Source organism: Vulpes lagopus, chromosome 9 (assembly GCF_018345385.1).
Source record: "Vulpes lagopus strain Blue_001 chromosome 9, ASM1834538v1, whole genome shotgun sequence".
Taxonomy (NCBI): Eukaryota; Metazoa; Chordata; class Mammalia; order Carnivora; family Canidae; genus Vulpes; species Vulpes lagopus.
The window spans coordinates 69018201-69296617 of NC_054832.1; the positions used below are offsets into that span (position 1 = coordinate 69018201).

General features: G+C 42.6%; 1 protein-coding gene across 4 annotated transcripts; it reads right to left on the reverse strand.

The window, feature by feature from the left end:
* Window positions 1-32609: 32609 nt before the first annotated feature.
* On the reverse strand, window positions 32610-224245 carry CHD7 (chromodomain helicase DNA binding protein 7). Of its 4 annotated transcripts, none has more exons than XM_041768871.1 (38): window positions 223928-224245; window positions 159167-161002; window positions 118287-118717; window positions 103798-103939; window positions 97959-98096; window positions 96854-96919; window positions 90285-90340; window positions 84112-84226; window positions 80518-80601; window positions 78827-78964; window positions 78609-78730; window positions 77794-78037; window positions 76470-76646; window positions 70973-71116; window positions 69311-69566; window positions 63220-63430; window positions 62499-62694; window positions 61796-61963; window positions 61385-61564; window positions 58304-58414; window positions 58007-58212; window positions 55070-55269; window positions 54825-54984; window positions 50632-50721; window positions 50070-50173; window positions 48614-48743; window positions 48099-48171; window positions 47884-47941; window positions 46945-47173; window positions 46488-46696; window positions 45681-46352; window positions 44476-44636; window positions 42093-42320; window positions 41427-41870; window positions 38077-38298; window positions 36162-36302; window positions 35829-35933; window positions 32610-34571 (listed from the first exon to the last, which is right to left on the reverse strand). In XM_041768871.1, the coding sequence occupies exons 2-38, from the start codon at window positions 160826-160828 to the stop codon at window positions 33669-33671; spliced, it is 8976 nt and encodes a 2991-aa protein (XP_041624805.1). In that variant the 5' UTR covers window positions 160829-161002; window positions 223928-224245; the 3' UTR covers window positions 32610-33668. The 4 variants fall into 4 exon arrangements, with proteins under 4 accessions (XP_041624805.1, XP_041624804.1, XP_041624802.1 ...); XM_041768870.1 differs by having other exon boundaries at window positions 44476-44633; window positions 78827-78970; XM_041768868.1 differs by having other exon boundaries at window positions 78827-78970.
* Window positions 224246-278417: the final 54172 nt, after the last annotated feature.

Below are 278417 nucleotides of genomic sequence, written 5' to 3' on the forward strand. Positions count from 1 at the left end.
GGCTGGGGTGGAAGGAAGGAGCACGGAAGGAGGAGCACATGTCACTGAAAACAGATACTGCTGTCAACTTTCAGGGGCCCCACCTGCCACCTGGGAGAGCGAGGGGTGGGACAGTGAGTGAGGCCAGAAAACATTCTTGACAGGTCAGAAATAATCCGCCAGAAGGCATAGGCCCTATTAACTATGGGTTCTGGATCTTTCAGAATGCCTCCTTCCTCCAGATGACAGCTGAATAATATAATGGCTAGGCGTTCAGGATCTGGGGACCCCTGGGTGGCTCAGTGGGTGAGCATCTTCCTTTGGCTCAGGTCGTGATTCCACGGTCCTGGGATCGAGCCCCACATCAGGCTCCATGCAGGGAGCTCCTCCCTGTGCCAACGTCTCTGTCTCCCTCTCTGTGTCTCTCATGAATGAATAAATAAAATCTTAAAAAAAAAAAAAAGTTTAGGATCTGAGTCAGATAAATCTGGATTCAAATGTGGACTGCCACCTGGTTGTTTAATGTCCTAGAGCAAGCTAGGCGGCTTCTCTCTGCCTCGGTCTCCTCATCAGTGAAGCTGACAATAATACTCTCTACCTCAGGGGATTATCTGACACGGTGGATGAAAATCGTCTGGCACATAGAAAATGTTCAGTAAATATTAGTTGCTGCTAAGATGCCTTCTATCCCACCCTTAATTATTTATGCAGTGCCTGTGCTAACTGGTGTCTGTATAGATTATTGACAAAGCACCATCCTCCTCTGGGCAGCCTGAGACTGTATAGGATGCTTAGGATGTCACTTTGATCTTGGATGTGTTTACAGTCAGCAGAAATTAATTCACACACTAGATTTGTCAGTCACCATAGGCTCCAGGGCCCCGCTGAGGAAAGACCTTGGGCCAAAGAAGAAAGAAACACTCAATGTCAATAAGTGAATTTGAATCTTCACCAAAGTGGGCTCTTATTCAAATGAGCTAGCTCAAGATGTGAAACTTCTAGGAATGGTCTCCCTTGACAATCAGGTGGGAGCTCTGGTTTCTGCATTCCGGGAAAGCAGTTGGGAGAAACAGGCCTTTTCAAGGACCCCCAGACTCACACCAGAAAGAAAACATCTGGAATAGCGCACTGTCACAGGCTCTGTCACACACGAACTTGTGAGAAGTGGTCACTTGTCTTTGGAATTTCATTATTTCCAACCAAAGGTGGGTGTTCCCACTGTCTGCACCCCTAAGGGACCTAACCCGGCTGGTTGTTTTAGAAGAACCCCAGGGCGTCCTTTGGTGATGTGAATATCACCTATATTTTCTGCTGAATTACCCAGTAAGATTTAAATTCATGAAATGATCTCCTCATCTTTGGAAAGTGAACTGGTTAAGAAAGCAAGACAGCAGCTCGGGTAATATTCATTACAAACAACGCTCCCCCCCCCCCCCAGTTTCATCACCTCCATAATTAATTTCGTGGCTCAGGTACAGGAAGAGATTTAAAGCCATGTTTATAAAATGAATTAGCCTCTCCCTCATCTTATTTAGAGTTCTCCGTTGTGAATATACTCAAATTGTAATGGAGAGGCAATTTATGAGAAGGCTCTCTGGTGTCCTTGATTCTGTATCCTCTAGAGGATTTATTATTTAGTTCTTCTCCTCCCTTGGGGCCAGAAGAGAGACCATATGGCTGGAAAGACGGAGGCTTTGCCACTTTTTGTTCAAAAGGACTTGTTCTTCAAATGTCACATTTGGGATATTTGGGTGAGGCTCAACAGCGAGGGCCAGGGAGCAATGAGGAGGTAGGGAGGGCGGAGCGGGGTGCGTCTCTAACTCCTAAGTACGCGTGCAGATTGTGGCTGAATGTGGCTGCAAGGGCAACCTCTAGTTCTAGGTTTGTGAGGCCACATGCAGGTGTGCGCAGCCCAGACATTCGTTCTAGTGCTGCCTCCGCTCTTATCTTGCCCTGGATCCTGGAAAAATCAATGTATTCCCCATTTTCTCGGCAGTAAGACAAGGAGGTTGGAACAAACAAGCTTTCAGTCTCTTCCAGCCATGAAATTCCATGATTTACCAATTTACCGATTTACCAGTTGTAAAACTCTTCCTGATTTCAACATGTCTTTCAGGTCTGGGTAGTTGATAACACACATACATACACATCTTTAAAATTGTAACTCTTTGCCTGATTTGAGCCGTATCTCGATCAACAGGAAAAAAAAAAAAGGCCGAAGCTGGTTATTGGAGCTGCCAGTCAGTACTGTCCAGTACGGCAGACGTTAGCACATGTGGCTATTTACATTTAGCCTTGTTTTTCCATTAGACGAGCCACGTTTCCAGGGCAGCATGGCCACACGTGCTACTGGCAACAGTATAGGACAGCACAGACGTACAACACTTCCGACATCACAGAGCTCTCTATTGGACAGTGCTGTCATTAGTAGGAAAATAATTTTTTTAAAAGATTTTATTTATTTATTCATGAGACACACACACAGAGAGAGGCAGAGACACAGGCAGAGGGAGAAGCAGGCTCCATGCAGGGAGCCCAACATGGGACTTGATCCTGGGACTCCAGGATCACGCCCTAGGCCGAAGGTAGGCGCTAAACTACTGGGACTCGATCCCGGCCTGAAGGCGGTGCTAAACCGCTGAGTCACCCGGGCTGCCCTGGAAAATCATTTCTCCTATTCTAAAAAAACTTTTATGTAATCTCTACGCCCAACGTGGGGCTCGAACTCATGACCCTCTGAGATCAAGAGTCACCTGCCCCACTGACTGAGCCTGCCAGGCACCCCAGAAAGCAAATCATTTCTTTTTTTTTTTAAGCAAATCATTTCTAAGTAAGAGCCTAGTTCAGGTGCCAAAGACTGGCTACTACCCCATGGGGAGTTCTCCCTCCTTATTCCAGATTGGTAAATCGTGACCTCCAAAGCCAGTCCCATAAGCAAATAGTCATTTTTTAAGGCAGAATTTTTTTTTTTTTTTTTTTTTTTTTTTTTTTTTTTTTTTTTTTTTTTAAAGGTTTTCTTATATGTTTTTTTTTTTTTTTTTTTTTTTTAATTTTTTTTATTTATTTATGATAGTCACAGAGAGAGAGAGAGAGGCAGAGACACAGGCGGAGGGAGAAGCAGGCTCCATGCACCGGGAGCCTGATGTGGGATTCGATCCCGGGTCTCCAGGATCGCGCCCTGGGCCAAAGGCAGGCGCCAAACCGCTGCGCCACCCAGGGATCCCCTAAGGCAGAATTTAAGGCATCCCAATGACCTCCTTAAGAACACCTCCCCCACGAGCTTGTCATGGGGTTTCCCCACCCACTCTACTTCTCTCCCTCCCTCCCACCCCTGCGAACTTCCTCCTCTCTCTGCAGACCTCTGCTATCTAGGGTCCCTGATAGAACAAGCCAGGGAAGCAGCCTTTGGAGAGACAAAAATACAGCATTTCCCTCTATTCAAATATGCCATTGGTTACAGGGCATAGTGTTGTTTGGTTTTGGTTCTAACTTTTTATTTTGAGATCATTTTAGATGTTCAGATGTGTTGCCAAAAGAGTTCTTGCATCTTCCTCATACAACTTCCCATAGGTTTACATCTTATGTAACCATCATGCAATTATCAAAACGAAGAAACTCACGTTAGAATAATTCTATTAGCTAAATGGCAAACTTTATTTGGATCTTGTCAGTTTTTTCACTAATTCCTTTTTCTATTCCAGACCCAATCCAGCATGCCACATTGTACTTGGCTGTCACATTTCCTTGTCTCCCCCTCAGTAACAGTTCCTCAGTTCTCCTTGTCCCTCATAAGCTTGACTTTTAAAAAAAAATATTTTATCTTTTTATTTATTTGAGAGAGAGAGAAAAAAAAACACAGGTGGGGGGAGGGGCAAGCAGACTGCCCACTGAGTGGGGAGCCAGATGCCATAGAGATCATGACTTGAGCTGAAATCAAAGAGTTGGATGCTTAATGCACTGAGCCACCTAGGCACCCCACAAGCTTGACACTTTCAAAGAGTATTTGTCAGTAATGTTGTGGAATGCTCCTCAGTTTGGCTTTGCCTGATGTTTTATGATTTGACTGAAATCGTGCATTATTGGGAAGGTTAAATCAGGGGTAAGGTATCTAAGGTATCCTTCACAGTGTGTCCTATCCAGAGCGACAGGGCTGACAGCAGCAAGTCAAGCTCCTCAGAGAACAAAGTCGAGAGTCCTGGTTCTCATGCCCCAGGACTCAGCCAATGGCATTGGGGTGGGAGCCCAATGGGGAGAGAACAACCTTAGGGTCTTCACTGGAGAGAATCTGTGATGGAATCTGGGGGTTTTACTCCTTTTTCTCTCACCCTCCTAGAAATTCTCTGGGATTCCCAATATCTTTTTTTTTTTTTAGATTTTATTTATTTATTCATGACACACACACACACACAGAGAGAGAGAGAGAGAGAGAGAGGCAGAGACACAGACAGAGGGAGAAGCAGGCTCCATGCAGGGAGCCTGATACAAGACTTGATCCCGGGACTCCAGGATCATGCCCTGGGCCGAAGGCAGACACTTAACTGCTGAGCCACCCAGGGATCCCCCCAATATCTTTTTAAATGAGTTTCTTTTCTGCTTAAATCAAACCCACCCTGCTTACAACTCAGAATGCTCACAGATGGAGAAATTGGAACCAGAGTGGTTATGGGAAACAGATTTTGAGGTAAATCTCGGGAAATCTGGGGTTGGTTACCAGGCCTAGTTGGAGAAGATAACAGGGGAATAAAACACGCAGGCAAGGTGTGATTCTTTCGGGTCCTACAGCGTGGTGGCAAAATGGTTCATATATCGTGACCTGTGGTCCTCTGAATAAAGCACTCATTCATACATAGCAGGCTTCAGGGGACCGTGTGACTGCTGCCAAACAATGGGATGGAAACCGGAAGGAATTCAAGATCTAAGATCTAACAGTGGGGTTGGTATCTCTACAGGGGATAGGCAATTTAAAAGAGCTCAAATATGTAAATTCTTGGCCCAAAGCATCGCCCCAAAACACTAGACTTTAACACTATGACTGTTAAAATAAACTCTCATTTCTTGCAGCCATATTTCCCGATGAAGCCAAACTCAAAATTGGACCCTGCAGGCCAATGAACTCCATTGCCAGTTGAATCCACAGCCTCACTACATCTTTTGTACAACATTGAGAGCATTGATTAGGAAAGAGTAAAAGCCTAGGAGTTGGAATGCTGATCTGGGGAGGCTCCAACAGGCTCTGGGGATAAAGGTCCCCTGGCTTCCCATGAACCTGCCACAAAGGCCATGACGCTCCATCTCCCCTTCTCTGACCATTGTCACCTCGTGGAAGAGCCCCAGTCACTTCATCAGGCCAAAAGTTGTCCTCATGCCCTTCAGTTACGACATTCTTACACTTCTAGTTAGCATTTTAACTAAGGTCCCAGAATGTTCTGGAAGGTCAAGTCTACTACCCAGTCTGAGCAGAAAAGACTTACATAGCAAAATACGTAATTTCTTTTAGCGCAAATTTGGCAACTAGATACGGGGATGTACTCTGATGAGCCATACTAAGGACAGAAGTACATATTTGTAGCCTGAACTGGATTTGATTATAGGTCTATTTGCCAGAGAGTCTGGGTTCACTGAGTTAGCTCAGGCAGCTGGGAACAGTTTCAGTTGTTTATTTGTTTAGTTGTCTGAAGTCTGTAATCATTGATAGTCCCTGCTGAATGAGACCGAGATGCCAAAAATTAGTTGATGAAATGTAGTTGAAGGAATCCAAAGCCTTGGAGTTTGGGGAGAGAGGAATGTTGAGAGAAGATTCATCGTAAGTGACTAAGTGAAACACATTCCCTCCGACCTTACCTTGCCTCCAAAGAGGACCCCAAGAAAACACTCCCCTCTTCCACACATGGACAAATGCATGGGTGAAGTAAGGGCCAATGTTTTTGTAGGACACCCGGGTTGCCGTTCTCTATAGGCTGGGTTGCTGGTGGTCTTAGAAAACGCCTATTCCTCAAGAACACCCAGAATACCACTGAAGCCTTCTAGTCAGAAAGGCAGCCTCTGGGGAGTAAGGTAAGAAATTGAGTTTTGAGGGGCACCTGGGTGGCTCAGTGATCCCGCATCGGGATCCCTGCAGGGAGTCCGCTTCTCCCTCTGCCCGTGTCTCTGCCTCTCTCTCTCTCTCTCTGTGTCTCTCATGAATAAATAAATAAAATCTTAAAAAAAAAAAATCAAGTTTTGACCAAAATCCTATCCCAGGAGATTCAGTGAAATCTTTAACCCTTCCCCCATTACTAAGTGTGTCACCCGAAGAAGTAGTGGAATCCTCACTTTGGGGCTCCCTTAGAAGTGAAAGGAAGGCTACTAAGGCCAGAGAATCTGATGGAAGTCCCTGAAGCATGCTGACTGTCCCTAATAGGGACAGTCCCTAATTCCTAATAGGGACAGTACCTATTTCCCTAATAGTAAATCAAAACCTATACTTTATCTCTGGGACAAATGCAGAGATAAGTTTTTTCATCAAAGATGTAAGGGGTTGTATAGTATATAAATCAGCCAGGGTCCATATTTGTTGCTTCTGACTAAAGATGCTCATGGATGAAGGAATTAAAACCAGAACTGAGGGATCCCTGGGTGGCTCCAGCAGTCTGGTGCCTGCCTTTGGCCCAGGGCGTGATCCTGGAGTCCCCGGATCAAGTCCCGCATCGGGCTCCCTGCATGGACCCTGCTTCTCCCTCTGCCTGTGTCTCTGCCTCTGTGTGTGTGTGTGTGTGTTTATCATAAATAAATAAATCTTTAAAAAAAATGAAACCAGAACTGGTTAGAGGCAACAGACTATATGCAGAGGATAGATGGGTTTTAGAGAATGAATGACAGTGGATTATCATGCGGTTAATAAGATGGTTGTTTTAATTGCCACTGCTCTTCCAGATGAGGTCTCTCTACTGAAATAAATCAATACAGTCCCTGGTACTTTCGATGCTGGCACTGCCTTTAAAAAGTGCATACTTTTGGGACACCTGGGTGACTCAGTGGTTAAGCGTCTGCCTTTGGCCCAGGTCATGATCCTGGGGTCCTGGGATCAAGTCCCACATCTGGCTCCCCACAGGGAGCCTGCTTCTCCCTCTGCGTGTGTCTCTGCCTCTCTCTGTGTTTCTCATAAATAAATAAAAAAATATTTTAAAAAAATAAATAAAAATAAAAAACGTGTACTTTTTTCCTCCGCCGCAACAAGTAGAGAACATTCAGAAGTTTGCTTGTGCCTGATTGGGCAGCAGTACCTCGTACTTCTTCATCACCTTGCTTCAGGGCTGTGCCAACGGATCCCTGGTCATCTCTCTTTCCCAAAAGACATCACCCTGATCTACTGCATCGATCACATCACAATAACAAAACTTGGAGAGCAGAAAACAGCAGGTGCCAAGGATGTCTTGGTAAGATACATGTAAGCCAAAGTAGCCAATATACCCCAAGAAAATAAAGGCCACATCAGTAAAGTCTCTGGGAGGTCCATGAGGGCATGAAGGGATGGATACCTTCTCAAAACTGAAGAACTAATCATTGCAGCCCCTGAGAAAGAAGCACAGTGCTTGGTGAGCTTCTTTGGCGTTTGGAGGCAACATATGTGACTTTTGGTCGTGTTGCTTCCCTGCAGACAGGTAACTTGAAAGGCTACTCATTGTAAGTAGGGGCCAGCTTGTCTCCATCTAGCTGGTCTGCCACAGTGACAGCCCTTCCACTTGAGCCTCATGACAGCAGATCCAGTGGTTCCAAAGTGTCCACCACAGATGATGATGCTGTATGAAACCTCTGCTGGACTCCTTGTAAAATCACAGCAGGAGACTCCAGGTTTTAGAAGCAAAACCACAACTTCTTGGCAAGCATTAGTTCTCTTTTGAGAAACAGGCCTTGCTACTGGACTGTGATGGATGTTGAAACTCTAAGCGTAGAACACCAGCTAAACCAGAACTGCACATCATAAAGTGGGTTTTATCTTATCCTCCTGGCCATAATTCAGCCATTCCCAGAAGCACCCATCATTCAGGCTGAACAGATCCTGAAGGCACAAGAAAATTGTACGAGCAGATGGCTCACACGCCCAGGCTGCATCGTCCTATTATGTTATGACCCTTCCCTAACCCACACCTGGGCCTCGTGGAGAGTTCTGATCAGTTGACTGGAAGTGGAAAAAATCGATGTGTGCATGTATGGTTTTGCACTATATGCTGGTGCGAGCCGGAAATAGGCTGCTGAAGAGTTACCTCTGACACAGGGGTGGCCTTGAAAGCCAGTTAAGAAAAGAAATCTTCCCAATCAATATAACCTTGGCTGTTTTTCATTCTCTGCCTTACCTCAAAGGAGAGAGGCGCTGAGGTCTGTCTATATAGGTAGTGGTTAATTGTTTGGCTATATGGTAAGGAAATAGTAAAGCGTAAGATTTATGGGTTGATGACCAGATTAGGGAAAGACTGTGGATCGGTCTCCAAGAATAAGCATGGAGTGTACCAAGCAAATATGCACCAAAGCCCCTCATGGTGGAGGAGGCTTTTGTTAATACGGGTGACATGATTTATTTTCTGAATATCAGCCAACCATTATCCCCAGCAACCTAGTGTTCACTCAATAGGTTCATGAAGTGAGTGGCCACAGAGGGTGGAAGGGAAGCTGGACATGAGCTCACAAACATGGGCATGTCCTCAGCTGGCCGAGTATCCAAGTTTCCTGCAGGAGTGATGTACCCTAAGTGTCAATATGGTGCCATACCCAGGAGGAATGGGTGGCCTCCTTGTAGCTGGTTCATCACACTGGATTCATTCCGTAATTGAAGAGGTGGTAATCCATCCTCCCTGGAATTAACACTTATTCTGGATTCAGATTACATTTGCTTTCTTTCCTACTGTGCTTCTTCCTTCATGACCCACACAGTCTTATTATTAATCATCAAGGAGTCTCCCATTCACATTAAGTTACCTTTCCGCAAAGCACACACTTGTAATGGAAAGAAGACAAGCAATGGGCTGATGTCCACAAGATTCACCAATCTAACCATGCAGCCCATTTCTGAGAAGCAGATGCCCTTACAGGACAGCAGAATAGCCTGCCGAAGGCCCCATTCTAGCAACGGTAAAGGTAGAAAGAATAAACCTTGCTCTTAAATGGAAAAAAATGACTGCAAATATGCAACAATTTTTGTCCTGTGGAAATGATGAGTTCATGCCATTCAACCTCATGGTTTGGGGTACACAGAATGTGCTGAACTAGCAATAGTATGTGGTGTTCTTTCACGTGTGAATAGGGCAGACATGAGAATCGTATGACCTCATGATCACTTGCAACCATTTTGTTTTCTGCTCCCTGGCCTTTGTCTGGACGTCTTAATAAGCAAGGAAAGAATGCTTCCTCCAGGTGAGGTAGTAATGGTCCCATTGTATTTGAAGCTGAGACTCACACCTGCACTTTTCATGACTCTCCTGCCATTGGGTAAATAGTCAAAAAACCCAAGTGTGTGTGCGTGTGTATGTTGATGGGGGTGTGATGGATTCTGAAGTAACTGATCAGTTTATAAAGAACCAATGGAGTTGCTGCTCTACAATGGGATGGAGAGGAGCCTGTGGGGACCAAGAAGTCCCCTGTGGTGCATCATAGGACTGCAATGTTCTCGGAACCTGGAGTCCTGAGTCTCAATATGTTTTCTTTTATGAGCCAAAATCAATTGCTCTAAACTGCAACTAAGAACTCTGCCACATTGGGCTGCACTTCAGGTCCATAGCTATAGAATGGAAGTAAAAAAATTGGCCCTCTGTAGGGTAATGATTAAGGATACAGACCTACATATGAGAGAGTTATTTTTTTTAAGATTTTATTTACTTATTAGAAAAAGCATGAGCAGGGGAGGAGATAGGCAGGGGAAGAGGGAGAAGCAGACTCCCCACCAAACAGGGAGCCCAACACAGGGCTCAATCCCAAGACCCTGGGATCATGCCCAGAGCCAAAGGCACATGCTTAACTGACTGAACCACTATTGCATTCCAAGAGAGAGTTCTTTTATAAAAACTTTTATTTATTTATTCATGAGAGACACAGAGAGAGAGGCAGAGACATAGGCAGAGGGAGCCTGATGCAGGACTCCATCCCAGGACCTGGGGATCATGACCTGAGCCGAAGGCAGATACTTAACCACTAAACCACCCAGGTGCCCCCAAGATAGAGTTCTTTTTTTTTTTTTTAAGATTTTATTTATTTATTCATGATAGTCACACACACACACACACACACAGAGAGAGAGAGAGAGAGAGAGAGAGGCAGAGACACAGGCAGAGGGAGAAGCAGGCTCCATGCAGGGAGCCCGACGTGGGATTCGATACCCGGTCTCCAGGATCGCGCCCTGGGCCAAAGGCAGGCGCTAAACCGCTGCACCATCCAGGGATCCCCTCAAGGTAGAGTTCTTTTTTTTTTTTTTTGGTAGAGTTCTTAATTCAAGTCCTGGCTCTGCCACTGTTTACATGTGGCATCTTTGGGAGGTTACTTGACATTTCTGATCTCTTTCCTCATCTATAAAATAGAAATGACAATAATAACACCCATATCAGGGCTTTTATGGTAATTAAATGAGATAGTCCACATAACATGCATATAGCGAGGATCAGTGATGTCAGCTAGCATTACCTACGCTTTTCTGAATTGATGTGAGTCTTAAGGAAGATATCTAGAATTATACAGTGTTAGTTATCATTTAGGATTTGTCTTCCCCTTCCTTTATTTGATGATTACTTCCACTGGATTTCACCCGTGTAAAAGTGGGAAGAGACCTTTGTGTGCTGGTGGAAGGAGTATGGGTAAGAGTTAGTGCCCCGGGGTGTCAGTACCTGCTTCTCGCTGTGTGGCCCAGGGATGGTCAGTTTCCTCATCTGTGATTTCAGTGGGTTAGACTTGGCTTCCCCCACTTTTTTCCAGGTCCAACATGTTCAGGGTGCAGAAAGATGAACTGCAGGCTGCACTCCTCCTAGACCCTCATATCTCTGGGGTTCATCCTGTAATGGAGTAGCTGATAGGCATTGGATAAGATAGAAATTTATTCAGATCTCTATTTTTCCCAGTGTGAGACTTAATGACGGTTCCCCTCAAATATTTCAGTGAAAAGAATCAGAACTTTCAAATGAGCTAAGACATAGCCAATGCTTAGAACAACTTTGGGACAATAGGCAAGTATAAACCATGACACCATACTCTTCCTAGGTATGTGGAGCCTACAGGATGTTCCAAGGTATTTGTTCTCTTTAAAAAATAGGATGTGAAACTGACTTGGAAAAAAGTGAGCCAGTCTTTATAGAATAGGCTAGATTTGAATAGCTTACTGACTATATTACACAAATAACTTGAGGAGAAAAGAAAAGATTGAGTAATCCCCAGAATGTTGAAAGAGGAATAATTGCTGGGGACATGATATCATTACTGTAAATGTTTTGTCCTTAGTTCTGAAAGTTCTCTGAATTTTTTTCCATCTCATTATGTTTCTTAACTAAATTTCAAAGTGTTGACTAAACAAAAGATTCTAAAGAGAAAAGCCTAGTAAGGAGTGTATTTTTAATAATTTTAAGTAATTGCATCTCTGCAGATTAAAACTATTCTTGTCTTTCTCTCAGGCATTCTGACATGACAGTAAGAGAGTATCATTAAGTGCATTGCAAATGTTAAAAAAAAAAAAAAAAAGCAGAGATGTCTTGAATGAGGGACTCCCTAATTTAGACAATGAAACTTTCATAGGATTCTGGGGGAAAATGTTTTCTAGAGCAATAAACTGGCATGGTTTATAGGTGATATGATCACCTATGGGGCAGGGGTATAGAACAAGAAAGCATTAGGATTAATTGAGAGTTTAGTAAGGCCATTTGTGTGATCAACCTACTAAAGTAGCAGTTTTTTGCAAATAACCAACTAGAAATTTTAATGAAAAATTGAATAAAATCTTTTGTTCATAATAGCAACAAAACCTAGGAATTGTTTACAGATTAACTAAAAATCCTGAAGTCTTTTGTGAAGAAATCTGAAATTGATGAAGAGCATAGTCGATGATCTAAAAAGTGGGAAGGCAGGGATGCCTGAGTGACTCAGTGGTTGAGTGCCTGCCTTTGGTTCAGGGCCTGATCCTGGGGTCCTGGGATCGAGTCCCACATCGGGCTCCCTGCACGGAGCTTGCTTCTCCTCCCTCTGCCTAGGTCTCTGCCTCTTTTTCTGTGTCTCTCATAAATAAATGAAATATTTTAAAAAATAAAAATAAAAAATAAATAAAAAGTGAGAAGACAGTCCCTGCTCTTAGATGGACAACTTAAGAGGTGAAATGTGTCAATGTTTTTAAATTAACCCATGAATGGATGCAGTCATAATCATGATTAGACATTGAATTTTTGAGGGACTTAGACTTACATCAGCATGCATATGGAAGAATAAAACATCTAAATCCATCTCGAAAATACTAGAGAAAGGATTTTCCACACAAGACAATAAAATATACCATAAAGCCACAGGGGGAAAAAAAGTGTGATATTGGTATAAGAAGAAGCTAATGGAGCTTAGTATTGGTTGGCAATGGTACTACAAACCAGTGGGAAAAGGAGAGATATTTAGCAGCTAGTACTGGGGACACTGGTTCACCCTGAAGAAAAATAACATTGCATTTTTGCACAATAGCACTTACAAAGGTGACATCCAGATGGATAAATACCAAATGTGAAAGCTAAAAACTACGAAGTCAAGAAAACCTAGGATAACACCTTTCTGATACAGGCTTGAAGGCAGACTTTCTAAATAAAATAAAATTAACCAGAAAAATAGAAAAAGAAGAAAAGGAGCTGAACCGGTTTCATTTACAAAATGAAACCAAAAAGGCTAATAAAAACATGAAGACAAGCTCAAACTCATTGGTAATTAGAGAAATGCAAATAAAATCAAGGGCAGAAATTTACACCTGGTGACAATTAGAAAGACAATGGCAAATGTTGGTGATGACTGGAGACAGAGGGACATTCATTCATGGTTGGTGGAGGCTGGACTGGTACAGGCTTTCTCAGGAGCAACCAGTCGCTGCTCAGCCATAGTAAGTGTATACATGCACCAGTGCCCCTGAAGTCTCATTCCTGGGACAAATCTTAAGGAAATGTGTATACGACGAGTCCATAAGAAGACATAAATAAGGATGTTCTTTGCAACAGTCCTTATAGTGGGGGGAGAGGGGAACCCATCTGGTGTCCATCACTGGGAAAGTGTGTTCCTAAAATGTGGTGGATGCCAGTGCCATGTGGACAATGCAAATATGTCCCTGTCCTAATCCCTGGAACCTGTGACTGTTACTTTATATGTCATACAGGACTTTGCAAATGTGATAAAGTTAAGGATCTTGAAATGGGGAGATTATCCTGAATTATCTGGGTGGGCTCGGTGTGATCACAACAGTCTTTATAAAGGGAAGCAAGGGAGTCAGAGTGAGAGGGACATGGGATGACAAAACCAAAGCTGGAGTGATAGGCTTTGAAAATGAGGAAGGGCCACAGCCAAAGAATACAAGCAGCCACCAGAAACTGAAAAAGGAAGAAAATAGATTCTCCCCTCAGAGCTTCCAGAAGGAACCAGTCTGGCTGACACTCTGACTTTAGCCCAGTGGTCAAATTCTGACCTCCGGGGTGGTAAGAGAGCACATTTGTGTTGTTGTAAGCGTGTAGAATTGTTCCAGCGCTAATAGGAAACCAATACACACTGACATTATGCCAGAGTTAGAAGCAATGCCGTAAATACACAGCAACATAAATTCATCCTAAACTTAACATTAAAACTAGAATAGCTAAAACAAGTTGGAAAAGGAAGGATAAATTTGGAGAACTATATTACTTGGCTTCAAGATTTATTTTAGAGCCCCAGGAATCAAGACAGTCTGGTTCTGGCATCAAGACAGACTTATAGATCAATGGAAGAGAACGTAAAGTCCACAAGCAATGCCAAAAGTATGGCCCGTAAGAAGCAAATTGATAAATCGAACTTCATCAAAACTAAAAACTTCTGCTATTCAAAAGACTCTAGTAAGAGAGAGGAAAAAGGGCCATAGACTAGGAAAGAATATTTATGAATTATATATCTGACAAAGCACTTGTATCCAGATTATAAAAGTAACTCAAACTCAGTGCAAGAGAACAAACACCCTCCTCCACAAGTGGGCAAAAGATTTGAACAGGCACCTCACCAAAGAAGATATACAGATGGTGAATAAGCATATAAAAAGGAGGCTCAACTTCATTAGTTATTGGGGAAATGCACATTAAAGCCATAATGAGATACCACTGTTAGAATGTCTACAATGGAAAGGACCGTCTACACCAAGTGGTGGTGAGTGTGTGAAGGAACTGCAGACACTTCTGGTAAGTAAAAATAATGCAACAATTTTGGAAGTACATTTGGCAGCTTCGTAAAAAGTGAAACATATACATTCCATATAATGTAGACGTTCCATTCCTATGCATTTACCCAAAAGAAATAAAAACATGGGGCGCCTGGGTGGCTCAGTGGTTGAGCATCTGCCTTCGGCTCAGGTCCTGATCCCGGGGTCCTGGGGTCGAGTCCTGCATCGGGCTTCCCTGAGGGAGCCTGCTTCTCCCTCTGCCTGTGTCTCTGCCTCTCTCTCTCTTTGTGTCTCTCATGAATAAATAAATAAAATTTTTAAGAAAAAGAAAAAGAAACAAAAACATATGTCTATTTAAAAAGTAGTACCTGGCTATTTGTAGCAGTTTTATTTCTACACTTGATCTTAGCCAAAAGGCCGAGAAGTGATGTTTTATTTCTAAGAGCCAGAAACTGAAAAGAACCCAAATATCCACCAGCAGGTGACTAGGCAAATAGTTTGGTATATCAAAAAAAACAAAAGACCCCCCAAAAAAACAAAAAAACAAACAAAAACTATCGACACACACAATGTGAATGAATCTGAAAAAGTTTACTGTGTGAAAAAAGTCAGACCAAAAAAAGAATACACGCTCTTTAATTCCACTTATATAAAATTCTGGAAAATGCAAACTAATCTATAGCAATAGAAAGCAGATCACCTGTCGTCTGGAGGTGAGGCGATGGCAAAGGGTGAGAGGAGAGGTTACAAAGAACCCAGAGGAGGGCAGCCCTGGTGGCTCAGTGGTTTAGCACCGCCTTCAGCCCAGGCCCTGATCCTGGAGATGGGGTATCGGGTCCCACATTGGGCTCCCTGCATGGAGCCTGCTGCTCCATCTGCCTGTGTCTCTGCCTCTCTCTCTCTCTCTAATAAATAAATAAAATCTTAAAAAAGAAGAAGCCAGAGGAAACCTTCAGGGGGTGGATGGATATGTTCACTGAGTGCGGTAGAGTACGGTTCACAGGTGTCCACACTGACTCAACATATTCAGTATAATGCAGGGCAATGAGACTTCAGTAAAACTCTTAAAAATAAGATAAACTGGGGGAGGGGCAAGATGGCGGAGGAGCAGGGTCTCCAAGTCACCTGTCCTCAGCAAATTACCTAGAAAACCATCCAATCATCCTGAAAACCTACGAATTCGGCCTGAGATTTAAAGAGAGAACAGCTGGAACGCTACAGTGAGAAGAGTTCGCGCTTCTATCAAGGTAGGAAGACGGGGAAAAAGAAATAAAGACACAAAAGGCCTCCGAGGGGGAGGGGCCCCGCGAGGAGCCGGGCTGAGGCCGGGGCGAGTGTCCCCAGGACAGGAGAGCCCCGTCCCGGAGGGGCAGGAGCTGCACCAACCTTCCCCGCGGAAAGGGGCTCCCCGGGAATTGGAGCAGGATCCCCAGAAAGGCGGGGACGCCCTCGGGCTCCCTGGGACAGTAACAGAGGAACTGCGCCCCGGAGAGTGCGCCGAGCTCCCTAAGGGCTGCAGCGCTCGGCGGGACCCGGAGCAGCTCGGAGGGGCTCGGGCGGCGGCTCCGCGGAGGGGGCTGCGCGGCTCCGGGAACAGCTCAGCAGCGGCGGCTCGGGCGGAGGAAGAAGCTCCGCGCGGAGGGGGCTGCGGGGCTCCGGGAACAGCTCGGAGGGGCTCGGGCGGCGGCTCCGCGGAGGGGGCTGCGGGGCTCCGGGAACAGCTCAGCGGCGGCGGCTCGGGCGGAGGAAGAAGCTCCGCGCGGAGGGGGCTGCGGGGCTCCGGGAGCAGCTCGGAGGGGCTCGGGCGGCGGCTCCGCGGAGGGGGCTGCGCGGCTCCGGGAACAGCTCAGCGGCGGCGGCTCCCACAGAGGAAGAAGCTCCGCGCGGAGGGGGCTGCGCGGCTCCGGGAACAGCTCGGAGAGGCTCGGGCGGCGGCTCCGCGGAGGGGGCTGCACCGCCGGGAGCGCGAATCCAACAGCGCAGGCCCCGGAGCACAGGGCGCCGGGACACAGCCCAGGATCCGGCCTCGCCCGGGACAGGCAGAGGCCGGGAGGGCCCAGGACAGCAAGGACGCTCCTGCCTGGAACTGAGCAGATCAGCGGCCCCGCCCCGGAGCCCCCAGGCCCTGCAGAAGGAGAGCCCCGGAGCTACTGCGGGGGCTGGATCCAGGGTCCCAGAGCTGCCCCCGCCACTGTGGCTTCCTCCCGGGGCCTCACGGGGTCAACAACCCCCACCGAGCCCTGCACCAGGCAGGGGCAGAGCAGCTCCCCCAAGTGCCAACACCTGAGAATCAGCACAGCAGGCCCCTCCCCCAGAAGACCAGCGAGACGGACCAGTTCCAAGGGAAGTCAAGGGACTTAAACTACACAGAATCGGAAGATACTCCCCCGTGGTTTTTTTTTGTTTTTTGTTTTTCTGTTTTTGTTTTTGGTTGTTTTTTTTTGTGCTTTTTTTTTCTCTCTTTCTTCTTGATTTCTGATTGCTTCCCCCACCCCCCCTTTTTTCTTTTTTCTCCTTTCTTTCTTTTTCTTTCTTTTTCTTCTCTTTTTCCCCTATTTTTTTCTTCTTTCTCTTTTTTCTTTTTCTCTTTTCTTTCCTTCTCTCTCTTTTTCTCCTTTTCCCAATACAACTTGTTTTTGGCCACTCTGCACTGAGCAAAATGACTAGAAGGAAAACCCCTCAAAAAAAAGAATCAGAAACAGCCCACTCTCCCACAGAGTTACAAAATATGGATTACAATTCAATGTCAGAAAGCCAATTCAGAAGCACTATTTTACAGCTACTGGTGGCTCTAGAAAAAACCATAAAGGACTCAAGAGACTTCATGACTGCAGAATTTAGATCTAATCAGGCAGAAATTAAAAATCAATTAAATGAGATGCAATCCAAGCTAGAAGTCCTAACGACGAGGCTTGACGAGGTGGAAGAACGAGTGAGTGACATAGAAGACAAGTTGATGGCAAAGAGGGAAACTGAGGAAAAAAGAGACAGGCAATTAAAAGACCATGAGGATAGATTAAGGGAAATAAATGATAGCCTGAGGAAGAAAAACCTACGTTTAATTGGGGTTCCCGAGGGCGCGGAAAGGGACAGAGGGCCAGAATATGTATTTGAACAAATCCTAGCTGAAAACTTTCCGAATCTGGGAAGGGAAACAGGCATTCAGATCCAGGAAATAGAGAGATCCCCCCCTAAAATCAACAAAAACCGTTCAACACCTCGACATTTAATAGTGAAGCTTGCAAATTCCAAAGATAAGGAGAAGATCCTTAAAGCAGCAAGAGAAAAAAAGTCCCTGACTTTTATGGGGAGGAATATTAGGGTAACAGCAGACCTCTCCACAGAGACCTGGCAGGCCAGAAAGGGCTGGCAGGATATATTCAGGGTCCTAAATGAAAAGAACATGCAACCAAGAATACTTTACCCCGCAAGGCTTTCATTCAAAATGGAAGGAGAGATAAAGAGCTTCCAAGACAGGCAGGAACTGAAAGAATATGTAACCTCCAAACCAGCTCTGCAAGAAATTTTAAGGGGGACTCTTAAAATTCCCCTTTAAGAAGAAGTTCAGTGGAACAATCCACAAAAACAAGGACTGAATAGATATGATGACACTAAACTCATATCTATCAATAGTAACTCTGAATGTGAACGGGCTTAATGACCCCATCAAAAGGCGCAGGGTTTCAGACTGGATAAAAAAGCAGGACCCATCTATTTGCTGTCTACAAGAGACTCATTTTAGACAGAAGGACACCTACAACCTGAAAATAAAAGGTTGGAGAACCATTTACCATTCAAATGGTCCTCAAAAGAAAGCAGGGGTTGCCATCCTTATATCAGATAAATTAAAATTTACCCCGAAGACTATAGTGAGAGATGAAGAGGGACACTATCTCATACTCAAAGGATCTATCCAACAAGAGGACTTAACACTCCTCAATATATATGCCCCGAATGTGGGAGCTGCCAAATATTTAAACCAATTAATAACCAAACTCAAGAAATACCTTGATAATAATACACTTATACTTGGTGACTTCAATCTAGCTCTTTCTACCCTGGATAGGTCTTCTAAGCACAACATCTCCAAAGAAACGAGAGCTTTAAATGATACACTGGACCAGATGGATTTCACAGATATCTACAGAACTTTACATCCAAACTCAACTGAATACACATTCTTCTCAAGTGCACATGGAACTTTCTCCAGAATAGACCACATACTGGGTCACAAATCGGGTCTGAACCGATACCAAAAGATCGGGATAGTCCCCTGTATATTCTCAGACCATAATGCCTTGAAATTAGAACTTAATCACAACAAGAAATATGGAAGGACCACAAACACGTGGAGGTTAAGGACCATCCTGCTAAAAGATGAAAAGGTCAACCAGGAAATTAAGGAAGAATTAAAAAGATTCATGGAAACTAATGAAAATGAAGATACAACCGTTCAAAATCTTTGGGATGCAGCAAAAGCAGTCCTGAGGGGGAAATACATCGCAATACAAGCATACATTCAAAAACTGGAAAGATCTCAAATTCAAAAGCTCACCTTACACATAAAGGAACTAGAGAAAAAGCAACAAATAGACCCCACCCCCAGCAGAAGAAGACAGTTAATTAAAATTCGAGCAGAACTCAATGATATCGAGACCAAAAGAACTGTGGAACAGATCAACAGAACCAGGAGTTGGTTCTTTGAAAGAATTAATAAGATAGATAAACCATTAGCCAACCTTATTAAAAAGAAGAGAGAGAAGACTCAAATTAATAAAAATAAGATAAACTCACAAAAGGAAAAAAAAAAGCAGAACGGGATACATAACAAAATGCCACGTACCTCATGAAAGATGCACACAACACTCACTTCGAAAGAATGGTGAGCAAAAATAAATACATCTATTTATACAATACCCACGTTAGACAGCTGACCTCTAGGTGGGAGGGAGCCCAGGGATCAGAAGGGGGTAAAAGAGAAAGAAGAAAGAAGAGAGAGACTTATACAGACCAACGAAGACAAGCGAGGTACACAATGAACTCAATCCTCTGCATAAAGGATAGTTATTTTCTCTTCGTTGAATATTTTTTAAAAAGTTCCTTGGGACAAGGGACATTTTTATCTCAGTTCAGAAAAGGAGTATTTCTGAGACCTAGGACATGGATACAGTAATTTGTAGCCTTTTAAATAAAAAAAAGATTTTACTTATTTATTTGAGAGAGAGAGAGCACGAACAGGGTAGGGGTAGGGAGAGGGAGAAGCAGGCCCCCCGCTGAGCAGGGAGCCTAACTCGGGGCTCAATCCCAGGACCCTGGGATCCTGACCTGAGCTGCTTAACCCACTGAGTCACCCAGGGTCCTCTCCTTTGTATCCTTTGCCTTCAAAGGGTTACATCTTAGCATTTTGGGAGGTAGAACTGAGGCTTGTATATGCCACAGCTCCGAGAAGCCTGCTAGAAATCCTGCCAGCAGGGAAATGCTGCCATTCTCGAGAAGGGCGTAATTACCTCGATGTTTATAAAACTCCATCATACCCTACATGCAGGCCCATTGCACAGATGTTTAAGTACCTTCAAGCTGTGTTTTCATATGTACAGCTAATAACTCCTAGCTGTGGTTCCCTTTAAATAAAGCCAACAGTAACCAGGAGATATGCTTGGCAGAGGAGTTCCCCTGCGTAAAACATCATTTATTTTTAGTTTATTGCAGAGAAATGGGGGGGGGGCACTTGGAAAATAATTAAAAGTGTGTGCCTCCTTATAACAGCTATCTCTACTAACTGAACTTCTAACCTGACATAAATACATTGCATACTGTAACCTGTTTCTCCTGATTATTAACCTTGAGTGTGGCAACCTATAAATCATCCCCGAAACAGCTGGCGCTCAGCATTGCCCCAAAGGTATATGATTACGATCGTTTTATATATATCTTGGTATGCAGACATGAAAAATTCATTGAAGAGGTTGGTATTGTAAGACTCATTGTAATGAATTTTCTCAAAAACATAGATCATGCTTAAAATAGGTGTCTGCTTATTATAATGCAGCCATTTATATCTTCTTGAATTACCTTGCCCATAGCTCAGCCATTTTCTTAAAGTCAAACATGATGATACCTAAACAGATTTACGGCAGTCACTTTGCACTGCTTAAAAGTAGAAGTTTGCTTTCTGCCCCTTTCTGGTGTTAATGCCTACAGAATCCAAGGGTACAGTATGTGTGTGTGTGCGTGTGTGTGTGCGTGTGCGCGTGTGTATGTAAGAGAATCATTTGGAAGGTCGTTCCTTAAGGGCATCCCCATTTACTTGGGTCTGTCAACCATGGACACATAGAGCACAGGAACCCCAGACAGCATTATGCTTCTCACAACTTATCAAGATGTTCCGCTACTCTCTACAGAATGGTTCATATCAACATTTATTAGAATAATAAAATCTTAGAGCTGAAAAAGTCCTCAAATGTCACTGAGGTCTTCACTGTGCAAACGGAGCAAACCCAGGGAGGTAGTGACTTCCTCAAGGTCACACACCTGGAAAGGAGGAGGTTCCAGATTTGAGCTCACGTCTCGGGTTCATAATAACAACACAATAATCACTTGCGTGGTGTTTTCCAGGTGCAGGGACAGTGCTAAGTGCTTGACACATGTTATCCCATTGAATTCTCACTGCAGGCTTCTGAAGTGGGCCCTGTCACCACCACCACCACCACCACCAGCATGATCCCTCCTTTACATCTAGGAAAACAGGTCCAGAGAGGTGGCACAGCTTGTCCTGGGGCACACAGCTTATAATCAGCTCGGTAGGATTTAGTCAGTTTGACTCTGGCCTGAATCCCTATTTCTAACTATGACATTTTACTCTGTTTTACTTCTGTGAGATCGTTGCTTACTTCTTCCTTTGCGATGTGGTTGGTCAGACTTGTAAACTGTTACTTTCTGAATTCATAAAAAACAAAAATAAAGCAAAACCCCCAAACACAGGGTGTTAGTTGGCTAACACGGCTGTAACCAAGTACCACAGATGGAGTGGCTTAAACTAATGTATTCTCTCACCGTTCCAAAGGCTAGAGGTCCAAGACCAAGGTGGCATCAGGGTGGGCTCCTTCTGAGGCCTCCCCGTGGCTTGTAGAAGGTCATCTTCTCCTTGTGTCTTCACATGGTCTTCCCTCTGTACCTGCCTGTGCCCTAATCTCCCCTTCCTTTTTAAAAAAGATTGTATTTATTTATGAGAGACAGAGAGAGGCTGAGACACAGGCAGAGGGAGAAACAGGCTCTGCGTGGGGATCCTTGGACTCCAGGATCACGACCTGAGCCAAAGGCAGATGCTCAACCACTGAGCCACCCAGGTGACCTCTAATCTCCCCTTCTTTTTAAAAAAGATTTTATTTATTTATTCATGACACACACACACACACACACAGAGAGAGAGAGAGAGAGAGAGGCAGAGACACAGGCAGAGGGAGAAACAGACTCCATGCGGGGAGCCTGATGTGGGACTCGATCTTTGGACTCCAGGATCACGCCCTGGGCTGAAGGCAGACGCTCAACTGCTGAGCCACCCACGTGTCCCTAATCTCCCCTTCTTATAAGGACAGCAGTCATACCAGATTAGGATCGCCCACATGACCTTGCCCTAACCCACCTTTCTAAAGACCCTATTTTAAATATAGCCATATTCTGAGCTGCTGAAGGTTAGGGCTTCAGTATATGAAGGGGATCAGGACACAGTTCAGCCTCTACCACACAGTGTTATAAAAAAACACCCAATTAAAAACGAACGGGTTCAGCACTTACAGGTGTATAAATCTTCATTCTTTACCAGGTATGAGCTGTTAAAATCAGCAAAACCTTTGTCTCTGTGTCCTTTTAAACTAATCTTTGTGGGGCTCCTGGATGGCTCAGCCGGTTAAGCGTCTGCCCTCAGGTCATGATCCTGGGGTCCTGGGATCGAGCACTGCATGGGGCTCCCTGCTCAGTGGGGAGCCTGCTTCTCCCTTCTCCTCTGCCTCTACCTCACTTGTTCTGTCTCTATCATGCTTTCTCTCTTTCTCAAATAAATAAAATCTAAATAAACTAATCTTCGGAAAACAAGAGCTGGTTTTGGCAGAGGATCTGTCCGCTTGCTCTTTTCTCCTTCCTCAGAGTCCAGGACCTGGTGCCATAGTTGAATGGAATCCAGCACAGCCTAAATCTGCTACATCCACTCACGGTGCCACTGTCGGAGGGTCCTCGCATGTGAGACTGAGCAGCGTGGTGGATGTTAATAAGGCGGCCAAAATTTGGACTCCCCAAAAGGCAAGCAACTTAATGCAAAGAGGCCTTTTTCCTTTGACCTTAGCTTCTTCCTCATAAGGATGGAAAACTGAGGGCAACCCTCCTGGGCCTTTAGGTTTTTTTTTTTTTTTTTTTTTTTAATTTTATTTTATTTATTCATGACAGACACAGAGAGAGAGAGGCAGAGACACAGGCAGAGGGAGAAGCAGGCTCCACAGGGACCCTGACGTGGGACTCGATCCTAGGTCTCCAGGATCATACCCCAGGCTGAAGGTGGCACCAAACCGCTAAGCCATCAGGGCTGCCCTGTTGGGTTCGATTTTTATCCCCAAGGGCAGATGGGACAGGGGTGGGTGTCCTGAGCTTACCCGGGCCAAGGCGGCCCAGGAAGCTGGCGTAGCTTGGCAAGGAGGGCCTAGGACCGGCCTCCAGAAGCCAGACAGCAATACAAGGACTCATTTCTGTCTTCTGGCTTTGTGCGAGGATGGAGGGGAGAGGCCTAAAGGTATCTTAGATTGCCCTGAATTTCTTCTTCTTCTTCTTCTTTTTAAAGTAAGCTCTCTGCCCAGAGTGCGGCTTACACTCATGACCCCAAGATCAGGAGTCGTATGCTCTACTGACTGAGCCAGCCTGGCGCCCCCGATCGTCCTGAATGTCTACCGGCCCCCATGCTTATGGAAGAGGGAAAGAATTCATTCCACTCAAACAAACACACAACTCACACAAGAACCGGGCTGACACAATGGACAACTCCTCTTACCACGCAGGGACAGCACAATAGTTGACATTGTGAAGTGTTTACTTAGTGCCAGGCCTGCTCAGCGCTCCGCGCATGATCTCATCCGGTCTCCTAAGCAGGCCTACACCGGGCTGTTACCATCCCCCGGCCACGGGAGGCGGCCACAGCTGTGGGCCTTACTCGACGGAGACAGGAGGGCCCGTCCAGGCCGTGTGTGGAGGGACACTCTGCTTAAAAGCAAGCCCCAATCGACTCGAATGGAATTTTCAGCCTCTTTCTCTCAAAGAGGGAGTCACAGGGGCACTTGGGTGGCTCAGTTGGTTAAGCATCTGACTCGATTTTGGCTCGGGTCGTGGTCTCAGAGTCAGGAGCTCGAGCCCCAGGTTGGGCTCTGCGCTCACCTAGGAGTCTGCTGGAGATTCTCTCTCTCCCTCTCCCTCTGTCTCTCCTTGCTCCTGCTTTCTCTCTCTCTCTCTCTAAAAAAAAAAAAAAAAAAAAAAAGGGAGTCACAGGTGCTTTGAGGACCACGTGAGACTGAGGGACACTCTTTCCAGAAAAAAATACACATACAATTGTGCATCAACGTCAGGAGATTTGAGGTCACTTTGGCCTCCCTGCCACGAAGCTCATCCAGGTGTCCAGATTCAGAATTCTTGTTTATTTTTTAAATTTTTATTACTTTTTCTTATTCATGAGAGACACGGAGAGAGAGGCAGAGACATAGGCAGAGGGAGAGGCAGGCTCCCTACAGGGAGCCTGATGCAGGACTCGATCCAGGGAGCCTGGGATCACACCCTGAGCCCAAGGCAGAGACGCTCAACCCCTGAGCCACCCGGTGCCCCATGAATTCTTGTTTAAAGCAGAATTTTTCAAGAAGCAGGCCCTCACCTTTTAATTGAATCATAAAATCAATTTAGACAGGCACAAGCATTTATTTTTGACTGAAATCAAATACAACAAATGATTTGAGTATATGAGAGGGAGTAAGCCTATGCTGTGACTTGTGGCCTTTGGGGAAAAAATTGGTATCCAAATGTGAATATGCACAAGGCCCCAGTGTGCATCCTATTTGTCTTCAGAGTTTGAGAGCCAGAGTCATACCCAGCCTGACCCCCTCTCCAGCCCCTGCACTGCTCTTGGGGAAGCCACCATCATCTCATCTTTGCAGACGTTTCTTACTGACCAGATCACCCCGGCCACTTTGTCAGTGCTTTTATTTTTTATTATTTTTTTAAAGATTTATTTATTTTATGATAGACATAGAGAGAGAGAGAGAGGCAGAGACACAGGAGGAGGGAGAAACAGGCTCCACGCCGGGAGCCTGACACGGTCTCGATCCTGGGACTCCAGGATCGCGCCCTGGGCCAAAGGCAGGCGCCAAACCTCTGAGCCACCCAGGGATCCCCTTCGTCGGTGCTTTTGGATGCCACTCTCCGAAGCCACTTTCTTTTGGAACTCATTAGATGAGGATGGTTTTAGGGTCAACCTTTATGTCAGTGCCACACACTGAGGACGTTGCATACACACTATTTGTCATCCTCACAGCAGCCTACGAGGAAGGCATGATCATGGTTGATGTTACTAGTATTATTCCAAATGTACAAATGAAGGCGGAGGCCCAGAGAGGGGTCCAAGCTCTGGCTGTGCGGGACTGCCAGTCTGCATTGGGCACGGGTGGCCTGTCTGGTGTGTAGTGTGGCAGAGAGACCTGAGTTTAGGTCCAAAGACCTGCGCATAAGATCCATCTAAGCCACCTGCTGACCTTGGATTGCTGAGATTTAGTATCTTTGGTCTCTGAAGTCACAACTCACGAGCGATTTCAAAGTTGTATCAGTTGAGATCATGCGTGCATGTTTTGCAATCTGTAAGTTGCAGCCAGGCCTGTGTTATTTATATAAACTACGTCAGTCAGAGACCTGCGAAGGCCCTCGAGAGCGAGGACCCTGACTACATTCTTTGTCTCCTACACCCCCCCTTCCAGCTGCACATTAAATATTTGCCAATTGATTGCTGCATAAGGACAAGAATGATGCCTATTATTCCCTTTCTCTAGCAGGCTTTAAAAAAAGAAAGTGTCCCTAATACACAAAAAGACTCCCTGACATTTGTCCTTGAGAGGGAGGAGGCTTCGAACAAGAAGCACAAGACGGCTGCCTTGAATCCACCAGGCAAGATGTCCAGGCCTCACCTCAGAGGAAGTCAGCTTGTGGACGCTGGCGGCAAGGATGCTCTCGACCACTGCTGAAGCCATTTTTGGATCGCCGTCGGGGGCACGTGCAGGAGACGCGGCGTCAGCACCAGCCATGTTCATGCACGAGAGGCTGGTGTGCAAGTCGGTTAACCCAAGTTTCTAAATTCTGTGGCCTCTTGTCCTGGCAGCAATTCAGAAGCCTCGATGGCTCGCCTTCAAGTAAAATAAGATTGGTTTAAGCTGTCCGTGCTCTGGGTGAGGTTGCCAGGTGCAGGCAGCTAACCTCACTGGAGCTGAGGACAGCCCCTCGTGTCACCTGCTTCCCCCAGGCTGCATGGGCGCGGGGTGTCCGGAACTATTCACCGCATTTGGCCACAACCGACGGTCAACTGGCTGGGATCATTGGTAGCTGTAGCAGCCATTACAACTGGAATCTAGGGACGCCCGGTGGCTCAGTGGTTGAGCTTCTGCCTTCGGCCCAGGGCGTGATCCCAGGGTCCTGGGATCGAGTCCCGCATCGGTTGCTTCTCTATGAATAAATAAATAAATAAAATCTTAAAAAAAAAAAAAGAAAAAGAAAACTTGAGTCTGCCTAAGCCCTTGAGTTAAGGTGGTCATGCCAGTGTCCCCTTGAGGGCAGGGACAGGCACCACGTTCCTAGCACCCACGGGGATAAGTGTGCCACATCCATCGCGTGTGGGTCCTTTGGGCACGTGGCGCTTCGGGGGCCGCTTTGGCGAGGCTCTTGCATACCCAGGAGCGGAGGGCTGTTTGGGACACGACAGGTGTCCGAAACTCAACTGGAGATGAGCTTTGGTCACTTGGGCTCCGCAGACGCAGAGAAACAACAAGTGAGGGCGGGGCTGCTTTTCTACGGCCTCGGCCCGTATGTCACGCGCTGGTCCCCGGGATCCTTCCTACCCTCCACAGGCCAGCGGTGTTTCGTCCCTTTGGCCCGCTCCCAAACCACATTAAAAACTCACAGAAACACAAAAGGCTTTTATTTCCCTGCCATCAGAAACGGTATTGGGGTTTATTGCCGGGACTGTCCCCAAGCAGAGGGGATTGGTGGTAACAACTGATACTTGTCCCTCCCGCTCACTGGACCGCTCTCCGGTTGCAACGTAAAGGGCCATTCTGGGCTTGAATTGTGTGCTGATGGCCAGGGCAGTGCTTTTCTCAAGAGGGGCCTGCGGGGGGGGGGGGGGGGGGGGCGGGGCTAGGCCCACTCTTGGGTCCTGACTCTTGGGTCCTGGGATCGCTCTTGGGCCGTGAGGTGGAGCCTCCAGTCGGCTCGCGCTCAATGCAGAGGCTGCTTGAGTTTCTCTCTCTCTCCCCCTGCCCCCAGCATGTGTTTTTTTCTATCAAATAAATAGATCTAGGGGATCCCTGGGTGGCTCAGTGGTTTAGTGCCTGCCTTTGGCCTGGGGTGTGATCCTGGAGACCCAGGATCGAGTCCCATGCTGGGCTCCCTGCATGGAGCCTGCTTCTCCCTCTGCCTGTGTCTCTGCTTCTCTCTGTCTCTCATGAATAAATAAATAAAATCTTAAGGAAAAAAAACCAAAACAAATAAATAGATCTAAAAAAACTTACCTGTCTCTAAATATTAAAAACAAAACGGGGGGGGGGGTGCCTGGGGTGGAGGGCCCTGGCGGAGCAGGTCGTCGTCCAGTTGCTGTTTTCCTGTTTTCCCTCTCAGAACACACGGTTCTGTACAAAAATGGGGCTCTTGGGTGTGTGTGTGTGTGTGTGTGTGTGTGTGGTCTGTAACTTCATTTTGGAGGGTGAAGGCAGAAGGGAGATTTTTAGATGGTTTTCACCTAACCCTGCAGGCTACGCCGAGGCCGCCCAGCTGCTCCCCAGAAGCTGGCCGGGGCTGCAGAGGCGGCCGGCGAGGAGCTGAGAAACAGGCCAGCTTGGTCTCCGAGGAACAAAGCCTCCCCAGCCAGACACAAGGGCGGCCTCTCATTTTCCAGGGACTCTCACAATGAGATGGAAAGGATCCTGGCCGTCGCCTCGCAGGGCCCCAGCTCCGGAGAGAACATTAGCTCGGCAGCTACAGATATGCAAATCTGCGGAGCGCTCCAGCGGAGGCCGGGGCCTGCGAGGCGGGGAAGCAGCACTCCCTTCTGCCCGGCCACCTCCCAGCCTTGCGGGGGGCCGGAGGGCCGGTCTGCCTCCTAGGGCCAGGTCCCAGGGCCCCTACCCAAAGACCTAGAAGACAAGCTTCGGAAATGCGGCAAAAGTATGTGGACTATCAAATCGGTTCCATAGGTTCTATCCTAAAATCAACATGGATGTAAAGTCTGCTCTTGATTAAACATTTTGACGATTTTATTTATTTATTCATGAGACACACACACACACACACACACACACAGAGACACAGACACACAGGCAGAGGGAGAAGCAGGCTCCATGCAGGAAGCCCGATGTGGGACTCGATCCTGGGACTGCCCTGAGCCGGAGCTCCACCACTGAGCCACCCAGGTGTCCCAAACAGATTTTTTTTAACTTAAATATCTTTCAGTCATCCTTTACTAGGGCTTTGGTCTTGTAGCATGAGACACCGGAACTTCTAGTCATAAGATTAGTTGTTATTGAGGGAGTGTATAGCTTAATTAATTAATTATATTTTATTTAAATTCCTTTTGCTGGTAGCTTATTTTATTTTAGGTATGGGTTTTTTTTTTTTTTTTTTTTTAATATTGTAGACCTAAGTTTACACAAATGGCAGGTTTTTACTTACGACAGTCCACCACTACATACAGCTTATACTGGAGAAGCCTTCATTCTAGTTCCCTCCACTGCAGTTGTCTATCCACTTGGCCTTGGGCAGCGACCCCACCTAACCAGCTAAATAGGGGAGGCAGCAAGAACATTGACCTACCTCTCCTGGGCGTGCGGTGGGTTAGCTCACAAGTGCCCTTTGGTAACCACAAACGCTGAATTCTAAAACGCTAAGAGCTTCTTGGCTCCTAAGGAAACATGGTGGAGCACGTCAGACAGGACAAATTTTCTCTCCTCAAATGGCGTACTCTCCCGACTATGAAATTCACAGCCTGCTTACGGTTTCAGTCATCCAGCCAACGTCCAGGTTGAAGTCTCTTGAACTGGGGCCGACAAGGATGAGGTGGTTTGGGGCTGCAAAGGGTGTGAAGCCAGGGCAGTACCTGGATCTTGTCACAAGAGCATCAGGTTTCTCTCTTTTGTAATTTTGAAATCGAGCTTTAAGATCAAAACACAAGCATGGGCAATGGACAATGGAAGGAGCCACCTAAAGCAGGGTACTAAGTGATTGCTAAACAATATTTTGACCTGGTGTTTCTCTTTATCATACATTAAGAAATCTATTATGCTGTCCTTTAGCTATCACTCAAAAAATTCCCAATGACACTCAACTTGGAGCCCAGAAAGACCTCGTGAACAAGAAAGGTTCATGGGAAAGAACCTGGTGGGGAGACATCGATACACTTAAATGACCATCTGTCAGCATCTGCAGGTGGGTTCTGCTGTGTTTGTTCAGTTGATGAAAATTTCAGTCAGCTTAGGAGCTAAACAAATTATACAAGTAAATGCTTCTGAAGATAAAGATGTCCGATGAAAGAAGACTATATTTGAAGTTTTAGTTGTCATTACCCTCGTCTTTGACTTCATTTAAGTTACGTGGCAAACATTCATTCACTAAGGAAATGGAAATTAAAATTCAATTCTACATTCGTAGATCCAAAGTAAGATCTACAGATCAACAGACCATCGATTAGAGCTACATTGCCAACACGTATACACAAGGAGTTGTTCTAGTTTGGGTTTAGAGACTCAAGAATAAGAATGGGAGCAAGAGAAAGTTAAGGAGAAACCTTAAAACATACACGACTTAAATAGTCCAAAAATATTCTGTAAATCATCATAACCCCCACCAGAAAAATTGCCAAGTTGGGTGACTCTCCCCACAAAAAATTCAATGATGAAATGCTTTTCACTGAAGGAGTCTTACACTAAATATTTCAGAAGGTAATTTACTCATCTATTTTGCCAAATGTAGTTTACTTTCCTATAAATTGTCTATAAAACTGTGGTAGATCTTATCTGTGCTAAAAAATACATAAAATTGCTCATTAGAGAGCCCAGTTGAATATGATATATTCTAACTTTTAAGTGCTTGTTAGAAGTCATTTACATTGTTTTGCTTCCTAATTTAAATTTATTGATGGCTCCAGAGGCACAGCAATGCTTGCTGCACACACGTCACTTCAACAATGCACATACATTCTTACTGCCCCTACCTGTTAGAAATAGTCTTAGAACTCTTCCCAAAGATAATTAACAGTTTTCAATGAACTGAAGAATTTTGTAACAGAACATGGAAGGAAACTTTTCTGTTCCCAGTATCTTTTCCTGTAACATTTATCATTCAATTCCTTAAAAAAAGAAAGAAAGAAAGAAAAAAAAAGCATAGCAAACATTTGGATGTATTTCAGGAGTAATCCTGAAGTTAATTCAAATTATTCACATAATTCCAAGGCTGCCATAGCAGTCTCCCGACTAGAATTCCCAGCTCCTCTTTACGAGCCTTTTTTTTTTTTCCCCCACATTGTGGCCACCGCGATTATTTATTTTAAAAATACAAATTTGGTCATACTGCCTTCCTGCATAAAACCTCCCAAGCATTTTCTACAGCACCTAAAAGGAAATCCAAAGCCTCCAACAGGGCATCCCTGCCTCCCTCTTCTTCTGGGTGGATGGGCTGCCCAAGAAGCCCTTTCTTCCAAGCTCACTCTCAAACTCAGGGTCTTTGCTCTGCACTCTTCCCTTTGCCCAGAACATCCTCCAACCAGATCTTCATCTGGCTCCTGCTTCTCATCACTCAGGCAAGTAAGCAGAGCTGCCCCTTCGCAGTGCTCCTCCCTGTCTGCCCCATTACATTATTTAATGGTCTTCCTTGATCTATAAAAGTTTTATGTATGATCTGCTTATCACCTGTCTCCTTGCTCCTCAAATGTAAAATCTGACAGCAGGCGACTAGTCTGTTTTCGTTGTAAGGCTCCTGCCTCTGAAACCCCCTCTAGCACATGGAACCCCACAAATGTTTGCTGATGAACATTAATTACACTGGCTCATCAGTTAAGTGCCTGGGCTTTGGAGTTGATCAATCTGGGTTCAAATACCAGGTTTGCGATTTATTAACTCGGAAGCCTGAGTAAGCTTATCTTTTCCAAAGACTTGATTTCTTTATAAAATTGAAGTATTCACGGGGCAAGATAAACCCAAATTTAAAGGAGGTAACTGGGACTCAAGTTTCCATAGTTAAGAGCTCACACTGTTCCACTTGACACAGGCTTTCTCTTAATCCAAGTCTGAAACTTAAGATCCTTATGGGTGGGTCGGTGGAGAGGTAAAAACACTCCAAATCATCATTTTATAATAATTTTCTTTCAGAGACCTAAGAGAGCCATATTTTGGGATAATGTAAGTAGGCTCTGATGTCAGACTGCCTGGGTTCCAATCCAGCTCCTATATTTACCACGGGCCAACTCCTAAGTCTCTGAAAGGCTCAGTTTCCTGGTGGAAGGAAAGTACTTCCCTCTCAGAGAAGGGAGATGAGCAGCAATGCCATGGAAAGCAGGTAGCAAGCACCTCAGGACTTAATTGACATTGAAGCACACAAGGAACCCTAGTTATTAAGGATCAGATTGAATTTAAAGTATTTCTTACTTAGGTAAATTCAAGGACTAACATCAAGAATTAATTCCATTAGAAGAAAAAAAAAACCCATATTTTCCAACATGGAAATCTAAATGACTTTAACAAAATAAATCGCAGCTAACGCAGAGCCAGCTGGTGACCCATCTCTCAACTCAGGGTTCCTTCTGGCCACAGCCACCAATGCCTTTGCTCTTGGCATTTCCTTCCCTAACAGTCCCACTGCATGTTCTATTTACACAAGGTCGTAGGAAAACATCCAGTACTATAAAGTATTTTAGAAAAAGACCCTTTTAGGACTCACTTTATTAAACACACTCTTCTTACCTAATGTCTTACTTTGAGGCTTAAAAAAATCTTTGTTTTAAATATTTAAACTCCCTGTACTTTGTGCAGATCTAGTCTTTTTTTTTTTTTTTTTCCCATGTTCAAAGAATTCCATTTCGGAAGATATTCTCAGATTAAAGGCACTTTTTACTCCAGTGCACACTACCCGCTTGTTAACTTCCAAGACACAATAGTAACGATGGTGGATAAAAAGCAACCAGAGGGTCTCTAGCATGGGGGCTTCAAGTTGTCCTTTTTCCAGAATCACACGGGCAGATTTTCACCTTGGGATAAAAACGAACCGAGTCTTAGTGTCTACAAGGACTTTAGACAATCTGTCTTGTGACACATCCAGTGGGGGATGGACTACTTGAGTGTAGACAGGGTGTGGAAGGAGGTGACGAACACAGAACTCCAACCACATCCCTTCTTCTCCGTTTCTAGCTGCATGGAAATACAGCTTTGTGTTCGGTCAGGTGACATGAAAGGTGAAAAGAGTAGCTCTCAAATTATATTTAACCTCGAATATCAAAGGTCATGAAGGGGTGCACAGATGGGCAGCTCCGGAGCCCGCGCATGCGCACGCGGTTGCTCAAGTGGGCCCCTTTTAATTCCACATGGGTTTTCCACACAGTTTCTGGCATCAAGCACCGGTCCGCAGGACACCAGAGCGCCTTTGTGTCCCTTGCTGACACTCTGGCATTGTGTTTTTCTACCCATTAACCAAGGATAAATGACCTAGATATTCTGCCTATTAAAGCCTCATTTTTCTTTTGCCCTTTTGTTCTTTAGTGTACCACATTATCAGACGCTGCACACATTTTAAAGTATTCTCAGTCTCAGATGCCCTTTTGAGGGAGTAATAGGAGGTTTTTGTGTGTGGTTCTGTGGAGATATCTGGAGTGGAATTATGTGAAGGTAATTTAAGGTTTTTCTTCCTGTCTAGTCTGAAGACAATCAGTTTAGTGAATTACTAACAGCTAATCTAGCATAAGAGGATATATCAAGAAACCGTACAAAGGCCAGAATGCTGTATTTGCATCTATTGCGAATACAAAAAATAGAGTGAACACCAGTTCCCCTACATACTACATTCTATAATTACATCTCTGCATATCATGGGTCACTTTTATTAAAAGCATCATTACTACAGTTGGCAGCAATTTACATTTTATCTTACATGATAGCAGTTTTCAAAGAAAAAAATAAAAGGACATCACAACAAAGAAAAACAATACATTTACAAAGTCATGTCTGTAAACTTCAAGGCTAGTTTAGAGCTGAGGTAATGCTGTTTTAGCTTTGTGGCTAAAGTAACAAAGTCCTTTAATTTAAAAAAGGTACCTGATTCTCTCTTCTCTCACTCTTTATTTATTCATCTATTTATTTTGTTTATACCAGTGCATTACAAGACCACGAGACAATGGAACTGTAGTTCTGTCTGGCAAGAACCCTCCCAGTAGGTTAATTTCCAAAGGGACCCTTCACATTCAACAGCTGCCTTATTATTGCTGCGCCTCGGGACAGAGACGTTCACACTAACGTGGAGATTGTCAGAGTGTATGGATGTGTGTGGATGCGCAAGTGTGGGAACCCCCATACAGTCAAAAGGGAAACAAATGAGCAAGTATGATATGTATGGTAAATTTCATCTTGACCTTCACAGCAAAAAAATTAAAATTAAAAAATTAAATATATAACTTCATACTTCCTTTGAGCAGCACTTCCTTCCATTAGTGCCACTCAGTTACAAATTGCTCTTTATTATAATACCAATGGTACCAAAAGAAAAAAAAGAAAAAAAAAGCAGAGCATTATGTAAGTTTCCTTAAAAAAGACATGATCACCTCTCAAATTTCATCTCTCCTAGGGATAATAAATAATGCACTGCACAATACTTAATGACCAAGATACCTTTTGACACACCTGTATAACATGACTTGGACTTTTTTTTTTCCTTTTTTTTTTTTGCTACACTATGTTACAGAACAGCTTATAAAACTAGGTATGAACATTAACTGTGAGTGTAAACAGTAGGACTACCACTTGTCAAAAGTTTTAAACACTTTAACTGGAACTGGTACTGGTTATTCGTCATTTTCATTGTTTTCTAGTTCGTCCCCCCCGTCAAGGGAGTCCAGCTCTTCACCCTGTGCCATCTCATCCTCGAACACGGAGGACTCCGCAGTCTTGTCCAGGTTCTCCTCGGCGTCGCTGCCTTCCAGGTTCTCCTCTTCCGGGAAGGCGCCCCCCTCGGCCTTGTCGGGGGCCTTTTCCTCGCCGGGGCCCACGGCGCTCTGGAGTCCTGCTAAGGCGGGGAAGCCGGGCAGCGTCAATCCCCCCAGTCCTGGAGGTAGAAACATGGATGGGTAGAAGAGGCCCGGCGCCATGGTGGACAGGAGGAAGGGGTTGAAGGCGAGCGGGCTGGAGGGCAGCCCGGCCGGGGCAGTAGCAGCACCAACAGATCCATTGGCGGAGTCAGTAGCCGACGCAGCATCTGTGCTTTTCTCGGAGTCTTTGCTCTCTTCCTCGTTCTCGTTGCCCTTCTCCTCCCCCTTGGACGCGCCGTCGTCCGGGTCCCCGGGGCCCGAAGCGGCCGCGGCGTTGCCGGCAGCGGACAGCGGGCTGTTCAGCAGCCCGCCCAGGCCGAACACGCTGGGCAGCCCGGCCATGCCCGGCAGCACGAGGGGCAGCACGGCCGCGGGGTTCTTCGTGTCGCCGGCCGCGGCCGTCGCCAGTCCCGGGGGGAAGCCCATGAGCCCCGCCAGCTGGAGCGACTGCAGGTTCTGGAGGTTCTGAAGGCTCGTCAGGTCCATCCCCGCGAACAGACTGTTCACCAGCAGAGGGTTGATCCCCGACGTGGAGGCCGCGGCCGCCGCAGCCGCCCGGGCGATCTCGCTCTTAGGCCTTCGACCTCGTCGGCTCGCTCCCTCCCCCCGCACCACGGGGCCGGTGAGCAGGCGGTCAAACATCGACTCGGGAACGAAACCCTGAGGCAAAGGGACAGGCAGACGGCAGCTGTAAGCAGCTGTGAGCGAGCGCGGCTGGGAAAGCTTAAGTTCACTGGGGGCCCTTGGGCGCTGCTGGAAATGCTCATTCTGAATGGAGACACGAAGCCATGACTGCATCCGAGCAGCCCCGAAAGCAGACCCTCTACCTTTGGGCACTTACGTGAAACTCACTGAATTGTGTGTGCAGCTGCAGAAAAATTGCTAAAGGCCGCTCTACTGGGGAGGTCAACAGCCAGTTATCAGCATATCCATAACTACCTCGAGAAATAACGTATTGCGAGGAAGTTGAAAAGTGTGCACACTGACCAAAATCACATTTTAGTATCTACCCTGGAGAACCAAAAACTATGTTCACCCCAAAACACATATTTATAGCAGCTGTCCTCATATTTGCCCAAGTCTAGAAACCACCCACACGTCCTTCTACGGGTGATGGGTAAGCGCACACACGGGCATATGCGTGCGTCGGAGGGACGCTTAGCGATGAGAAGGATGCTCAGCGATGAGTTGCACAAACTTCTGACATGAGCAACCATGTGGATAAATCTCAATTATGATGTCATCTTAAAAAGGTTAGACAATTTATGCTTCGCTAATAGGACATCCCAAAAAGACAAAACTTGGGACAGGGAACAGATCAGCAGATGTGTGAGCTAGGAAGGGTAGGGAGGGGTAAGTAATACAAGGGAACTTGGGGTCGCACCGTCTATATTTTGGTTGCAGTCGTGGTTCAAGAAATTACACGTTATGACTGACAGAACCATACACCAAAAGAAAAATGAGAAATTTTACTGTATAAACAACCAGAGAAATCAAGACAGCAACAAATTCATCTTGAAGAGTAAAGTGGAAAAAAATTTTAGACAAAACTGTTGTATTCTTTATTTGAAAATTAAAAAAAAAAAAAATCAGTGAATCTTAATGATCTCAACCACCACGAATTCTATTCCACAGGTAGACTGTTAACCAGGTTTACCTGGGACATTCCACCCTGTAGTAAGTCTACCTCCAAGACTGTGAACATGTATTTCTACACAATCCTTTAAAATCAGAGCTGTCAAATGAATCCGCTTTGAGCTAATGATGTATGGATATAAGAAATGAGGATGTATTATGTCAATTCTTTTCAGAATCAGTTATCACTGAATCATTCATGGTCAACAGAAAAGAAAGAAAAGCTCAGGAGACCACACTTTTGTATCAATACCTCTCCAGACAGAAGCACAGTGTACTTACAGACTGCTTCACTATCTCAGTCCAGTCTGGAGCAACTGCAAACTCAGGGTTCTCTTCCAGCCACCTGGGCAGGTCCTTCATTGGAGGCGCCATAGCTCCACCCATCTGGGGAGAGGCATTTGGAAAATGATCTAAAAGCACCTGCATTCCCCCCTTCCTCTGTCTCTCTCTCTCACACACACACTCTCACACACACACACACACACACACACACACACACACACACGTATCATATACAGATATTCTGGAAGAAACATGATTTTTCTTCCTTAAAAAGATGTCAGGATAAAAAGCTTCCTTCTGTGAGCTCAATTTCCTTTCCCAAATGTTCACCTTCTTTCCATTTCGTTTATTGACCACAGGCACCCTTTCTTCTCCTGTCAAAGTGTTTATATCCAATTTATTAGGGTTTCGACATCTATGTCGTTTCTGTTTCGGTTTCTGAAATGAGGAAAACAGCACATCCGCATTCTTCTGCAAAAAAATCCCAAATACATATTTAGCAAGATTGTATTTAGTAATTACCCTTTCCTATAAAAATGACAGAATATAATCCAGCCATTTGTTTTCTGCTCCAAGTAATCTCTAAACCCAATGTGGGGCTCAAACCTACAACCTGGAGATCAAGAGTACACACTCTACCAATTCAGCCAGCCAGGCACCCTCAGTCAAGCCATTTTTAATTATTAGGGAAGTTACAGGAATCATTTTAAGTTATTAGAAACCATAACTTTTCTTTAAAAGGAAAAAAACTCCTATTTTTTTCTCTGTACATTAAGGAACTAAATAATCACGTAAGCTGAGAATTTGCTTTTCCTTTTATCAATAACTGCGCTTCAAGTCTTTTCTTCAAATGTTTAACCAAATCACAGTATTTTTTTAAATGTTTTTTTAACTAAGTCATGGTATTTAAAAAATATATATTTTATCTATTTGAGAGAGGGGGGCGGAGGGGAAGAGGGAGAGGGAGAAGCAGACTGCCAGTTGAGCAGGGAGCCTAATGCAGGGCTTGATCCTAGAACCCCAGGACCATGACCTGAGCCAAAGGCAGATGATCAACAGACTGAGCCACCCAGGCACCTCCAAGTCATGGTATCTTTAAAGGAAACTTCTTCAAGTACTTTTGCTAATTTCTATTTAGTGATTTGGATGAATACAGAGATGACATCAGGTCTACAACACAGACTATATATGAGAAGCAACCCAAGGGATGAAAGGACCCATGCAGGAGGGGGCATTCTGAGTGGCAAGGACTCAACTTAAGATGAACTCAACAAGATAAAATGTGAAATTCTCTACTTAAGTTTTTTTTTTTTTTTAATTTTTTAATTTTTATTTTTATTTATGATAGTCACAGACAGAGAGAGAGAGAGGCAGAGACACAGGCAGAGGGAGAAGCAGGCTCCATGCACCGGGAGCCCGATGTGGGATTCGATCCCGGGTCTCCAGGATCGCGCCCTGGGCCAAAGGCAGGCGCCAAACCGCTGCGCCACCCAGGGATCCCTACTTAAGTTTTTTATTTTTAAAGGTTTTTAAAAATTTTATTTGACAGACAGAGTGCCTGCAAGAGGGGGATGGCCAGAGGGAGATGGAAAAGCAGACTCCCCCCTGAGCAGGGAGCCTGACCCGGGGCTCTATCACAGGACTCTGGGATGGTGACCTGAGCCCAAGGCAGCCACTTAACCAAATGAGCCACCCAGGCACTCCCTACACTTAAGTTTTAAAAAATCCAGTTACTAAGTACATAGGGAGTAAAAGATGTGCATTGCCAGCTAGCAAGCAGTTTATGAGATAAATCATCTGGAGATATTGTTTAATGTTTAATGTAACACATAGTGTTAGTTGTTAAAAAAAAAAATCTTGGGCTGTATTAGCTAGTCGAATTTCTGCAAGTTACAGCTTCATACTATTCTGTGCTGGTCAGACTTGGTCTGGAGACCAATTAAGGTACATTCATGAATGTCATCCCCATAATGAGACCACCTGAAAACCAGGTCATGTGAAGTGAAGAAATCATGTCTATTTGGTGAGAGGCGAAAGTAAGGAAGTGCGTAACAGGTGTCTTCAAATACCTACGAGGTTGTCCTTCAGACCCAAAGCTACCTTTTAATGACAGAAACTGGGAAATGTCTGAGATGAGGAGACATTCAAGCAAAAGGCAGAGGGATGGAGGATCTCTACACTGTACAGGAGAATTGCGAGGGCTATCCTCACAGGCCTCCTCCGGACTAAACTCTGTAGTACTTACTGGTACATAACTTGGCATATCAACAGTGTAAGTAGGATGCAGCTTCAGCCATTCAACTAAATCCTTGTTTTTAGGAGCATCCTCCCCCACCAGCCTAGTCCCATCTTCAAGATTTATCACGGGGATCCGTGTGTCTGGGTCCAGCTGTCCAGGAGAAGGAATGTTTCTTGTAGGTGGGGTCTCTATATCTTCTTCAAAAGCTTTGGTCACCTCAGCATCCTCCTGCAGAAAGTTGACAGGGGTTGAATGCTCGTAGGAAGAGAGATTCCAAAAATGTCTTATCTCAAGAAAACGCTATCCTAGCATAATGGATCTCTGACCAAAAACGGAAAAAAGTTACTTGAAACAATGTCAGTTTGGGAACAGCCATTAAATTAGAAGATAAAACTTAAATCTCATTCTTCACACGTAGAATTAGTAATTAGGAAATTCACAGTCCATCAATGTTCCATGTTTGAGATCTTAAGCAAGCAGCTAGGGCATGGGCAGTGTAGTCTGAGCTTGACTTGCAGGAAAGGTAGCCTCTCAATCTCTCTTGGGGATCTCAGGATAACATCATTAAAGAAATTATAATTAAAAGAATGTTCCAACAGTCAACCTGTACACGGCACTCTCTGAGCCACACAATTTTATTGGCAGTACAACAGCCTGGAGTAGGTATGTGTGGCAACACTGAAAATACCATGTCTATCTCAAGTCTAGCCTCTACCATGGTCCAGCCGGTGGTCCTCAAACTTACACCAAACTCCAGATACCTTTTATGGCAGCCCATTTGTCTATTCCTACTGCTGTTCCTACTTTGGTTCAGGTCTTCATCGCTGCCCCCCACCCCACATTACTACAATATTCCTAAATGATCTCCCTGAGTCTAGTTCCACCCTTCATTATTCTGACATCCCTACTGCTATATCAGAGTCCGTTTTTTAAAGTGCACTCTTCCTAAGTCAAAACAACCTGAACTATTTAAACTATTTTGATAATTGAATCCCCATCACCTTTAGGATAAAATCCAAGTTCTTTAGATGGCAATCGAGGCCCTCCCTGATCTGTATCCTACCTTGTATCCGAGCCCACATCTGCTGAACCTTGCCCTCCTCATCACATTCCCCTGCTACCAATGACTTTCAGTTCATCCAACACGGAAGGTTCTCTGGCCTCAGCCCCTTTTGCACACTGTTCTTCCTGCAACCTCTTTTCAAATGGTCAACTCCTATACAGTCTTCAGAACTTAACCAAAGTATGACCATGTCTAAGGAGACTTCATCTGTTTCTCCCCATATTCTCTTCCTGCCATTCCCCTTCTTCCTTTGTGGAATATTCACAAAGTATCCCAGGCATGCCTCACAGCTATGATACATTATTATTCATCTGTCACTCATTTTCAGTACTGAGTTTCAGTACAAGCACTTGTTAGGCCCTTATTCTTCACCTCCCAATACTTGGGGTTGGGGGAGCCAGCACACAAAGGGATGATTTCCACCATGTTGCTGAATGTATGATGACTGCATCCTTACTTTTCAGGGCAACACAAAACAGTCTCCGGGTTGAGTATCGACATAACAAAAGATTTCAAGATTTCAGCAGGTAACTTTGCTGACCTTTATACCTCTTCACTATTCCATTTATTTATAGACCACCATTCTCCTTGTATTTTATCTGTATGCACATAATACCACAATACCAAATAAGTAATCCCTAGATTAAAACATCTGACAATAAAACAAACAAAAATCTAAAAAATACATCCTTTAACATCTATTAGGAGTTTGGGGCTGGGTCGCTTATGTGACTTTAGAAAAACACCACTAAGTTCTTCAGGATGACTTCAAATGTGTGAAATGAAGAAAGTCAGCCTGAAGTTTAATATAGGATATATAATTACAATAGGAAAATAGTACCTGGCTCACATCGTTAATTCCTGATGCCTGAACTACAGACAAATATGTGCTGTGACTCAAATATTAAACACAAGAATAAACAAATAAAGGAGTGAGATGCAGAAACTCACTAACTTGTTGATGCTTATGGAGAAAGGGATTTCAGGGAACAAAAATCCATCAAAGTGTTAGGATGGTTTCAAGTGTGAAGGCTAATCACTAGTGATACAACCTTGAGGACCACACACCTAGAAATGACATTTTAACTTAGAGAATAACCAGTCACAGCTGATCCATTATGAGGTATATTTTTATAAGAATCTAAGAGTAATCACATGCTCAACAAAAATGACCATTATTATGATTCGTGCATGGTAATGAATTTTGAAAATTAACTTTTAATCACCCAGATGCTTCTGTTTCAATCAGACCCCACCAGAGGGCAAATTCCAGTGAATGCTATTTTGTCATTTCTAAACTTTTCACTCAACCACGACTTTTACTACCCTTTTACAGTTACTGAGCTTTCTGGAGGTTTCAAGAAATAGAAAATAAGCAATAAGAATAGGGATGAAAAAAGTAAAAGATATTGAAACAAGCGTCTCCCTCCTTTCAGTTTCAAATTTCAGCATTTCCCAAACTGTGATCCACAGGGAAAGGGCACATCACGGTTCCTGGAGCACCAGCTCCTCATGCACAAACCAGTTCCAGCACCATTATGTTGATTCAGGTTCCAAATCGATAAGGATTAAGATACCTAGTACTAATTTGTCCTTTAAAAAGGCATCACATGTAATCAAGTTCTTTGGGGGTAAAACCCTCATCATTTCATAGCAGCACATTTTTGGGTGGCATGGTTGAAGATTAGGGAAGAGAGCTGTTTTGATTACACTGCACTCAAGTCCTCTGAATTGAAAAAGAAAATGTCAAAATACATTGGCACATACATTTCATACAAACCTAAACTAGCACAGACCTTTATTCAGTTGAGACTTTAAAAGCAGCTACAATTATAGAGGTAGAAGAATTAGCAATCACTAGCTTTGTATATGAACACAAATCTTAAGTCTGGAATAAAACATTTATACTAATCTAATAAACGCCAGGGCCCAAACAACATTATTTTTAAGAGCAGAAGCTTTTTCCGCCTCAGGAATTCAGAGATAACAATTATAGGCTCAGAAGAACATGTTTTTGTTTTGGGCTAGTCTTCCGAGAGTAATCAATATATCAGGATCTTGGGAGGAATAAATCCTCAAGCTACATTTGGTTCAGGCCGAGTGATCTGTATCAATGCTCAACACAATTTTTCAGCTCAGAACCATGACTGTTCATTGTGATCCTATTTCTTTAGTGGAAGAAGCCAGCTTTAATACCACATCACTGAGAGGAGCACAGGCCAGCGTCGTCAGAATGGCAGGACTCTGGCTGCCACTGTGGGCACACACAATGGAAGTGAGCTCCTGAACTTACTGCACTCAATGACGTCCGTTTGTGGCTCATGAAAAGCAGATCAAGACCCTCCACGTTTTTCCTCCTTCCCCGCCTCCTCTTCATGGGAGGCTCTCCATCCACTAGGGAGCCATTAAGCAGATGCCTCGTGGGTGTGCGTGACAGGCCTGCCTGGAGCAGCTCCATCTGAGTCTTAAAGGCATCGGACACCGGTGTCGAGACATTAGGCAAGATAAACTTTGAAGTAAGAGATGAAAAATTTGAGGTAGAGCTTGCTGCCTCTCTTGAGGCCTTCGATAAATCTACAACTTTTTCTTGTCCATTTTCTGAGACCACCTGAGACTCCCGCAGCTGGGCAACCATTTCCATGAGGTTCCGCCGCTTGGCAGCTCTTTCGGCCTCGATTTCAATTTTTCTCCTCCTCCTCCTCCGCTGGCGAGGGACAGAGAGGTTTAGGGCGTCTTCCTATTGAAAAATTCCAACAGAATAATGAGCCTAAACTGTATCTGCTACACGGGCTGGATTTCAGAAAGAAAGAACATGAAGCTTCAGGAATTACACATTCATAACCGCTGAAAATGGCTGAGGAAATGCCATCTTTAACTCTTGGGAGGACCAGGGAGCTGCGAGCTCCCAAACCGAGTGATGATTTAGGGCACTTGCCTGTAAACAGCAAAACAAACTTACCTTCGACAACTGAGGAGAAGTTGTGAGGTCCTCGCTCCCACTGATGCTAGCCTGGCCGACCATGGAGAGCTCGGCAAAGCTCCTCTTCTGCAGGGGGCTGTCCATGGTGGGTGGTGTGTAACCAGGGATGAGGCCCTGGAAATCAAACATCTGGCGCCTGTTTACCGGCCATTTGCCTTTCAGCACTGCTTCACAGATGTTGTCTAATCGGTTTATCATTACTCGGTCCTGGAGGGAGAAGAAAAGTCACACGAAATTGTAATAAAGACATGGTGAAAATTACCAGATAAATATTTCCATCAAGATGCTAAAGAGCCTAAGAGGTTTAAAAGTCAATTCATGGGCAAAAAGTAAAACAAAGAACAAGCAAATAAATAAACAAAACCTGCCAAAACTGCTCTGCTCTGCTGGAAGGTGCTAAAGGTTGCTCCAACAGAGAGAACTTAATATTTTTTAATTTGCACACTGGATCACATAAATTAGAAAACATTACATAGCCACTTCTATTTCAAAAGTAACTTTTCTTCAAGTTAAAGAACTGTTGGTGAACACCAGCAGATAATAATGGAACCCTGCATTTAGCTTCTGGACGCTCTGGTGCTTCAGATCCACTGGCCGGATCGCAGTCTGTCCCAGGAAGTGGGACATCATTAGCGTCACTATTAATAAAGTTCAGCATTACGAAATGGGCACCAACCTAGGAACACCTAATGAATGTCAATTTGCATTCCCCACCTATTATCACTTCAAATTTCATTGAAGCGTGTACATTAAAAATTTCTAATTACAGCTCTTAGGCCCAGTTTCCATAGATTAAAAGTGTCTGCTACGATAGACCTCTAACTGATCTGGGAAACTCCCTTCTCGCCTCAATAAGGGGGATCAGCATAACAGAGTATAGGGAGGAAAAAATGTCTTTGAGAGGACACTCCTTCAGCTAAAAATTTCACACTGTCTCTTGTACAACTAATACTATGGAAGTTCAGCCTGGGGATGAGTCAACTGAAGCTGTTTTTGTGTTGTTTTAAACCAGATAGCCCTGTAATGGTGATTAGGGTGATTATGTCCCCACCCTGAAAAGCAGATCCAAATTACATACGGATTTATTATAAAATTATGCTAGTTAGCCAAAAAAGTAATTTCCATTTTGCTTTTGGTTATAGATAACTACATTTGGAATTATCTCATGATGTATTGGAGCAAATGGGTCAACAGCCCACCCTCTCTGGAGTTAAGATGACTATGGGTTTCCAAACCTACAAAGATGTCTTAAATCTGGAAGTTCTGTTTTAGATTTAAAAAAATGAAAACACACATTTAAAAAAGTCCACAAATTTTCTCTTGTGCACTGTTGGTAGGACTGTAAATGTGTGTAAATGTGTGTAACTGCTACAGAAAACAGTCTGGAGGGTCCTCAAAAAATTAAAAATAGAATGACATGTGACACATCCATCCCACTTCTGGGTGTATATCCAAAAGAACTGAAAGCAGGATCTCAAAGAGATACTAGTACCCTCATGTCCACAGTAGCACCATTATAAACCAGGGCATGGAAGAAACACAAATGTCCCAAGGACAGATGAATAGATAAAGAAAATGTGATATATACACACAATGGAATATTATTCAGCCTTAAAAAAGGAAGGAGATCCTGTCACATGTTACCATATGGATAAATGTTGAGGAAAAGGTGAAAATAAGTGAAATAAATGTGCCCCCAAAGGGCAAGTATTGCAAAATTCCACTTATATGATGAAGCATCTACAGTAGTCAAATTCACAGAAAAAGGAAAGTAGAGGAGTGGCTGCCAGAGGCTGAGGGGAGAGGAGAGGGGGTTGTTCAATGTGTATAAAGTTTCAGTCCCACAAGACAAAGAGAGTTCTGGAGATCTGTTTTATAGCAATATGAATGTACTTAGAACTACTGAACCATACGCTTAAAACTGGTTAAGATCATAAATTTCATGTTACATGGTTTTTACCACCATACAAAAAAATTTAAAAAGAAAAAAAGAAAAAGAGAAAAAAGAGCAACACTTCATGTTGCTAAGGGCAAGTCTGTGGAGACAACAACCCATAGACTTTACTGCACAATGTGACTACTAACCTAAAACACCTCAAGGAACCAAAAATCCAGGCAAGATTCTTATCTTTCCTTCATGTCACCTTTCCTGTCCTATTACAAAAGGACTGCAGACTTTAAAACATGAGAAAAATCTACAGTCTTCATACACTGTCAGAGTCTACTTTAAAATTCTCTGAAAAATCAAACCAGAATGATTTCCTATATTCCACTCTTTTTTGGCCCACAAAACAAAATAATAATACTAATAGTAATAGTAATAATAATAATAATAATAATAATAATAAAAGAACCCACCCACCTTAGGCCAAAATGAGAAAGCAAAAGTTCTTTCGTGAAGGAGCTGAGCTACTGAGGGATCGCCATCCTCCATGTAGAACCCATCTCGGGTTTCATCCCTAGCAGTGCTCATGGAGGCATTGCTCTCTTCATCAAAATTCTTCCCTCTAGAGACAGCTCCTGCTGAGAAATGAATTCATGTGCATTACTCACAACCAAAGTGTCAGTGGAAAAGAAGTTTAGAGAGGACATGGTAAAAAAAAATTTGAATACCAATCAGCTCCATTTTATTGAGAACCTACTATATGGCTAGGATGGCATTAGGTATCTTACAGTCTTGTTGTTTCAAGCTGGTGATGGCCCCTTCATGCAGATGGTGCTACTCTCATTTTACAGATGAAGACCCGGGCATGGTTAGGTAGGTGACATCACTAGTTATCTGATGCTCAGAGGAGGCGAAATGACAACCAAGTCTGACTCAGAGCCTCTCCACACAATGTCCCTCCACGCAGGAGAGAGGACTAACAACCAGCGGGAGTACCAAGCCCCAGCTCCCCAGAACAGTACAATAGAAGGCTTAATTTTTACTCTGTGTTGGGAATAGCAACCTGGCTGCAACTTACAAAGAAAACTGGTTATTTTCAGATTCTGCATCTACCCTTTACTTCTGACTTAAATCTAAAATTAAGCATCATTTGTTTCAAAATAATTACCAGTATTTATTCAGTGAATTCTCCTTCACATTTAATTGTCCAAATTAAAATCATGTGGAATTCTTAATACACTGCTACTACAAAGTTAACTCTTTTTTTTTTTTTTTTTTTTTAGATTTTATTTGTTTATTCATGAGAGATAGAGAGGCAGAGACATAGACAGAGGGAGAAGCAGGCTCCCTGTGGGGAGCCCGATGCGGAACTCAATCCTAGGACCCCGGGATCATAATCTGAGCCAAAGGCAGATGCTCAACCACTGAGCCACCCAGGTGACCCATTAACCCCAATTCTTAATCCGGAAATTGTTACAGGTCTTCTGAGCGATTAAGTAGTTCAAAATTCATACACATAAGCATACATGTAAGCATAACTCGAAAGTACCTATTCACAGAAGTAACTGTACACTAATTACCCTTGAAATAAATAAGAGCCCTTGCCATGTGCTGGGGAAGGATGGTCCTGGCATAGCTGCCATAGTGGGATGGGGAGAGAGGCCCAAGCAGCCCAGCATTACCTTCAAGCTGGGAAGACTCCTCTGATTTATCGTCATCCTCCAGCTTTTCTTCTTCATCCTCTTCAGAGCCTTTTTCTGAAATGGACTTGGGTCCTGTGTCTGCAGTGACCTCCATTCCTTTCAGCTCGCTTCTCACCGAGCCGGCCTCAGCCTCACACCCCTGCTTACTGTCCTTCTCCCCGCCATCCACCTCTTCATCGTCCTCCTTCCCCTCAGTTTTTTCTTGGGTGGCCACACTGCCTGACTCCTCCCCTTTGCCTTCACTTTGTCCTGTAGCCTTCTCCTCCTGGACATGAGCAGATGAGAGGACAGCAGGAGTCTGGCCAAACCCGACGGCCAGTGGGCCCAGGGAGGACATGTTACCGGCCCCTCTGTTCTGAGCAAAGTTTTTGTGTGCGTCCAAGAACGACAACTCGGGGTCATTGAGGATGTGATAATCCGTCCGACTGACCCCATGTTTAGCAGCACCGACCAGCAAGTCTCGGTCATGCCTCCCACATTCCCACCACTCTGGCAAATCCAAACTCGGCTGGCAGAGCTTCAGCCTCTCCCCCAGCTGAGGGTGATGGAGCACCTGCTCGCGGATTTTCCGTAGCAGCTCAATGCGGTAGAGTGTTCTGGAGGCACGCTCTTCTGTGATTGGTTCAATCATGGAGGAGAGGTCAGGTGGTTCTGTTAACAATCGACAATATGAAAACAATTGTATTCACTTGAAAGAACCCTAAGTATTGCTTTAAACTGCTCACCCTCTATTTCTCACTTTATTTGGCCTTTTACTATAGAATTTCTGTTACGAAAAGCACTTACCATCATCTGGCTTAGTGGGCATTCGACACACTCGCCTACACATGGCTACAAAACAACTGAAGTACTTCTCCAAACTCTCATCGGACTTCTTGTCGAGTCTGGCAAAGGCTCGAAATTGGTTCCAGTCAAACTGCTGTTTCATGGGGTCGAAAATAACTCCAAAAGTAGAAACCACACGGTAAAAGTCAGCCTCTTCTCTTCTTGTCCACCTAGGAGCAAGGAGACATTAGCTTCAACTGCACTTGAGCAAACAGGCTTAACGCTTATTCATTCTTCTTCTCTTTTCCCCTAAACTTAACACATGGGATGTATTCTGGGGGCGAGAGGCAGGCTGCTTTGATGTCCTGAGACTTCCTCTGATCAGCGTCTGGGATGTGATTCCTGTCTCTGGCTGGTCGAGAAGGGCAGAGAAGAGAGGCCCATCCCAGGAGCTGAGTAAAACCCCGAGGACACTCACTTTTGCCGTTTCTCAGATATTATAGCTTCCCTTTCTGCTTCTAGTGCTCTCACTTCCTCCCGGGGCCGTCGCCTCCGCCGGTCAGTCTTCATTAGGGCCTCTTGCCTCATTTGTTGCCTTTTATAGCTGCGCTGATAGGCAGTAATGAGCCGGCGCAGACGGGTAGTCAGGGTCGAGGTGTTGGGCCAGTAGAGTTGGCCTAACTCAGCAGTACTCTCACTGGGCTTGCCTGGGGAAGTGGAAAAAAAGATTTCTGAAATGTGTAGCTGCAATCTTGCAATACACAGGATTTTCCATCAAAACAAGATGACTCATTAACATTCAGATGACAGTGTGGGAAAGGTTATCTCAGTGTTCATTTTAAAAATATAAATAAATAAAGGATAATATTAGTATGAAACTTACAAACTTTTTTTTTTTTTTAAACTCCTTAGGGGGTTCTCGAGAAGCAAGTTTACGTCGCCGTTTTATGTAAGGAAACATACTTTATGCCACGAAATATACTATAACGATGCTCTCCCGTAACATACTTAGGATAATAATCTTGAACATAAAACATAATCACATAATTGATAGCTATTCATCTGACATTAGGGAAGAGGTCAGCATTCCAAAAACTTGCAGTGTTTTAGATACCTAGCAAATGTCCTACTCCCAAGAGATAGATTTCTAAAGATGCTTAAACTTTTCCACAAACTGGTATATAAATATATACAAAGTATCTCAGTCCAAAAAAGTAGTTATTTCATCAAAGAAATTCAGTGTAATGCATAACCCACAATAAACAAGAATTAAAACTGTTCACAAAAGGGACGAGTCAGTATAGAAGAAATAACATTTTAAGATACCATCGTCATAAAGAAGCAGAAGAGCAGGTATGTGAATTATGCCTGCACGGCACACATTTGCTCCGCTCTGTGGGCTTTTACAGAGCCTTACCTGTCGTGCGTATGTCCATGGCTTCCTCTTTATCTTCTGGAGGAGAATTTGCAAATTCCTTGAAGGGAAAGCAAGAAACAGAATTTTTATAATTTGGGGTTTGATTTTGCTTTATCTTATTAAGAAATGGCCATTATCTATAAAGTTTAACAAGTCTAATACGGGCAGATGATATTTTAATGGTGCTGTAAAAGTCAATATACTCTAGTTCTTACATCTATTTCATCCTTGAATGGTGTCCTGGTTGGTTTATATTCTGGGTCTTCATCTTCTCTATCAAATTCTCCCCTATATTGAAATTGTTAAAAAAAAAAAAAAGTGTAAATTGTACAGATAAACAAGAGATTGGGTGGGGGGAGGGCAGCTTGGGAAAGACTAATCCTCCACCTGATGCTACTTTTAATTCTGAGTTAGACATCAAAGGCAACCTGATCAGTATTTAAATCATACAGCCATGGACGGGGGAAGGGTCTGGGTTAGGGGCGGGGTAATGGGGGTGGGGGTGGGGGGAGAGAATGTGTCATTACTTGGAAAAAACAATTTTCAGACTATCTAGATAATATATCGTGTTTAAATAATCATTATCGTATAGAAGCCAACTGGACTGGTAAACATCACTGAAGTTCCAATCGGATACAATGCAGTGTGTGGTGCAGTGTAAGAACTGAACCCTGCTGATAGAGATGACACTGACATAAAGTTTATTACAATTTTTACATGTCCTTCTTACCCGTCACCACCATCTGCTAACATGTCTGTTCCTCTTTGCTCGGCAGCTATGGCCTTGGCATCGGGCATGCCGACTCGTTCCAGGAAGCACAGTGCAGGGTCAGCTCGCATGGAATTGTACTTCTCGTAGCCTGTGCCATCCCGACCAGCCCACACAGGACATGTACAGAAACAGCAAAAGGGCCGTCACTGACAAAATCATAGCACTGCCATGATACACCAAGTTTGGCTCTCAAATGAGATGATCATTTATGAACCTTGTTTTAGTCCAGTATTCCACAGAATGCTCACTACAGGGCACGTTTTTTGGGGGGAACCACGTGACATTTCAGAGAGGTTTTATCCAAATGACCGCAAACATTAATGGAAACACAGGTTCAAAATAACTGCAAGATGCCTAGGAAGATTTTTGACCCTATTTTCCCCAAGATCTAATTCTGCTTGACATTTAAAAGGCTTCCTCACGCTCCTTTACGACCTCTGTAGGGTACTCTGTGCCTACCCCATCCTCCTGTGGATGGCTTCCGTCCTGAGGAACTCACACCACTGGCTGAAAATCCCTGTCTACGTAAGGCCAGCGAACCTGTCTTATTAGGTTTAGGATGATGCATGTCAGCAAGATGACACTGTTCTCTCTATGGTTTTCAAACTGCAATTTGCTTTTTGACTGCCCAAGCTGACTAGATGTAAAATGGCAGATCCCAACAGTGCACTGCGGGAAAATGATTTTTAGGCTGAGCTCACAAAACGCGGCTGCAGTACGTAGGCAGAACAGCACAATTCAATTAGGATGTGTACTACAACACACCGCTCCTAACTGCTGTAGCGCCGCAAGCCAAACTGTAATCATGAAAGGTTTTATAAGCCATCATTCTCCCCTTTAGTCAGGCTGGGCTGCTGAGAATACCTCCGCGACCTCCAGAGAATTGGGATTATAATCAGGAATCGCTCACTGTATATATCATGCCAGTTCTGCATCCCCAGCCTTTCAAAGTTAACAAGGCTGCATCCCACTCAGGGGAGCCGTGAGTTCTCAGCACTGACATTTGTGAAATATTGCTTGGAACAAAGCCCAGGAGGCACTTGTACAGATTAATAGCAGAGGTTAAGCCCACCGTCCACTTTGACACGGGTTGGCAGAGCTAGCAAGGGGAGCCGTGCTGGAAGCAAAGTTTAGGGAGAGCTATAGGACAACTTGGCTATTATTAAAACAAATATGGTTTTGGTTTTATTTACAGCCAAGAAAGAAATGTTTTCTTCTCAAATACTCAACAAACATTCAAAAACAGCATCTGATATTTACAGTTCATATTAGATTTTTAGTACAGGAAAATGGTAGAAGCCAAGAGTCCTTTGGAACTATCCTCATTAATATTATGACTTTGGAAAAGGGTATGCAAAGAGCTCTAACAACGAAGCCACATAGTCAAGATATGGTCACATGAAACATCACTTACCGTGTTTGAACACTCCAATTAGGAGGGACTTATCTGCTTCCTTATCCCACCAATCTGTGGGGACTTCAGCATGGAAGGGTTCAGGTATCCACACATCAGCTTCACTATAAAGACACCGTTCATGTCATATTTAAAATACACATGATATTAGAAAAGAATTCTAAGTAGCAACAAACATGATACACCAGCCCACGTGTCCCCTTCCTGCAACATGCATCTGACTATCATGAAGAGCAATGAGCAAAGGCTACAAGAAAAGGTGTAAGCCAGTTGCTTCCTACCATGGCCTGAGATGGACTTCATAGCAGTGTCCCCTTTTAAAGGTCACCTCAGAACACCAGTAATGTGGTTTACACCTTTTTATCTGTACCACGTACATGGGAACGAGCTTTTCCAGATTCCCACTGCATCCCCACGCTCACAGGGTAGAAATTGCATTCCAGGTGCAAAAAAGGAGATGTGCTACTCATGGTTTATGGTCGTTCTGAAACACAATCGGCCGTGTTTTCTGACCACTCGGATTATTACCCGGAGGTATGGGATGGTATGCGCTTGCACTAACCTTGAGTCAGCACCCTCTAAAATCTTATCTGCCTGGTCTCCTATAACTTCTTGTCTTAGGTAGTACAGCATGCGGACACGCAGCAGGACCCTGGAGAGGAAGACAGAGGGGGGAAAAAGTTCTTAACTTCAGGACTGTTTGCCAACAGTGGCTTTTGGCAGCTGCTGCTGTTCATCCATCATCCTGCCAAGGCTGATTAGCCATGCTGTATGGTAGGCTTGAAGCGTGACAGATGGTGGCACATAATCACCTCTGTGTGGTGCTTTCTGCTGGCTTCCAACAGGCCTGCCTGGCAACCGCTCACGCTGCACAGAGAGGGACCGAGCTCAGCCCAGCCTGGGCGCACTTCATTTAGTTTTACCTAGTGCAGCTTGTGAAGTTTAGACACGTACCCTACCATTGCCTCTGAAGTATTGAAGCAAGTTTGTAAACAACTGAGCAGATGGCTTTCAGTAACTGTTCTGCTTCATTATCTCATAAAATTTCCTCAGCTGCTGCCTTAATACCATTTTTGGAAGCACATCAGAAGTTGTAGGAATAAACGAGATATAAAATCTGGTTTTACTACCTTACAATAAACCCTCAATATGGAATGTCAGGTTTTTTAGATTATACAACTTTGCTTCCGAGAAAGGAAGATGGTGATGGGGGTGGGGTAGGGGAGGTGGATCCTCAGTCTTCTCTCTTAAGGAATATTAAATATTATTTATTCCTTCTAGTTCATATTACCTGGAAGCCTAGGTTGTAGCTTACAAAATAATAAAAGGATACAAAAGAGGTTAAAATGTGTCCAATTCATTGATGTTCTTAGTCATTTTCAAGGAATCAGCTTCTAAAAACCCATGGAATTCTAGGAACCAGATTTCCATTCTCACTTGGATTCCCTCAATGGCTTAAACTTAATTCTTTCAGTAAAGCCCACCTGGTAAATCCCAAAGGCCCCTGTCTACTCTGAGTCTAGCTAGCATCTCCTGCTGGACAGCTCCTGGTGTGCATTCGGGACTGATATTTGAAGACTTACCTCCTTGACTGTGAGTAAATGGTAATACAGAATGCTATTTTTCCCTATCTGGGTATGATCCTATCATACACTTACAGGATGTTTTATAGCTGACGCATCACATTTGTGTATACTAGCTCATCTGATCTTCACAATAATCCTACAATGAAGTGGGGCATGCTACTACTTTACAAACATGAAAATTGAGGATAACAGAAAAGCAGTGACGTATCCAAGGTCACAGAGTCACCTTCAAGCATGGACCACTTGGGATTAGGCCTTCTGACTACCACCTCACAGTGTCTCAGGACGTGGCAAGTGCCCTTTAAAATGTCAAAATGATAACTAGGGGCAGCTTCATCAAAATAGACTACTTTTGCATACATAAATAGGTACTCCATGATATGCCTTCCTCTCTGACCGGTATCTGCTTTTGAGCAACACTTGTTCAAGATGGACAAAGTGTGAGGCTACAAACATCTGAATAAGCTCCAATGTATATAGTCATTTTGGGTATTTCATTTTAATTTAAAAAAAATTTCTTTTGATAAGATTAAAAATTGGCTGTGCCACACTGAACTGGCAAAAGAAAACAGTATGGGGCCTCCACGGCTGGTACTTTTTTTCTTCTCTGGCTAGTGAAGAATTTATAGGCCAGATCTCCTGACAGAGGATGCTCAGAAAGGGTAGTTCCAAAGGAAGTACCCTCCACCTTTGGCTGGATTTTCTCTATTTTTTTTTTTAAACTAAAACTCAGCACAGTGGCAATGATCTGAATGGTTTCTTTCCCTTTTGATAGAAGACAAAGTTTTCTTCTCTGGGAGGAATTTTAGTTACACGGAGACCTTTAGGAGTTAACTGTGAATATTACCTTACTTCTAGAGGAAAAAATTCAAACCAGTGCAACTGGCAACTCAATAGTACCAGCAGGATAACAAAGCAGACAGGAGGTGGGCTCTGACCCTAAGGAGTTCACACTTGGTAAGCCCGACAGACCAGACTACTAACGAGTCCCCAAACCTCATTCACATTTGATGGGCAATCCCACTAGTGACTATTTCTGGACCTGCATCTGGTTCAAGACCACACATAGTAGTTTCTCTGTCTCTTGAAACTTTTGAAGAGAATTAGCCAGTTATTTTCTAGGAGGTCCCTCGATTTGGGTTTCATTTTCTCTTACCAGTCATCTACATTTCCCCACTTTAGATCCTAGGAAGTCGTAGGGCATGACCTTCTAGGAAAACTGGACCACTTGCTTGTCCCAGAGAGGAAACAGCCAGCCTTGCTAGGCTTTCCCTAAGACTGGGCAAAGAGCACACTAGCTACATCTCACACACTAATGAGGGAGGGTACTCTATGAAAGTGTGCTACTGATGTTAGAATGGGAAATTTATTTATTTATTTCTTTAAAAAAATTATTTATTTATTTATTTATGATAGTCACACACACACACACACACACAGAGAGAGAGAGAGGCAAAGACATAGGCAGAAGGAGAAGCAGGCTCCATGCACCGGGAGCCCAATGTGGGATTCGATCCTGGGTGTCCAGGATCGCGCCCTGGGCCAAAGGCAGGTGCCAAACCGCTGCGCCACCCAGGGATCACTAGAATGGGAAATTTAAAACTACCACCTCCATCACTCTGGGATCCAGGCACAGGAGCCATTTTTCCCACACCAAACCACTTCACTTCCGGTTTGTATGAATCCAGAACTCAGAAGGTTATTGACCCAAAGTTCACATAAACCACAGGAAACAGAAGTTTTCTAAGAGCTGTAAATGGGGCAGGATTTTAGGGAGAACTATTATTCCACAGCAGTAACAGTTTCCAAGGTACCAAAATGGTTTGAGATAATGGTTTTAAAGACTCAAAAAGGAAAAAATTTGTCAGTCAAAATCTAGCAATAGCGATCAAAAGTAGGCCCTGAAAGCACTCTCATATTTAAAAAAGGATTAGGACCATTAATCACTGCAAGCCAGGAGTTATATTCCATGAAAGGCTTGGGATGACCCCATGGAGAAGGCAGGCTTCTGAGGTGGGCGGCACTGCCCTTATCTATTCTGGAAGTCCAATCTGGCTCTGCCCCTTAACTAGCTGAGACTAGTTACCAGAGTCTCCAATTGCTTGTCAGGTAAATGGGGAGAAAGAACACTACTTACCTTAGACAAGTCACACAGATAATGCATGTGAAGTATTTGGCACACTGCCAGTTATTATGTGCTCTGACTTTTGTTGCTACTTTTTAGAGAAATACACATTTATTTATACTCTGGCTGTATCTAGTTGAGATCTTGTTGTAGAGCTCTGTGTGGTTAACAAGGAAAGTGAGTCTTAAAGAGGCTACGGAATTTGCCGAAGGCCTCACAAAGCTACAAGTGGTGGAGCTGTTCAGTGCTGGCTAGTGTACTGATTCTCAAAAATACATGTTCACAGCAAGGGAAGAAGAACTGCCACATGCAGATGTTAGTTTAATACAAAGATAGTTAACAAAGCTCCAAGCCACGAAATAAATACAGATCTAGTATAACACCTCTTGGTTACAATTAGTTATCTGCAACATTTACAGCAGCATTGCTCACAATAGCCAAAAGGCGTCCATCAACTCCAGTGCTCATCGACGGACGAATGGATAAACAAAATGTGGTCTACATGTACAATGGAGTATTATTCGGCCACAAAAAAGGAAAAAAGTGCTGGTACGGCTACAACATGGATGAATCTCAGAAACATTATGCTAGGTGAAGTCAACCAGACCTATAAAGACATATATATATATATATTCTGTGATTCCACTTACAAGGTGCCTAGAATAGGCAAATTTGTAGAGGCAGAAAGAATGGTATTTGCCAGGGTCTTGGGCAGGGAGGGCGGCGAAGGAGGTGGGGGCAAGCTGCTGTCTAATAGGTGCAAAATTTACACTGGGGTCACTGAAATGGTTTGGGGTAACAAGAGTGCTGATGGGTACACTGCATTTTGAATATAATTAATACCAATGAGTCACATACTTACAAATGGTTAAAATGGGCAGACTGCGCTATGTATCTACTAGTATTTAAAAAAAAAAAAGAATCCGTCATCTAAAGGTATGCCATCACGTGAGCTGGCATCATGTTTCAAGGAAAACACTAAAGCTGTACAAAACCAGGAACTACAGTTTAATGGTCAACTGTATACATCCTTTCAAGACGTACTTATTACAGTGGTGCTTTAGGTGTTTCTTGTAGCTGTCCTCCTGGAACAAGGCGTCCGGGTTGCAGCCAGCCAGCCAGTCGGCATCCTGCACCACTGGATGTGTGCTCTGGGCTTTTACCTTCTTTCCTTTCCTTCCCCGTGGCACTGGGGCTGATAAACCTAGAATCAGAGTTATAATAACAATAACAATAATAATAGAAGTTTTTTTATAAGCCCAATTACAGACAGCAGGAAGCAGACCTACCAGAGTGATTGACCAAGGCTCGCGTCTGGCCATCAGCCGTGGGTGTGATCAAATCCCAGATGAAGCTTTTTATATTCTCATCCCCCTTGTAGTGATTGAGACAGTACACAAGGATGGTCCTGCAGATGGTTTCCACGTCTTGCTCAGTGAGCTGACGCTTGTAGCGCCCATGGGAAAGGATATCTGTCCACCGTCCCCAACTGCAAAGCAAATATTCAGCATGTAAGAGGATGCCTTTCAGTTCAGATTTGGGGCTTCATTCTGAGTCAGGTAGCAGAGTTAGGGAATCTTGGGTCAAACTGGCAGCACTTAAAACAAAACTGGCCATAATTGACAGCTGGTGATGGGAAAGTACTTCAGGAAACCCGAGTCAAACACACTGGTGGCGGAGCAGGGCCCTAGCTGGTTGCCTGGAGCAGAGCATCACCGAAGTCCTGCCCATGGGGCTACCACAGGCTCTCCTGGGAGATTTGGGTGGCAGCCACAACCCTGGGTGAGGAGAACTCTGTCCACTTGGCCTCATGCTGCCACTTGGCTGGTGTGCTCCAATGAGGACCAGCTATTTGCCATGTGTGGCGACCCAAGTCTAGGACATGATGCTGAGGGGGAATGGTTAGTTTCACTCTACCTCACAGGGATACCGTGATAACCAGTGAAAGACTGAACTGGCTTGAGTTTCCTTTCTGAAACAGGGCGCGCTGGTTCCCAAGTACAAGAGCATTCATGGACAGCACGTTTAGCCAACTCTCAGGCCCTTGTGTTAAATGGACAGGAGGAAGGACTGCACACAGAATGAAATAGCACACCACTGAACCCTAATAGTCTACTTGGGGTTATAATACCGGGCAGAAACAGTGTTGTGCTCTTTGATCCAGGTGCCGTGGCGTGAGAGCACACAACAGATGGATAGATGCTGTCTGCACTGTGTCTCCTCCAGGCCACATCTCAGGATGGAAGCCAGCCTCTCTCCTATCTTCCTCAGGGGCCCAGGGCTGTGCACGGCGAGGGCCACCTTGGCTGTGGTCCCAGCCCTGGCCGGGTCCTCTCTGGCCTCTATGAATTCTCAGTTCCTCACCCTCCAGGGCCAGTCCTCAACTTCAGGCCTTTCGACACAATGTTCTCTCTGCCTGGAACTCTCTCCTCCCTGCCCAGCACCCAACTCTCTCTCCTACATGGACTAACCCACAATGTCCACCTATCAAGTCACATCGCTGTCTGTGGAATTCCTTCTTGTATATTCCCCGAAGGTCAAAAGTGGGGGAATGATACCAGAGCTGTGTCTTAAAGGAGCGACATGCTTTTCCCCTCCATCTGCACAGTCTTCCTGGCCATGGCACCATCACGGTTTCCCGCCACTTTTGTTTGTTCACCTGCCTTGAGGCAGGGGCCGTGATGTCCTACTCCCAGGTTTCTTGAGTATCCTAGCACAGTGCCCCGCCTCCAATAGGGGTTTCCTACAGAGTAATGCCCAGGGGAGGGAAAGACACTGTGCTTTATGTATACTTCTTAGCTTTAGGAATTATTGATGTGTTCCATTCCTAAAGGAACCAGAAAAATTCTCAACTGTGATCGTTGGCTTGAAACATCCAAGCTGGTGCAAATTAGCAAAAGGCTCAGGTGTCTGTCCACCACATAAGAACAGACAGGAAAGAATTGTCTAGATTCTTATAGATAATCAGCTGAGATATAGAATGGGCTTCAGTTGAACTTCATTTATTCCATAAAAAAATCACTGATCTGGCACTCAATGTATCTGCTGGCATTGCACTCTTCCCTGAGGACATAGAGAAAAGAGTCCTGGGCTTCCTGGAGCTCTAACTGGGGCTCCAGCAGGAGCGCCTGCTACTCTTAGTCATAAAACAATGTGATGAGAAAAAAAAAAAAAACAAAAAACAACGTGATGAGTGTGATGGAACGTGCAAGCCAGACTCTCTGGTAGAGTGCCGAGGAGATGCCTGTGCTGGATGTCAACGACAGGAGCTGTTGGGCAGATCAAGTCTGTGCGATGGGGGGGTAGGGGGGTGGGAGTGGGGTGCCGCTCTAGGCAGTGGAAGAACTTGTAGAATGACAGAGATAAGACCTGAGGCAGAGCATGGCACACTGAAGGAAATGAAGTGGGCTGTCCCAACAGAGGCCTGGGCCACCCACAGAAAGGACCAACAGGACAGATGAGAGCCAGATCAGAGCTCTGTGTGCCATGTTAACAGGACATATATATTTACTCTGAAACTACTGATAATCAATCCACTGCAAGAAATAATCAAAAGCAGGATATCATCAGATCTACAGAAATGGCATTTTGGTGGTAGTTTTTTTATTTGAATAGAGCTTGCCTGCAGTCCCATAAAATGCCAGAGAATTCTTATTTGCAGATTCAGATATTTTAGTGAGCACATTGCCATCATTCAAAGCATCATTCAAAGCAAAGACTCAGAGATGAATTAGATATGGATCCTGCCTTTCAGAGACATGTTGTCCAGCAGAAGTACAACTCAGAGTTGAAATAACCATCCATTAATGTTTCAGATGAGTTAGAAGAGCCTTATAACTGAGATGATTGCCTTTAACAACTCTTTATAGCAGAGAAATACTAAAAGACCACCACAGTTGAAAATTTTATGCGAAGAAGCTAAAGTAGGAAAAGGTTTTGTAATTTTGAGACTTTGTTCTGAGTTATTAGTCACCAACAAGTAAATTTGGATCTGACATAATTCTTTAAGGGACAAACTCGTGCTCCCTCAAATCCACGAGGATATGAATGACTTGTGACCACTTTGACCGATCAGCCCTGGGCCCTATCAAAGTTGCTGCAAAGTCATTTGCTTGACTGCACTATAGGGAATCACAGAAATCCAAACACAAACACGATTTTTTCTACGCTGATTAGAGTTCTAGTATTTAAAATAAAATTCTGTTTTTCATGTGAGCCTGACTTACCCATAGACGAGCAGATTCTTCTCAACTCTAAAGCACTCACTCCTCGCGTAGCCCTGGGACCTGTCCTGGGGCCGCCTCGGCTTTGTGCAAGGCTTCTCTTCAGAATCACTTTCCAAGTCTGAAAATTCCATCAGCTCGTCTTCCTTCACTGCACTGTATAGCCTGGTTTGCTTCCTCACTCTTGGAGTGTCAATAACCAGGTTGTTCTAAAAAAGATAGCAGATAAATCTGAAACTTCTAAAAAAGCATCCCTTGGGTTAGATTAGATAGGGCTTTGAATGGGAACCTCTCACTCACCCTCCCATTTAAGGCATCAATATCCAATTCAGCCTTCTTAGCCCACTTTTGCCAGAAATTTGGATCATCCAAGGAAATATCTGTTCTATTTCCAGATGCAACAAAACTGGCCTAAAGGAGAAAAAATATGCATTACTTTGAGATGCTTTTCTCGGAGGCAAAATGCAAAGTAGCTTTCATTTACTCATTCAGCCAAACACGTATGCCTTCCTGCACTGTGTGCCAGATGCTGCAGTCGGTGGGCTAGGATGAAAGAGCTACCATCCCTCAGGTAGCTCTCTGTCCAGGGGTTTAAATAGATCAGGAAGTGAAAGATGACAGTACAGCATATTCGGTGACGGGTGACAATGGTACATATAGGTACGACAGTTATCCACAGGAGGGACCAGGTTCATGAAGGGATGTAGCAACGGCATTGCTGGGAAGAAAGAAGAGGGTCCCCAGAATATAATTCCTGGGCCAGGCTAGAACAGGAAAGTATGTGGAAATGTTTGTGACAGAGCATGTGCAAAGGCTCAGAAGAAAAGAAATGCAATTGTGTCATGTGGCTGGTGATAAGAGTAGTCAGGGGAGAGCAGCTAAAGGTCAAGCTGGCGAGGCAGACGGAAACCAGGTCATGCAGGGCCTTGCATGTCCTGTTAATGAGGCCGGAACTCTATCCTGAGATAGCAGTGGACTCTTTCAAAATGGAAATCATCTCAAGATGGACACAATCACATCCAAAGCCACCTGTTTAAGAGCTCATACTGATGTCCTGGGACATGGGAGGCTACTGCAGTGGTTTACAGAGGAAGCAGCTCTATAGACTGAAAATGGCTCCACAGAAGTGGAGAAAAGGAGACAGTCCAGAAATGTTTACTCTTTAAAAAGTAAAATGAAAGCAGTTAGAATCTGGGTGGATGTGAAGCATATAAAATAGGTGGAGGAAGTGGGGGGATTGGGGTGGTGGTGGGAGGCGGCAGTGGCCAAGAAAAACCTCTGTAGCCAACTTGGCATATGAACAGCATTAGTCAGGCGAAGTAACCGGGGGTGTGAGTTGAAAATGCACACACACAGAGGGTGGAGAGACAGGCGTGAGGAATCTGCTTTTGCACTAACTGAATCTGAAGTACCTGTGAGGACAGACAACAGAACCGGGAAAGAGGCTGAAAGACATGAGAGAGAAGGTCCAGCACAGAGCCCAGAAGAGGGAACCTTCCAAGACTGGAGTAGCTGGGACAACTGGATGTCCATAAGCAAAGGGAAGGAGACAGGCCCCTATCTCACACCACAGGCAAAAGTTCACTCAAAAGAGATCACAGGGTGAATGTAAATGTAAGGGCGAAATGTAAGGGCAAAAACTATAAAACTCGCAGAAGGAAAGAGCAAATCATTGTGAAGTTAGGTTAGACGACATATCAAAAGCGTGAACAATAAAAGAAAAAATGGGTAAACTGGACTTCATTGAAACTAAAAACCATTAAGAAAAGACTGGGAGAAAATACCTGGGAGAAAATACTTGCAAATCGTATTGCCTAATGAGAAACTTCTATCCAGAATTTTTAAAGAATTCTTAATATTCAATAATAAAAGCCAAGTAACTCAAAAGGTGAATAAAAGATCTGTACAGACATTTTACCAAAAATGATATACAAATTGGTCAACAAGCACATGAAAAGATGCTCAATAGCATCAGAGAAGGCAGATCAAACTAGAGTGAGTGATCACTTCACACTAATATGGCTATAATCAGAAAATAAAAAGTGTTGGTGAGGATATGGAGAAACCGGAACCCTAAATCACTGTTGGTGTAAAGAGAAAATGGTACAATCACCAAAAAACAGTCTGTCAGTTCCTCAAAGTGTTAAACCTGGAGTTAACATATGACCCAGCAATTCTATTTATAGTAGATACATGAGAGAAATGAAAAGATACTTCCACATAAAAACCTGTTCATAAATTTTTGAAACAATGTTATTCACAGTAACTCCAAAATAGAGACAACCCAAATTTCATTACCAGCTAGTGAATGGATAAACAACCCCAATGCCCATTATCAACTGCTAACAGAGGTACATCTATATAACAGAACGACGTTCAGCAGAACAAGGGAACTGACACATGCTACAACACAGATGAATCTCAAAAACACTATGCTGAGTGAAGGAAGCCAGACACAAAAGACCACATGTTATATGATTCTGTTTTGTAAAATGTCCAGAGTAGGCAAATCTAGAGAAAGGAGATTAGTGGTTGCCAAGGACTTGGCAGGGGAGGGGCAAGGGGAGGGGAGGAGGGAGAGGCTGGTTGCTAATGGGCAAGAGGTTCTGGGGCGATTGAAACACTCTAGATTTAGATGTGGTAATGGCTGCACAAGTCTGCAAATTTGGTAAAGGCACTGAATCATACATTTAAAATCGGTGAATTTTATGCCAAGTGAATTACATTTCAATAAAGCTGTTAAAAATAAAGGTGTAAAGGGGGCCTGGGTGTGGATAGGTGGAACTATGCACAGGGGAAGCCTCAGAAGGTGCTCTCAGTCAAGTAGCGGGAAGGAAGGCTGGGTGGTGACCTTCACCAGAGCTGGTCTAATGACAGGGTGGGGGAGGGATGCAAGCTGGAAGTTGAAAAATTAGCAGAAAGGCAGGTGGTGGGGACAGCTAGTACAAATAACATTCATGTGGATTTTAGCTATGAAAGAAGGGTTATAGAGCTGTAGCTGGAGGGCAACATGAGATGAGAGGCTTTTTTGATAGGAGTGACTCAACTGTTCTTATAGGCTATGTCAGGATCTCAGGAAACAAAATTATGTCAGAGCAGGAGCTCCAGAAGTGGAGAGGGTGGGATCAAGGACAGAGGAAGCAGATATGAGGTCAAGGTGAGGGTGACTACCAGGGCCATATACAGAGAAGGGAACCCAAAATGCACACAAAGAATCTTCTATGCATCAGCAGCTCCACAGAGATGTCAAAATTACCCTCTTAATTCTTAATTAAAGAACAAATGTTACATATGCACCTTAGGGGCACTTTATAAGATCCTGCTTTAGGTGAACTCTATTATGATTCTACAGAAAGCCTGTCTCTTCAGATCAATTCGCACCTTAGCAAATGTGGAGCCTTTCCCTTCAGACTCAATGGTGATAGTGTGGGTTCGCCGCAGGAGAATCTGATCAATATCTTCTTCACAGAATTTAGACCCTTCATCCTCCTCATCCATGAGTGCACCATAGGCCCCTTTCCGTAGCAGATCTTCTATTTCTTTCTTAGAAAGTTGTTGTACCTGTTTTAGAGAGATATTTTAAATAATTCAGAACTGAAATGTTTGTAGATGACACAAATGCTTCATTGGACTCAAGGAGGATAAACCTGACTCATAAAAAAAAAAAATGTGACAAAATAGGCTGAAAATATTGAGGTTGAAAAGTAATTCAATGCTGGACAATTTCTTACTATTAGCTAAATAAAGTTAAGGCGCCAGAATAAACAAACGGTCTAGGCAAGTGTGGATTACCCCATTGGTAGCGTTTTCTCTCCCACTCATGGACTGCAGCACAGCTTTATCCAGGCCGAGCTTCAAACTAGCCTTGTCGAACATTTCCCTTTCATAAGAATTTCTTGTAATCAGCCTGTAGATTTTCACAGATTTGCTCTGTCCTATTCTATGACATCTAGCCTGAGCCTGGAAGAAAAAGGAAATTAACGGTTACCAAAGAAAGAAAAGACTCAAGTGTCAGTTATAAGAGTACCCGTTCCAATAAGCAGAGGTGCAGTACAGAAGGTTAATACACTAAGAAATTACTTTTATGTTACTAGTAAATTGATTACCACTTGGTTCATTTGCCCAATCATGGGATGCTACCCGAGTGACTACACAACTTTATTTTTTTTTTTAATTTTTTTAAAATTTTTATTTATTTATGATAGTCACAGAGAGAGAGAGAGAGAGGCAGAGACACAGGCAGAGGGAGAAGCAGGCTCCATGCACCGGGAGCCTGATGTGGGATTCGATCCCGGGTCTCCAGGATCGCGCCCTGGGCCAAAGGCAGGCGCCAAACCGCTGCGCCACCCAGGGATCCCAGACTACACAACTTTAATTTATTGGTTTGACTGGGGATTCTTCATCATAGTGGAATAACTTTTTTTTTTTTTTTTTATAGTGGAATAACTTAAAAAAAAAAAAAAAAGGCATCAGGACGATTTTTGTGTATCTTTACCTGGAGATCATTTTGGGGATTCCAGTCGGAATCAAAGATGATGCAGGTATCAGCAGCAGTAAGATTAATGCCTAAACCTCCTGCCCTTGTACACAGGAGGAAAACAAACCGATCAGAATCAGGTTTGGAGAATCTGTCGATAGCTGCCTGGCGGAGATTTCCTCTCACTCTGCCGTCGATCCTTTCGTATGGGTACCTAGAAAATGTCAGGATTAACAAGAAGGCCTGCCGCATGGCTACAGCACGCTTGTTTCTTTTTGTAAAGAATACTACAACATGGGATATACACCATCTGAATATTATTTATCAGAAATAATTTCAGAGCAAACAGGTTTCATTGTAGTTTGGGATATAACTGGTTGAATGCTCAAAAATCAAATTTTATTTTATGTCCTCCCTAGTTAAATAACTTAAGTCTAAAAATTGCTGACCCCTCTTACAGTCAAATAACAAACAATTTTAATTTTAGGTAAGAACCATTTTCCCCTAGTCAAATCAAAGAAATGGGAAACAAAATTGCCATTAAAAGTATGCAAAGTCCTACTGTAGTCACCACATAGAATAACAGCTATGTACATCGACAGTTTTGAAAAAGAGATGTGACACATTTTTCCCCACCCCATCCCCTCTATTATGAATGTCACTCTGAGGTGAGCCACTTGGAGCCCCATGAAAGGTCATTTTTTATTTCCTTTTTATTCTTATGGTGCGGTGGCCTCACCGTCTTTGAATGAGGTAGTCTTCCAGTATGTCCAAGCAGCGCACCATCTGGGAAAAGATAAGCACCCTGTGGCCACCAGCCTTCAGTTTTGGCAGCAGCTTGTCAATCAGCACTAGCTTGCCAGCAGCCTGGATCATCGCCTGGAGCTGAAAATCTGGAGAGTCTGCATTGTGTGTTTCTTTAAACTCTTCCAAAATTTTCTCTTCAGCACCTGCAGAGATTGGACAGCATAACGTGAATACTGTAAAAGGTTTTTATTACTAAAAACAATGAACTTGCTTTCAAAACCCACTGCTAACTATAGGAACCAGGATGCCATACTCATGTTTATGAATATGAATCCATCCGCTTACTAAAAGTCAGGTCTAACACAAAACCATGAAAGTATAAAAGGGATCAAAGTTTTAAGCACAACACATTTAAACATTTGGGGGGGAAAAAAACCACATTTTCCAACAAACAAATGTTTGCTGTCTGTAGAAACTGAATTTCAACAACAGACTGTCAAGCCAGAAGTGGCAGAAACAAGCCAAGGGCCAGATACCTACAGAAAATTTGGAACCTAAATTGCTAAAGAAATGAAGAACTGTTTACTAGCTGAATATAAATACAAACAACAAAATCTGTTCTGAAGCTAAGAAACAAGGGAATAGAGTTCTAATAATTACAGTGTCAGGGCAGTAGTTTTTGTATATAACTGTATGTAAATATAGCCAAAAGGAGGGCAACAAAAAGCAATTCCTTTTTGAGGTTAATTTTTAGGGATTTTTTTAGGGGTTCTGAACATACTTCTTCTTTTGCAATCTCTAAACCTCCTTCCATGTCCATTCTCATCTGAGAGTTTCATGAGGTACCAAAATTTTATCCTAAAGTGGCGAAAGCTTTTCAAGTGTTTAAAAAACAACAGCAGCAAATGACCTTGTTTCACGTAAGGCTTCTATGCCTATGTACATCACCCTCTTTTTCTCAGCCTCATGCAGATGATTTCTGCTTGTTCAAAGACTTGGGTGCATCAGAGAAGCCTCAAGAGAATGACATTGTCAGAAGAGCAGTGCTTACATAACTGCCCCCAACCCCAAACACACACAGGCTAAGCTTCCTTCAACTACTTAGGTGGCTTAGCTAGAATTAGACGGCACCAGTCTGGCCACCTCCCATCCCTGGAGTTAATCGGCCAGGGCTGCTGTGCTCAGCGCCTCTCCCTAAGGATGGGGGGTAGGGTCACCTATTCTTTGGAAAATGCAAACAAATCCACCTAATGGGATTGGTTCCCAGCCTTCGACTCTCCCAGAAAGTGTAAACTACTCTTCTTAGCACTTAGGGTTTAAACGTGTGAACTAACAATACATGTGATGAGTATGCATAAATCTCAAAGGGAACTTAAAAGTTAGGTGAGTTAGACCCTCATGGCCTCTAGGACAGAACTTCCACAAGCAGCAGTGTAAGTAAGAAAAGTGCCATCCTATTTCCACTCTAACGGCACTTGCACAAATTAAGTTATGGCATGGTCATGTGCAGAAATACAGCTTGTTAATTATTATAACAGAGAATCTTACTGAGATCAGATTAAAGTTGCTTTATGCCCTTACCCAGGCACTAAGGCCTCAGCAAAGCACACTGTTACTTGTGAAGAAGGGGGCTTGGCTGAAAATGCCACCTGGGTCAGAATGGTTAGTCCCTCACTACCTTTTCCACATGAATCAGAAGCTCTTCTCTAAGTGGGGGAAAAAGGAGGGAAGGTTTTGTAAAAACCTTTTTACATTTTGTAAAAACAAAATGTTGAAGAGCATTAGCAGGAATGTCCCTGATGATGGAATGTTCTTGAATAAAGTTGAATAATATTTTTCAAAACATAAAATTTAGAAATCCAGGTCCTGGATTCAGGACAAGACAGCCCTCAGGAAACAAGAGAAACAGATTTAAGTCTGTGTCTTACATTAGGTCTTTTTAAAAAGTTTGTTCTGTGCAATATAGTATAAGCTCTTTACAATTCAGAAATAGATTTTGCTCCTGGTATTCGGCTATTTTTTTTGTCTGTATGAAAATTATAACTCAGAATCAAAATATAGCATATTGGTTTAAAACAAGCTAAGAAAAAAATAAATAAAACAAGCTAAGGACCAATGATTATTTTTCACAAATGAAATAATCATTTTGACAAGATAAGTAAAAGACATTTGAATAATTTTATTAAAAAACTGAAAATACAAATAATTTCTCAAATTAGCAGATAATTTTTTTTCACTTTAACTTTATTCAGAGATGAGAAAATAACTTTCTTGCTTTTTGATTGCTACTAATGATTTCTCATCTTATAAAGAATAGTCAAAATCAAAATACATTTGTTCCTACCTGACAAAAGCTACAGCTGAATTTATCAATCCAGCTCTTTGTTATGAATTCAAGGTGTTTTGTTTTTTTTTTAAAGATTTTATTTATTTATTCATGAGAGACACAGAGAGAGAGAGAGGCAGAGACACAGGCAGAGGGAGAAGCAGGCTCCATGCAGGGAGCCCGATGTGGGACTCGATCCCGAGTCTCCAGGATCACGCCCTGGGCCGAAGGCAGGCGCTAAACCACTGAGAAACCCAGGCTGCCCTGAATTCAAGGTTCTTAAAGTGCAGGCAGTTTTAAAAATATTAGCAAACATATTTCCTATATGATTCCTGTAGCACTATATTTATTATAGCCAGAATGTAGGAAAGAAGGGTGGTGAAGGTATAGAAGAGAAAGCAATTTCTGCCTTCCAACATCACAGCCAAACTGCCCAATTTACCATTTATCTTGATGTTAGATTTGCAAATATCAATCTGAAAATTAGCTGGAAATAGGTTATGATAAGCCAAAATACTTTGTTGACACTGCCCTAAATTAAAGTACTATTCATGCTACATTTCAAAATATGTGTGTGTCTCAAAGACAAATTGAAACGAGTGTGCACTCACTTGAAGCGAGTGTGGAAATCTGACTTAAACAGATGGTCACTGTGAAAACAGGACCTGTGATGGTAGCTAGCTATAACAAGAAATTATTATCTGGCCAATGTCATCCAGCCACAAACAAGAAATAATTTTCTTTCAAAGATTACAAAAAAAAAAAGTTAGGATTATTTATCTGAAATTCATCCCATCATGCAAGCTTCAGCTTATTTTCTTTCTGCCTATTCTTTTTTTTTTTTTTTAAGATTTTATTTATGTATTCATGAGAGACACACAGAGAGAGGCAGAGACACAGGCAGAGGGAGAAGCAGGCTCCATTCAGGGAGCCTCATGTGGGACTCGATCCTGGGACTCCAGGATCACGCCCTGGGCCAAAGGCAAGCGTTCAACTGCTGCCACCCAGGGATCCCTTTCTGCCTATTCTTCTCTGTGCTGCTCAGATCCCCAACAACGACAACAAATGACCCTGATGTCACTCCTAACCATTAGGGAACCTTGACCAAGTTTTCAACATTATTTGTACTCTCACAAAGGGAACCTAAAACTGGACGTTCCACTCTCTTGAGGCTGGGGCCAGTAACTGTAACTGCATTTATGTTCCCCAGTTACCTGCTACTCTGATCTAATAAAGCAACAAGTAGCAACAATTAGCCAGTACTCACAGTGCACCCCCAAACACTGCGCTAAGCACTTAAGATATCAACCCACATTTAAAATATTACTCAGTTTGTGTTCTACCATCCTTTCTAATTTTCTTCCTTCTGCTTTACTTATATTACACCATATGTCACCAACTTATGCATATAGTTGCTTCTACTTTCCACAATTACCAAAATGTTATGCTTTCCTGAATTGAACTTTAGCTTGATGGGGGCTGCTTGACTCTGCCACCACCAATAGGAATTTCGATTTAAACTTCAACACTGAAAACATCCTTGAATCAGCTCAGTTACATGTGTAGAGGTGGCAGCCCATCAGTATACCTTCTACTCCAGATTGTGGATGAAAATGGGAGGTACTGGCCGTAGAGCAACCTCAGTGAAACCCAACATCCACATGAGTTACCCAGGCAGTTGTAACGCCTACTGCGTGTGTATATACTTTCAGCTTCTCAGCATAGAGATATATGAAGACGCACTGCTTAACAGATTCTTCATAACCTGTAGGCACAGAACACTGACCCCAAGGTGTGACCAACTAGGACAACTGCCACAGACCCAAATTTTAGAAATCCTAAAAAACTCATGGTCAACAATGAATTATATAAGATGACCCCGAAGAGCAATCAGCCAAGGAAGAGACGACTCCTCCCCTGAATGTTCAATGCATGTAATGAGCACGTAAGCAGACCAGGTAAACTTGAGAGAGCTGCAAGCGGGTATCTGACAACTATCACTGAGGTCAACCCTTTCACACACATCCTGCTGGCAGCATTTAAGCTCTTTTGTGAGTGTCGTCCTGTGCCCCTTGGAGGCTACTATTCCTCATTTTCTTTTCACCAGATATTAAATGCAAAAGTGTGCATCTGTCACACATGTACTGTGCTTTACTCACACCATCAGTCACCCTAAGCCCCAACTCCACCTCCCCACCTCAGGAATAGACAGGTCAACACTCACAATAATGGCCTTATAGGCTCTTAAATACACAGTGATTAGTAGGCTGGCAGCATTAAACATATAATTATCACGCACGATACTCTCTTTAGAAGACAAAGCTAAAAGCACAAAGTCTGAAAAGGAAATTCATCGATGTCACACCACAACAATGAGCTCAGGTGCTACGCTGAGACAGTCTTGCAGGTGTGGACCATTCTGTCATTTAATAACAGGAACATGGGAGCCTGAGATGCCTGACAGGTGTGTATGTCATGAATGGGGGCGGGGAGTGGAGGTCAGGAATTCTTTAAATTAGCTGCCTCTGAACTTCATGGATTGTGATAAAGACAAAACTAAGCTTTGTTCCTACTCACCGAGAAAGGAACCTAATGGCGTTGCCGGCCATTTGCAATCACACACAAACACCCCAACTCAGCCGGCCATCACCTTTCTTTAACCCATATTAACTCCGGCCAGCAGGGCAGGCAGCAAGAGCCTTCTAGTAGGTCTTTCCCCGCTCCCTCCCATCTGTTTTATATGATGTTGCCAGATCAATCATCCTGAATCATTTCTCAGCTCAAACACTAGCCATGGTTCTCCACTGTCAGCAGACAAAAGCCAAATTCCATGACCTAGCCTCGAAGCCTTTCCATAGCTGGGGCCACTATGTGCCTCAGGTTCCCTGTCCCACTGCTTCTTACATGGACTTTATACTTTGGGCAAGTTCCCCCTTTGTTTTCCTGCTTCTTTGTCTTTGCTCATGTTATTACATCAGCCTAAATGCCCTTCTCTTTTCTGCCCTTGACTGGCAAACCCCTTCCCACCCCCACAGACTTGTCTCAATTGCTTTCTCTGTGGCTTCTCTAATCCCCATCCCTCACAAACCTGAAGGCTCTCATATCCTCCGATGTCCCACATATCACATGTATGCCATATTTATCCCTTTAATGATTTTCGGAAGTACATAATACAGGTTTTTACTCAAATCAGTTACAGGACACTATCAATTTAGTTAAGAAAACAGGAAGACTGTAAAGTATTCATCAGTAACAGAAACAAACTGTTAGCAAAGTTTTTGAATGATCTCTCATTCTTAGGGAATAGGTCCTAGAGGTCTCTAGACTGAAATTTCCTGCAGACAGCTGCCAGCTGCCTTCTCGCAACAGTTCCTCTTTAACTTCTCTGATTTACACACACATACACACACACACACAGCACGAAAGTCTCTGCTGAGGCTAATCTCTCTTTAACTATGAGCACTGTTGGTGATTTTTAGGTATGAGCACCCACACCTCCTTCCAAGGGTAAGACACAGAGTCAGGGAAGTAGAACAGCGAGCTGAGGTCCTGCTGCTGCAGGGATCAGCAGGTGCAATGGTCCCTTGCCTGTAACGACCACAGAAGCAGGCGTCACGAAGAACAGGAAGCTGGTGAAACCCACGTTGAGATGACAGGATCCAGTAATGACCACAAACCATCAAGTCCCCTGTCTGGAGGACAAACAGGACTTCTGGAGCTCTGTCATTTAAACACATTCGCTGGTGCATAGGCTTACCGTTAATAAGGTATGGATGATTGCAGCACTTCCGTAACTCCATCATAGTGTTTAAAAGGTTAGGTACATTAGCTTGACCACCACCTTTGGAGAGAAATGTGAAATTCTTCTCAAGGATGGCTCGGTAATATTTCTTCTGAATGTTTGTTAGCTCAACTTCAATAATAGTTTCTTCTTTGGGGGCCAAGTTCTTTTCTACATCCTCCTTGAGACGTCGCAACATCATTGGCTTTAGAATAGCCTGGAGTTTTTGCACCTAAAAAAGGACCTTAAGTAAATACTGGAATCATGATTCGCTTGCATGCTGAAATGTATTCTAATGTAAAAAGTCAGGATTATGCTATTCATTTACCATTGGTTTTCACTTGTCAAAGCCCAGTAAGGGTATGAAGGCACTAATCTCTCAGCTTTCATGACAGAAGAGTATGAAGGTTGAATGAGTCCAGGTTAAATGGCCTATTTCAGCTACCTGAGAGCCCGAAAAGCCAAAGGCCTGACAAGCACACAGCAGAAAAGAACCCAATTTATTCACTGAGCTTCCCTTCTGTTTGTCTTAAGCCACAGGGATGATGAGGAAGAAGGAAGAGGTGATGTCATGGAGTGTTATGCCTCAGTTCCCTTCCCTTCTAGAAAAAGCTAAGAGAACGAGTAGGCCAGGTGTTACCTACTCCCTCCACCAATAGGAAGGCAGAGAGGTCTCTCTGGTTCTCGTTTCTGTTGATTGGCATTTGGATATACAGCACACAAGGCAGTTTTTATTTCAGGAAAAGCAAAACCAAAACAAAACAGACTTCACTCAACTAAACTAAGAGGCTTTAGACAATAAATTATGGAGGGGTAAAGGGGAGGACATAAAGACTAAGATTGCAAGTGTATCTCCATCTCTGTTTCAAATACAGTATAATAATAAATACCACAGAACTCTTAGGATGTATAAAATAATTAACTGCTTTTCATATACAATACCTCACTTCTCACAGGAATCCTGTGGGGGTAGTTTATTTATTTTTTATTTTTTTTTTAAAGATTTATTTATTTATTCTATGATAGACATAGAGAGAGAGAGAGAGGGGCAGAGACACAGGAGGAGGGAGAAGCAGGCTCCATGCCAGGAGCCTGACATGGGACTCGATCCCGGGACTCCAGGATTGCGCCCTGGGCCAAAGGCAGGTGCTGAACTGCAGAGCCACCCAGGGATCCCTGTGGGGGTAGTTTAAATGAAAATATGTAGACTCAGAAAAGTAAGCAATATGACCAAGTATACATAGCCAAGAAATAAGACTAGAATTTCAAAACTCCACGAGGCAAATAACTATAATTTCCATGGCTTCTAACACTGTGGTCAAAAGTATACACAGCAAAAATCATTTACCCGAATAGCATGGCAGTCTATGAGAATTACATGAACAGGTAAGTAACCTCTCCCAACAGATCTCAACAGCCCCTCATGAGGGTAAACAGACAACAAAACAAGAAAACCTTCCAAAACAAAGACCCAGAATGTCCAAGGAGAAGAGATATAAAGCTCACTTAACTAAGTAGGTGAGAAAAAGCTCATATAATTTATATTTTTAAAAAGCTAAATAGCAATGCTTTGTCATTTATTTCATGGGTTAATCTTCAAATTATATGACTAAAGTACAAAGTAGATGTGATAAGTACCTGTTCTTCTGTTTTCAGATCACCAAATTCTTGCATAAAGGTGGTTTCTGAAGGGAAGCGACTTGGTTCCAAGAAATGAAGCAAGCTGAAGAGCTCTTCCACAGTGTTCTGTAGTGGGGTCCCTGTCAGCAGCACTTTGTGTTCCTATAGGAACACAAGGAAAGCAACTGATCAAATCCTAACAAAAACAGTTTATTAAAATGAAAGCCTCGCTCTCCTGGGGCGTCTGGGTGGCTCAGTGGGTTGAGTGTCCAACTCTTGGTTTTGGCTCAGGTCATAATCTCAGGGTTGTGGGATCGGGCCCCCAGATGGGCTCTGTGCTTAGCTCAGAGTCTGACTGAGATTCTTACCCTCTGTCCCACATGCCCTCCCTCCCCATCTGCCTTGCATGTGCTCTCTCAAGTAAATAAAATCTTAAAAAACAAAAAACAAAAAAGCCTCTCTCTAGATATCCATTTTCCTACTTCTCGTTCATGCCAACTCAGCATCCACCGTACGTAAAGTGCGGGTAGCAGAAACCAAGGCAGAACAAAACAAAAACATGGACCCTGCTTCAGACAGATCTATGGTGTGGGTCCTCTAGAATGCTGCAGACCTTACAAACATGTCTTGCCATTTCATTTCTTTCCAGGGTTATTAGGTCAACATTTTAGTGCCATGGCTTTGCAAGTCTCCCAAGTCCCAATGCTTTTTTTCTCCACAAAAGTTTTTTTCCCAAAATCCCTAGACTCAGAGAAAGCTCACATGCTTCTTTCTGTTCTCTACATCATCAGCGCTCTTCTCCCCATCTGCTTCCTGCATGACTCACTTCAGACACAAAAGAAGTTCTTCTACATGCAACAGCATATGAAAAACTATTTTGTTCTGCAAAAATTTCAAACTAGCAAAGAGGTCAGCTTGGTTTTAAATACCACAATCACTTTTTTTTTTCTTAAAGCAGATGCTATTTCTAACTTTGTTTCTTTGAACCAATTAGGTATTTCTTTAAAATAATTCTTCCTGTTTATGAGCTGTTTGTCCAGTTTTCCTTATGCATCTGTACCCTTGTCTTTGTATTTTATATATCCAACATAGTGGGGCTATTTCTCAGTGACCAATTTTAATGATATGAGTTTTTTAATCTTAAGGGTCTTATTATTTAATATTTTGTTTGGTACATAGTCCAGCAAATAAAACTATTTCAGAAAGTGATCCTACCTTCTAGTAGGTTCAAAAGCAATTATTCTGACCTAACGTGAAATCTGACACAAACTTGGCTGCCAAGCAGAGTATATGCTCAGTAAATACTAGATAAATGATGTAACTAGGGACGTGCTAATTTTCATCATATCTACCATGTCTTATATGTCAATGAAGTTCTTTTTTTTTAAAAAAATATTTATTTATTATAGACATAGAGAGAGAGAGAGAGAGAGAGAGAGAGAGGGGCAGAGACACAGGAGGAGGGAGAAGCAGGCTCCACGCCAGGAGCCTGACGCGGGACTCGATCCCGGGACTCCAGGATCGCGCCCTGGGCCAAAGGCAGGCGCTAAACCGCTGAGCCACCCAGGGATCCCCTCAATGAAGTTCTTTGCAAGTGAAGTAAATAAGTTCAGTTTGTTTTTATTTCTCCTTTTCTCTCTTTTGAATAAAGATGTCTCTCAGGAAGATACACAGACCACCATCATCTTGGGATTTATTTATTAAATTCATAATGTGAAAGGAGTTGGGAAATCAGTTCAAGATTTTCCAATATAGGGGCAGCACCTGGTTGGCTCAGTTAAGGGTCCGACTCTTGATTTCAGCTCAGGTCATGATCTCAGGGTTGTGAGATTGAGGCCCATGTTGGGCTCCACACTGGGGCATGGTGTCTGTTTGATATTCCTCTCTCTCTCCTGATCCTTCAACCCTTCTCCTCTCCCTTCTTCCTCTCTTAAAAAAAAAAAACAAAAAAAAGGTTTGCTAATATCTAACCATATGGGTGGGTAACATGGGCTACAGTCCCTGACATGCTTAAGTTCTGAATTACTTTATCCAAGAGTTTTTTAAGCTGTCACAGACTCATGAAAGAGTTATACTGATACTAAAGATTGTCTCCTAGTTTTCTCATATCCCTAATGATTGAGATAAATCCTAACCTCTAAACAAATACCGTAGAAAAGCCTTTTAACTTATTCATTTCAAAGTAAATGTATCCTTTTTTTTTTTTTTTTAAGTTCAACATGGGGCTTGAACTCACAATTCTGAGATCAAGAGTCAAACACTTAGCCAACTGAGCTTTCAGGAGCCCTGGAAGGGACTCCTTTTTTATTCTACATTCCCTCAAGGACTGTTTAAAGCCAGTTATGCCAAATGGTTACACACGTGACACTTTTATAAGGTTACATACGAGTAGTCTAGTCGGATAAAACCAGGTTTCCACTTGAAAGTAACTGTGAAAGACCATCTGATTAATACACACAGTATCACAAAACGTCATGTAAGAGACTTGGGCCAGTAAGTTTATCATCTCCAAGCTCAGCTATGTCAGCAAATATGCTTTTGGCTTGAAAACATTACCATTCTTTTTAGCTCTGATGGAGTGATGAGCATTTAATTTCATTTCAGCAGACTCTTTAATTTGTGTGAGGCCTGACAATGAAAGACAAGATGACAGAATCAATGAAGAACTTCTACCCCCTCCAGAGAATCCCCTCCTTGTCAATGAGGGGCAAGGAGATGGCTTGGTTTTCCAGAGCTCTGTGGAGGATGGTGAAGACCATAAATGTCCCTCTACAAATCATTCTCGTGAGCATTTCCTTTTGTGATGGGAGAGCTAAAGACACTCAGTGGTCTTCTCTTTCTGAGAATGCACTTGGAACACAATCCTCATCAAGTGTACCTTTGTACTGAGTCTAGTGCAGGAAACAGCAGTTCCTTCTGACCTGCTACATAGCTGGATAAACTCACTGCTCGTTATTTTCACTGTGTTTTATTCTAAGAAACAAGAATAAAAAGTGGCCACTGTGTAAGTCATCATCATAAGGTTTACTGTAAATAAGAATTTAAAGGCCAACCTTTAGTTCTTCAGAACTAGACAAATACAAATGCATTCTAATTCTGAACAATGGTGCTGTATTCCATCTAGAAAACCTCTTTCAAGAAAGATTCTTGATCATCAGAAAAACAATTATTGTGTTTCATTTGCTTATCAGAGATTCCTAGTGAGTGAACCAAGAATGAGTAACAGGTATGTGAGTCCTTGAGATGACCAGGAGGGCTGAGAGGATCCCAGGGTTGGTCCATTATAGCAGTGGGCAGCATTCTCAGCTTTGTCCCACTATGACATGGTGTAATGGTATATCTAGAATATTATGACTTTCTATATGGGCTGTTACGTGAAAAATAATTAGGGAACATTGCAATATGTAACAGAAAAATTATCTGGCTAAGAGATTCTAATCCATTAATGAAGTGTTACTATAAACAACAGAAAATCCTTTCAAGTCTCCCGATTACAATTACATTGTAGGATGTTGACAGCACTTAACTAATCTGTATGCACCAGTGGAGGACAGTTTTGCAGTTAGAATCAACTGCTTGGTAGCACATAAACTAATAATAGGAAACAACTCAGATAAACTCAGGTGACTAAGCCTTCAGAAAGTGGTACTCTAGCTGTCTTTTACGTGGACCACTGTGAAGATGGGTCCCTACTTGGAAGATGTAGGTAGGTACTTCATGAACACTTGCATTTGCCTGCAAATACCAGTTTACTTCAATGTAATGCTAAAGTATTGCATGGAGAGAGCAAATACAGTCTCAGAGTTTCTCTTTTCCATGTGCTTACCTAGGTCTTCAAGACTATTCACTATTTCTAAGTATTTTAATTTCTTTTTTGGATTGGTCGCCAAATAATATAAACTGGTTATGAGAAACGTCTTAGGATGGAAATTCCATACTTAATAAAAAGATTGTACTTATTTATTTGAGAGAGAGTGCACAAGTGAACACCAAGTAAGGGGGAGGGGCAGAGAGGGAGAAGCAGGCTCCCCACTGAGCAGGGAGCCTGACTTGGGGCTCGATCTCGGGACCCTGGGATCATGACCTGAGCTGAAGGCAATCGCTTAACCAACTGAGCCACCCAGGTTCCCCGGAAATCCCATACTTAACAGAATAATTCAGTCAGACTTATTCCTTTAAACAAAACTGGATTTTGTTTGCTTTTAATTAAAAGAACTGCTGGCTAATGAATAAAAGAAATTGCTTCAAAGAAGCAGCTGCAACAGAAAGCTTTTAAGTGTTCTTTTTGGTAGTACCACTCTTCAGTAAATAAATTTATAGTCATGAACGTATAGAATGTTCTTTCCAACTCAAACTCTCAATTAACAAGAGATCATATTAATCTACAAAAGGCAACATCAAAGAGATTTTTTAAATCTTTTGCACTTTTTAAAAACTCAGCAAAACATCCAAGACATACTGAATGACAATAACATAGGTTTTAAAATGTACATTAAAAATGAAAATAAGTGATCAAAACCCACTTTGCAAACTACAGAGAACAAAGAAGTCTGAAGATGACTGAAGTCATGTAATAATTTCTGCTAGGAAATCATATACACAGAAGCATGGAACAGAAAATCAATAAAATCCTACCACCTCTATAATACATTATCCCATAACACCCCCACTGAAAAAAATGTAGAAAAATCTATTCAGAAAAACCTGACCAAAAAAAAAAAAAAAAAAGAAAGAAAGAAAAACCTGACCACCTCTTAGGAAGCAGAGAGAGTATGAGAGTATGGAGGAGGTATGTTCTACAACTCCAGATCAAATCCAAGGTCTTGTAAATGCCCCCAAACTTCTTTTTTTTTTTTTTTAAACTGTTTTTTTTTTTTTTTTTAAATTATTTATTTATTTATGATAGTCACAGAGAGAGAGAGGCAGAGACACAGGCAGAGGGAGAAGCAGGCTCCATGCACCGGGAGCCTGATGTGGGATTCGATCCCGGGTCTCCAGGATCGCGCCCTGGGCCAAAGGCAGGCGCTAAACCGCTGCGCCACCCAGGGATCCCTGCCCCCAAACTTCTAAGTGTCTGTGTGAACTTGACCAATTCCAGGTATTAATCCATACGAAGAACTTGACTCTACAAGTCCTACTGGATTCAATGTGCCAAAACTGTTGAGCCCTGGAATATAACTTCATTATCATCACTGGGCCAAAGCCTGGCCCACAGTTTATGAAATGGCAGTATTTATAAACAAAAGGGAAAATCAAATACTCATAATCCATCTCAGCGAAAATATCCTGACTATACCTTACTGTAATACAATTGTGCAAAGACACCAGCCAACAATGTCAGAATCAAGAACAGCCATAACTTCGGAGAAACTGAAAGCTCAGGAGGACATATCATAGAATTTGACAGACTTTGGAAACACCCTACACAGGTATCAGTCAAATTCAGAGCAGTGAGAATACTGAGTCGGTAACGATTCTGTTCGGGTTCAATGGAATCATCAATACGATCACTGACCAAGTCCATCATCTTGAGCCCCTCCAGCAGCTTGCAGTTCCTATTCTTCAGCCTATGGGCTTCATCAATGACGACACAGCGCCATGGAATATTCCGCAGCTCAGGACAATCCGTCAAAATCATCTCAAATGTAGTGATGATGGCATGAAACTTATAGGACCCCTTTATCACTCGACCCTACAAGAACAATTCTAAATTATTATTTAGCATTAGAGATTACATGAACTTTGATTAATAAGTAGCATAAAATGGATATATTTATCTTTTGGGGACATCTTTATTTTAGTAACAAGTTGCATTTCTGTTTTCAAGGTTATTTTGCAGGGGAGCTTTAAAAACCTTTCTTTTTTCAAGGAAGTTTGAAAATCATTAGTAAAGTTTCTGATCCAATTTCTCCACAGATCATATGTAGTAAAGTGCCACTAAGTGTGGCCATTCTAATTATATCCTAGAGACCCCAAAAAGGTGAAAAGCTGAAAGATTATATACTATAGTATATAAAAACTTGTTTACTGTTTAAAATCTTTTACTTTTTTTTAACTTTTGTAACATTTCTTTTGAAGTGCTAAAATGAAAAAACATTCACCTAGTATAATAGAACTTTTAACAATCTCTCAAATCCAGAGTTAAACACCAAAATAGATTTCGATATTTTTCTCCTTGAAGTATTTAATCATAGGTCAGATTTTATACTCAAAGCAAACATATAACAAAACTCTGTCCTATTTCCAGTTATAGGATTTTTACTTACCACCTGTAGCTTACAATTATTTTAGCACATACTCTTCTTCCTTCTCATTTATGATGTTTCACTGTCAGTATCATAGAATAACTGTATACAGCTAACAAGAGTAAGTCAAAAATCATCCCAAGTGCTACAAAGAGTCAAAGGAGAAGTTCTTCCCTTTGGGTGTGTTTCACACAAACACTGCATGCCCAATAAATTTTTACTTCTAGTAATAGTTTAATAAAATAATTTTTCCACTTACATTTAAGAACACCATTTTTTATTTAGCTTTTCCTTAGGCTTGCAAAATAAAACCAATTAGTGTATCAGCACATTAAATGATTTTCCATAGTCACCCAAGGTAAAAATATTTCATTCATTCTTATCAAATAATCAGAATGACCAAAGGTTGTAAAAAAAAAAAAATAGCTGTATTTATAAGATAGGAAAATATAACACAATTGGGTAAGAAATCTGAAGCAATTTCTCAATTTTGTAAAATCTAGACCTTCTCCCCAAACATGTGAGTCCATTTTAATACCTAATACCTTGAAATGTACATGATAGGCACAGAGCATACCACTCAAGATGCTTTACCTGGGGATCTTTGAAGTACATTTCATACGACTGAATGGTCCGACGACTAGCTTGACTCCCATGATACACAACCACGTTCAACTCTGTCCAGGTACGGAATTCCCTTTCCCAGTTGGGGATTGTGGACAATGGGGCAATTACTAAGAAAGGGCCATGGATTCCTTTCAAATATATCTCATAGAGAAATGTAATGGACTGGATAGTCTTTCCCAAACCCATTTCATCTGCTAAAATGCAGTTTCGCCTTTGGGAAGGAAGTGAAACAAAAGTTTAGTAAGTACAGATGTTAGATATTTTGCTTTCTTTTCACAAAATATATACTATGATAGTCACAAATGCATATCTCAAATGTTCTTTTTCTTTTTTAAGATTTTATTTATTTATTCATGAGAGACACAGAGAGAGAGGGGCAGAGACACAGGCAGAGGGAGAAGCAGACTCCATGCGGGGAACCTGACATGGGACTCGATCCTGGGTCACCAGGATCACACCCTGGGCTGAAGGCGGTGCTAAACCGCTGAGCCACCCAGGCTGCCCTCAAATGTTCTTTTAGAGTCAACAAAATACATTTCTTTTTCAACAAAATACATTTTCAAACAAAGTGCTCTAAGACATAAAAATTATTTCTGCATACTTCCATTAATATCTATGCATTAATGTTTGTGGGATGAAAATTAATCATACTTCCATTCCTGGCTGTTTCTCATAATTCTGGTTAGAGATTAAAGTGTGACATTATTTGATTAGTATTTTCAATGACTACACAGGAAGCTATAGGTCTTCTTAAAAGTGAAAAAAAAACATGCTTTACGTACATGTTGTACCAATTGAAAAGTAGCCAGTTTACTCCCTCCAACTGGTATTCCCTGAGTTTGTTATTGTTTTTGTACTCCCTGGAACTCTCCGATTTCTTCCAATCATCAGCAGGAGGTCGCTCCTGTTTCAAATATAGTAAATCCCATTAGTGGTTTCTCCAAGACCACACCACTATGCTATTTTCAAATTAAATCCTTCACCATTAGCCAAGTCTTACCACACGCTCTGTTTCTGGCTCCCTGGACATTAGTTTCTCAAATTCTTCAATCTTCGCTTGATCTATGTCCTGCCTTAGCTCCCACGTGCTGTCTTCATAAGGCAGGGAGCACCACTTCACCAGGTAGTGAGTCACAGGCTGGGCCAGTTTAAATAAATTAGAATTGGATTCATTTGATCGAAATGTATTTATATACACCTACACATTACTTATTGATAGACACTACACCTCAGCAACAGTAAGAACTGAGTTGGTAGAAGTTTATTTAAAACTACAATTGTTACACAGTCATCCCAGTTAATAGTATCAAGTGTAAACTAGAAATAATATTACTGGGTATCATCAGAACAAGCTAACTTTTACCTAAATTCATTGCTATGTTCAAAAGCCAAAAATATAAAGAAATCGTTAGTAACACAGCTGAATTTAAGCCTTATTCCTATCTGTGCAAATCATTTATTAGATGCCTGATTCAGACTTATATGGTAAATCATTATAATACATTTATATAATTAGTTTCTTAAAGAATAAGAAACAAGTCTGTATCAGTATCTCTGCCTTTTTCTTAAAGAGAGGTATTGTTTGTATCTAATCGCTTTAAAATAAAGTGTTTGAGGGGCACCTGGCTGGCTCAGTCGGAAGAGCATGTGACTCTTGATCTCAAGGTTGTAAGTCTGAGCCCCACGCCGGGTGTACAGATTACATACATACATACATACATACATAAAGTGTTTGAGCTCTAGTATATCAGAGAAAAAATATTTTGGGTAATGCAGATCAACAGGATTTCCCTTATCTTTCCTCTAAAAAATACTTGAGTCTGTCAATCTTCACTTCAAGACTAAAGCACACTGACCTCGCTGTGATATTAAAAACATTCACTGGACTGTGTAAGTATGCAATAAAACAATCTTCTTTTAAGTACAGCTAAGTAAAACTAGAAAAGTAAATATCACATTATAGATACAGAAGCATCATAGACTTCATGATAACAGTCTGGAAAAAATGGGAATTCACTGCAGATCTCACTAGATAAGTAAGTTCTAAACATTTTTACATAAAACTTAATTTACACAAGGAAGCCAGGAATGACAGAACTCATAGTGGGTGCATATATATCATTAGCAAGACAATATGGTCAGGAAGGCACTAGACTGGTCTTGACTCTTCCTGCCCCAATCAACCATCCTTTACAACCTCACAGGGCTTTGCAAAGCAACATGAAAATGCCAAGAACTCATAAAGAGAATTATTTTACATTATCCTCTGTGCACCACACTCAATGAGGTTCATCAACTTCACTATGGATGTACAATGTTAAATAACATTTAATTCCATTCTTCTACAAGAGCACTCTTAATTATGTATGGGAAATTTGTGCTTCATAATACGTTTATATCAAACTGTACTGAATTCTTAATTGATCATATTCTGAAATTGTGTAAAGTGCCAATGTATTTGTTTCGTATTGAAAATTGATTTCTTTTAAAAAAACTCTCAAACTAAGCAAAGAACACATTTAGCACTATTAGGTCATAAAACTAATAGTAAGTTTCAGTTAAATTTAGACCAAGTGTGTCACAATCCAATGCTCTGAACCAGGACCAGATCTAGGATTCCATAATCATTCTCTGTAAACACACATAAGCTGTCTGAGTCACTGCCCCCTAATACAAATGATCTTCTGTTACCTCTCCCCGTTCATCTGTGCTACGTGCAAAGTCCATTATCCGGTCAACCTCCACATAATCTGGATTAAAAAGCTCATCTTCAATCTGCACCAAAGGAAAAAAAAGTTAAACTGTGCATTTAATTCCTAAGAGTAAACGTTATTCCACTTTTCACCAGGCAATAATATTTTGGGGGCCACAGAAAAATAAAAATTTATATTTGGCAAATTCTATTATATTAATTGAAATGCTACAATTTAGCAAAATCATTCCCCATGAGGAAATCAGACTTCTCAGACTTTGTTAACCGGGTCTTTTAATTACTGTGTGAAACCTTTTTACTGTGAGAGAATGTTTAAGAATATTTTAAATGAAGTGTGAAATTACAATTCACTAATGAGCAATCCAAAAGGCTTATGGCATGCAATGCATTTAGCATTCTCGAAACTACAGCTTGCAATAAAGTCTCAGAGCCATGCAAAGTTAAGTGCTACTGGAGTCTCATAACTACTGGAGTTGTCTGAGGCCTTATAGCATCATTTACAGAATGCTATTCAAAAGCTAAAAAATACTGAAACCAGTGAGCTTCCTATTTTTAGTGTGAACAGTTTAGGGTGTCTGGTTGTCTTTGCCAATCAATCTGTACCCTCATCTGAATATAGTCTTATCGTTAATCTAAGTGTTCTAATGATTTATTTGTACTGAATATAGAGCATCTGGCTAAAAGTATAAAGAATAAAGAAATGAGGCTTAAATAATTGGGTTATTTAGCCAATGTATTAACAATCTTTACAGAAGTAAAGTAATACTAACTTGCTTGCAAGGTCATCTCTTTATAAAAGAACAGAATATGGCTCAAAGGGAAATTACAGACTATGCCATACTTTAAAGAAGTCAGAGTCAGGCAAATTAGAAAACAGAAGATACATTATTATGTGTGCCTAGAGGTGAATTTATCAGTAACATAACTGCATTAAAAAGCTTCTGCAAGGGCAGCCCGGGTGCCATCAGCTCCGGGTGTGATCCTGGAGACCCGGGATCGAGTCCCACATCAGGCTCCCTGCATGGAGCCCGCTTCTCCCTCTTCTCATGAATAAATAAATAAAATCTTAAAAAAAAAAAAAAAAAAAAAGCTTCTGCAAGACATAGTAGAAGTCACTTCAACACTGTTCATATCTTCTAAAATGCAGGTTAAAAAGATAAGCTGTTTGGTCACAAGGATAGCAAACATTCCTGGGCTACTGTGTCCATTTAAAACATCTGGTTTGGGGGCATCTGAGTGCCTCAGTGGTTGACTGTCTGCCTTTGGCTCAGGTTGTGATCCTGGGGTCCTGGGATCAAGTTCTACATCAGGCTCCCAACTAGGGAGCCTGCTTCTCCCTCTGCCTATGTCTGCCTTTCTCTGTGTCTTTCATGAATAAATAAAATCTTAAAAAAAACAAAAACAAAACAAAAAAAAGTGTGGTTTAGGTCCTTTGAACACAAAATTATGAAGAAGAAATGAGAAATGCCTTTGAACAGTGCAAAAAATCCATCAAAATGTTCATTCAAAATGTTAGTGTATTAATGCACTGGCTTCGTCAAAAGCATCTAGGTTTAGGTACACAATATGTATGCATTGTTCATATATAGTATGAACACTAAAACTTTCCACTAAAACTTTGATGATAAAAGTTCCTTTTACGACACCTTGTTTCTTAAATGGCAGCTTTCACTGATGAATTAAAATCCTTAACCTTACTCCTGAACATGTCCATTCTCCCAGAGAGTAATCTGGGCCATCATGCATGGGATGCAATTTCCACTTTGAACAGAGATTTAGGTACAGCAGACTTAAAAGGATGCCTAAGGTGAAACAAAGAATGCAAAAGCAGTCATAATTAAAAATCCCAAAGCAGCAGCACCATGGAACACCTGAAACCAGGGCATGTGTGTCCGTGTGTGTGTCTGAGTGTGCATGTGTCTGTGTGTAAAAGAGAAAGAGAGGAAGGGAGTTGCTATCTTTTTTGTGCTTGCCCTCAGATCATCTTTTCAGACTGAAGTTTAGCTACTTCCACTCAGGACAAAACTTAAGATTTCTAGTTGTCAAGTTACCACTCAAGATAATATATTTCAACCGTAGCAATAGGTTATTCACATAGATAGACCCAAATAGATAAGGCTACATAGGTAGGACCAGGCACAAATCCCTGAACTGCAGCTGACACCAGCAAACAAAGTCCAAAAAAATTTCATAAACAGAACCAGGACTTAAGGATGGCGGGGGTAGGGGAAGCTACCACTGCCCTCTTTCCTTCTCCCTACATTGATCCATAAAGAAAAGGTCAGAAGAACATATGGTGTCTTTTTAAAAGAAAGCTAATGATTTCAACTTGCCTAATTGTCACCAACACTTAACTTCAGTTTCATTAAGAAGGTCACAAAAAAAAAATAGAATCTTAAGTATTTTCTTAAAATCTGCCCTTTAAAAAAAAATCATTTAAATATTCTCTAAGAGGTGAAAGAGTCACATGTGAGTGACTCCAATCCACCTCAGTGTTAATTACTGCACTGCACGGAAGCTGAATACTCGGATCAGAAAAGGTGGTGATGCAGACATATGTCCAATAAAACCACTGCCACCCAATCACCCATCTAATACAAACTTTACAATCTGCCTGTTGGGAGCATGGAAATCAGACTTCAGGAGAACACAGACTTGTCATCTGAGATTATAAGGATTTTATGACAGAAAAGTACTGAACACTCTTCCATCCCCACCCCTCATGTCCAAAAAGGGGTGGGGGTGCGAAGTAGGTTGTTAAACAGGCATTATTTTGCATCAAATTTCACACTTCTTTGCAGTTTACATTCTGTTAACTCTTTTATGGAGAGGGAAACTAATAAATCAGCAAGTTTAATCTTTCAATGTGAAGGTTTCTCTTTTATCTTTTTGAGGCTGTAAGTGAAACCAAATTGGTGAGCAAAAGTCCAGAGACCCCAGTAAGCAGTCTGCCAAAGCATTTTTAATGCAATCAAGTTATGTTGGAGGGGAAATCTGGCACTTCTTTTAAAAAATGCAGATTTCCTTCCCTGCCCTGGGTATGGTTACCTTTTTCATCATCGATAATTTAGGATAAAGGGAGACAGGGAAAGGCATTATACCAACTTCTAATACCACATGGCACACATCATTAGTAAAGATGAGTTTAGTGATCGGGTATTAACTTGAGCAAAAGAAATCTGCCACATACTTTCCTTAGTAGAAGTAACTGACATTCTAGAAACTGTATTTAATACTTACTATAGAGTCTTTAACTCACTAAATCTTAATAGAACTTTTATCCACTGACTTTTTTCACCATCTGCTAACTATACTTTCATTACAAGATTTTAATGATACCATCATATTTCCACATAATATAAGGACCAGTATCTTCTAGACTAAGCAACAGGAAGAATGAGAAATTTCCTGTTTACAAATTTTTTTTTAGCAATAACCAGTTACCAGTATGTAAGTAACAGCACCAAATGAGGCAAAGTATTTTTTTTCTTAGCCATTTGCTAAACTAAAATTCAAAAGTCAAACACTTTAAGAAAGTTACTACTTAAGAAAATTAACTGGGTATTTCATACCTCTGAAAGGAATTTGTTCTGGCCCTGCTTTGCCTTAAATCGTTTGATCTTTTGCTGAATTCTCTTATCTTTTTCCAGATCTTCTACAGATGCCCATTGACAATGAAGATAAGAGCTAAAAGAATAAAATAATATACTTGAAACATGTAGAAAATAATTTTATTATTCCCCCCCAAAATCAACTAATTAACAAAATAAGCTGTTTACCTACTTATTGAGACTGCTGATCAACATTCAATACAATTATTCATGTTTGAGAATAAGAAAAAAAAATCAGTAATAGTGCCTGAATTTGTCTTCCATCCTAAGCCTCCAGTTCTCTTATTTATCTCCCATTAAAAAGAGAAAAGGACCTACTAACAAGCTGTTTCCATAAGTGAATGGATTACACTTCAATACAAAACAATTAGCACTACAGGGTGGCCCTAATTATGAATTTACATTTTGAGCCTTTTATCATTAATTGAGAAATAAAAGGTTTCCATCAAGTTAAGAGAATTCAAATTTAAAACAGCACTGGTAAACCTAACCTAGTCCTTCTAGAGCAATCAGAGAGAAAAGAACCATCACTTGCTCTCTGAACACCCACACCCCAACCAGCCCCTGATCAATTTCTGCCCTCCCAGCTTCATTCTTCCAGGAGTTTTGAAATGATGTTTCTTGGACCCCTGTGAATTTTTCCCTCTCTACTGTCTACCTAGTCCCCACACTGGGCAAGTCCTCTCCTCTTCACACTCACCACGGCCTGCTCCAAGCACAGGTGTTCTCTCTAACCTCAACTTGAACACTCTCACCCTCCCTTTGACATAGGTATATAGTTAACATTTTATGATACCTTTGACATTCTTTGGTTTGCTATTTCAATATTCTTTTGTAGCATCATTCTCTCCCTGCCCCAGATAGCCTGTCTCCTATTCCTCTTTCTGGTGATGACACTAAAAAGAAATAAGGTGCTGAATATGTGCCTATTTCAAAATCAAGGTACTACTACTCTTAGAAATTATGCAGCCATTCTAAAATCTGTCAAAAATGATCAATGACAGGGAAAAGGCTTATGATATTAAGCATTATATCGTTTATATTTATGTAAAGTATAATATGCAAAAGGAAGGACTAATTTAGTCCTTATACAATTGACTGAGGGAGATAAGGACTTTAAATACATATACTTTGTAGAATATGAATTGATATAAACCCTGTACACACATGCACACAGAGAAAAGAGCCTAGATGAAAATGCATCAAAATGTTAATAATGATCATTTCTGGGTGGTAAGATTCCAAGTAGTTTATTTTCTACTTTCAAGTACTTTCTCAATTTCCAATAAATAATGTGCAACCTGCTACTGCATATTATCAGAAACAAATACTATAAAAATAACCTAGTCTAGTCTAATTATTGGATAGAAAAAGACATTTGTGTAAGTCAACACCCTTGTCTTTCCTGAGGTGCAGCACATGCCTTTAAAAGCACCACTGGTGTGGCTGTGAGGTGGACATAGGCATTTAGTCACTCTCTCATTTGTAAACTGGGCTGTAATTTTTTGGATAGTGATTCTGCTTTACTAAATGGAGAAAAACCACAGCTCTCACTAAGAACAGAAAGAAGGCAAGGATACTCACCACCCCCACTATTATTTAATATTGTACTTGAGGCACTAGCTAATGCTATTAGACAAGAGAAAACAAGGGGGGCAATAATTGGAAAGAAGTAAAACTCCCCCTATTTACAGACTGTATGACTGCATAGCTGGGAAACCCTAGATAATCCATTAGAATACTAATTCAAATAATAAAATGAAATAATTTAGCAATGTAGCAGGATATAAAATTAACATACAGAAGTCAATAGCTTCCATTTACACAAACAATAATCAGAAGATACAACGGTAGAGAAAACCACTTATGTTATCAACAAACATTAAATGCTTAGCAATGTATTTAATTTACAAATGTATGAAATGTTCAAAACCCTTCTAAAAGACACAAAAATAGAGTTGAATGGACTAGAAAGACAACCTTATTTTTAGAGAGCATGACTCACCATCATAAATCATAAATTCGTAAATGTAATACAATATAAATATAAATAAAATATAAAGAAGCATTTTTATGGTGTTAGGTGAGTTAATACTGACATATATACAAATAAACATGCAAGAACATCCAGAAAAAGACTAAAAAGGGCAAGTTTTTAGGGGAAATTAGATACACTAGACATTAAAATATACCATAAGCCTTTATAAGTAAAACAGCATGCTACTGGCTCATGAATAGAAAGGCAGACCAAGGGATTAAAATATGGTACAGGGGCACCTGGGTTGAGTGCCCGACTCTTAATTTCGGCTCAGGTCAAGAGCTTAAGGTCATGAGATCGAGCCCAGTGCAGAGCCTGCTGGAGATTCTCTCTCTCCCCCTCTGCCCTTCCCTTGCTCTCTCTCTTTAAAAAAAAAAAAAAAATGGTACGTATATAGTTCCAAATAAATATATAAATTTAGGACATGATAAGGAACATATCTCAAATTGCCAGGATGAAGATGGACTTTTTAATAACGGTGCTAAAACAACAATATTTGGAAAAGTATAAAATTGGAACAACCAAATATTACTATACTTTATGCCATACCCCAAAATAAACACCAAGTAGATCAAGCACCTACACACAGAAAATGAAACCATGCAGGTACTAGAGGAAAACATGGCAAGTTCCTCTTTAATCTGGGGGTAGGGAAAATCTTTCTAGCTATGGCTCAAATGCCATATTCAATAAGAGAAAATATTAATAAATCTAAATACATAAAAAATTTCTTTAATTTACAATGCAATAAAAATATAAAGTCAAAGGATAATAGAAACTAAGAAAACATAGTTGCAACAGATCACACAGAAAAATGGGCAGAGGACATGATGACACAACTCACAAAAGAAGATTAAACTAATGAAAAGATGTTCTTGTTCACAAATTAAGAAAAAAAAACTAAAGCAAAATACAATTTCTCACAAAAAATGAAACTACCATACTACACTGGAAAGGTTGTAGGGAAATAGATGGTCTCTTATATTGTTGGTAGGAAGGCAAAGGGCTACACCCTCATGGAAGGGAATGTGGCAATACCTAATAGAACTACATATATGTTTGCCTTTGAATACAGCAATCCCATTCCTAGGATTTCACCCTCAAACTGTGCCTAAAACAATCTCAAAATATGTAGGCATGAGAATATATACTGTAACATCTATAACTATAAAATATCAAAAGCAATTTACATGCCCACATGCACAGGATGTGTTTGGATGAGTGATGACACAGCCATGAAATGGAGTACTACACAGCAGTAACAAAGAGTGAAGAAGACCTTATGGCTTGATATTGAATAATTGCCAAAATACAGTATTATTAAAAAGCAAAGTGAAAATGTGTACTGATAGTTGCTATTTTTTGTAAGAAAACAGGGGAAAATAATACTTTTATTATATGTAAAATATTTTCTGTATATATATTTACACACACACACACACACACATATATATGTTATCTGTGTGTTCATACCAAAAATTACAGAAAGGATAAATCTGGGATTGATGAGAAGGTAAGTAGGAATGAGGTGGAAGGAAAGGGAAAAGGGCTCAGTTGGTTAAGGGTCTGACTCTGGCTTGGGTCATGATCCCAGGGTCCTGGAATGGAGCCCATGTTGGGCTCCTTGCTCAGCAAGGAGTCTGCTTCTCCCTCTCCCTCTGGCCCTCCCCCTGCTCATGCTCTCTCTCTCTCTCAAATAAACATACAAATACTGAATGAACTTTATAGTTGGTAGGCTTCTTTTTCACAAAAATATGGTCTAGTAATTTGGAAAACACTTCCTGTATATTCTAAGACTGACAAATAAGCAAATATATTAGAGATAATGAGAACCAGGTTTCTCATGGTTGAAGAAGGGAGTCATTACTATTAGAAGGGGAAAGGACAGAATGAGCCCTGCAGTGCTGTTGAAATAAAGCCAGAACAATTGTTATAAAGACCCTCCCCCTTTATAGGCATTGTTTTTCATCATTGTTAGGTAAGTAGATAGGTAGGTACACAGAGATGTGTATATATAATAAACACATGTGTGTACATGCATGTACACGAGCAGGTGGCCCACCTAGCTCTATCTACTGACAGGCCCCTGAAGCGCTGACTTCCCTGCAGCAATGTGCACACCTAGTACTCAAATGGTGGTTTCTAAATGCCATTCTTCAATAGAAACAACCAAGTCTCTTTGGATAAATAACCTATTCCAGGACTTAAACAGGACAATTACAAGATGAGATTAGAATATCCTCTGCTGCCAGAAAGTAAGGAAGTGCTCAAAGAAGGATGGGGACAAGGCAAAAGGAAACAGAATCCAGCCTGAAGGGGCTCCCAGTGGCCAAATCTGGGATGTGAGCAAAGTAAATAATGATATGATAATAAAGAATTATGGCCCACTGAATAAAAATAAGACATTGCAAGTCTACACAGCTACAAAGAAGCAGATTTAGGCCAAATTCTCCCTTACAGTGAAAACCCAACTAATACATTTAGAATGGGTGACAGAATTAGTAAATCACCACTTGGTAACCATTATCACATTTAAGAATCTCAAAAATCTTTCCAGAAGATACTTTTACAATTACAAAAAGGAAAACAAGAATTCTTTATACCAGTTCTGTAATTTTTCTGTAAATTTGAAATTATGTCAAATAAAAGGTTGACAGGAACTGTTAATTTTAGGGAAATTTTAATTTCTCTTAGAACTCAATAATATCAGACAGAAAAGCTCTTCTTTATAACTACATTTGCCTCATCTCACATGACCGATGAAGGATGACTAGTCTCTCCTGGACTGGCAGTGGGACCTAGTCACAAATGAATCAAGTACCTCAAGCCCTCACTTCCACATCCTGATTTGAATGGATGCTGATCTAGTGGTGCCACTTTGTGGGAATCAATACTTAAATTTCTTGCTTTGTGTGTGATTTGATAAATCTACCAGAGAACTCTCCCTGGCTTACTTATATCTCCTCCTTACCTATGCTGATGCTTCCCTTATATGACTATATATGAAATCATGTCATATGTATAATTTCCACATGTATACAGTCATAATGCTCTAAGTACAAAATGATGACAACATCCATCTAATACAAACTGAGCATTTCTTTATCGCTGTATTTTGTATATCACTGAACTCCCACAATAACACTGACAAGAGACTTCTTCATCTTTTCACTCAATAAAGGTCTTATGAGCAAAACTTTAAACTACATTAGTTTATTAACACAGTGGCAGTTGCAACAAGGGAGAATGATAGAGACCATGGGCCCAGTGCTTTCATTTTCTAAGAGTATGGTATATTTTCTTAGGCTGTTCTGACAGCAACTCCCAAAAGCCTCTCTTTAAACTCTAGAACTTATTAATATAGGGTTTGAGTTCCTTGCTTTGACATTTTTAAACTTAATTTTTATGTTATCCATGAAGATTTTTGTCCTTGTTCTGTGACTACTGCTTAAACTAGAAAAAGGCCGCAGATGGGATGACTTTAGCGGGATGACTACTGATCCTCACAACTACTTGGATCATCAAGTATGTGTCTGGTCCTATATCTACAATAAAGAATAACAACTCACTGAGTTCTTCAGTTTTTAAAACTTTTGCAATTCAAATCTACTAACCAGAAACAAACAAAATCACAGCTCACTGCATTTCAAAATGTGAATGATGTCATAATTTTCTAGAGCCTTCGCCTGATAGGAGACATCTCATCTCAAGTGCTTGGCATCCTATGCACAGCCAGAGGAGGGAGAGTGGCCTCACAGAGTAAAATTCATTCTCAAAGGACAGGCAAATATGACTTTACTCACTTTTCTATTATTGTATGAGGCTGTATTCCTTCTAAAAAGAATTTCTTGGTTATACATGAAAGCTAGTCAACTTTTCTACCAATTACACATTTTTCCAGAAAAATGAAATTTATGAAATTCCAAGGATACAAAAGTTAGTAGGCAATGGCCTCCAAAGCATGAAACAAACCATACCCAAATCTCCCAATTCCCAATTATTTTTTCATTTTTCCAATTATTTCTTACATCCTTAATTAGGACTTTGACAATATATCCCCCGATTAAAAGAGAAAAAAAAATCACAGTTTACTTACAAGTTTTTGTATTTCACATAGAATTCCTCAACTTCTACCTCTTCTCCAGAGTCCTTCTGCAGCAAAAGAAAATTTCAGACACATACTTAACACCAACTACTAGAATATTCCAAAAGTAGTGATTTACTCCCACAGGAATACGAAACAGGAACGAGAAAGGCAGTGCTTGATGTTCTTGTAAGGATGAGCACATTGCGAGCAGTAGGAGGCCAGTGAGATGAAGACTAACACGCTTAGGCCCATGCAAGCTACTCAATGTGCTATAGCTTCTAAGACATGAATCATTTTAACTCCTCCCTAACCACATGCAGCTTCATTCACAACAACCTGACCCCAAATTTGGCTCTCTGCCAAACCCACAGTGTTAAGTAGACGCCAAGTGTACCATTTTCTCAGGCAGCAGCCAATTAGCAACTGCTCTCCTGAATGCCATATGTATTATTTTTGGCTGCCTCATGGCAACTTTACATTGTGGGTTTTGTAATGTTTTAAAATATTTAAAAGACATTTATTCCTCCATATAGTTAATAACTCTAAACAAGAAACCATATAAAACTAAACCTTGTTCTTACACTGTAATATCAGTGCATCACAATTCACAGTTTTAGTTTTACTCAGTGGTACAATTAAAATCTCTCAGACAAGATGTCTCACACACATAGCAGCCAAATAAAATTAACACTCCAACTACTACATTTAGGTTAAGGTTAAAATCGTGATATGCATCAGCCAAATCAAGAGTTCGGTGGTGAGATTATCTACACCATCTCCCCTGATCCCACCTACTGCAGTGTGTGCAGCAGAAGATACCACTCATATGATATTTTAGGTATCTCTTTCGATATTTTTTTTCCCTTCTGGTTTTAGGCTATTAAACAAGTCATAGTATGTAATTTTCTCCTGGAACATTTGATCAGATAAATCAGGGACGTAGAACATAAACACCACTTACAGATGTTTAGGGATTGCTTTTACACTCTTACAAGAGCACCCAAGCCTGCCTCGAGGGTCACACTTGGCTAAGCCGCCTCAGAGATGCTGCGGAGAAAATTAAGGCAAGTAGGAACATGGTAAAGGACGAACAAAAGAGCAAAGACTTCTATACTGGATGACAGACTAGCACAGGCTCTGCTCTGAGAGGCTACAATTTCCTCAATCCCTAATCTTCAAACTACTATCAAAGACTGTGTGAACTTAAACTTTTCTCTGAAACTCTCACATGTATCTCCTCAATCAAATTTTAAACTGCTTTTCCACCTGCGTAGCCCTCAGCAATTAGAAGGCAGGATATTTATGAGCGTAGTCAAAGCCCATTAATATCTGGTTCTGATCTAATGATATATAAGTGGTCATAACCATAAATAGCTTTTTAAACAATATATACAGGACACCATCACTATCCCAAACGTTTAAGTTGTCAAAAATGGAAAAAAAGAATTTTTGCTGGGTACCATCAAGAGCCAGCAACATAAGCCTGGAATTAACTGATTTAATTTAGAGAGAAATTCTTGTCAATTCAAGAGACAACCTAACTAGCCCCCACCTTACTTCTTTCGAACCCAATGTTACCTCTTCCACTCACACATTTCAGTAGTCATTTTGAAATACATTAGCTCTGCACAGAACTGGAGATTCTGGTAGAAAGGCCATGACAAGACAGAAGACAACCAGGGTAAAGGGAGAGCCAGGATGAGCCTAGACCTTTTGACATTTGTCATAGCATTACCGTGAAATCCAATCCTAGGATGGAATTCAAGTGTCTCGTCTACCGTTTTTACTCTTTTAATGCTAGTTATATTTCTTTCAATTCAGAAAGTTTCAAAATTATGTATCTTTGAGGTAGTAAAAAAACAAAAAACAAAAAACCAAGCTTTATCATTTCTATTCTCTCTTATTTCCTGATTTTCTTCTTCCCAATCTTTCCCCCTATACTGGCTTTTCCATCATATTCTAAATAAATAGTCTTACCAGCCCCTAATTTCTAAGCAGACACCAAAGCACATAGGATCTACTCTGGAACACCACGGATAGTTTTCATCCTATCTCAGTCCTGTGGTCAGAAAGTTCTGACTCACAGCCATCAACTGTCTGTCTCTTGACTGTCATCAATACCCACTTTCTTGTCATGATCAGCTATTCCTCTAGGAACCCGCCATGGAAATGACTACCAAGAGGGTCGAGAGCTGTCTGAGAGGAAGCAACTGGGTTCCAAGGCTTCATGTAGTACCACCTGGAGCTGGTATAGAATTCTACCAAGGCCTGTTTCTTCTGGATGTCCCAAATTATAAGCCTGTTCTTTGATGAAGTGACCACACATACTGGATCACCTTCTTGCCCCTAGAACTGTGAGTAGAGTTGCTTTATACCTTTTGTTTCATATACATATGATCTTACTGACCTCTGCCTTACTAATAGCAAAACAATTAACAAAAGTATGTGAATTCATTAGCCCTCAGGAACACCATTTTAATTATTCATTAAATGGCAGTTTGGGGACACCCTGGGTGGCTCAGCGGTTGAGTGTCTGCCTTCGGCTCAGGGCATGATCATGGCATCTGGGATCGAGTTCCACATCGGGCTCCTTGCATGGAGCCTGCTTCTCCCTCTGCCTGTGTCTCTGTCTCTCTCTCATTGTCTCTCATGAATAAATAAATAAAATCTAAATGAATGAATGAATGAATGAATGAATGAATAAATAAATAAATAAATAAATAAATGGCAGTTTGACCAGCCTCTGGTGATATCTGGAAACAGCCCCAACAATTATCCATCCTCATGTCCCAACTTTCAAACACTATTCTATAATGATAACAATATCATAACCAATGAATAACTGACTCCAAGCACTAGAGTTCTGGACATGAATGCAAGTGTGCTTGCACATACACAAAAAACCAGCAAATTTATTTTCTGGACAACTACTATTAAATTTGAGAGCCCTCTACAGTAATTTTATGTGTTCAATAGAATATTTTTGAGAAACGTGTATATCTTTTCATTAGACTCCAAGGCTAGTCTATGAAAATCCTTATTATTCATATGAAATTTAAAGTTCCAAATATATTAAGCCATACTTGTTTCCATCGTTCACAGGAACCAGACAATAAATCGACTCCTTTGGCCACCTGGATTCTTTCTGTAAATGGCAATCCTGAAGCCAAAAATAATGGATGACCTTCCCTAAGCATTCTATCACTAAATTAAGCAGCCACACTGGAGAAACAAAGCTAAACTATAGTTTCCCCAAAAGGGAAAGTGTTAGAAAATTTACAACAGAAAGAGAAAGCGCCTTGATAAAGACATCAATAAAGCAAAGGTATGAATCACTTCCTACTTCTGACCCAACCCTACTCTATTCTCTACCAGAGATACCAAATCACAGTTCACTTATGGAGAAAGTAGGACATAATAAATGTGATGAAGACTTCTGCCCACTTTACATACTATTTGTTGTTGTTATTAGTGGGTTCAGCTAAAGAAGATTAAAACAAATACCCTGGAATTTAAATAAGCTCTTAAGAAAATATATCATGGGATAACCTAAAAAAAAAAAAAAAAAAAAAGAATTCCAGGGAATATAGCCAGAATTTACTTTTTTTAAAAATTTTTTATTTATTTATTTATGATAGTCACACACAGAGAGAGAGGCAGAGACACAGGTAGAGGGAGAAGCAGGCTCCATGCACTGGGAGCCCGACGTGGGATTCGATCCCGGGTCTCCAGGATCGCGCCCTGGGCCAAAGGCAGGCGCCAAACCACTGCGCCACCCAGGGATCCCCCAGAATTTACTTTTAAAACTACTTTTGACCTTCCAATACAAAAAGGATTTGAATTATTATTCTCCAAGGACAGATGGCTCCAAGCAGAAAGGGCTACATGATGGACTAAATGCAGAAAACAAAAGAATGAACAATTGTACAATCCAAAAGTCCATTCTTAAATTTACCTAAAAATTCAAATACGAGTATCATCTACATCCCTTTCCCTGGGACTCACACACTTGAACGTGAGTTTAGAACAACATACAGGCCTGAGCCAGCCCTATTTAACAGGAGGTGCTGCATTACGGAGGCTCTGCCAGATGAGCTCTGTGTCCGCATGACTCCATGACAATGAGAAACGCTTCTCAGGCTACAGTGATGAGGTCAACTGACTCTGGAAACGATTATCTGAGTCCCCACTATGTGTCAGCACCGTGTAGGGTAGGCTCTGAGAGCCCACAGCAGTTACTGTAGTGCTGCCAGGGGGAGATAAAGGCACCTTCTCACAGCTACTTCTTCAATTATTCATGGTAATAGGACACAGACCAGCAGGCATAGCTAGAATCCACAGGAAAATCTCAAATTTCCTTTTGTTTCTATTTGCCACACTCTCCTCCAATGTTAATAGAGCTGATAACTAAAGTAACTATTTCAAGAACATTACCAATTGGAAAAGTGAGTACCTGCTAATGTTTACAATGTTCTGATGACTTTTTATTGCGCTTTATGAACACCAGTAATGTAAAAGCACTTCAATGAGCTATACATCTCATCCTTACTTTAAATCACACCTCAAGGCATACCTCCCTGCTCAGACCAATTCTTCCGTTCATCTTCTCCATCCTAAAATTCACCAACTCCACAAACACTCCACCGTCATATAAAATTAAAGTGATTTTTAATCTCCTATGATAAAATAACCTCAGTTGCCTGTAAATGATAACAATACCTATTCCTAACCGTGGGTACCTATCTTTTAAAGCTAATGAGAAAAGAAAAAAGAGCTGTAAAGTGGGCAAAGCAGAAAGGAAAAGCAACGTCCCACGTAATGCATAGTCTAAGTAGCTCTGAATAATAGAGCTAATTATAATTTGCAACCCCAAACCTGCTGAGTATGCCTGCTGAAGCACTATCAACTGAATGAAAATTAATACATCCTATCCAAACCACATGCTATTTACTCCAACAAGTCACTTCAATTCTGTGAAGGGGATTATTCTTTAAAGCATGTCAAGTATTTAAATTTTACCATATATTGACATTTCACAAATTAACAGTTCTAAAGTCATTAGCAGGACAAAAACGCAACCTTTCTAATGAGTTAAATAGTGCTCATTTCTGCTTAAACAGGTGGGAAATTTGGTGGAAATTTTATCATTGAATTCATCAGAAAGGAAATTGTCATGTTCAAAGGGTCAACAGATAGCCACTCCATATAACTCCCATCCCCTACGCTCAATTTCAAAATATCTTGACATGCCATTCTTGATTATTTTCCTGTGAACTAGAGTTGTAGAGTCTGATAAAAAAAATCCACACTCTGAATAACACAATAGAAAAGCAAACAGTACTGCAACAAAGGTAAAGAGAAATGCCCTGCTGGTGTAATACCATTTTCAAGGGTCTCTCGACAATTGCATCTGAAGAGCAAAGGTTCCCTATTTGATAAATCTGGGGTCTCACTGATTCCTCCATGCCTCATATCTTTCAATGGTAAGTCACATTTTGCATACATCTCACTTTAAAACAAACAAACAAAAGCAGCAGCTTATTTTACATATCAGAGCAATGAGGTTGTACTTCCACCTACCTGGAAAGCAAATAAGAACTGCATTTGACAAAGATTCAAGCTGAAAGACAGGCATCCTATATCCATAGGACACCACTTCTAGGGACACTGGAAACTGTATGCTAGAATATAGAGGTGCAGCTCAAGGTCTATGTAATTCTTCGAACAAAATAAAACATTTTCTCCAACTGGCAAAAGAGAGATGGTTGGGATGAAACAGGGACTCTCCATCAGTACTAGACTGCTTTATATGTGTTCTTCAGTGACAAAGCTATCAGACTAGTAGTAACAGGTACTTAGAGTTCACCTCAGATGAACATAAATTTTGACTAATTTTGAAGAATAAGTCATATTATCTTCAAAAAATACACTGAAGGAGCACCTGGCTGGCTCAGTCAGTGAAGCATGTGACTCTTGATCTCAGGGTTGTGAGTTCAAGCCCCATGTTGGGTATAGAGATTACTTTAAAAAAACTGAATCTTAAAAAAAGAAAAGAAATTACACTGAAAATAGTTCTGTAGTTCACCTTTGCATTGACAAAAAAAGATATTAATAAATATTTTAATTGGATATGAAGAAATGTTATGGAAAGTATGAGAAAACACCTACTCACTAAAATGATAAACCTCCATCCTGGGGTGGGGGCAGGGACAGGGGCAGGCAGGGAACTTTCCTAAGGGAGAGGAGAGGTAAATTCACATTTATGATTTTTTTATGAATAGTATTTATGAAAGAGGCAGCGTATAACTCTAAAAGGCTTATATATTTCTTTGGCGATTTTTGAGTTCCTTGTCTACTCTAAATGGTGTCATAAAGCACTGATTGTTTGATATATTTCAATTTCATTTGGGGCTAAATAGCTCATAGTTTTATATTTGGCTAATAAATCAGACAGGATGAGAAATATCACCAGGAGTTTTGTTTTACAATAGTGAATTTTTAATGGAAATCATAAGGCAAAAAATAACTTAAGAGTCATACATATACCATAGGTTTTGATCACTCCAAGTGGTGCTTACCTGTTTTTTTACTAAACGACTGCTCATGATTTTTTCTACCACTGGACCTTCTGCATCAACAGATTCCTAAAAAAACCAAAACCAAAGTAGAATCAATCAACCCAAATAGAAACCATCCCATTCCATGCTATAAAAATAAGAAATCATTCCCTTTACATCTACCTTCCTCCCCTTTAAATTCATACCCTTTAAATCACTGGGTACAAAGTCACCAGTGGGAAATTATGACTGAAAAGAACAAGACTCTCACTCTCTAGAAAGGCAAAGGAAGATCTGTGTTTATTACTTCATGATTATGTGGTTTAATTATGTGGACTAGCATGGGTCCCTAAAGCCAGAGAACATTCAGAAACTCCAGCTGCCAAGAGAAAATAATCTCTGCATGATAGCAGTCAAAAATATAACTTTTGCTCATCTATACCCATGGGGTAAATATACTCATCATTCTGTTATTGTAGGCAGCTTTTATCTATGTTGGTCACATAAAATGTTATATAACAACTTAACATAGCACAAATTACCAAATAAAGTAAAAACTGGCATTTAATATACTTTTCAATGGGTTACCAGTTTGTTAACTAAAGTACAGTAATGGTAACAAAAGAGCATTAAAAAAAAAGATCTTTACAATAATCAATCCAACATTACTAGCCATATTTTATACAAACTATTTTATCCATCATTTACATTGCACAGAGAATAAAGTATGCCCTGCTGGGTACTACAAGGCAGTAATTTCATAAAGGGGTTCTGACGGTGCCTAACAGCAGGAGACAAGCTTGAGTGGTTTATTAAAGTCCCAGAAGCTACAGCCCTGAATTCTTCAGAGGTAAATTCAGCCTCCTTGCATCCTAGCTCTGACTATTCCTCAACATAGGCCATTAATTCTCCAAAACTGCATCAAATTATGTATCAGAGGCTCATATAAAAATAAATTTCAGCAAACAGGGCTTTCTAAAAGCTACTGCTAAACATTTAACATCCCACAGTACATTAGCCAATAGTAGATGAATGTTCTCCGACTCAGAGTCCAAGGCTTCCAGCTATTCGAGCTCTAGTCCACCTTGTGCAAGACACGTGAGAACCACACAGAAGGGCTGCTGACCTGCTGTTCTGACTGAGAGGTGTTGGAGGGGGAGTCTCTCCCAGCAGTGTCTGCATCATCTGCCTCCTCATCAGAAATCTTGAACTCCAAGTCTTCTGTGTATCGCTTTCTCTTCACCTGCCTGCTGGAACGTCTCTTCTAAAACAAAAACAAACAAATCCAACAAAGCAAGTTTAAGAAGCCATCACTGATGCTCTTTATAACTTTTCAGGATGGCAATATGTGTGTGTGTATATATATATATATATTTTTTTTTTAGATTAACCTCAGCTAAAAGCTGATAATTTTAACCCTGTAAATCACATAAGAAACCACAGTGGCAGTGAACATAACGGAAATGGGGTGGAATCTGGAGTCAGGTGTCTGGAACTTCCAAGGCTCCGTCACTCCCAGTTACCAGATCTTCAGCTGGGGAATGGAAGTAATGACACAACTGATTCTTTAGTCAGGCGGTGCACCGCTCAGAAGTGAAAGCTATATAGAAGCTGGATGACAGGTAAACAGCAGTGTATACTATTCTACTTTTGTATGTTTTAAGTTTTTCCTATAATAATAAAATATCCAAGAAAGTGAAGGCATTAGAAGATAATCTGTAAATTACAAAGTTCTATATAAATACTGATATAGTACTTCAGAGGGCCATTTAAATAAAAGGTTTGCATTTTAATCTTGGCAATAGTCTTAAAATTTTTGAGGAGATGAAAGACTGAATGGCAGAATTTATAGTGAATGACTGTGAAAACTAATTTTACTTTTTTTAGTTAAATTTTTTACCACACTGATTAAAATGTAAAGTTCTGGTAATAGCTGGTATTAGTAAGATTATTAGCAAAATGGTCTCCTCCCACCCCAACGTCAAAAGACTGGGTTATCCACCTTGCAGGACAGTATGGTCATTGTCTATCAAAAGTTTAAAAATGCCCACCCTTTGACCTAGCGATTGCACTTCTAGTAAGGTACATATCTTGAGAATATCTGCAAGATATCTCAATTTTTTTTTAGACCCAAGCTTTTATATCTTCAGAATGATCTGCAAGATAAATTGTAAAATAAAAAGCAAGTCACATAATAATAAGCAGCTTATAATTCTATTTAGGATAACAGAAATGCTTGTGCATCTCTTTGTATGTATGACTCATCAACACATAAACTCAAAACAAGGACACTGAATGTCTCGTTTACTTCTCTAAGACTACAGGAATATTTGCTAAGAAATGGTATATGTATACACTTTCAATAACAACAACAACAACAACAAAAACCTGAAAAGACACACAACAAATTGTTAATAACTATTAATTCTAGGGAGTGAAGTGAATGGAGCAGGAGGAGATTTACACACTTTTTGCTCAAAACAGTTCTGTATTGTTAGACCTTTTTGATGAAGATTAGTTCTGTCAATTAAAAACAAGAGGAAATCACCTTTCGTTAATATGTGTATTTGATAAAATCTAACACAACTCTAAAATGACATGGGTAAATTTTAAATCACTGATAAATTAAGATTACAACTTATAGAGGAGTTCACGAAGCACTCAAAATGAATCAAAATACTGAGAAAGTAACACTTATGAACTTTTTTCAAAGAATTATGAAATAAAACATTTTAAAGAGACTCTGAATTTTAAAGTTCGTTAGTAAAACAAAGAGGCAAGTCACCCCACCATGCAGACCAGAGGGGGAGCAAGCAAGGATATTCGCAGCTTAAACCAGGACCACGGAAGCCCAGCACCTTGCCTCGGAGGATAAGATGGATTGAGTTTTGTTTTACCGCACTTCTGCTCTCTCTGCTCTCAGGAGGGGCTGGGAGGCAGCTTATAACACAAACTTGCTACAGTATGACCATCAAATGAGTTGTTTTAGACTGTGAGCTCTGATCTTACACAGTCTAGACTGCAGAGGTGCAAAGCACCTTTCTGGCTCAAGGTATGTGGGGTAACCTCTTATTAATAAACTTGTAGTGGCTTAGACCCACAGGGTAGCACATGGACCAGAGTAGAGGCTCCTCCTCTGATCCTCCTAGTCAGCCCTGACCCAGAACCAATCCTAGGTCAGCAGGGGTTCTGCTATCTGTGACCTCCCCCCACACCACTGGAGGCAATTTGACCTTGGGGGCCCTGGAGGTGAGTGCGGAGTCTCTGAATTGGCCCAGGTTCTCACTATGTGACTTTGGACATATTGTTTTGTGGACCTCAGTCTCCCGATCTGCAGGATGGGGTTCATGATAGTTAACTACTTCATAAGTATATTGTGAAGATCCCATTAGGGAATTAGATCACATAACACAATTCATTTAAAGCATTTAGAACAGTGCATGGCCCATACTAATGCCAAGTGAAATTAGTAGGTTTAAAGTCATCATTAATTAGCGCTACCTTTCCAAAATAATAATAATAATAATAATAATAATAATAATAATAATCACAAAGTACTGATGCTACAAGGCCAGGATACCCTGCACAGCTTCCCTTCTCTCTTCCCAAAGCTGATCTAGAATAACTCCTGCTCCTGTGCCCATTTAACCATTCCTCACTTCTCAATTGTCAATTTCCTTAAGATATAAATGGTTGTTATCAGTAACGGTATTTTAATTGGTAAGATTTAGCAAATCTGTATTTCATTTAATCTATCAATTTAACTAAATTGAAATGGGCTAATCTATATTTTCATCTTGTTGTCATTACTATAAGGAGGAAGTGCTATCAGTGATGCATCTGGATGTTTTATCAGGTTTCCCTGGTTGGGGCCATGTCACAGTATGCTTCCAGCCTAAGTAACTAGACACCCTCAGATACAGTCTAACACAAATCCACTATACACTAAATCTCCCTACTGAAGAAATGTTCCAGTACAATAAAACAGTAAGCTTTTCTTTTTTAAACAGAAATTTTATGATTGGTGGATAGACCTTTTTTAATTCTGGAAGTTTGTTCTCACATCAACTTTGGGTTATCAATCTATGCAACAGTGATGGGGTTTGTTAGTAGTGGATACACGGTCACTTCATAAGAGCAAAAACACCAAAAATACAATTAGAACTAAATTTTTCCTGAAAATTTTACATATTGTTATGGCTTTCTGCCTTTTAAACAATAGTGATCTTAAGTTCATTTATTTTAGGTAATGAGATTCCTTTTACCATTTCCCAACATAAAATCAATTCATTACATAATACACTTCTATTATGGTCTGCCAAACTATTATTATTTGAAAGATTTCTTAAAATCAAAACAAAGTGTAAGCATTCCATTTAAACCATAACTCAGGAGGTGCCTGGCTGGCTCAGTAGGTTGGGCATCTGCCTTTGGCATATATAAATACTTTTGTGTAAACCTAAAACTACTTTTAAAAAAAAAAAGCTTATTGGGGCGCCTGGGTGGCTCAGTCGGTTAAGCATCTGCCTTTGGCTCAGGTCATGACCCCAGGGTCCTGGGATGGAGCCCAGCATCAGGTTCCCCGCTCAGTGGGGAGCCTGTTTCTCAGTCTCCTGCTGCCCCTCCCCTTGCTCATTTTCTCTCTCTCAAATAAATAAATAAAAACTTTTTTTTTAGGACAGCCCAGGTGGCTCAGTGGTTTAGCACCACCTTCAGCCAAGGGCACGATCCTGGAGGCCCTGGAGGCCCTGGAGGCCCTGGAGGCCCAGGATCAAGTCCCACATCAGGCTCCCTACATGGAACCTGCTTCTCCCTCTGCCTGTGTCTCTGCCTCTCTCTCTGCATCTCTCTGTGTCTCTCATGAATAAATAAATAAAATCTTTAAAAAAAATAAATTAAATTAAATTAAAAAATAAAAACTTTTTTAAAAAAGAAAATAAACCATAAATCAAAACTTCTGAACTGAGACTAAAATAATAGGCCAATTTGATAAACTTACATTATTTTAGAAAAGTTACACATAGTTAACACAGTTATACCAAAGGGAAGATTTAAATGTGTTTCCGTGGTCTCTCTGTTGTAGTACTTTGAGATACAATTTTGAGTTTACATTATACGGAATTTAATAGTTTAAACAAATCAATCACAGAACATAAGAACTGTAAGCCCTTCATGCATATGCTACAGGAAGAAACAACAAACAGCAGTCAGCATCACTTCCTGTGTCAGGAACACAGAAAGACTTGCCTTCAAAGTCAGATCTTCTTGTGTGGTTGCTTATATTAGCTACTGAACCCATAACAGTTATGCACTAGCTAATTAGAAAGGATGCACTGATGTTTATTTGAATAGACTAGCCTTTTTCTATAAGTGAAATGCAGAAGGGGGAAAAATCAGTATTTCCTAAAGTCCAACTGAGTCTCCATTAATACAAATACTTTCAAGAAACAGCAGCATTATTTGTGAGGGAAAAATGGAATTTTCTTGACCTGTGTGGTCAAGAAATCTATTTAATGTCCAAATACTATTGTCATAAAGGCCCTGGTTTAAGCAAACACGATTCAGAAGAAAACACCCCTGTGCATAAAAATAAACTTTAAGATCATTCAAATATTTTAGTTTAAAATTCCCAAAGCCATTAAAAAAAAAAAAAAAAAAAAAAAAGAGGTTTACTTACCTTACCTTTCCTATCTTTACAGTGATGTGTAAAAGGAAATTACAAAATTCACCCAAACGGCCAGCGGCATCACAAGTTAGTTACAGAACCTAACCAAACCACATTCATTCACGCATACTCTCTTTTTCCTCTCCCTTTCGGGCCCTCTTAGCTTAAGCCATTCCGTGACATTATAGACATCAAGGAGTTCTACTAAAAAACAAACAAACAGGGGCACCTGGCTGGCTCAGCTGGAAGAGCCAGTGACTCTTGATCTCAGGATTGTGGGGTTGGGCCCCACGCTGGGTGTAGAGATTACTTAAAACTAAAACCTTTAAAACAAACAAAACAAAAAAACCCAAACCTATCTGAAATTCTTTAAAATAGAGCTGCAACTGTACTTTTTTTTTCTGACTTTTAAGCGACTTGGTAGAGGTATGGGTAGCAAAGTACTTAGTGTGGACTGAACACTCCGAAAAAGACAAGCAGGTTGTTAGGGGCTGACTTGCGATTCTAACAGGACTCCTCGGTAACTGCTCCTTGATAACTTAGATGTCATTCACTGAAGTGACATTCCTAGCCATCCCAGTGGAACATACTGGCACACTTCCAGAGACTGTAACAAGGAAATAATTTTTAACGGTCACGTGTAAGGGCCTCTTACCTTATAGTCTAATCAGTGAAGGCAGGATGCTTTACACACAAGAATCTACATTCCTAATGTTTATTTCAGTTTTTCAACTTCTTCCTACAAAATTCTCCAAAAGTCAGGAGAATCTAACACTGAAAAGTTCTGCACTGTTACCATCTAGAAAGTCACTAACTTGTTCACAGAAACTTTATTTATCATCCCAACTCTGGCCATCAGATGTCAGAAACCTTAAGATTAGCTACAGATTACATGTTGGTTTTTTTATTCTGTAAAATAAAAGAACTGACAAGCAACCAAACTTCAGAGAAAATCAGAAATATGAAAGCAGCTTTAAATGAACCAATACATCAACAACATGTTAACACAAATATATACATATATATATATATCAACATCGAAGGATACATTTACAGAAATAAATGAAGACTCTCAGTTTTATTTATTGTGAGGTCAAAGATGACAAAACCAAGAAGTCAGGAGTTTAACTTCGTGTCAGCCCCCAGCTCTCACCATTGTGGATATAATGTTCCAGACAACAATAAAGCCACCTTTAAAGCAGCTCTATAACAAAGACAGGGGAGGTCTAGTGTACTTGATATGCGGCTAAAGTTACCCATGCTAAATAACCAAGGCTCGGGATCAGAATAATGGTATTACCTGAACACCTGGGTCCTCATCTTCTTCAGGAGGAGGAGATGGTGGGGGCGTTTTGTCTAAGTCTGAATTTTCAGAACCTTCTGTTTTTCCCTTGTTGACCTTTTTCTTCAAAGCACTTGCTTCTGAATCAGGTTTCTTATTACTAGAATTCAAAGTGGATCACTTAGTGTTCACTTTTTAATGAGGTTTTCCACATGCCCCATGCCTTATATTTCCCACATTAATATCCCGAAAGTATCAATGACAACTGATAAATCGATGCATGTTGGCCGTTTATAGTTAAATGGCACTCTCAATTAAGTTTTTATAGCCAAACCCCATACTGATGACCTTTGGCAAATATCTGACCTAATTAAAAAGAAATTTCATGCAAAAACTCCTAACACCACACGGAGTACATTTCCTCATCTAGACAATGCAAAATCCCTGCCAACATACCAAGCCATAATGAAAAATCAGATTAAGAAGCAGTTTTGTTTTCAAGTTTTTAAGGTGCAGAATGTTATGGGTTCTTTTTTTTTTTTTAATTTTAATGTCAAGGGAAACTAGACTATAATGATCATTTCTTTGTGTCTCTTGCAGCTTTAAATACTCCTATTTAAGTCCTTTTTATAACTAACACTACTAGGTGTCCTCTATTATATCATCCAGCTACATTATTATCCAATGAAGCCTTTTAAAATATAACAAAATATATGGCAATTTCCTGTCCTATATAATTTTACTTAATGCTGTCTTCTTAATTTAACATAAGCTTTATTTTGGTGCTAGGCATTTTTTTTTTTTTTGACATAGTCACAATAGCCTCTCTTTCAAAAGCTTGGTCTCTGAAATACAAAAATATAGCAAAGCAACCCCAATAATTAAAGTGCATGTTCCATAGAATGTTTCTGTCAAACGTTAATAGGATTTGAATGTTACATAAGTCAAAAGACATGAATGAACTCTATGAAAAAAAATTTTTTAATTTAAGTTTACCATCACCTTTAGGACATTTATTTGATATTCTTTTAAAATGTACATTTAGTGCTAACTTCCATTCCAATTTCCAAACCAGCCCCAACATTTCCTAATATTATCATGTTATCCAACAACTAATCTAACCTCGTTAATGATTTACATTTACTATTTCTAGAAAGCCTAAAATTCCAATATACTTGAAAACAAGATGTATTTCAAAAACCTTTAAAAAGTTTATTTATTGAAGTTTATAAATTCCAGAAAAGTATGCTGACAGAAAACAGCATTTTCTTCAGCCTCAGCTACTACAAAAGACGCCAAGACATCTCTATGCTTTTATTTAAATAAAGCACATCATGTAAGACATCTCAAAATTATGTTAGTATAATAAAGTATCCACACACGCCTAAAATGTATTTTTGTCATGAGTAAATAAAATATTCGGTAATCCTAAACTAGTTATTTCTAAATACTCAGAGCCTGTTTTTATTTTGTGAACACTTTAGCATAGTAAATAGCCACATAAGGAAGTAACTTACAAAGAATTCAAGATTATAGTCAACGGCAGTTAGGTTTAAAGAGTTCTTTTTATTTAAAATTTTTTTAAAAAGGTGCTGTCCTAAAAACTTTAAGTCCCCAAAAGATCCACAGAAAGAATAATATTTTTTAAATTAAAAAAAAAAAATCCATACAACAGTTCCTCATCCAACTGTCCTAGTGTTTACGCTACACATGGACAGAAGTCTCCCCTACTATGAGGCTCCATTTCCAGCATTTATTTCCGCTCTAACTGCCACAAATTATACAATACTACAGCTGAACGCTGGGCCCCTTTCCTTTCATCTGCACGCCAAGAGCAATCAGATTACCCTGGTAACCAGCGGTCACATGACCAGCACCTGCTCTTTTGGCTGGATGCCACTGACTAAAGCCATCTGCTTCCCTCAATCAGCTTTCAAACATTCTCAACACCTGCGCTGCAGTGTTTTGTGGTTTCTTTTATCAAATCAGTGCAAAACTGCTTCCAAAACTTTACATATTTCTCAAATTTGTTTAAATCAGAGGTAGGCCTGTCACAGAGTTGAACCACTGCCAGGTAAAGTAAGTCGGCAGCCACTGCTTTTCACGGTGACCTCTCTGCACCAGAGCGAAGTACACAATTTAATTTAGTGGGGTTACTGCACCCTGTGTGAACTATCCTATAGGAGTAAAAAGGCTTACTGTCTTAAAGCCACCAGAGCCCAGGTTTGATGAAATATCAATTTGCTGAAGGAGAGAAGTGCTAATGATTTTCCATCTGCCCTTCCCATGAATGAACTATGTGGAACCTCCAAGGCTGCTAAAAGTCAGACAAGACCTCTCCAAATGCTTAGGGAGGGGGGAAAAAAAGCCTGTAGCCAAGGGAAGCACTCATCCCAGATCTGATTACTGAAAGATTTCTAAACTCATTAGACCTTGCACTATTAACGTTGCTCAGAGACAGCTAAGCATTTCCATGCTGACATCTTCTCAGGACATCAATATACAAATCAAAAACATGCCAAGAAGTCAGAAAAGCTACAAAATCCTCAGCGTCCACCCAAAGACATAACAATCAAGGACAAGATAAAGTTACTTTAATCACTAAATTGCCTTCATTACTGTTTTGCAATAATCTCATTTGGATTTTCAACTATGTGTTATATTAAAACCACTCAGTCCCAAAAAAGCCAAAGTCAGGATTTTTCTTTTAACAAATGAGGTATAATATAGGATGGTGGGTTAGAGCACTGATATGGGTCAGATGCACCTTAGTTCAAGTTCTGACGCTGTCACTCAGAACCTTATCTGTGTGGGACCCTGGACAAGCCACACCATTTCCCTGAGCCTCCACTCCTCATCTGTAAAATGAGGTAATTCTATCTTCCTCCAAGATTCATTAGGAGGTTTAAATTAGATAGTGGATGAAGACTTTGGCAACGTCGGACACAAATGGCCAGGATGCACACACATCTAGAAGGCATTCTGGAACGTCTGGGAACCAAACCTCTGGCTTTGTTCAGACCCACTCAGGCCAAATCAACTGCAGACTCGGAGACAGAATCCCCAAGCAACACAAGGAGAAGGAAAGCCCTTTATCCACAGTCCTCAACACAAGTTGGAAGAACAAAGCAGCAGACGGTCTCCAATGCTGCTCCTCTCCATGCCCATGACCAGTGTTCTAGTTCAGGCAGGTATCATCTAACACCTTGCCTGTCACAACTGCCTCCCCACCGCCTCGTCACCCGCAGGACCCACGGGTAGGGGGACCTACCACCAGACTGCGGGGAAAAGGCACACAGTCTACCTCCACAGTTATGATTGAAACCTCTAAGGTCCAAAGCTCACCTTTTATAATGTCAGAGCCAAAACACAGCCATACATTCCTCTCCCAAACTGTAATTTGGAAAGCTGGAAGGCACAAACAGTGCAGCTCCTCCCACTGGGGGTAAGAAAACATTACGAATAAGAAACGTCCCTTAAGCTGACACTACAATGTTGAGAATGAGGCCACTGAGTGGCTTAGCAGAGAGACAGACCCTCAAACAGCTAACAGGACAGCCACTCACGGGTGTAGCCGACACTGGCCTACCAGTGGGGATCACAAGAAAGACCAGGGGTGGGCAGGGAATGCTTTCACCTTCTGGCCCTAAATGGTCTCCATCCTGGAGAAATCATATCTGCTCCCACTCTTCTCCCAAACCTGCTCTGCCTCCCACACTTCTTAGTTCAGGGACATGGCACTGCCACCAAAACAAAAACAAAACCAAACCCACCCTCTGCACATCACCACAGTGACCAGCAAAAATGTAAACCTTATTGCATCATTCTGCTTCAAGTCCAATTCCATATATAATAACATCGGAGTCTGCATTGGCAATATAAGGCTTTCTGCGATTTTTGCAACTGGCAACCATATTATTTTCCTATTTACCTCACACCCCAAACCCCCCACCCACCCTTTATGCTGCAGACACACAGAACTACTCCCTAAGGGGTACACCTATCTCTTCCACGTCCACTCCCCTCCCAACTCCATTTACTGCTGTGAAAGACTCGACCAGGCCATCACTCATTCAGGGAAGCCTTTTCTGGCCAAAACAGACTAGATGACTCCACCTACATGTCATAAGGTGTACCCCATACAAGGGATATTTAAAATACACAGAATATGGTGGTAGTAATGGTGGTTCACTGCAATGAACCAAGACCAAAGCCGTGTGTGTGTGTACACATGAGTGCATGTGTGACTGTCTTTCTCCAAATCTCCCTTACGCTCAGAAAGAGGAAGAGTGTGTCCTATTTATCTTTGCTTTCCTAGTGCCTGGTCAGGTATGTTCCTTATCAACTTTAGCAGATCGATTTAACTAAAGAGCGCAAGTAGCAACAACAACAACAACACACACACACACACACACACACACAGCCCTTATGATATGCTAGGCGCTATTCTAAAGTGCTTTTCTCATTAACTCATTTCAGAAAACCCCACAGAGATTCTATCTTTATGATGAAAGAGCTATGAAGCTCAGTAAAATGGGACTAACATGCTACCAAAATAGAGTGAGACTTCACAAGTTTTCAAAACCAGTACATCTATATACTTCCCCTCCCTCTTTACCAAGTTCTTTCATTTCCTCAGACTTATCTCCCATCACTGCTGGTAAGACCGAGATACAGAGCCACCCACTCCTGAAGCCCTTCCAACCCTGGAAGCAGCACATTATTCTGGGGAGGGTGCTAGCAGTTTGAAGGGCACTGTCCCTCCACCAGCTCTATTTTCATTTCACATTTTATCATGAGAGCATGGTCACACTGGTGGACAGCTGGATGAGCTCAGTGTCCATAGCTTAGTGACATTTAAGTCACCACTGCTAGACCAGGCTCTAATGTGCTTTAATTGTCCCCTGTGTGATCAAAACACAGGCCATCTTCATGAGAACCCAGGAACACAAACTCTGTATTTGGAGAATACATGTTATATGGAGGAAAGTGCTAAGGACATTCCGTACCCTGAAGGGTTCATATTCAGCTTCTGACCGTAAGAGTCTGCAATGAAGGCCTAAGTGGAAGTACCTAAAATGGGGTGGCATGAACTCATTCCACTGAAGACATGGCACAGAGATAACAATTTTTTTTTTTTTTTTTTTTTGTGAGGATGAGTACAAGCTTTTAAACAGGCCAAGGGCCAGAACTTACTAGATATCTAGCTAGCTGCCCTGATTTATTGCAAAACAGAATGCAGTTAAACATTGATCAGCATCAGCCTACGGATCTAAGTCCTCAAAAGAAACGCAGTTTAAAAAGAAACCACATGTGATGAGAAAATGGTTAGTAAAGGTCTGGACACTGGGAGGGAGTTCTCGGACAGACACTTCAGATGGGGTAAGTTAGTGAAGATTCTCATCACACTGGGAAAAATCAACCTTGAGGTGTGGGTCATGAAGATTAATCAGATTTGCCTTCAGGGACTCAAGCCAAAATGTCATCCTATAATCTTTTAGAAGAAGAGTAAAAGGTATTGAAAGATATCCTTATATTTTATATGCTCAAAAGGTTTTTTAATGAAGAATCAAAACTAATGGATGGGAAGTGAGAGAGATGTTTCTGGCATGGAATGTTTGTGCTGCGCTGTAATTCTAAAAAATCCAGGCTGCCAGAATAAAAACTGTAATAAGCTGTTAGAGTCAAGGGCCCAATGGTGGTAGAAAGAAATGCATCAAGTCTTTCAACTTGAGTAGAGAATTTTTTTTTTTTTTTACAGATTTTATTTATTTATTCATGAGAGACACAGAAAGAGAGAGGCAGAGACACAGACAGGGAGAAGCAGGCTCCATGCAGGGAGCTCGACGCGGGACTCGATCCTGGGTCTCCAGGATCACATCCTGGGCTGAAGGCGGCGCTAAACCGCTGAGCCACCCAGGCTGCGCCATGAGTAGAGGATTTTCCTCTAAGTTTTTAAACCTCAAAAAAGAAACGCAAAGGAAAAAAGAGACAAAGTACTAAAAGCTTAAAAGTGTCAAACTAAAAATAAAATATGAAATCATCATGTAAACTTAACCCAACAAAACAAAAATAAATTGTTTAAAGAAAGTCCTTAGACTAAAATTTATTTAATGGCTGAATTCGAATATAATAAAATGCAGGTGACAGAATAAACTAATGATGAAATAGACAAACTGCGCAACACACAATAAACACACAGGCCAACTCCTTCCCACGAAGGCAATCAGAGCTCGCCAGGTGAAGGCCTGGGCGTGCTCGGGAGACTGCCCACCCCCTGGGATGCTCCACAGGGCAGATAGCGGCCGGGTGGGAATGGCGGGGTGTGACCAAGACCCTTGACCTGCACACTTATGCCCTCTGGCCCCCAGCAACTCAGCCAGCCTGGTGCCACATGGTTCCCTCCAAGTGGGTACCTTGCCCCCTCAGCTCCTAAACTCTACCCATAAATTCCTCACCCCACTTCTGAAGATGGTTGAGAAAGAGAAAGAGGAAGAGCAGAGAAGAGAAAAAGAGAGAGAAGGGGAGGGAATTCTATTTTATTTCTGAACAACAAACATAAGATTTCACTGACAAATTAATAGGCTTTTTTTTTTTTTTTAAGTTCTCTGAATGTCACTGGCTGGAACACCTCTAAGACATTTAATGTAATCTAAATTGTTACCTTAAAATAGCTCTTCGAGCACCAAGTACTCCTTAAGAACATTCACTATGCTAAATTTTTAGAAAAGATACAGAAACCTAACTTGCCTTCATTTAAAATTAAAGTATATTTCAACTCAACATGCCTTACCTTTACATTTTACAATCGAACTTTCCAAGGATGAAGAAACTGATGGTCAGACAGGCTACATGCTCAGCCCAAGAAGTGGCATTGCTAGGACTAGAGCTAAACCTGTCTGGTTTCAGGGCCCACGTCAGAGTCCTGGAACTGGTCTGAAGGCATCTAACCTCCTCATAGAGATCTCCATAGAGTCCAGTGTGTGCCTGGCCTTTTAGGGTATCCCTCAGGCCTTTGGAACCTTTGCTGGTGAATGTCTTCTGTTACTTGGGACCATCTCTGGGTAGCCTTCCAGTACCACCAGAACCCTATCTTGATGATAGCTACAGAGTTGCCCCTTATTTAAAAATGAATGAGAAGGAAGGAAGGAAGGAAGGAAGGAAGGAAGGAAGGAAGGAAGGAAGGAAAAAAGAAAAAAGAAAGAAAAGAAAAGAAAAGAAAAAAAAGAAAAGAAAAGAAAAGAAAAGAAAAGAAAAGAAAAGAAAAGAAAGAAAAAAGAAAGAAAAGAAAAGAAAAGAAAAGAAAGAGGAAGGAATGAAGGAAGGAAGGGAAGGAGAGGAAAGAAAGAAAAGAAAAGAAAAGAAGAAAAGAGAAAAGAAAAAAGAAAGAAAAGAAAAGAAAGAAAAGAAAAGAAAAGAGTGATAGAAAGCCTCCTGAAGGAGCCAAATCCATTTTTAATACAATGAATATGCTCTAGATGGGGGGAAAAAAGACTCATCATGCAGTCACGAATTTTCATTGAAAAACTAAAGGTTGCTGAATTATGGATTGAATTAAGATCTTCCAGTAGCATGGAAAAGAACACTAGTTAGTTAATACATTATCTCATCACAGAAGCTCAACATAAACATTAGCCACTGTGGCTATGTGACACTGCCTGGCACTGTTCTGCAACATAAGAACTGAATAAATCAGACATTACAAAACTGATGCAAAAAGCACTCTTTTACTATAGCATATTCTTCCAAGTGCCAAACAGTAGGGCACAGATGTGGTTCCTTGTGCATGTACTAAAAATGCCACTCTTATTTAGCCACAGCGTTCCCATGATCCTGGAAAGGGGATACTGGTCTAAGTCTGGCAGTTAGAACCCCATTCCCTAGATTCATAATGAGCTTCTCTGATCTGCCAGCATGGCCAATACAACAAATGAGACATGCTGCTCATCCACATTTCAATCAGGTACTACATATAACTTTCCTTAGTTAACATTTTTATTTTTTTAAATGTTTTTAAAATGTGAGACAGAGAAAGCATGGGGTGGGGGGCAGAGGGAAAGGGAGAAGCATGCTCCCCACTGAGCAGGAAGCCCAACTCAGGACTAAATCCCAGGACCCTGAGATTGTGACCTGAGCCAAAGGCAGATGCTTAACCAACTGAGCCACCCAGGCATTGAGCCACCCAGACAGAGTGGGAACCCACCCAGAGTTCCCCTCTCCTAGATAACGTTTTAAAGCTAGGCCACGCAGACTTCTCTGAGAAGCTAAAGGGAAGGCTGGTGTTTTAGATGGCTAATGATGCTCTCAGGGTGGCTTTACACAGCACCCAGACTCAAAGGGGCCCTTACCTGGGCAGAAGACACCTAGCAGAAAGATCTTTGTATATCAAATGACAAATTTTGCCTTTGTATAGGTCTTCATACTTTTCAAAAGCATTTTTGTATATAGTTTTTAATAATTATTTAAAAATTAAGCCCATGATTTCTTCTGCTCTTTATCTTCCAATTCTAACATCACAACCACATGTTCAATGACAACATATGTTCCACCCTAAAATTCCACTTAAGAAAGTCTTCAAGGGGGATCCCTGGGTGGCTCAGCAGTTAAGCGCCTGCCTTCGGCCCAGGGCGTGATCCTGGAGTCGCAGGATCGAGTCCCACGTCGGGCTCTCTGCACGGAGCCTGCTTCTCTCTCTGCCTGTATCTCTGCCTCTCTCTGTGTGTCTCATGAATAAATAAATAAAATCATTAAATAATAATAATTAAAAAAAAAAAAGAAAGTCTTCAAGGGAATGTATCTCCAGAAAAATCCCCCTTTAACATTCCACTACCACCCTGAGCTCCTTGCCTCTCAACTTTCATCTGATGGGTGCAATGAGAGCTGGAGGTGGAGTCTATGCCACCCTTTCCCACATCCAACCACAGTGGCAGCCAGCCACCACTTTCAAGTCCACTCCAGCTCCCTGGACAGGCAGAAACAAACTTTTGCAGACCAGTGTGGTCCAGTCCTGCATCTAACACAGGGCAGGAGTTAGCAAGACCTGCTTTTTAAGGGTCCATGTTGTTGGGCATTCTCTTCCCACAAGGACTATGAACCAAACCACACGTGGCTAATGGTAGTACGGTCTGTGCTAAAGAGTGGCTGACAACTACTCCCTCCCTGCTCATTCAGCTGATTTAAAACAAATCAGATAGAGGAAGGATGATAATGTGGTCTATCACTGGCAAGAGAAAGACTGAGACGGTCATCCTAAAGGAAAAAAGGATTTCTAATTAAAAAGACCCAATGGCGAGGTGCCTGAGTCACTCAGTCGGTTAAGGCATCCGACTCTTGACTTCGGCTCAGGTCATGATCTCATGAGTTGTGGGACTGAGCCCCGAGACCAGCTCCGTGGTCAACAGGAGTCTGCTTCAGATTCTCTGGCCCCTGCCCCTCCCTCTGCTCACATGCTTTCTTGCTCTCTCAAATAAATGAATCTTAAAAAAAAAAAAAAAGTCCAATGGGCCTCTTTCAAAGAGAAGATAACCTTTGAGACCAGCAGAGAAGAGGGCACCTACCTGGTCCCATCCCTGACCTGCAGCTTGGATTTAATGAACCACAGACCTGGCAGGCCAGGCCAGAGAGCAGAGATGCACAATGCCCACAGGTACCTTCTCTCCCTTGCTCCTCTCCAATACTGAAAGGGCTCAACACTCCACTTTGTGGTCATACATTAAAAAAATCTGTACCCTCTTCTGCAGGCAGAGTGTCCAAAATACTTAATTCAGTATTTCCAATTATCCAATGCTGTGGGTCAAAATTGAATCATGGATCATAAAAGAAAAAAAAAAAAAAACAGAAGGAAAGCTGTGGGTTTAATTTATTTTATTACCAAATACCTGAGAGAGAGGTATCTGACTCTCCAGGTTTTGTGTACTTATTAAATAAAACTAGTTTAATGGTTTGCTTTTGTGTCTAATCTCTACAGAGAAATTTTACATGTAGAAGAGCACACTGTAAAATATATATTAGGTTACCAAACTACACCGCTGTTGGGCTTGTTGGCAGAATAAAAATATTCTTTGGGTTAAAATGCTACTTTCTTAGATCAGAATTGAGAAAACAACATCTGAAAAGCAAAATTCCTCAGAATAAAGTTACCACATAAATATTAATGATAATGATACTGTGGTTTGCAAAACAAACAAACAAAAAAACAAACAAAAAAACCCACTTTACATGGTTTTGGTACATCGTGTTTTTGAAAAAAAAGAGCAGTATGTTGACTGTCCATTTTAAAATAAAGTAATTCATCACTCTTAATTTAGAAGGTGCATTTTAGTTTCCTGCTAACTTTAAATGTTGGGGGGGTGGAAAATAGCAAGGAAGCTGCACCAGAAGCAAATCTCCACGGCTTCATTTAACTGGCGCTTCACTAGTCAAGTCACAATCTTTGGCCAAGTTCCCTTCTTTATGTCCATTCAAAGAATCTTTATATAGCTAAATGGACCACTAAATCCTTCAAGAGTCATTCAAAGGAAGCGCTTCCTCCAAATTCTCTCTCATTTCACAAGGCCCGTGCATACACAACAGAAAACACATTGAAGAGAAGAATGCAAATCCTCCTATTTCAGCTACTTGAATCCTTCCATATGCAAAATGGCATCCCCTCCAGCCCACAAATGTCTTAGCTTTTATTTTCAATATTTACTGCCAATATTTGAAAGCTATAAGGACACCTGGGGAGAGCACTAGGAAAAAAAATGGGTAGAAAAATATATATTTAACATACAAGGTAAAGAGGAAAGAAAGATACATCTCTAATAGAAAAGCGGAATGAGGCCCATTTTTCTCATTTTTAAGATTTTAAATGTCTTTTCCTGAAATGCTAATTTTTTTTCTGTTTCCCTACCATTCTATGTAACAGCTTGTGGATGGATTCTTTTAGTGATCTTGGATAGACAAGACAAATATAATCATATTTTGGTTGCCAAAAAGGGTCAGTTTGCTGGGCATGGCCACAAATTCAATCCACTTTACAGAATGAAGCAGAATGGCAGGTAGTGAGAAGGACATCCTAAAGGCACACAAAATCAGCCCACTGATAACAGCCACCCTTTCTAAATGTCCTTTATTACCAAGAGTGTGTGAATGATGCAAAACAAGCTCTCTCCCTGCCACAGATATAATGCAGAGCAAGCCAGACCACGAGTGGGTCACTTCCATCACCACTGGCACAGAGGGCAGCACATTTCTTTGCAGAACGTCACCAATTAATGATACAGCATACAGGGCTGAACAGGAAAGATGTGTGAGTAGTTCTACACTAAATTTTTCATTTTACTTCTGTTTATTCCCTTCTATTTCAACCCTCTGTAGGAAAATTATTTTCTGTATAAACAAATTCATCAAGTTAACTTATTCAAGGATGGAAATAACTGGTATCACATAACATTTTGCAAAACAAAATTGCCACTGCTGTATTCCAGTGCTTAAAAGCAAACTGCTATGGCAATTCAACCCCAGTGCTAACATAACCCAAACCCCCTATTACCTTCATCACTGCATATTCAATTTACATAATTATTCTGCTATGCTATTCAGAATTTACATGTAGTTGTATGCATTCCACTTATCTGTGCTTCAGGGATGCTATTTCCTTCCTAGACTTAGCAGAACACAAGACCACAACTTGACGTACTCCATTCATCTGGCCAATAGAAACTGGCTCAACAAAACAGTGGGTTGGTTGGTTTGTTAATCTACTGAAAATCTCTGTTCAATTACCATATTCTTGGACAGCCGGCCCCATCTGACCATCGATGACAGGAAAGCCACCCAGGAATGTTCTCACACACTCTGTTATAAACCAGCAATGGCCTGACGAGTGGTCAAGGCACCAGGGCCAAATATCCCCAGGCCCCCTCCAGGCATGGCCTGAGTTTTGGCCATGTTATACCAGCCCCCATTCTGCATGCACATCTCCACACTCAACAGAAATGTTCTACTCAATTATTTTTATACCACTTGGGGAAAAACAGCTATCACTTATAGGAGGCATTCGCTGAGACTGTTCGTCTAAAGCAACACAGAGGGGGAGAGATGTACCAAACACTCTTCTTGGGAGAAAATAATCACATGCCCTTTCTCCTACCAAAAACATGTGACTAATGCAGAGCCATTACTCAGATTCAGCAATGCCAAAAATTTACTCTGCAGAGACAATTCAAACCTCAGGATGAGCAGCTGGGAGCATGCAGATGAGACCTACACTGGAGCTTTCTCTGGTGGGTAAAGATAGGGCCTCTCTCTGTACCAAGGCAGCACAGGTGCCCAGAACAAGTTCCTAACACTTGCTTACAGTTGTTGGGAAAATTTTAACAAGTTTCACTGTTAAATACAGCATTCATTTTAAATATCTGCCCTAACATATCCCACAAGAGACAAGGATAGGCTAAAGTATGTTTTTTAAAGACAAGACTAGGTCAATGTAGACTCAGGACTTGAACATAATATACTTGGAAATTTATGACAAGACCCAAGACACAGTGCAGGTTTTTTCTTTTTTTTTTTTAATCAACGTTTATCATTAGGTGCCAGATTAAAAAAATTAAAGATAACAAACCTAAAGGCAGATAGACTTTGAGGCTAAAGCTAGTCTTGGTGATATATTTTCTGAGTTCTAGGAAGGTTCTTTACAACACAGACTCTTAGGGATGCCTGGGTGGCTCCGCAGTTGAGTGCCAGCCTTCAGCAGAAGGCGTGATCCTTGAGTCCCGGGATTGAGTCCCACATCAGGCTCCCTGCGTGCAGCCTGCTTTACTTCACTCTCTGCCTATGTCTTTGCTTCTCCCATTAATAAATAAATAAAATCTTTTAAAAAAAAAAAAACCCACACAGACTCTTACATTTCAAGTTTTAAAATAATAATAATAATAATAATAATAAAACATTCTTTTACAATTTTGCTGCAATTTCTCCTTGAAAAAAATAAGCACATTTCTACCTAATCAAAACCACAATACTTAGCTTTTAGGGAATTATAGTTCTAAAAAACCCTTGATAAGTCAGACTGAAATTCTAACCACATCTTTCTTGCTCACAACCTAACACTTAACACTGTACCTACAAAGAATAAGTACTTAATGAAATATTTAAGTAAATGAAAACAAAATTCATAATGGGTTGTGGGTTTAGAAGGGTGTTCATAGGGGGAAAAATAAAGGTTTTCAATTAAGAAACCACATACTGAGGCATCAAAGAATGTTCCTAAGTAAATGCAAGTATTAAGTTATCTATAAGATTGAGTCATTGAATAGAATTCAGTTATTTCGGCACCATAAAAAGTACCGATGACAAAAATTTTTAAATGACTATCATATAAACTTTCAAAACTCTATAAAATAGCCTATTTGGGGTTATATAGATATTTTTAGCAGAAGTTGAAAATCCGACTTCACTCTTCCTTTGCAGGGACATCTCTGTATTCACAGAAATCATCTCTTCTCTGTATCTGCACATACACACACAGGAAAGACTACAAGGCAAAGGTTTACAGGCCAGCGAGCTCAAAAAGTTCAGGTCAAGCATGTCTGTCACAGAACTGAGGATGCATGTGTACACACACGTGTGTGTGTGTGTGTATATGTATGCACATGGGGGTAGGAGGTGGAGTGTGTTTTCTAATGAAGTTGGCAAACAGGTTCAGATTAACCAAGTCTGACCATACTTCCATCTGGAAACTATATTTTCTAACATGAGCCATATTCTGAAAAATAGATTCAGATGTTTGGAATTGGTTCAGAACAGTTGTAAGAAATGTTCAGTACAAATGAAAAAAATTAGTCTTCAATGTCTTCTCCTCTCAGCTTTTCTTACTGAGTAAATATGCCTTCTGGGGGGTCAGAGTTGGTGGGGGAAGTACAGAGGGAAGTATGGAGTGGAGGAGGGTATTTCCTAGAAGCTAAAGCGCATGCTATTCTTGCATGCATATCTAATGGATAACTGCTATTTGATTTCTCCCACGTTGCCCACTAGCATTTCAACCCTGCCCCTGGAAGGCTTACTCCGCCAAGTGGAGAGAATTAATTCTCCTCTTTCAACTTCTGGGAAACAGGGCTGAAATGCTTAGTGAAATATAGTGACCTATCTTGCTTCTGTAATCCTTCTTTCCCTGTTTTGCATTGTCCTTGAAAATGAGGTTGCTGGTCTAGGCTTACAAATAATTAAGCTGGTAATTTGGTTCTGTTTGCTCAGTGACAAATTTTCACAAAAATACACGCAAATGATTTTAAACAAAGACTTTTTACCCAATGAAGTCTAAAATGTACCATCCAAACAAACAGTTTATAGTAATTGATTCCTAAACTTCAGAATGTACAAACAAAACTCGTAACTTTTTAGTTTGGGTATCAGAGAAAGGAATCCGATGGCAAAAATCAAAGTGCAGCCCCTCTGCCCCACCCCCACCCCCTTTCAAGGGCATTTCTAGACTGTTTGGAGGGGGGTGATTTCTGCCCACAGCCTACCTTGACTTTTTGCTGGATTTGGGTTTTGGCGTGGCAGTTTTTGCTTTCTTTTCCTTTGGCTCTTTGGGAATCTTAGGGGCTTTCGGGGTCTTGGGTTCCTTGGGCTCTTTTTTCTCCTTGGGTTCTTTCGGTTCCTTCGGATCTTTTTTTACCTTCGGCCTTTTCTTTTTCTTTTTCTCTTCTTGGGACCCATCTAGTGAGTTCCTATTTAGTTCTTGGTTATCAACCCCACCAGGGAAGTCATCTTTACCAAAACTTTTACTGGGATCCTCTGCAACAATGTGGTTGTTTTTCTTTTTCTTCTTCTTCTGCTGTGGCTGCTGTTCTACGGACGGCAGGTAATCATCACTCTTCACTAGCTGAGCGTTCGGTCCACTAACCTGAGTCATATCCGGCACTGGTTTCTCCAGAAAGGGCTCCGATGGAGAATGCTAAGAGACACAAATAGGAATTGAAATTAGTTTATCATTCTTCAGATCAATGAAAGGAACTGAAAGTTAGTAGTTGATGCTTCTGAAACTTTATACTCAAAGTAGCAAATATTTTACCAACTATATACTTTAAAATCTACCTTTTTCTCTCATCTAAAAAACAAGAAAGCTTTTACATAAATAGTTAAACAACAACAACAACAACAAAAAAGGAGGGTAACTTAGCAATACAGTAAAAATTTTAGTTCAGGAAGAAAAATAATTCTCATTTAGCTCTCCATTTCTTAGCAGCCCCCTCCGTGTGTGGGTCTTGGTGAATGACAAACAGTGGAAGAAGCTTAACCCAAAGAACGAATTTAAATGGAATTCTTTTATTAAAGATATATAATTAAGCCGCTTTTAAACAAGAACAGGTATACAGAGCACTGTACGATTCAAGTACTGTGAAAGTTTGAAATCCAAGTATCACACACAAATCTTCCATGGTACAGGCCATTTCTGATTTAAATGACATGAAAATGCCAAATTAAAAATACATATCCAAATTTAGCGACTTCAGATTCATTAAATTTCTTGTACTAATATGAAATGCAGAGGGTGTTTTTCTTAAGTTACTAAAGCTTTACATTTTCACATTTCACTGAGGAACAGAAAATCCAAGTAGTTGAGCTGGTAAGCCTTGCAGGATATTTTTGATATTCACAAGGAATGTATCCAGGGACGGGCTTAAATACAGTAGAGAATACCAACAATCAGGATGGGGTGCTGAGTGGTCAGCTGAGATCAGAGACAGCTCAAACCAGCACAGGGGTACAGTATCAACTCTACTGTAAATTCGGATATCTAATGAACCTTTGTATTTCAACGAAATACTTTAAAATGTTGTATCTGCAAATGTTACTCAGGTTTTTTTTTCCTTTTTCATCTGTTTCTCCAGATACTTAAGAGTAAGTATAACAGAAACAACAACAATAATGGCATCTAGTGTTTGCTGAACAATCTCACTATGTGCCAGGCATGTGCTAAGCACTTTACACTCCTGACACCAGCCGCAATTAGGAACTGAGTATGGACGCTGATGCTCTAGTGCTGAGCCCAAGAAGTTACAGGCCCACCCTTCTGACCACATCACCTCCAAAAAGGAGGAGGCAAGAGAGCCCAGGTCCAGGTCTGCAGAAGACTCGAGAGTAACCCAGAAGCTACAGCTTACCATAAACAGGGTACTTTAAATTAGATTCCAGTGTAGTACTGAGCATCTATTTCATGCCATGTACTGAGCTGAGGGCTTTCAGGAGTCAGTTCACCTGACTCTCACAACAAAAATGTGGCAATCTGCCCCCATCTTACAGAAAGGAAGTAAAGTTTGAGGAGGCAATGTGATCACTCAAGGTCACACAACAGGAGACAGAGCTGTGATTTGAATTTAGGTTTTCTAAGAACCAGTGTTCTTTGGACTCTCTGCTTCTCCTGAAATCTTACATATGGGCATCCTTCTGGGAAAGGCTCCATGGGTTTCATTTGATTTCCAAAGTATTCAGTGACAGACCCCCAAACTTTAAGATCACTTCCTGAAAAAGCTTACCAGGGTCACTAAAGAAACCAACATAGATGCTTGGGTGGCTCAGTCAGTTAAACTGTCTGCTTTCAGCTCAGGTCATGGTCCCAGGGTCCTGGGATCAAGTCCAGCATCAGGCTCCCTGCTCATCAGGGAGTCTGCCTCTCCCTCTGCCCCTCCCCCAGCTCACGTTCAAACCTGCTTTGTCTCAAAAATAAATACATAAAATCTTAATAAAAACATAATAAAGAACCCCACATTCTCCATCTGCACTAGTATATGAGTCAGAGCCCAAAATTATGAGATAAGAGACACAAATTCTAGTCTGGGCTCTGCCATTAGCTTTATTACCAGTGGAAAATCATTTCACTCATCCAGCATTCATTTTCTTCATCTGCAAAGTGAAAGGTTTGGGTTAGATGATTTCCAAAGTCTCTTTCCAAATCCAATGGTATTGGAAAATCTTAAAATACATATTGCTCTTTCCTAGTCACAGCTGAAAGAAGATGAACCTGAAAAAGAGTAAAGCTATACAGAAAGAGAAAGAAGCAAGGGCAGAAGTCTGAGGAAGAGCACAGGGGTGGGAGTCCACATGAGCAGGTTTCCACACAGGAAGAGCACAGCTAGCCAAACACTGAAAAAGTTACCGTGTTCCCCACACTTCTCCCTTACACAAACTCTCAATAAACACCAACCAAGGTGCTGTCCATGTTACCATCACCTGAGAATTCAGAGTGTCTGGTTTAATTGTGTGATTAAACTTCAGTTGCTTAAGTCAAGTTGTTACATATTATTTCCAAATGTTAAATAAAAAGGAAAAAGCTATATTTTTAAAAAAAGAGATTTAGAGATCAAACTTTTTTGGGGCAAACTATTTTTCAGGAAAGGGAAGAAAAAGTATTTCCTGGAAATACTTTCCTGGAATACTTCCCTGGAAAGGGAAGGAAAGAGAAAAATCTACCAGTAAACAAAGCTTAAAGCTTAGAATGGTGAATTAATCTCAGGTATATGTACCTTGCTTTAATCTGCATGGTATTAACCCCAGTAACAGAGTGCTAGCTTCTAATGAGAAATACCTGGAACACGTTTATGGACTAGAAAAAGCACAGAACATCTAATACAAAAAGAGTGAAAATTTATCTACACATTTTAGCATACAAATGATTTTAGATGCTCCTTTCAGTAATAAATGAAGTCATAAATTAGTATCCCTTAAAATTTTTAATCTTCCATAAGGAAAAAAAAAGATTAAATACAAAAAAAGGGATTAATCCTGTTTGATATGCAGCAGAATTATGTTTTGGTACTATATGAGATAGGGTGAAAAAGGTGCTCAGAAATATTATAGTGTTTACCAGACCCACATCTCCTTAAATCTTTTAGAGAAAAGCTGTTTTTGTAAACATTTAACAAAGAACAGATGGCTTGCCTTAATCATGTGGGGGAAAAAACCTGGAGCTCACAGTAATACCCTGACAAAGTCTCCCAGGCCCAGCCATGCACCCCCCGCCCATGCATGGTACAGTCTTCCCTAATGCTATTTAATTTTACAGCGGACATTTTCCCATCAATTCCCACTGCCTGACAGGTAATCAATGCCATTAACATCTGATATTACCATATAGGGCATTGCTAAAACCTCTCATTTATTAGAGCAAACGTGGAGAATGTTAGATACCAAAGGTATTTTTAAATACACACTATGGGACAGACTTTCCACATGTTTTCTATCATAATTGGAATAGTAAGGACTATGCCGTGGACTTTTGGAACTAAAATAGAATGACTGATACTTAAAGTGTAAATAAAAATGATTCAAAGCGTGTTTGTGTCTTGTCCAAAAAATTACCATAAATTAAAGATAATCACTTTTATCCTTAACTCCATTGTTCAAAATGTATAAACTACACAAACACACAAACAAGTCACCATATGTAAAACAGCAGAACAGATAGGACGCAAAGTTAACCAAAGGAGAGCTGAGATGAAGGAAGGGAGGGCAATCCTTCTCTTACCTTTAAAGCAAATGAAACCTAAAATTCTCAGGAGCTTTCCCAAGGAAAGGAAAAAGTACATAAGAAGAAACTTTTCATTTACCTCAGGTATGCTTTTCATCTAACATTCACCAGCTTTATCTGGCTTAAAAGCTACCTCATTTACTCATGTTTTGCCTTAATTATATTCCTAAAGCCTCAACCTGTTAGCACTGTCAAGTAACAGGAGTGAGCTGCGTGATACTAACACTGTGCAGCATTTCCAACACAAATCATATCTGCAAACTAACAACATTCTGTAATGTAGGGCACCTACAGACGGATCAAGGTTTTATTCACTGAGTGATACAAACAAGCCTAAAATCAAAATGCTACTTTAGAATAAAGAAAAGATACTTCCAACTGGGCAAGAGCAAGAGGACACTCTTGGGAGATACATCCTTTACCCGCAAGTTAAAGCTAAAGGGAGGTTCTTGTGCTTTTAGAGAAATGGAGATTCTGGTGGAGAAGCTGCAGGCCACGTAAGGCTGAAGGAACAACAAATTCAAGCCTAAAACACACTAAACTATGATTCCAATGATTTGTAAAAATACAAATAGTAAGTCCTTAAGATTGCAAAGTACTGGGCAGCCCTGGTGGCCCAGCGGTTTAGCGCTGCTTTTGGCCCAGGGTGTGATCCTGGAAACCCAGGATCAAGTCTCACATCGGGCTCCCTGCAAGGAACCTGCTTCTTCCTCTGCCTGTGTCTCTGCCTCTCTCTCTCTCTTTGTGTCTCTCATGAATAAATAAAAAATCTCAAAAAAAAAAAATTACAAAGTACTATTTTTTTCCTTTTTTTTTTTTTTAATGGCTTTGGAAACACCTCTTATATCGATGCTCTTCACTTTCATTTTTCCAGTATTCCCTGGGTTCTTGATCCCTTGGCATTCTTTTAAAAAGTAATTCCAATATGAAAACTGAAGCTCAATCTTCAGCCAAAACAGCGTTACAGGGTTCAAAAGTATGTTTAGCAAAGGCTCCATAAGTCCTGTCCAGTTGAGACTCTAATATCCTTTTCTTGCCAGTGACACTAGTAAAAAGAAGAGGCACTCAATATATGGTGCCCAATTAATCTATTCATTCAACAAATATTTGGAGATGTAACAGTAAACAAGCCAGCCACAGTACTGGCAGGGGGAAAGCAGAGCACTTGACCTAGGCTGACACTAGGGAGGCTTCCTGAAGAAAGTCACCCAGGTGCTGGGCAGAGGTTACTTCCTCCATAGACCCAGCCTGAACAATGAGTCATACCTGAGATCAGGTAACTGAAAACATAAAAATGTATGACAAGCAAGCTTGTGAAGCCCTGTTAATGGAGGAGCAGACCCAAGAGGAGCGGATACTAGTTCTAATGGTCAAGCAATATACTTTTCAACTATGACTATTTGATATAAAATAAAGAATGGAGCACCTGGGTGGCTCAGTTGGTTAAGCATCTGCCTTTGGCTCAGGTCATGATCTTGGGGTCCTAGGATCGAGATCCGCATCAGGCTCTCTGCTCGGCAGGGAGTCTGCTTCTCCCTCTATGTGCCCTCTCTCTCCTGCTCTCTCTCTCTCTCTCAATAAATAAAATCTTTTAAAAAATAGAAAATAAGTATAAAAATATTCTTAAGAAGACAAAGGTTGGACTCTTTTTTTGTTTGACTAAATTTGTTATTACAATCAGGGCTCCAAATTCAAGCCATAATTTTATATGCCAGTTAGTTTTACTCAGCTCATTCTTAATTTCCAGGAATGATGACTTATTGAATGAGTACATTTATGAACAAAATCACCCAAATGAATAATTATCAAGCTTGTTAGTCACAGGAATTGAGAAGGCAAAATGTATAAAACAATAGTTCTTAAGTTTGGGGTATTAAAAAGTGTTACATGTAAAGATGACGCAGGTCACATGAGTTTAGAGAATTCTGGGCTAACCAAATAAACTGTTTTCTTTAACTACAAAACTCCAAGGCCTTACTACATTCTGAGTAGGGGATAATGTACAGTGTGTCCTAAAAGTATTTAATCCCCGCATCCCTTTTTTCTGGGAATATCTTGGATGAAAACGTTCTTTAAGATATGCTTTGGATTATACTGATCTAGCTGAAGCAGGGCAAATTCATCTGCTCCTCTGGGTGGGGAAAGTATGTGTGTGCATGTGGCTGTCTGTGTTTCAGAGAGCAGTTATCAAATGTTTCATAATACAGCATGTGACTCTCTGAACAAACCTAATTTTATATAAAATGTGCTCAAATGGCTCACTGAATTGGCAGTTTCTTTTATGTTCAATTTAAGTCACTGGAAGGAATAAAATAGGAATATTGGTATAATCATATAAGGATGACTTGTATAATTTTTGTTATATACAGTCAAGATAATTACCAAGTTAAATATAATGAATGTTGAAATATTATAATGCAATAAGTTATCTTTATGAGTGCCTCAGAACCATTAAATTTTAGAACTAAAAATTTTAATTACTGCTAAAATATCTCATTTAAAATCATCTGAAGCCATTTCCAAAACTTTGGTCTTCTGCTTGTGTTTTTAATCTGTCCTTAGAATAAATGTGCCATACAAACAAAATCTTAAATAGCTACAAATTAACATGAACCACTTTAATGGCATCTAAATTATAAACACATTTTGAATTTAAGTAGAGCCCAAAATAATGAAAATAATGAGCCAAGCAATCATGTTGCATTTAATATTAAATAGTTTACATTAGATATTGAATACTGCCCATCTTCTATGTATTTAGGAGTAAACAATACCACAGGAACTGTCAAACCGCAATTTTAATGTGTAAAGCACTATGTTGTGGTATTTCCACAGTCACTTTAATGAGGGTAACACAGCAGTGAAATTCCACCGATGCTAAACCCTTTCCAAGTATCTGAGAGACCCTCAGGGCAGCAGACTCCCTCCCAGCGGAGAATAGGGCATCTGTCCACCATACCTCACTCTTTGCCACCCCATCACTGCCCTTCCTGCCATCTCCCCTCCCTTGTCTCTGTTCTGAGCAGGCTGTCACACTGGGCTGGGAACTACTGCAGATGCATGAGGTGGCTGCAGGAAGGTTACAGGTGTGCAGGCCGGAACAGTGCTGGATACCTGCAAGGCTGCCTCCACCTGCCCAACTCAAGGTGGTGGGGAAGAGCATCAGGGAAGAGCCCCGCAGTTCAGGGAGAGACAGCAAAACTGACAGGAAGTCCTGAAGCCGTCCCAGGACACCATACTGAATGATGATTTTAAACCATGTATTATACAGTTACATGTACATTTTACAACCCTCTTCTCCTTCACTGCCTATAATAGCCACAGGAAGTTGCCAAGGTGGGTGATATTCTTCCTCTTTTATAACTGAGGAAACTGAGGCTTTCAGATGAACTTACCCAAAGTGACAGAGCTAGAAAGGGCCAACCCTGAATCATCACCCCGATGTGACAGCTACAAGACAAGAGAGAGAATGTGATCGGGCTCTCCCGCAGGGTGATGAGGGCTTCTCCAAGCCCAGGAAGCTGCTTGCTGTCTTCCTCCAAAACCATAAAGGCCTTAGTCTTAAGATCCTAACCCTAATCAACAGGTTAAAATGGACTTAATTTAATATAAATTTGGGATTTTTGCCTTCAAGGGATCAGAGGAAAACTCTAGTTTAATTCTAAACTAAAACTACGAAAACCACTAGCTCTTCTCCCAAAGATAAAAATGTGGATAAGAACTGGCATTTACATTCCTGCTTACGAACATGATCCTGTTTGAATATCAGAATGACCCCGTTTGATAGAAGTTGAATTCAATTCAACCAATCTGCTTTGTCCCACGGAGTCAACAGTCTTCCAGAACCAGAAGAAAATAAGCCCACTTTCTGCCCTGCCCTGAAAACTCTCCCAAAACCAATTATTTTTTTTTAATTTTATTTATTTATGATAGGCACACAGTGAGAGAGAGAGAGAGAGAGACGCAGAGACATAGGCAGAGGGAGAAGCAGGCTCCATGCACCGGGAGCCCGACGTGGGATTCGATCCCGGGTCTCCAGGATCGCGCCCTGGGCCAAAGGCAGGCGCTAAACCGCTGCGCCACCCAGGGATCCCCAAAACCAATTAAAAAGAAGAGCTTCTATGCATTTTTTTAATTCCATCTACTATATTTCAAGAAACCTAACAGTTCTTTTCCCCAGTTTGGTAACACATCATTCTACTTCTTAGGAAAAGCACCAGATGAAGTAGTAGGCTTGCATGTAAAGACCATATATTTGAAATAACGTGTTTATACACAGGCGCATACATGCACGCACACACACACCCCTAGGGCATAGAGTTAAACTGATGTAAACTGAACATACTTTTGATGTACCTCCATTGCTTCATAAATGCTTGGAAAAATTAGTCTTAATTGTTTATACAAGACTTGAATTATGTTTTTACATGTGTTAGCCTTCCAAAAAGTATATACAGGTAATCAGACTGCATTCCTGATCATGAGAATCTCCTCTCAAGTATTTCTGATAGAAGAGAAGTGGAGAGGGGCCAACAGAACCTATCGCTCCTGTGGAGAGGGGAGAAACAGAAACCACCACAAATTTAACACAATTCAACCCCTAGCACAGTACTGGTGAATAACTCTGTAGGTCTCTTGGGCCACAGGCACAAGAGCAGCCCCCTCTGGGAAGCAGGCCTGTCCACCCTTGAAGACTACATCCGTTCTCCTCCCGTAGAAAACCCCCGAGAAAAAAACAGGGTCTGCAATGTGGGCATCATGGTACACCTGAGTTGCAACAAGCAAACTGAAATATGAACCCATTAGCAGAGTCTGAGATACAGTCATAGTTCCAGCCTCTTGTTCTGAATTTCTTAGTTCCTTCCAGCGGTAAATCCTTGAGTGTTATCTTCTACCAGACATTGCTTTCTAGAAGTAAAAGTAGAAAAGATAACGAATGTGCTCAGGGGCCTTAACAAAGTCCATTTTGTTGTTTCTCCTTTTCCTCTTTTTTTCTCTTACTTTTTCACATTGTTTTTCCTTAGTAGGCTCAACTCAATAAATATCAATGAATGAGAATACATGGAACAAATTCCCAGTTCATGGGCATTTGCCTTCTGTATTTCAAGTTAGCTCTTAGGTCCAAACTGTTCTCAAAGAGGTATCTGGAGGCTTGAATTTGGCAGCAGACCTCTAGACCTGAAGTGACCCAATTTACCAGGGATCAAAAAGCAAAACACCAAACAGTGCTTCCAGGGTGGTCAACTATTCTGCAGAAATAAATCCTTTCAAAGACACTTAAGGATGAAGATCAAACTTACATCCTAAGAATAGTCCATTTCAAAATTTTTTTACCGTACACTTACACTGTATTTTGCTATCACTGGTATTCCCAACAGCAAGTTTGATCCTTAAACTGGAAAAGGTGAAACGTATGCAGTTTGTCTCTGGAAAAGCAACTGACACCAAGTTTGCATTTAGGTTTCAACTACTCTATAAATATTAATATTAAATATAACTTACTATGCTATTCTTATGAATTTAAAAAGTCAAACTTCAGTAGACTGATAGGAAAGTGTCTTTACCTAACACTGGCCAATCCCAAGGGTTTGTGTAGAAATGCAAATAGAACAAAATTTATAAGGAGCTCAGTGATAAAGCTAATTTACACAGTCTAGGCAGGCAAGTTCTCCATAACTCAGAGACTATGATATGAGTCTAGCAAATTTAGTTGGCAATAAATGCTTAATGATAAACTACTTTGGTCCTATAAAAATTCCTTTGCTTCTTATAGGAGACAGAACCCTAAGACGGCCATAGCATCTCCACCTCCTGACTGTAGAGGGGACCTGTGTCTTCCAGGCAAGAGGAGGAGGCAAAAGTCATAGGACTTGGTAGGTTTGATTAAGGTCCCAAATCAGTTGGTTTTAAGTTACTCAAAGGGCATATTTTCCTGGATAAGCCTGACTTAATTAAGGAGGCTTGTAAGGAGGATGCGGACTTTCCCTGAGGGTCAGGTACACTCTGTCAGTGGCACCAAGGAAGCAAGTGACCAGAGTGAGGGAACCACAGTGGGGAACCCACCATGGTAAGAAACTGCAAGCAGCCTCTAGGAGTGGAGGGCAGCCCCAGACAATGGCCAGCAAGAACTGAAGCCCCTCATCATACAGCCACAGGAAATGAAATCTGTCAACAACCAGAACGGACTTGGAAATAGATTCTTCCCCAGTCAAGATTCCAGATGAGAATGCAGTCCTTGCATCTGACTGTAGCCTTGTTGTAACCCTGAGCAGGAGAACCAGTGAGGCCATGCTCAAACCCTGACTCACAGAAACTAGGAGACAAGAAAGGGGTATTGTCTTACCCATGAAATTTGTGGTAATTCATTACACAGCAGTAAACAACAAATGATTCCTCTTCTCATGCTAGACATTGACCCTTCCACACAAAGACAGAGAGCACCCCAGTATTTCTTTTTACCGTTGTGATGCTGATGCTAAGACTGAGAACATCTGTGCCAAACACTTTTCTGTGCTCACAACCTCCTTAGGAAATTACTCCCATTTTATACATAGGAAAAACCAAGGCACACAGAGAGATAAATAAATTTGCCAAAGGTCACAAAAAGCTGGTTCAAAGAGGAATCAGGGTCGAACCCAGGCAACCTTTCAGCAGAGCCTACATCTCAGCCATCACAGCTGCTGCCTAATCCCTGCGGCTCCCACACTTCTGCTGAAGTCTTTCCAAGAAGCAGTTAGATGTAACAGCAGGGAGAGCTGGGAATAAGGTGACAAGGAATTTGGGGGGGGGACCCCATTCAGAAGGGATGAGCCCAGAGGACACAGACAATGTGGCTGCTATAAGCCGACTGGAGCCCAACACTCTTCCACAGTCAACTGCCACAGAGAGCATCACAGGGAAAGGATTTTTATAAGAAAATCACTCCATTTTCAAGTAAAAAAAATGTAAGAAACTGCACTATACACAATATTAAAGGTTCCTGATATCTTAAAAGAAACTTTATTGTACATTAGAAACAGTCTGTTTAACACTTACAGGGGATGGTGTCCCTATGACTCCTTCCAGCTGGAATTACACATGAAACAGAAGATACCAAAGCAATTAAGTATTTTTATAAACACTGCTGAGGGGTCAAAAAGAGGGAGGTTCATTCACTGACTAATAACGCAGTAATAAACAAACAGCAATGTTATGCAACTGAGAAAATTATTATAATTGAATCTACACAGCTGGGCAAGAATAGAAGCCTGCTTATGTATATTAGCTCACAAATCCTTTGTGTGGGTAGGTTTTAGTTTTAGAACTGTTTCAGACTTGAGTCCCTTTTATGAAGTCAGATTTTTTTTTCCTTATCTGAATACAATTCCTCAACTACGACTGCAGAACAGAAAATAACTTAATGAACTGCCCCACCAATTTTTGCTATTCTATTTATACTACAAGAGAAATAAGTGTGTACACAGTGATTGGGAACTTAAACCTTTTTGAGATGTACTCCCTTTAGAGGAGTACATTTTACCTTGTTTGTGCACAGCAATATGAATAATGAATGACTGTGACTCCCTAGCATATGTGAGGGAAAAGCCCAGAACAAAGTAGCTTTTCACATTTTAACATTTAGCTCCTGCTGTGTTCTTGGAGTTTCCTTTACACCTTGCTATCTTCCCCTTTGCAGAAGATGGGCAGAGAAATACTGCCAATTACCGTAGTTAAGTTTACACAGATGTGTCACAGAAAGTGACTCCTATATTTCCCTTGAATTGCTGAAGTCACAAGCATTTGAATGAGAGAAACACTATTATTCTCTTGGGTTCAGGACTAAGCTTGCTAAAAGTCCACCATCCTTCCATCAATTAAGCGTAGTTAAAATGCAAACCAAAACAAAGTTTCTTTTGGGAAAATATTCTAGCTAGATATTATCCTTATTACTACATGGAATTTTTTCTTAATTAAATGACTAAATCTGAACAAATCAGTGATCTATGTCAAGTTCCCGTCTGCATAAAAACCTAACTAACTTCAAACACAAATGGATGATTAGCTAACCATCAGGGCAGAGGTACAAATGTATCTTCAACAGGCACACATTTTACATCAATGATATCTATTTTTATGAGATAAAAGTACTAAAGCTTTAATGGTGGCAATTAAAACAGCCAAGAGTTTGAGTAGCTCGATGGCTGAGTCACAGACCTTTTACCTATAATGGGATCCATTATATCCCTGAACTCAGTTTGAGGGAGTAAAAGAGGAACAAATTTTTAAATATGGTTATAAAACAGCAGTACCCTCTGAACTAAGCTGTTTTAGTTTAAACCACTGTGTGATTTACTCTGTGTCTTAATGTCAACAACCATTCAGCAGCCTTCTTTACAGTTTTTAGATACTTGTATCTATTTGAAAGTATTTGAGCAATTTGAAAATGCTACAATGAGGCTATTATATAATAATTTATACTTCGGTAATTTGCTTCCATTTTAACTTATTTATATGAAAAAGTCCATCTGCTTTGAAAATGCATAACTTGAGATGACTTCTGACAAAATCCTCATCTGTGCCTAAGATATAAGTTTTTATATTTTGATATTCTCTTTTAAAGTACAATTTTGGGGGAACAGATAATTATTCCCAATAAAGATGGTATATGTTTCAGTGATAAAGAACATCAGCAAACAAAGGGGTGGGGATTTTTCATGAGCTTTTAACATTACTATTCAAAAGTATTAGGATAATAAGCTCCATAGTTGCAAAACAGAATAATCATCTAACATCTTAGTCAGTCCAACACTAACCACTTCTCCAATTCAAGAACGTAAAGATGTTCTCATTCGCTTCTATTATAGCAAATTCAGAAATGTAAACAGAAATTATCTTGGGAACAATCTCACAAGTTTTTGTATCTGTTACCATCATCATCTCCAGGGACAGCTGGCAAACAGGAAACGGATGTAGAATGATTTGCCTCGACCAGTAAAGACCAAACTAACAGGAATGGCGGGGCAGGCAGAGGCCAAGGTCCTCAGGGTTACACGGGTCTGCAGCCCCCACTGAGTACACCAGCATTACATAAAGAGTGCCAGACGCGGCCTTGGGTATATTCCTTTCTGTTCTGGCAGCTCTTTTTAGACAAATTGTCAGAAGGAAGAACAGCAGGATGGACCTGAGGACTCACTATTAGGGTTGGGTTTTGGCAATTTACTCTGTGGGGCTTTAACAGTCAAGTGGGAAGACTATCATGATTCTCAAGATCTGTAAGAAGAAGCAGCTGGATGAGCTGATCTATAAAATCCCTTCTAACTCCACAACTCAGGTCTCTGCTGTTAAAATCTGACTTTGTCCTGCTCAAATGATAACCACCCCCATCGTCTAAAAAGAAAGGAGTATTTGTAAATATGGAGTGGGAAAATGAAGGTAATTTCAGAAGGAAACACTAAGGAAGTTTCTCAGATTAACACAAAAGAAATAAAGCTGATCTGAAAACCTACACTAGAAAGCACAAACTTAAATAAGACATACCAGAATTACTATAACAAAATGTTAAAGTATACAATTTACTTTTCCCATAAAAAAGGGAAACTTTCAGAATGGTATTCCAGGACTACATAATCTCATTTCATAGAGATGTAACATCTACTAGGCTTTCCCACAGTTAAGGTTAACCTCTGCTCAATATAACGTGTCACAAAATAATGTTTATTAAACATCTCAGTATGTGCAGAATAGTAATGCTTAGGAAGGCTACACCTCTGGAGCTGTAGATCCACACCAAATAAACCATGGAGAGGTGACAGTGAAGGGAAGAACAAGGGAAGGCAGAAAGGATAAAAGCTAGAAGTCATTCAGCATGAGCCCCAAGCCCATGAGAAAGCAGGTAGGAAAGCAACGCTCTCTCACCTGGAAATGGTGTACTGACACTTTTAGTGGGGACCATGCTGAATTCGGGGAAGCAAGGAAGGGACCCGAGCTCCTACTGGCACAGCTGAGGGCACAACCAGAGCACTATGAGCTTTGGAGGCCAGGACTCCCCAGGTAAAGCAAACTCCAGGCTGGCATCAAGCTGCCCCACACCCTTGTGGCAATACTCTTCAGCAATTTCAAAGTCTGTCACACAGAACAATTTAGCCATATCCTTCAAATTTATCTCCCAACCTACTTTTGGATTTGCCTCTTTTCTTTCTTTCTTTTTATTTTATTTTATTTTATTTATTTATGATAGTCACACAGAGAGAGAGAGAGAGAGAGAGAGAGAGGCAGAGACACAGGCAGAGACACAGGCAGAGGGAGAAGCAGGCTCCATGCACCGGGAGCCCCACGTGGGATACAATCCCGGGTCTCCAGGATCGCGCCCTGGGCAAAAGGCAGGTGCCAAACTGCTGCGCCACCCAGAGATCCCTGCCTCTTTTCTTTACACAGTTCTCTCTACCTTGTAGCATCCTTTGACTCCTCGCTCAGTTTTTCAAATATTTATTGAGTCTTGCTTCACCCCACATCTTCCTCCCACTCTTGTCATCTCTTCTGCTCCCCCTTAGAGCAGAATTCTCAATCCTCATGAGAGTGACAATATTTGCTGTCCTCTTCCTCCTTCCATCCACTCTTGACTTTGTTCTGTCTAACCACATCTCATCAAAGTGACCTCCAGTGGCCTCCTCTCTTTCTCACTGTCCATGAACTGACACAGCTTCCCACCCAGACCTCGACCTCCAGGACAGTCCTCTCCCTTCTACCTCCCAAGCTCTTTCTTTGCTGGTTTCTCATCAACTTCTCAACATATGATTTCTGAGATGCTCCAAGACTCTGTGTTTGGATCTCAGTTCTATCCAGGCTTCCTCCTTCTAAGGTACCATTGCTCTACCTACTACCTACCTACAGACTGACAAAATCCACAGCTCTTTCTTGAGCCCAGACCACTCCTTTGAACTCTGTATTTCTCTATCCAACAAACTACTTGATATACTCACTTCAATGTCCCAAGAGGCATCTCAAACTTAACACATTCTAAAACAAATTCTTAACTCTCTTCACCAAACTCCAATGCCATGAGCCAAAAACATGGAGTCATCCCTGATTCTTCACTTAGTCTCCTTTCCAATTAGTTAAGTCCTTTTGGCGGCATCTTCCACAGAGATGGGAAATAACCTTCAATGACCTCACCCACTACTCTCTTCATCTAGGGACTTCAAGACCTTGCCTGGATTACTGTGACAGCCTCTATAACTAATTCCTGATTTCTAGCTTTGCCCTTTACCCCAATCTATTTCCTGCATAGTCTGAGTGATCCTTTAAAAATGTAAATCAGACTATATCACATCTCTCTACTCAAAACCTCCAAGATTTGCTCATTTCAGAGTAAAATCTAGAGTCCTTGCCATGGCCTACACAACCTTAAATGATGTGGACTCCTGCCACTTCCCTAATCTCATCTCCTAAAATCCTCCTTTGTGCTTTTCCACTCCAACCACATAGATTCATTATTTACAAACAACAAAGGACGAAGGCCATTCTACCCCAGGGCCTTTGCACAGGCTGCCTCTGTCCTCAGGTCTCTTTACTCAAATGCCTTCATGGCTAACTTCCTTGGCTTCCTTCAGATGGCTTAGGCAGTAAGAGAGTAAAGCAAATGTGACACAATGCCAGTACTTGAGGATTTTAGGGGAAGGACAAATAGGTGCTCACTGTATTATTCCTTCAACTTTCCTATAGATTTAAGATATTTCAAAAATCAAAGTTGAGGGGGGGAACCTCTGTGCTACAATAAAATTATTCTCTCTCATACCCTGTCTCTGACCATTCCTCCCTAATTCACAGCATAATCAGATACATGTTTCCACCTGAGACTAGCTATTTCCTTCAGCACCTTAAAATAGCAGGTCAAAAATCAAAATCACTTTCCTCCACCAATTTGCTTTCCTAGCTTAGTCACTCACTGGCACTGAGGTTCCCAGTCACCCAACCTTGTTTCTTCCTCACCCTCACTGGCCCCCATCCACACTTCTGTAGTCCAGGCCTGCTCCAAAAGTCTTCCTTCCAAGTCTTCCTCCCGCTGGGCTCACCTTCTTCCGTGTTCTCTGTGTAATGTAGTGGAGAGATCATTCCTTTATTTTTTTTAAAGATTCTTATTTATTTAAGAAAAAGAGAGAATGTGAGAGAGAGCACAAGCAGGGAGGAGGGGGGAGAGAGAGAAGCAGGCTCCCCGCTGAGCAGGGAGCCTGATGCGGTACTCGAACCCAGGACCCTGGGATCATGACCTGAGCTGAAGTCAGACACTTAACCGACTGAGCCATCTAAGTACCCCAGAGATATTGTTCTATAACACAAACCACTTGGGCTGCTTTCCTTTGTACAATTTGTCAGCGATCCCTATCAACTACATTTAAAACTGAGACCCCCAGCATGGCTAGTGGGGGTCTTCCCGGGCCCATCTTTCCCGTGCCTGCCCCTCTCCATTACACATGCCGGCCACAGCAGGCTAGCAGCTGCAGTCACATAACGCACTTTGCTCCTTCCCAACTTAGTGCCTGTGGACATGTCACTCCTCCTGCCTGGAATGCTGTTCCTACTGTTTCCCCGACTACCCCCCTCACCCCATTTAATCCTACTCAATCTTTGAAATATAACTAAACATACCCTCTTCCTGAGGCCTTTCCTGATCCCTCCAGGTGGAGTCAAATACTAGATCAAGTACCATTTACCACGTTGCTTGGCTGGTTATGATCAGATCCTTCTAGCCTTCTGCAGTACAGCCCCTGAAGGAAAGGAGTATGTTATACTGCTGTTTTTATGTATACATTGTGTGTATGCACCTGTGCAAGCAGGCGTGTACAGGTGCCGGTATCCCTAACACCTAAAGTGGGCACTGAAACATACCAAAGGCTGAGTATTTACAGAGTGAATGTCAAAGTCTCCCTGAGTCTCACTCGGATGTTGCACAGATGTCCTACCCCACTCTGTCCTGACCACACATGTGCCTCCCCCTTGACACCTCAGAGCAGCTGTATCTCCCCAGGCGCCGGGAAGAACGCCTTCAGCCACTGTGAACCTAACAAATGCAGGCATAAATGAATGCACACTGGATGGACTGGCCCAACGCAACGCTGAACCATCTGTTGTCCAGGACCCAGGTGGTGTCAGCACAAACCTCCATCACTCTTTCCCCTGACTCAACCATTACTTTTCTTCCTGGCCCTGAAATAATTAATTACCTGCTCCCATACAACTCTGCATTTCTCTCTCTTCATTGCAGTTACATTACTATAAAACCGGTTTTTTTTTTAAAGGGGAGAACAGAGTATTATACCCTCACAACCGCACATGGTGACTGGCACATGGTGAATGCACAAGAATGTTCACTGATGAGTGAATGAATGGATGAGTGAGGTTATCACCTCATCTTTCAGTATCCTAAATAAGACTCAACAAACAACAAATGCTTCCTCTTTACTGAGAACTAACAGCGATCATTCCATCTCAGTCCCAGAGACAGTGCCCAACAAAAGCACCCTCTGGAAAGAGACCCAGAAAAAGTTCTCAGAATTTGAGGTCTAAAAGTGAAAAAGGTACCTTTTCTAGTAATTGCTGTACTATATTTTTATCAGAAATGGCTTATGACTTTAGTGTATGTGGATTTCAAAATAAACTTTAAAATTCTGATGGCTTACCAACTGTGAAATACTTCAGTCATTTTAGATGGAAGGTTAAAACACACTTGCAAAATGTGACACTTGTATGCTTCTCCTTTTTGCTCTGACCACAACCATCTACTGGTGGGGGTGGGGAGGATGATTACCTACCTTCCCCCAAAGCCAAAGAAGAGAGTCCTGGAGCCAGAAAGAGGAGAGCCAGAGAGGATGCCTGAATGGGTGGTTGGCAGAGGGGAAAAATCGACAGCCCCGGGGGTCAGTGCTGGGTTTGCAGAGCTTCAGCCTCCACCTGGCAGGCCCCAAGTTTACACAGCCCCAGGTGAAGCTCCCTCTCCAAGACACCCAAGGTCCTACCCTAAACCGCCAACTCCAAAACTTAACTCACCATCTTAACCTCTCTTCCTGAAAAATGGTAAAGTTTATGTGGTTTTTCCTGATTTTTCCTACCAGCCTGTGTGGCCACCACTCACCCAGGACCCAAGTGGGAAAAGTGGTGGCCCTATTCTACCTCCTTCACCTCTCCATACATGCTGCTGCTGCCTCAATTCCAGACCCTCACTTCCCGACTCTCTCGGCCCAAGGCTCGTGCTGTCCAACGCACCAGCTACCCCGCACATGGCCACCAAGGACCGGGAATGTGGCACATATGAACTGAGAAGTGCTGGAAGCATAAAATACACCAGATCTCAAAGACTTCAAAAACCAGTGGCAGCAAAAGGAAATTACCTCTATCTCACTAATATTTCTATATTATATAGTATTTGTTGAAAGGATATGCAAATATTCCATGCTGAAAAAGTATTTTGGAAACATTACAGTAAATCAAATATATTAAAATCAATTTCACTGTTTGTTGTTTGCTTTTGTAACGTGACCAGACGTCTTTATACAACACGTGTGGCTCATATCCTGCCCCCTGAACAGCACTGCCCAGAGGCATCTCTCAGTTTCTCTGCTGGCCCCTCTGGGCAGTCTCATCTTCTCTGCCCACCCTCCCCGGAGTCCTCCAAGTTGCTGTCCCCTTCAGTCCCAGCTGGCGTCCACCCATCAGGTGCATCTCAGCCCAGAAGGTGTCTCCTCCACGGGAGGACCCTGAATGTCACTCTCCTCACATCCCCCAAACACCTCTTCTCTCCACCCCTGCCATAGTGTACTGCACACCAGACAAGCACCTACAGAATCTATGTGCTGTGCCCTGAGGGTACAAAAGAAAATGGCAGACAGGAACCCTGACCTCACCAGCCTAGAATACGGAGGAGGTGAAAGAGTATTTTAGTAAAAATATAGTCACAGTAGTAGTAATAATATAATAATGTGGCATGGAGAGCTGTCGTAGTTTACCAGATACAAGTGCAAGCACTATATTACCTCACTTAATCTTCCTAACAACATTATTAAATTGGGATTAGTACGAGTCTCACTTTATTTTACTGTTTTAAAGAAGGTTTTATTTCAGAGAGAGAGAAAGCACAAGGGGGGTGGGGGCAGGGGGAGAGGGAGAGACAGGTTCCCTGCTGAGCAGGAAGTCCCGAGGTGGGGCTCCATTCCAGGACCCTGAGATCATGACCTGAGCCGAAGGCAAACACTTAACTGAGCCACCCAGGTGCCCCTGCGTCTTGTTTGAGAGGTGAAAAATTGAGGCCCAGAGAAGTTATGCAGTTCACCCAAGATCACACAGCTCAAAAGTGACAGAACCAGGATTCCAAGGCCACACTGTTCAACACTGTGCTATGCTGCCTTCCAAGAGAAGGATCACCGCATGGGGAGGACATGATCCATTGTGGGAGCACAGAGGAGCAGTCCAGAGCCCACACTGTTGAGGTCAGAAAAGGCTTTGCACAAGAAGCCATCTCTAAACCGCAAGTGAATGTTCTGGGCCAAGCCCAGGAGAGAGAAGGTCTGGAAGACCCGAAATCGGTTCACTGTGCATGGTGAGAAGGAAAAAGGCTGTATCTAGAGGAAGACAGGGCTCTGTTTATTCAAGCTTTAAGAAAGAACTTTTTGAGAGAACCTGTACAGAGAGTCCATGAGGATACAAGATGGGTGAAGACCCAGAGTTCTGGGGAAGAACTAACTAAAAAGGGGGAACAGGTCCCTCCCACAGCATCTAGAAGGTAAGAGAGGGGAATACAGCAGTCCTCATTCCTTATCCTGATAAGCCTGGGCCAGAACCTCACATCTCTTACTAAAGGGAAACTGGGGCATCCCCAGTTCTCAAGAAGGAATTCCCAGCAGATGCCCTCCACCACCACTGGCCAAGGTCTTCTGAAGATTTTACTAACTCCACACAAATGCATCTAAATTAAAAAAAATATATATCTGATTACAAGGCTGTGAAGTAAAAATGTTATGAAACCACGGGCATAAGCACTTCCCCACAATAACATGGCAAGTCTAACAACAGGGATTCAAAGCAACCAAAAAAGCACACATTTCCTTGGGGTGGGGGGTGTTAAATAATTAAACAGCTAAGCACAAATGGTATGCTTAAGTGGACTGCAAAATTTGCATCCATTTTAAAGATGAAAGAAATGCTTTTAAAAGAATTTAAAAGATTTAAAAGAAATGCTTATCTTGCCAATTCAAGCAGTGCCACAGGCCCCGTCCCTCCCAATCCCTGTTTGTTCTCCTTCACTTTTAGTGGTAGCAGACAACAGGAAAGAGGGACAAGCAATGCACAAAAACGGATATGATCCCTTATCCAAGACCATCATGAGAATGTGATTTCTCATCTTGCCTGAAGGCTTTCTACTAACATGTAGTACCTTGGAAGGGCAGTAATTTTGTTTTTCAAGTAGACATCCTCTCAGAAGGATCTTCATAATCTTTAATATGGCTATTTTTCACCTGATTAAAGATGGGGTCCACTGGGGCGCCAGGGTGGCTCAGTCAGTTAAGGGTCCGAGTCTTGGTTTCAGCTCAGGTCATGATTTCAGGGTCCTGGGATCAAGCCCTGTGTCAGGCTCTATGCTCACTGGGGAGTCTGTTTGAGATTCTCTCTCTCCTTCTCCCTCTCAAAGAAATAAATAAATCTTAAAAAAAAAAAAAAAAAAAAGATGCCATCCACTGGAAGGATGATAGAAACTGAAAATCAATCTAATACTAGTACTGCCATCAACAAACTGCAACCATTTTATCATTAGCTTCTATACTCTATTCATTTAATATTCCCATTTATCGTGCCACGAACACTGCACTAAAAAAAATGTACATACATTCTCTCTTCAGATTACAAGTCTGGGAAGTTTAGAAGGATTTTTTCTTATTTGTCTTTGTGTCTCAGGAGCTGATACCTAGTACATGGTAGATGCTAAGTGCTCCTATAGTGACCTCTTGGTGAACTGCTACTCAAATGCAGATTCTATTGAAACTCAACAACAAAAGAGTTAATTTATTATGTTGTAGGGAAGCCTATGAGAATATGAAAAAGGCTGGCCTTTAGGAATGAGACAGCTAAGGGGCATCTGGCTGGCTCAGTTGGTAGAGTACGTGGCTCTTGATCTCGGGGGTGTAGATTCGAGCCCCACATTGGGTGTAGAGGTCATTTAAAAATAAAACCTTTAAAAAAAGACTGAGAAAGGTAAGATTCCTTCCTTATCTTACTCAACCTTACAGTAGCACTTGACAACTGATTACTCCCTTCTTGCAACCCTTTCTCCACTTGGTTCCAGGACACACCCTGGTGGTTTTCTACCTTCCTGACTACTCTTCTCCTAATACTTTCCTTGATCTCCTGGTCTAGAGTATTAGACAAAGGGACTGCACACGGGCCCAATCATTGCATTTCTCTTCTACCCATTCACTCTAAACAACATTGTCCAGGCTTATGGCAGAAAAAGCCACCTATGCAATGATAACCTCTAACTCCTCTACTAAATTATAAATTCCCATATGCAACTGCCTACTTGAAACCTCCGCTTGAACCTAGTTAGGAAGCACCTCCCAAATTAATATGTCTGAATCAAATGTGAGTTTTCTGCCCTAACCTGCTTCTCCCAGTGTTCCTGATCTTCCAACTTCTCAAGCTAAAACTCACCTGTCTGTCATTCTCTCAAACCCAATTTCCAATCCATCAGCAAATCCTGTCAGCACTACCCTGAAATCTGTTCTCACTTCCTACTACAACCCTAATTTAAGCCACCATTATGTCTTGCCTGACCAACTGTCCTCATCTTCTACCACATTTGCCCTATCTAGTCCTCATAGAGAAAACCAGAGTGAGCCTGCTAAAATACACAATATACTATGTCACATCATGCTAAAAAGTCAGGTAACTTTCCATCTTATTCACAGTAAAATTCAAACTCCTTAGTATATTGCTTACAATGCCCTACTTAATCCCTCCTCTAACCAAAGGTCCCACTATTCTTTCACTCACTATACTCCAAAAACACTGATCTCTTTTCTGCCCTTCAAACATACAAAGCATACTCCTGCCTCAGGGCCTTTGCACAGGCTATACTCATCTTCCCCAGATGTTTGCATAACTTGCTTGTTCCCTTTACTTTATTCAGGTTTTCTGTTCAGTGTTACCTCCCAAGGAGGCATTCCTTAACAACTTACCCACATTATCACTCTCTATAGTTTACTCTCCCCTCATTCAGTTCTATTTTTCTTCATAACTCACATCATTTAATATTACACACACACACTTTGGTTAGTTGGCTGGTTGCCTCTCTCACTAGAATGTTAGCTTCATGATCACTGCTATGCTCACTGTTATGCCTAGAAGAATACTTGGTACAGAATAAGCAGTAAATTTGTTCAAAGTTCTTCAACTGATAAAAATAGATGACAGAAATATCTACCAAAGCAACATGTCCTAAAGAATAGTGAAAAGGTACCAAATGAGTTTTGGAAACACAAACAGCCAAGTGCACTCAAGAAAAATAAAGTAAATGAAAAGTTATGTAATAATCAATTTTATCAAATCTAATAAAAGGAAGAAGGTATTAACAGGAAAGGTATAACCTGCTAGAGACCCAAAGGACATTTGTTTAGCCATTTAGCCAGCAAGGTCCAAAGAATGTAAAGGATCAAGGAAAACTCGACCAAGAAGAGGTGCTTTGCTACATGGCAGAGATACAGTGAGCCTGGATGAAAGTCCTAAATAAAATAAACCTCAAGGAAATCAACACTCTTTGTTCCTATTGTATTCTCACCAAAGAAGATCTGATTATGAATCTGGATTCCTGGATACATTGACAGCAAAAAGAAGTGACAGTGGAAACTGTAAAAACCATAAGTAACATAAAGTTCTTTAAAAAAAAAAGATTTTATTTTTTTATTCATGAGAGACATGGGGGGGGGGCAGAGACACAGGCAGAGGGAAAAGCAGGCTCCCCACAAAGAGCCTGATGTGGGACTCGATCCCAGATCCCAGGATCATGCCAAGCCAAAGGCAGATGCTCAACCACTGAGCCACCCAGGCATCCCAGTAACATAAAGCTGGGAATGGCCTCCACAGTCTTCAGACATCCAAGTACATCTTATCAAACTGGGTCAATCCCAAAGAATCTAATCTACTCTGAATGTCAACATGTTGCAGATTTCCAAAGCTAGAAGCCTCTGTGAAGCCCTGTCTGACCCAAACAAAATGCTTTATCTTTGTGCCATAATTCTACCCAGTGCTCTTTACCAGCATTCACTACATGGTGATACGGGCACATGCTTGCCACTTGCTACTAACTACAAGCGAGCTCAGAGGCAAGGAGAAGCTATTTTTCATTTTTACATTCTCAGCATTTATTGTGTATGCATCAGTCACTAAACACGTGATGGATGGATGAAGGGAAGAAGGAAAGAACCAATGACCCCACTAAGACCCAGCCATCCTCCAAGGCCCTCCTGGGCAGCCATGTGCCTTCCTCAACCTAAGAGTCTACTGCATAAATAAACTTATTCAGTTACTGAATTCATGACAGTGGACATACCAGCAGGCTATGTGACTCAACAATCTATAGAAGAGTTACTCAGAATTTTCTAGAGGGACAACAGGTGGCAAAACCTGCTCTCCAGTTTTTTTCAGGCCACAACTGTCTCCGCTGTCCTTAAATCAGCCCTCCTCAGCTTCTGACGCACATCAGGGTCCCTAATGAGCTTCTTTGTAGCCGGGACCATGAGGCCCAGTCCAGCAGTTTGAGAATCTCTGATTAGATAATATCCGGATGACACTGCTATGCCGAAGACACTAAGATGCAACACTGGAGTCATACTGACATTCTAGTGCTCTCCAAATCAGGATGAGGACAGGACAAGCCCGGAGAATTCTGAAGAGTTTCTAAGGCCCACAAAGAACTTGAGGGGTCATTTTCCAGTTTCCCAAGGAATGCACCCACTCCAGGAAAATTGACCAGCCTTCTGCTCCTTCTCCTTTTCTCTCTTCCTTTTTACAATTGCTTCTTTTTATCAAAATGCCTTTTATTCATCCCAAAACTTATTACAATACATGGCCCGCTCTTGGGTATAAAAACCTCTGGGGCACCAATCAAATGGTGATTTGAGAACGCCTTCCTCTGGAGGAGGTGTAAAGAAAGGGCACAAATGCCCACTTAGTGAAATGATGGTGACACAAGCATTTTAAAATATATATACATATAATATTATGTATTATATGTACATATATAAAATATGCCACACAAAATTTCTTTTAGGATCTGATGCCAGGAAAAAAACCATCCTTCTGAGAAGAAAAAAATTTAATACATTTATTTAATGCATTTATTCTCACTGAAAAACAAAAACAGAATTTAAAAAAAAATTTAATTCTTTTAGGGAACAAAAAAGTTTAAGTACTACTGCTCTACCAAATATGACTAGAACTGCACTGTCAAATATGGTAGTAGCCAAATGTGGCTATTTGAATCTAAAGTTGGTTCAGATTAAATAAAATTTAAAATTTGGTTGCTTGGTCACACTAACCACATTTAAGTCTTCACGACCACAAGTGCTTACACATCTCGTCACAATGGCAGTACAGAGAACATTTCCATCATACCAGAAAACTCCACTAGCTAGAGCTACTCTGGAATTCTGATCAACTGTTTAATAAAGGGCTGAAATCCTTTCTAGGGAAAATGCTGGATCTGCCTACATTTTTATGATCCCAAGCACCATGAGAAGGTGAGAGGGCTTCAACCAGGTAACAACACATTAGGACTTCAACTTTCAAAACAGAATGTTCACCCTACAACTCTCACTCATCTGGTTTCCAAAGAAGAGGGTTCTACTCTCCACTAATAGGATAGAAAGCAAGTACTTTGGCCTCTTTTTAAAATTATCATTGAGTTAAGTTTTACATAACATAAAAGACATAAACCATTTTAAAGTAAACAGTTCAGTGGCATTTAATATAGTCACAATAATTTAGACTCTTGATGACCTGAAGAATCTGTCAAATTATCTTCTATCAAGGTTCTATTCATGACCTAATTAAAAGCAAACAAAAATCTAGGGGAGATTGCCCAAGATATGCAACCCATCCACGTCAGGCATCTCAGGTCCACTTAAGTTACCAAGCAGGATCTCTGAGGTACACTGTGTGGGTCAGATCAATGTAACCCTCACAAGACAGCTGTCACCATGTAGCCCTGATTGTCACTCTCAGATGGGATTGTCAAGGGGGCATGGAAGAAACTATCATGAGGGGGAAAAATAACTACTTCTACATTTGTTATAAAACTACCCCTAAAAAAGTATCTGTGACACCAGTCAATACCTCCTACATATATAAAATATGCCACACAAAATTTCTTTTAGGATCTGATGCCAGGAAAAAACCATCTTTCTGAGAAGAAAAAAATATTTCCTTCCTTTTTATGAGAATTATACATCTTTGTATGCTCACTAGGAAGCTCAGAATAGAACATGATGCTCAGTTCAGGCAACCAAGGCTATCATTAGCATATTTCCTTGTCCTTATATTTCCAGGACCCAACTTCCTATCTCTACTTCATTCACACACACTCACACACTCTCGTTCTCTCTCAATCTCCACTCCTCCCCCACCAATCCTTTTTGGAAAACCATCAACTAAGGAGTAATATGCAGCTTTCTATTATTCCACTTACCCTCTGCCACTAATACATTATAAAATTCGAAGACAACAAGATCATACTTAGCATAGGACTAACTAATTTACCCTAAAGTAACATCTTGTAACAGCTAATGGTTTTCTGCTTGTCTTCAATGCTAAACAGGCACTAGCACCTTCTGATCAAAACAGATTCACACAGGGGTACATGGCTGCCTCAGTCAGTAGAGCATGCAACTCTCGAACTCAGGATCATGAGTTCGAGCCCCATAATGGGGATAGAGATTACTTTAAAAAAAAAAAAAAAAGATATACACCCACCTCGAAATATGAAAAGTGCAGCTTAGGAGACCAATAAGCCAGATACTGCTGTCAGCCATGAGCACCTGAGAAAATACTTTGAAGTTTTTCTTCCAAGAATGAGGAGACTGAATTCAATATCAAATTGTGAGAAATCTTTTTCAAGGGCAAAAAACAAAACAAAACAAAACACCAATTTCATCAACTGTGATAGCTTTTAACTTATGAAACCAAATAACAAATTTTCATTTTTTAAAAAAGATTTTATTTATTTGAGAGATAGAGATAGAGTGAGAGAAAGAGAGAATGCACAAGTGGGTGGAAGGTGGGGAGGGGAGAGGGAGAAGTAGGCTCCCCACTGAGCAGGGAGTCCGATGTGGGGCTCTATCCCAGGACCCTGAGATCATAATCTGAGCTGAAGGCAGACGCTTGACCAACTGAGCCACCCAGGGACCCCAACAAATGTTTCATATAAAACAGTAATGGCTAGGACTTCTTTGTGATAAAGTTAATAACTTTCTGAAATATTACTTGTACTTTTAAACTAAGAGACTCTGTTCATGCTACTTAAAATAGCATGCGGTGTTTAGCAGCAACTGACTGATAAACAGAAAAGATTTATTCCAAAAATAACAATGTGAGTTGTGTCAGCATTACTGTGTATGAATCACTATATTCTATCACCATCTAGCAGGGCCAAAAGATACAGGGTGCCCATGGCTTTAAGGCCATCTGGTAAGAGGTGACAGATTAAAAGCATAGGGACACAGATGATAAAAAAAAAAAAACTTCTCTAGTTCTAGTCGTGCTCTACATCTTACTTTCTGGTAATCTAACGTGTCTTGTTTGTTATGGCTGAGATGCACAATATGTATGTCAGTAGCCACATACGGCTAAATTTACATTTACTGAAATAAAAAAAAAAAAACTAAAAGCTCAGTCACACAGTCTCATAAGCCTCATTTCAGGTGCTTGACAGCTACCTGTGACAAGTGGCTTCTGTACCGGACAGAGCAAATATGGAACATTCTCGTCATCACAGGAACGTTCACAGACAGTACTAGCTTATGCATTTCCTACAAACACATTATTAGTGTGATATCAAAGAACAAATGGCAAAGTTTCTTTTTTTTTTTTTGCAAGGTTTCTTTAAAAAATAATTAGGAAAGTACTAGATACTTTCTGACAAACTTCAGTATACAATTAAGTATATTTAAGAGGTGTTAAATCTTGAATTAAATGAAACTACTTGGACTGTAACCACTTTACGGTATTTCCTTGATATGAAGAGAGCATTTCATTTCATACATGATTGTGTGTAGATTACAGTTCAATAAATTAATATATACAGACATTATACACGGTATTTGGTAAACACATATCTGATGGACATTTGATAATACCTAACAGGTTTCCCATGCTGTTTTTAATTCCACTCTTCAATATTTTTTATAAAAAGGAAAAAACTATAGTGTATGAAGTCTGAAGATGAAAAGCAAAAAAGGGTCCTTTCCGTTATATTCAAATGGAAGAAAGATATGTGATCTTCCCTAAATACACCAATCTTCTATCTAGCTCTAAAATTCTATAGCTCCCCTTTCACGAAGATGGCACCAAAGGCAAAGAAGGAAGCCCCTGCCCCTCCCAAAGCCGAAGCCAAAGCAAAGGCTTTGAAAGCTAAGAAAGTGGTGCTGGAAAAAAAAAAAAAAAGTGGTGCTGAAAGGCATGCACAGTCAAAAAAAAAAAAAAAGAAGATCCACATGTCACCTACATTCCGACAACCCAAGACCCTGCGTCTCTGAAGGCAGTCCAAATATCCTCGAAAGAGCGCCCCCAGGAGAAACAAGCTTGATCACTCTGCCATCATCAAGTTCCCCTTAACTACTGAAGTCAGCCATGAAGAAAATAGAAGACAACAACACACTTGTGTTCATCGTGGATGTCAAGGCCAATAAGCACCAGATCACACAGGCTGTGAAGAAGCTCTATGACATTGATGCAGCCAAGGTCAACACCTTGATCAGGCCTGACAGAGAGAAGAAAGCATATGTTGGACTGGCTCCTAACTATGATGCTTTGGATGTTGCCAACAAAACTGGGATCATCTAAACTGAGTCCAGCTGGCTATAAATCTAAATATAAGTTTTTTCACCATAAAAAAATAAAATAAAAAATAAAATTCTATAGCTCTGAATAGGCACTTTTGGGGTTCCTGGGTAGTTCAGTCAGCCAACTCTTGGTTAAGTGGCCAACTCTTGGCTTCAGCTCAGGTCATGATCACAGGGTCCTGGGATCGAGCCCTGAGTCAGGCTTCAAGTTCAGTAGGGAGTCTGCTAGTAGATTTTCTCTCTCTATCTCTCTCCCTCTGACCCTCCCCCTGCACACACTCTCTCTCTTTAAAATAAGTAAATAAATCTTTTAAAAATCAAAGTGGTAATAGTACTGAGTTACACAAAAAAATGTTTCCAAAATTGTAAAACCTCACGTATGAAAAAATCTGAATCACCTTCTTTGGCCACTTTTTAAAATGTAGCTGCTGAATCAAACTGCAAGGATACTTCTTATTTTCCTTTTGTGACCATCTCACTTTGAAACATAAAGTTACATTTTATAGGAAAACAAACAGATTAGGATAAAGAAACATTGAAAAGATCATAAGTGGTATGGCCCTCACAAACCAACTGGGAAGAAACTAAAAACTGAGAAAGAGGATATTTTATATATAGCACCCCACTTCCTAGAGAGTAAATAAAAAGAAATGCAGCAGTGTGATAGCAATTTTGCCCCCTCCCAACAAAAATATCATGAATTCTTGTTTGCTTTATAGGGATTCTGATAAACTGATTTTTTTTTAAAGATTTTATTTATTTATTCATGAGAGACACACAGAGAGAGAGAGAGAGAGAGAGAGAGAGAGAGAGAGAGGCAGAGACACAGGTGGAGGGAGAAGCAGGCTCCATGCAGGGAGCCCGACGTGGGACTCGATCCCGGAACTCCCGGATCACATCCCTGGCTGAAGGCAGGCACCAAACCGCTGAGCCACCCGGGCTGCCCTAATAAACTGATTTTTAAGACATTGGTATATAATGCTCAGTTTCACAAAATAAGGGAAAGTTTTTCTACTTTCAGGTGAAAAGTGGAAGTGGGGAAGAAATTCCAAGAGCTCATTTCAATAAACCACATTAGCAGTAATAAAATACTTAACTTTTATCAGAGACTTATCACATGCCACACACTATGCTAAAAACTTGACAGCCACTGTCTCATTTAACGCCCATAGTGATCTGGAGCAAGTGATACTTGTCATCCTTGGGAAACAAGTTTAGGGAGGACACTAAGTACCCAATTTCCTGACTAGGCAAAAAACTGGAAGAGGGAGATTCAGATGCAGTTCCCGTGCAGGTGGAGCCCATGAGCCCACGGTCTCCACCAGTCTGCACTCCTGACTTGCCAGCATCCTCTCCAGCAGCACTGACAGAGCCCTGGCCAACCCCCCAGCATATGGCCCACTAGACAGAAGTACAAAGTGTTTTTCAAAAAATTACACGGGAAACCCTAAATGAAGTAAACTGACACCTCTTCCCATTACCTCAGTCTTGGAATCAAATTTATATTTAATATGAAATATTACTCTAGCATCCATTTAAAGGATTCTCAGGGGATCCCTGGGTGGCACAGTTGGTTGAGCTTCTGACTCTCAGTTTCGGCTGGGGTCGTGGGATCAGGCCCTGCGTCAGGTTCCACACTTGGCTGGGAGTCTGCTTGGGATTCTCTTTCTCCCGCTGCCCTTCATCCCCACACTTCCCCACTTTCTCTCTCTCTCTCTCAAATAAAGTCTTTTCAAAAAAAAAGGATTCTCACTTAAGTCTTCAGTGAGGGAAACTTACTAAAACTGATCTTGTGATGTGGCTTATTTTTTGCTCTATGACTGCCTGGTCTCTTAGTTTTTTGCTCTGTTTTGCCTTTTTCCCTTCACTAATGATACCCTAGCTTAGAGACTTATTTATACATAAATACTGATTTTTAACTTTCTTGCAAACACTAAAGCTGTGAGCTTTAAGCTCAGCTCTAAGGACATACCTTTTCCAAAATCAGGCTCTGGAGTATTTCTTTCCTTCAGTTGTCTTCTACCAATGTTTCAAAGTAAGAGGAACACCTGACTGAATCAGAAGGCAAGATATAGGGCAGCCCTGGTGGTCCAGCGGTTTTAGCGCTGCCTTCAGCCCAAGGCATGATTCTGGAGACCTGGGATCAAGTTCCGTGTCGGGCTCCCTGCATGGAGCCTGCTTCTCCCTCTGTCTGTGTCTCTGCCTCTGTGTGTGTGTGTCTCTTGAATAAATAAATAAAATCTTTAAAAAAAAATAAAAGAAAGAAAGAAGGTGAGATATATTAGACATTGAGCACCAGTGCTGCTTTCGCATCTGACCCCAGAACAGGGGAAGTTCGTATGCTTCATTAACAGTCCCCATTATTTAGGGGAATACAGCTAAGGTGAAAAGGGGAAGCATTCAGAGGAATAGCTGATAAAAATGAAATACTACTTAACTCCTTCTAAATCATCAAACTTTTTCCCTAAAGAACTCTCACTTGTCTCCTTTAATCCACGGTATGCCTCCATACATTTCAACAGCTCTCCTTTGTGAAAATGTCTTTGCAATATTTGAGCAGCCAGAAATGGAGTTAGCTTAGTAATGGACCAATTTAAAGCAACGTCAGCACATCCTACTTGGTGATTGCCCCAGTTCCACTTCTGCCTGTGGTTACTGACAGATTATCTGTAGATTTACAGCTATGAATACAGAGAACGGAGAGTAACATTAAAATGTCAAGACTGAGGTAAATTCTCCATTAGTCGCCACTGTCCATTTCTGTCAACCTCCACAGTGGTATTAAAGTTTAGCCATCTCTTCACACTGACATTTTGAGGTGGTTGTAACACTAACAGTGAAAACAAACACATCATAACTGAATAATCCCACTATTTCATGACTGCTTTTTTTAAGTTAAAGAGAACATTTGTGCTATAAGAATCAAAGAAGAAAAAAAAAAAAGAAAGAAAGAAAAAGAAAAAGAATCAAAGAAGCGTGACCTAAAAATTGAACTTTAATTCCAAATATTCCTATAGCCAGTAAGAACTTTAAATCTATGCATGGCCCCTTCATTAAAAAGTTCAGAAATATGACTTTAAAGTTTCAGAGAAAGGATGATCTAAAAGTCCTTGCCTATTCACTAACTGAGAAATCCACCCTGCAGTGTTCTGAGCCCTCTCTGATAAGCAAGAAGCAGGGACTTTACAGCCCACCAAATGGCTAAGGGAGGAATTCCCACCCCAGAGCTCCAAACCTGCTCTGGCCTGCCATTAACAAACAGGGTGGGTAACAGGCTGAGTTAGAACACCACTCAAGAAAATCTCAGCAAGGCTTCCAACATCGCTATTTGCCCCTCCTCCTCTGCCCATGCCCAAAACAAACAAAATGACTCTCAGATTAATCCCTTTTATTTCAAATTAAAGCAATTTTTTTTTTTGCCTTCACAGTTAGTGTTGAGGTCTAAGAATCCTCCTAAAATTGGTGGTAAGAATTACTTAGAATTAAATTAAACATAGAAGACAGTGGAGGAGAACAGGCCAAACATACAATAAAGCAGAACAGACACATGCTCTTCATTAAGAGGAATCAAAATAGCATGTTTCTTTTAAATAACTGGTTCGGTGATGATTTTAATTCAATCACTAAAATAAGACAGAGGGAGGAGCACCTGGGAGGCTCAGTCAATGTTAAGTGTCTGACTCTTGGTTTCGGCTCAGGTCATGATCTCAAAGTTGTGAGATCAAGATCGAGCCCCACAAAGGGCTCCACGTTCAGCAGGGAGCCTGCTTGTCCCTCTCCCTCAGGGCCCCCTGTCCCTCCCTGCTCCTTTTGCATGTGCATATGCATGCTCATGCTTCCTTGCCCTCTCCCCCTGCCTCCCTCAAATCAATCCATCCATCCACCCATCGTTTAAAATAAGACATAAGGCCTTCTGGCCTTACTTGGTCCTCTCTCACCATCCAATCCAAAGCAGGAAAATGAGTGTCTATGTATCTATGTTGACTTTTGACTTTTTAAAATGGTGCCAACTCCTTGGCATTTGGCCAGCTTCCTCTAACTTCTCCACTGGCACCACTCCTAGTGTCATGCCCCAGTCCCTAGAAGGCTCTCCTATGTTTCTCACACTAAGCAAAAGAAAAAAAAAGTGAAACCTCATTCATGGTGATGCACCATCACCTACTAAAGTTTTGCAAGGCAAAAGCACAAGTTTGCTGCTGACTTCCTTCACTGATAAAGGAACTATATTCGGTGACAAAGGAAGGATGAGGGCCCTCTCTCCATGGTTATTTAGAGATTACCTATAGATTGACAGCTATAACTACAGCAAATGGAGAATAATATTAAGGTGCCAAGATGAAGGTAAATTCTCCAAGTTAGGTCTAGCAATGCTTTTCCCCTAATTGTCTTCCTGACCCACTCCCCAATTTTCCTTCCCCAGCCAACTATTGCTCTGCGGTGCCAGAGATGGTGTCCTGAGTGATTATAAAAATGAAGAAGAAAAAAGCAGCAGAGAAGAAAAAGGTGAAAGGAAAAGGAAGGAGGGGGAAGGCATAAGAGTAAAGACGAGGGCTTTCTCCTTTATCCTCGGAGTACCAATTTCATAAATAAGCATTAGTGATGGAGAGGCAAGGAGAGATCCGGAGTTGGGAGGAGAGGAGATAACTACTAAAAGTATCCAAAAACCACTTGAAAATAAAATCTTGGAAATGGTTATAATCCACCTTTCAGACAAACTCACTATTTTTTACTACAAGAAAGTATAAAGACTTTCAAGACAGCCTTCTTTAAAATCGAAACAAATGGAATTTCACTTAGATTATCTATCTTTTCATGAGCTGACGAGGATACCACACACACGCACATGCATGCACACAACACTACGTGTAGTGTTATTACCTAAAAAAAAAAAAAAGCTACTACTTTCCCAACCTTACAACCTTAGACCTGTGTTGAAGTTTACTGTCATAATTAAAGAGTTTAAAATTTACTTACATGTGCACAGATTTATTTATACTTGGAGTTTTTTCAAAAAGAATTTGAGGCATGCCTGGTTGGCTCAGTGGTTAAGTGTCTGCCTTTGGCCCAGGGCGTGATCTTGGAGTCCCAGGATCGAGTCCCACATCGGGCTCCCTGCATGGGGCCTGCTTCTCCCTCTGCCTGTCTCTGCCTCTCTCTCTCTCTCTGTGTCTCTCATGAATAAATAAATAAAATCTTTAAAAAAATAGTAATAATTTGGGGATCCCTGGGTGGCGCAGTGGTTTGGCGCTTGCCTTTGGCCCAGGGCGCGAGCCTGGAGACCCAGGATCGAATCCCACATCAGGCTCCCGGTGCATGGAGCCTGCTTCTCCCTCTGCCTATGTCTCTGCCTCTCTCTCTCTCTCTCTGTGACTATCATAAATAAATAAAAATTAAAAAAAAAATTAAAAAAAATAATAATAATAATAATTTGAAGCAACTACTATTCAAAGAGTCCGGCCCTGTGCTCTTCAACATGGCAGCTGCCAGCCACGTTGGGTTCCTGGTCCACCTTCTATGGAGATACAAGTGCTGACTGAATGCAATGAGAAGTGTGTGTAAAACGCCAATCAGATTTCAAGTACTTGTGTAAAATATCTAATTAGTAATTTTTTACTGATCATGTGTTGGAATAATATCTTATATATACTGAATTAAATATATTATTAACTTTTTAAAAAGATTTTATTTATTTATTCATGAGAGAGACAGAGACACAGGCAGAGGGAGAAGCAGGCTCCCTGCGGGGAGCCTGATGTGGGACTCGATCCCAGACACCAGGACCATGCCCTGAGCCAAAGGCAGATGCTCAACTGCTAAGCCACCCAGGCTTCCCAATATGTTACTAAAATTAATTTTACCAGATTTTTTTTAAAGTAACTATTAAAAAATTTAAAATAACACATGTGGCTTACACCTGCAACTCCCACTACATTTCAATTGGACAGGACTGGTCTAGAACAGAGCTGGTACCCGAAGAAATGACAGCAAGGAGATTATACACCTAAATAGCAAAATCCCCTGTCCATCTCAGTGAAGGCCTTTATTTCCTCCCTGCCTTGTCCCACATAGCCAATCTCTTCCTTCATATAGTGCTTAGCACATAACAACATAAATATTTCTTTAATGGAGTTGGATGAAAACAACAAGATCCAAGATTAAAACGCAATACCCAAAAGTGGCTTCTTAAAACGTTAAGAAATTTCATTGGCTGCTTAGGACACTGAGCCAATGGTTAATATCCAGATTTCAAAAGTAAATCAAAAAACTAACTCCTTGTTACCTGCAATATTTTTGATACAGAAAACAATACTGTTTTACAAAACGAAAGCCACTAGGAGACAAGGCTACCATTTAGTATGCGGCTCACTTCACGCCTTCAGACGGTGGGGTGAAAGGACAGATAGGGCAGAATTTTTTCCTTTGCTTGACTCTACACTCGGTATTTTCCATTTCAACCCACTGAATCTCTGACCTCTGAGATAAACCACCTGTGCTGAGGGAAGACGCAGAGAGGCTCTCATTAAGCTGTAGCATATAGAAATTGTGACAGAAGAAACACCTAACAGTCTTCACTGAACAACAAGAAGCCGCTGAGAGCACCAGATCACCCAGCAAAGTCAAGGGTAGTCAAGGACGGATGGCTTGCTGTAACCAAAGGGTATCATGAAGAAATAACCAGCAAGCCACCAGCACATGGGGAAAGAGGCGACTCCCCTGACTTCCCTTCCCTCTGTGAGAATGGTGGGGCAGCCTGTTCCATCAAGGTCTTAGCTATGGGTGTCTGTTCTCTGAACGTGGTACACTTAGAAGAGCCCCTGAATGACACTTAGGTTGAAGCTGGGTTCTCCCCATCTCTATCAGATATCTGTGGGGGTATGAAAGTGTAAGTATGTCATGTCAAAAGTAATATTCATAGAGATACATGTATTCTCTATTAAAAAGGCCCCTTTCTCTACTTCTGATCACAATTTGCATAAGTGAGGCTTGAGATGCATGGCCACATTTTCCATAAAGTTTATTTAGTAGTTGCCAATTACCCTGCTAATGTCTGGAATTCTGTATTTACTGGGTGAACTGAAAGAATTTCAGTAGAATATTCACTCTACTTGAAACTTAACAGGAAAAGGTTTCCCCAGAAAAGCTGTTTTTTAAAGATATTTATAAGATGTCATGGAAAGACAGAGAACTGGAAAAGTTACAACCACTGATTCTTCTAGGTGTTTTTCCTTTTTTTTTTTTTTTTTAAATCTCCTGGGGAAAAATTAGGACACCAAAATTATTACCCATCACCTCAATCTTAGAGTCCCTTAATTTTTTCTGCTTCTGTTTCCTTCATCATGATGGTCTTTCAGGCCCAAGTTAATGAAAAGGGTACAAATATATTCAAAATATACTTATTCTAAGGATACAACACTGCAGATTCTAAATTCCACCAAAAGTTATCCCCACCCCAGAGCAAAATCTGTAAACGGAGATACCTGTGTCTTGTGTAGAACTTATTCAGAAACTCAGGGATTTGCCTATGACTTGACAAACAATCTATTTAACTATAACTAGTCTTTTTAGATAAGCTCTTCAAATGAACAAAACGATGCTCTAGGTGGTTCTCACCCACAGCCACCGTGCACTGATCAACATTCCATTCTCTGCTGTCTTCCCACTCCTTGGGTGCTGCAGAGCAACCCAATGGTGCTGTGTCCCTGCCAAAAACCTCCCAGTGCACCCCATGGACACAGAACCTGCCCACAAGGAGACCACACAGCTTCCTCTCTCATACCCCAACCTCTATACCTCTCAACAACACTGAAGTTCATTCGGGGGCCATGGGGCTCTGGTCTTTGGACTCAATTCCTCAGCCTTAAACTCCTCTCTCTCCCCCTTTCACCCAACCTCCTCTCAACCTGGGCAGATCCTTCACACCTCAGTGAAGCCATCTCTTCCCCCGGCTCAAACTCAGAGACCCCAACTTCATTCACCCCCACAAGAGTGGATCAGAAGCTATTTCCAAACCACACGGTGCTTATTCCTGGGCTGTGCTTTCCTTGGCAGATGCATGCCTGCACCATACACCCCCAACTCCCCTCCCCGCGCCGCCCCAAACAAGCTGTCTCTATCTCTCCCAAAGAGTAGTATTATTGGGAGCCTCGGTATCTGGTAACTGTTCCCTAAAACCACGAAAACAAAGGCAAACAATTCCAACAATAGTTAACATTGAAGTGCTTTATTTTTTAAATTTTGCAACAAGCAATTCTGAGCATTGGCCCAATGATAACATAATGTTTTGGAGTCCTCACCATGTATCTGACACCATGTTAAATGTTAAAAGATATTATTGGTAATTTCGCTATGCCTCTAACCAGGGAGGTAAACTCTCATTTTATTTATTTTTTAGATTTTATTTATTTATTTTACACAGAGAGAGAGCAAGAGAGCAAGCAGAGGGATGAGAAGAGAAAGAGAATCTGAAGCAAACTCTGCACTGCGCGCAGAGTCCAACACAGGGCTCGATCTCAGGACCCTGAGATCATGTTCTGAACCAAAGTTAAGAGTTGGATGCTCAACCGAGTCACCCAGGCACCCCAGTCTACCTTCATTTTAGAGAGAAAAAAAATTGAGGCCCTGAGCTTAAGTCACCTGGCCAAGGTCACAGGGCCAGCAGTTGGTGGTGTTTCCACTCAAAAGCTGCAAACTCCAAAGCCTGCACACTTGCCCTTCATGCTGGTGGCTCTGAAAGTGGGACTGGGGCCCTGGGCTCTATGAGATGTAATCTGTCTCTCTCGCTCTCATTCTCTCTAAGCATATGTGGACTTTTCCAAAGACTCATAACTTCCCTGGAGGCTGTATGAGTGGCAAATGTTAGAATCCAACATTTCAAAAGATGTAAAACGATGTCTTTTTTTTTTTTTTTTTGGTTCTGGAAAATAGTTATTTTTCATTTTAAAATGCTACTGATGTTAACACACAATAGTTTATTATTTTTAAAATTTATTTATTCATTTGTTTTTAACTAATCTCTACAGTCACATGGGACTTGAACTCACGTCCCCATGATCAAGAGTTTGCACACTCTTGCTACTTATCCACCTCGGTTTATTATTTTTAAATGATCAACAAATAAATATTTCAAACTGTCCTCAGTTTAAATTTCTAAGACAATAAATATCAACATATAAACCCATGTAAACGAAAGATCTTTGGAGTCCTCAATAATTTTTAAGCATGTAAATGGGTCTGAAATGAAAAGGATCAGGAATCAATGTCCTTCCTTATCAACTATTTAAAAGAAATACAGGATCTTTTTCTTCCCCTGTAAACTTCATCAAATAATCAGGATAGTCTGGACCTAACGCTAAAGAATGTGCCCACACTCCACAATGAACACTGTGGTCCAATGAACTCTGGCCTTTCTAACATTTTCCTTTGTTGACTCTTCAATAAAAAGTTAAAACCTCTTTAAAAAAAAAAAGAACCTCTTTAAAGATAACTATGTGTGTTATATAATTTGGAAAATATCTGTTTAGAGCCCACGAGACATTTAAAATGCGTAACATACTTTTAAAAAGTGACTCAAGGGATCCCTGGGTGGCTCAGCGGTTTGGCACCTGCCTTTGGCCCAGGGCGCAATCCTGGAGACCCGGGATCGAATCCCACATCAGGCTCCCGGTGCATGGAGCCTGCTTCTCCCTCTGCCTATGTCTCTGCCTCTCTTTCTCTCTCTCTGTGTGTGACTATCATAAATAAATAAAAATTAAAAAAAAAAAGTGACCCAAGATAAAACCAACAAGCCTATATGATTGTGATAACTCAGCAAATCACATCAATATTTCAACCTGATCGGGCAGTTTCCCTGCTACACAGCACGGTTTTGAACCACCATTCTATCATATACGAAATGCAAAATAATTTTAGTAGTTCTAAAGCAAAACATAATTAGATAATATATTTCCTAGAGTGAGTCATTCACAGGGAGAGAGAGGTTTTTAGGATTACGTGATAGCATTTTGAATTACTCACATCATTATCCTCATCACACCTGTCAACATGGGCTAAAGAAGGGGAAATATTTGCACAAATCAAATTTAATGTTTCATAACTAAGGCTATAATCATATTTCACCTGTTCCTTAAAAATAAAAAAGTAATTTTACATTGTATTTACATGTGAAATGATGTAATGATAAAGCAAGGTCTGTATCGCAGGAGATGAGAACTACAGCCTGAAGAACTAACAGGAGTACACACCACGGACCCCCACTATACTAGGCACTAGATATATGTTAAGTTCAAAGCCTTTTGCAATAGGGTACTTACTATCTTTCCTATTTTACTGACGAACAATCTGAGGGTCAGAGAGGTTAACTTGTCTGAGGTCGCCAAGCTAGTTAAGAGTAGCAGAGCTGAAATTTGGACTTTTTTTTTTTTTTTACTGTAGTCTATGCTCTTCCCAAGATTTTACACCTCCCTAGTATTATTTTCAGAAGTGAGTGCTTCAAAATCTGAAGAGGATGCAAAGTTATGCAGAAGGAAAAAGGCAAATGCCATGAACAAAAAATGTTAAGGGCAACGAAACTTAAATAAAAACACTTCAAATGTACGTGTTTACAGTTCTAAGTCTGTCTATAAAGGCGGACTCAAGAAAGTGACCTAGAGGCAAGGGAACTGCACCTCAGGTCCCCTAGAGTCTAGCACATATGCAACCCTCCAGTGTACAGTGACTCCAATGCCACACATTTGTAGTGATCCTCTGAAATGGCTATTGAGATGTTTTATGCTCTTGAAACTAGGGAAAGGGTGATGAGAGCAACGATTCTCACCCAGAGAGTGCATTACAACCACAGGGTAGCTCCTTCAAATGGGTGCTTGTATTTAGCAAAGTGAGAAGATGCCAGAACGAGGAGAAGTCAGAATTGCTGCTCTGGAAAGGTCCTTGGGCCAATAAGATCCTTTCCAAGAAGCAAGTAAAGAGTAATTCTTGGAAACCAAGTCACACTCATTTCTGCCCTCAAGGCCCCCCAGCCTGAATGGCTCAGGGACACAGCACTTTCCGGGGCACCTGGCCTGGAGACTGATATAAGAGAAAACAAATACACAGGGCTTGATGCCATTCATTCCTCTGCACTCCTCTTCCCCCAGGCCCTCTGTTCCCAGCCTCCTGTCAGGCTAAGCTCTCTCACCTCCCCCTTCCCTTGGTCTGGGAACCACTGGGCTCCAAAGCCCTTTCCCATGGGCTGCAGGTCGAGCTTCAGCTCCCAGAGGCGACAGGGAACAGCTCTCTCCCGGACAGCTCCCACTGACCTTGGGACTCTGCTGAGAATATCCAAGTGTGCCAGACCTCAAAGGACAGCTTCCCCAAAAACCCCACATGTCCTCGTGTCCTGGGTCCCCGAGAGACTTTCTTGATCCCCACTTTCCTGCTCCCACCATGGCTGAGGCTTCTGAGTCTCTGTTCTAAATGCCTCTCCACCTGGGCTACCCCAACACAGATTTGTTTCCTGACCAAACCTTTCTACTTTCACATTGCTTTAATCCCTCCTTGTTTCCACTCCCCAATCCCTGGTCCAAACTGTCCTTACAGGCCTGGACCACAGGCTCACAGTTCAACTTCTGGTCTCCCAGCCATGCTGTGGACTGTCTAATCAACATCCCAAGCTCCCCACAGAAGCCTGTCTACATCCCTTAAAAGAAAATTCAAGACCTCCACCAACTGGCCTGCCCTGCAGCAAGCTCAAGGTCCCATACCCCATTTACTAAGTCATCCCCAAACCAGAAATGCTGTCCCCAGTTCACTTTTCCTGGCTAACTCCTAGGCAAGAGCCAAGCACCCACATTCCCAGGTATTTCCTGTCTTTGGACACCTGTTGCATAAGCACGTGTGGTCTTCCACTGTGCTTTTCTTTCCACACGTTGGTCATGTTTTCCCATACTGATTATAAGTTCATTAAGAATAGCTCTAAAATCACCTCCTGTGCCATCCGAACTCAAGTTGCAATCATGGTGGAAGATCAATACCTATTTTTGAACAGCACTCAGAATTATCTGTACATATATTCATTTATTTTTCCTAGACCTACGGCACAAACACCAATGTTTATAATGGAAAGACATCTTTGTGAATACAAGAGCTTTGAAACTTACATGTCCGCTTACAAACTCGTTAGGATAACAAAAATCCCAGATTATAGAAAGGTAGACTCCTGTAGCGGTGCCGGGTACCCAAATCTCTTAGAGACCAAACATTTTCTGCAGATTAACGTTGACTCTGATTTTCTACACTGCAATTTAAGTTCACACTAGCATTCAACAGCTGGTAAAATAAGTAATACAGAGGAACACACTGTGAAGCTTCCCAAGGAAAAAAATTATAATTTTCTAAAAGAGGTAAGAGGAACTGCCACAAACAGAAAATGTTGCTGAAAACCAAGTTTCACTGTATTTTTAAACCAGAGAGAGAAGAGAGATAGAGAAAGAAGAGGAGCCCAATGTCCATGTCCCTGTTGGCAGTGACAGCTCTTGCAGGCAGGCAGGGACCCAGGTTTAGTTACCCGTGACACATCCGCAACACTGAGCATGATGCCTGGGGTAGAAGAATTCAAGGTTTTTTGAATATGTGAATAAATGCAGAAGCCAATAAGTGAAAGAGGAATAGAGGGGGAAAAAATGAGATTCCAGGGCAGCGTACAATATAAAAATTAAGGAACTCATAACGAAAAAGCTCTGCATGAAACTCAAAGGAAAAACCTCTTTAAGTCTACCGCGTTGCACTTTGCACTGCAAGGCAGGCTGGATTCGGGTTCCCTTACCTGAGGCACAGGCACTTTCTGCGGGGTGTTCTGGGGTGATGGGTGGAGCTGTGCCCAAGGCTGGTGATGCGGGTGTGGGGGCGAAGACTGGTGGTGCAAGCCTGGGTGGGGCTGCATCGGAGGGCAGGTCGGCAACTGCTGGAAAGACGGCTGCTGGCCAGGATGCTGTTGGCCAGGAAGCAGTCGCTCCTGGATTGCTTGGGGATCTGCAAGGCCAACACCGGGACAACCATTTGGTCTCATGTGCCCGGCCAACTCCCTCGGTGCTGAGGACATGCCCATGAACGGACGAGACTGCTGCATGTTTCTGGGGCCCATATTCCTCTGTCCGATTCCCATGGCACCGGGGGGCTGGTGAGACGGCTGAGGGTGGGGCATATTTGGATAACTGCCAACTTCCATGGGTATCCCAGCACTTCCAGGCCTGACCTGCGGAGGAGGAGTACCTGCCGGGTTACTCATTGCTTTCATGGGTGACATGGGAGGTGGAGAGGCGTAAGTTCCCTGAGGCTGTGAAGGATGCATAGTTTGTGTGTTCATTTGGTTAAGTGAGCCGCTGGGGTGGATGGGCTGCTGGTGCATTAGTCCTTGACCACTGTTTGACGGGAATCCTACAGCATTGGGATATCTTGGTACGGACTGACTCATTGGAGGATTATTTGTAAGGCCTAAATTTTGATTCATCCCTGTATTGTTAACTAATCCCTGATTTAGGTTACTGTAAGGATATCGAGAATACTGCCCTGAGTTGTTCATAGTAGGTGAGGGGACTGTCTGGCTCCGAGAGCTAAAGTTAAGGGTCTGTGGCCGAACAGCCCCTTGCTGAGGAGGATTAGGGGAGAATCTGGGACTGTGAGCCACGGATTCTCCATGGAGAGCAGTAGGGGGGTGGTGGTGGAACTGTGGCACCGAGTGACGCAGGGAAGGTGCCATGCTGGGACTCTGTTGGGGCACGTGGGACAAGTGGCCAGGGCCTGAGGTGGCGATGAAAGGACTTCCCTGATTGAGGCCCTCCTGGCCCGGGGAAAACTGGCTCATCCTCTGCTGTGGCTGACCATGCTGCTGCATGGAAAAATCCCCACGTGCCATGTAGCTGCCCATCTGCTGCATGTGCTGAGGGTGGCCCTGTGCAGGAGGCCCCGACGGAGTGGGCTGGGGCGGCTGTGGCTGTGGCTGCTGCTGGTAGGGGGCCCGTATCTGGTCTGGCACCTGCACAGCCCGGGGGCCCCACATGGAGCCACTGTCCACGAAAGACTGCCCGTGCCTCTCGTTCTGCATGCCAGGGTAGACTCCCATCTGACTGCCGCCACTGCCACCATGGGGGACCTGAGGGACGGGGGGGCCGTGATACTGCGAGTGGGGAGACGCAAGCCCGTTCCCAGGGGCGCTGCTCATCATTCGATTCGGCTGATCCATCAGATGCATCTTTTGCTGTTCGTACTGATTATAGTGATCAAAATGGGTCAACTTTGTTTGATTTTGATTAGTGGAGGGATGATGAAGGGATGGCTGCAAGGAGGCGAAGCCCTGGTCTATCGGCATCTGCTGACCCATGGGGTTCACTGGGTTTTCTGGGTAACCACATTCTCCGAGGCCTTCAAGGCCTTCGCTGAAAATATTCCCATCCTCGCCAAAAAGACTCATCATTCCTGGATCCGCCATCTTCTTCCAGCGCGCGGCTCCTCCAAACCACAGCTCAGGAGCTTGTCTGTGCTTCACCTCACTGAGGTGTTTGTCCTCAAAGCCTATAATCCTTGACTAATCTTCTTCACGTCATTCCATATTTCTTTAATTCTCTTGGACCCTGCAGTGTCAGGCAAAGTCTGGATATAGGTCCTAGAAGAGAGTGGGAGGTGGGGGGAGGGGGGAGGGAGGGAGGAAGAAAACAAAGAATTAGGAACGAATGATAAGAAACTGCCAGTATTTTACGCATTCGAATTTGGTTTCCATCAACAATACTAATCTAGCCCGCTCGCTGAGCTGTATTTTATAAATCTAGTTCACTTTAAGAGAAACTCATTAGCTTCTACCAGAAGCATTATTATGATCGGTTACTTAGAAAGCAAGCAAAACACTAACCTTAACCTTAAATTAATCCATTCACTACACTTCCTAGCGCTCCATTCTTGGATGGAACAGAACAAAAGAACACAACATGAAGCAGCAGCAGCTGCCACAGCAGGCAAGCAGATGTATGAATATAGCCAAGCAGCCCATCTGCTGAACTAAAGCCCTGGAAATGCTCTGGTTACCAACAGCCCGCCCTTAACCTTATTCCCCTGAGCAGTGTAATCAGATGAGCAGCCGCGGCACCGGGGGCTGTGAAAAGCTCAACTTAGTTAAATTGACTAGAGGATTATACAAATACCAAAATCAGGCATTTCGTACAAATTAGATATTTACGGCGTGCATACAACTATGTAACGGCCACAGAGGCGACCAACGAGAAAGTGCCCACAACGGTGTTCGAACAAGGGAGAGTCCGTAAGGATGGTGGAAAGCAAGGTCATGAACAGTATGACTGGTTCATAATTCCATTATGTTTCATGGCAGGACTATATAGGACTCAGAAGGAGACCAGGATAAAAGCTTTCATTCTCCAAGAGGGCGGATTTCACCCATGGCTTTGGGCCCACCGCGCCCCCAGACCACGCTGCCGGCCGACAGATCACAGGTCATGATTCGCCGGCACATACCAGGCCCTGGTGATGCACCCAGAGTGTGACCACTCAGAGGAACTCTGGACGGGTGCATAGACGCTGGACGATGACCATTCTCGTCAGAAGAAACCAAAAACTTTCCCCCAAACTGGTCAAAACTGAAAACTACTTTTTTTTTTTTTTAAAGATTTTATTCATTTATTCATAGACACAGAGAGAGAGGCAGAGACACAGGCAGAGGGAGAGGGAGGCGAGGGAGGCTCCATGCCGGGAGCCCAACATGGGACTCGATCCCAGGTCTCCAGGATCACACCCCAGGCTGCAGGCGGCACCAAACTGCTGCGCCACTGGGGCTGCCCTGAAAATTACTTTAATGGAATAAAGCTCCAAATATCCATGCAGGCCTTCGCCCTTGCCTTTGCCTCTTCTGGGACAAGACAGGATGAGAGCCGGTAGGGAGAAAAGCACGTCTGTCAGCATCCTGTGTTTATAGCACAAGGTATATACTACTTACTGCTGGGCATTTTGTTCAAACAGTTTCTAACAGATTCTGCACGTCCGATTAAAATCACCAGTTTAAAGAATGCTTCACCAATCAAAACCGGAAAGTGTTTTTGTCGAATGCTAATTAAATCAACAACCTAATAAAGAACTAATTCACATAGGAAAAATGTCCGAAATCTTAAACATCTTTGGAATTTAACTCATTTTTTTCCTCTTTCATGAGCACATGAAGTATTGTGTGACACCACCCAACTGGAAAAGAGCAGTATCTTGAAGAATTTCAAAAGTGATGTTATAAACAGGCTCAGTCATAAATACTGACGCACTTCTCCACCAGCATGGGAACGAACAATGGGCAACGAGCACTGCTGAGAACTTACCAGAAAGAGAGAGAAAACCCAGTCCCTAAGAGAGAGAGAGAAAACCCAGTCCCTGCCTGTCCTACTCTAACATATTCCTAACAAGGGGAGAATTTTGCTTACAGAAAATGTAAACAACATTCCTGTTCACTGTCAGAGCTACAGACATAACACCTGAGAAGGTCTTCAGGTCTGTAGTTTTCAGGTGACAGCTGTCAGCTAAAGTCAAAGGTCTCCTCACTCCGCCGCTAACTGCCATGAATTTTCTGATCGACTTTTCTCCAAAACAGAGGTCAGAAGAGTGAGAATAAGGTGAGCATGAAAGCCATTTTATTTACCGACATGCTGCTTTACTACACAACCACTTTCAAATCCAAAATAAAGACAGGCAGAAATCTTCAGCGCCAAGTGCAACAAATATTTATAAACTGAATTTACTCCTAAACAGCCCAAGCAGTCAGTCTTCATTTATTCAAGACTCATTCTAGCTTTCAAGGAAATAAACACTAGAACGGACTTGGTACTAGCTTAAACTAGCCGTGCAGACTAACCCCTTACCAAAATAACCTTTCAAATTAGCTTAAGGAAGGTAATGTCTACTCATATGTTCGGACGGCCTTGTTTTTATAGGATAACAGCTTCATCCTCCAGGGTGCCCCGCGTGTCATGGGAGGCAATGCTACTGACTGCATGGGGTTCCCAGCCAGCTCTGGAAGGAAAACAGTCCAAGGGGAGGGGATGGCCTGGTCCGCTGAGCCCAGAGGCACAGCAGCCTGGGAGCAGCAGCTTCTGAGATGCCCCTTACCTTGTATCAGCTTAAAGGCAGGGACAGAAAGGGGAAAAAGAACTTGCCTACAGGCAGGAGAAAGGACAAAACAGAACACTTACTCAAAGTAATCCTACCTGATGCATAGGCTTCCAGTTAGCCAGTCTAAAACTTCATTTCCCAGAAGCAAGAAAAATGACAGCATTACCTGATATCCAGTAAACGCACCACCCTCCACAACAGAGACCACCATCAGGTGAGCTCCAGGCAGAGGAGTTCAAAAACTATGGTTTTAATGACGCTCCCACTTGCCTGGGCAGCCACCAGGATGCTCCTGCCCCTTTTCTGACCTCAAGACTTGGCTGGCGACTATGCTAGGAATCCATCTGGTAGCTAGATTTCATATTTCTGATCTGAGCTAATCTAATTAATTTATTTTGGTCCTTTTTAATTTGATCAAGTCCATTTGAATACCCACTTTCCCAAGTCACAGCTGCAACCTATAATTTTGTTTCTATCAAAGATATTCATTTAAAACTCCTTTTTGGAGGTTGGCCTCTTCTCTACATTCAGCATCTATATTTTCTATGTCTACATAGATCAGCTGTTCAATGAGCCATCAAATCAGAGCCGTAGATATCATTTTAAATTTTGCAGAAGTCACATTTTAAAAATAACCAAAAAGTGTGAAATTAATTTTAATAATAAATCTAACTTAATCCAATATATGGGAAAAAATTATTACTTCAACATGTAATCAACATTAAAAAATGAATGAAATCATTCACATTTTTGGGTACTGAGTCTTGGAACCCCAGTGTGTGTTTCACACTTAGAACATATCTCAATTTCTACTGACCACATTTATTTAAGATTTTTAAATTTATTTATTTGAGAGTGAGCAAGAGAGAGAGAACAAGCTGGGAGTGTCAGTGAAAGAAGCAGCCTCCCCCAATGAGCAGGGACCTTGATGTGAGTTTCTCGATCCCAGGGCCCTGGGATAATGACCTGAGCTAAAGGCAGATACTTAACCAACTGAACCACCCAGGCGCCCCTACTGGCCACATTTCAAGGAAAAAATGTGCACATGGTGGTAGGGGCTATCACTCTGGACAGTATAATTACATATTATTAAAAAGACAACTAGATATACAAGTTGTCAGTTATCAATACAATTATCAAATAATTCTCACGATTATTATCTGGGTAATAAATATTCAAGTTGTATTTATGTTTGATTTGGCTTTAAATAAAAATCAAACTAAATCTCAAATCACACTTATTCAAAACACAGGTACTATCAATAATGATCCAGGCACTGGTCTAAGTACTAGAGATATTATCAGCGAATAAAATCAAAATTCCCTTTGTCCTCATGGAGCTCATCTGTAAATGATAAATCTTAAAAAGTAAGATTCAGAGGTTACATTAATAAAAACTTAGGAAAATAAATAAATAAATAAAAAATAAAAACTTAGGATACCATTTTACAAACTATTTCTTGGGAATTTATGATGGACAAGTGTTTTAACTATGTGTGATATTATATAGTAAATAGTACGGAAACAGTGAAGTCACAATAATGTAAGTTTCTGTTGAGTGCCCTACTGGGCCCTGGGTATTTTCTGAGATAGCAATGGCAGTGCAAGGTACATATGTCTGGGGGTGAGGAGGGGTCCAATGAGACAGCTCAACTAACAGAATCACCTATGCTGCAGTAGAAACTTCACTGTGAAACCAATTATGAAAATCTGAGAATTAGCAAGGACTTTGGAGACCTTCTAATCCAAACCCCTCTTCCTCCAACAGATTAAAAAAAAACCTTTTATAGACTGAGAAGTAAACATCTTCTAGGAGGTATTTTCATGACGTACAATTCCCAAAGACGGAAGAGAAATGTACGGAAGAAATGGCAGCTTACTAGTAAAAGCAAATTATTAAAGGCCTAATTTGCATCTGTTTTGTTCGGAGATAAGTTACTAAACTGCTGAGACCAACCAGCAGAAGAGTTTCCTTTCAAACAAATATTTTTAATTATACTATCTATCTGTAACTTTAAGGAAGCAAGCACATTATTAGCACCACATTGAGGCTATTGATTGGTTTTGGGGAGGAATAAGCAGGAAGAAAACTGGCAGATCCAAAAACCAAACAAACAGCACATAGAGAATCAGGGATGAAAGCAACAGGCATACAACGAACCAAGGTGAAAGAAGTTGTGCAAAAACATATATTAATATCTTGAAATGATTTCTGACTTCCCAAAACTTCTATAAACAATGCTTATCTACGCTGTTCTTGCCAAAGTAATATGGCATTCCTGCAGGCAAGTTTCAATGTGGTATCATAGTGAATGACCTGAGAAATTAGCAAGGAGGTTAAGTGAATACAAAACACTTTCATGTGTAAAATATTTTCCATAGGCCAATCACTTTTTATCCAATTGGGTAAGTAGAATGCCATCCAAAGGAAACCTTTTTCATAAATATCCAACATGTGTGGCCAAGTGTAGACTCAAAGGATAACTGCATTTTAGATGATGAAGACTATTTTGTGATCTATAGCTTGATTTTTAATTGTGCTCTTCAAGTTTCTATCCTCCATCTCCAAAACGCCTGGGGCACGTAACATGACTGTGACAGTGATTCTTGGGCGTGGGTAAAGCATATATCAGCATTTCCACGGCAGTGTCTAGCAGCTGTCACCATCCACAGTACAACCTATGAAGGTGCCTCTCCATCATCAAGGTTACAAATTATATCAAAAGGGAGGAGGATCCATGAACCCACAGGTGATCACACGGAAGATAAAGGGCTCAGTACCACTGCATGTTCCTATTCATAGATCTGCTAGATCATAAGGCCTATGGGCATCCATGCCCACTCATAGCCCCCAAGAGCCACTTGGGAAAGAGGAAAAAGTCTACCCAGGCCAATGCCCACTGTGGAAGAAGGTATTACCTAACAGACAATGACCCAGATAAACAATCAGGAAATGCCTCCAAGTCACCAGCATCAGTTGACTACAAGTCAGTTCTAGATTTGCCTCATGGCCCTTCCTGAACTCCCCAACCCACCACCCACTCTCTGCCCTGGGAAAGACCATTTTCTTCCTCATTAGTACGTCGGGTCATGCTAATATGCTATGAATGCCCTGTCCCACACAACAGCCATGAGCCACATGTTGCTGTTCAAATTAATTAAAACTAAATAAATTTAAAATTCAGTAGGTCAGTCACACAAGCTACATCCCAGGGCATACATAAAACATTTCCATCATTGCAGAAAATTCTACGGACTGCACTACTATGTATTTCCTGTTAGAGGTAACATGTTTAGACAAAGACCATATTAGATAGTAGCAATTTTCTTTGATGAAAAATACTTTTTCCTGTTTAGTGCATTTTTTTTAAGATTTTATTTATTCATGAGAGACAGAGGGAGGCAAAGACATAGGCAGAGAGAAAAGGAGGCTCCCTGTGGGGAGCCCAATGCAGGATTCAATCCCAGGACTGAAGGATCAGACCTGAGTCAAAGGCAGATGCTCAACTGCTGAGTCACCCAGGTGCCTTGTAAGCTTAATTTTTAAACCAGAATCTACATAATGATATAGTAAGGACACTATTTTTCTTAGTGGCTTTGTGTATTATTTTCACTATTTTATTGGAAGAAAAAAATACAGAAAAAAAACAAAAAAGGATTTGAAGTCCTTTGGAAGTCCAAGCATCGTATGTAAAATAAAACCAAAAAAAAAAAAAAAAGAGTAAGAATTGCATTTACAGCTAGCTTCCATGTTTAACACCAGGAAACCCCCAAATCTGCTGATATTAAAGAGATCCATATTTTTTATAGGAAAAACTATGCTCAGAATTGATGTTGTATAGAGTAATGGTATGCTTTACATCAGCATTCCTTAAGGCAGCTAATACTAGTTCCATCCGCCCCTCTGACCCAGCCAAACAATGGAAAATAACCCTCTATCCTTCCCATCATTCATTCATTTAAAAAATATTTAATGAGTGCCTACTTTGCATAACGCATTTACCAGACACTGGGTACACAGAGCTGAACAAAACAGACAGGGCCCCTGTCTTGTGCAGCTTGCTATTCTAATAAATGCCCCTCAGATACCCTTCATATCCCAACCACCAACCAACCTGCTAACTCTGCCTCCCAATACCCCACAGGTCAACCTCTTCCTCTCAGTTCACCCCACCTCTGATGGAGTCAGGCCTTCGTATTTTAAGCAAGGATAAAACATTAAAGACTGGCTGTTTCTCTCCAAGTCGGGTCTCAACAGGTTCACACAGCCAACTGAGCGATCTTCCAAAACACAAAACACATCATGTTTCTCCCCTGATTAAAATCCTTACGGGAGTTTCCACAGAGTTCCATCAAGTCCAAGTGCTCCAGCGTGGGTGGAAGGCACTTCATAATCAGATCCCTGTCAACCTCCATTCTAAACCCCAAACTTCCCCCTCCCCACCCCTGAAACATGCACAAACACCCAGGCTAGGTCTGATGAGAAGTTTACCAACAATCATCCACTCACTCCCTCACACCTTCCTCGAACTACACACCTGCCTCCTTATGTCCTTACCTTGCACTCTGGCATCTTTTTCATCTCAGTCCTTTTGTTACCACTCCTCTGGGGAAACTTCCTGACCCTCAGCCCTTTTTCTCCTCAGGCTGATTCAAGTCAAGCACTGCTGTTCTCATTTATTTGCCTTGCCATCTGAAGCAGGTGCTGGGACTACTGATACTTCCTAGGAACTGGTGAGAGACACAGAATCTTGGGTGTCCTAATCCAGACCTCCTGACTCAGAATTGACATTTTATTAACAAGCCTGTCGATTCCTGTGCAGATGAAAATTTAGGAAGTCCTGCCCTCAGACTCTGAGATCCCCCAGCCACCATGGCTCTGACTGCTCCTCAGTTAACACAAGAGTGAAAAACCAACAACAAATAACTCATCCCAAAGGATTACAAAGCAAGTAATACAAAGATGTGCTATCTTACACTTAAGGAAAGGTAGTTGTGGCATTCCTGACCAACAAAGAAACAACACTACTATCGACCTCACCCCAAAATTACGAATATTCCTTAGTGATAAATTTTAATTCATAATGGTTTACAAGAAGTGAACATCTAAAGGGGGTTTAATTTTATAGATACACCCATCTGCTTGCCAACCATTTTACATGACCCCCACACCAAAAAAAAATGCAGTTAACATTGATATCTAATGCTATGTTACATAACACACTATTTCACAGGTTTCTTGCAGAAATCTTTCAGTTATTTCTACATAACTTTGAGAGTGTGCATATTCTGAGCTGCCTTTCAGATAAAGATGATTTTCTTTTTCCTATATAAGAGTGCTGGAGCCAGTGTTTTCCTTTAAGGCAACTAATGAAACAGCACTCAACTAACAGTTCATACCAAGTGCGTGGCCACAATACTATTTTTTTTTTCTAAATTGGACAAAAGGTAGCATTGTCCTATACATATCTACCAAACCACAAGAATCATGGAAATCAATGTCTTTTAGAGAACAACCTTTACACCCTACAAGTCCACATTGAAATACCACTCTCTGAAATTAGCTCCTTCAAAGACTAAGCCCACTGAGAAGGCAGCCAGCAGACAGCTAACCTGCTTGTCCTACCACAGACAGAACACATCCAGGGTGACCTCCTTTCCATATACAACTTTGCATGGCCCAGCAATAAACCAGTATACATTCTAAAAGCACTTAGAGGGCAGCCCAGGTGGCTTGGCGGTTTAGCGCCGCCTTCAGCCCAGGGCCTAATTTTAAAAAATAAATAAATAAATATTTTTTAAAAAGCACTTAGAGATTCAACATGATATGGCGAAAGAAATGAGAACAAACACCTATATACTTATCTGTACGCACCATATCCATGTATGTACACAAGATATCTATGTAAAATATGTGAATCCACTCCAACTTTGTAATGCTATCTTTTTTTTATTTATTCATGAGAGACACAGAAAGAGAGAGGCAAAGACATAGGCAGAGGGAGAAGCAGGCTCCATAAAGGGAGCCCAATGCGGGATTTGATCTGGTGACTCCAGGATCATGCCCTGAGCTGAAGGCAGACACTCAACCACTGGGCCACCCAGGCATAATGCTATCTTAATTAATTTTATTACAGATGAGAAGGAAAGCAGAGACAAGTCCACAAATAGGTAAATGGAAATTTTTTTAGTGTAATTTATTTGGGGCAGGAAAAAAATGAAACTTCAGAAATGTATTTCAATCCACCTAGCAAAGATGTTTATTGGGCAGACTAATGAAAAAGTAATGTAAATTTTATAAAATTTGATGAATCCTGGTACATCTTGCTTAATATTGCAAAATATCCACGCATAGTTAAACAAAACATGGTTGATCTATGAAGGCAAATGATGTCACATGTTTATGAGTCTATTAAAAAATTATCATTTGAAAATATTTCCCTATTCACTCTATCTAGTCCTATTTCAAGCAATTGACTACACATACACCCCCATCTGGTGATGTCAAGCCTACCAAAAGTGAGAAGAGAACAGGAGAAGGGAAGGAAGGATTGCCTAGGGCCATCCTCTGTCCAGGGGTGCTCTGCTGATCACAAACCTCTGTAAAGCTAAACCAATGAAAGTTGCCAAGGTGGGACACAGGTAACAATGGTGAGAGGTTACCAAAAAAAAAAAAAAAAGTAAGCAGCCAACTCTTCTGTAAGTATACAGAAAACACCATTTTTACCACATTTTCTGTACACTTACTATGGTTGTCACTGATTAACTTATCGGGCAATTTCCTACAATCTTTTGCATTTTCAAAGGTCCCAAAAAAGTTGAAAAGGGGATCTTGTCTCATATTCCAGGGGGAGTTTAAAACTCGCAATTCTGTACCCAACTCTGCCTGGTTTGAAATGCAGGGAGAGAAAGGCTGTAGTAAACAGTGTCCTCTGATACATACTACCAACATTCTTTTCCCAAGAGGAGGCGGGGAAAAGAACCTTCGGCAATACCACAGCTGAAAATAATTTATCATCTTCTCTCCTAGAGCAGAGCACATGTGATGAGAAGCCTTATCCATCATGAATAAACCTGAGCACAGAAACAGGCAAAGTGTCACGGGACGAGGGTAGAGGTCACATGGTAACCTGGAAGGTTCTTTAAGATGCCGTATTTCATGTGAAAGAGGAATACACAGGACTAAGAAAAATCCAAATTTCTACCAGGGAAGCAAGCAATATATATAAAAGTTACAGAGAATAGTAAAGAAAGGCTGTGGAGGTCCTTGGAAGAATATTGGAGAAAGTTATTTGGAAAACTGCACATACTCTCAAAAGGTAAATCTATAGGGGGAAAAGGAAGAAAACAAATGTCACTTATTCAATGACTACATTAAATCTCTACTTCAATGTAAATTATATTTGACAAAGGAAATGGAATGATGCCTGGAATATATAATAAACAGCCTCACATCCATTATGTCATAATCATTCTGACTTAAAATAAGGTTGGAAACATTTTTTCTATACCTATGACACTTAACGAAAATGTGAATAGGATTCTACAATGCCACCATCATCAAAACTATGATAATCAAATCAAAACTATAATCAAAAACTATTCTAGGGCACCTGAGTGGCTTGGTCGGTTAAGTGTCTGCCTTTGGCTCGGGTCATGATCCCAGAGTCCTGGGATCGAGCCCTGTGTTGTGCTCCCTGTTCAGCGGGGAGCCTGCTTCTCCCTCTGCCCCTCCCCACTGCTCACGCTCTCTCTACCACTCTCTCTCAAATAAATAAAATCTTTGATTAAAAAACTATTCTAAAATATAACTACTGACAATCAAAGCTATCAATTTCATGAAGCTAAATAAGCCTGATAATCTTTTAGCCAAGTTCAATGTCTTCATATTCGCATATAACAAAAGACAACAGTTTTCTCCATAATCTCTATATATTTAACTTTATGTTTTCCTGCATCCACTGCAAAGGCTCAACCCTAAACTAGCCCTTCTCCTTATTACCCAGAAATTTCCTGAGCTTCCTTTCCCAGTTATCTGAGCACTGCAGGCAAAACAAAGTATCTTTTACACTATTCTAAGCAAAATAATTCATAACCTAAATCTGTTCTCCCTCAAATTACAATACATTCTGCAAAATATTCCTTTATTATTTTGCTACAGTGCCATACTATTCTATGTCGCTGAAAGCTGACTGTTATGACCCACTTCTGTTTCACACATTTCCCCTAAAAATCATTCAATTAACCAATTCTAACTTTAAGTACTTTTTACAGGAGTATACAAGATTCCTATTAGGATATCATTCTAACTTGCACGTAAACTTTATATTTCAGTTTGAAAAGGGATCCCACTTATGTAGTTATAAATTTCTACCTTGTGTTCATTTTGATCATAGATCGATATTAAGTTCACCTCAAGTGAGCAAATAAAACAGACTATAATGTAAGAAAAGGCAAAGTGAGAAGAGGTGTTACTACTAGGTGAGGCATTTGTTTCGCATAAAGAGGATGATCAAAATAAGGCTACATGAAACCTTATTGAATTTTGTACTTGGTTTAATAAAAAAAGAATACAAAAAAGAACACACACTTGCCTATTCAGCTTTAAAATACAGAGCTTCCTAAGACCTGGGACTGCTGCACCCACTGGTTAGTATGGTTTTAGGGAGTTTAACTAGTATACATCATTTGCCAATAAAATTATGATGCAGGTAAGGAAATGTAAATAGTTAAGTTTCATCAGTGATACTATAGATTATATTACTCCTACCCACATTTTTCATTTTCTCACCCCTACATTCATTCTATCTCTAAACGTACCAAAGTTCCTACTTCATTCCCATTTCTCAGAGATAATATAAAAATATTCACAATTTTTCCTATGAAACAACTATGCAGAATATAAAGGTTTCTAACCATGCTACTGAGAGTCCAGTGTGTTTTTAAAAACAGAGGTTGGGCAGCCTGAGTGGCTCAGCAGTTTAAAGGCCTGCCTTCCGCCCAGAGCGTGATCCTGGAGTCCCGGGATTGAGTCCCACATCAGGCTCCCTGCATGGAGCCTGCTCCTCCCTCTGCCAGTGTCTCTGCCTCTCTCTCTCTCTCTCTCTCTCTATCATGAATAAATAAATAAAATCATTTAAAAAAAAATAAAGAAACATGTAGGGTCCACTTAACCGTGGATTCTTTAAAAAAATAAATAAAAATAAAAAAACAGGGGTTATGGCAAACATTTCTCAATTTCTTGAAAATAACTTTAAAGGTTCTGTATATAAATCAGAGTGTCCCCTTAAATAGAATACTGCCCCTACACTACATCTTCCAGACTGCAATGTATACCTGGAAAGAGCACAAAGTGTTCTGGAAGACCACGCATCTTAAGTTTCTACTTCAAAAATATACACACAAGCCCTCTGTACTCTGGGTTTGACACCTGTCAAGATCTCTGTGTATTCAATGGCCAATGCTCCTCAGCACTAAAACTAAAACAGATTAAAGGTTTTTTTCTCATCATGGTAAAGGGAATAGTTTTAAAATACCATTTGGTATTTAAAATTGTTTAGATCATCAGTATCCAAATAATTTTTATTGGTTGCATATAAACTTGGTAGTTAACAGCTTTTAACCTATCAGAATCATTCATAACTATTTTGTAGAATAAATTTAAGTTTTCTGACTGTACTTTTAACTTTTCCATTTTTAATATTTTTAATTTGAATAAATGATGTCCTATTGAAAGGTTAACCTGCAAATACATACATATCAATATTTCTTTCATCATGAACCATTTAGGGTTCCCCTATTGTATCTTAAGTGCATTAAGGCCCTATATTTTATGTCTATCACTTTGTACCCCCAATGCCAGACCCAATGCCTCAGTTTAAGGAATTAGCCATTATACAACAGATATCTCAGCATATCACTAATGCCCCCTCCTCCAGCCACAAAAATGTAGGAGAATCAATAAGCTGCACTGTCTCCCTAAGATTTTACTCATACAAGGGAGGGGTTTGAATTGGGGCAGCATCTTCCATTTCTCCACTGATACTGTGCCATTTAAAAGGGGAAGCACATGCTGATGACAATTTTCTACTTCTACAACTCCTTGTTTGTGTAATGACCCGCTCCAGCCTTCAGAGTGAACCTCTTAGAACAGTGTGGTCTGGCATGTTTCCCATCAACAGCGTCCAAAGAATCCAGCAATCTCTTCTCTCCACTTCACTTTTTTTTTTTTTTTTTTTTTTAAGATTTATGGATTTATGTGAGAAAGAGAGCACACACGAGTGCGTGCAAGCAGGGAGTGGAGCAGAGAGAGAGAGAGAGGGAGAGACTCTCAAGCCAACTCCCTGCTGGGCACAGAGCCCAAGGCAGGGCTCTATCTCAGAACCCTAAGATCATGACCTGAGCTGAAATCAAGAGTTGGATGCTTAATGGACTAAAGCACCCATGTGCCCCTCCCCACTTTCCATTCTACCTACATTCTCACGTGCCCAAGAAGGAAATACATTAAATGCATTAAATGCTATTTATTGCTTATTACATTCAAACACCTTTTCTCCAAAAAGCCCAAAGTTCTCTACACACTGCCTTTTCACACATTTTAAGTTCCATCAATATTTGTTAACCATCCAACAACAAATATTACTGAAAACTATATTATCAGGCATCCACAAACAAAATGTTTGAAATAAATTTTTATTATTAATTTCACCTGGCTCCCTGGTTCACAGCTTATATTTAAGCATTTTGGATGTAACTCCAGTATAAAACAAGTAACCATGTGAATATGTTGAAAATAATAACTGGTTCTTGATAATCAAAATAATATCTTAATAAACTTATTTTTCTGCATTATAATACTCTTATGTCTTCATATAAATGTACTTTGAGTTCTTGAGCTTCTTTTCTGAGTTTTTTTCTGACCCCTCTACTACTATCAGCTAGTATTTTGTTGTTCTTGGGGAAAGTGTTTTGGTGGAGATAAGAACAGAAATGCCGAGAAGCACAGGCACCCTCCTATTAGACCTGTGTAGGTATTCCAATTAAGTGAAATTACATAAAATTTAAAATCCTCTTCTTCTGTCACACTAGCCATATGCAAGTGCTCAACAGCCACACGTTGCTAGTGGCTACTGAACTGAATGCAGCAAATAGAGCTCCGTTGAATTTTCACTACAGTAGAAAATACAGGCAGTACTGGTCTAGAGGGCAAGCAGGAGAACAGCAGGTAGAGGGAAGCAGAGACGACTGAAAAAGTCCATTCCTGAGGCCTAGAGAAGCAGGATATACTCAGATGTCGCAAATACTTCAATATGTCTTAAGTGGAGGCCAGATCTTGAAGGGCCTTATCATTCACTGAATTCATGGAGAAGTCACTCTCAAGTTGTTAAGCCATACTATTTATAAAGATATACACTGTGAAAATATTTACTGACTTGTGGACCACAGAGTGGATGAGGTGGAAATGGTACAAGACTAGAACCAAGAAGCCCAATTTGAAGGCTCTAGCAGGAATTCAGGTAAACAATGATGGTACAGCCAAAAAGGGAGAGAACTACCCAACCATCTGACTCAAGTTTCTGATCGGATGTTGGAAAATGAAGAGTCTAGGATGACAGGACCCTGGCTTGGGTAACTCTGCAGACGGTCATACCATTCACCAAAATATGGGGAATGAAGAGGAGTTTACATGGGGTGGGGGAGAGGTGTAGAAATAACCCATACAGAGCTCTCCAGGAAGCCATACAAAAGAAGTGAAGAGCCCAAGAGAGAAAGCTGAGCTAAAGATATGGCTGTCTGGGCCACTGACAAACAGAAGGAAGGCAAAGTCTGAGAGTAGATAAGATCACCCAGAAAAATATGTTTAGTGATAAGAGAAAAGAACAAGGACAGTATCCTGAGGAATACCAACACTTATAGGGCAAGCAGAAGCGTCCACCAGCATGACAAAAGCAAACACCAAAAAAAAAAGAAAAAACAAAAAAACAAAAACAGCTTTAAGAAGGAGGTGATCAACAGGTTCAAAGGCTACAGGGAAAAAAGAACAGTGTCCACCAGACTCCACAGGCAGAACACCAGTAACTCCACGAAGGTAGTCTCTATACAGCAGTAGGGCCAGAAGCTCCAGTGCTTGAGTTAAGATGGTGACGGGTGGAGAAGAGTAAAGATGGCCGCCAAGCTCCAACAGAGGAGGGGAAGGGACAGCAAGCGGCAGTGAAGGTGACTAGTCGATCAAGGGCTGCAATGCGTCTACTCAACATGAGGGAAATGGGATCTGTGTTCCAACACAACTCAAGCAGCCCTGGGAACACTCCTCAGTCTCTCTGTGCCTTGATATAAAGTGGGGACGACCACAGTCTACTCCACAGAGTTATTAGGATGAGGTGCATTAGTATTTGTAAAGCACTTAGAACAGTGCCTGCCATTTGGCAAGCACTATACAGGCATGTGTTAGATAAAATACATTAACACTGAGAGGAGGAGACATAGGGAGTGAGAGGTCCAAGGAGGAGCACAGAAAAAGGGGAATGATTAAAGGCATGAGTCTCTGAGGAGGTGGCGGTGGGGCGGGGGGCAGGAGGGGAGACCCATGCACAGGGCATAGGATCTGCCTCTTTCATCGGGACAAGCAGAAGGATGGGTACAGATGCAGAGTTAACAAGTGAATATGGTTCATTCCCGTGGCTTTGACTGGCTAGTTCAATTCCAAGGGAGGCAGTGGTCTTGAGGTATAAGTTTTAAAGAAACAAATTGGAGACAAAACAAGTGGAAAGCAGAAGATACACTGTGCTCACGGATTGAAGAATTAACGTTATTAAAATAGGTTATAAAAAAGGTTATTAAGATGTCCACACTACCCAAAGCAATCTATAGATTCAATACAATCCCTATCAAAATTCCAATGGCATTTTTCACAGAAATAGAACAATCCTAAAATTTGTATGGAAACACAAAAGACCCTGCACATCAACAGAACAAAGTGGCATGGTCACAGGGCGCCATGAACACACTAAGGTCTGACATCAACTCTGAAATGACATCTGGTTCTAGAAATGATAATTCCACCCTAGCTCTAATATTTGAGGACTGAATTAGAGTGTATATACAAAGCACTTAACACAGTCCCTGCAGATGATCAAACAACTTTCTTCTTTAATGTGAAAAATTTAAATATGCAAAGTATGTCACCCAGGCTGTGTGGCCTTGATCCAGTTAGTTAGCCTCTCTGGTTCTTGATTCTTCACCTCAGGAGAGGGGAAGTGGAAAGGTGGCTGAACGAAAGGACAAATATCTTAGTATTCTGAGGCACTAAGTACTTCACAATTGGAAACAGGTGAAATTCTCTTCTGAAATTCACACTTCTAGTGACAGAAAAGTAATGAAAATTTCAAAAGCACAGATAATTGATAAAAACTGAATATACAGGTAAATTGAACACACATATATTATGTAAATAATTCAGTAACTTTTTTTAAAAGTTTATTTATTTGAGAGAGAGAGAGAAAAAACAAGTAGGGGAGAGGCAGAGGGAGAAAGAGATTCCCCCCTGAGCAGGGAGCCCAAAATGAAGCTTGAACCCAGGATCCTGATATCATGACCTGAGCTGAAGCAAGATGCTTAACCAACTGAGTCACCTAGGCACCCCAATAATTCAGTAGCTTTAAAGTGTAAAGAATTCATTCTGAATTCATGGAGAAATAAATCACTTTAAAGTTTTCAGCTATGCCATTTGGAAAGATACATATTTTATAGAAGGAATTCCCCCCCCTTACTAAAATGTGGGAACCACTAGCAACTCAAGTAACTGTTCCCCCCCCTAAAGGTAAATTAGCACCTGGTTCATTGGTGAATTAGGAAACCACCATTTCTCAGAACACGTTCACTTGCAACGCTATAAATGGGCATCCTAGGGAATCCCTCTGCTTCCGGCCCACCTTCAGAAAGGGCAGTCAGGGCAGTACACCTGCAGGCCCTCCTCTATGACAAAGACCTCAGAAACCTGCCAGGTCCTTTCCCAAATGTCTGGAAGTGTTGGTCAAAGACCAAGCAGTCACCTAAAGCAAATTTCTCAGAAGAATGAACTGCATGCCATCTTTATTCGAGGCAGCACACAATCTCTCTCCCTAATCACCAATAATATAAACTGTTGGTCACAGAACTGTAATCCTTCCATTAAATTAATGATTTAAGGGTTTAAAATTGAACTACAAAGCATCCTATAAAGTGCTGAAGAATTGGATTGCTAATTGCATTCTTCCCATTTCCCATTTATTTGCTGAACAAACTTGAGTGAGAAGTAATCTCTTTAATTTCCTTTTCCAAAAGTAAAATAGGTTAATGTCAATTGTCATCTTCAGGGATGTTGAAGGATAACTTCTTCAAATTCCTACCACAAATATACTTACTATAAAAATATATTAAAATGTTTATTATCCACTATGACTAGTCTTTTTTTTTTTTTTTTAAGATTTTATTTCTTTATTCATGAGTGACACAGTGAGAGAGGCAAAGACATAGGCAGAGGGAGAAGCAAGCCCCATGCAGGGAGCCCGATGTGGGACTCGGTCCCGGGACTCTAGGATCATGCCCTAAGCCAAAGGCAGACACTCAACCGCTGAGCCACTCAGGTGTCCCCTATGATTAGTCTTGTAGGTCTAGCCTAGAACAGTCCTTTCCTCAGATTCCCAACTATACATAGATGGAAGAGCTCTTCCATCAAAACAAAACAAAACAAAAAAAAAAAAAAAACACACAAAAAAAACCCCAAAACACACGTACACAAATACAAAATTTTAGCTTCCACAATTTAAAAAACTTTCAGAAAAAAAATCACAGACCATTTCTTTAAAATATCTCATTCCCTGATCAAGCCCCATGTTGGGCTCTGCATTCAGCACAGAGTCTGCTTGAGATTCTCTATCTCTCCCTTTCTCTCTGCCCCTCTCCCTGCGTGCACATGCACTCTCTCACTCAAATAAATAAATCTTTAAAAAAAATAAAACATCTCCTTCCCTTACGACCCACCGCGGTAGGTTTCCCTATATCTGGAATCTAGAAAAGCACTTCTGCAGTCTGCAGGGCTGCATCACACAAGCCCAAAAGGTCCCCCTCCCTAGAGCTCCCAGGGAGTAAGGGAGACTTTGGTCATTGCCAACAGAGCCCTGTGCCAACTACCCACGGGCTGAGGGCTCATGGAGTGCTGCTCATGTCTAATTTTATCCCCAGTACTCATCACCATGGCTAGGATAAAGCAGCTGAATGTACATGCCTATAGAAGAAATAAAGAGTAAAGAGTTCTTTTCAATAAGTAATCCACAAAAATTTGAGTGTCTACTTCATGATATGGAAAGTCAAACTAGAAACACCTGAGTGCTGTATTTGCAAATCCCATCATCCATTTCTGAATTTGTCCAAAAACTTATCTCCCCTTGATTTTACGTAACTAATAGTTCCGAGCAGACCCCCTTTCAACACAAGTTTATGATTTCATATTAGCATTTTCTCATCTTCATCTTTTATTGACCGTTGTCAAAAATTAGGCCTATAAATGTCAAGTTTACTTATAAAATCACCACCTCTCGTTAAAGATTAGTGTTGCACAATTATGGCACCTCTTCAACACTTTAGAAAAGCTTAAAACAATAGTAAAGAAAAATGAGAAAAAAGGAGTATCATGGCTGGGGGGATGGATAGAAGAGAGCAGCATCTGGAAATTTGGGGAAAACCAGTTGTGAAGCCAGCTAGATCCGGCTTACACACTTTCGCCACCTCAAGCAAATTAAAGCAGCTCTCTGACTTCAGCTTCCTCATCTAAGAAAATATGAAAATAAGTATTCTACAACCTCCCTCAGAGGACGGCTTAGAAGTGCTCTCTCAAAAGTAGCCATTATCAGAATGCCTTACACACGACAGATGGTAAACAATAGTTGTCCTCCCACATTCTGCACCAACCTTACCTAGTCATCTAGATTTTCCTGCTCACAGCTTCACTGACAAATACACTGGGTACCTCCACGGGAGCTGACAGTACGAAACTCAAATGGTATTACACCAAGTCCTGAACTCTTCTGCCCTATAAAGAATTTAAAAATCCTTAAAAAAAAAAAATTCAGAACCACAGAAGCCTGTTACCTTACTAGGATAGAGACAGGGCAGGCAGAAAGAGTCCAGAAGGCTGCAGGGCAAGTCCCTGAATGAACATCTTCACAGACAATGAAGGAAATTCTGCTTTCAGGCATCTAGAATCTGGGAATCACAGAAGGCAAATGCTAAAGAACTCAAGACCTAAAAAAGACCTCTTGACCTTACAGAGAAACAGTGAGAAGGTAAATGCTTCATTCAAGGTCATTCAGCTAGTCAGAGGGAGAGAGAGAGCAAAGACTCCAAGACAAGTGCTGGTTCCTACTGTAATATATACCCTAAACTGTTAAGGAATGTATGCCTTTATTCTCAGGCAAGTGTCCTCTCAGACTAGACAACTGTATATATAATTAGAAAAATGTTAACAGACATTTGAGGCAATACGATTTTAAAACAGTACACCCAAACACCATCTATGGAGTAAGCTAAAGTCATAACTTGAAGCGATTCCAAATAAGGTGGCATTCTAAAAACGTTCTGTTCTAACCGTTGGCGTTATCACTGAATGTGGTGTTGTGTCTCCAAGGTCACTATGCTGAAGGAAACAACATTCATTTGCATAATTTCTGGTGTATTAAGTCAAGTATGTCATGAAAATTTTTTTCTCTTAAACAGCAGAGGAGTTGCTTCCCCAAAATGTCTCCGAGTGCTAAGTCCTTCTTTCTACACGCAAAGATATTTGCCCTCTATGCATTGTTCCCATATGCCTGTATCTTTCTAGATGGTAGTTAATGCCATAAGCCATTCAATTCAAGGTAAATAGTTTGTGTGATCAAATTGCAAGCTTTTTTCAAAAATGGTTTTTCATGGGGAAAAAAACCCAACTTACAAACTATGATTATTCAGACTTAAGTGTGTGACAGGCATTTTCTCAAAAATGAACAAAATAAGTCTGTCACTTAAGAAAAACAATCAACAGTTTGTTGCCAATGATAAAATGTGAACTTTCAAGCAAAAATCAGAATTTTGGAAAATCTGTATCCACCACTATGAACGTGACAGCTTCCCAATACTTAAAGAATTTTTTATTAGATAGATAGTAAGAGGAATAAGACTTTAAAAAATACTGTATAATGAAATGTGTCAACAAGTGAAAGATTTATGTAACTCACTGAACCAATATTTTCCAAATTACCAATGCATGATGTTACAAAACTGTACACATGGATAGAAGATCCATTCAAAGCACAAGATACACCAATGCATTTTAATGAAACCGAATACAAAAATTTCACTGATACGGATTTCAGATTCCACATTGCAACTAACCTGTAAGAAATTACTCCTTATAGGGACACCTGGGTGGCTCAGTGGTTGAGCACCTGCCTTCGGCTCAGGGCGTGATCCTGGGGTCCTGGGATCGAGTCCCGCATCGGGCTCCCCACAGGGAGCCTGCTTCTCCCTCAGCCTGTGTCTCTGCCTCTCTTTGTCGTCTCTCTGCCTCTCTTTGTCGTCTCTCATTAATAAATAAATAAAATCTAAAAAAAAAAAAAAAGAAAGAAAGAAAAAGAAACTACTCCTTATAGTTTTAGTATAAAATTATCTAAAAAGGCTATTCAAATATTCCTTTTTTTTTCATTCCTCCCTTTTCAATTACAAATCTGCATGCTAGATTTTCTTCATGTTCTTCAACCAAAACAACATATTATAACAGATGGAATGCAGAAGCAGCTATCAAAATCTAACGGTCTTCTCTTGAGCCAGGCACTAAAGAGATTTACAAAAACATAAAGTAATACCCTTCATTCTCGCTAAACTTTTGCTTTGGAAAACACTTATTTTTCATAAAAATTAAGTTGATTAACACGTAAAACTATTCTTGGTTAACAGCACTGCTGAGAAATGCAATGTACATACACTTAAAACTTACATATCATGAAACATCTAAACATGGTAAAACAAAAAATTAAACAAAAAAGGCTTTTCAAATATGATACCCTGGACATGGACAGTATGGCCACAAGTCGTAGCCGTGGAGATCTAGAAACTCAGTAATTTCCACTGCCACAATCACCAAGAAAAGGTCACAGATATCCTTGACAAGGGAGAGGCCAAGTAAGGAGCCACAGACTCTATTATAAAGGTTACTTGGTTAAAATGCCTGGCTTTCAAGAGAAGTTGGGGTGTGGAATGCAGAGAAGAGAAAGTTTAAGAACCAGCAAATCAAATGACTTGGCTGTGATTAGCCTAGTGGCTACACAGTGGAGAAAAGGAAGAGAATACCTTACTTTGGCTTTTAGCTTACTATATAAATATTTCAGCACTCACCCATTTGTTGTTCTTTTTATAAGAATGAGACATCCACACTCCTACTCTTACTGCTATGTATGAACACCAGAGAAAGACCCAAAAGCTTTCTACGTGTATCTTGAGTCTACGGCCATACTACCCTGAATGCGCCCAATCTCATCTATGTGTATCTTAGCTTCAATAATTCTATGAAATAAGCAGTACAAATATTATCCCCATTTACAGAGGGTGAAACTAAGTCTCAGAAATTTAAAAGACTGCCACAGTTGAGTGGAAGAACCCATATCCCTACCCCCAAGTCTTCTGGGCTTTTATTTGAATCCTCTTCCACACACTACTCAGACACTGGTTCTCCCTGGGTGGTCCTGCACCAGCATCACTGACACCTTGGGGAACTTGTTAGAAATATGACATCTCAGGCCAACCCATACCTACTAGATTTGAAACTCTTGGGGTGAGCCCCAGCAATCGGTGTTCACAAAGCCTTCCAGTCATTCTGATGTATGAACCAAGGACCTAGGAACAATGATACTCCAGAGAGACAGCTGTCCACTAAGACAATTATGTAAATAATATAAACAACTTGATACCAATACAATACAGCCAGAGCTGCCATAACAAAAAAAAACCACAGACTGAATGCTCTGAACAACAGAAACATCCTTCTCACAGCTCTGAAGGCTCAAAGTTCAAGATCAAGGAACCAGCAGGACAGGCTTCATTCTGAGCCCTCTTCTCCTGGCTTGAACGCGGCCACCATCTCCTCTGTGCTCACATGACCTCTTTGTGCACAAAAAGAAAAAAATCTTTCTCTTCCTCTTTTTACAAGGCCATCAATCCTATTGGATTCAGGCCCCATCCATATGACCTCATTTAACCAGAACTATTTTCATGAGGGCTCTATTTCCAAATACAATTACACTGAGATTGGGGCTTCCACGTGTAAGTTTGGGAGAACAAAATTCTGTCCCTAACTGAATTCAGAAGGAAAATGTTCAGGTCCCATGCAAAGGCTGATGCTGCTGGTCTAGGACCTCACCTGCAGAACCTGCAACACAGAGGGACAAAGAGAACGAAGTTTACTTGGAAAAGCAGCAAGTATCATGGGAATCCCAGCACTGATCCAAAGCAGCTGAGGAGGACTCACGGGGATTCCCACAGGAAGTAAGGAAGGAGGGAAAAGTCATTTCCCACACTGGTGCCTCATGCTAACTGGTAGTGGTAAACACTTACTGAGCATATGCTCATGTGCCTGGCCCTGTGGTAAGTCTTCAGATGTACTGGCTCATTTAATCCGCGTTACCCTCATTATGGAAATGGAAACAGAGGATTTAAAGGTTAAGTAGCCTGTCAAGGATCCACCACTGGCAAGGGGCAGCAATGGGAATAATCCCCAAGACAGTTTTAACCTCTACACTCTACTAGAAGGGAGAAAAGAGTGCAGGCTTATATCTGATCTTCAATCATTGAGAGCAATCCCAGGCACTATAGGCCATCCAGCACAATGGTGTCGAGAACAGCTGTTAAGGAAACACAAAAGACCAAAACACACAGGGAATGATACTCGACTTCACTGATAATGAAAGTGCACCTACCAAACTGGCAAAGGACAATAATGTCCTGAGTTGGCAAGTGCAGAAAAATGAGCAACTCCCACACCACTGAAAAGATTATGAAATGATGTGTCCTTTCAGGGCAGGGCAATCCAGGAAAACACACCATATAGAAAATGAACACAGCCTGTGACCCCATGACAATCCTTTCTAGGAATGCATCCTAAAGGTGCATGGAGATATATGTGAAAGGCTAATCTATATGGCAGCACTGTTTTCAAGAGTAAAACACTAGAAATGACCTAAATGGCCATTAAAAGAGGACAGGTATGTGAAGTTACATAGTAGAGGATATCATTGTTTGAGCTATCTGAAAAGATAAGGTATAGCTCTATGCATTGATATGAAACATCAGCCACAGTATTCTGAAAAAAAAAGGGAATTACAGGTGTATTAATACATTAGTAGCATTAGTAGTGTGAAAACCTATCTCCCACTGAAAGGCCTAGAGGGATAATTAATGTATCAATGTTTATTGGGCATGGGGGCTTTCATTTTCTACTTCATACACACTTTGTGGTGTGAAATCTTTTGGAATAAGCATCCTTACAATCAGCCAGATGTTAGAGATAAATTTTATTACAATTTTCCCCTCATGTCAAATGGATCTAGCTTCCACCCAAGTTCTGCTAGCTGGTAACAGCTGGGTTACTAATTCTCACAAAACCTCAATTTTCTCCTAGGAACCACTGTTGGGATAAGAATGCCTATTATCAGGATGCCTGGGTGGCTCCACAGTTGAACATCTGCCTTCGACCCTGGGCGTGATCCTAGAGTCCCAGGATCGAGTCCCGCGTCAGGCTCCCTTCATAGAGCCTGCTTCTCTCTGCCTCTCTCTTTTTCTGTGTCTCTCATGAATAAATAAATAAATCTTAAAAAAAAAAAAGAGAGAGAGAGAGAGAATGCCTATTGTCTACTCTCAGGCTACATCCTTGGCTTTCCTTCCTGGTGCTCACCAGGGCAGTACACACAACCCTGCATGTTGGGACAAGGGTCTGCTGGGTTAAGAGCCCCTTAAGGGTAGGTCTGTGTGCTCATGCATCTCTGGTGTCTCAGGGCCCCCCAGAACACCTAGTACAAAGAGATGATCAAGTAGTAATTAATAAGCAAGAAAATCTACAGCTAGCATATTTAACCAATACTAGTAACATAAGATATTTCACTTTCAAGAGAATTTTGGAAAAAATATTTATGAATCCTTGAAACCCCATACACACTCCAAATATTTTAAAAGTATAAAACTGATCTACCAGGGGGCCTGAAATGGCTCAGTCGGTCAAGCATCTACCTTCGACTCAGGTCATGATCCTGGGGTTCTGGGACCGAACCCTAAGTCAGACACCCTGCTCAATGGGGAGTCTGCTACACTCTCTCCCCCTGCCCATCCCCCCACTCATGAGCACCCTCTATTTCAAATAAATAAAAACTTTAAAAATAAATAAAAATGATCTATCTAAATTTCTTCATTGCGGAGTTGATGAAAGATGTCCAAATTTTCCATATTCCTGCTTTGAAAGTTTAAAAAATATTTCAGTCCACTCATCTGAAATTATAATTTAGACTTACCTAACTCAAAAACAAAATCTGTCATCTCCAAAGTTCCCTACCCTATGGGTGATAAATTCTTTCCCATAACCAAACAGTGCCATGCATTTACTCGAGTGCAGAGTGCAGAATGCTATACACGAACATATGATCAGAATTAAGTCTGTCAGCTTTTACAGCCAGTTCCTCTCTACTTACTCATCCCCTGCATGGCTAAATTTTAACACAGAACCACCTGAGTGGCAGTGTGACCAAGAGGAAAGTACTAGTGTAGAAGATGGGACTTACTGTGCTATCTCAAAGGGCCCATCTATATCTAGACCATAATAACCCCTTCTCTCCAGGTGAACAAAATGTACAATGAAATAACAAATGTGACATACTTTTGAGTTCTCAGAAAAGTCCTACACATGAGGTACTTGGGCAGCTCCGTGGGTTAAACAGCTGCCTTAGGTTCGAATCATGGTCCCAGGGTCCCAGGATCCAGTCCCACATCAGGCTCCCTGCTCAGTGGGGAGCCTACTTCCCCCTCTGCCTGCCACTTCTGCTTGTGCACTCTCTCTCTCTGTCAGATAAATAAATAAAATCTTTAAAAAAAAAAAAAAAGTCCTACACAAAGGTATTGTCAAATCCAATAACTAACCAAAGTGTTTACATCATAACCAAAAGTAACTAAATGAAAACACTACAGTGACAGTTTCCTTCATTTTCAAGCAGGCTAATCACCATACTCCTAATTTGACAATAAACTAAGGTTTTAAATGGAATTCTAGTAATTTCCTTTTCGAGACAGAATGTAGCGCCTTCACCAGATGACCAAACTTAACATGACCAGTAAACAGGACGAAGAGATGTCACGTGCCCCTGTGTGACACCCTGAGGAAAGACACACCACCGCCCATGCATTACTCTGGCCAAAAAAGGCTTAACCTAAATCTAAACAGGAGGAAAAAAAAATCTACTTTGCTAATTAGGTTGCTATTTTGGCCACCTCAAAGAGATGTCTAATTTCTGAAAGCCACTACAGTATAATATTTGCTGTCTTTCATAAAGTTTCCTCTGCTGTACCCATGCCAAAAACTACTACAAAGAAGCAAATCGATGACAATTTCCCTCCAATGATTAACTTCCATATACTTGCATGCAACAAATATCTATTGAGCACCTGCCACTATGTCAAACACTGTTCTAGGCACTGGGGATGCATCAGTAAACACCATAGACAACAATTCTCCCCTTCAGAGCTGAACTGCATTCTAGTGAGGATCAAGTCAGAGTAAGTAGGTAAAATATAAATAAATAATTAAAAGGCAAAACAAGAAAAACCACAGCACGGAAGGAAGGGGGACAGGTAGTTTTGAGGAAAGGGTGTGATTTTAGAGTGGATGGTACAGGGAATTCTCCCAGGGAAAAGGACTCTGAGGATGTGGAAGGAGCTGACAAGGAAGCTGGACAACCAAGAGGACTGCTGGGGGTTGGGGGTGGGGGTTGGGCAGAGACCATGAGGTAGGCCTCCCTGCCCCCCCCACCCCCAGAACCCCCAACCGCCCCCCCTCAGTGTCCCAGGGAAGCCACTGCGCAGGGTGCAGCAAGGAGGAAGGTGAGCCACGGAAGCACTTTGGAGGAGGGGCCGCTGTGACTTGGGCTCTGGCACTGGCTCTGTGGATGGAAAGAGCCTGCAGAGTGAGGGCCGGGAGCAGGCCAGTGAGGGCGCCGGCTGCGGCCAGGCTGCAGGAAGAAATGGCCCCCTGAAGCCGGGGGGGGGGGGGGGGGGGGGTGAAGTGGAGATGCAAGTTGTCTGATTCTGCACATACTTGGTAGAGCCAACAGGATCTGAGGATGAATCTGATGCAGTGAGAGAGAGGAGTAAAGAGAATTCCAAGGTTCCCATCAATACCTCCGTGTGATAAAGGTTCTGAAAGCAATGCTGGTGGAAAGCACCTCAACTCGCTGTGCCCTCTTGCTGTGCACCACAGTCCTATGAGGCAGGCTGTGCAGGGTCAGTGTTTCCACCTTTTCTGAATGCAAGAACGAGGCCTGAATGGGTGTTTTGTCCATACATAGCAGTACTGGAAACAAAACAGGAGTCTAGATTTCCTTCCCAAGTTCAGGGTTTTTTCCATTATATCATGTAGTTGGGTTTCTGTTTCCCTTTTTTTTTTTTTAAGGTAAAATGTTACTATATACAGAATATACAGAAAATGGAGAAGCCTTGTTCTGGGACATTTTAATGGCTTGCTTGTACCCAAGAACTTGCTAACATGAACTCTTCTGCACCAAGAGATCAGCAAGTGCTTTTTACCAAACTGTCAGGTATATGCAGGGCCATCTGTATGCTGAGAAGCTCCCTGATGTTTGGCCCTGGCTGGTTCTAGAAGGAATATATACAACTAGAAGAACAGCAGTGTCCCATCCATCCTTATTTATAGAAAAAGCACCTCAAATTTTAGCCCCATGTTGTCACCTGTCTACCCTCATCTGTTTTAGGAGGCAAATCACGTCAACATTACTGCGTTTCTTTAACATCACCTCTAAACCCTAATACCTCTCTCCAATCACATTCCTTGTGGATCATAGGAGACCTTCCTTTAGCTATCCTGTACACCCAAACAAGTCCGACAGACTATTTCTCTCTTGTCACTGCCAGAATTCCTTTTCCCTGCCCACTGTACCACGTGCACCCTCAATGCCCACCACCACCCTTACCAGCCTAAGTCCATCCATTCATTCATTCATTCACTGAGCACATCTCTGATGGGAGCTAAGCCCGCTATAAGCACTCAGATTTCCGGTTCCCCACCGGCAGACATGGAATACTAATTATAAATGGGATAAAGGTTATGAAAGCAGAACAGGCAGCCGAGGCCAAGGGACGGCGGGGGCGGGGGGGAGGGGGTGCTAACCAGTGCTACAGCCAGGGCAGGTCTCTCTGGGTAATGACCAGAGGGGAAGGCGGGGCAGAAACCAGGCAAATGAGGGAAGGCAGGTGGGTCAAGCTCCAAGCGGACAGAGTGGCTCAAACAACGAGAGAGAGAGAGAGAGAGAGAGAGAGAGAGAGAGAGAGAGAGAGAGCGAGCAGGATATTTGAGGAGGGCAGTACACCTAACCAGAAAGGCCAGGGAGCAAGTCCGGGAGGACCAAGGGGCAAGAGCACTTTAGAAATCACATCAAAACTCCTGGCCTGGGGCAGCCCCGGTGGCCCAGCGGTTTAGCGCCGCCTTTGGCCCGGGGTGTGATCCTGGAGACCGGGGATCAAGTCCCACATCAGGCTCCCTGCATGGAGCCTGCTTCTCCTTCTGCCTGTGTCTCTGCCTCTCTTTCTCTGTGTCTGTCATGAATAAATAAAATCTTTAAAAAAACAAAAACTCCTAGCCTGTATGAAGACAATGAGAAGTTGATGCAGAGTGTTAAGCAGAGAAGTGAAAAGATCAGGCTTTTGGGGGGAAAGGTCATTTTAATTACATGATAATTCTTCCTTGATTTCATGTAGAATCTCTGTTGGGTTACCCCACACAGCAACAGCTCTAGAAGAGCTCTTCATCAGCTCTGGCCACCTCCTCCAAAGCTTCTGGCCTCTAGACAGTCAACACCCTGTAGAGAACGTTGCCTCTGCAAACAAAACAATGTTTTGATCCTGTCGTTCTCATTTCAGAATTGTGATTGCTTCTGCAATCACATTAAGCCTACTGATCCTAACTGTACAGTAACAGCCCATCACCCACTGCGTTCTAGAAAAAAAAGCACACTAACAAGTTGCTCCTCTAATATAGCACTGCTTTTAAATTAAAACAAACAAAAACTATCTTAAAACGTTCACACAAGCTTCTACAGCAATTTATTTGGAAGGAGTTCTTTCCTTTTCACTGATATATGTTAAAATATTTTATATTTTTTAAGATTTTATTTTATATATAGTAGGAGAGACCGTGAGCAAGGGGAGGAGCAGAGGGAGAGAAACAGAGCATCTCAAGGGCTCAATCTCAGGACCCTGAGATCATGACCAGAGCCAAAATCAAGAGTCGAATGCTTAACCTAACCCACTGAGGCACACAGCGCCCCTGTACTGAAATATTTTAAAATAAAAATAATTCGCTGCCTAGGACTTTCTTCAAGTAATACAGAACCTAGGGGAAGCTGACAAGTATGTGAATGAAGTACATCTGGCTATGACAGCTGATTCTACTATTCTGTCTCCTTTTGTGTGTTAGAAGGGGTTCTACTATCTGGGCATCTGAAGCACTTCAAAGTACTCAAACTCTACATAGAATCCCCTTCTTTTGTTCTGTTACTTTCCCTGAAAGTTGATGTTGCTTAGAATGATAGCAACGTAACCATCAAAGATTAAGCTATTGCGATCTAACTTATGTTTCAAAAGAGAAAATTCCAATTTTAGGGCAAATACCTCAATGAAGCATTTGGATTTTTTTTTTTAAGATTTTATTTATTTATTCATGAGAGACACAGAGAGAGAGGCAGAGACGAAGGCAGAGGGAGAAGCAGGCTCCACTGGGAGCCTGATGTGGAACTTGATCCTGTGTCTTCATGATCACACTCTGGGCCAAAGGCAGACACCAAATTACTGAGCCACCCAGGCATCCCCTGGATTTATCTTTTAAAAACAGTCCTGCCTAAACATCTTCCTTCCACCAAATTTATTTTAGTCTCACAATTCTTAGCATTATGGATTTATAAAGCTGTGAATAATTTGTGTTAATAGATACGTTTCCAATCACCTTCTACCATCAACTTAAATATCTTCTACTTCACTTGTAACTCTATATATGAAAAATGGTCACTACATGTGGTAAACTGGCTTATAGAATCACTGACTTCCAAGGCTGAAAAGAACATTCAAGGCTCCCCAACCAGTCATTTGATGTTTTTGTCTTTAGATTAACATGCATATGCAACATGGTTAAGTTTTAGTGGGTAATTTAATGCTACACACTACATACACTACATACAGTAGAAAATGTGGAGGATCAGGAAAACTTGTTTTGTCCACAACGGTGGATCAATTACTCGTGCCTTCCTAGTATCTCACACTAAATAATTATCACTCAAGGAAATAACACTAATATCTCTATGTCGTGTTAGAGTTTTCACTGTAGACAATTACAGGCTACAAAAAAAAATTTTGTGCTCACCTTCTGAATAGCAAACTTTACCATACTGTGTTCAGTAGTTGGAGCTTCCCCACAATTAGTGTGAGAAATAACACCATTTCCACTCTCGCTCAACATTTAAAGTCAAAGTCATCAAACAGCGGAAGATTTCATTACCACCCTGTACTGACAGAGACCAATATTAATTATTATTTGAATTAACCTCTGAGCCATGGTTTTCATCAGTACTCAGAAAAGACAGGGACAATTTCTAATTACATGCCACCCTCATTATAAGTCACTAGGCCACAAAACTGTATCTGATGGGGCTGCCACCCTGTGCCTTGAAACTGCTTTGGACTTCTATTACTGAACATTCTCATCTCATTTACACAGAAATGGAACTCGGCACTCAGAGATACTTTCCCCAGGAGCTACCACAGTTTTCCTTTAAAATTGTGATGGGGGTGGCACCTGGGTGGCTCAATGGTTAAGCACCTCTTCAGGTCAGGTCAGAATTCTAGGATCCTGGGATTGAGTCAACATCAGGCTTCTGGCAAGGAGCCTGCTCCTCCCTCCACCTGTGTCTCTGCCTCTGTGTGTCTCTCATGAATAAATAAATAAATAATTTTTTAAACTGACTGGGGGTGGGGGGAGACGCCTGGGTGGCTGAGTGGTTGAGCACATGCCTTCAGCCCAGGGCATGATCCTGGAGTTCTAGGATCGAGTCCCACGTCGGGCTTCCTGCTTGGAGCCTGCTTCTCCCTCTGCCTGTGTCTCTGCCCCCCTCTCTCTCTCTCTCTCTCTCTCTCTCTGTGTCATGAATAAATAAAATCTTTAAAAAAAATTTTAATAAAAATAAAAATTGTGATGGGGAACTGTACATAAGTCTATTAGCAAAAAGTCCTTTAATGCAAGGTAAACAGTACTCAGTGTTGACACTTAACTAAAACATTGAGTTTTATTTCTCTCTTCCACCACCAACCCTAGTCTCATTCTCCAAAGATAATCAACTTAACTGTCTCTTAGATATCCTTCCCTGCCCATGCGTGCACATACAGATGTGTCTGCACACATCAGGTATTTTAACCAGGAATTTAGGAGATAAACATGCAAGCTGTCCATCAACATCTCAGCCACAGTCATTCCTTGGTTTCACTGCTGTCCTCTGCCAAACACACTGCCCTTTGAGATACACATTCCATTCTATTGTTAGAAAAATGCACCATTTTCAAATCCTAAAAGTTTTAGGTTAATCATCTGTGACACAAATATTCACATTTAAAATATCTCAAGATTAAGGATTTAGGTGTGGCACTATACGATTCCTTAAATGTCAAGAGGAATGGAGACCAGATAAAAACGAATCTATGTGTTCTCAACAAAAAAAAGACAGAGTTTCTGAATTTTGATTAGAACACAATTTTAAACTTGACAAAACCACTGGTACAGCCACTGTGAAAAACAGTATGAGGTTTCTCAAAAGGTTAAAAATAGAAATACCACAATCCATGATCCAGAAATCCCACGCCTGGGTATTTACCCAAAGAAAATGAAAACACTAATTCAAAAAGATATGCACCCCTATGTTTACTGCAGCATTATTTACAATAGCTGAGACACAGAAACAACCCAAGTGTCTATCAAAAGACAAATGGATAAAGACAGGGTACGTGTGTATGTATGTGTACATACACACAGGTGCACACACACTGGAATATTATTCCCCCATAAAAATGATGAGATCTTAGGGTGCTTGAGTGGCTCAGTCAGTTAAGCATCCAATTCTTGATTTTGGCTCCAGTCATGATCTCAGAGTCCTAAGATGGAGCCCCACATCACCTCTACACTCAATGGGGAGTCTGCTTGGGTTTCTCTCTCTCACTCCCCACCCTCCACACTTAAATCTTAAAAAAAAAAAAAAAAAAAAGATGAGATTTTACCATCTATAACAACATGCATGGATCTAGACATGCAGACAGTAACAACACACATTTACTTATGCTTAGTAGAATTAGAGAAAAACAAATACTACGATTGCACTTACAAGTAAAATCTAAAAAACAAGACAAAAACCAGAAACAGACCCATAAATAAATACAGAGAATAAACTGATGGTTGCCAGAGGGCAGGGTGGTTGGGGATGGGCGGAGTGGGAGATAACAGGCTTCCAGTTACAGAATGAGTAAGTCACAGTGCATCTGGGTGGCTCAGTCGGTTAAGTATCTGCCTTCAGCTCAGGTCATGATCTCAGGGTCCTATGATTAAGCCCCAAGTCAGGCTCCCTCCTCAGCGGGGAGTCTGCTTCTCCCTCTACCACTGCCCCTCCCCCCACATATTCTCTTTCTCTCTCTCTCTCTAATAAAATCTTAAAAGAAGAAGAAGAAGAAGAAGTCACAGAGATGAAAGGCACAGCACAGGGAATATACAGTCAATGGTATTGTCATAGTGTTGTATGGTGCAGATGGTAGCTACACTGTAGTGAGCATAGTATAATGTATAAACTTGTCAAATCACTATATTGTACACCTGGAACTAATATAACATTGCATGTCAACTATACTTCAATTAAAAAAACAAAATTAAGATCAGGAAAGAAATAAACTCGGCAAAATCAACTGTGTGTTAGAACAATAACTTACCAATTTTACTACAGTTGGTACAGAGAAGGAAGACAGGATGTCATTATCCACAAGATAGAGAGAAAGGGCTAACCTGATGTATTCTAAATACAACTGACCCATTTCTTGGCCATACACATGGCAATCACGGCATCCATCCTCCATGGGGTTAGTGCTTCAAGGGTGAGTGAATGTTGTTTGTTACTGAAAAGAGCACTATGGGGACCAACATCATCAGTAAGACAAAGATGAATTTTAAAAATCAAAAGTCTACACAAGAGTTATAATGAATTAAAAACAGGTATCTTGCTATCTAAAATTTCCTTCAAAGATCCTACCTTCCCACTCCCCATTTTATCAATATAAAAGAACCTTTCATCTCAACAAGATGTAAAGAAGAAACTGGTATTTGAAGAATTCGTTCCTAAAAACTAAGAGTGAATTTTGGTAAATACTTCAAAAACAACTATCATAAACTAAGGAGATTAAACCCTGAGATTTAAAACAATCTCCAGGGATACCTGAGTGGCTCAGTGGTAGAGCGTCTGCCTTTGGCTCAGGGAGTGATCCCGGAGTCTGGGATTGGGTCCTGCATCAGGCTCCTTGTGGAGAGCCTGCTTCTCCCTCTGCCTGTCTGCCTCTCTCTCTCTCTGTCTCGAATGAATGAATGAATGAAATCTTTTAAAAAAATAGGAATAAAACAATCTTCAAAACTATTCCTACCAACTCATATCTGTGAATCTCCAGTTTTAAATATGTCACTAATAACAAATTACAAATACTTGAATTTATACAAATTACAACTATAAGATACCTTTAAACTCCTCTGTAAGAAATCACTATCTTTAAATGTCCATATCTATTATAATCTCAAGAGATAAAAATGTTAACTAAAGTTTCCTTTCACTCTTAGAGTTTACATTTCTATTTAAAAACCAAAATGTATATAGGATGTGAGTGATACTGCACTAGGTCCTAGGAATAAAAAGTAAACAAGAAATGCTTGATGAACTCAGTCTAGTGAGAAGAGCAAAGAGAAAAGTAACAATGATACAATGTGATTTAGCACTATAATAATTTAGTTTATAAGATAATCTCTCACTTAAGAGTTTTTCCTTAGTCTTCAATTAAACCAAACTCCTTTAGGCTGTTTACTGGCTTCTATGGGGATGCAAAAATAATAATAAGCCTCAGTGATTTTTATACTATATTTACCTTCCCTACTTCCTCTAACTTTACACTAAATTCACAGGATTCCCTCCTTTAAGGGATTCTATCATTTTTCAAGTTAATTGATAGGTAATATTACCACCTATACAAAAGCACCTTGGTTGCTTATTAGAGAATGTACAACTACCTATTTTAGAAATCAGAACCTAATGGGAATAATCAGGAAAGTACTAACTAAAAAAAAGATTATAGTAGCCCTAGACATCTCCAAAGAACAGATAACATAAAAGAAAACAGCAATGTAAAGCAGTACAATTTTAGAAATTCAGCAAAAAGAAGCCTGCTGCAGGCAGAGATGGAGCAGAAGCACCAAGGACAAGAGCAAGATGTTGCCATGTTTACCTTTGTACCTCACTTGTGTGTTTACTCATTTACTGATGCAATAATCTACACGGAGACATGTGCCCTCAAATAACTAGAAAGAGAAGACAATATAAGACAGGGAAGTTGCATTCCATTGAAAATAATTAGAAATGTCATTCCAGAAGAGGTAGCATTTGAGACAGAACGGGCAGGCAAGCAGGATTCTGACAGGCAAAGATAGGTCTGAGTAGACAAAAAGGTACTTGCAATAGAGCAAGCAAGAGTAAATCTACTGAAGAGGGGAACTATCGTGTGTTTAGGGACCATGAGTGCTCCAGGTGAGCCTGAATATGGGATACATTTTAACAAGAGGAGGGACTATGGTTAGAAACTTAGATTGGCATTAAGAATGGAAGACCTGGGAGGCCTGGGTGGCTCTGCGGTTAAGTGTCTGCCTTCGGCTCAGGGCATGATCCTGGAGATCGAGTCCCACATCGGGCTCCCTGCATGGAGCCTGCTTCTCCCTCTGCCTAGGTCTCTGCCTCTCTCTCTCTCTCTCTCTCTCTCTCTCTCTCATAAATAAAATCTTTGAAAAAAAAAAAAAAAAAGAATGGAAGACCTGAGTGCAGGCAGGCAATCTTGTATTCAAGGGGGAAACACAAAAAAAGGGTGTGCAGAATGTGAAACGGGGAGATGTGGGCACTGGGGCAGCTTCTCTAACACACAGGTGGAGGACTCCTGTGGTGAGAAGTCTTTGCAGGAGTCCAGCAGAGGTGGCCAAGAGACACTGAAACGTGGGCAAGATCTGAGAGGCCACATCAGGGGAGAAAGAATCTACAAATCTACAAACTTCAACAACATTCTATATATGGGGTAAGAGAGTCAAAGTAGAAGTGAAATGGAGACAGTATTTGTGGGTGACTGGGGAAGCACAATGTGGTTTCAAAGGCGTGATACCCGAAGCACAGGTCTGGTGCCCTCCATCCTTCCAAGGCTCCCTCTGACTACGAAATAGAACCAGCCTCATTTGAAAAGCCCGCCTTATGCTCATCTTCATACCCTCTATCTCACAGGTCAAATTCTTCCCAGGTCCTAGTATGAAGCTTTACTGTCTTTTGCACATGTCTTTCCTCCTCCACTTCCCACCACCCTTCCTTTAAACCCTGCACAGAGGCCAATTCCTCCCGGTATTCTCCCCAACACTTTCACTGGCCGAATATTACCAACATTTAAGGTCTGAACCCTTAGTATTTGACTCAACTGTGAATTTGCATGCACCTAGCCTTGCCGTAGAAGAGTGTGAGTTTTCAACAGCTACCCAATGCTGACACTCCATTCTTCGGAATTACTATTAAAATCCCTGAAAGTTAACTCTTAAGAGAGGGGTAACTTGTAAACTTTTTCCATTAATACAATCCATTAATCAGTAATTTAGACATGTGTTACATTATAAGATGTATAATAAGCTATACCATTTCATGGGGAACAAGTGCATGACATTTAAGAGTAAGATAGTAAATTATAATCTTCTAATTTAACTGGGCTAGAGCAGAGTCACTCAAGAGGAAGAAAGCAGTCAAATTCCTTTTCACAGAGAGAGATGCCAGTCAAGGAAGACTCCTAGATGCACTGACTCACAATATTTTAATTGAAATCACTATCAATAAATCCAGTTTTGTCAATATTTGCATATTTCAGCCACTGTAGATACAGAAATAGAGGTTCCAAGATATTAACATCAAAAGGTGTTTATTAATAATCCAATTTTATACCACAGATTAAAAACTATGCAAAATCCTGATATTAACATGCATTTTTAAAGATCTTCGTAGATTAGCAAACAGTGTTAAAAGAACTTCCCTCTTCTTAATGAAAATTAACAGCACAATGATATTTTTAAATGGCAAAATATTTTAACCTATAAGTTTAAACTTAAGGCATCAAATCACAGCTAAATTACTATACTTTTGTTCTCATAATTTGAAGATAAATGTGTTACTCGCTGATTTATCTTTTTATGTCTTACAACTCTAATTCTCACTTTTCATTATGACTATTCAACAACTGGTGCAATATCCTCTATTAACAAGAAGTTCCATAACATGCAATTATGTAGCAAGTGGTCTAGTGTCGCCCTTTGTTTTATCATCACCTACAATGTCCAGACACTGTTTTAACACAATGTATTTAGCATATTTTTCTATTTAATTATAGTGAAATTCTATCCAAGCACTAAAATATTGCCTGCTATCATTAAATTCACTATTTTATCAAGGATTTAAAAATATTAAACACTAAAAAAAAATATATATATATATATTAAACACTGTAAGTATGGGCCCTGCTAAATTATTCCTAACTACTTCCTGAATGTTACTGACAAGCAATTCATAACGGCTCAACCACATGATACAAATTAAAATTTCCATCATTGTATTTATTTATTTTCTTTTGGTTTTGTTTATTTTAGAGATAGAGGGGAAGAGAGCATGCATACACAAGTGAGGGGAGGGGCGGAGAGAGAGATCTCAAGCAGAACTCCCCAATGAGCATGAGGCCAGCCCCCAAAACCCAGATCACAACTTCAGCTGAAATCACCATTTAAGTAACTGACTGAGCCAACCGTGAGCCTCAAATTTCCACCATTTTAAATAATTTTGCATAAGCACAATTAGAAAACAAAGTATTAATCAGAAAACTTGCCAAGCCACCCAACAGCAATCAGATTAAATCTATTAAATCTACATAATCACTATTGCATAAAAAAAATCTTTGTGTATGTGTATTAGATACTTCATGAGGGACGCCCGGATGGCTCAGCAGTTGAGCATCTGCCTTTGGCTCAGGACATGATCCTGGTGTCCCGGGATCGAGTCCCACATCGGGCTCCCTGCATGGGGCCTGCTTCTCCCTCTGCCTGTGTTGTGTCTCTGCCTCTCTCTCTGTGTCTCTCATGAATAAATAAATAAAATCTTTAAAAAAGTAAAAATTAAAAAAAAAAAAGATACCTCATGATATGTGGAACTACATGGGGTCCACAAAAAAAAAAAAATGTAACCCACCCTCTTAGGATGCCCATGGTGGATGTAGAAAGGCACTTGACTCTGTTTTGGAGTCGTGAGGACTGAAATCAAGTATGTCTCATCCATCTACTATACGCATGGCTTTGGGTAAATCCTGTTCCTTTTTCTATAGAATGCCATATGGATTATAGCACCAGTGTGTGTTAGAGTAAGCAACAAAATACAGTACAGATGTGATTCACTGTATAACATAATGTTGACCAACATTGGCTGAAGCAATGAACCATTACTCCATGTTGCCTTTCTCCCCTGTTTTCTCTTCTGCATGTGTCACCATTATCTTTATACTGTATATCTAAATCTCAAAATGTGGATGGTATGCATTTCTCTAAAGTCCAGGCATCACACAATTAGCAAGAATCCTGCCATTTTTACTCTATGAGGTTACTTACAGATACTTTATCAGATGTTAAATTAGCAATATTCAGAATATAGTTAGGAATTATGGAGCTGGGCACATTTGAGTGCAGAGCACAATCACAGGACATGCTCACCACTGTTCCTGTGGGACAGACCGAGCTCTCCCCAGTCCAGCCACTGAGCCTACAGGCAGGAAGACCACAGCTCAAGCTTACCTTCGTCAGGTCAGTCAGTCCTTCCATGTCTACATTCAATGCCTGTTACCCACTCCATAGCTCCTTTTTATTTTTTTTTTTAAACAACTGGTTAACAGTTGTACTTTGACCAGTCTGTGCAATTACCTGATTAGTTACCATCTTTCCCACTAGCCTTGGGCACCTGGTATAGTTTTGCTCACCTCTATACCCAACACTCTGCATGGTGCCCACACTCATAATTACTTTTATGGATCAGCAAATAAACAGGAGACAACTAATCCTATAGCCAATACCTTAGGGAGGATGAGATAAAATTCAGGATCAAGTGCATGTGCACTGAGGAAAGTCAAAAGAGAAATTTGTCTACAAGTGGGTTTAAAAGTTTAAAAAAAGGGGTGAGGGGACATGAAGTTAAAAAGGCCCTAGGGCTGACGGGTCACTGTTCAGAGAAGGGCAGAAGGGGAGGGTCACGCTAGAGGGAAGAGGGAGAGCTGGGACACAAGGGACAATCTGCGTCCCAACTGACACGTAGATCCAGGAACTGAGACATGCTTAACCAAGATTAATTTGGCAGAAGGACGTCTGATACAGAAGGGAGTTGCAAGCTGTTTCAGAGATGAGGTGGAACCACAGCTTGGATTCAGTAAATGGCTGGATGCAGGGGGCGCCTGGGTAGCTCAGGGTTGAGCATCTGCCTGCAGCCCAGGGTGAGATCCTGAGGTCCTAGGATCGAGTCCCACATCAGACGACCCGCAGGGAGCCTCCTTCTCCCTCTGCCTGTGTCTCTGCCTCTCTCTGTGTCTCTCATGAATAAATATGAATAAATAAAATCTTAAAAAAAAAACTGGCTGGACACAGGGAAGGAGAGTGGTCTGGGAGACTGAAATTGAAAGAAGTTGTCCAAGATGCCACCAGGATAGCAGAGCTATTGGCCAGACAGCCCTTCCAGGACGGGTCGAACAACATGGCATTCAGTTTACAATCAAAGACAGAGATGTAATTTTAATGTTATGATGCGGCTAACCAAACAAGAGCTGAAGCACTGGCTCTAGTTACGGAAGCATTAGGAATCTATTTTTCCTTAGTGGCAAGGGTAGGGGTTGGCAGAGTAGAGACTATAATTTCTACTGATAGAGTTCAAACCAAATAGGATTTTAAGAATTTACCTAAAACAGCTTCTGAGGCTTAAGTACTATAATGGGGAAAATGAAAGTACAAATGGCCTTCCTTTCTTGCTTTATTTTCTTCTGTTTCCCTACTTTGACCAATGAGAGGAAGAGAAAGCAATGAGATTCTAACATGTTCTCCTCTAGTCTCTCCATTTCAGCACTACCACCAGTTAACTGGCCAAAGGCATTTTATGCAAGAATTAAGATTATGCACATTCACCATGGAAAATGGTTGCAGTCTGTTCACACCTTCCTTGAGTGATTCCTCCCACACCGCCTGGCCAAGTGAACAAACAGCTGAGATTCACTAGGAGACTCTAGGATCTCTGAGTATAAACTAATTCCTTGTCACTTTTGACATGCCTCTCACGAACAACTGAAATGCTTGGATAGAGGACCCCTGGGTGGCTCAGTGGTTCACCATCTGCCTTCAGTTCAGGGAGTGATCCCAGAGTCCGGGATCAAGTGATTGAGCTCCTTGCAGGGAGCCTGCTTCTCCCTCTGTCTATGTCTCGGCCTCTCTCTCTGTATCTCTCATGAATGAATGAATGAATGAATGAGTAAGTAAGTAAATAAATAAATAAATAAATAAATAAATAAATAAGAAAGAAAAGAAAAGAAAAGAAAAGAAAGAAAAGAAAAGAAAAGAAAGAAAAGAAAGAAAGAAAGAAAAAAGAAAAAAGAAAAAAGGAAAAGAAAAGAAAAGAAAAGAAAAGAAAATCAAGAAATGCATGCTTGGAGAGGAAAAGGATTAGTAGAAGAGATTTTAAGTTTACAACTAAAACCACAGTCTCCACCTTCTCAGGAGCTTGTTGCTAGGAGGTCTTAATATAAAAAGCTTTACTTAAGGGACTAAATAGATTCCAGTTGTTCTCTGAAGTTGGAATGGATGGTTAAATTGAGGAAGAAACCAAAATAAGAGCTGCAAGAGGCAAAGTGTGATACAGATGCAATAACTGTATTTACCAATGTAGAAATCAGGAGGGATAACTTGTCTAAAACAAGTGTAATATTTGTAATAAGAAAATCCTGCATTTTCCCAATTATACACCACCAAATGTGGAAAATTGCTGTTAAAGCAAGGGGGGAAAATAACTAACATCTAGAAAGTGCTCACTATAGACCAAGCACCGTGCCAGGTGCTTTACACACCACACACACACCCACACACCCCCATATAATCCTCACAAATAGCCCTCAAGTATGATCTCCCTCTATTTTCTATTTTGTAGATGAAGAAAATGAAATCGAAACAATTGAGTAATTCTCTAGAATACAAAATTAGTCAGTAGAGGAGCTGGTTTTTCTTCATCTTGTCCTGCCTCCCAAAGCAGCACTGCAAGAGAGAAAGCACGGGTCCTCCCTCACTCCCCGTCAACCAGCGCACCAGAGGCTTCGGGATTTGCACAAGAGGCAGAAAACAACCCTAGAGCAGGGTAAACATCCTTTCCAGAGAAATCAAACAAGCCACAGTGGTGATGGCTGCCTCCCCCCACCCCCGGCAAAGAGCAGGGGAGAACTTGCTTTTAAACATCCCCAGGAAGGTTAAAAATATCTCCGAAGTTCATTTGGAGCTGTCACTAAACCAAAAACCTTTCAAAGAACAGAGTTTCCTTCTCATCCAAACCCAGTTTTCCAAATAAAATTCATTCTTTAAAGATTTCATTATTTGATTAAAAGTTTTTCCAAGACAGAACTATATCAATACTCCCGTTACCCCGCATAGCGGCCACACGGAAGAAGCAACTAGGGTCCGACGACACAGTCACGAGGGCAGGCGCGGGCTACCATACCCCGGGGGGGGGGGGGACACCCCTCCCCCTTCTAACCAGGAAGTCCACCCATTCCCAAACAAACGTCCAAATGTAATCACATACACAACGGAAGGAGGAAGAATAACCCACCTCACCTTAAGGGATGTGCTTACTGGGAACTATATAAAAGGGCCAGTCCTCACAGGGACACAGACCGGACACCGCCCGGGGGCATGTGACCGAGGAGACTGGCTCTGAGCTGTGATGCCTTCGGCCACGACGAGCACTCAGTGAGGCCCTCCGGGAGGACTCAGGACCGTGTGCCTTCACGGGGACTTCACACCGGCGGTGCCACTGACATGGTGACCGAGACAGAGCTGCTGCTTATAAAGATGTGTTTGTTAATGGCGACTGTCGCTTCAGTTAACCGAGGCCGCTGACCTGCCCCAGTTGCAGCCGTGTATCTGGTCCTACTGCGGAAGAGATTCCGAATTACTTCACGTGTGTGTCTGTGTACATACGTGTGCTCACTTGCCATCAGTTTATTTTCTAGCCCAGATACACGTTACTCACAAACCTCACTCAGCTCAAAATTCAAATGAACATATTGTTCTAATCTGCGAGACCAGCCCACCATTTCTGGAAAGTGTCACCTTCTGAGGCAATGACAGACCTGCCGGAGCTGCAACTCCGCTGCCCGCCGTCATCGTGCCCGTGGTTCTGCTTAGAGGGCGTGCGCCAGGCACTGGTCTCGCTACAGAAACTGAGCCTGGAGGATTTAAGTAGCTTTCCCAAGGTCACGTGGCACAGTGCGGAGTCTAAATTAGAACCAGGCTCCAGCTCCAGAACCCATGCTCTTAACTGTTAGGTTATACTGCCTCCGATGGCTCACGACAGCAGCTAAAGCACTTGAAAACTCCCACAAATTCATAGACCTTTTGATTGGCTTCAGTGGCTACCCAGCCAGCACGGAGGCTGGCAGTATTTTTAAGTTTCTACAACTAACCACTTAGTTACTTGATGTGCCATCAACTCATCATGTTAGCCCAAACACGGTCCACCCCTAATTCTGTGATCTTGATTCCTTTGGTACTGTCTTCATCTAGCACAGTCTTCATCTAGTTTGGGCTAAAGATACATATGGAACCCGTGGCTTTCACCAGGTCAATATCCAATCTCAGCCCAGCAACTAATAAAAAAAAAAAAAAAAAAAAACCTGTTAGATAGTGTGTACCTACACCAGAAAAACCATTGCCTGTTATACTTATTCTAAAATAGAAATAAGCTTTTAGAAACGTCCTAGACCTAATCTGTGAAGGTGAAAAGCTGCCAGTATGGCTGGAAAGAGCCTAAGGCAAGCAATCACCAAGTATCAATTCAGTATTTAGTTTTATCCATGATGATCTTTTGAAATTTGACTGTTTAGAATCTAAAATATTTCCATAGAAACAATCTCTAGCTATGAAACAACAACAAACAAAAAGGGGGAAAAAAAAAAAAACACTTGACCTAACCCATGATGCAGCTGAGAGGGTGGAATGTGACGGGTGATGCTAGAAGTCAGTGGAGCATGAGGCTGAAGAGGAGATGAAAGTTAATTCAACTGTAAGCTCCTTAAAGTCTTGCCCTATTTCTTACTCCAGTTTTCTATGCCCTCCCCACCCCAGTAGAGAAGGCTCTCGGGAAGGAAACAGAGGAGTTGGGACATGTTCCATAGGAATGAGGGGAGACACAGGGCTGGTTACACAGAACAGGCCATCTGAGGCTTTAAAAAAAAAAGAGAGAGAGAAGATAACATGTAATAAAACCACACCCATCACATAGCCCTGGCTTGTTCTAGATGACTGGAAACAATGTTTGTTAAAGTATCAGCATTTGGCAATTTTGAGATCATCTCAGTTCTTAATGGTCACATGAATTTTTTGGTGAGTTAAAATACTTGGTTACATCATTTAAGATATAGGAATCTATGGGATCAAACAGAGAAGCCCCTGTCACGTTGTACAAAGCACAGTTGTAGCACACTTGGCTACAACCTAAATCCTCATTGCCATATAGAAACCACTCCTTCTTAACCACATAATGCAGAGAGAAATCCAGAAAACCCTGACCAAGAAAGAAGTCACTAACAAAATGTTCTACAGGTAACTGCCACGGTCATACTTTTAATCTTTTCTTTTAAATATACTAATAACTAACTGTTCTCTGGGTGTGTTATGCTGTGATGCCAAGAATGCCAGTTAGCTACCATCTTTATGTGAAACCTTCAGTCATGCAAATAGATACTAGGGCTTGCAAATCTTTACATCCCTCACTTTCATCTTCTCTTTACAAAGAAACACAGCATACCATAACAACATTAGTAACTGCTCATTTTAATGAATGCTGGTATGTGCCAGGCATTGAAGAAGGTATGAACTCCATTTTACAAGTGAGGAAACTGAAACACGGAGGTTAATTAACTTGTTCAAGGTCCTAAAGGTAGGTAAGTGTTAGAACTGGGTTTTAAACCCAGGTCATCTGATTCCAGAGCTCTTGGCTTTAACCTTTATACCGTGCTACCTTTCTGATCTCTAACTGATTTCTTAAAGAGAAATCTTTAAATTGTCATCATTTTATCTGCAGTTTTTCTTTATTATGGCTGGCGGAGGAGGAAGCTCTGATGTCACTATAACAGGTCCACATTTGGGTTTGAAGAAGTCTACCTAACCTGAATTCCTTATATACTGGCCTCACACTATCTGATGCAAGATCCTCTCAAATTATCCTAGATACAAAAATATTAAAAGGGGTCCTTCCTTGCATTTTTATTACTGAGAAATTAGATTTTAAACTTCTTATAAACAAGAACCACTCATTTTACTACTTTTCCATACGTAAAATGTGGGCACTAGCCTCGTACAAAGCTCAGAATCTATACTCAAATACCTGATTGTTTGTCAAGTTAGATTTTTAGTGGTTAACAGTACATTGCTTGTTTTCCTGTGACTTTTAATAGATTTTGGCATCAGTCTTGTGGAATAGTCTCGGTGACACTGTTTTATGGTACCCAATGTGTTGACAGCAGTCTGGCAGATTAACACCACAAAAAGTTGCCCACTGTCTGCTTACATTAGGTCCAGTAGCCAAGCAGGGTCATGATGAAATACCTGATTCATGAGTCTATCTCTGCTGTACTCTATGTGCTGTTCGCAACGTATGGAGCAAGGTGGGTTAGAGGTGGCACCAGGTGTGACTAAAGTGACATATAACTGTGAAATCTTTCTGCTCAAGATTAGAGGCTTAGGTTCCAATTTCAGATGCATTCAGTTGATTTTCCTTTCTGTTCAGCAAGCAAAACTGAAAAATACAAATAACTGTGAACTGAAGGTTTCCTGATTTTTTTACTCACTTATCTAATCACTTCCAACACGTAATTTTCTTCCACATTTCAATACACCAGAAATAGGTCTGTCTTACGACTGATAACATCTTAGATTTGATGAAATAAAATAATAAAATAATTGCATATACATCCTGGATTCTATGATTTTGAAGTTTTATATTACCATCAACTCATAACTAACTTAGATGACAATGTTAACAACTTGTCTCTGTTCTTCCTTTTCCAATTCTCCTCTGTTTGCCGTAGAAGATATAAGAATGTGAGATAAATGCAAGGTAACATAACTTGAAGGAGACAAAAGCTTTGAAGCTACTTTATTCTAAGTGCAAAGCTGTTACCCTCCTGTGAAGAAAATAGAGCCTGAAAGTTTCTCTAGGCTGCATGCAGCCCAAATGTTTCTTCTACGAGAAAGACACAATTCCAAGGTGAAAGAGTTCCAGATGCTAAAGTCTTCCTACTAACTTACATCAACTTGCTCCAAGACACAATAAGCCTTTTAACTCAAGCTCGAAAACCTCAAGGGCTTTCTCCTCCACCTCCCAAATATCAAAATCATGCTCACATATTTAAACAATTAGGTGAGACGTACAGAAGCTAGCACTAAATATGTCTGAAATTTGAGTGCTAAATGTGCAGTTAATATTAACCAAATTCAGATCCCATCTATAGAAATGTTTTTAAAGATGATTCTTGTTTTCAAGGGGAAAATAAAAAGATGATTCTTGTTTTCTTTGACTTCAGAAAACTTAAAAAGGGGAGTAGAAAGGGTTGTTTAAATTCAACTTATGGCAGAACAAAATTTCTTTGGGATAGAAAAAAAATAAGCCAATTATTGCTAAAAGATCTAGAAAAAAGAAAAACCCGAGAGGAAGAAGTTGGGAGTGCTTGTTTCAAAAATATAACCAGCTAACATTATTTTTTCCAGAAGATTTCCCTGGCTATACCACAAAACACTGAAATATTGTTAGTCCTTCTTTCCGTATAAGGTACCGGATAGCTTCTTGGTGGTTACTGCTTTTCCTGATTATAAAAATATCTTTCAGTTCAAAAAAATAAAAAGATTAAAATAAGAACCACTTGCAATCTAAGTAACTAACATTTACTGAGTGCTAACAATACACAAAACACTGTGTGAATTATTTTAAATGCACTGTTACATTAATCTAAATAAGCCCATAAGAGATAAGTACTATTATCATCCCCTTGTTACAACAAAAACCTGAATCTTGGATAAGTTTTAAAAACTTGCCTATGGTCATAGAGCTAATAAGCCACTTGTCCAAAAGTCACATAGCCAATAAGCTGTTAGAGATTCAAACCAGATCTATTTAACTCTGGAATTGGAGCTTTTAACTAAGTGAAACTGCCAATTTCTGAAACCACTCATTTTTTTTTTAATTGATGTATTTTCCCTGTAGTCTTTTCCTATGCTTATAATTTAATTTGTATAAAATTGGGACCGCAGTTAATATTATTTCATACCCTATTCTTACACGCTTTATGTTTTTTTAAAAATATGATCTATAATGCTTGTACAATATTCTAATATATAACACAAATTTAACCACTAGCAATTTTTCCACTCAGAAAAAATGCTGCAACTTCTTACTCATCATGGCTGACTGCACTTCAGATTTTTCCTTAGGATACACAGCTGATAACTTCAATGGCCATTTATAAACATCTTGAGACATAGAATCTCCAATTTTGTTTTAAAATATTTGTGTTGGGACACCTGGGTGGCTCAGCGGTTGAGCGTCTGCCTTCCACTCAGGGCTTGATCCTGGAGTCCCGGGATCGGGTCCCACATCGGGCTGCCTGCATGGAGCCTGCTTCTCCCTCTGCCTGTGTCTCTGCCTCTGTCTGTGTTTCTCATGAATAAAATAAAATCTTAAAAATAAATAAATAAATAATAAATACAATATTTGTGTTTACTGCACTTCAGACAGCACTGAGACTGCAAGTTTCACCATTATTCTGCCAGCATCGAGTATTTTTTTAATTTTTACTTATTTGACAAGGAGAAAAAAGTATCTCATTTTAATCTGCATTTCTTTTATTACTCCACAATCTGAAAATTTTCATGTTTAGTGGCAACTGAATTTTCTTCTATGTGTTACCTACTCATACCCTTTACTGCTTTTCCATTGTGCTCCAATTGGTTCTCTGCTGTATTCTCTCATAGAAAATGCTCAGGTGTCTTTTTAGTGATGCACACAGACATACACAGAGTAGATGAAGTATAAAACACGAGACTGGGATCCCTGGGTGGCGCAGCGGTTTGGCGCCTGCCTTTGGCCCGGGGCGCGATCCTGGAGACCCGGGATCGAATCCCACGTCGGGCTCCCGGTGCATGGAGCCTGCTTCTCCCTCTGCCTATGTCTCTGCTTCTCTCTCTCTCACTGTGTGCCTATCATAAATAAATAAAAATTTTAAAAAAAATAAAATAAAATAAAAAATAAAACACGAGACTGTTCTTCCTAATGTTGGAACACATACATTTAAAAGAAAGTTGAGGGATCCCTGGGTGGCGCAGCGGTTTGGCGCCTGCCTTTGGCCCAGGGCGCGATCCTGGAGACCCGGGATCGAATCCCACATCAGGCTCCCGGTGCATGGAGCCTGCTTCTCCCTCCGCCTGTGTCTCTGCCCCTCTCTCTCTCTCTGTGACTATCATAAATAAATAAATAAATTTAAAAAAAAAAAAATTAAAAAAAAATAAAAAAAAAAAATAAATAAATAAAAGAAAGTTGAGGGGCGCCTGGGTGGCTCAGTTGGTTAAGTGTCTGCCTTGGGCTCAGGTTGTGATCCAAGGGTCCTGGGATGGAGCCCCACATCAGGCTCCCTGCTCAGCAGGGAATCTGCTTCTCCCTCTCCCCATTGCCTGCCCTTGTCCCTACTTGTGCTCTGTGTGTGTGTGCCAAATAAATATATAAAATCTTTAAAATAATAAAAATCTAAAAAAAATAAAGCTGAACTAGAATAAACCAGTGAACTTCAGTCTGTAGTACTGTATTTGTATTGGCCTTCTTACAGACGCCTAAATTACCATCATGCTGTTTTGACTCTAAATGAGTAATATTAATATTCTATAGGATGCTGTCATGTTATTCTGACCCATGCAGTAAAGGACATTTACAAAAATAAAGTCAAGCTACATGTGAAAATAATTCCAAAAAGGGACGCCTGGGTGGCTCAGTGGTTGACTACCTTGCCTTTGGCTAAGGTCATGATCCTGGGATCCTCAGGTCCCGGGATCGAGTCCCACATCAGGCTCCCCATGGGAAGCCTGCTTTTCCCTCTGCCTATGTCTCTGCCTCTCTCTCTCTGTCTCTCACGAATAAGTAAAATCTTAAAAAAAAACAAAAACAAAAACAAAAAAAACATAGTTCCAAAATCATCTTGATAAGATCCTTTTATTTAAAACAATGAACAAACAAAAAAGGCTTAATATTTTGCCATTTCTTGACCTGTAAGTTGTACGACTTCATCAGTTCAGTAGTTTTACTTTGGAAACTTTCTAACATGATCATTTTTGTTGTTGTTGTTTTATACATCTTACACTGCTCAAGTGTTTTCTATTTCTCAATCTAATCTAAGTTCAGAATCTCAAACCTAAGTTCTCATGGAAGCCATTCCTAGCTCCACACCAAGCCCCCTGCAGTGACTGGTTCCCCTCCCCCTCTGCACCCCCAGTCTCCACCTCTCCTCTCCAACGTCCCCTTAGTCAGGGCTCACCTCGGCTGGCTGCCCAACTCCAAATGCTCTGACTTTTTGCCTCTAGTCCTTCTTCAACTGCAATCCATCACATGTTGCCAAACTAACCTTTCAACTCCATTCCATCACGTAATGGGAGTCAGGATCTAACACTCTGAACTTCCAATTTCGCCACAGCCCACACCCTCCTTGTCTATCCAAACCCTGCTCCTTTCTTCCTGACCAACTCTGATCCTCCCAGAGCCAGACGGCCATACTTGGCCACGCTCAGCCACACCGGACTGACCCAGGGGCAGCGAGGAGGAGGGGACAGGTCCACAGCAGTGGCTGTGTCCTCCTCCAGCTCCTATTTTCCTGGGAAGGGCCCTGGGCATCAAGAGTGCCCTGTGCTGGCCCCTGCAGGCTGCTCTTGGCTGGCCCATCTGTTCCTTGCCAGGACCCTTTGCTGACAGTGTCTCCCGTGATTTTGTTTGTGTTATTTGTCAGCTATCTCAAGCTACCAAAAGGCAGTGCAAGCCAGATCTCCTGGCTTCCTTCTCCATTCCCAAGCCCTGCACTGGCTGCTTCCAGGTGTTACTAGGCCGACAGCATCACACCTTTTTAGCACTTTATTGCACACTGTGCTGTCCTGTTCCACATTGTCATATGTGGGTTAATCTCACTTCCTAGCTATGGATAACAATTTCAGTACCTCCCACAGAACTAATCATTCTACATGGGCACACCTTCACAAACATCTAAGTCATATGAAAAAGACAACAAAAATATTCTGAAGGTCTGCATCCTCATAATTCTATTACCTTTGAAAGGAGTTCATGAGAATAACAGCTTTCACCAGGCACATTCCAGATTTCCAGAAACCAAAGAGATTTTATTATAGACCTCACACAGAAATTGCCATTTTCTCTTTAGAGATGTAAATCTGAAAACATTATTGAATTTTTCCCTGCCGTTACTGGCCATGTCTTTGCATTCATTAAAGTCTTTCCTAGAATTGACTTGGGTACAGCCCTTTATGTAAAAGCTCACAGTGACATGAATTCAGATAGGTCCAGCTTTCTGTAACCCATTCCTAAAAGCCTGCTGAACTCACAGCGAGCTCGTAAGTCAGGCATCCGCCTGGGTTCTGGTGTTACTGAATGGTTCCTCACGCCACCATCGCCCACTCCAGTAGCTACTTGGGTCACACCCACTTCAGCAAGCAATTTTCTCCCAAAAGGATTTCAGGAGCCACTTTAACAGTTTCCCTCCAACCCAATAGTAGAATATGGACATTACCGCACTAACCTTCGAACGCACTGGAGTAACCCACAGTGAATCGTAAGCACCAAATCAAAACAACGCCACCATGGAGAAACACATTTGGATCAAACGCCAAGACCATGGCAATGGGGTCTGAGGAGGTCAGAATAACTCTCACCTCCTCTTCCCCACCCACGTCTGAACTAACTGGGAGGCAGCCAAGCAAGAGGAGCCGCCTGCCACCCTGCCACCGAGAAGGCCGGCAAGGCCTCAGGCACAGGCACAAGGCCTGGCGCCGCCTGCGCTTGTCAGGCCCAGCTGCACACGGAGGCCTCTCTCTGGAGGCCGCCCCGCAAGGAGCAGCAGGGCCCGCGCTCTGCGGGAAGCCGCGCCCCAGAGCAGGCTCCCTCTGAACTCCCGGGGCGCTGTGTGGGATGCTGGGTGCTGGATGCCAGCGGGGGCCGGCCAGGCACAGAAGGTAGACGCAGACGCGGGTTACTGGCCTGCTCTCCTCCAGGGCAAGCAACAAGGGCAGGCTGGGCCTGTGCTCTAATGGCCGAGCAGGCATCGTGGAGAGCGCGCTACAGTGGAAGCAGCAGGGATGCCGGGGCACAAGGATGGGGCACCTCCAAAGAGAAGGAGGCAGCCGGGGTCTGGGGAGCCAGGAACTGCTGACGTGCAGTGCAGGCATCAGGTGGAGAGCTGGGATCCAAGAGAAAGAGCTGCTTTTGGGTTTTCGGGACTTTGCTATGCTTCGGCAGAAAGGAGGAGACGTGAGGAACACTTAGGTTTTAGACCAGATGGGGACATTAAATTAAGGACAGAAGTAGGAGACACATGTCAGAAACAAAAACATAGACTCAAGAGTTCCTCGTGTGGAAACGAGAGCTGAGGCCGTGGGCCGGACGGACCCAGACCCAAGAGCAGACCAAGGCGGAAACCCTAAGAGCAGGTTGTCCGCAGGGAGACGAGGGCAGAGAGGACGGATGGTGAGTGGGCGCTGAGCCAGAGAGGGAGGGAGGAGGTGAGACGCGGCCTCCACGCCACCGAGGCCTTCTTTCGCCCTCTCAACGCGAGCACCGTGTCTCTTCTGCAGAATTACACTAACAAGCCCTCACAGACAGCACTGGCCCACTCGCCAAATTACATTTTGAGGTGACTCTCATTTTAAAGTTATTACATGCCCTTGGAAACGATACTGGCTCGCACTGGGTCGCCCAAAAATAGTACTGCAGCGTGTTAACCTATTCGTCTCTCATACCTCCACCGCAGAAACTGGAGCTACACATAAAACAAATGTTCAATTATTCTGTGGCAGGAAAGAAAATGAAACGTAACAACTAAATACTAAACAGCCTACTCCCTCTCCTATTTAACGCCACCTTTAAAGTGTACTATGCTTTTAAACTCTTAACCCATTTGTCCATCTTCACCTTTTCTGTGAACTGGCTTGCCAAATAGCAACTATACTTCACTCATTTGCATGTAAGAGAATAAACAGTAGTTGCAACATTGTAAAAAATGTATCAGTAAGAATATATCAGTTGGATTTCCTTTTTTCTAAATTGTTTTGTATTTCCCAGGAATACCCACTGTGTAACTAATACATCTGTCTAAATGTGTAGCTTTTTTAGAGTGTATCAGAAACACCTAGAAAAAAGAGATTTTAGATGGCCCACAGAGATTCCGATTCAGTAGGATGGGAGTGGGGGGGAACCTGCATTTTTAAAGGCACCCCAAATGACTGTGTTAATGGTAAAGCATGACAAGTATCTCTTTTATTAGTTATTCTAATCTTACCACGTGAACTTTTAAAATAACAACATAAAATTTTAAAAAGCACTGAAATAGACTCATTTTATGGGTCTCTGGAAGAAAACATGAAAAAGCTACCTCAGCCCAGCTCACCACTCTATTCTTCCTTAAAGACCAACAGATGCATTAGTTCTGCAAAGCAACCTTATATACCTTCTGAATCCTGGCAAGGTAGGGGGATGGAAGGCTGAAGGCAGAGAGGGGGGAGTAAAAACATTGTTAAAAAGCTGCATTTCTGCCCCTAGAATGATGGACGAGTGTTCTTACCTGCAACCTTCTCAAAGCAGTGAGAAAAGAGAAAGGTGGAGTTCCCTTCACAAAGGAGAACATTGGGAGAGTAAGAAATACACAAGTCAGTTTCACAGGGATACGAATTAATGCTGTCGTGCTTTGAATCATTTGAATCACTGACCCATTTTCTCACCTCTAGCCTAGCAGGTGAAACAAGTCAAATCTCTTACTAGATCCAATAGCTGGCCCAAGCAGTCATTTTTAGAGAAGGCAAAGGTAATAAACAGTCATTTTTCAGGTCTGCCAAGGGAAGACATTATTATTATTATCACAGCAGTGACCCATAAAGGAAAATACCAATGATGTGGGCATTTCCCGAGGTTCTGAAAAACCTGAGCCACAGAGGATGGCAAGCAACCATTCTGCTCGCAAAAGCCTGGGTTTCCATGCAGCATCTTGGGCAGCACACTGCCTTTCACTCACCACATAGAGACAGTCAAACAACACTACGACACACACTTGCCAGCTGCAGCACAGTGGCACCGCCTGCCAGCCAGCAAGTCAGCGCCAGCAGTGTCACCACCGGTGGGCTCAACCGTGTGGGGAAATTACCCGACTATGCTACTGTACTGTGTCCTTACAAATGTATTTGACAGCACATAAGACAGAGTCCTCCTTATCCTGCTGGACTCTAGCAGCTAAATGGAAGGGCTCTCAGCAGCCCGTACTAGCCACAGAGTTCCTTCTAAACAGCCCAGGTGTTTATTTTTGTTTTTTAATGAGAAGGAAAATGGAAAATTTAAAAATGTTAATTCTAATGATAAATCCAGCTCCGAAACTTAACACAACCAAGACAAAAATTTAAATTTTAATCGTACAAAAAATGGTAAAACTTGTTTCAACTAGAGGCTCACTGTTTTTAAGCTAGTCAACAGTTTCTTCAGTTGTGAAGGGGGAAAAAAAACTGCAAACATGAAGACGATCTAGAAACCTATCACCACAGAATATTTCTATGAGGCAAAGTAGTATTAGCATTTTGGACTTTTTCTTTTCCTTTTAAAACTCCTCTAAAAAAAAGAAACACACATCTACCCCATAACACACAAGTCTACTGATGTATACATTTGAATGCTATACCTATTTAAACCATGCAGCGTATGGTTGGAGAAGATGGCCTGCTGCCTTGCATGTTAGAAGAAGAAGATTACAAGGAGGACGCATATTCGCCCAAAATAATGCATCTATGAAGAACAAGGGACTGTGAGCCTAAGTCTTGTCCTGGTTCCTGCCTAGGCAATGCAAGTCCTATGAAATGAGGAAAAGATGTTAAGTGAATTACATCCTGGATAAACACTGGGAAGGAACGTTCAGGGAAGCCAATTCTGTAGCAAGCTGAATACTCTGATGTTGGCTCTATCTTGGACTGATAAACAAAAACAGGGCTGAGACACCAGTGAGTCTCGCAACAAGCATATCTCTTATTAGGTTGAAAGCATTCACAATTAATACAACATCTGAGGAAAAGAAACTTCACTGACTACAATCCATTAATAGACAACTTTCTGCCTCTCGATTTCTCTCCAGGAGGCAACCTTCCAAAGCAAAGGTATGTAAGATCTTGATAAACTCATTCTATCCTTCTAAGGACTACTACATCTGTTTGATGGAACCATCCAAAGCAACTTCTGCAGAGAGGTTAATGCCACAGGCTACTCAATGAGCCTATCCTGATTTGCACCCCAACTCCACCTCCAACAGTTGTGATTTGGGGAAAATTCATTAAACAATCTCTAGAACTCCATTCCCTCACCTATAAATGGCAAGTATTGTTCCTACCTCAGCATTTTCTGTTGTTTTAAGATTTTATTTATTTGAGAGGGAGAGGGGCAAAGAGAGAGGGAGAAGCAGACTCCCTGTCCAACAGGGAGTGCAGGGACCCTAGCCCAGGACCTCAGGATCACAACCCAAGCCAAAGACAGACGTTTAACAGACTAAGCCACCCAGGCACCCCTCTACCTCAGCGTTTTGATTAATCCTACTTCAGGATTCAGTGAAACCAGTTCATGTAAATAAGGAGTTTAGCAAAATGTGAACTCACAAAAAGTCCATGCTCTGTAAACGTTAGCTACTTGACATCAAGCCCTTAGAGTCAGTCACTATTACTTAAGAAACCTTTTTTTTTAAGAAACCTTGATTTTGATACAATTTCCCAAACTTGCAGTAAAGATGTAAGAACAGTACAAGGAACTCCCATGCATCCATATTTATCAACTGTTTACATTTTGCCTGACCATCCCAGAGCCTTACCCTTCCAGAGCAAGGGAACCCTCCTCATTCTCTTGTGGCTACTTCAAGCCCTGGCCCCAAATCTACTTTCGCTTCAGATGCCATCTCATTTCTTCCTTAAGTAATAAGGAGAACTTGGAGAGGACAGGACTGAATTCAATGTTCAGCAACTTGAAGACCAAAAGCTACAGATTGTAAGAACACCCTATAGCTCTCCAGTCTGAACTGGGAATTTCTAATACTCCAGAACTGATTAAGTATGCCCACACAAGTGACCGTCCAAGATAACACCATCCAGCATTTTTGGAGCACAGGTTTGCTCGCAGGACAGCCACCATTTAGGCTGCAGACAGGTATCTCACAGCTCAAAAGAACTAGTCCTATGATAATTCAGCTGTCTCTCAGTAACCAATATGAAGTTAGCTAAATAACATCTAGTTATACACCAGGACAAGGGCACATGTAATTTTATGTCTACACCTGAGGAAAAGTGAAAATGCTATGGTCAATCACTACTATAGGCCACTCATTCTTTTCTAGTCATAATTTAGGATTATGGGGATTTTTTAAAGTACAAATAAAATCAAGATACATGGTTTGATAAGCTCGGTGATTAAGAGTGAGCTAATAATAATAACTATCAAAAACAATAGTAACTATTCAATACATAGACCACATGCTATACCAAGTGCTTTAGGTAAAGTATCTCACTTAACCCTGGGTAGGTAGATTCACCCTCTGATCCATCTGATATCAGAACTCAAGTTCTCAGCCACCATAGAATAAAACCTCCATAAGAACAAATGTTCTGGGCAGTCCGGTGACTCAGCGGTTTAGTGCTGCCTTCAGTCCAGGGCATGATCCTGGAGACCCAGGATCAAGTCCCATGTTGGGCTTCCTGCATGTAGCCCGCTTCTCCCTCTGCCTGTGTCTCTGCCTCTCTCTCTCTGTATCTCTCATGAATAAAGAAAAATCTTTAAAAAAAAAAAAAAAAAGAACAAATGTTCTGGGGCACCTGGTGGCTCAATGGTTGAGCACCTGCCTTTGGCTCAGGTCCTGATCCCAGGGTCCTGGGATCGAGTCCCACATCGGGCTCCCCGCAGGAAGCCTGCTTCTCCCTCAGCCTGTGTCTCTGCCTCTCTCTGTGTTTCTCATAAATAAATAGATAAAATCTTAAAAAAAAAAAAAAAAAAAGAACAAATGTTCTCACCTCCAAGGGAGAGGAAAGGCATGAGGAGTTAAAGGAACGGGACCCAGTCATTTTAGGGGCCAAGACATATGGCTTCACAAATACAGCAGCACAGACGGAGGAAGTGTAGACAGAAATAACCTGGACTGATTGGATACAGCAAGAGGGTATCATATAGGATTACAGGGTGTTGCCAGTATTTTTAACAGACCTTTGCCTATTAAGACACAAATGATGGTCTCAGAGCTGGTTGAGGACACAACCGAGCAAGATGCTTACACATGCAGTTTCTGGACACTGGCCAATCTAGATTCAAATTCCTCCTCCATCACTTGCTAGAATTGTAAGGCCCTGGGCAATTTAACCTCTCAACCCAGGTCTCCTCATCTATAAAACGGAGATGACAATTCTACTTATTTCCTAGGTTCTGATAGGTAAATGAAAACAATCCATTAAAACACTTGGCATAAAAAATAAAAAAAAATAAAAAATAAAAAAACACTTGGCATAATGTCTCCTTGACTGGAAATGCTCAATAACTAACCATTGGTTAGTACCTATGGGTTATTACTGTTATATGTAATGCTGTTTTGTTATTTCTACACCACTTCAGCTGATTGCTCCAATACACATGTAATCGAAAAATAAAAATTTATTAATTTAATCAAGATTTTTAAAATCTCAAGATGAGTCTGCATGATTTTTCTGACAAGATCAATACACCTGCAATTGGCCAAAGCAAAATTCCCAGTGCAAACAAGGTCAAGTATACAAGAATATAAAATACTGCAATAGAGAGGTTTCAAAAAAGTTCACCTTGAGGATACGGGCTTAACAGTTTCAATATGTTAGTCCCATCCATAAATAAAGTAATTTCTAGACCCATACACTTTAAAACACATCACCAACCAAGGCATATTTTTGATTGTACACCTGTGCTCAAATTGATTTCATTATTCACTTAGTGCAATGGCAGGAACTACCTTGGAAACTAAAGCATGCTTAGAATTCTATAAAGGACTTTCACTATTTGCCTTCTTAGTGTCACGTTAAAGATAACAGTTGTTGGGTGTGTTTAAATAATAGTACACTCGCTAATTATGTTTTAAATATCAACAGAACAGGTTCTGCTGTGGATATCTTACAGAATAGAAGAACAAAAGTGGACTCTAAAAGATTAAAGCAGCCCCCCGGCTTGCCATGGAACTAAGGGGAAAAAATTAATTACTGAAGCATCATGTATCCTTTACCAGACCTACTGCAACTAGAGTGTGAAAATCTCTATTTTAAGCGATGGATACCAGGGAGGGTATACGACATGTCAGAACTAACACAGGTGTCTAATTCCCTGCCTTTCCCTACACAAAGTCTCAATGTGGCAATCCAGGTCCCAGTTGTCCACATGCTGACGATGGCTCTCTGCCTGACCTGCCCCCTATCCCACCCCATACATGAGATACACGGTGGAAAACTCAAACCTGCTATCTCATTCGCCTTGTGGGGTGGAGGTAGGGGGGGGGGGGCAGGACAAATAAACATCCTCTTTATTCTTCCACTAAAACCCACATAACAGGAACCTGCACGCAGCTTTCCATTTAGTGTCTACACCTCTGAAAAGACAATGATTTCTTAAACTGTAAGAATACACTGTTGATGAGACCAGACAAGGAAATATATTTTTTAAAGTTTTTCAAAAACTTGGAACTACCAAGTTGAAGAAATAGCGTAATAAGTAAATTGCCGCAGAGTAGCTGACAAGAGTCTATCAGAAGGCTGAGTAAGCATGTCAAGCTTTTCTACTATTCCACCGCAGGTAACACACCACTCCTGAGTTTTAAACTTATCCAAATAATCGCTCATAACAACTAGAAGTAAAACTTTCAGATGAAGCATGTCCCTACGATCAAAGTCCCTAAATTTGCCTGTGAAGCCACACAATCTTGCCTACCCTGAATGAGACAGGAAGAACTCTAGTAGACTTGAACATGTCACAGCGTCCACCAGAGAAGCCTATAAGGATCAAAGTCCACGTAAGCATCTTTGACATCAACCCCCTACCCAAAGGCAAGTGAGTCCCAGGAAGGATGTCTGTATGCACACCAAGATCAAAGTCTGATTTATAACCAAAATAAATGGGTAATATCGTTACTTACTTAAACTAACACAAAAATACAGACATTTCCCTCAAAAACTGTTTCAAGATAAATGTTCAGGATTTTCATAATTTACCTTATTAGAAGCTTTTCTCGATTTATCAGTTAGCATCTCTTACTTGCTACCAACCATGCAGTATATAGTCCACTTTCTATAATAATTGAACAAAATGGCTTTTAGGATAATTTACACCACAAAGTTATACATCCTCCACTGAAAAATAAGTAAATATTCTGACCTAGGATGGTATTTTCTCCACAATTATTTAAGCATTGCATTCATTTCTACCATACCCATGTAGAACTGCAACCAGCTCCTAAAATACAACTAACACCCTTCACTGAGCACAGTGGGACCCACGGGCTATCTGCTGGAAACCCAAGCACCTTGTGTCAATACCTAACTAGCAACAGAAAGCCACCACCCACAATGTGGAAACACAGAAGAACAAAATGTGGCAAAGTCCAACCACCATAGGATTCTATTCTCAGCGTATGAGGAGCAAACTCCTACAAAGTGCTACATCATCTCAGGTAAGTCACAAAGTGCCATATATTTGGTAAATAGCAAAGGTTCCCCCCCCCCCCATTTGATCGACGCTCACCAGCACTCCTCGGTGGACTCACTATTCACCATCTTTTTGGGGAAGCTAGCAAGTCATTTTGGAAAATTTTGGAACACCACTAGCAACGGAAAGAAAGCTGAGCTACTCCCTCAGTCGTACGCTGTAAGAACTGATAGGTACCCTCCTCGAACCAGGTCCTCAACAGGTGCTCCCTGCCTCAGTGAACAGCATCACCAGCCAGTCAGCGAGGCACGCAGCGTGTATGCCAGAAACCTACATTCCCGGATACCATCTCCCTGAGCAAATCTATTGAGTCCTATTCATTGAGCCTCCTAAAGATTTCTCAGCCGGGTCCACATTACCCCATTCCCACAGCCACTACTTGGTCCAGACCATTACTGTTTCCCCCTTCACATGGACCACAACAACAGCACATGGACCACAAGAGCAGCTGGATGCCGTCCCTAACCCATTCCACCTCTTCTGCCCCACCCACCAACTCAATCTTCCTCAGAAAATAAGTCTGTTCATGTCAAACGCTGTGAAACACTCATCAGTGGCCCTGCAACTTCTTTGTAAATCCCCAATTCCAATATTCCATGGGCCCCACCCAAGCTGGCCTCTGCCTGTCTCCTGAGTCTCATCTAGCTCCTCTCTGTAGACCTCAAACACACGACCTCCCTCTAGCTTGGCTAATGCTACCCTCCTCTTGTAACACCATTTAGATGGCAGTGCTAAAGACACTTCCTAAGGGGTGATAGCCCAGACAGCTAGATGAACCCCCAAAAGTCACTCTCACTCCTCCAAATACGCACCACATAGCACCCAGGACAGTGCAGTTGCTTTATTTACGTTCTGTCTGGCTCTACCACGTCTTAGACCCACCCAGGTGTCTCGTGGCACCACAGCATTCCCAACACAGCACCTTTCAGGTGACAGGTACCCAATGAATAGGTGAACTGATGAACAAGAAAAGAGATAAACCAGGAGAGCTGATCGTAGTCGAGTCATTTGCCCCTAGAGCCAAGCCTGACCCGTACAGCACTGTGGCGGTTAAAAGGGCCACTAAAGAGAGTGTCACCAATACCACACTGGCAGAAACAAACAAGCCCAAGTACCAATCAGCCTTTGAGTGCCAAGCTATGCTTCTGTATTCCCATTCTACTTTTTTTTTTTTTTTTAACAGAACCCTCTAAAAACACCCCGCTGACAAAACAATCATGTTTTCAGTCACCTAACGTTAGTTAAAAGGTACAGAAATCTAGTTACGGTAATGAATACAAGCTTCTAAAATGAAAACAGTAATCAAATCTTGGAATAATTATCTCTGCATTTTTCTAGATGGATAATCATAGTTTTACAAAAAACAAAAAACCTCCAAACCATCACACAGTAGAGACAAATAAATTATTATTGGCACAAAAACCCCTTTAAGAGCGATGTTAAATTCTTAAACCAAAGGTACTTTTGATCAGAACCTAAGGGGGGAAAGCTAGACTCTTCCAGAGGCAGCTCAGTCATCCAACAACAGCAGCAACAACAAAAAACCCAGTACCTCCCCTACACAGGCACCAAGCTAGGCACCTTGAAAACAGCCACGGCCAAGACAGCTCAGGGCTAACAGGGTGACCAGCCAGAGGCAGCTCATCTAATTAATCTCTCTGGGCTTTAGTTTCTTTCTTTCTTTTTTTTTTTTTTTTAATTTATTTATGATAGTCACAGAGAGAGAGAGAGGCAGAGTCACAGGCAGAGGGAGAAGCAGGCTCCATGCACCGGGAGCCCGACGTGGGATTCGATCCCAGGTCTCCAGGATCGCACCCTGGGCCAAAGGCAGGCGCCAAACCGCTGGGCCACCCAGGGATCCCTCTGGGCTTTAGTTTCTTAATGTGTAAAATGAGAAAGTTAGACCAGCTCTCTAAGGTTCTCTCACTCTAAATATCCATAAAGATTCACTACTGATTATAAGACAAATTTCTATTTGACAGTATCATGATGATTTCCTACTTCTGTTTATCATTTTCACCACAAAGGTGTGGTCTCATTTAAGAATTTTATTGATGAAAGGAAAATATGAAAGAGCACTAGTAGTAGAGTTTTTAATTACCTTCCCAGCTCCCGACTACCGCCATAATCATCTATGGACTTCTGCCATTAATTGCAAACCAATCTGCAATGCAACATGACATCTATTTTTTGTAGGAAAATTAAGTGACCATTTACTCCCAATTTCTCTTGTACTTTAACATCATCTGTCATCGTTGAATATCAAAGGATTTTTTTTTTTTTAAGAAGTAATACAAAACAATAAAGTTTTCTAGGGGGAAAAAAAGGAAAATTGTATCACCCCAGTAAAGCTATAATGGCTTTAGAAACCTGATAAGATACGGCACTAAACTCCGAATTTCTAATGACATGAAAAGAAAATAGCTTTTTTAAAAGATACACAAACACGTCCATACGAATGGACAAGACAATGAAAGAGTCACACGGGGCCAACGTGTTCCTGACATCATCTCAACATCATCCATCTAGTTTACATCTAGAAACCCTCTGAATACTGAAAGTAAATCACTTTCTTACAAAGTGGAAATTAAGGGTCTTTTTTTTTTCTTTTTTTTTTTGTAGTCACTTTACTCAGCACTGACTAAGCATTTTTATTCTTGCAATGCCATATTTATAGATGTTTATAAGCTGGTCAGTCATGTTGTGTGCTATCAAATCTGAAAGGCCATATATGGATAATAAAGGATGAAAGATAACTACTGCCTCCAAAGTTAATCTCAAAAGTTAAATGTGGGTATTTGGTTACTCAAAGAACTCTCCTACTCGACAGGAAACTCTCTGAGGGAAAGCACTGCCTCTTATTTGTCATTTATACACTGAAAGGCTTACCAGTGATTGATTACTGAAACAAAGAGTAAATAAATGGATGGTAACTTACAGCAAGCCAACTTTCGTAAGCTCGGGTAATAAAACGTAAGCCGAGGTATGAAATGACTACTCTAAACTTGGCACTTAGGTTGCTCTTAAGGGTCACACAGCTCATACATTGAACCACTCAGACTGTATTCTTTCACAGATAAAAAAAAAAAAAAAAAAAAAAAAAAACCACTCCTCTTCTTCCTTTGACCTAATTGCTTAAAGACCATACTATAAATATTACATTCTCGGCTGTATTTGTATGAGGAAAAAAAAAGTTGTAACATTTCTCTGATACGTTACTATAAAGGTACTCCTCGTGGTATTCATTTTAACTCAATAAAAGACTCTCGTGAAAAAAAAAAGTTTGGGAAATAGTCCTGTAAGTCCCCCTGATTAAAAACTAAACCAAGTACAGGTGAATCTATGAAAGTTCTATTTTAAAACTAAGTTACTAGATGCATTTTAAACTTGACTTCTAAATTTTAAGCTTGGGGGGAAAGGCATCATTTTTTTCCTCAAAAGAGGAAAATAGTGTTTGAGCTGTTAAACCATCGCTGTCATGCATACACAAGCTGTGTCACTTCTCTATCCTGACTTCCATGTCAAGAAACATGAAAAGGAAGTAATTTTTAAAATTAGCTTAAAAATACACCTATTGATTAAACCAAGAAAACCAGAGTTTGGAATTCCCATACTGGTCTGTATTTCTTACCTAAAAATGCATTTGAATCTTTAGAAACCTAGAATAGAATTCCTCAGGCTTCAATTTACTGGCTTGCACAGAAGCAGAAAAAAAAAAAAAAAGAAAAAAGAAAAGAACGTATCAAGAGGATATAAATCATAAAATACATAGTGCTGGGAAATAAATTCTTAAGTGTCAAGTCATGGTGAGGAAATTCACCTGTTACAAGCCTCACAAAAATCCATAATCTTCCTCTTATCAGGTCATCAAAAAGGGGAGAATGCCATACTCCCACTGTGTGGCAAAATAAGAAAATTTGGTTCCCAAAACCGACTGCAAGTCCCTATCCGTTTCCATTTCCAAATTCTGTTTACTCTGTAACTTTTTTCTACAGTACAGATTCTTTTTTTTTTTCCGGCGAAAATAAACTTTTCGTGAGCAAATCTGGAAGGCGTAAGATGTCTCCTGGTTATGATCCCCTAGAAAGGCACACCGGGGACTGCTCCGTGCCCCGAGCATCTAGCTTTCAGCCTCTTTATTATCATCGTCAATGAATGGGCCCCAGTCAAATGAAAGCTGCCATTTTAGGGTAAAGACTGGAGGGCTTCTGTTGTGCAACAGCGAGACAAAAACACTCCGCGACAGATGTACTCTGGGGGCTGGGAGACGGGTTCAACTTCGTGAAATCGCTGCTCAAGTTATTTCTGAAATAAGCAGCACCTCGTACTCACACGTTGCTACGCCCTGAACAGAACCACAACTAGGACGGATTAGGTCCCCGCGCTGCTAAGGTCGGAGTCACCGGGATCTGTTTGTCATCGTCAGAACGGACCCGTGAGGAAATAAAGAGAACTATTCCCCCTATTCCCCCCTATTCCCCCCTATTCCCCCCTATTCCCCCCTATTCGATCATTACGCGCAGCGGGTGCCCCCTCCTCGGTGCTGGCAGAGGCCGGGGGGGGGGGGGGGGCACTCGGCCTCCTGGAGGGGTCCTGCCCACCGCGGAGACGGCTTCAGTCAATGTTTCTAGAAAATGAAAATCAGGGCCTCCCCGTAAATCCTTTCCATCAAGACCGTCAACATGCCCCAGAGATGGAGCCCAGAGCACGGACACATTTCAAGAGAACTTATTTAAATCCGTCTCCGGACGGCACAGCACGGGAGGCTAAGAAGTGCACTCGGGAGCGGGCTGGACACTGTATCTAATTGTAGCGATTCACAAGGAAACTCTCCATGTGGGTCGCTACTTTTCTTTTGTCCATTGTCTGTTCGGAAGAGGGGGGAAAACTAGTTTCAGCCCGAGGCGAGAACGGTCTCCCCGAGTGGCCCCGGGCGGACCGTCCGACCCCCCGCGGGGCTCCCGCGCCGCCCGCTCCCCGGGGCGCTCACAAAGCGGCCGGGCCGGGGCGCGCTCGCACGGCGCGGGGCTCCTCGCGGCAGGGCCATCCGGGGAAGGCGGCTCCGTAATGATGGCTGCTGGGCCGGCGCCTTCCCGGAGCTCCCGACCCCCACCCCCCCCCCGCCCGGGGTCCGCCGCCCTCCCCGCCCCGCCCCCCCCGGCGGCGCTCGCCCCGCGCGACCCGGCCGCCCCGCACCGCAGCCCCGCGCCCCGCGCCCCGGCGCGCCCAGTCCCGCTGCGAACCAGACAACAAGGCGTCCCCCGCCGCCCTCCTTCCTCTCCCGCTGACCGCCCGGCCTCCAGCCGCCTCGGCCGCTCGCGCTCCGGGCCGCGGGTCCGCGCGGGGCCACAGCGCGCCGGGCCCCGGGGGCCCCCGGGCGACCCCCCCGGCGCCGACCCCCCGGCGGGCCCGGGGGCGGGGAGCCGGCGGCCTCGGGGGAAAGTCGCTATTATGCAGCCGCCGCCGGCCCGGCCACCGGCAAGGTGGGGTCCGTCCTCGCGGCCCGCCCGCCGCCCGCCGCCCGCCCGGCCCCGCTCCCTTTCTTCTCCTCCTCGCGCACCCGGCAGCCGCCGCGGAGCCCCGAGAGCCCCGAGAGGAGCCCCCGGGCCCGGGCTCGCAAGTCCCCGGGCGGCCGGCGCGGGTCGGGGTCCGGCCGCCCCCCGCGCCGCCCCCCGCCCCCGCCCCCGCCCCCGCCCCACGCGGCGGCCCCCGCGCACTTGCCCCGCCGCGACCCACCTCGCCCGCGGCCGCCCGCGCCGCGCCGGGAGCGACGCACTTTGTTCGCGCCGGTGCGGCCGCGGCTCCCGGCGAGCGCGGCGTGGTCGGTCCGGAGCGGGGGGCGGGGGCGGGGGCGGGGGCGGCGGGGGCGGGCGGGGCGGGGGGCGCCGCCGTCCCCGAGCCGTCCCCAGCCGTCCCCAGCCGTCCCCGCGCCGCCGCCGCCGCCGCCGCCGCCGCCCACTCGCGCCGGAGTTGGAGCCCAACTTTTCCTCCTTCCTCCTCCTCCCGGGCGCAGCCGGCAACTCGTGCTCGGCGCCGGCGGGAGGCGACGCGCTCCGCTCCCCGCGCACACACGCGCCCTCGCGCCCCGGCCCCCACGCCGGCAGCACAACAAAAAGCCGTTTGCAGGCGAGGAAGTGACCCTCGGCCGGGCCGCGCGCCCCCGCCGCCGCCGCCGCCGCCGGCCCCGCGGACGCGGGCAAAAGTTGGGGCGCGGGCGGCGCTCGGGGCGCGGGTTCGGGGCCGCGGGCGGCGGCGGCGGGGGCGGGGGCGGGGGGGCGGCACGGCCCGGGGGGCGCTGCGCTCCTGCCCCCGGCCCGGCCCGGCCCCGCGCCCGCGCCCGCGCCCCGCACACGCCCGAGTCCTCGCTCCCAACTCCTCGCGCGGCCCCGGCCCCGGCCCCGGCCCCGGCCCCGGCCCCGGCCCGGAGCGATTTCCTGCCGCCGCCCCTCCCGGAGGCGCCCGGAGAACTCTCGCGCTCACCGGCTCGGTCGGGCGGGCTGCTCCGCTGCCCCGCGCCGGGGGCCCACACGGCAGGGCGGGCTCCGGAGTCGGCTCGGCGGCCGCGGCCGGGGGCTCATCCGCGGGCGCGGAGTTGGCCGGGGCGGACGGGCTCTGGCGAGTTTCGGGGTCTCCGGGTGCCCGGGCCGCCTCCTCAGCGGCGCTCCTTTGTGTAATTTCACTCGATTCAAGTTTAATCCGATAGTTCCCGAGCACGAGCGCGTCCGCACTACCACGGCTCAGCCCCCGCGCCGCCGCCGCCGCCGCCGCCGCCGCCGCCGCCGCCGCCGCCGCCGCCGCCGCCGCCGCCGCCGCCGCGGCCCCAGCACGCCAGCGCCTGCGCGCGCCCGGCACGCCGCGCGTGCCCGAGGCCGCGGGGCCGCGCGCGCCCGCCGCCGGCTCCCTCTGCGCCGCGCCCGCGCCCGCGCCCCCGCCCGCGCCCGCGCCCGCGCCCGCGCGCCGCCACCTGACGTCAGGCGCGCCTGGCATAATTTATGCAAGAATTCGGCCGGGGTGGCGGAGGCCGGGGAGAGGCCGGGAGGAAAGGGGCGGCGCGGGCTGCGGGGCCGCGGGCCGCGGAGGGCGGGCCGGGCGCCACTTCCCGTCCCCGGGCGGCCGCCGGCGCTGCGGGCGGTGCTCCCCGCGGGCCGGAGCGCGGCCGCCGCGCAGCCTCCCTGGCGGGGCCCCTCCGAGCGCCCGGGCGCGGGCCGCCGAGGTGCCACGTTTGCCGGCGGCACCTCCCCGGAGCCGGGTGCGCCGCCCCGGGGCAGGAAGCGGCGCGGGGAGCGGGCGGCGGGGCCCGGGACGGCGGCGGCCCGACGGCTGTGGGCGCCCCCCCCCCCCGGGACCGAGCCGACGCGGACTCCTCGCCGCCGAGATGCCCCGGGGCGGACGCCTGCCGCGTGCCCCGGGCTCGTCCCGCCTCCCGGCGTCGCTTCTCCCACCTCGCCGCCGACGGGACAGCCGGGTGCTCCGCCGGACCGGGAAGTCGGACCCCGATGGCGGGGATCCCGCCGAATGTGCGGCCGAGCCAGAAAAGGGGCAGCGAGCGCAGTGGTTGGGAAACAAAGAAACAGGTCGTGCGGCCGCCGTCGGACGTGTCGGGGCTGGAAGGCACGAACGGCACCTTCAGGGCGTCTCCTGACCTTTCGCGTCCACACCTCCTCTTCGGGTTCTCCTCCCGGTGCCAGAGGAACAGGAGATCTGGAGGAATCTTTCCTTCACTGATTTTCCTTCCAGGACAGAAGAGACCTACAAACATTGACCAAGCACTTCCTGTGTGCAACTTACCGAGCAACTACGGTTCTTTTAAACTGTCAGCAACCAACTGTGCGCTTTAAGGTGGTGGCATCAGGTCAGATGCTGCATTGATTGTTGAGTCAAGGAAGGAGCTTGCATCAGCCCAAGATAGGCACAGAGTAAAGCGACTTGCTAGACTTCAAAATGAACTTGAGAAAATTGCAAAACGACGCAGAATATACTTTCTCCTCGCCACCCCGTAGTGCCAAGAGTGATCACAATATTCCTATTGGAACAAAAGATTCATCAGAACCGTTTTGCCACGTAACAACTAGAACTGTTCAGTGATGTTGATTAGACTGAACCACTAAAACGTTTATTTTTTCTGATATTAGTAATACTCTTCTAAAGATGTGTGGCTCTATACTGTCATTTATCAGAATGCATTGCTTTTGGCTTTCTTTTGTCACTTGAGTGGTGTATGAAAAGAGGTAAATGCCTCACCCAAGGGATTCCCAGATACACAGCATAAAGAAGATGGACCGCACAGAAAATTCTGACTTTAAAAAATTGGCACACACTAAAATCGACTTCTCCCTGTTTTATAGCCCCATATCATAAACCAAGAATCAGAATTCTGAGGTTAGATTTACATTTCCATTAAGTTTATATCTCTTAATGAAAGCGTGTGGGGGGTGCTTTAGTGTATGTGTGTGGGAGAGAGAGAGGTTAAAGACAGGATACAGTGTCTACAAAGAAACCACTAGGACCTTGCTATATCAGAGGACGTAAAAGTAACATAAAAGGAACTATTTCTTATCGTTGACAGTATACCCAGCTCTCTGTCAGATGTAACTACGTTTCAAAGCTAATTATAAGCCAAAAAGTAAAAAAAAATAAAAAGACATCTGCATCTAAGGAAAGTATATTAGTTAACCTTTAAGGAACAAATAGTATTAAGTGACTATGAGGAGATCTCCCTGTGCCCTTGTCATTTAACTAGAAAGGTAGGACACTTCTTGAAATAGGAGAAATGGTGAAGTAGTGCAGCCAAAGCTCAAAGTGGAAACAAAACAGTCATACTGCCCCTCCCTGATTTATTCTCCCTCCTTATTAACCCAACCCCTGTCCTGACAGTCGTGATGGAGAAGACTCTAAGCTTTTAGAAGTTGCACTAGTGCAGAGTTTGAGGAGGCTTGAAAAGCAGGGAGCCTCAGGGGGAAACTCTAGGCAGCTCTGGCCTACTAAAGTCTTTACTCCCACCCCCATCCCCACTACCTTTTACCTTCAACTGTTTTCTCTCCCTTTGCTGCACTATTGAACTTCTCCCAATGAGAAGTATTTGAATTCACAAGCTTTCCCTTTAAGTATGCAAATACCTTGAGGAGAGATAAGGGACTCCTGCTCATTCACAGATGATTGTAAATTAGGTCAATGGGTCATTTTCCTCCCAACACCTTGCTGAAACTAACAAATTTAGAGATTTATTTATTCATTCAACACAGAGTGCCTAAGAGGTTCCAGGCATCGTTCTAGGCACTGGAGATGAAGTCGTGAACAAAACAAACCAAAATCCCTGCCTTCTTGGAGTTTACAATCTAACGGATTGGTAGTTTTGATTCAGTGGTTAGAGAAAACAGTGGTTTGGGAGCCTGAGCCCCTTGGGCAGGCCTGTGTTCCTTACAGCCAGAAGGCGTTGGAGAGGTACTAAGGACCTGGAAGATGGACAGGAGGGTATGGAGTGGGTGCCGGCAGAGAGCAGTTGGGAAAAATACCAAAGACAACTTAACCTGCGGCCAAAAGGTTTTCTCAGCCCCCTGAGATGAATGAAAAGTCTTCCAAGAACTCAAACTATTACTAAGTGACCTATAATTCAGCTACATCAATGTTGAGGCAAATAGTTGTCTCTGGGAACATAGCTATAATGTATCAATGTATAGTAGTGCGTGAGGGCAGGGGGAGGAGGAAAGAGGAAGATAATTTGCCCACCCCAAGTAACTGAGAGGTACCTGGCTGGCTCAGTCCATAAAGCATACTACTCTTTTCTTTTTCTTTCTTTCTTTCTTTTTTTTTTTTTTTCTGAAAGAATTTTGTTTTTTGTTTGTTTTGAAAGATTTTGCTTTTGTTTCTGTTTTTAAGTAATCTCTATACCCAGTGTGGGACTCCAACTCAAAATCCAGAGATCAAGAGTTGTATGCACCCTGAGCATACTTGCTATTGCTCTCTGGATCATGAGTTCAAGCCCCACGTTTGAATGGAGAGCCTACTTACAAACAAACAAAAAACTAAAAATTACCCAAACTTTAGGAACACCTCCTATTTAAAATGAGAGCCCTATCTGTTCTTCCAAATATTGTGAACTTTAAAAAATTACAGATATTACACTAATTCCTGTTGAAAGTACTTCTATGTGTTTTTGGAACTCATCTTTTGTAAATGTGTTTGGAACCAATTTGCAAGTTATAGGCAACAACTCTCTTTAGAACCACATCTCTTTTTCTCCACTAAAACTGCATTATTCTACTTCGTCATTTATCAAATTTGCATCCAAATGATTTTGGCAAGCTCCAACAATGTATCTTGGCTTTAGGGGCACTTGGGTGGCTCAGTGGTTGAGGGTCTGCTTTCAGCTCAGATCGTGACCCCAGAGTCTTAGGATCAAGTCCAATATCAGGCTCCTTGGAAGGAGCCTGCTTCTCCCTCTGCCTATGTCTCTGCCTCTCTCATGTGTCTCTCGTGAATAAATAAATAAAATAATTTAATATATATATATTGCCTTTAAATGATGAAGATTTACTACCATTGAAATTATAGAGGAAAAAATTAAGGTACAGATATCTGAAGAGTTACAAATGCTGAAGGAAACACCAAAAAGAAAAGTCTAAAAAGCATTTCTTTCATCACTGGAATAACAGTATTAATGCTCCTCTGTAATTTTTTTCATAAGGGAAAGAATCCAGTTGAGAATGTAACCTCACCCTCAGTGCTCTGCTCATAATGGAACTATTTGCAACGAGCTTTAACTAGGCACTGCCAAGGTTGTTAAGGTCAAGATATGAGGTGAAAAGAAAGCCACTAGGGCTACAGTTAGACCACTGTTGGCTCCCAAAGACACCATGTTTAGCAAACATCGTATTGAATCCCTACTTTCTTTCAGGAAACATTTATTGAGTACCTAGCATGTGCCAGACTATTAGCCGAGGAGGACGTGGCTAGCTCCCCGTCCTCAAGGAGTCCATGGTTTACAGCAACTTAAAGAAAGGAGTGATTTTTGCTACCCGAGACAGCAGAGCAGGTTTCCTAGAAGGCAGGAGGCTCAAGCTGGGGCTAGAGTAAGCACAGGTGTTTATCGGAACAAGGAGGGTGGGAGCCATTACTGACAGACAACAAAGTGGTCCAGTGGTTTTGAAGCCCGGTGAGCACTTGTCGCTGCCAGTAATTCCATACTGAGTGGAACATGGAGGGTGAGCCATTCTCCATCTTCAGGCTTCTCAGATACCCTTGGGATGGGTTGGCTGTCTTTTTGTTCTCCCAAAAGTGCCTGCCTGCATCAATACTGGTTTTCATTGGATTATAATTTATTGCTTCCCTACTTTGTCATTAGGTCATGGGCTGGTTGGGGACAAGAACCATGCTTTGTCTTTTAGCATCCCTAGTTGGCATAGAGCCCTCCATATAGAAGGTGCTCAGAAAATGCTGACATACTTATATAAATGCTGGGGGTAAGGAGGTAGCAGAGAGGTAGATAGGGCCAAGGAGAGGTCTAGGCATTACCCTCAAAGGTTTTGGCATCACTGATGAGTTCAGCAAGAGAGTAACAAGTCAGACCTATACTTAGAAAGATCTCTGTGATAGGTGCTGAATGTAGGAAACTAGACCTGAAGCGGGAGAAAAGCGAGGTGGCCCCCATAAGACAAGAACAGGGAAGATCTAGAAACAATTACCAACTTCTTTGTACCCTTCAGATTCAGAGAAGTTACTAAATGCTTGTCACATGGGCTGTCATCCCATAGGAAAGACATAGCAGAACTGAAGAACCACTCCTCCCTGTGGTGGAGGAAGGCAGTGCTCTTTCTGGAAGGAGCACTAGATGGAGAGTGTGAAGGCAGTGGCCCTGCCGCCAATCTGGAAAGAGTCACTTCTCCTCCTTACCTCTCAGTTACCGGCTCCAGTCAGTATTGGGTGACTTGTTGCCACTGAACTTACCCTGAGTAATACAGGGCCATACCTAGGTCGTTCATTGTCTCCATTTCTAGACTACCAAATGGAAATCCATATTGCCTAACTTAGCCAATTATAATTAGATTCTTTTGCTTTACATTTAAAGTGGGAAAATATAGTGTTTTATTCAACAGTGATTAAGCACTTGCCATGCAAGTGTTTTCTGCAAAAACAGAAAAAAAAGTAAACCCCTGCCCTAGAGGAGTTAGTTCTCTGAATCTATCAGGCATGACACACATTTAAGCATGTCATTGCAATTCAAATGCATCCAATAGTGGTATTACTGAGTATAGTGGTAGCCCAGAAGAAAAGACGACTAATTTTGCTTCTGTGCAGATAGCCAGGGAAAGCTTTACAGAGGATGTGACATTTAAACTGAGTCTTCAAGGACTCTGCAGATGGCAGGGCTTGGTAGGTACACCAGGCAGGAAAACTGTCCGGGGCATCTACTGGGCAGATGGCTAGTGTCAGCACTGCAAGTAATTTGGCTCAAGCACAGCATAAACAGGGAGAGGACAGGAAATGAGGTTGGAAATATAGGTAGAGCCAGGTTCGGAGGGTTTTGTAGCCTATTCAGAAATCTTTATTCCAAAAGTGGTGAGGAGCCACTAAAGGATTGTGAGTAGGAAAAATGATCAGGACAAACATGGATGTGTTGGCTGGGTGAGCCACTCCTCAGAGCAAGGAGACAATGAAGAGACATCGTTGATGGTCAAAGCACAATATGACAAAGCCCTTGACCAAGGCAGCATGCAAGGTGATGGAGATAAAGGAATAAATGTGAGAGCTACTTAGGCGACATCTTTTTTTTTTAAGATTTATTTATTTATTTATGATAGACACAGAGAAAGAGCGAGAGGCAGAGACACAGGAGGAGGGAGAACCAGGCTCCATGCCGAGCCCAACGCAGGACTCGACTCGATCCTGGTCCCAGGATCATGCCTTGGGCCAAAGGCAGGCACTAAACCACTGAGCCACCCAGGGATCCCCTTAGGCGACATCTTTGATAAGATTTGGTGAGCGCCTGATTATTGATAAGTTCATGAAAAGTAAGGGTGAAGATCCACTTCTAAGTTTCCTCCTTGAGTGACTGGTAACGAGTTGCATCATTAACTAAGATAAAGAATAATGAGCAGGAGCAGTTTGTAGAACATAGTGCTCTGGTGTGGGGGATTCAAGGTAATCTGCAGACTATTCAAGGGGAGATGCCTGCTAAGTAAGAGATGAGAACATGGAAGAATGATCTGGTCTGGAAATGCAGGCGTAAGAATCATGAGGTATGAACCATAATTAAATCCACTAGCATGGATAGCATTGTTTGGGAAGACCTGCAACATGAGACAAAAGCAGGCTAACAGGAATCTTTTAAACACCATGTTCTCTCTGTTATTTATTACTGTGTATCAAACCACCCCAAAAAGTAGTGGCTTAAAACAAAAATTTATTATTCATCTGGTGAATTGTCTGGAAGTTGGGCTCAGTTGGAAAACCTGAGGTAGATTGTTCTGTCTCTCTCTCCCCCTCTCTCTCCACTTTGTCTTTATCTTAGTCATCCAGATGACATGGCAGTCTCTGAGGAGTGTTCTAAGAAGGCAAGCCCCCAAATACAAGCGCCTATCGAGGCTTTGCTGGCTTCATGTTTCCTGATGTTCACTGACCAAAGCAAGTCACATGGTCAAGCCCAGAATCAATGTGGCAGGAGTAGGAAAGTGGGAAATTGCATGACCGCACAAGGAATAATTCACTGAGGAATGTTACTTATCCATGTAAAGCACATGTCAAGAGACAGATAGAAAAAAAATAATAAAGGGAGACATCAAAAAAGAAGCCACTGAAGAAAAATCATGAAGATCAATCTGAGAGGAAAAATAAGACCTCAAGAGAGGAGAGTTTCTAGAAGGAAAGGAGCAGTAAGTCATATGTCACAGAGAGAGCATGTAGGAAAGGAATGAAAAGCGTTCGTTGGATTTGGTCTTTGTTAACCTTTTCAGCTTCAAGTGTTGAGGGCAAGAGGTAGATTGCAGAGGGGTGAGAAAGTTAATGGGAGCTGAGAAATTGTAGGCAGTTGGTATAGACTTCAGACAGTTAGCAGTGGTGTGGTCACAAAGTGAAGTGAGGTGGGATAGTAGCTAGAGGAGACCTCACGTTAAAGAGAGGCTAGTAGGTTTTTGAAGAAACAAACAAATGAACAAAACAAAACAATACCAACCATGGGGGTGATAAACATTCCTATGGAGTAGGAGGCAGGAGCAGGAGGGGAAATGGGCAACCACGTCAGGGAGTAAGGCTCGTGAGAAGGAGGATGCCATCAAGCCCCAGGTGGATGACAGGAAAGACGCCTATCTTTCTGGAACCCAAGAAAGGTGGGTAAAAACGGCAATAAAGTTATAGGTTGGGGTAGGGAGAGATGACAGAAAATTAAGCAAATTCATTTATGGTAACTTCTTTCTTATTAATTCAGTTGCTAATCATTTACTGAGATTGAATTGTTCATGGATGGTCAAGAGATATGAGGAGAGAGTTCAGGCTTTGGAATAGTACCTACAGGGAAGAAAGAAGCTGCAAAAAGAAAGTAAAGGGACTTTTCATTGAGTCCTGAACTGAGATATTAGCAGTGCTAAATTGTTATGCAACTTTCTTAAGTGATGTTCACCTCTAGAGATAAGGAGTACAAATGGTGAATTGCCAGGTACCTCTGGGGAGTCGTTGTCTTCTATAGAGACCCCAAGGGCCACTGGCCGCAAAGCCAAAGTAGGGCCCCTGGGGCCATACCACATCAGCTTGCATTGTTACCTGGAGCAATGAAGTAGCCACATTAAAGACCCTTTGTTTAAATGTAGGGCAGGAGTTTTGTTTTGTTTTTTTTTTTAAAGATTTTATTTATTTATTCATGAGAGACACAGAGAGAGACAGAGAAAGGTACAGATATAGGCAGAGGGAGAAGCAGGCTCCACGCAGGGAGCCCGACATGGGACTCGATCCCAGGTCTCCAGGATCACACCCTGGACCAAAGGCGGCACCAAACCGCGTAGGGCACGAGTTATACATGAAATAATAAAATAGATAGAGATTTCTGGCTATCTCAAATCCTTTTTTTGGGAAATAGATATGTTCTCAACAACAACAAAAATAACTAAGTGTGTCTCTTCCTCCTTCTGTTTCATTAAGACCCTGGGTGGCGCGTTGGCCCATTTGGTTGGATTCCCATGTAAACCAGGCCAAATTCTTGGGTGTTATTTTTGTTCTGGTGATCTCAGTAGTGTCAATGTCGGACAGTGGAATATAACATCGCCGCAAGTTCTTAGACAGTTCTAGGCTAGACTATGTCAAATTCAAAGATGTACTTTGATATGTATAATGAGAAAAGGTCATAATTTAAGGTCACCTAATTCCATATCTCATGTGTCAGATCTCATGATACTCCTATGTTCAACTCTGGTTTAGGTATTTGCCAATAACTATTGCTAGCACATGATGCTCCAGGCCCCTTCCTCCTCGGTCAAAATATTCACAGTAGGAAGAATATAAGATTTGGGTTTTGTGGATCAAGTACCCTCAACCCTCTTTTACAGATGAAGAATCTGAGGCTTGAGAGATTGCCCTGCTGTGAAAGATAAAGGTGGGATCCAACCCCAGGTGTCCTAAACCCCTGCTCAGTGTTTTTTCCCAAACTAATCTAAGAACTGTCAAAAGGCTACTTGCCTTTCCCATGATCCACTGGAAGCTGAACTCCCTTACATCCAACTATTTTCACTTTCCTCTTTTTTAAAGAAAGGAAAGTCACATTTGACAGACAAGTCTGTGCCCTGTCACAACATCTTGCCTTACACTACAGCTCTGGGTTAGACTGACTTGATAATTTAAACCAATGATGGCTAATCCCTTCTGCTGGGTGGAAGCACTAACTACTCTCTGCCTAGATGTTCCACTTTGAAATGTGATGGTCACAGGGACGCACATATCTAGTTCAGCACTTGGATATGTGAGCAGTTGGCTTGGTACCAGCACCTAGGACAGTGTCTGGCACATAGAAGGCCAGCGACAAATGCCCATGGAATGTGTTGTATTTAAGGTGCTGGGATAACTGGATACAGAAAGGCAAAACTAATTTTTATTTTTATTTTTATTTTTTTTAAATTTTTATTTATTTATGATAGTCACAGAGAGAGAGAGGCAGAGACACAGGCAGAGGGAGAAGCAGGCTCCATGCACCGGGAGCCCGACGCGGGACTCCATCCCGGGTCTCCAGGATCGCGCCCTGGGCCAAAGGCAGGCGCTAAACCACTGCGCCACCCAGGGATCCCAAAACTAATTTTTAAAAGAGATTCTGTGTACTTAAATCTGAGAGGAGAAATATTCCTAATTTTATCTTAATTTGTATTTTAACATAGTTAACTTCCTCCAAGGTAATTACTTTTTAATATGTTCCTAATGTGTTTATAATATGATTGAGCTGCTATACTGGGGCTTTTCATTTAGATAGCTCGCAAGAATTTGCATTAACCCATCTCCTAAGCTCCTCTCTGGAGTTTCTCTGTGGTGTACGCTGCCATAACTTCAGTTCAGGGGTAGAGCTTCTTGGACGCCACAAGACAGAAGTCAACTAGGCACAGTGGTGCGCACCATCCCATTCCTCTTCCCGTCCTCACGGTTCTGTTGAGGGGCCCTCACGAGCCATGGCCCTTGGGTCACTACTAAGTCACCTGGGTCTAAAGTCGATTAAGTACAATTTCACAGGTTTCACCAAGAGCCTGTTCATTTATTACCTCTCTCGGGGGGGAGGGGAAATATATATATAATTACCAGACTTGACTCCTGAAGATTCAGATACTCCATGAGGACTCAGAGATGGCATGGATTGAGGCAGTGGCACAAGAATGACTGCATTTGGGGAAACAAGACTACGTTCCACATTGCATGTTTCCCTTGCTTCATGGGGTTTTTAAAATTGTGAGTAAACATATCCTATATAAAAATGCTTTTTATTTTTTAAAGATCTATTTATTTTCTAGAGAAAGTGTGCATACAAGCAGAGGGGAGGACAGAAGGACAGGAAGAAAAATAGACACCCCACTGAACTCGGAGCCCCCACGCTGGGCAGGATCTCACAACCCTGAGATCACGACCTGCACTGAAACCAAGAGTCAGATGCTTGACCAACTGAGCCACCTAGGCGCCCCGAGACTGGTTTAAAAAGTATTTCTATAGGCGCTTTCTCCACATGCAGTGTGCAGCCTGCTGAAGATTCTCTCGCCCTCTGCCCTCCCCCTCCTTCTCTCAAATAAATAAATAAATAAATAGCCAAGTTTTTTTAAAGATTTTATTTTTGTATTCATGAGAGACACACAGAGAGACAGAGACACAGGCAGAAGGAGAAGCAGGCTCCACGCAGGGAGCCTGATGTGGGACTCGATCCCAGGATTCTAGGATCATGCCCTGAGCCGAAGGCAGACACCTAACCGCTAAGCCACCCAATTTTGAGTCTCCAAGTCAGTGGCATTAAGTTCATTCACGATGTTGCGCAACTATCACTACTATCCATCTCTAGGATTTTTGTCATCTCAAGTGGAAACTCTGTACCCAGTAAACATTAACTCTCTCCTTCTGCCCATCCTCCAGACCTTGGCACTCTCTACTCTACTTTCTGTCAATTTACCAAATCTAGGACCCCACGTAATGGAATCATATAATATTTGTTCTTTTGTATCTGGCTTATTTTACTTAGCACGATGTTTTCAAAGTTTACCCCTGTTGCAGCCTGTGGCCCAATTTCCTTACTTTTTAAGACTGAATTATATTCCATTGTAGTATTGCCACATTTTCTTTATCCATTCATCTGTTAATAGAAATGGGAACTGTTTCCACCTGGTAGCTATTGTGAATAACACTACTGTCAACATGGGTGCACCCTCGTCTTCTATAAGACCAGGACCCATTCAACCTAAGTCCTGGCATCTTGTAACTCCTCCTTCCCTGAAATTGGTTCAGGCCAACACCCTTGTCCCTTTGCCTACTCCACAGTGAAGGCGTCACCTCCTGAGCAGAACTGAGACTGGCTTCCTCATGTGCTGCTGTGCTCTCTCGTTGGAGTGATTATCTTGGTCCTATAGATTCCTTGCTCCTGTCTCCAGATACAGGAACTTGGCTGAACCCACTGTCTTCCCTGGAAGCCACGCCACAGGACCAGGCACACCCAGCCCTTCTCTTCATGAGCTAAAACTTACTATGCCTCAAGGTCAGACCTTTCCAAAACATGCTGTAAATAATAGCAAAAGCATACCGCAGCACAGAAAATCTCACTGAAAGACAGATGTGCTTGATTGGATAATGCTATAAGACTCTTTCAAGTTAAATATTTTTATAAAATAGAATTGCTTGCTTTGTGAATATTTACTGATAAAAATTGATAATCAGTTATTTGTTAAGGTTTTCTTATAGGATTTGTGAAAGAATATATTAAATGTAGACATATCCCCTCCATTGCCTTCAGAAAGAGCATATGTAATCAGAGATATGGGCCATGATGGTATAACTAATCAAACAAATTATGGTTTATCTTTTTTTAATGGTTTATCTTTCCAATAAAACCTACATAGGTATTAGAATAGGTATATAGGGGATCCCTGGGTGGCTCAGCGGTTTAGCGCCTGCCTTTGGCCCAGGGCGTGATCCTGGGGTCCCGGGATCAAGTCCCATGTCAGGCTCCCTGCATGGAACCTGCTTCTCCCTCTGCCTGTGTCTCTGCCTCTCTCTCTGTGTGTCTCTATGAATAAATAAATTAAATATTAAAAAAAAGAATAGGTATATATTTTTATGCTGACATGCTATCATCTCTGAACCACGGTATTATATGGGGGGAAAAGTCTAGACACAGAAGAATATATGCTATGTTCATTGTTGGGGGAAAGGATCAAAGAATTTGTAAGTGCACACACACATATATACATATATGTATGTTTATGTATATGTAAATATATATGTATTTGTGTGTGTGTTTCAAAGATTTTCTTTCTTCTTTCTTTCTTTCTTTCTTTCTTTCTTTCTTTCTTTCTTTCTTTCTTTTTCAGAAAGAGATAGCAAGCAAGAGCACATGGGGCTCAATCCCAGGACCCCAAGATCCTGACCTGAGCTGAAGGCAACTGCTTAACCGACAGAGCCATCCAGGTGCCCCCTCATATGTGTGTTTGTAAATGCATAGATGTGTCTGTAATGATAACACAAAGAACAAACGGTCGTGGTTGCCTCTCAGGCAGTCGTGGATGACAAAGTACCTTTTTCCTGCATGGCCTGCCTGGTACAGTTTAAATTTTTGACTGTGTGCACATATTACTTTAAACTTAGAAAAATGTTTATAAAATTAAAAGACAGAGTAAAGGAAGCAGTAAATGAATAGTGTATAAACAACAGAAAGTCTCTCAGAGGAAGGTCGGTTGGCTCTAGGCTGGGGCAGTCAGTTCGGGTCATGGAAGAGGCGTGGGCTTTCCAGCGAGATGTGTAGGATGGGCAGTTTGGGGCAGAAGGAGGGGTAGTGGGAGAGTAGGGTGGGACAGCATTCCAGAGAGAAGGCACACAATAAGCAAACTTAGAGTCTATGGGGTAAATCAATTGATCTTTGCTTAGGTGGAGGAATGTAGCAATAATTTATTTACATAATGTATACACCGGCTTTTTCCAAAATGCATTTGAAGACATTTATAAGATGAAAAACAACACAAAATTGTTTGAGTATAAGTAGAAACTGAGATCAGGATGCAGGGGGAAAATATAAAATTTTTTATGAAAAGAAGTAACCAGTTATTAAGCTTTGCAATTGTATCTGAGCCTCCTGATGGCCAGAGTAAAAAAGGAGAACCATAAATACATGGTTTTTGCTACGTAAAGAAAGATGGCATAACAGCTTTCTGAGTACCAGTCCTTTCTGTCAAATTTTGTAAGAAAGTGAGGTGCCTGGGTGGCTTAGTCTATTAAGCATCTGACTTAGGCTCAAGTCATGATCTCAGGGTCCTGGGATCGAGCCCCATGTTGGGCTCTGTGCTCAGCGGGGAGTCTACTTATCCCTCTCTTTCTCCCTCTGCCCTCCCTCTACTCACGTAAGCTCTCTCTTTCTCTTACATAAATAAATAAAATCTTTTTTAAAAATTGTAAGAGGGACGTCTGGGTGGCTCAGTGGTTGAGTGTCTGCCTTTGGCTCAGTTCGTGACCCCAGGGTTTTAGGATGAGTCCCACATCAGGCTCCCAGCGGGGAGCCTGCTTCTCTCTCTGCCTATGTCTCTGCCTCTCTCTCTCTCTTGCATGAATAAATAAAATAAAGTATTGCATGAGAATTCATCTAGGAAACAGTGAGTCATGGCCCTGAGCAGATCAGTGTAAGGCAGGGTAATGATTAGGGCACCTTGGTTGAAGGTCATCCAGGATGCAGATGTTCAGTGGTCTACCTTAAAACACTCCTTAGAATACTGGATGAATATCATGTCTCCTAGAAAATTTTGCCTGGCTGGCATTCTGCATTACTGGTCTATGGCCAGTCACATGCTTTAAGATCAGACAACAGGTAGAAGTGTGAACATCTTATTAGGAAAGCTGAGAAAGCTAGCAAGCAGTGTTTTGCCAGAGTGACAGGCAATTTCCTCGTCCCCTAGCATGGGGCCACAGGGTATCCCTTGAGACACATCCAGAATTATCCTCAGAGAGAAGATTTGCCTGATTACAGTGCTTGGATAATTGTTCATTTGACTCTCTGATATTCAGCAATGAAAAAGGATGTCAGATATGACAGTGGTCTACATGTTTTCAAGTCACTTGGTTTTCATGGCTATCGAAAAACATTGAATGCTAAGCAAGATGAACTGTGAGGGGAGGCTGGGAATATAGGTTGAGTTCAGACTGTGCTGGAATACTCTCAGGAGTGTAGACTTTATTCCAAAAGTAATGGGTAACCATTGAAGGTTTGTATCTGGGAAGTACTTAGTAAGGAGTATATGATGTGTAGGTTGTTAATCCAGTGGCAGTTTAGAGTGGGACTGAGGAAAAAGAGACCAGAAGGGGAAAGGTATTGTAATATTTTTGAAGCCTGTAGGAGGGCGATAGGTGTGAGAATCAAAAGGAAAAACTGTTCACATTCTATTGAGAGAGAACTGACAGGTCTTCATAACTGAATATGGGAGCTGATGAAAAGTGGAGGATGGCTCTAAGACCTGGAGCCTGAGTGATGTAAAAGGACCATAGAAACTGCAGAAACAGACATGGTGTTAAGAGAGATCGTTTGTGTGGGGGAAGATCCATTTGTTTTTAGACATGCTGATTTTTGAGATGATGGCAGATTATTCCAGTGAAACGATCCACAGCTAGCTGACAATAAAGGAATGAAGCTATGTAAATGAATGAGATTCCTGATGGAAGAGCATCATTTCACCTATGAAATATTCTTGCCAAAAAATCAACTTGAATTGGATCACACCTCTACAGTTTACTGGGAGCTTGGGTGGGTGGAGGGCTGAATGTGTTAAACAACATCCTGGAGATGTGATCGGCAAACTCCAGAATGTGGGACATGGCACAGGACAAACGAGCGGACATTCTCTACAAATGTATTGCAAAGAAAAGAAGAAAAAAAAAAGAAGAAGGAAGAGAATCTAAAGATTGAAAGAGATTTAAAAAAGCCACATCAACCAAGTGCAAATGTGGACTTTATTTGCATCCTGATCTGAACAAACTGACTCTTCAAAAAATTTATGACACAACTGAGGAAATTTGATCTGATTAAATATTTGGATATTTTAGACATATTAATATTTTTGTGGTTAAACCTTTTTTTAAAAAAAGAGTCCTTAAATTTTAAAAATACATACTGGAATATTTACAAGTGATCTAATACCGTTTCTGAGTTTTGCTTCCAAAGAATCCAGTGGGAATAGGACATAGGGAATGGTGGGGTACAGACGAAATGAGAGTAGCCATAAATGGATGATTGATGGGCCGTGGTTGGTAATTCCTGGGGGCAGGGGGAGCACATCACACAATTCTCTCTACCTTTGCATACTTTTAAAATGTTCCATAATAGGGGTGCCTTGGTGGCTCAGTTGGTTAAGCATCTAACTCTTGATTGGGCTCAGGTTGTGATCTCAGGGTCATGAGATTGAGCCCCTCCTCAGGCTCTGCACTGAGTGTGGAACCTGTTTAAGATTCTCTCTCTCTCTCTCTCTCTCTCTCTCTCTCGGGGATCCCTGGGTGGCTCAGCGGTTTAGCGCCTGCCTTTAGCTCAGGGCGTGATCCTGGAGTCCTTGAGATGGAGTCACACATTGGGCTCCCTGCATGGAGCCTGCTTCTCCCTCTGCCTGTGTCTCTCATGAATAAATAAATAAAATCTTAAAAAAAAAAATTCTCTCTCTCCCTCTCCCTCTGGCCCTCCTCCCTCAAGCATGTGTCTCTCTCTCTCTCTCAAATAAACCATCTTTAAAACATTTTTAAATAAAGTGTTCTATAATAAGTAGGTAAAAATGAATGAACAAATGAATGAATGAATGAAACAGTTCACCCTCGTGAAAATCAAACATATCCTTGTGAAAGTAAACATCTAAAGACAGGTGAGCAGCTAGTCCAAAGCAGAACCCTGGGGAAGTCTCATATTTAGGGTGGAATCAGGAAAAGAAGAACAACAGATAGATTAGAAGCAATGTGCTCTACTGGCAGAAAGCATGGCTTTGGAAGTCCACAAATCTGGGTTTGTGTCCAGTTCTCTTACTAGCTTTGTCATCCTGAGCACATCATTTTCCTCTGTCAGCTTACAAGCCTGGTTCGTTGTCCATAAAGTGGGAATAATAACTGCATCTGCCTCATGGAGATAATACAGAGGTGGAATGAATCAGTGTGTATACAGCATCGTATAGTCTGCCTGAAACAAAATAAACACTCATGGAGCATTCGCTATTACCTTGTGGTTTTGTTGCTGATCAGAGTGGTGGGAAGAGGGAAGGAAAAGAACCAGAGAGTGTAATGTAACAGAAGGCACGAGGAAACTTTGATGACAGGGCAATGACATTGGTGCCAGGTTACAATCAAGGAATCTGGTGCGTTCATCTGATTAGGTGGTTTGGAGGTCACTGATGATGTCAACACCTTGGCTTCGTCCAGACGTGGCCAGTACAACCTGATGACTAGACTCGGGCTGGCACGCTGGGGAAGTGTGGGGGAGGTGGCGATGGATTCTGTACTTCTCTCCCTATTTGGCCAAGGGAAAAGGAAAGGGATAGAGCAACAAAGACAAAGGAGCCCTTTCTCGAAGTGAGGGGGCTCTGGCAAGTGTGGGGGAGAGAGGAAGAAGCCCGCAGAGGGGGAGTGACAGAGGCGCTGAGGCAGGAGCAGCGTCCTCACTAAGGAAGAGAGATGGAGGGCTGGCCTTTGGGTGAGGTTATTCAGGGAAGTTGATTCACAGCGAGTGAGGCGTGGAGAATAAAAACAGGATGAAGCCTCAAGAGGAATCAGGGTTTCCAAGAGCACCGGAAGGGATTGAGGGAGGGAAAAAGCTGAGACATGCAAGGGAGAAGCATGGAAAGGAGAATGAAAGAGGCACTAGCTGAGTACAGGGCTTGGTGTCTGGGACAGAGGCAGAGGATGACAAGGGAGACCTGGCTGGTGGCCTCCCTTCTCACCAGCCAGGCAGTGGGAGAAGGGAGGCCACCGCCCCTGGTACTGAAGCAGCAACCACGGTGGTCAGTGGCCAAGGTGGAATAGAGACCTCCAGCTTCCTGGGGTGGAACTGCAGGGGCTCGATGAAGGAAAGGAGAGGAGCACTCCCCAGAGAGCCAAGGGAAAAAGAGCACAAAACAAATCTAGCCCATGAGACTGAGGGTCATATTAGAAGCGTTAAAATGCACAATCCTTCCTCTACTGTTTCTGAGCCCTCCAATCTACTGACACCCTTCACTTCCCACCCCCATCACCTCGCCTCTGAGACTCATCCTAAGGATGAATTGGTAGTTCTTCTTTCTTGTGTTACCCAATAATAGGAAAAAACTTGGAAATGCAATAACTTGCTTGATGTAAAAATTCCAGAGTCTAGAGATGCCTGGGTGGCTCAGTGGTTGAGCATCTGCCTTCGGCTCAGGTCTGATCCCAGGGCTCCTGGGATCGGGTCCTGCATTGGGCTCCCCACAAGAGGCCTGCTTCTCCTTCTGCCTTTGTCTCTGCCTCTCGCTCTGTGTCTCTCATGAACAAATAACTAAGATCTTAAATAAGAAAAAACAAAAACAAAAACAAAAAACCCTTCTGAGTCTAAATGTCATGCTCTTTCGACACAGGAGATTAAGATCTGGGAAGAATACATTTCAAATCTAGATGCATCCAGATTATGATGTTGACATACCTGTATCTCTTTTCAAACTCAGGGATGGCCTGCCCTTCTTTTGGCCTCCAATACTCATTGGTCCTCCTCTTCCAATACCAACAGGATTTTTAGCTGCGCACATGGCTGCTCAAAACAAAGCCTGTGTAGCTCAGCCTCCCTTGCAGCTAGGGGTGATTAAATCAGCCCAATGATACATAGGCAAAAATGTTGGATGTGAGCTTCAGAAGAACTTCCAGAAAGACACATGGTACATGCACTTCTCCCTTTCTTTATTCCTTCATCCACTCTGCTGCCCAGAATTTGAGTCCAACCTCCATCCCAGACCACAGAGATAGTGGCACAGCCTCTGGATGGTGAAGTCAAAGAAAATCGATGCCTGCAGATTTGAAGTGAGACACATATTAACCCATCACCATCTGCGCTTGCGCTTGTACAGATGTGGAATAAAATTTCTATTTTGTTTATACTAGTGCTATTGGAGTATTTTCTGTTATGTGCATCCAAACTTAATACTAATTAATATACAAAGTATTAAAATTAACTAGTTGTTGGGGGAAAAGAAGCTAAAATAAAAGGTAATGATTTGATATTTATAAGAATCACAGAATTTATAAAATCACAGAAGTAGATAAAAACTTTAAAAAGAGGGGGGGCAGCCCGTGTGGCTCAGTGGTTTGGCGCCGCCTTCAGCCCAGGGCGTGATCCTGGAGACCTGGGACCGAGTCCCACGTCAGGTTCCCTGCATGGAGCCTGCTTCTCCCTCTGCCTGTGTCTCTGCCTCTGTGTGTGTGTGTCTTTCATGAATAAATGAATAAAGTCTTCAAAAAAAATCACAGAAGTAAAACTGTAAGCCAAATGATCATCTATTAGATCAAATCTATAACCACATATCCTTCCCCCCACCATGTGTTCTTAAAAGCACATTCAGTGACCAATTTCCAGCCAATTTGCCCGTGTTGGGTGCTGTATTAGACTCGGAGGATGCCATCACAAATACGCCAGTTTCTGCCCCGTGAACCCTATGTCTGGAGAAGTGATTACAAGGGAGAGAATAAGCTGCTATGGGCATACACACACTCTGCCTGCAGACTGAGGTAGGTCCCTGGGGATGCTTTCTCGGAGATGAGGTCCCAGCTGAGCCCTGAAGAACAGATAGGGTCTGGGCAGACAAAGAAGAGGAAAGAAGCGGCTTGCCAGGCAGTGGGGTCTGCCGGCGCAGCCTTGGAACAGGGAGCGCAGCACCTTTGGAGGGCTGCAGCACCGGGCCGTGCCAAGTGAGCTCTGTTCGTGCAGAGCTAGGCTGGAACAGGACGAAGCCATGCTCTGTTCCATGGCATCAGGAGAAGCCGAAAGCGACACGGGATAGGCTTAGAGAGTGCAGTTTTAAAGATTTTTTAAAAAATATATTCATGAGAGACAGAGAGAGAGAGAGAGAGAGAGACATCGGCAAAGGGAGAAGCTGACTTCCCGTGGGGAGCCCGATGCGGGACCCGACCCCAGGACCCCGGGATCATGTCCTGAGCCAAAAGCAGATGCTCAACCACTGATCCACACAGGTGCCCCAACAGGGCAGTTTTAGAGGGTAAGAGGGAGTCATTAATGGCCTTGTAGAAAAGCATGAGAGACTCCACTTTGGGCTCAGTTGGGGTTGCAGACAGTAAGCCAGTGTGTCACGGGCCCAGTGCGCACAACTGTGTGACACCCTGAGCTACGCTGGGGGAGAGGCTGAGGGAATGGGGTCTCCAAGAGGTTGAAGAGCAGGTGTAGTAAAATCGAAGAAGGATGAAGGCTGTGGGTGTAGGCTACACGTGGATGTGCTTCGGAAGTGGGGTGGTCGTAGGCAGTGTCCCACGTGACCGTGGGAGCACAGGGCTCCGGGCTTGGATGACAGCTCCGAGTGGTGGCGGAGCACTGGAAGCAGAGTGTTGCTTGAGAAGAGCTGGGGCGGTCCAGGAGTGCGTATGAAGGAGGGGGAGGAGCATCCCCTTGCACAGGGCCATGGAGGGGGTCCTGTCATGCAGGGAGAGATTGAGGATGGGTCAAAATTCAGACTGCCACACGGAAAAGTCGGGGGCAAGGCTTTAGGCCGATGGCACAAAGCAGGTGCCATCAATCAGGGATCCCACTGTGGGCTTCCGAGTCTGTTTGTTTAAAATATTTTTTTGCGGTGGGGCACCTGGGTGGCTCAGTGGGTTAAGCGTCTCCCTTAGGCTCAGGTCATGATCCAGGGTCCTGGGATGGAGCCCTATATTGGGCTCCCTGCTCAGTGGGGAGTCTGTTTCTCCCTCTCCCTCTGCCCCTCCTCCCGGCTTGTGTTCTTTCTCTCTCAAATAGATGAATAGAATCTTAAAAATAAAATAATTTTTGTGGTAAAATATACATTATGTGAAATGTACCATTTTCACCATTTTTAAGTGTACAGTTCAGCGACATTAATTATATCCACATTGCTGTGCAACTATCACCACTATTCCTCTCCAGAAGTCTTTCATCTTCCCAAACTATAAATCTGTCCCCACTAAGCAATAGCTCCCCATTCCCTCTCCGCTTCAGTGCCTGGGAACTTCTATTCTACTTACTGTTCTATTTTGTCTGAATTTGACTCCTTAAAGTACCTCCTATGAGGGGAATCATATAATGTTTCCCTTTGTATATGGCTTATTTCACTAAGCTTAATGCCTTCAAGGCTCATCTATGTTACAGCCTGTGTCAGGATTCTCTCCTTTTTTGGCTGAGAAATATTTCCTTGGATGTATATATCACATTTTGTTCATGGATATTTGGGGTTTTCGCCTTTTTTTTTAAGATTTTATTTATTTATTCGTGAGACACACACACACACACACACACACACACACACACACACAGGCAGATACACAGGCAGAGGGAGGAGCAGGCTCCATGCAGGGAGCCAGACGTGGGATTCGATCCCGGGTCTCCAGGATCATGTCGTGGGCTGAAGGTGGTGCTGAACTGCTGAGCCACCCGGGCTGCCTGGGTGTTTCACCTTTTGAGTAAAAAGAGTTGGAGAAGTTAGCAGGCAGGGAAAGGGAGAAACCCAGAGCTGAATAGGAATGTCATCCACTCTCTCCTTTTACATAAAATGGGGAAATTGTCATCCATGGAAGGACTGAATGACTCAAAGTCAAAAAGAACTCAAGTCTTCTGACCTTCAGACTGCTTTTTCTTCTAGTACCGTGTGCTAGTCTGAATTCAGCTGAATTCCCTGACAGAGGAGGAGTATGTGTGGGGCAGATGAGCAGAATCTGGAAGCCTGAGAGCAGAGGCTGGAATCCCATGGCATGATGCCGCACCAGCACAGAAATGGAGCCAGAGAGATGGTTCCCAGGCAAAACTGTCAAAGCTCTTTTGGGTCTCACCTTACTGGGTCATTGATCTTTTCTTCCTTTCTACCTTTGCTCCCTTTCTTCATCTCAGCAGGATAAAAATGACCTCTGTTGACCAGGTAAAAGATGATTTAGGTGTGAGCTTCAAGTGCCACCTGTGCCCCTCACAGGAGATTTATATTTTAAGGGGCAGCTTTAGAAAACTGAAAATTTTAGGAGTCAAGAGGATGGGACTCTAACAGTAGAATGGCAGCGGGGGTGAGTACTGTATTCAGGCAGGAGTCCCCTCCTCTGCTTGCTGGTGTGGTTAGAAGGTTGCAGAGAGAAGTGGGTGGGAAAGTGTCTGCTCAGCTTCCCCTCCCTCTCAAGAAGGGAGGCTCAGTCACAGATGCATTAGGGCTTTGCTTTTTTTTTTTCCTTCTTCTTCTTTCTTGTTCAGAATTTGATATTAGCTTCTTTGAGATAAAATGTATCTTGTGGTTATTTTACCAACCATCGTGTGTGCGTCACTTTCTGCACATAGTCAGTTCTCAGTCAAAACCGGGAAGGCAATTAACCACTGGCCAAATATTTTAGACTTGTGTGAAGGAGCCAGGGATAATAGAAGGGCTTTTGGTGCTACTTTATCCTTCAGATTGATCATGGGTCAATAAGGAGTATTATCATTGAAGAACACCTTCCTCTTTTAAAGTTTGACGGTGAACACTGAATAAGGTATACTTCATTAAGTATTTACCTTATTTTTCTTCTTTACCCGTTTTTATTAGTATCTCTCACACACATGCGCGTGCACACACACACACACACACACACACACACACACATTACCTGGCTTTTGTATAATATGCAGAGCATAACAAAATCCAGATTGTACCAGAATCCTCTTAAACTTCCTCCAATGATTCTTTTTTATATAGAGTGCCCCAGTTGCCTCTGATATCAGCTATTACCCATGAATAAACGCAAGTACACATCAATCCCTATAAGGGAATTGGAGTTTATGAAAAAGTAATTTTACTCCCTTCTTAGATTTTTTTTTTCATACTGGGTGTGTGTTTGTGTGTGTTTGTGTGTGTGTGTATGTGTGTGTATGATTTCTGTGAAAACCAAATCCCTTCAAGTCCGAAGTGGAATGTATAGAACAATAAGGGCAACTACTGTTTGGTTAGTGTTTTAAGGTTGGTGGTAGATCCTCATATCAGCAGTGGGAGCTTGTCAAAATGGGAAATAGTTGCTAATTTATAATGTGGAAACTAACTCTCAGGCATAACTTGCAAAAGGTATAAACTAGCTGATTTGGACCAGAGTCTTTTAATTCCAAATCCCAAGCTTTCCGCACTATATTATGTGCTAGTCATCACTATCTGCATATCTCTACTAGACTGGTAGTTTATTTTCAATACCCAATTAACTTGAAATCTCTGTTAAAACCAACAAATGTAGCAAATGGCAATCTTACATCTCATCTTAAATGTGTGTTTCTTTCAAATGGTCGCCTAATCAGGTTTGCTATGCTTAAATAAGGCTGAAATGTACTTCATTGTAGATATACTCTTAAAATGAACTATACTTTTTAAAAATGTTTCACTATAAACATTTTTAAAAAATCACTTAACACTCCACAAGGTTTGGAAATAAGATTTTTAAAAAGGTTAAAATTGAAAAACACAGCTAAAATGTCAGTAAAGTGTACTTATAGGACTTTTACCAAATCAGTGCCTAAAATGTTTTCTTTTTCCTTTTTTTTAAGATTGTATTTATTTATTCATGAGACAGACAGAGAGAGAGAGAGAGAGAGAGAGAGAGGTAGAGCCATAGGCAGAGGGAGAAGCAGGCTGCCTGCAGGGAGCACAATGTGGAACTCGATCCTGGGACTCTAGGATCATGCCCTGAGCTGAAGGCAGGCGCTCAACCACTGAGCCATCCCAGGCGTCCCTAAAATGTTTTCTCAACTCAAAATTATCCAAGCCTACACACCTAAGAGAAGCCTTTTGGGATTTACTTTTCCCTTATTATTTGTTTATGATAAGTATTCGGTTTGTCCTTTATATAAATAGATATGATACATACTGAGAGAATACTTATCTACAGAACAGTAAATAATTATGATGCCTTTTTTTTTCTGCCCCAAATACTTTAAATACATTACTTGGTTTTACTTTTATATGATCTCATTAATTTTTTGCCTATTTTACTAAAGAAACTTTCTCTTTTTTAAAAAAATTTTTATTTCTTACTAAATTATACTCCCCTCCACCAAAGTGTAACAAAGTCAACAGGCTAGTTGTACAGTAATGAGAAAACCAACAAGGATCTCCTTCAGAGTAAGGCTGAAGGGAAACAATTTGTAGTAGTTAAGATTTATTCCCTTATTACCCCCCCCCCCAAATATTACATCTCTCAACAAAGAATTCTTGTTTAACTTTATTGAAAGTGTGTAGCAGGGTGGTGTTTAGAAATTCTACAGATCTAAATGTACATATGTGACACTGCTAGCTCAGAAGGAGCACAAGGAAAATGATAATTTCAATTTGTTACCATGACATCTCTTAAACAAAAGAAAAATATTAAGAGTACAGGATATTTTTTTTTAAGTCAGTATCAGGACAATTCCCTAACATATTGATAATTGCTGTCCTAAAAATTACTAATAACAATCAAGGATCAGAACGTCCACCATAATGTTCTTTCCTTCCACTATCATTTTTTGGCATTAGTTTCAGCTCAGTTTTAAAGTTTCAGAGCCTGGGCTTAAAATGAACATTTCTGCCCCTTAACGTTAAACAGGGAGCTACTGTTCCAGAATCTCACTTCACAAACCACACACACGATGGCTGCTAAAAAAAGATTTATGGTTAATTGTGACAAAAACATCAGAATGGTTTAAGCAAAATCTATATCATTTTTTTAAAAAAAGTTATTCTCATAGAGAAACTTCTGATGACATGAGGAGCATTCAAAACTGAAGAACACAGCAACGTAAGATGAATCTCTCAGTAGATACCTAAGGCTACTCTAATTTTTGTTTTCCTAGGCGGGGCGCTGAATTCTTAGAGGGTCCGGCCAGTACTGCCAAGGACCGTCCTGGGGAGCGGGGAACAAGGGTGCGCAGGATGCAGCAGCCCCGGCCCGGTTCGGGGGAGCTGGAGTGGGCGGGAGCACCCCGGCCGCACCGCAGGGGAGCGCAGCGCAGGGGTTAGGAGGTGAGGGAAGGCAAGGAAGCCACCTCTTACGAGGGGAGGAGGCCGGGGCGTGCTGCCGAAGCTGGGGGGGACCGTCGCCCTGGAGAACCAGAGCCGTTCAGGTGGGCTGGACCTGGGGGGGGGGGGCGCCGGTGGACGGTCCTGCTGGGGCCCCGGACCGGGGCCTTGCAAAGCGGATCTAGGGAGACGGGACTTATCCTGCAGGCAACGGAGATTTCCTACAAGATGTGAACCGGGAACAGCGCGATCGGATTCACTTTACGGGAAAGCACAGCCCTCGGGCCGCAGGGTCGCGGTGGGGGCGGGGCAAGGCCGAGGCCCACGGACCTACCGAGCCGAGAGCCGCGGGGCTCCAGGTGGAAGGCGCTGGTGGCCTGTACGAGGACCGGCCGGGGCCTGCGGGAGCGACAACCGGACGACCAGAGGGACGGAGGCAAAACGGATCGTGGGCCTCGACGACTGCGGGGCGGGGCTGGGGGCTGAGGACCAGGCTGCGGGGGAGCAGTTTGGAGGGAAGCTGCGGGCTCCGCTTAGGGCACCCAAATCAGACCTATCCGGACCCCAGAAGAGGGCGGCCTGGAAGCAGGACGACCGGCTGCGAGTGGACCAGACCCCAGCTAAAGTGTGCGCGGAAGGGAAGACGGCCCGGGACAGCTGCCCCCCCCCCCCCCCGCTGGACAACGCTTCTATTCCACTTTTCTCCAAATACACGCTGAATCACGCAACACGCTGCGAGATAAGCAGGGGGAGTTCATGGCTCTGATTTTTTCAGGTGAGAAAAATGAGACTTTGGGTAGGGCTGGTTCACGGTCACCTGACGGCGAGGCTGGACTCTCCGTCCCCCAGCCAAGAGCCCCCACGCTACCCTAAAAGTCAACGTATCCGGCTGCTGAAGCATATTCTTTCCCGAAGTTTCGGTAGAGCGGATCACGGAAATAGGATGTTTCTTTTTAAGCGCCTTTTGTTCCTTTCTCTCCCAATCCTCATGAAATACCGTGATCAATGTTCAGTTCTCATAAAATGCCGCCAGGCATTGAAAATACGTAAAAACAAAAACAAAACCCGGATAGAGGAAGATCTTAGAACCCAGCGCCACCACTGAGCACGCAACTTCTTCAAGTTCTCCGAGCTGCGTAAATAGACCTTGACAGATTCCGGCTTCGCGCTCCTGAGCTCGGCACGTCCATCCCCGGCCCTCCCAGCTCCAGGACGCGCCTAAGCGCTCCCCCCCCCGCCCCCCCCGCTCCCGGCCGTCCCCGCCCCCCTCCGGCCGCACCACCTGCTCCCGTCTGCCCGCCCGCGCCGGTTCTCACGCGCGGCCCGCGGCCCTCCCCGCCGCTCCGGCCTCCGAGCCCGGCCGCCGCCCGCCCAGCTCCCCGCCCCTCCCGCACCCCGGCTCGGCCCCGCCCGCCCTCGGCGCCGCGCCCCCCACGAAGCTCTCCCCCCGCCCGCACCGCCCCCCGCGAGGACCTCGGGGGCGGGCCCCGCCGGCCGCCGCTGATTGGCTGCGTCCCCGGCCCCGCCCCCGTGCACGCGCAGGAGGTGGGGCGGGCCCGGCGCGTGCGCGCGCGCGCGGCGCGGTCCCGCGGGCGGAGCGTCCGTGACCCGCGTGCCGGCCTCGGCGTCCGGGCCCGGGCGCTCGGGGGGCGGGGACGGGGGCGGGCGGCGGCCGCGGCGGCGGGGGGCGCTCGGCTGCGGACTCACGTGGCCCCCCCGCCCCGGCCCCCGCCTTCGCCCCGGCGGCGCTCCCCAGCCGCGGCCGGCCGGGCGCCCCGCGGGGACCGGGAGCTGCCCGAGGGCCCGTCGTCGTCCCGGCCCGGTAGCCCGGATGTCGCTGCCCCCCGCGGCGGGGCCGCCGCCGCGCGCTCGGCCCGGGAGGAGGCTCGTCTTAAAGGGACCGCGCCGAGTTGGTGCCGGAGTGGGCGGCGCCTCCTGCCCTCCGTGCGCGACCCGCGTCCCGAGGGGACGCCGCGACGCCCGCGCCCCGGGCCCCTCCGCCGGGGGGCGCGCCCGGGATGGGGATGGCCGCCGGTGGCCGCCCGCAGGCCGGGTGCTCGGCCCGAGCTCGCCGCCGGGGCCGGGGCCGGGGCCGGGGCCGGGGCCGGTGGCGCCGCGCGGGGCGGCGAGGCGCCGGCCTGTGATTGGCCGAGGCGGCGGTGAATGCAGGACATTGTCTGCGGCGGCCGCGTCCGGGCGAGCCCCCGCCCGGCCTCGCTCCGAGCACGACGGGTGCGGGGGCGCGGGGTGCGGCCGCGGGGGCGCGGGGCCGGGGCCGGGGCGTCCGAGCGGGGGGTGGGGGGGCCGGAGCGCAGGGTCATTCCCGACGAGGAAGTGAGGTCATCGTGTGGCAGACACGGGCTTCCTTTGAGGCGGAAAACATGCAGGTGACTGACAAGGGCCAACTTGTGCGGGCGGGTCGCGTGGTCCTCGAGAGCCTTCGGCCCGGGCGCACGAGGCCCCGCGTCCCCTTGCGCGGCCTGACGCCGCCGGTTCGCACGTGCGTCTTCCCACGGAGGCGGGGCCGCTGCGGGGCGGCCTCGGGGCTGCGTCCTGGGCTCTGGGCTCTGGGCTCGTGGAAGGGGCACGCGGGGCTGGCTCCAGGCGTAGAATCCTGTTGTGCCCTGGGCCTCGGGTCACATCCCAAGGCCTCGAGGACCCTGAGCGCTCGCATCTCCCTGCACGCGCGGAGGAACCCTTCACGCGGAGCCGTCGCCTTTCAGTTTTGCTTGGTTTTGCGGTAAAGGGAAGTGAGAGCAGGAGAGGGACGTGTGCGGGTGAGTCAGTTGTCAGTCTGGGAAGAGCAGGGGTTTTCTCTCATCCTGAACAAGTTTTCTAGGGAATAAGGAGTAGCCCCTCTCTCCTGTGTTGTTCCCAGTATCAAAGGACTGGAAGGATGGCAAGGGAAGGAAGACACGTATGAAGACAGAGACACACAAATGGAGAATATTTGGAGAGTTTTGCATGAAGCTAAGTTGCATTTGCTTTTTAAAAAGCTGTGTAGGGGGATCCCTGGGTGGCGCAGCGGTTTGGCGCCTGCCTTTGGCCCAGGGCGTGATCCTGGAGACCCGGGATCGAATCTCACGTTGGGCTCCTGGTGCATGGAGCCTGCTTCTCCCTCCGCCTGTGTCTCTGCCTCTCTCTCTCTCTCTGTGTGACTATCATAAATAAAAAAATAAAGAAAAAAAATATTAAAAAGCTGTATAGGAGGAATTATTGTAGAGGGAAAATTAAGCAGACTCGTGTTAACACAGATTGCGTGTTTGTACATGTGTGTCTATACATAGGCATACATGCACACATAAAATATATGAATATATACATATATATTTAAGTGTTTTATTTTTAAAATCTTCGATTGCAGTATGGTTAACATACAGTATTGCATTAGTTCCATGTGTACAAAATAAGTGATTCAACAGTTGCATGCGTCAATACAGATTTATCGTAATATGTTGTAACTTCAGTTGAATGCCCTCTGCAAAATAAAAAAAAAAGTCAGTGATTTCATTTAACTGAACAATCAACAAGAATTAGAGACTTGGAAATGACAAACAAATGAAGGAAGGAAAACATCCAGAAAACAAGATAGATTTAATGGACATGATTCATTGCAAGAGACATGACCTCATTCCTTGTTAGAGGGATTTCCACTAAACCAGGTTTGATGTTAAATGAATTTATTTTACAGACTTTCCTCAAAATTACGCTAATCTAATATGTTTTTTCCTTGTTGTCATTGTTTTTTTTGTTTTTGTTTTTTCTGGTATGGACAAGGGGAAAGAGGGAAGAGATACAATGAAAAATTTAAAACGTTGTTGCAGCTTCCCCAAATGACAATTGTTCCAGGCTCCTCTACCTCACCCATCATAATATAGGAATAAAAAAGCAGAAATCATCAGCGTAAAGATGCTAGCTGTTCCCAGAAGTGAAACATGAATAGTTGTGTTGGTCTCTGTGAGCGAAGCAAATTTAGTTTTGATTACTTCTAGCATTTAAAGTGTTGATTTCTATAATTAAACTGATTTTACTTAGAAGTTATTGAATAAATGATTAAAAGTTAGAGATTAAGCTGAATGAAATAAGCTGTTTATCATAAACACAAGCAGCAGGTTATAGGATAAAGTCTGTAAGGTAGGAAATGACTAGCCAAGAAAGTTTGAGACAGTTCCAGCAAGTTCTTTTCCTCAGGACTTTCGCTTTGGTAGTCCATATATAACTGTAGGCTAATCTTACAGGATCATAATATTTACCGAACACTTGGTGTATACCAAACGCTGTCTGAAGTATACTTCTTAGATACTCCCACAAAAATCTGAGGGAGCAGGTGTACGATTCTCCCCATTCTAAAGGTGCAGAAAGGTTAGATCGCTCGCCTGAAGTCAGACAGCCGGCGGCGCAGAGCCGGACCCGGGCCCAGAATCCTGTCTGACTCAGAGCCGGGTGGCTACGTGATCTCACTCGCTCACTGGGCGGACTTAGTGATTTCTGTGGATGTGGTCACTAATACACCTTTGATCAGGTTTTTTTTTTTTTTTTTTTTTTTTCCAACAGTTGCACATTTAAATGTTTTGCCCTTTCATTCATTTGTATTTCAGGTGACCCTGGGGCCACAGGGCTGTCATCTGTGCTTAGTTAGCTACAGAGAGTCAAGCATGCCTATCACCTTTGAAGAGAAACACCCCCTGAAATTTGCATCTCTGTTCTCTTTTAAGCAGACATGGACATGGGCAGTAGCACATGGGAAAGTCCGCTCACCTCTTGCTTTTCTGCGTTTTCTCTTTCTCTTCTTTCTTTTTCTTCTTTTAGGCCTGTGGCTTCACTGGACCCCTGTAATACTGACTGGCCATGTTTGGTGCATCTGGGTGGTGTCAGTCCCAGAAGAAGTCCTCAGTCGTTCAGTTATCGGCTGAAGGCTGACTTGTCACTCCTTTCTTCAGAAGACAGAGAAGGGAGGAGGAACCAGTAATGCAAGACAGGAATTTGGGGATTCAGTAGCATAAAGCTGAAAGAAAGGGCTGCCCCTTCAAGTTATTTTATTTTTTATTTTATTATTTTATTTTATTATTTTTGTTTTATTTTGCCTTTCTTCTGCAGTCTTTACCTTTAGCTGAGAAGTGGTACACCCTTAATGACAGTCAGGGGTAAAGGGTTGCTGGCCCTCCCATTTCCCTTGGTGTCTTTAGGCCTGGTCCTGCAGGGAGTGGCCAGTGTAGTACTCATCTGTAGCTCTGCCAGCAGACAGAGGGAAAGGGGCCCTCAGTCTCCAATCAATCCCTATTGTTGCTTATTCCCGGTGTCTGTATCAGGAGGGTTAAGAAATTAGAAATAAAATTATTCTGAAGGGGATCACTTGTGACTGACTCATTAATCCATGTGATTTCTGATGCTCATTATCACTGAAAATTGAGTTGCCTAAGTCTGTTTAACTTTTGTGATTAAGGATCAGCATTAGGATTTGAGGTTCCAAGGACAGAGAGGGATGAAAGGATTTTGTTCAGTGGTCCTCCGCCCCTTCCCGCCCCATGGCCAGCACCCAGTACTCTTTGTCCTTGGCCAACAAGTGCTTCTCCATCTCCAGTAGAACACCCAACAGGGAGGCTGACAGAGCAGTGTGGGGGACGACGGGCCAGCACTGGGCTGGCCCAATCCAAGTCCCACTGCCATCAGTGGATGACAGGCACAGCCACAATCAGTGTCTTAATCCCTAGGAGTACCTAGATGGGGCGGGGGAGACGCTTCTGCAGGCCTAACTGAAGACCGGCCTCCTTAGTCTTAAGTTGTCTTTTTATTTTATTATAGTTTTACAGTGTTCCATAACTATGCTCTTACCCTCTGATACTTTTTTTTTTAAGATTTTATTTTTATTTATTCATGAGAGACACAGAGAGAGAAGCAGGCTCCCCACTGAGCAGGGAGCCCAATGAGGGAATCGATCCCAGGACCCTGGGATCATGCCCCGAGCCCAAGGCAGACTCTCAACCACTGAGCCACCCAGTGCCCTGCCCTCTGATGTTTTTCAAATCCAAATATTTAAACATCTTACGAATGTGTAAAAATACTTTAATCTAATAGTAAGCACCTACTCATTTATCTTAGTACTAGTACTTCACACTCAACAGGTGGCCACCCCCTCTTCCTGGGCTCTAGCACACCACCAGATTCTGGCCTATCATTTCCTTTCTTTAACCCCTCAGCCCAGGGTGGAGAGGGCTTCCCACTGGGGCTGTCCCCAGATGCCTTATCTTGCTGATTCCTTTCACTCCACCCACAGTTCTTAGAAGTCTTTTCTGAAAGTCCTCCTTTGATGGTTCCTGCCTCATCAGACATCCAGCACCATCTGGCCCCCACCTACACCCCCAGGTTCATGTGTGGCCTTTCCCTTCTGCATTTTTTCCCTCTCACACACCAAACTACTCCTCTCCCCCACACACTTTGACCCTGGAGGAGGCCGTTCTTTCTCTCAGGAAAGCTGTATGAAGACTTCCTTGGGCTCCTTCCACCTGGGCTGCCTCTGTTACTACATTTACCACATTGAATTGGAATTGCTACTTGGCCCTTCCCAAACTGGAAGTCCCTTGAGGTCAGAGCTCATGACATTCATCTGCACATCTTGGTGCTTAGCACCATGCTGAACACATGCAAGAACATGATGAAGGAAGAGCTAGATACAAATTGAAAATGTTTCACTTCCTCTATTGATTCTCTTTCCAGATTCACTGTCTAGTTTTTCAAAATTTAATCAATTCAAAATTGAAGTTTCATTTCTTTCAACCTTGTCAATATCGATGTAGATAAAATTATACCCTTTAATTAACATTTACATGATTGCATGCTTTTACTACACTGTATACACCAGATATGCTCTCAAAACGTGAGTAAATATTTCTAATTCAGGTGTTTACATTTTAAGGTAATTTGATTTCTTTTTTTTTTTTTTAAGATTTTATTTATTCATGAGAAACACAGGGAGAGGCAGAGACATAGGCAGAGGGAGAAGCAGGTTCACTGCAGGGAGCCTGATGTGGAACTTGATCCTAGGATCCCAAGACACGACCTGAGCCAAAGGCAGACGCTCAACCACTGAGCCACCCAGGTGCCCTGGTAATTTGATTTCTTAGTGGTGAAGCTTTCTGTTTTTGTATAACAGTCATTTTCTAGATTATTTGTTTGGGAAGCACTACTTTCCTTGTATCAGATTTGCCTTAAGAAAGAAATTCTGCAATGTGCCCTACTACATAAGTAGTTTTAACTGAGAAGTATCATTTTGCCATTTTTTTTGCCCCTAAACACAAAAATAAGGAGAATGATGTAACAGTCATATTCTTTTCAAGGCAACTCCACCGTCTGTGTGTTTTCGGCAGTTAGAGCAGGGGAAGGCCCAGCTTCTCCCCTGCCCCTTCCCTGTGTTTCTCTAGCTCTAGCAGAGACGTTTTCCGTAATTGGTTTTCCATATTTGCCAAGAGTCTGTTTCCTCTTAACATTCAACATGTTTAACAGAAGTCTTGTAATAGTTCCAAAAATAATAAAGCTGGTCCCAAGCATAAAAATGATCCATACACAACACATGGTTTTTTTGTCGTGGTTTTGGTTTGTTAAGTTCTTTTTAATAATTTTTAGTGTCAAATCACGTGGTAGAAATAAAAAGGTTTTCTTCACAGTAATAAAACCCACTAAAGAAATACAATCAATGGCTTGTGCGTAGGGCGAGGGCTACCTGCCAAGGCCACCCCAGGACAGTACGGCCACCTCAATGTCCAGCACTGCTTGCTGTGATAGAAGTGGGAGGTTCTGGTTAAGTTTATTTATTTATTTATTTATTTTTTATTTTTTCTTTTTTTTATGATAGTCACAGAGAGAGAGAGAGGCAGAGACACAGGCAGAGGGAGAAGCAGGCTCCATGCACCGGGAGCCCGACGTGGGATTCGATCCCGGGTCTCCAGGATCGCGCCCTGGGCCAAAGGCAGGCGCCAAACCGCTGCGCCACCCAGGGATCCCCTCTGGTTAAGTTTAACGCTGTGTATCCTCAGAAGGAGCAAAAGCTTGTTCGAGGTACATGCTTCCTGCATGTTGGGAAGGCTCTTCTTAATCTGATGTAATCTATTTCTCCCATTGTCAAATGCTAATATAAAAAAGGAACACTAGCTTATATTTATCCTCCCCTTCCATCACTCCTAGGAGGTGGTTGAAATGTCCCAAAATAATGTTCTCTGTCTTAATAATTAGATCAGACAACTGAACAAATGTAGATTTCCTTTAAAATTGTTCCTTGTTTTACTGTGGTGGTAATTATTATTATTAGCGCTACTATTTTTAAATTTTTATTTATTTTTTATTTTTTAAGGATTTTATTTATTCATTTATGGGAGACAGAGAGGGCGGGGGGCAGAGACACAGGCAGAGGGAGAAGCAGGGTCTCTGCAGGGAGCCGGATGTGGGACTCGATCTCCAGGACCCCAGGATCACACCCTGAGCTGAAGGCAGACCCTGAACGCTGAACCACCCAGGTGCCCCTATTATGTCTACTATTATTATTAATGAAACATCTTTAAGGGATCCCTGGGTGGCGCAGCGGTTTGGCGCCTGCCTTTGGCCCAGGGCGCGATCCTGGAGACCCAGGATCGAATCCCACATCAGGCTCCCGGTGCATGGAGCCTGCTTCTCCCTCTGCCTATGTCTCTGCCTCTCTCTCTCTCTCTGTGACTATCATAAAATAAAATTAAAAAAAAAAAAAAAAAAAAAAGAAACATCTTTAAGTGTTTAGGGATGTAAGTCCAGATGAAGAGCTTTAAAATCCCAGGGAGAAATCAGAGGCATCACAGCCAGCAGGTAGCTGAGGAGCCGACAACAAAACCCCTATGATTTTGTGCGATGCTTTTCAACCTTTTCTTCGTCAGTGAATTGGAATCCAAAGATAAGCCAGAGGGAATACAAATAAATAACCCTGGCGAAGTGGTGCCACCCTTCCCCCCCCCCCCCCCCCCCCCCCCCCCCCCCCCCCCCCCGCCCCATCGCTGTTGGAGTGAGCATCCCAGAGCCCGGGATTCTAGGCCCTGACTCACACCCGTGTTGGGGGAACCGGTCTCCTCGTCCCCAGATCCACTCCTCTCTGCTGAAGGACCCTGTTGTCCCCAGGACCCGGAGGGGCTGGGACCGAAAGATCTTGCTGCTCCCCGCCTGTCTGAGCTCCAGCAGCAGCCGGGCCACCCGAGACCGTGAGGAACCCGCAAGCGCAGGCTGTACCTGCACCTTAGAAGTCCCAGTCGGCCTCTTGGCCAGGGCTTGGGGGGACCACGGCACCCCGAGGTGAGCAGCCTGGCTTAGAGCACCCTCAAAGGAAGATAAACCGAGAGTGCCCCCCAGGGCAGTGGGAACCCCCTTACATGTTGTATATTTGACCAGTCCTCGTGTATTTTAGCATATGCTTCTAGGGAATGGAAAGATTTGGGGGGAGGGTGGACAAAAAAAGAGTACTCCCCTCACGGAGCCTGGTCAGTACATGGAGCTGAAATTGTATGTCTCTTGTGAATAAATAAAATATTAAAAGAAAAAAAAAAAGAATCGCTTGGGATTTGATTTAAATCCAGGTTCCAGGGCACGGAATCAGAATGGGAGTTGGGGGTGGCCTGGGGTCCAGCTGGAGAGACACCCCAGAGCCCCTCCTGCTCCTGCTGCCCCCCTCTGCCCGCTGGCCCGCACCTCCTCCGGGGGCCACACCTTCCTCAGCTCGGGTCGCCGGATCGGGGTCCCCAGGCCCAGCAGAATGTGGCCTTATTTGGAAATCATGTGGCAGGCGAGGTCATACTGCAGTTGGGAGGAGAGGGGACTTAATCCCTGACGACCCCTGACGACCTGTTTTACCCACGGGGAGAAAGGACCGCGGCAGGTGAGGAGACAGGCACCTGGGAGAGCTGCATGTGCGCAGCCCGGGGCACCCACTGCCCGGGGGCACCCACTGCCCGGGGCTGCCCCGTGGGCTCAGGGAGCGCAGCCTGCAGCCTCCAGAGCCCAGGCCGCTCTGTCGCCAAGCCCCCCGGCCTGTGTGGTGCTCTGTCACAGCAGCCCTAGGAGACCAGTACAGATTTGAGATGTAATACTTCTCTTTTATTTTTTTTATTTTTATTTTTTTAAGATTTTATTTATTTATTCGTGAGACACACACACAGAGAGGCAGAGACACAGGCAGAGGGAGAAGCAGGCTCCCCGCAGGAAGCCCGATGCAGGACTCCATCCCGGGCCCCCAGGATCATGACCTGAGCCAAAGGGAGATGCTCACCCACTGAGCCACCCAGGCGTCCCAATCCCGAGCCACTCTGACCGCAGACGACCTCACCTGCAACCTACGGTGGGAGGCATCAGGATCCCAGCAGAGGTCCCCATCTTTCCCAGCTGGCCCACATCCCAGTGTGCTGGTAGACAAACGATGGCATGTGTGTGTATGTGTGTGTGTGTAAAAATGAATCTGGGCAGGAGGCCCTAGTTGTGGAAAAAGCAATCAGGAATTTGTTGTTAGAGTACAGTGACAGGTGACAAGAGCCCTTCACGGTGTCATGACAGACACTCTTATTGTTGTGAAGTCTATACACTAACCTCAAGCATTTCAAACCAGAGGTGGTTCATTCATTCGTCAAATACTTCAGTGCCAAGTTGTACTCAGTGCTTTGGGACTTGGCAGCGGGGAGGGGGGGGGGTTGCTCTTAATTAAAAAAAAATCAAATAAATTTAGGAAATTAAAATAGATTGCAATGAAAACATTTTTCTTTTGCCAGTTACGAACATAGAAAAAAAATCGCCATCATCACAGCAAGGACTTCAATTACTTTATTTTTTTTTAAGATCTTATTTATTTGTTCATGAGAGACAGAGAGAGAGGCAGAGACACAGTCTGAGGGAGAAGCGGGCCCCATGCAGGGAACCCCACGTGGGACTCCATCCCGGGTCCCCAGGATCACGCCCTGGGCTGAAGGCAGTGTTAAGCCTCTAAGCCACTGGGGCTGCCCAGGGCTTCAATTATTTTATCTTAAATTTGTATTTTTTAACTTCTGAATAGGTAAAACCAAAAGATACAAAGGCTGATGATGTAAAGTAAACGTCTCTCCCTCAGAGGTGATTGCTGTTACTTGAGAAAAGCCGTTTTAACACCAGAGAAGTAGGAAGGACATAATCTTAGAGAAAAAGAGAACTTTCCCCAAGAGGGAATAGTTAGGGAAAAAAAATGTGTATGTATTTTTCCTTTAAAAAAAAAATCATCCATTACTTTTTTCCAAGGTTGGTCCTCACTCCTTTTATGAATGAGGCATTGTTCTACGTGCGAGCAATATATCAGAGAACAAAAACAGTGAAAACACCATTCCCTGCCCTCTTGGACTTCTATTCCTCTGGGAACTGAATCTGAAACTAGGACACAGAAATCCAAGTAAATGAACAAGGAGAAGCCAAGAAGCTAAAGGAAGAGGCTGTCCCAGCCAGCCAGGCGTCCCCCGGTGTCCTCCAGGCACACGGGTACAAAAGTGGGCCCGTGTTTAGGAATAGCCACCTGCCATGGCCAGGACTGCTCAGAGGCGAGGCCAGTCAGACCAGCGGAAGGACTTCATGTCTGGGTCTCATCGGGACTCCAGAAGCCAGAGTCTGACAATAGAATTTGGTCCAGATGTGAGTACAAGTGCAAGAGATGTTGGTGGGGCGGAGGGAGTCTGAAGAAGCAGAGGGGAGGGTGATTATAATTTTTTGGTAGGGTTTCTGCTCATGCAAAGGAACCAGCTAAATCTGTTTGCCATTTGCATGCTTCCTTCTTCATTCTTCCAGTATCTGGGCGTGCCTGTCAGCCAAGGTAGCGACTGAGCTGTGATAAATCACCCGGTCTCTGCCTAAGGCTCTTCAGTCAGGACAGCAGGTGGGAAGAAGCATCGACCTCAATCACTACACTTTTCTAAAATTAATAAGCTTTTTAAATTAAAAAAATTTTTTTAAAAAACATTTTTTTATTTGAGATAAAAGAAGAGATGGAGAGACAGAGAGAACAGCGGGGAGAAGGGGCAGAGGGGGAGGGAGAAGCAGACTCCCCACTGAGCAGGGAGCCTGATGTTGGGCTCCATCCCAGGACCCTGGGATCATGACCTGAGCTGAAGGCAGATGCTTAACCGACTGAGCCACCCAGCAGCCCCAATAGGCTTTTTTTTAAAAAAGTAGTTTTAGGTTTACACAAAAGTATTTGTATATGCCCTCATCCATCCCAATTTCCCCTACTATTAACATCTCGCTTTGGTCTGATAATTTGTTGCGATCAATGAATGCACATCGATACGTGATTATTAGCTAAAGTCAATAGTTTACATTAGGATTCCCTCTTTGTGGTGTACATTCTGTAAGGTTTTATTTTTTTTTATTTTTTTTTTAATTTTTATTTATTTATGACAGTCAGAGAGAGAGAGAGAGAGGCAGAGACATAGGCAGAGGGAGAAGCAGGCTCCATGCACCGGGAGCCCGATGTGGGATTCGATCCCAGGTCTCCAGGATCGCGCCCTGGGCCAAAGGCAGGCGCCAAACTGCTGCGCCACCCAGGGATCCCTGTAAGGTTTTATTTTTAAATAATCTCTACACCCAGCATGAGGCTCGAACTCACAACCAAGATCAAGAGTCACATGCTCATCTGATGGAACCAGCCAAGCACCCCACATTCTGTGGGTTTTGACAAATGTATAATGACACGTATCCACCATGGTAGTATCATACAGAATAATTTCACTGCCCTAAAAATCCCCTGTGCTCTCTGCCCATCCATCCCTCCCTCCCCCTGAACCTCTGGCAACCACTGATCTTTTTACAGTGGTTTTTTTTTTTTTTTTTTTTTTTTTGCCTTTTCCAGGGCGTCCTATAACTGGAGCCATACAACATGTGGGTTTTTCAGATTGTCATCTTTCACTTGCTGATATACATTTAAGGCTAGTACCCGTCTTTTTGTGCTTAAAAGCTCATTTGTTTTTAGCACTATATATTATTCCATTGTCTGGATGGACCACATTCGTGTTTCCATTCATCTATTAAAGGACATTTAGGTTGCTTCTACGTTTCAGCAATCATGAACAAAGCTGCTATAGGGCACCTGGGTGGCTCAGTGGTTGAGCGTCTGCCTTCAGCTCAGGGCATGATCCTGGGGTCCTGGGATCAAGTCCCGCATCAGGCTCCCTGCAGTGAGCCTGCTTCTCCCTCTGCCTGTGTCTCTGCCTCTCTCTGTGTGTCTCTCTTGAATAAATAAATAAATTCTTAAAAAAAAAAAGCTGCTATAAACTTTTGTGTGCAGGTTTGTATGTGAACATGGATTTTCAACTCATATGGGTAAATGCTAAGGAGAGTTATTATAGGATCATATGATAAGAAAATGTTTAACCTTCATACTTTCCCTCCAAGAACTGTTCCCTTTATGTAAAATTTTGCAGAAAAAAATGCAGTATAACGTTTTGTCTTAAAATACTATGTTGCAAACAATTTATTTCTCGATATGGGCTAGTCAGTTTAGGTAACTGTATTTCGCATCACAACACAAAGCTAAAACTTTTTTTTTAGTACAACTACATGGACATTTGGCTTTTAAAAATAGACTTTAATTTTTAGGGCATTTTTAGGTTCACAACAAAATTGAGGTTCCCATGTACCCATTCTCACATTTGTTTTTTTTTCAATGCTGTTATTCATAGAAATATGGTTACATGTAGATTTATTAACAAGAATGTTGATCAAAAAAACCTACAACTTTTAAAATTCAAGAGCAATAGTGGCTCACAGAAACAAGTGTAAGCAATGCACACTTGTGTAATGTAAATATCATTTCTCCTGCTCCCGACTCCTGCCTTGATCATCATTCAATCGTGTGTAAGCTTGACATCATTTTTCCATGCTTTGCAAGCATATTTACGCAGAAGTACGTTTTCTTCTTTTGTCATTATTCTCATAAAAATGGGATCCTGCCATAAATATTGTCCTGCTAGCATAATCTGTTTTCTTTATAACTTTTCAGCTTAGTGCATAAAAACTTTATTTTAAAATATTTTATTTTTAAGCTAGCTCCACACCCAAGGTGAGGCTTGAGCTCCCAACCCCAAGATCAAGAGTCACATGCTCCACTGACTGAACCAGCTAGGTGTCCCCACACCTTATTTTTGTTATGGCTGGAATGTATTCCTTAATCTACCCCTTCTCTTAATGTGGAAATTTAAGCAATTTTGCATTAAAAATTATGTTTAAGTGAACATTCTACATATTCATCTTTATGCATTTTTTAATAGATTTTATTTATTTATTTGACAGAGAGAGAGAGCACAAGTGGGAGGAGCAGCAGAAGGAGAGGGAGAAGTGGTCTCCCCTTGGAGCAAAGAGCCCAAAGTGGGGCTCAATCTCAGGATCTTGGGCTCATGACCTGAGCCAGAGGCAGACACTTAACCGACTAAGCCACCCAGGGGCCAATCTTTATGCATTTGTGCTAAATCTTTTGTAAGAGTCAGAAGAATAGAACTTTTTTTAAAGAAAAAAAAAAAAAGCTGTAAAGCACACACACACATACACACACACACTCATATATAGAATTTCCCTTCTTTAAATTCCATCAACATTTCATGAACAAATAAATCCTTAATTCTGGATGTTACTAAGCTTTTTTATTTTTTGCCGATTTGAAAGACAAAAAAATGAGTATCTCTGTTTCAACTTATAGTTTACTGATCTTGAAAGTCTTTTCATATGCTTGGAAGCTATTTGTATTTCTTCTTTTGTTAATTGTCTGTTCATGCCATTTGCCTATATTTTCTCTTTATGTAATTTTCATTTGTACAAGTCATATATTAATGTAATATTATTTAAAAATTCAAACAGTATAGAAGTGTAAAGAATTAAAGATAAAAATTTTCCATCCAGAAATTAGTTATCGTAGTCAAAAGTTGGGATGTATTTTTTTAAGATTATTTATTTATCTGAGAGGGGGCACCGGCAGGAAGGAGGAACAGAGGGAGATGAGAACAGACTCCCCACTGAGCAGGAAGCCCCATGACCTGAGCCCAAAGCAGACATTCAACTGACTGAGCCACTCAGGTGCCCCAGGATGTATTTCTCTATAAAATTTCCTCTGTGTATGGGATCCCGGGATGGTGCAGTGGTTTGGCGCCTGCCTTTGGCCCAGGGAGCGATCCTGGAGACCTGGGATCAAATCCCACATCGGGCTCCCGGTGCATGGAGCCTGTGTCTCTGCCTCTCTCTCTCTCTGTGTGACTATCATAGATAAATAAAAATTTTTTAAAAAAATTTCCTCTGTGTAAAAAAAAAAAAATTTTTCCTCTGTGTGTGGGATCAAACATACATAATGTGCAAATGTGTGTATATGTGCATAAGTGATATTATTATCATATCTATTATTCCCCATCACATTTTTTTACCTAACAATATGTTTTGTACAGCTTTTTATATTATATAAATGGTTTTACTTAATAATATGCCATGTTTTAGAATCCTGATTTTTTTTAGCATTATTTAGTATTCCATATATTTTTCTTTTTTTCTTCCTAATTAATGAACAAGTATATACTGCTTCCTGTGCATAAGGTATTCTTCTAGTGCTTCATAAAAATTAGCCCATTTCAAAAAAAAAAAAAATTAGCCCATTTCATCATCACCACTATCCGGTGAAGTAGGTATATTACTGGAATCCTTTTTCTTTTTTTTTTAAGATTTTATTTATTTATTCATGAGAGAGAGAGGGGGGCAGAGACACAGGCAGAGGGAGAAGCAGGCTCCATGCAGGGAGCCCAACGTGGGACTCGATCCCAGGTCTCCAGGATCAGGCCCTGGGCTGGAGGCGGCGCTAAACCGCTGAAACCCCCCCCCCCCTCCCCGGGGCTGCCCTGGAATCCTTATTTTTATCATGGAAACTAAGCTACGAAAAGGTTAAGGACTTGCTCAAGATCACACTGTTGATCAGTTGCAGAGTAGATGAAAATTTTTGCTTGAAAATTACTGTATTGATAGGCTTAGGTTGTTTTGCTCTTTCCCATGGTGCGGCAATAAACACCCCAGGGACACAGCAAGAAGCTTGAGGAAGGGAGTGGCAGGAAGTCAGGTCCAGTGGGGGTTAGCAAGTTGGAAGGAGGTGCCAAAACAGGCCGGAGAAAGATGGGCTAAGGACACGTAAGGTACACGGGCAGTCTACAAAAAGAACACATCTTTACAGCTTTTTTTTTTTCTTTAAAGATTTTACTTATTTAGTCATGAGAGACACAGAGAGAGAGGCAGAGACATAGGTAGAGGGAGAAGCAGGCTCCCTGTGGGGAGCCGGATGTGGGACTCAATTTCAGGATCCTGGGATTCCAGGATCCTGGGATCATGACCTGCGCTGGAGGCAATCGCCCAATACTGAGCCACCCAGGTGCTCCTTGTTACAGCTTTTCTAAGGAAGGAATAGACCACAATCAAGTGCAATTTGTCTTCAGGACAAGGTCAATAGAAGTCAATAGAGCCAGGCTATTGGGCTGGATACCATGTGGAAGACTTCATTATTAAGCTACAGGCAAGGACTCTGATAGCTAATATGTTTCAATAATTTGGATGCTAAATATGAAGGAATCTCACATTATGTTATCAAGTAGCATATTAATATGATTTTACTATATTTACTTGGCAAATACTCAGTATTTGCTGAATGCTCACTCGTATTGAGTTGAATGAAATGCACACAGAGTGAATATTTGCTGTTTCTTTTTGGATGACATTTTATAGCTAAAAGAAGAGAAAGGCTATTTTTTTAGGATAAGGAACTAAGAGATGGATGGAAGAGAAAACAAGCAGTTGAAATATAAAAGTCTATGAGAAAGATAAAAATTAGTAGAAATTGTGAAATGCCTTAGATTAGTCAAACAGAAAGCAAAATGGGTAGAAATGTCCTCCCCAAAATTGCACTGAATTTGAAAATGCAGACATGAGATTAATTTTAGATTTTGAAAAAACTGAGCTCCTCAAAAATTCTATTTCTAGAATGAACATCATTATCTTAAAAGCCCTTATTGCACAGATAGACATAACTTGTTAGTGGATGGAAACATTTAATATTACAGGAATATTAGCTTTTCCCCAAATTAAACTATCTGTTAAGCACAATTTTAAAATTTTTCAATAGAATTTGGAGTGTTTTGGGGTGCTTGGGTGGCCCAGTCAGTTAAGTGACCTACCCCTTCATTTGGCTCCGGTCATGATCTCAGTGTGGGGAGTTTGAGCCTGCATGGACTCCGGGGTCTGCACAGAATCTGCTTAAGATTCTCTGTCACTCTGCCCCTCCCTTGTGCTCTGTCTCTCCTCTCAAATAAATAAATAAATACAATCTTTTTTTTTTTAAAGATTTTATTTATTTATTCATGAGACACACACACACACACAGAGAGAGAGGCAGAGACACAGGTAGAGGGAGAAGCAGGCTCCATGCAGGAAGCCGGGTGTTGGACTTGACCCCAGGTCTCCAGGATCACACCCTGGGCTGAAGGTGGCGCTAAACCGTTGAGCCACCCAGGGATCCCCTAAATAAATAACTTTTTTTTTAAAGATTTTATTTATTTATTCATGAGAGAGACACACACACACAGAGGCAGAGACACAGGCAGAGAGAGAAGCAGACCCCGTGCAGGGAGCCCGATGCGGGACTCGATCCGGGGACTCTAGGATCATGCCCTGAACCAAAGGCAAACGCTTAACCACTGAGCCATCTGGGCGTCCCAATAAATAGCTCTTTAAAAAAGAATTGGAGGGGTTTGAGGGATAGTGGTAAAAGAAACATAGAAATCTGTGACACAATACAAACATAAATTTTATATGGATATAAAATTTTGTCATCTGAAATTAAAGCTTTTATTTTTTTTTAAGATTTTATTTATTCATGAGAGACCCAGAGAGAGAAGCAGAGACACAGGCAAAGGGAGAAGCAGGCTCCTCGCAGGGAGTCTGATGTGGGACTCGATCCCCAGACCTGAGATCGTGTCCTGAGCCAAAGGCAGATGCTCAACTGTTGAGCCACCCAGGCGTCCCTGAAATTAAAGCATTTAGATGTAGTGAGGAAAAGAACTGCTTAATAAATGGCACAAACCAAAGATTTGGGGGTGGCCTCTCAAGTTGCAAAAAACTTTTTTAAAATAAAAATTTCCACTGCTGGTAATACAGTACAGAAAACAGAACACTCTTGAGGTCTAGTTGGAATATAAATTGGTACCTTTCTTTTTTCAAAGGTTTTATTTGTTTATTCATGAGAGACACAGAGAGAGAGGCAGAGACACAGGCAGAGAGAGAAGCAGGCTCCTCGCAGGGAGCCCAGTGTGGGACTTGACCCAGGACTCCGGGATCATACCTCGAGCCAAAGGCAGACGCCCAACCACTGAGCCACCCAGGAGTCCCATCTTTCCTTCCTGTCTTCCTTCCTTCCTTCCTTCCTTCCTTCCTTCCTTCCTTCCTTCCTTCTTTCTTTCTTTCTTTCTTTCTTTCTTTCTTTCTTTCTTTCTTCTTTCTTTCTTCTTTCTTTCTTTCTTTCTTTCTTCTTTCTTTTTAAGATTTTATTTTTAAGCAATGGCCACAACCAATGTGGGGCTCAAACTCATAACCCTGAGATCAAGAGTCGCATGTTCTGTAGACTGAGCCAGCCAGGTGCCCCTAAATTGATATATTTCTGGGGAGAAATTACATATACAGAATCTTTAAAAATGTCTATACTCTATGAAGATCTTCTACTTCTAAGAATGTATTTTATTTTATTTATTTTTTTAAAGATTTGTTTATTTATTTATTCATGAGAGAGAGAGAGAGAGGTAGAGACACAGGCAGAAGGAGAAGCAGGCTCCATGCCGGGAGCCCAATGCAGGACCCGATCCTGGGACTCCAGGACCATGCCCTGGGCCAAAGGCAGGCACTAAACCGCCGAGCCACCCAGGGATCCCCATAAGAATGTATTTTAAAGAAGTAATTGTTTAGGTGTCCAAAGATTTAGCTCTAAGAGTGTTAACTGAGTCTTGATTATTGTGTTCAATTATTTATAACCCTACTCAACAGAAGGAGAAAAGTAGATAAATTATAGCACAGCCACACAATGAAGTACTATACAGCCATCAAAATTATGTAGAAAATCAATGAGGTCACATTTATTTAGTACTCACCATGTGCCAAGTAAATTTCAAGGAACTTTAATGCAATAGTGCATTTCACCTCCCTGCTACCTTGTGAGGTAGGGCAACCATCACTTCCATTTTACAGATGAAGAACCCGAATGAGGGGGTCCAATCCCTTGCTAGTATGTGGGGGAGCCAGCATCTGAACTAGACAGTGGGGCTCCTGCGCTTACATTCCTGATCATTACAATTAAGGGGACTATGTAACAACAATGGAAAATTTATAAAGTGGAAGAGGTGAAAAACAGTGGTATGTGCCGTATGATTCTATTTTCTTTTTTTTTTTTTAATTTTTATTTATTTATGATAGAGAGAGAGAGAGGGAGAGAGGGGCAGAGACACAGGCAGAGGGAGAAGGCAGGCTCCATGCACCGGGAGCCTGATGTAGGATTCGATCCGGGGTCTCCAGGATCGCGCCCTGGGCCAAAGGCCGGCGCCAAACCGCTGTGCCACCCAGGGATCCCCTGATTCTATTTTTATTAAAGAATTTATGAATGTATCATCATGGAAAAACTGGAAAGAAATAGAGCAAGATGCCAAGTGATTTTCTCCAGGTGCTGAGGTTTTAGGTCATTTGAAAGAGGCTGTGGGTGTCCTGGTCCCACCCCCACCATCACCTGGAGTCCTTTATTACAGGCCATAAGTTTGCTAGTCTCTCTGCTTAAGGGCAGGCCTGGCGCAGTACAGGGCAGGCTAGAATGTGGCAGCTGATTCCCCAGAGCAACTCCCAGCAATGACAGAAGTCACCCTTGGCTGGGGTGTGTCCTTGTCAGTTTCTTAGAGGGTCCTTAATGGGAATGAGCCCTGGGAAAGCCATAGCCATAATGCACCCACCCCAACAATGCACCTTCGTTAGCTCCCTTTCTTCTTTCTTTCCCTCTTTCTTTCTTTCTTTCTTTCTTTCTTTCTTTCTTTCTTTCTTTCTTTCTTTCTTTCTTTCTTTCTTTCTCTTTCTCTTTCTTTCTTCTTTCTTTCTTTCTTTCTTTCTTTCTTTCTTTCTTTCTTTCTTTCTTCTTTCTTTTCCTTCCTTCCTTCCTTCCTTCCTTCCTTCCTTCCTTCCTTCCTTCCTTCCTTCTTTTTAAAAAAAGATTTTATTTATTTATTAGAGAGATTGAGAGAGAGCTGGAGCAGGGGGAGTGGCAGAGGGAGATGGACAAGCAGAGTCCCTGCTGAGCGTGGAGCCTGACCTGAGAGCATGATGGGAGCTGAAGTCAGATGCATCACTGACTGAGCCCCCCCCCCCCCCCACCGCATCGCCCCCATTAGCTTTTTCTCCTCCTCTCCCTATCTCGCTTCTGCACACCCTCACTATACTCCTGGGGGCACTAACCCCCCAAATTACTTGCATTCAAATCTTGTTCAGACTCAGCTTTGTGGGGAATCCAAACTTGGAGACTCATTTTAATTCTTCACGTTTTCTTTGTTTTCCTTGTGTTTTCTGCAGCAAACACTGCATTTTAACAAGTTATAAAGGAAGACAGTGTTGTTGTTGTTGTTTAAAGGAACTTCCTGGACTTCTAGTTAAGCCAAGTGGATTGAGCACATGCCCTTATCTCCCTCCCAAGACCTCAATAAATGCGATAAAAGGAATCAAATATACAAATACACAAGGGCAAAGAGGAGGGGAGGAGAGGCAGTGGACAGGAAATGCCAACAGTGTATGGACTCAGCAGAGTGAAAGCCATGAGCAGCGAGCCACAGCCACCGCGGCAGGTGAGCCGGAGGTGTGGGGCTGGCCTGCACATCACCTCAGTACCGCAGGGTCGGGGGCCAGCCTCCATGCCTCTGCGCACAGGAGCTGGAGGCTGACAGTGGATGCAGGCTCCAAGCAGGGGGTGAAAGCAGGGCTGAGAACTCTGAGGAGTTGCTTATGAGGTGGGGACAGGCAGGACAAGGGATGGTGGCTTTTATATAAGCCTTCTAACACTATTCGACTTTTTGGAAACTATGTGCATATATAATTTTAGTGATTTTTAATAAAGATTTTATTTATTGATTTGAGGGAGACAAAGAGAGCACAAAGGGGGTAGCCGCAAAGGGAGAAGGAGAAGCAGACTCACTCCTCGCTGAGCACGGAGCCCGGTGAGGCTCGATCCCAGGACCCTGAGATCATGATCTGAGCCAAAGGCAGACACTCAACCAACTGAGCCACCTAGGCGCGCCTAATTTTAGTAATTTTTAAATAAAACACCAAAGGGATATTTTTATTATTTAAATATGGGAAAATCAGGTCTAGGTTGGTGCCAAGTACCATTAGATAATCAGGTTTTAAAAAAATATTTTATTTATTTATTCATGAGAGACAGAGAGAGAGAGAGAGAGGCAGAGACACAGGCAGAGGGAGAAGCAGGCTCCATGCAGGGAGCCCGACGTGGGACTCGATCTCAGGACTCCAGGACCATGTCCTGGGTGGAAGGCAGGCCCTCAACCGCTGAGCCACCCAGGCGTCCCTGATAATCAGTTTGATAAATGTACATACTTGCTCATAGCAGCAGTAGTGCCGATCATCAAAAGGTAGAAACAGACCAAATGTCCATCAGTGACCTAAGGACTGAGCAAAGTGTGGTGGACACACACAGAATATTAAAGTATAAAAAGGAATCAAAGTACTGATATCCACTGCCATGTGCGCGGACCTCGAAAACACTGTGCTGAGTGAAAGAGGCCAGGCACAGGAAGCCCGTATTGTATGACTCCACTTACATGAGCTGTCCCAAACAGGTGGATCCACAGAGAAGGAAAACAGATTTGCAGTCACCAGGGGCTCGGTAGAGGGGTTAGTGAGGAGTAACTGCTGAATAGGTACGGGGCCTCCTTTTGGGGTGATAAAACTGTTTTTAAACTAGATAGAGGGGATGTTTGCATACAGTGTGAATGTACTAAATACTACTGCACTGTTTCCCTTAAGACGGCTGATTTTATGTTGTGGGAGTGTCACCTCGGTTTGTTTGTTTTTAAGATTTATTTATTTATTTATTTCAGAGAGAGAGAGAGAGCAAGCAGGAGGGGCAGAAGGAGAGGGAGAGAGAGTCTCCAGCAGACTCCCCACTGAGTGCAGAGACCAACGTGGGGCTTGATTCTCCTCCGAACCTTAGATCAGGACCTGAACCCAAACCGAGAGTCCTTTGCTTAACCGACTGAGCCACTCAGGCATCCCAATGTCACCTCAGTTTAAAAGAAAGAAAGAGGGCGCCTGGGTGCCTTGGTGATTGAGCATCTTGCCTTTGGCTCCGGTTGTGTTCTAGGGTCTCAGGATCGAGTCCCACGTCAGGCTCCCTGCATGGAGCCTGCTTCTCCCTCAGCCTGTATCTCTGCCTCTCTGTGTGTCTCTCATGAATAAATAAATAAAATCTTAAAAAAAAATAGTATTAAGGCTAAGTAAAGAGTGGGAAGGCAAGAAGAATTAGAAAGCACAGCAGCACCGCACATGTCACGTTCTGAGGAATTTTGTTAGGCAGATGGGCGATGCCGGCTGACAGGATGACACGGGGCCCTGGGACCAGGCAACTCCTGGGAGACACACATGACAGCCCCATGAACTCATGGAGGTGCAAGGGGCAAAGGGCCTGGGTTCCAATGGGCCTTGATTACACAGTGAGATACTCAGAATCAGGGAGAGGATTATTCCATGTGCTGAGTTTCTCTCCAGGGTTAGGTGACACAGACAAACGTAAGAACCATTAAAAGAGCATCTTTACACCTCTTTACACCCAGCGGGTTCCTGTCCTTTGTGGTGTTCCTCAAATCCCAGCTTCATGGTAAACACATATTGGGCTGAGTAAAGAGCTAAGTGCTTCTCTTTCCTACTCCCTAAATCCGTAATCCACAACCCCACTCCTTACCTCTGAATTGCGTTCCCGTCTCCCAAAGTCATACGGTGAAACCCTAAACCCCAGGACAGCACAATGTGACCTTATCTAGAGATAGATCTTTACAGCAGGGATCCGGGTGATTGGATGCCGTAGGGGTGGGCCTTACTCCTGTACCACTGGTGTCCTTCTAAGAAGGGGAAATTTGGGGGATCCCTGGGTGGCGCAGCGGTTTGGCGCCTGCCTTTGGCCCAGGGCGCGATCCTGGAGACCCGGGATTGAATCCCACATCAGGCTCCCGTTGCATGGAGCCTGCTTCTCCCTCTGCCTGTGTCTCTGCCTCTCTCTCTCTCTGTGTGTGTGTGTGTTACTATCATAAATAAAAATTAAAAAAAAAAAAATTAAAAAAAAAAAAAAAAAAAAAAAAAGAAGGGGAAATTTGGATACAAAGACACACCTAAAGGGAAGATTGTGTGAAGAGACACCGGGATAGCCCTCCAAGACAAGGAGAGGGGCTGAGCAGATCCTTACAGGCCTCAGAAGGCCTCAACCCTGCCGGCACCTTGATTTCCAATTTTAGCCACCAGAACTGTGAGGTGATACATTTGTTGTTTAAAGCAGAGCTGTTGGGCAGCCCTGGTGGCCCAGCGGTTTAGCGCCGCCGGCAGCCCAGGGCCTGATCCTGGAGACCCCGGGATCGAGACCCCCTCGGCTCCCAGCGTGGAGCCTGCTTCTCCCTCTGCCTGTGTGTGTGTCTCTCTCATGAGTAAATGGATAAAATCTTAGAAAAAAAAAATGAATAAAGCAGAGTTATTTTTCTTTCTTTTTTTTAAGTAGGCGCGACACCCGGTGTAGGACTTGAACTCACGACCACACCTCGAGGTGGAGAGTCCCGCTGCACCACCCGAGCCGGCCAGGCACGTGCAGCGCAGTGGGTCGGGCTGGGGCGCCCTCGCCAACCGCAATCCGTGACACAGCACCCCTTGCGCTTCACCGCACGTGCCCACTGTCCGCAGCGGCCGTCACGGGGGACTCCGTGTCCTCCCAGTCTAGGTTTCCACGGGCGGGTCCTGGGGATGCGCGACGCTGGGCCCGGCGCTGCCTCTGCCTTCTCCGACCCTGGCTGCAGAGGGGACGTGGGAATCCCAGCGCTCAACGTGAATCTCCACCTGCGGGGGGGGGGGGGGGGGGGGGCTGGAGCAGAGGCCACTTACCAGGCTCCTGTAAATGGGGTTTCTGCGCGGCCTGCAGCTCCTGGGGACCCGCCTGTGGCTATTTTATTTTTATTTTTTTAAATATTATTTTATTTATTTATTCAGAGAGAGAGAGAGAGAGAGAGAGAGGCAGAGACACAGGCAGAGGGAGAAGCAGGCTCCATGCACCGGGAGCCCGACGTGGGATTCGATCCCGGGTCTCCAGGATCGCGCCCTGGGCCAAAGGCAGGCGCCGAACGCTGCACCACCCAGGGATCCCCCCCTGTGGCTATTTTAATGCAAAATTAATCATCAACTAGAAGCCGGCAGCCCCCGGGGTCTGTGCGGGCTCACCCTGGGGCCGGGACCTTCCTCTGGCCTCGGTGCCCCGCAGCTTGCTGGCACATTCAGATGATCAGGATTTCAGCATCTCAGACTCAAAACACAACCCTCTGGGTCAGCTCCCCCCCACTTTGTAATTTGTTCTTTCTCGCTCATCCCCACAAACAGCAAGGCCATCGTTTCTAGAATTTGTTTAGTATTTCCACTTTCATCTCATCATCATACGCATCAGATCACATTTCCTTTGACACCTGGCTTCAAATTTTAAGCTAAATTCTGGGTGTAATGATAAAAATTCTCTTTTAAATCTTATTTAATTAATTAATTTATTTATTGAGAGAGAGAGAGAGAGAGAGAGCACAAGCAGGAACCGGGGGAGGGCAGACTCCCTGCTGAGCAGGGAGCCTGATGTGGGGCTTGATCCCGGACCCCGAGATCATGACCCAAGCTGAAGACAGCTGCTTAACTGAGTCAGTCACTCAGGTGCCCCCAGAGATCTCACGTTCTGAATAGCACCTTGATGTGTAAATGAAGCTGAAGCCGGAGGCTGTCCTATCCCTAGAGAGTAACCCCGCTTCTCTCAGGATGAGCTCTGCATGTGCTGGGCAGTGAAGTGGCCCTTACCCTCTCATAGCCCAGGGCTTCAACACAACCTTTCATTGAAGGTACAGAGACAATCCAACAAAAAGCCTCTTCACTCACAGGATATAAGGGATGTTTCAATCTCCTAGGGTGGCTGTAACAAAAGGGCCACACACTTGGGTGGCTTAAAATAGAAACTTATTCTTTCAGTTCTGGAAGCTGGAACAAGCTCCAAGTCAAGATGGCAGCAGGGCTGTGCTCCCTCATACCTGGAGGGGAATCCTTCCTTGCCTCATCCTAGCTCCTGGTGGTTTGCTGGCAATCTTTGGCATTCCTTGGTTTGAGGCTGCACAACTCTAGTCTCTGCCCTGTCATCACGTGGTCTTCTCCCTGTGTGTCTCTGTGTTGTCACATGGCTATCTCCTCCTCCTCCTCCTCCTCCTTCTTCTTCTTCAGTATTTTATTTACTTGTTCATGAGAGACACACACAGAGAGAGGCAGAGACACAGGCAGAGGGAGAAGCAAGCTTCGTATGGGGAGCCTGACGTGGGATTCAATCCCAGTTAAAAATTTGTAAGGCAAGTATCTATGTAACCCCCATTCAGGTCAAGAGACAGAATCTTGCTGGTACCAGAGAAGGCGCCCCGCCCACCCTGTGTACCCCTCCATCGTCAGAACCCTTCCCCAGAGTCCATCGAGCATCCCACGTTGAATTTAGTTGTCATGTCTCCTTGAATCCGTGATACTTCCTGATTCTTTATCCTTCAAGATCTTGATATTTTTGCAGAGCACTAGTCATTTTTTTAAAAATAAGATTTTATTTATTTGAGACCAAGAGAGCACAAATAGGGAGCGGAGCAGAGTGAGAGGGAGAAGCTGATTCTGCCCTGAGCGCAGAGCCCAACTTGGGGCTGGATCCCATGACCTGAGCCAAAATCAAGAGTTGGAAGCTCAACCGACAGAACCACCCAGGTACCCCACTAGTTGCTTCTTTCGTAGGAAGTCTTCCTCAGTTTAGGTTTGTCTGAGGTTTCCTAATGATTACGTTAAGGTTCTATTTGGGCAAGAGTCCTACAGAACAGTGTTACCATCAGTTGATCCATGATGTCCTCACGTCTTACTGATCATTTGATGAAGGTGGTGTCAAGTTGGCCAACCAGCAAGTGAGTATTTTTCCTTTTGTAATAGTATCTTGTGGGGATGCACTGAGCCTATGTATATATTCTGTTTCCCGTCATTCTTTTGCCCACGTTTAGCATTCATTAATGACTCCTATCTCTAATTCCTGTGGTTTTGAGGATTTTCTGTTTACATTATGCCTTCCAGCTCTACTAACTGGTATTCTACTATAAGGAAAAAGTGCTGCTTATTGGATGTTTATTTTATCCCATAGTTTACAATCCATTACTAGCATGAATTATTTTTTGCAAAGCATTCCAGATTTGGCCATCAGAAGCATTAAGTTGGCTCCTGAGTACATTTTATGAGCACTTTTTTTTGGCATCACAGATGTTCCAGACTTGTTTTAAAATTTCCCTGCCCCAGCCTTAAATCAACCATTTCTTCAAGGAGCCTTGGTTCCTTTTATAGGGGAAGGTATTTAGAAACCAGTATCTGTATACTTGGTGTGCTCACTGCTGCTGGGGTGTCTTTACTTTTAGATCTTCCTTTCAGTAGACAAAACTAGGAAAGGTGTACACATATTCTCACTCATCTATCTGTATTTCTCTACACACCCGTACATATAAAAACCATGAGTTCCTAACACCTCGAATATCAATCCACTACCACACAGTTCATTCTAGTCTTTCCCAACTTTTATTTGTAACTCCTTTTTTCCATAACGAAAACAGATTTTCATTATGGATTTTTCATTATCCACAATACATTTATTTGCTCAATCTAAATACGCAAAAGCTATTTTTATAATTGCTAACCCATATCTCTTTACTAACTACAGTGGAACTGTGTATAGTTCATTGTGTTTTTAGCCTTGTACAGTCATATCCTGTTTTCCAAAGTTGCTGGATGTTTGCTAGTTTTCTTTCCTGTCCCCTTCATGGTGATAATGTCACTCGTTTATAATATAGGCAGGTTCATTCATTACTTTATATTCCATTTTGAGTTCCCTGAACATCATGGTTGATTTTAATTATTTTTGGAATACTAGAAATACTACTATGGTCCTGAGTCAGAGCTAAACAAAAATGTATACTGAAAGAGGGGGTCACTTGTCCCAAATACCCCATTCCCAATCCTTACTTTCCACACTGAACCCACTCACCCTCTTTTGGGTAACCAGTCTCATTAGTTTCTAGTTTATTCTTTTTTTTGTTGTTTTTTGTTTTTTAAGATTTACTTATTTATTCATGAGACACACACAGAGAAAGAGAGAGAGGCAGAGACACAGGCAGAGGGAGAAGCAGGCTCCATGCAGGGACTTGATCCCAGGTCTCCAGGATCACACCCAAAGGCGGCACTAAACCACTGAGCCACCCACGGATCCCGATTCTTGCTGTTTCTTCTGCACAAATGAGCAGATACATGCCTATCTTTTTATATTGCCTTCTTTATTACATGATAGTGACCTGTAGACTCCCTTGCACTTTGCTTTTGTCACTTAATATATTCTGGACATAGTGACATCCATTCACAGAGCTCTTCCTCATCCTTTGTACAGCTGTGTAGGGCTCTCTTGAGTAAACATATCAGTTTCTTCAATCACCCTTACATATAGACATTTAGGTCATCTCCAATTATTTTGCAATTACAACCAATATTGCAGTGAGCAACTTTGTGCATATGTGCTTTTGTACTGTTGGAAGGGTATTTTTCTAGAAGTCAGATTGCTGGGTCAACTAGTAAGTGTATTTTGGTTTTATTAGGTTTGGCCAAGTTCCTCTTCAGAAAGGTAGTACTAGTTTGCACTTCCACGAGCAACATCTAAGAGTGTTTCACCAATAGAATCTGTTGTCATACTTTATTAAACTCTCAATCTCATAGGTGAGAAATGGTATCTGCTTTAATCTGAATTTCTGTATGTTTGAAATTTTAAATTATATTTTGGGAAATTTAAAAATCCATTTTGGGTGAACTATTTATTTTCTATTAGGATTTTGGTCCTCTGTCCTTTAAGAGTTGGCCTCATGATGTTGGAAAGCTTATGAATACTGAATACGAAAACTGGCCCTTTAAAGTTTTCCATCATGACTTCAACCAAGTACCATTATCTAGTAAATACCAATGCATGGGGTTAGGTTCCACTTTCATTTGACCACGAAAGCTCATGTAAACTCTTCTAAGAAACACAGGTTGGTATTTCAGTTTGTCTCTGTGTAGTCACTTCTTGTTTACTTTGAAACAAGATTTTCTTTGTATTATTTTTTAGCTCATATAGTCAACAAACCCTGTGCTGTCAACCTTAGTACTGAGTTTTGATAGGGTTCAACTACCTATGAGAGAATGAATAATGTATTTCAAAGCCAGACATAAATCACTGTTTGAGTGATTATTAGGCACATTTCACTATCATTTACCTTCCCACCCTTTTTACTATGAGAAAATAAATGGGGGCTATTTTCCTGCTAACAAGCTATTTTAAAATTAAAAGCAAACTGTGTATGAAGATTCAATTCAGCTCCCATGTTGTTTGAATTACATATCAAATTACATGTTACTCTTTCAAAAATGTGCTCCTGATTCAGTTGTCTTAAATTCAGAAGACAAATAGTAACACTGTCTTTATGAAGATTAGAGCTTTGGAGTGTTACATGTTAAGACATTGAAAGTTGTATTTAGGGCAGCCTGGGTGGCTCAGCGGTTTAGCGCCGCCTTCAGCCCAGGGCATGATCCTGGAGAGCCGCGATTGAGTCCCACGTCGGGCTCCCTGCGCGGAGCCTGCTTCTCCCTCTGCCTGTGTCTGTGCCTCTCTCTCTCTCTGTGTCTCTCATGAATAAATAAATAAAATCTTAAAAAAAGTTGTATTTAGCTTTGTGACTGATTTCCTAGCTCTTAAATGTCCCACAGATGCTGCAAAAATTGATCAAAGATGAATTAAGGACTCACAGCATTAAAGATTAAATACAGGTGCCAATATTAGAGTATTTATGATAGGGATGATAAAATAAGCAAAGAGTACAAACCAGACACTAATACTGCTTTGTCAACTGACATAAAGGATTCATCACATGTACTCTTTAATGGTAGATGAGATTTGTTGAGGAAGTGGTAATGAATTACCGAGACCCCTGCAACCAAGATGGAAGCAGATTAAGGCTGCTGTGGTAGGGGCTGTAGGAGGGCTCCATCTTTTCTTAGGGTATTAAAATACATGTGATAGACTGATTTTTTTTTTTTTTTTTTACCATTAGCTTCTCCTCCTATACTTGATTTTTATTTTTTTAAGATTTATTTATTTGTTTGTTTGTTTATGATAGACACACAGAGAGAGAGAGAGAGAGAGAGGCAGAGACACAGGCAGAGGAGGAGCAGGCTCCATGCCGGGAGCCCGAGGCGGGACTCGATCCCGGGACTCCAGGACCGTGCCCTGGGCCAAAGGCAGGCGCCAAACCACTGAGCCACCCAGGGATCCCGTATACTTGATTTTTAAAAGAATTAGGGGAGAGAGCATGGAAAAGAAACATTAAACTTCTGGAAAAGTTAACAGTGGCTTAAAAATAACAATTTCCAAAGAATCCTCCCCTTCCTGGTATAGAGCAGAACAAGTCATAGCTGTCCAAACCTTTTCTACTTATCATTAATGACAGTGGTAAGATGGTAAGATAGTGAATTTTATATAACCACTTTAAGGAAAGACAGGTTTATAAGGACAATACTCTTGACTTCCTCTCACCTTTCCCTCTGGCCTCCAGGAGCTAGTTAAAACAAACCTAAGATAACATTAGGTGACTTCCCACAAGAGTAATGTCAAAGCTTTGACAGAGTATTGCTGAATCTTAGGGAAGATCCACAGAAGGTTGGAGTTGGTGGGTGAATTGAAAGTAGTTTCACACTTA

Coding starts and splice junctions, on each gene's coding strand:
- CHD7 (XM_041768868.1), bottom strand. CDS start 160,828: ATGGCGGATCCAGGAATGATGAGTCTTTTTGGCGAGGATGGGAATATT. Junction 61,964..62,498: donor ATCCCCAAAATGATCTCCAG/GTAAAGATACAC, acceptor TTTTTCTTCCAG/GCTCAGGCTAGATGTCATAG. Junction 41,871..42,092: donor CTTCTCCTCAGTTGTCGAAG/GTAAGTTTGTTT, acceptor ATTTTTCAATAG/GAAGACGCCCTAAACCTCTC.